The sequence below is a fragment of the Manis pentadactyla genome, chromosome 7 (assembly GCF_030020395.1).
Source record: "Manis pentadactyla isolate mManPen7 chromosome 7, mManPen7.hap1, whole genome shotgun sequence".
Lineage (NCBI taxonomy): Eukaryota > Metazoa > Chordata > Mammalia > Pholidota > Manidae > Manis > Manis pentadactyla.
Genome location: NC_080025.1, coordinates 127,993,763 through 128,282,120, shown reverse-complemented (window position 1 = coordinate 128,282,120; position 288,358 = coordinate 127,993,763). Strand labels below are relative to the sequence as shown.

Here is a 288,358-nt window from a genome sequence, read left to right as displayed (position 1 = left end):
ATTTTTTATGCATGTGATTATCAATTGTCCCAACATCATTTTCTGAAGAGATTATTATGCCCCATTGAGTGTTCTTGGCTCCCTTGTCAAATATGTGGAGGCTTATTTCTGAGCTCTCTACTGTGTTGCATTTGTCTATGTGTATTTTTAGGTCAGTACTATACTGTTTTAATTACTATAGCTTTATGGTATAGTTTGAAATCAGGAGATGTGATGTGTTTGGTTTTGTTCTTCTTTCTCCCAATTGCTTTGGCCATATTGGGTCTTTTGTGGTTCTCTACAAATTTTGGAATTGTTTTTTCTATTTCTGTGGAAAAATGCCTTTGGAATTTTGATAGGAATTGCATTGAATCTATAGATTGCTTTGGTTAGTATGGACATTTTAATGATACTGTTTTCCACAAACATGAGATATTTTCCTATTGGTGTCTTCAGTTTCTTTCATCAAGGTCTGGTCATTTTCCTTGTACAGATTTTTTATTTCCTTGGTTAAATATATGCCTAAGTATTGTCATTTGATGCTATTGTGAATGGGGTAGTTTTTTCTTTTTCAGATGTTTCATTGTTAATGTATGGAAGCACAACTGACTTATGTATGTTAATTTTATATCCTGCAACTATACTGAATCACTGATTTGCTCCAACAGCATTTTGGTTAAGTCTTTAGGACATTCTATATATAAGATCATATCATCTGCAAATGAGAGACTTTCTAATTTGGATGACTTATTTCTTCTTGCCTAATTGTTCTAGCTAGGATTTCTAGTACCATATTGAATAAGAGTGGTGAGAGTGAGCACCTTGTCTTGTTCCTAATCTTAGAGAAAAAGCTTTCAGCTTTTCATGTTGAGTATAATTCTAGCTGTGGGTTTCATATATGACCTTTATTATGTTGAGGTATGTTCTTCCTATACCCAATTTGTTGAGAATTTTAATCACGAAGGACAGTATATTTTAACAAATGCTTTTTTCTGCATCTATTGTGATTATCATGTAATTTTTATCTTTCATTCTATTAATATGGTACATTATATTTGTGTATTTTGAACCATTCTTGCAACCCAGGGATAAATCCCACTTGATCCTCTTAATGTATTGTTGAATTCAGGTTGCTAATATTTTGTTGAGAATTTTTACATCTATACCCATCAGGCATGCTGGCCTATAGTTTTCTTGTGAGTCCTTATCTGGCTTTGGTGTCAGAGTAATGCTGGCCTCATTGAAGTGAGTTTGGAAGTGTTCACTCCTCTTCAGTTTTTTGAAGAGTATGAGAAGGATTGGCATTAATTCTTTGAATGTTTGGTAGAATTCACTAGTAAGCTGTCTGATTCTGAAATTCTCTCTGTTGGGAAGGTTTTTTAAAATCTCCTTTCTTGTTACTAGTCTTTTCAGATTTTCTATTTCTTTCTGATTCATTCTTGGTAGGTTGTATGTTTCTAGGAATTTGTTCATTTCTTCTAGGTTATCCAGTTTGTTGGTATATAACTCCTCATAGTAGTCTTTTATGATCCTATGTATTTCTCAAGTATCACTCATAATGTCTCTTTCATTTCTGACTTCGTTATTTGAGTCTTTTTTTCTTAATGTCTAGCTAAGATTGTCAACTTCATCGATCTTTTTGAAAAAACAGCTCTTAGTTTTGTTGATTTTTTTCTCTTTTGTTTTTCTGGTCTCTATTTCATTTATTTCCACTCTGATTTTTGTTATTTCCCCCCTTCTGCTAACTTTAGACTGTTCACCTCTTTCTGGTTCCTTGAGGTGTAAAGTTAGGTTGGTTTTTGTTTTTTGTTTTTTTAGATTTTTCTATTTCCTTAATATATGCATTTAGTGCTATAAATATTCCTCTCAAGCCTGCTTTTGCAGCATCCCATAGGTTTTAGTATGTTGTGTTTCCATTTTCATTTATTTCAAGGTATTTTTTTATTTCACTTTTGATTTCTTCTTTGACCCACTGGTTGTTCAGTCATGTTTAATTTCCACATATATATAGATTTTCCTTCTTATTCTTGTGATTTCTACTTTCATGCCATTGTGACATCATTTCAATCTTCTTAAACTTCCTTATATTTGTTTTCTGTCTACATATGATATGTACTGGAGAATGCTCCATGTGCACTTGAGAAGAATGTGTATTTTGCTTCTGTTTAATTGAATGTACTATAAAAGTCTGTTAGGTTCATTGGTATAATATATTGTTCAAGTCTGTCATTTCCTTTTTCATTTTTTTTCTGGATGATCTATCCATTGCTGAAAATAGGGTATTGAAGTCCCATACTATTATTGTGTTGTTGTCTATTTCTCCCTTCTATTTGTTTAATATATTTAGGTGTTCCAATATTGGGTGTGTGTTTATATTTATGATTGTTATATTTTCTTGATGAATTGAACTCTTGTTATATAATGACCTTCTTTGTCTCTTGTTACTGTTTTGGCTAAAAGTCTATTCATCTGATTTAAATATAGCTACCTCTGCTTTCTTTTGTTTTCCACGTGCATAAAATATGTTTTTCCATCCCTTCCCTGCGATCCTATGTCTTCCAAGTTGAAGTGAGTCTCCTGTAGGCAGCATATAGTTGGACTTGTTTTTTCATCCATCCAGCCACTTTGTGCCTTTTGATGGGTGATTTCAATCCATTTATATTTAGAAGTATTACTAATATGTGAGTACTCACTAAAAAATGCCATCTTGTTTATTGTTTTCTCCCTTATTTCTGCCTACCTTTGCAAATTGTTGATTTTTCTATGGTGGTATGCTCTCTTTCCCCTGTCTTATCTTCAGTGCTTCTGCTCTAGGTTTTTGTTTTGTGGTTACCATGAGATGTGTATAAGACATCTTGTAGATAAAGCAGTCCATTTTAAGCTGATAACAACTTAACTTCAATCGTCTACAAAAACTGCACTCTTTTTACTCCCCTTTTTATATTACTACTTTTCATATTGTATATTTGTTCACACATTATAATAGCTATAATTATTTTCAGTGCTCTTTTCCTTTGACCTTTATGCTATAGTAAGTGGCTAGCATTGCATCCAATTATAGATTTAGAGTTTTATAAGTCTGATTGTATATTTACCTTTACCAGTGTGTTGTACACTTTTATATGTTTTCATGTCACTGATTAGCTTCTTTTCAATTCAATTTGAAGAACTGCTTCCAGCATTTCTTGAAAGGCAGGTCTAATGATAATAAACTCTCTCAGCTGTTGTTTGTCTGGGAAAGTCTTTATTTTGCCTTCATATCTGATGAGTAACTTTGCCAGATAGACTACCCTTGGATGGCAATTTTTTTCTTTTAACACTGTAACTATGTCATTCCACTCTTTTCTGGCCTGTAGATGTTCTCCTGAGAAATCTGCTGATAGCCTAATGACGATTCTTTTCTAGGTTACAATTTTCCCCCAATCTGCTTTTAGAACTCTCTTTATCCTTGATTTTTGCCAGTTTCATTATAATGCCTCTTGGAATCCTTTTTACACCAAGATAATAGGGCAGTCTACTGGCTTCATGCTTTTCGATGTCCAAATGTCCAGGTTTAGGAAGTTCTCAGCTATTATTTCTTCAAATAAATTTTCCGCTCCCTTCTTCCTCTTTACTCCTTCCAGAATCCTGATTATTCTAATATTTGGCCTTTTGCTAGAATCTAATAGGTCACATAGGCTTTCTTTGCTCCTTTTCATTTTTTCTTTGTTTGCTTCTAACTGGGTCATTTCAAATTCTTACTGTCTGACTCCCTCTGTCATATGCTCTGCTCTACTGCAAATTCTCTCTGTTGCATTTTTCATTCCATTCACAGAGTTCAACTCCAGAATCTCTGCTTTTTATTAATGACTTCTATCTCTTTGAAAAAAATTTTAATCTTTTTTTTTTGAGATTTCATTGACTTGTCTTTCTGAGTTTTCTTATAACTTGTTGAGTTTCTTCAAAACAGGTATTTGAATTCTTCATCAGCTAGATCACCAAATCCCATGCCTTTGAACTCAGTTGTTGGAGAATTATTATTTTCCTTTTTGAGATGGCATGTTTCTTTGATTCTTTGTGTTCCTTACAGTTTTGCTTTGCTGTTTTCACATTTGAAGTAGCAGACACCTCCTTAAATCTTTGCTAGTTGCTTTCAGGTGGGGTATTCAATTTAATGATGCTGTTATTATCTGGGGTTTTATCTATTTTTGTATTGGTGCATCTGCTCCACTCTTCTTGCTTTCTCATGTGGCAGGATTCTTATCCTTTTACATCTTTGCTGGTTCAAGTCATCAAGGTGGCTACTGGAAATCTCTCTTTTGTTTTCCAGAGGTGGCACTATGGCTCAAGTTTGTGGTTTCTCCCTTGCCCACCCATGGTGGCCTGTTTTCTGAGCATGGTCCCTGTCTATGTGAACTTGCTCTGGCAGCCATACTCAGGAGCCCACACAAGGGGCCTCCACAGAGTGAGGGGAGGTGTGGGTTTAGCATTTGAGGCATTGGAGGTGTCTAAGGATCCAGTACTTCCAGGGGCTCATGGGTGGACTTACTGCTGAGTGTGATCACCAGGAAAGTTGTCCTCCGTTCATCTCTTTCTTGATTTCCTCCCTACCCCTAGCTACGGAGGTCCTGTCACAGTACTCTGGGTGCTGTTGGACAGAAATGGGTTTCTTTAGCTGTGGCCTGTAGAAATGGGTTAGGCATGTAACTCACTCACTGCTTTCCTTTTCCCCCATGGGAGAGGTCACCACCCCCAGACCAATCGGCCCTATGCACTGTTCCCTTGGTGTGTGTAGAGGGGAAGGAGAAGGAGCTGGAGAACTTTATTTTACTGTCCCCTTTTCTACAGCCAAATTTGTTTGTGTTCCTAGAATGGCATGCTGAAATCTCCCCTCAGGAGGACTGGGCTTCAGCAAATTCTCTCCTATGCATGGCTATCTGACCAGGTAAGCACGCTCATTTTTTTCTAGCCACTGCAAGAGCCGTCTGGCTAGGTTCACTGGCTGCCCTGGTCCTATAGCCCATACCAAGGTCTTTCTGCTTATGTCTGGATGCACACATAGGTGTGACTCCTCCTGAATCCCTTCGTGTATGGTGCTAGATCCCAGAGCTCCCACAAAGGCATTTTTTTCTTGGGTGGATATCCATTTTGTTGTTTAAAAGTGGGATAAGAAGGAGAAATATCTTACATGCTGGTCATGATGTTGAAAACAGTTCCCCAATGTAGTGCTCATCCTTTGATATATCTCATAACTAGAAAAACATTGTGTAAACAGAATAATATGATAAGGAATGTGGTAGCTATTAGAGCTGCTCACTTTCCGGACTCAAGGTGGGAATGTTCAGCCGTTTGCTGAAATGGGAGCAAATGGCCTAATAGGTTTGAATGGAGATAGAGCTAATTTTTTCTGTATTAGCTTTAGATATCTATCAGACACCCATGTGTACACATTAAATGAACCAGTATAGACAACCCCATCTCTCAGTGGGAATATCCAGAGCTGAACATGTATATATATTGGGAGTCACTCACATATAAAAGACACATAAGTCAAAGGACTAGATTAGATCATCGAGAGAGAATATAGGTTTTAAAAAGATGTGAAGATAGGAGAAAAACCAGGCTTATATGTGGTCCTAGAGGCCAAAGAAGAAAGTGTAGTTTGAATACTGTTGAGAGACCAAGTGAGATACAGAAGTGATGATAGCATTTGACAAAAGGAGGCGATCGGCAGCTTTGACAAGGGAAGTTTCAGTGGAGTTCTGGGCAGGGGAGGCAGATTGAGAGGGTTGAGCAGAGAATGGAAGAAAATGAAAACACAATGAGTTTCACTCCTCCACTCTGGGGTGGAGGTTGAAAGAAATGTGGTACAGGCAGCTTTTGTTTTATTTAGGGTGGGAGACATTGGAGCGTGCTTGTTTGCCGATGGGGATCCAGTAACGAGGAAGAAACTAGTGGCACAGGAGGTTAAGAAGTTACTTCACCAGGGAAGAGAGGGGTCTGGCTCAGGGCACAATGGAGGGGTTATTCTTTCCCTAGAAGAGAGATCTTCCAGCCAAGGATGGCAAAGGCAGGTAGATGTTGTTTTAAATGATGCCACTATGGGGGAGTGCCCCTTGATTGTCTGTTTTCATTGACTCATGTACAAAGTTAACGAATAATAGTTGATGGAACAGAATAAAGACCTGAAACTGTGATGCAAAAAGCTTCTCATGAAACAATAAGTTAATGAAAAACTATCAACCCCTGTACATTTCTTGGTAAATATTAAGATTTAAGGGTAAAGAGTGAATCCTGTAAGTATGTAAGTGGAAAATAAAGTTTACAAACAAGGGGAAAAGGAAGGCTGTGCCTCTGTCCAGCCATGAGAGCTAATATCAGATGAATTCTCCTACTGAAAACAACTATAAATATACATTTCAAACCTGTTTAAAATATTTGGATAACATTTAACTCAGACAGGATTTGAGGGTTGGGGTATTTACTGTGGCTTTTCTCTTAAGGGTATTTACTATTTCTCTTAAGGGTATTTACTATTTCACAATAATAGAATAATAGGGAGATAGAGTCCTAGTAAAAAGCAGCAGATAGAATCTATACAATTTTCACATTCAAAAAGGATGCAATTATGTATGGAGAAAATTCAAAAGAATCAACAAACTGTTATTAATAAATGTCAGCAAGGGCATTGGACACAAGATCAATATTGAAAATTCAATTGTATTTTTATACACTAGCAACAAAATAATTAGACAATGGAGTTTTTAAAACCCAGGCTGGCTTCATATTCTGCCCCAATACATGATGTCAGAATAAAAGAGAATATTGTCTAACAAGTTTTGAGGAGAAATGTTTGTGATCTGCCAAAGTTTCTTCTTATTTGAAGCAACAGAAAGACATTCTTAGATATGTGAGGTTGTGAGAGTTTTAATGGTGAAACTATGAAGGGGTGCTCCTTGATTGTGCCTGTTTTCCACTAAAATTTTTTGATGTCATACTTAAATTACCTATAAGACCAATCAAGGTGAAGAATTCATTAATGATAAAGACATAGTTGAAAAGACTGGCAGTGACTATCCAATTATTTGAAAACCAATAACTATAAAATACCATTACATGTATTATCAAATATTCTTCTTAGGCATGTGCACAAAGTGTAATTTTTAGAGTAACAAATGGACAAAAATTGTAACAAGTGGAGTGTAGAAGATCGTTTTCTAAAGCGTAATACCATTTCATTCTTGACATTAGTCATTACAGAATTATAGACTTAAGGATGCTTTTAGCTTTTTCTTGAAGTATAATATGCATATATAAACATGTATCTACACATGTATATATATATAGCACACAGAATTTTCTTTAAGTGAACAACCCTGCAACCATCATCACACACATCAAGAAATAAAACATAGCACCCCAGGAAGTTGAACACATTTTAAAAATTTATAACTAACAGAACAAAGTTAAAAGATGCCAATCTACCCCAAAGTATAATTACTAAAGAAACCACAATTTTCTAAATCAACACAAGAGGGCACTCCTGAACTGCAAAATATAGTAAGCTGTCTAAAAATCCTTATCCTTGCCCACTGTTGCTAGTCCAAGAAAAAATGGGACATTTCCAAATGAATGGGAAATGGATGGCAGATAACTTCCAAACAAAGCCAGTCTATAAAAAGGACACAAATACAGATCAAAACATTTCAGCTGATAAAAATTCTTTCCCCAGAATGAAGCAGAAGGCAATGGATGCACAATAACCAATCTGAATTTTAAAATTTGTAAGCATTTGCAGATGTGAAAAACACCTAGAATCATAAATTCAAACTCAGAATAGGAGTAGGACCTCCCCCAAAACAAGACAAAATAGGATAACAGAAAATGAGAGTCTCGCCAGCTAAGAGGCCACCCTTTTATGCTGTGGGGCTCTCCAAAGACCTAGGGGCTGTGGCTCCAAGTATCTCAGTAAGAGGTGAAGGTGGGCCCAAAGCAGGAAAACCAGTTGAAAGTTAAGGGAGCAGTGCTCTCATGTCCCCTCCACTCCTCTGCACAGTTAATCAAGTCCCCTCTTCACCCCAGTGGAAGACTGAAGGCTCCATGTCTGGAGGAGGCAATACAGAGGCAAATGGGCTTTGGCATAGAGATCCCAGGCCCAGTTGAAGGAGAGGCTAAGGTACCGAGAGAAGGGGGCCTTAAATGATCAAGTACACACTGAATGCTAAGCCCCCAGCCTTCTTTTCCCACCCAGAAGCGAGCACTCTGGCAGCTAGGCCACCACCCTCCAGAATGAAGTTTGAAAGACTGTTCTCTATCGCCTCTGACCAGCCAAAGAAAAAAGTCCCAAAGAGGATGACCTCAGCAATTCCCTGAGAGCAGCCCACCCAGGGAAGCCCGGGGAGGAGCCCAGGGGGTAAGCCTCAGTCCTGCCCAAGAGCTGCCAACCAGGTTTCCAGCAACCTTCCCTTCAGTATGGACAACTGAGGATCACAAAACACTGGGCTCCGTCTTTCCTAGCACAAAAGGTGGGAGCCGAAACAATCAGAAAAAAGCAACTAGAAAAGAGCAAGAGGGGACAGACGCTGTGCACACAGCAGACTGTCCCCCTCAAGTAAGAAAAACAAACAAGATGGCAGCTAACATCCTCAGAGGGGTCCCAGAAACAAAAGCACATTTGTGAAACAAAACAAAACACTATAAAAGAGAACACTGAAAGTGCTCTTGGAAGTAAAAAATGACTGCAGAAAATGTTTAAAATCAAAAGAAACATTAACGATAAAGTTGGAGAACTCTCTCAGAAAGTAGAGAAAAAGACAAAAAGATGGAAGGCAGAGAGGATAGAAAACTCTACATTAATAATTGTTTATATTGATTACATGTTATATTGATTATATAGTTTGAAATATTATTGGGTTGAATATTAAAATTAATTTCACTTGTTTTTTTCCTTTATTAAATACCTTACTAGAAAAATGAAAAAAAATAAAATGAGAGTCTTGAATTAACGGTGGAAGAGCTGCTTTGGACCAGCTCTCCTGAAAATAACAACCATAAATTCCCATCAAAATATAAAAACAACCACTTGAAGGTGCTGGAGAGAAACCAAAAAGAAGCAGAAACCAAAGGACACTTGGAGAAGCACACTGCCGGCCAAGTTTCCCGTTTTGATGGCTTTTAGCCTGAGGGCAGGCTATAGTCCTAGGGGCAGCAACTATAAGTTGGATAGAGGCCCACCTTCTTATTAGCTTCAAGAATCAAAGGATAGAATGTGAGGCAACCACAGCAGATACATAAATGGGAGCTATGGGTTGAGTTTTCTCCCCAAAATGTGTATGCTGAAGTCCTAACCCCCAGGACCTCAAAATGTGACTTTATTTGGAAATAGGATCATTGCAGTGTCCCCACTCCAATATGACTGGCATCCTTATTAAAAAGGGAAAATTGGCAGACATGCACACAGGGAGAACAACACATAAATATTAGAAGGTAACTGCAAGAACAATTTTCAAAATTGTCTGAATATCAAAGAAAATTCTTAAAGCGAGAAGAAAACATACTACACAGAGAAAGGAATGTATAAATAAAACAAAGCACACAGTATGTATAATATTAAAATGGGTTGTAAACCAAACCTGTCACTAATTTCAATACAAGTAAATGGAAACTCACCTATTAAAAAAAAACATTTTCAGGCTGATTCACCAAGCAACACCTGACTCTATGCTGTGTTTAGGAGACACACCTAAATCAAAGTAAGGCCTTTGAGAGATGTATAAAGGTACAACAGGCAAATAGGATCATAAGAAAGCAGAGACTGTGGTCATGACCTCAGAAAACACTGAATTTGGACGAAAAGCATTAAAGGAGACAGCAGAAAGGGACAGAAAAATATGGCAGAGTAGGAAGGCAAGGCGGAAACCTCCTCCTACGAACACACCAAGGAAACAAATACAACTAAATCTGAAAATGACCTGAAGACTACAGAACAAACCACCTACCCCTGGGGAAGAAGAGAAGCCCACACAGGAAAGGGTAAAGTGGCAGAACTGTGACTGAGCAGGCCCCAAGCCCTTCCCCATCCCAGCCCACAGGCAGGAGGTAGAGGAACAGAGCAGGGTTGGACGGAGCTCTCTCTGTAAGAGAAAGGGCAGGTGGATGATACTTCCCCAGCCCTTCTTTGACCCAACAGATCGACCACTCTCAGGAACCCCAGACACCCTATTGCCCTCACTGGCAGCTCAGCCCCAAGGTGCCTCCCTGCGCACCCCTGGTACGCCAGCCCACTCAGCCCAGCAGCATCATACTTTGCTGTCTAGCAGGCAGAGAGCCTCTCCCAGCTTTTTTTGCCCTGTCTCAGCACAGCCTGGGAGATGGCTGCAGGAGCCAGCTCAGAGCTCCTCCCTCCCCATGGGCAGTCAGGTCTGGTGCTGTGTGCCTCACAGCAGCCAGCAGACACCTGCCCAACTTGCTGCCTCAACTGACTTGCTGAGCCCTGCCCTGCTCCAGAGCCCCACAACCACTCCACCCACCCTTATCCCATTAACCCTGCAGCCCCTCCACCACCACTGCAGGACAGAGGGCAGCTCTGCCCCCAATCCCAGCAAAAGTCACTGCTCTGATCACAAAGGGCCAGCTGAGGCAAACTGCCAGTTGCAAGAGAATGAGACCACTGTCAGCAGACAGAAAGGCGGCCCACACATTGCCCTCACAGCAACTGGGGCTCCACTGCAAAGAAGAACCAGGCACTGGAGACTGAAGTCTTGACCTTATAGCAGATCCATCTAATATAAAGGAAGAAGCACAGAAACCCTAACAGAATGAGGCGGCAGAGAAATATGTTCCAGACAAAGCTACAGACAAAACACCAGAAAGAGGACTAAATGAAACTGAGATCACCAATCTTCTTGATAAAGATTTCAAAGTGAAAGTCATAAATGTGCTCATTGATCTGCAGAAAACTATGGAAGATCTCCTGGAGGACTTCAACAAAGAGATACAAGAAGTGAAAAAGAGCCACTCAGAACTGAAGAACAAAGTAAATGAAATGGTATATACAATGGAGGGAATGAATAATAGATTGCTGCAAGTAGAGAAGACAATCAATGAGATGGAATTTAGAGAACAGGAATACACTGAAGCTGAGGAACAGAGACAAAAGAATTTCTAAGAATGAAAGAATAATAAGAGATCTGTGTGACCAATCCAAATGAAACAATATTTGCATAATAGGGGTACCAGAAGGAGAAGAGAAAGACAAAGGGATACAAAGTCTCTTTGAGGAAATAATTGTTGAAAACTTCCCCAATTTGGGAAAGGAAATAGACACTCAGGTGATGGAAGTACAGAGAGCACCTAACAAAAGGAACCCCAGGAAGACAACAGCAAGACATATAATAATTAAAATGAAAAATAATTAAAATGAAAAATTAAGGAGTATTGAAAGCAGCCAGAGAGAGAGAGAAAAAAAAGATTACTTATTAAGGAAACCCATCAGGCTATCAGCACACTTCTCAGCAGAAACTTTACAGGCCAGAAGGGAGAGGCATGAAATATTTAGCGTACTGAAACAGAAGGACCTTCAACCAAGAATCCTCTACCCAGCAAGATTATCATTCAAATTTGAAACAGAGATTGATTAAACAATTTCCAGATAAACAAAGGCTTGAGGAATTTATGACCACTAAACCAGAATTACAGGATAAGTTAAAGGGAACTGCTATAGAAGGAAATGTTCCTAAGGCTAAATAGTTTTCACCAGTGAAAATAAACCCACACTAAAGATAGCAGACCAATTAATTACCAAGCAAATACAAAATTAAGACAAAAGTAGTAAAAGCAACTATACACAAAATCAGTCAAGGGAACACAAAAAGTGCAGATTATGACATCTAATACATTAAGTGTAGAGGAGGAAGGAGAAAAAAGTGCTTTTAGATGGTGTTTGAAATGGAGCAATCATCAACTTAATATAGATGGTCATATAGTCAGGAATCTATTCTTGAACCTTATGGTAACCATAAACCTAATAAAGCCTATAATAGATACACACACAAAAAATAAAGAGTAATCCAATCACAGCACTAAAGAAAACCATGTAATAACAAGAATATAAAAGAGGAAGAAAGGAACAGAGAGGAGCTATCAAACAAACAAATAAATAAAATAGCAATAAGTACATACACATCAATAATTACTTTAAGTGTAAATGGACTGAATGTAGCAATCAAAGACAGAGTGGCAGAATGGATAAAGATGCAAAGTCCATCTATATGCTACCTACAAGAGACACACAGCTATTTCAGACCCAAAGACATACACAGACTAAAAGTGAGTAACAGGGAGAAAAAAGCAGGAGTAGCAGTACTTATGTCAGACAAAATAGGTTTCAGAACAAAGTAACAAAAGGCAAAAAAGGACATTACATAATGATAAAAGGGTCAGTCCAACAGGAGGATATAACCATTATAAATATCTATGCACCCAACAAAGGAGCACCTAAATATGTAAAACAGATACTAACAGAATTTAAGGGGGAAATAGATTGCAACACTTTCATTTTAGGAGACTTTAACACACCATTCACATTAACAGACAGATCACCAGACAGAAAATAAATAAGGAAACAGAGTCACTGAACAATACATTAGAATACATTAGATCAGATGGACTAACAGATATCTACAAAATACTCTACCCAAAAGCATTTTTCTCAAGTGTACATGGAATGTTCTCAGAATATATCACATACTAGGCCACAAAAAGAGCCTCAATAAATTTAAAAAGATTGAAATTGTATCAAGCACTTCTCAGACCACAGTGAGATGAAACTAGAAATAAATTAAAGAAAAAAAAGCCTACAAACACTTGGAGGCTAAACAACATGTTTCTAAATAATCAATGGATCAATGAGCAAATTAAAACAAAGCAATACATGGAGACAAATGAAAACAAAATTCAACAGTCCAAAATTTGTAGAACACTGCAAAAGTGGTTCTAAGAGATATATACATAGCAATACAGGCTCAAGAAACAAGAACAATCTCAAATAAACAGTCTAAACTCAAAATTAAAGAAACCAAAAAAAGAAGAACAAATGAAACCCAATGTTAGTAGAAGGAGGGACATAATAAAGATCAGAGCTGAAAAAAATAGGAATAAAAATAGAAAAATAAATTAAACCAAGAGCTTGTTCTCAAGAAAATAAAACATATAAATACCTAGCCAGACTTATTAAGAAAAAAAGAATACACAAGCAAAATCAGAAATGAAGAAGGAATAGTCACAATGGATACCACAGAAATACAAATAATTATTAGAGAATACTATGAAAATTATATGCCAAAAAATTGAACAACCTAGAAGAAATGGGCAAATTCCTAGAAGAATACAACCTTCCAAGAATGACCCAGGGAGAAACAAAAATCTGAAAGAACCAATGAAATTGAATTGGTAAACAAAAACTCCCAACAAACAAAATTCCAGAACAAGATGGCTTCACAGATGAATTCTACCAAAAATTTAAAGAAGAGCTAATACCCATCCTTCTTAAACTGTTCCAAAAAGTATAAGAGGAGGTAATTCTTGCAAACTCCTTCTTATGAGGCCAGCAGTACTCTAATACCAACTAGGAAAAGACACTCCCAAAAAAGAAAATTATAGATCAATATTCCTGATGAACATAGATGCAAAATTCTCAACTAAATATAAGCAAACCAAATTCAAAACTACATCAAAAGGATCATCTATTATGACCAAGTAGGATTTACTCCAGGGATGCAAGAATGGTATAATAATTTCAAATCAATCAATATCATATACCACATTAACAACAAAGAAAAGGATAAAACCGTGATTATCTCAATAGATGCTGAAAAAGCATTTGACAAAATTCAACATTCATTCATGGTAACTCTCAACAAAATGGGCATAGAGAGTATGTACCTCAACATAATAAAGGCCATATACAACAAACCCACAGCCAACATCATACTTAATGGTGAAAAGCTGAAAGCTTTTCCTCTATGATCAGGAACAAGACAAGGATGTCCACTCTCACCACTCTTATTCAACATGGTACTGGAAGTCCTAGCCATGACAATCAGACAAGACACTGAGATAAAAGGCATCCAAATTGGTAAGGAAGAAGTTAAACTATCACTCTTTGCAGATGACATAATATTATACATGGAAAACCTTAAAGAATCTACCAAAAAGCTATTAGAACTAATGACTCAGTGAAGTTGCAGGATACAGAATTAACACAGAAATCTGTTGTGTTCCTATGTACTATAATGAACCAGCAGAAAGAGAAATCAGGAAAACAATTTCATTTACAATTGCATCAAAAAGAATAAGATGTCTAGGAGGAAACCTAACCAAGGAGGTGAAAGACCTGTACTCTGAAAATTGTAAGACATTCATGAGAGAAATGGCAATAAGTGGAAATCTATTCTGTGCTCATGGGTAGAGAATTAATATTCTCAAAATGGCCAATTCTTCCCAAAACAATGTACAGATTCAATGCAATCCCTATCAAAATACCAACAGTATTTTTCAATGAACTAGAACAAATAGTTCTAAAATTCATATAGAACCACAAAAGACCCTGAATAGCCAAAGCAACCTGAGGAGGAAGAACAAAGCTGGGGGTATTATGCTCCCTGACTTCAACTTATACTACAAAGCTATAGTAATCAAAACAGTAAGGTACTGGCACAAGAACAGATCCACAGATCAGTAGAACAGAAGAGAGATCTGAGATATAAATCCATGCGTATATGGTTAATTAATATACAATAAAGAAGCCATGAATATACAATGGGGGAAAAATTTCTTCAACAGCTGGTGTTGGGAAAACTGGACAGCTACATGCAAGAGAATTAAACTGGATTACTATCTAACTCCATACACAAAAGCAAACTTGAAATGGATTAAAGACCTAAATGTAAGACATGAAACTATAAAACTCTTAGAAGAAAACATAGGCAAAAATCTCTGGAACCTAAGTATGAGTAAATTTTTCCTGAGCACATCTCCTCCGGCAAAGAAACAAAACAAACACAAACAAGTGGGACTACATCAACTAAAAAGCTTCTGTACAGCAAAGGACACCATCAACAGAAAAAGGCAATCTACAGTATGGGCAAATATATTTATAAACAATTTATCCAATAAGAGGTTAACATCCAAAATATATAAAGAACTCATATGACTCAACACCAAAAAAACAAATAACCCAGTTAAAAAATGGGCTGAGGAACTCATTAGACATTTCTCCAAAGAAAAAATATAGATGGCCAACAGGCACATAAAAAGATGCCCCATATCACTAATCAGCAGGGAAATGCAAATCAAAACCACAGATATCACCTCACATCAGTTAGATTGGCCACTATCCATAGGACAGAAATAACAAGTATTGATGAGGATGTGGAGAAATGGGAATCCTACACTGTTGGTGGGAATGTAAATTGGTACAGCCACTGTGGAAAGCAGTATGGTGGTTCTCCAAAAAACGAAAAATAGAAATACCATTTGACCCAGTAATTCTACTCTAGGAATTCACCTGAAGAAAACAAAATCCCTGATTTGAAAAGATGTATGTACCCTATGTTTATAGCAAAGATACGGAAGCAACTTAAGTGTGTATCAGTAGATGAATAGGTAAAGAGGTGGTGCATATACACAATGGAATACTATTCAGCCATAAAAAAGAAAGAAATACTGCCATTTGTAAAAACATGAATGGATCTAGAGGGTATCATGCCCAGTGAAATAAGCCAGGTGAGACAGACAAGTACCATATGATTTCACTTATTTGTGGAACATAAACACAAAGCAAAACAGTATGAGCAAAACAGCAGTAGACTCATAGACACCAAGAAGGGACTTGTGGTTACCATGCGGGAGGGGTTGGAATGGGTGGGTGGGGAGGGTGAGAGGGATAAAGGGGCACAAAAATTCTCAGTCATAATGTAAGTTGGTCATGGGGATAGTTCTACAGCATGGAGAATATAGTCATTGATCCAGTAACATTTCTATGTTTATAGTAACCGCACTAGAGGGGGTGAGGATTTAATAATACTGGTAACTGCTGAACTACTGTGTTGTATATTTGAAACCAATATAAGGTTGCATATCAATGATACTTCAAGCAAAACAAGTTAATGCATTAAAAAAAGGCAACAATAGAATACTTGATAATGCCAAGAGCCACAATTCACAATGATAATACATCAACTGTGAAAATATATATCACAAATAACACTGAAACTACCTTTATAAATTAGAAACTTAACATACACATATACAGATACATACGTTGTATGTATAAATAACAGAAAGCTACACTGAAACCAGGAGACATTATTTTTGGTCCAACACAGGACACAGATCAAATGGACAAAAAATAAGATTACAGAAGCTCTTACCAGCATATTCAATACATAAAATATGTATATTCATGTTAACAAAGTCTTGTCTCAAGGGTATACCAGGTGTTTCTGCTTTTCTGTCTCAGGGACTTCTGAAAGCCACCAAAGCCTGCTGATATGGACTGAATGCTTATGTCCCCCCCACACCCCAAAGTTCATAGGTTAAAGCCCTACCCCTCAGTGTGGTGGTATTTGGAGGTGGGGCTTTTGGAGGTAATTAGCTCTAGATGAGGTCATGAAGGTCCTAGAAGAGAAATCAGGGAACTTGCTCTCAGTCTCTCCACCATGTGGTGATGTTGGCCATCCACCAGCCAGAAAAAGTCCTCACTAAAACCAGCCCGTGCTGCCACTCTGTTCTTAGACTTCCAGCCTCTAAATGAAAATATACCACAGACAGGGAGAAAATGTTGTTTTATGTATATCTCAAAGGACTTATATCCAGAGTTTATAAAGAACTCCTACAACTCAATAACAAAAGACAATCCAAATAAAAATGGATAAATTGTTTGGAAGGATACTTCATAACAGAAGATGTAGGGATGATTAGTGAACACATGAAAAGATACTCAACACCATTACTAATTGGGGAAATGCAAATTAAAACCAGAAGACACCACTTGACACCAATTAGAATATGAAACAACTAGTACTCTCATCACTGATGGGAGAGTAAAATGGGACAAGCTCTTTGGAAAGAGTTTTGGCAGTTTCTTATAAAGTTTAATATCTGCCTACCAAGGGCCCTGCAATCCCATTCCTAAGTACGTTCCCAAGGGAAATGAAAATCTCTTCACAAAATGTCTGTACACAAATACTTACAACAGCTTTACTCATAATACCTAGAACCTAAAAATAACTCAGATGTTTAACAGAGGAATGGATAGATTGAGATACAGTTACACAATGGAAAACTACTCAACAAAAGGAAGAGGTTGCTGACATACATAATGGTGTGGGTGAATCTCAGAAATACATGCTGACACAAAGGAATGTGAACTTCACAATACCACTCACATGAAGTTCAAAAACAGACTCATCTCTGGATAAGAATCAGAATATCAATTGTCTCTGGTAGGGGTGGATTTACTGGAAAGTGGCAAAAGGAATTTTTAAGAATGATGAAAATGTTTTATATCTTCATTGGGGTTAGTTTCTTGGGTTAGAAAAATCTAACATGAGTTTGAAAAATCTATAGTCCTGCTGTGCAGGAAAGAACCCAGTTTTTCCCGCCTGAGTTTCTCCTAGTGTCTCCTTTACTCACACAACTACCACATTCACACAGAGCCCTTCACTTCTGGCCACCAAATGTATGGGCGGTTTTCCCACACCAATCCATTCTCAGTGACACCAGGTGGTGTCTTTACCATTTAAGCTCAATTCTGACACTATCTACCTGGAGAGAGCATCAGATCCCACAGGTTAATGGCTCACTCCCACGATATTGCTCCCATCCCACGTCAGATGCCAGCGGCAAGCGGTAGGTCCCCAGGTTACCTACAACTTCTGTTGGATGTGGCTACACACAGGAGGCTCCCAAGAACCCATCCTCAAGTTCCATTAATTTGCTAGAGGCGTTCATACAACTCAGGGAAACAAAGTTACCAGTTTATTAAAGAATATAACAAAGGACGCAGGCAAACAGCCAGAGGAAGAGAGACACAGGACAAGGTTTGGGAGGGCCCCCTGCACGGGAGCTTCTGTCCCCCAGAGCTGGGCTGCATCACCCTCCTGGCGTGGATGCGGTCCCCAGCCCGGAGGCTCTGCAAACGCCTTGCTATGGGTCTATTTTATGAAGGCTTGCTCACAAAGGCAGGGTCAATTACTAACTCCATTTCTAGTCCCTCTCCTCTCTCTGGAGGATGCGAGGTGGGGCTGAAAATTCCAAGCTTCTAATCATGGCTGGGTCTTGCCAGTGGCCAGTGCCGTCCGGAGCCCGCAGGAGCTGTCTCTTTAGGACAGATGGTCCTAGCGCTGTCATCACTCAGGAATTCGCAGGGCTTTCAGGAGCTCTGTGTCAGGAACCCGGGACAGAGACCAATATGTACTTTTCCTATTATACATACATCTGTCAAAGGTCATTGAAATGTATAGGTCTCTGCATATACCTGTACATAAACTATAACTCAATTAAACTGAGAAAAAGAAAATTCATAGAACTAATATTTAAATTCTTTAATTAGAGAAATAAAATCTCTAATAAATAAGCCAAAGTTAAAAAAAATTTTTTTTCTGCCATACTCCTGCTCTAGTTATCAGACCATCGCTAATTAGGGGCCTATCCAGGTCTTGTGGGGCCTGAACTGTATATAATTTTGGAAGTCTATTGTGAGCAAGAGAATACAAATTTATAAATACAAAATTAGGCAGAAATGAGAATATTTATTTAAAATGATAAAGTAGTTATAGCAAGTCAACAAATGATAAAAAGCTGACAAATACTGCAAACATCACAAATCCAGTATTTTCATTAACTTATTGCCTGGCAAACTCTATGATATTTTTCTGTACATGTACTGGGTGCATACTCTTTGATCACTGTTCATATGACTGATTTTATAATACCATTTTTGATAGAAGAAGAGAAAGACAGTCACTCTTCTAGCATGGTTTTATATATATATATTTTTATTATGTATAATTTGTTGATTCCTTGTAGGAATGCATCAAAGGTGTAGCTTCGTTCACAGAAGTTACTGGTTGTGGTTGTAGGTTCATGCTCTGGAAATATTCTTTCATGTGATTCCAATAAAAATGTCTGGTGTGTATATATACATATGCTGCATTATTGAATATATTCCTGATAAGAGTACTTCTATTTTGACTGCTCATCTGTGAGAACTAAATCCTGTGCTTGTAATTCTACATGTATAACAATCGCAAGAATTCCCTGTGGACTAGCTTCTGCTTCCGTACATTCCAAACCTTGTTCTTCCACCACAGCCGATGGAATTTTGCTGCTGGGCACACATCCTACTGGAGAAGGACCACTGGCCCACACCTTCATGTCAGGATGTGAGTGGACTGGCTCTGTGGGTGATAACAGTGTTCTTGGAAGTCATTCTGGCACTAGGATGCCTAGCAATCACTTACTTAACTCTACAGAAATGCCTGCAAATCACATAAACATACTCTATAACTACAAACTAAACATATCCCCAGCTCCACTTTGTCTTAGCCAGATCCAAGTCATCTTAAGGCTGCCCTGTAGACTGGATCTCAGGAGGCATGTGACCAAGGGAAAGTTGAAGAAGGAATTGCAACTGTAACTGACTGTGGTTAAAATAAATATTGCATTATGCAGATTGTATAGAAACATATGAGCATTTGCACCAGTGCTGGGCCTCTTCCTGGGACTTTGGGGAGCACTGTATGAGTGGGTGATCTTAAAGCTTAGTTTTCATCAACCTTGTTCATGTAAATCTGCTTTTGTCTCTGATTCTTTGTTAATGAGACTTCTTGAAGGTACCCTCTCCTCTTTCAAATTATGCAGAAACCTCAGTTGTTTCCTTTTCCTTCCGGAAAATCAGGATTTTGTGTTTGATGAGGGAGTTGTCCAGTTCCCACAAAAAGATGATCCTACATACACACTGCAGTTCATCCCTCAGAGGACAGTGAGGGGAGAAAGCCCCAGGGGGAACTCCACACCCGCACTACCTTGAACCACAGTGCCCCCTGTGGGAACTGGAAAGCTTTCTTGAATCAGGGTGTTGTATGAGGAAGCCATTTGGTGGAGCTGGGTTTCAAAGATTTTGTTCACCAGCTCCCACTAGAATGAGAGTTAGAAAGGAGAAATACAGAATGTAGAAAAATCAACTCAGATTTCTGTGAAAGACCTGCATGGAAAACGGGGGTCAGTTATTCTGGTTGGTCTCTGTGATCAGTGGAATATGGCAGAAGTATGTCACTTTTTATATTGAGATATAATTCATACCCATAAAATTTATCCTTTTACAGTGAATGATTTGGTGGTTTTTTGTATATTCACAAAGTTGTGAAACAATCACCACTCTCTAATTCCAGAAATCCCCAGAAGAAGCCCTGGACCTATTAACAGTCTCTTCCCATTTGCTGGTCTCCCAGTCACTGGCACCACTAATCTACTTTCTGTGAATTGGATGGATGTACCACGTTTGTTTATCCATCACCAATTGATAAATATATGGGTTATCTCAGCCTTTTGACTTTTGAAATAGTGCTGCCAAAAACTTAATCCATTTTTCTTCTTTGTTGTTCATCTATGTTAATATTTTTGATGGTGGATTTTCTAGATTTGATATTCATTTGTAGTGTTATTGTACTATGATTGGAAGCAGTGATGTTTTCTTTTTCGCTGGATTAATGTTTTCTTTTTGTCCTAACTCGATTTTGGAAAATTTTCAGGGGCACTTGACAAGATTATGCATTTACATATGCTTGAATTGTATACATTTCAATTAACTATACCTTATTAATCATCATCTTATCTTATTTATCTTAGCCATATTTGACTTAAAGTAACAGAAAACCCACCTCAGTTTGGCTTGAGCAATAATGAGATTCATTGGCTCATATGACCACAAGTTCAGAGGTAGAGTGAACCTTGTTTACTTATCCAGAGGCCCCAGCACTGGATAATTTCCCCATGACTCCCTTGGACAAAACTTTCTTGCTTGTCAGCATTAGCCCAGTGCTTTGCACTGCAGCTAATTCCCATTCCCAGGCAACAGCATTCTAAAGTCAGACGACCATGTCTCTTCCTTTTTAGAATGAAGAAACTTTGTCCAGAGGCCCCAGCAAACTTTCCAACTCTTTGGCCTAAATTGGGTTACTTGCCCATGTCCATTCCTAAGAAATCACAGGTAAGGGCCACGCTGTGCAGTGATTTCCCAGGTCTGCTTTGCTGAAACCATCACTGGCAGGCCTGACACGATGGTCCTACTCCCGAATTCCAGACGGATTCACTGTCTCCATCACACCACCCCCACTCCCACTGAACCCCAGGTCTCTCTCTACTCAATGAAAGAGGGGTGAAACAACTACTGGGGAGATGGCACAATACCCACCCATCTACTTCCGAAGTCTATTCCTCTATCATGTGTAGCAAAAAGATGAAGTAAGGCCTTTCATTACTATTCCTCTTTGTGGTTCCTCCAGATATTCTTTGTTTTTATGTTTTATTTGGTGTGAAATGGGCATGATAGTTAAGTCATGGATGTGGAATGCGTGTTTGTCTCTTTCAATGCTCTTTGTCTTTAATTTTCCATTGTCTGATATTAAAATCTCTGCTTTTTAAAGTTTAATTTGCCTTGTATAACTCTTCCTATCCTCTTATTTTTTAACTTTCAAATTTACTTTGTTTAAGTTGTGTCCTTTATAAATGGTTTTGCTCTGATCCAATGTAGTGTTTTCTCACAATACTTAATGCCACACATGGTGGATATTGATACAATGCACAAAATCTTCTTTGGCTTTACAATTAGATTTATATTGGATTCCCACTTTGAAAAATAAGGAAATAAGTATAATTCTGTTCTACATCTCACTGCACATCTTTCCCCTTCACTCCCAAGTTTGGCCACCTGGTATTACTGATAAACTTTTAAATAATATACTTATGTCTCTTATCTTCATCTATCGACTTTGAACAGTGTCTATTAACTCTTCATTATGGTACATGAACAAATTGGCATATTTACACTATCTCCCACCTTTACTCCTTTTCCATCTTCTGACTTCAGATGAATCATTTTTTTACCTTGAGAGTAAACAATTATCTGCAATTTTCTATTTCCTTAGTGGTTAAGCCTTACTTTTGTGTGCAATGGATTCAATGCCATCAGCTGTTTTTTCCATTCAGCATTTGATTCACAGAAGTTCAGCTTCTAATAATTTGTTCAAGAAGTGCACCAGGAAACTATATTTGAAAATATTTGCCTTCAAACTTGGATAAAAATTTGGTAAAAATATTCACCAATCTTCTCAACTGTCTTAGAGTACTGAATGTTGCCTGATGGAAATGTGACGCCAAACTGATTCTCCTTTAAAGGAGTCTTATCTTTTTTGCCTAATGCCCATCAGATTCATTCTTCATGTTTAACTTTATACAAAATATGTTAACCAGAATATGTCTCAGTGTGTATTAGTATATACAGTATTTTCTTAGGATATAATGTGTACTCTCAACCTATACGTTCAAGTTTATGCCATAACCTAGTCCTTGAACTTTAACTTTGAATGCTTTTTTTCTTGTTCTTATGTTTATTCTTTTTAGCATGGTCACTAATTTTGAGTATGTTAACTCTATCTTCCATACCTATGATTTTCTATCCAGTCCATTTGAAGCCTGTTCATTTCCACTTATTTTGTTTAATTTTCTTAAAACTTTAATCCCACGATCTCCAGTGTATATTCAATGGTATTTGTTCCCTCTTTGTTGCTTTAATGGGGTTTTCATTTTCATGATCATTTTTTTCTCCTTTGTTTTCCAGATCATCTTCATTTTCATGATCATTTTACTTTTCTCCTCTCTTTGTTTTCTAGATCTCTACTAACTAATTTTTATTTTCTTCTACCATCCCATAATTTCTTCCTTGAGCCTAGTTCTTATTTGAACTTTTTTTCATGGAGATCATTTCTCCAAGAAATTATTTCATTTCATAATGAATTCTTTGATTGCAATTTTTACCGGGTCATAAGGTGGATTTCCTAGTGTGTGCATTGTTTGCTTTTTATTTATCATGGCTTTCTTCTTTCTCCTGCATTTTTACACAGGTCCCATTGTTGGGCTTTTACTTTTTGTAGTTGTTACCCATCTTGAAGTGAGGGGAAGTTATTCCTGGCCCAGCTAGTGGAAGAAGGATAGTATAGAGGCAGATACAGGGGAAAGAACTGGAACACCCAATAGCGTGGGTGTTTGTTGTAAATATGCAATTCAATTATGTTTTAGTACATTTATTGACTTAACCAATATCACCCATCTAATTTTAGAAAATTTTCATCAGCCCAGAAAGTTTCTTCATGCCTATTTGTATAAATCCTCACTTGTACTGGTCTGCTTTCAGTCTCTACAGATTTGCCTTTTCTCAACATTTGATATGGGTGGAATCATAAATATGTGATATTTTATGTCTGTGTTTTTTCACTTAGCATAATATTTTTGAGGTTCTTGAGATTAGTCCATATTGTAGCACTTACCAATAGCTCATTCCCTTAATTGATGAGTAATGTATGACTATACTACGTTTTGTATATCTATTCACCAGTTGATTGGCATTTGGATTGTGTCAGTTTTTTTGTCTTTTGTGAATTATGCTCCTATGAACATTCACTTAAAAATCTTTGTGTGGACATATGTTTATATTTATCATGGATAGGTATCTAGGAGTAGAATTGCTCCATTGTAGGTAAGTTTACAAATAACTTTTTAAGAAAATGCCAAAATATTTTCAAAAGTGTTTTATATTTTATCCACATCCTCACCAACACTTGGTATATTGTTCTATTTTTAATGATAGCAGTAGTGTCTCATTGCAGTTTTAATCTGCATTTACCTAAGGTGTTGGGCATCTCTTCATGTGCTTATTAGCCATTCATATATCTTCTTTGGTAAAATGAGTATTCAGACCTATTGCCTATTATTTAATTGTATTGTTTGTCTTATTACTGAGTTATAGGGATTATTTACATATTCTGTATACAAGCTCTTTATCACATATGGGATTTGCAAATGTTTTTCCCAGTTTGTGGTATGACTTTTAATTATCTTAATCTTTTGAAGAGCAACAGTTTTAAATTTTGAAGAAGTCTATTTGATCAGTTTGTTCAGTTATGGATCATGGTTTGGGTATCGTATCTAAGAAATTCCTGCTTAATCCAAAGTCACAAAAATTTACTTTAATGTGTTCTTCTAGAAGTTTATAGTTTAAGATCTTATATTTAAGTCTATGATTTATTTTAAATTATTGTGTGCTGTGGGTTAAGGGTATTTTTTTTTCTTTTTTCCTTGGCACCATTTATTATTGAAAAGACTACTCTTTCCCCAGTTGAACTGCATGGGTAACTTGTGGAAAATGAATTGACTATAAATATAAGAATTTTTTTCTTAATTCTGACTCTCAATTCTGCTTCATTGATATCTATACATATGCTTACACTAAAACCACCCAAGGTGTACCTTTAGAGTAAAAAGACAATCAGATATACAAAATCCTATACTGTACTTACTTTTCAAAATTGCTTTGGCATTCTGTGAACATTTTGGAAATAACCTTGTCAATTTCTATCAGAATGCTAGCTGGGATTTAGGGGTTGCACTGAACCTATAGATCACCTGGGAATAATTGCCACCTTAATATTAATATTAAGTCTTCCAATCCATGAACATGGAATGTCTCCCCACTTATTTAGCATTTATCTTCTTTATCTTAGCAATGTTTTCTAATTTTCAGTGTGCCTTTATTTTACTAAATTTGTTACTAGGCATTTTATTCATTCTGATACCATTGTGAAAAGAATTATTTTCCTCATTTCATTTTTGGATTGTTTGATGCTGATATATAGAAATACATCTGGTTTTTATCTTTATCTTGTATCCTGCAAATATGCTAAACTCATTTATTCTAGGAAGTGTTTTGTTAACTCTTTAAGATTTTCTCCATTTAGGATTATGTCGTCTAGGAATAAAGACTAAGTTCTTCCTTTTAACCTGTTATGCCTTTATTTTCCTGGCCTTCTTGCATTTCCCCAGTACAGTGTTGAATGGAGCAGCAAAAGCAGGCGTTCTTGCCTTACTGTAGATGTCACAGGGAAAGCATGCAGCCTTTCATCATTAAGAATAATGTTAGCTGTAGCTTTTAATGTCTGTTTTATGAGATTGAGAGTTTTTATCATGAATGGTTTTTGACTGTTGTTAAATGCTTTTTCTGTTTCCATTATGAGGATTATGTGAATTTTGTCCTTTATTCTGTTAGCATAATATATTGCATAATATTATTTCTGAATGTTAAATCAACCTTGCGACCTGGGATAAATCATACGTGGTCATGGTGTATAATCCTTTTTGCATGTTGTTGGATTTGGTCTGTTAATATTTTGTTAAGGATTTTTGTATCTGTGTTAATTAGGGATATTGGTCAGCAGTTTATCATGTCTTTGTCTGGCTTTGTTACTAGGGTAATGCCATACTCATAGAAATCATGGCAGGTAAGTTCTTCCATCAGACAGAGCCCTGTAGACCATTTCAAAAGGTATCTCTTTATCTTGATGTTGCCAACTGAAATGTGTGGTGGAGAGAACTTCTCCTTGGCCACAGAACAGAAGAATTTTAGAAGAGTTGGCCTGGTACTGATTCTACCAGAAACCAGACTGCCCTCCGATTTACAGATATATTATTTAGAAATTACTTTAAAGAGATGCAGAATGCCTTCCTTCATGTGTAATCCTATTTTTTCTGAATATTGACATCAGCAATGCAATACGAGTGTACTTTTAGGGTCAAAACATTTCCAGGTACCAGAGCTAGGTGATAGAGATTTGACTTTTAGACGCTGGCAAAGTGACTGCATTCAGATCACGTCAATTAAAATTCACCCTTGAATCTGGCTCTGTGCATTTCATAAGCTTGCCTTGCCCACATATAAATAGAATGCCAGGCAGCAGTGAAATTTCCACATCATTTTACTCTCTTTGCTCCATTAACAGTGAGAAGCATTTTTTTTTGTCCCTGAAGGCACATATTTATAAGTGTTCTGCTCAGCAGGGGAAGCTCACTGTAACAGTGAGTTTATTTTAAACATGCAAGCAGATGCTTTTATATGCATAGAAAGGGAACTTGTTAGTAATCATATTGAGGAGGAGAATTCGGGTAGGTATGTCCAGACTGTGAGTGTAGTGACTGCACTGAAAGCATGAAGGCTCTTACTCACTAAGGAGAAAAATTTCATTAGCTCAAGTCAAGTTGTGGAGGAAGGGCTGGGTATTAGTTACCTGCCCTAGAAGCATCAAAGGTCCATAGGGCTGGGGTTGCTCCCGTACCTGTGCCACTATGTCCTTACAAGACGAGGCTTCAGCTTTAAACCTGCCTTTCTACCTGCCAGTGACCAGCATGAGCTGTTTAGGAGGGGGTGATAATTTTTAAAAGTAATAAAGCAGTATTTTAAAAGTAAGTAGAATAAGTCTAGCTCCAGGCAGTCTGATTGGAACACTACTAAGAAGCATGTCCTAATTCATGTGGGCTGGGCCACAGGCCCCAATGTAGCTGCTACTGAATCTGTTTTCCAAGATAGCAGTGATCTGAGTCAGGCTGAGGACCTGGGTACCTTCCTAGTCTCCTCAGGCTGGCTATAAACTGACTTCAAGTATGAAAACTATGGAAGGGTTCATAATTTAGTTAAGATTTGAGTTTTTTCTTTGCCTCAGTTTCCTTAAGTTTCCTAGTATCGTCAACAATAACTATAATGTGGGATTAAGACCAGATATATTAGAATGGTAGATCTTTTTCTCAGTAAAAAGAAGCCTCCAGATTTTTTGGTGTCTTGCTTTTACTTAAGTCCACCTAGTGTAACAGCATAGACACTTTTTTCTTTGAAATACCGTGTCTTTTCTTAGTTTTTCCTGCACTAAGAGGCTAAGGAAGTATGAAAGTAGTTAAACACCACAATTTACTTACTTATTTAATTTGTTGCCTGACTCATTCTGACAAGGGAAACAGACCACCTCCAATGAGGGATTAAATCATTTAAACATATCTTTGTAACTGCAAATGAATTCACTTTTTATGAGAATTTGCATCTATATGTCCATAAAATATATACAGTCACTACTTTGGGAAACTGAATCAACCCATTAGAAAGTTTAGCAAAGGACCCAAGACATTTCAACAATGGTCTTCCTGGGATTCTTTATGTTGTAAACACAAAATAAGGCAATTGGCATGAGAGAGAAGAGTCTTGAGAAAGCTGCTTAATATTTAGGGCAAACACAAAGATTTTTTTAGTTGATTTATAATCTCTCTTTTCTTACAAGCAGCAAAGAGTATCTATGCAAACTGTAAAATGGAGAATAATCTGAAGGGCTTCCAAACAGCCATCTGTTGTACGATCCACTTTATCTACTACAGTGGTTCTCAAGGTGTGTGCCTGGACCAGCTGTGGCCTCATCACCTGGGATCACACTAGAAATGCAAGTTCTCAGGCCCACCTCACACCTACTTCTAGTGTTTGTCCTAACACCACCAAATAATTCTCCAATTCTCAGTGGACACAGACTGTGTCTCCTAAAAATTTAGCTCAATTCTGACACCATCTGCCTACAGAGAGTGTCAGATTCTGCAGGCTAAGGGCTCAGTCCCACAAGGCTGCCCCCACTTCAGACACCAATCACAAGTCCAGGTTGTCAGACCCTCTTCTTGGTTTTGATAATTTGCTACAGTGGCTCACAATGATCAGGGAGACATTTACTTACATTTATCAGTTTAAAATAAAGTGTTGGGGGAGAGGCGTTGTGTATTTTCCTCTGTTCTTGTCCCCACTGCAACAAAGAATTAAAGGGCAGAGACACAGTAGTGAAGCAGAATAAAAGTTTTATTTCAAGTTACTTAGAAAGAAGTGCAGGTGACCTCAGAGAGAGAGGAGTGTCCTGACAGGTTGGAGAGAAAGAGTTTAAGATTAAAAGGTTACACACTTAGAAAGTGCAGACGACCTCAGAGACAGGAGCATTCTGAAAGGTTGGGGGTTCCCCCATGTAAGGATTGTTTCAGGAATGTAACAAAAGGGCTAGGGATGTGGACTTATTAAGTGGCCTCAAGTACCTTTGATGAGATGTTAAGTTTCTTATCAGTCCACTAGGTAATTCTGAAAAATTAGTTTATCAATCAAGACTGTCTGCCTTCCTCCAAGGTGGGCAGAGTTATTTGTGGTTTGCTAAAGAGTATGTTAAGAATGTTAAGAATATCTCTTCTTAAACTTCCTGGGTGTTTTTCAAAATGCAATTTTGGCTTTAAGGTGAGATCCCCCTGTCTTTATTATGCTTTATTAAAGACCTTATTTGCACTTAGCCTTTTAGCAGGCTAGAGTAAATCTTACAATGATCTAATTGACACAATGAGGACATGGGCTGTGCTCAGATACTTTTTTTTTCCATTGGTATCATTATTGCTTATCATACATAAGCAACATTATGGTTACTAGACTCCCCCCATTATCAAGTCCCCACCACATACCCCATTACAGTCACTGTCCATCAGCGTAGTAAGATGCTATAGAATCACTACTTGTCTTCTCTGTGTTGTATGACCTTCCCCATGCCCCCCACCCCCGCCACATTATGTGTGCAATTGTAATGCCCCCTTTTTCCCCTTATACTTCCCTTCCCACCTATCCTCCCCAGTCCATTTCCCTTTGGTAACCGTTACTCCATCTTGGGTTCTGTGATTCTGCTGCTGTTTTGTTTCTTCAGTTTTTTCTTTGTTCTTATACTCCACATGTGAGTGAAATCATTTGGTACTTGTCTTTCTCCACCTGGCTTATTTCACTGAGCATAATACCCTCTAGCTCCATCTTTTGGATGGTGGCCATCCTAACTGGTGTGAGGTGATACCTCATTGTGGTTTTAATTTGCATTTCTCTGATGATTAGCAAAGTGGAGCATCTTTTCACGTGCCTGTTGGTCATCTGAATTTCTTCCATGTTGTTGTAAATGGTAGGATTTGTTTTCTTCTTATGGCTGAATAATATTCCATTGTGTATATGTACCACATTTCTTTATCCATTCATCTACTGATGGACACTTAGGTTGCTTCCATTTCTTGGCTATTGTAAATAGTGCTGCGATAAACATAGGGGTGCATCTGTCTTTTTCAAACTGGGCTGCTGCATTCTTAGGGTAAATTCCTAGGAATGAAAATTCCTGGGTCAAATGGTATTTCTATTTTTAGTTTTCTGAGGAACCTCCATACTGCTTTCCACATTGGCTGACCTAATTTACATTCCCACCAGCAGTGTAGGAGGGTTCTCCTTTCTCCACATCCTCGCCAACATGTGTTGTTTATCTTTTGGATGGTGGCCATCCTAACTGGTGTGAGGTGATATCTCATTGTGGTTTTAATTTGCATTTCTCTGATAACTAGCGATGTGGAGCATCTTTTCATGTGCCTATTGGTCATCTGAATTTCTTCTTTGAAGAAGTGTCTGTTCAGATCCTCTGCCCGTTTTTTTTAATTGGATTATTTGATTTTTGTTTGTTGAGGTGTGTGAGCTCTTTATATATTTTGGATGTCAAGCCTTACTTGGATCTGTCATTTACGAATATATTCTCCCATACTGTAGGGTACCTTTTTGTTCTATTGATGGTGTCCTTTGCTGTACAGAAGCTTTTCAGCTTGATATAGTCCTACTTGTTCATTTTTGCTTTTGTTTCCCTTGCCTGGGGAGATATGTTCATGAAGTTGCTCATGTTTGTGTCCAAGAGATTTTTGCCTATATTTTTTTCTAAGAGTTTCATGGTTTCATGACTTACGTTCAGGTCTTTGATCCATTTCAAATTTACTTTTGTGTATGGGGTTAGACAATGATTCAGTTTCATTCTCCTACATGTAGCTGTCCAGTTTTGCCAGCACCATCTGTTGAAGAGGCTGTCATTTCCCCATTGTATATCCATGGCTCCTTTAATTGACCATATATGTTTGGGTTAATATCTGGAGTCTCTATTCTGTTCCACTGGTCTGTGGCTCTGTTCTTGTGCCAGTACCAAATTGTCTTGATTACTATGGCTTTATAGTAGAGCTTGAAGTTGGGAAGTGAGATCCTCCCTCCTTTATTCTTCGTTCTCAGGATTGCTTTGGCTATTTGGAGTCTTCTGTGGTTCCACATGAATTTTAGAACTATTTGTTCCAGTTTGTTGAAGAATGCTGTTGGTATTTTGATAGGGATTGCATTGAATCTGTAGATTGCTTTAGGCAGGATGGCCATTTTAATAATATTAATTCTTCCTAGCCAAGAGCATGGGATGAGTTTCCATTTGTTAGTGTTCTCTTTAATTTCTCTTAAGAGTGTCTTGTAGTTTTCAGGGTATAGGTCTCTCACTTCCTTGGTTAGGTTTATTCCTAGGTATTTTACTCTTTTTGATGTGATTGTGAATGGAATTGTTTTCCTGATTTCTCTTTCTGCTGGTTCATCGTTAGTGTATGGGAAAGCAAGAGATTTCTGTGTATTAATTTTGTATCCCACAACTTTGCTGAATTGAGATATTAGTTCTAGTAGTTTTGGAGTGGATTCTTTAGGGCTTTTTATGTACAATATCAAGTCATCTACAAACAGGGGCAGTTTGACTTCTTCTTTACCAATCTGGATGCCTTGTATTTCTTTGTTTTGTCTGATTGCCATGGCTAGGACCTCCAGTACTATGTTGAATAACAGTGGGGAGAGTGGGCATCCCTGTCTAGTTCCCGATCGCAGAGGAAATGCTTTCAGCTTCTCGCTGTTAAGTATGATGTTGGCTGTGGGTTTGTCATATATGGCCTTATTATGTTGAGGTACTTGCCCTCTATACCCATTTTGTTAAGAGTTTTTATCATGAATGGATGTTGAATTTTGTTGAATGCTTTTTCAGCATCATGGAGATGATCATATGGTTTTTGTTCTTCTTTTTGTTGATGTGTTGGATGATGTTGATGGATTTTCGAATGTTGTACCATCCTTGCATCCCTGAGATGAATCCCACTTGATCATGGTGTATGATCCTCTTGATGTATTTTTGAATTTGGTTTGATAATATTTTGTTGAGTATTTTTGTATCTATGTTCAACAGGGATATTGGTCTGTAATTTTCTTTTTTGTGGTGTCTTTGCCTGGTTTTGGTATTAGAGTGATGCTGGCTTCATTGAATGAGTTTGGTAGTATTCCCTCCTCTTCTATTTTTTAGAAAACTTTAAGGAGAATGGGTATTATGTCTTTTCTATATGTCTGATAAAATTAAGCGGTGAATCCATCTGGCCCTGGGTTTTTGTTCTTGGGTAGTTTTTTGATTACTGATTCAATTTTGTTGCTGATAATTGGTCTGTTTAGATTTTCTGTTTCTTCTTTGGTCAGGGTTGGAAGGTTGTATTTTTCTAGGAAGTTGTCCATTTCTTCTAGGATTTTCAGCTTGTTAGCATACAGATTTTCATAGTATCTCTAATAATTATTTGTATTTCTGTTGGGTCCATTGTGATTTTTCATTTCTCATTTCTGATTCTGTTTATGTGTATAGATTCTCTTCTCTTAATAAGTCTGGCTAGGGGTTTATTTATTTTGTTTATTTTCTCAGAGAACCAGCTCTTGGTTTCATTGATTTTTTTCTATTGTTTTATTCTTCTCAATTTTATTTATTTCTTCTCTGATCTTTAGTATGTCCCTCCTTCTGCTGACTTTGGCCTTATTTGCTCTTCTTTTCTAAGTTTAAATAATTGTGACTTTAGACTATTCATTTGGGATTGTTCTTTCTTCTTTAAATAGGCCTGGATTGCTATATACTTTCCTCTTAGAACTGCCTTCATTGCATCCCACAGAACTTGGGGCTTTGTGCTGTTGTTGTCATCTGTCTCCATATATTGCTTAATCACTGTTTTAATTTGGTCATTGATCCATTGATTATTTAGGAGCATGTTGTTAAGCCTCCATGTGTTTGTGAGCCTTTTTGCTTTCTTTGTACAATTTATTTCTAGTTTTATACCTTTGTGATCTGAGAAGTTTGTTGGTAGAATTTCAATCTTTTTGAATTTACTGAGGCTCTTTTTGTGGCCTAGTATGTGGTCTATTCTGGAAAATGTTCTATGTGCACCTGAGAAGAATGTGTATCCTGCTGCTTTTGGGTGTAGAGTTCTGTAGATGTCTATTAGGTCCATCTGTTCTAGTGTGTTGTTCAGAGCCTCTGTGTCCTTACTTATTTTCTGTCTGGTTGATCTGTCCTTTGGAGTGAGTGGTGTGTTAAAGTCTCCCAAAAATGAATGCATTGCATTCTATTTCCTTCTTTAATTGTTAGTATTTGTTTCACATATGTTGGTGCTCCTGTGTTGGGTACACAGATATTTATAATGGTTATATCGTCTTGTTGGACCAACCCCTTTATCATTATGTAATGTCCTTCTTTATCTCTTGTTACTTTCTTTGTTTTGAAGTCTATTTTGTCTGATACAAGTACTGCAGCACCTGGCTTTTTTCTCCCTCTTATTTGCATGAAATATATTTTTCCATCCCTTCACTTTTAGTCTGTGCATGTCTTTGGGTTTGAGGTGAGTCTGTTGTAAGCAGCATATAGATGGGTCTTGCTTTTTTATCCACTCCATTACTCTGTGTCTTTTGATTGGTGCATTCACTCCATTTACGTTTAGGGTGATTATTAATAGATATGTACTTATTGCCATTGCAGCCTTTGGATTTGTGGTTACCAAAGGTTCAAGGGTAGCTTCTTTAGTATCTATCCATCTAACTTAAACTCACTTATTATGCTATTATAAACACAGTCTGATAATTCTTTATTTCTCTCCCTTCTTATTCTTCCTCCTCCACTCTTTATATGTTAGGTCTTTTACTCTGTACTCTTCTGTTTCCCTTGACTGCTTTTGTGGATAGCTGATTTTATTTTTTGCCTTTAGTTAGTATTTGGTTGGTCTGCTTTCTTTGCTGTGATTTTATTTTCTATGGTGACATCTATTTACCTTAGGAGTACTTCCATCTAGAGCAGTCCCTTTAAAATGCAATGTAGGGGAGGGGAGTTTAGGGAGGTAAATTCCCTCAACTTTTGCTTATCTGGGAATTATTTCATCCTTCCTTCAAATTTAAATGACAATCTTGCTGGATACAATATTCTTGGTCAAGGCCCGTCTGTTTCATTACATTAAATATATCATGCCATTCTCTTCTGGCCTGTAAGGTTTCTGTTGAGAAGTCTGATTGTAGCCTGATTGGTTTTCCTTTGTAGATGATCTTTTTCCTCTCTCTGGCTGCCATTAATACCCTGTCCTTGTCTTTGATCTTTGCCATTTTAATTATTATTATTGTTGTTTTTTTTGTGAGGACATCTCTCATATTTATTGATCAAATGGTTGTTAACAACAATAAAATTCTGTATAGGGGAGTCAATGCTCAATGCACAATCATTAATCCACCCCAAGCCCAATTATCATCAGTCTCCAATCTTCTGAAGCATAACGAACAAGTTCTTACATGGAGAACAAATTCTTACATAGTGAATAAGTTACATGGTGAACATTACAAGGGCAGTCATCACAGAAGCTTTCAGTTTTGCTCATGCATTATGAACTATAAACAGTTCAAATATGAATATTCATTTGATTTTTATACTTGATTTATATGTGGATACCACATTTCTTTCTTTATCATTATTATTTTTAATAAAATGCTGAAGTGGTAGGTAGATACAAGATAAAGGTAGAATACATAGTTTAGTGTTGTAAGAGAGCAGATGTAGATGATCAGGCGTGTGCCTGTAGACTATGTGTTAATCCAAGCTAGACAAGGGCAATAAAACATCCACGTATGCAGAAGATTTCTCTCAGAACAGGGGGGGTGAGGTTCTAAGTCTCACCTCTGTTGATCCCCAATTTCTCACCTGATGGCCCCCCTGCGACTGTGCCTGTCTTAGGTTGTTCCTCCCTTGAGGAATCTTACCCGTCTCTGGCTAACCAGTCATCTTCCAGGGCCATACAGGGAAATGTGAAGTTGGTAAGTGAGAGGGAAGCCTTATTGTTTGAAAAGGTTAGCTTTTTACTTCTTTGCATATTTATGCCCTGTGGCTTCTATGCCCAGCATTTGTCTTGAGGTGTCTTTACCACTTGGAAGAATTATGATACTCAGTAAATTCGATATGTGGCACGAATTCTATTTAAGGGTTGTAATTAGGAAGGAAGAAGAAAAGCTATAGAAGTAGCAGGCGGAAGAAAACATGGGAAGATTGATTATTTCTTTGACATATCTTCTTGTAGAGTGACTTCAGCATGTATAGGTTTTAAACTACTAATTAAATTGTGCACACACATTAACATAATAGGAGTATAGTTACATAACCAAAGCATACCTGTAATAACCAGCCATCTCCAGTGAAACCAAGAAAACCAGTTAGGCACCTTAGGCATTTGTGAAAACTTATCTATGATATGGTGGATATTGTCCAACTGAACTTGAACAGTCTGAGAGAATTCAGATAAATTAAAACAACCCATTCCTGGGGACTGTTCACATTCCATATGTTCTTTTAACAGTAAATAGTCTGTAGTTGTAAGATTTTGGAGCGCTACAATTTTCACTTCTCCTAATTCTTGGTTGAGTTCCAACAGTATAGATCCAGTCAAATTTGTTGTTTTACTGTATGCACAGGCCAGCTTAGATATCTCCTTCTTCATTCCCATGGCAAGTCCAGGAATTGGTGGGATCAGTGCATCTACACCTGTAGCAGTGCGTGGATCTTTGTTGGGGTTTTTTTGATGATCATCTTCTGGCATGAGTCTTCCGAGAGTGCTGATGTTGGAAGTTCTTTTTCATATCGTATCTTAGTTCATTTTCGGAGTAGCCATATTAGGCTTTGATCCTCTGTATAAACACAAACAGACCCTTTGCCTACACTTTTATATGCCCTTTATATCATTGTGTGGAACTCATTGGAGGTCACCACACAGGAACTGCTTTTTTTTAAAATCATTAATCTACACTTACATGACGAATACTTTGTTTACTAGGCTCACCCCTACACCAGGTCCCCCCTATATACCCCTTTACAGTCACTGTCCATCAGCATAGCAAAATGTTGTAGAATCACTACTTGCCTTCTCTGTGTTGTACAGCCCTCCCTTTTCTCCTACCCCCCCCATGTATGTTAATCTTAATACCCCCCTACTTCTCCCCCCCTTATCCCTCCCTACCCACCCATCCTCCCCAGTCCCTTTCCCTTTGGTACCTGTTAGTCCATTCTTGAGTTCTGTGATTCTGCTGCTGTTTTGTTCCTTCAGTTTTTCCTTTGTTCTTATATTCCACAGATAAGTGAAATCATTTGGTATTTCTCTTTCTCCGCTTGGCTTGTTTCACTGAGCATAATACCCTCCAGCTCCATCCATGTTGCTGCAAATGATTGGATTTGCCCTTTTCTTATGGCTGAGTAGTATTCCATTGTGTATATGTACCACATCTTCTTTATCCATTCATCTATTGATGGACATTTAGGTTGCTTCCAATTCTTGGCTATTGTAAATAGTGCTGCAATAAACATAGGGGTGCATCTGTCTTTCTCAAACTTGATTGCTGCGTTCTTAGGGTAAATTCCTAGGAGTGCAATTCCTGGGTCAAATGGTAAGTCTGTTTTGAGCATTTTGATGTACCTCCATACTGCTTTCCACAATGGTTGAACTAACTTACATTCCCACCAGCAGTGTAGGAGGGTTCCCCTTTCTCCACAGCCTCGCCAACATTTGTTGTTGTTTGTCTTTTGGATGGCAGCCATCCTTACTGGTGTGAGGTGATACCTCATTGTAGTTTTAATTTGCATTTCTCTGATAATTAGCGATGTGGAGCATCTTTTCATGTGTCTGTTGGCCATCTGTATTTCTTTTTTGGAGAACTGTCTGTTCAGTTCCTCTGCCCATTTTTTAATTGGGTTATTTGTTTTTTGCTTGTTGAGGCGTATGAGCTCCTTATATATTCTGGACGTCAAGCCTTTATCGGATGTATCATTTTCAAATATATTCTCCCATACTCTAGGGATCCTTCTTGTTCTATTGATGGTGTCTTTTGCTGTACAGAAGCTTTTCAGCTTAATATAGTCCCACTTACTCATTTTTGCTGTTGTTTTCCTTGCCCGGGGAGATATGTTCAAGAAGAGGTCACTCATGTTTATGTCTAAGAGGTTTTCGCCTATGTTTTCTTCCAAGAGTTTAATGGTTTCATGGCTTACATTCAGGTCTTTGATCCATTTTGAGTTTACTTTTGTATATGGGGTTAGACAATGGTCCAGTTTCATTCTCCTACATGTAGCTGTCCAGTTTTGCCAGCACCACCTGTTGAAGAGACTGTCATTTCGCCATTGTATGTCCATGGCTCCTTTATCAAATATTAATTGACCATATATGTCTGGGTTAATGTCTGGATTCTCTAGTCTGTTCCATTGGTCTGTGGCTCTGTTCTTGTGCCAGTACCAAATTGTCTTGATTACTATGGCTTTATAATAGAGCTTGAAGTTTGGGAGTGAGATTCCCCCTACTTTATTCTTCTTTCTCAGGATTGCTTTGGCTATTCGGGGTCTTTGGTGGTTCCATATGAATTTTTGAATTATTTGTTCCAGTTCATTGAAGAATGTTGCTGGTAGTTTCATAGGGATTGCATCAAATCTGTATATTGCTTTGGGCAGGATGGCCATTTTGACGATATTAATTCTTCCTAGCCACGAGCATGGGATGCGTTTCCATCTGTTAGTGTCCCCTTTAATTTCTCTTAAGAGTGACTTGTAGTTTTCAGAGTATAAGTCTTTCACTTCTTTGGTTAGGTTTATTCCTAGGTATTTTATTTTTTTGGATGCAATTGTGAATGGAGTTGTTTTCCTGATTTCTCTTTCTGTTGGTTCATTGTTAGTGTATAGGAAAGCCACAGACTTCTGTGTGTTGATTTTGTATCCTGCAACTTTGCTGTATTCCGATATCAGTTCTAGTAGTTTTGGGGTGGAGTCTTTAGGGTTTTTTATGTACAGTATCATGTCATCTGCAAATAGTGACAGTTTAACTTCTTCTTTACCAATCTGGATTCCTTGTATTTTTTTGTTTTGTCTGATTGCCATGGCTAGGACCTCCAGTACTATGTTAAATAACAGTGGAGAGAGTGGGCATCCCTGTCTAGTTCCCGATCTCAGAGGAAATGCTTTCAGCTTCTCGCTGTTCAATATAATGTTGGCTGTGGGTTTATCATAGATGGCCTTTATTATGTTGAGGTACTTGCCCTCTATTCCCATTTTGCTGAGAGTTTTTATCATGAATGGATGTTGAACTTTGTCAAATGCTTTTTCAGCATCTATGGAGATGATCATGTGGTTTTTGTCTTTCTTTCTGTTGATGTGGTGGATGATGTTGATGGACTTTCGAATGTTGTACCATCCTTGCATCCCTGGGATGAATCCCACTTGGTCATGGTGTACGATCCTTTTGATGTATTTTTGAATTCGGTTTGCTAAAATTTTGTTGAGTATTTTTGCGTCTACGTTCATCAGGGATATTGGTCTGTAGTTTTCTTTCTTGGTGGGGTCTTTGCCTGGTTTTGGTATTAGGGTGATGTTAGCTTCATAGAATGAGTTTGGGAGTATCCCCTCCTCTTCTATTTTTTGGAAAACTTTAAGGAGAATGGGTATTATGTCTTCCCTGTATGTCTGATAAAATTCCGAGGTAAATCCATCTGGCCCGGGGGTTTTGTTCTTTGGTAGTTTTTTGATTACTGCTTCAATTTCGTTGCTGGTAATTGGTCTGTTTAGATTTTCTGTTTCTTTCTGGGTCAGTCTTGGAAGGCTGTATTTTTCTAGGAAGTTGTCCATTTCTCCTAGGTTTCCCAGCTTGTTAGCATATAGGTTTTCATAGTATTCTCTAATAATTCTTTGTATTTCTGTGGGGTCCGTCGTGATTTTTCCTTTCTCATTTCTGATACTGTTGATTTTTGTTGACTCTCTTTTCCTCTAAATAAGTCTGGCTAGAGGCTTATCTATTTTGTTTATTGTCTCGAAGAACCAGCTCTTGGTTTCATTGATTTTTGCTATTGTTTTATTCTTCTCAATTTTATTTATTTCTTCTCTGATCTTTATTATGTCCCTCCTTCTGTTGACCTTAGGCCTCATTTGTTCTTCTTTTTCCAATTTCGATAATTGTGACATTAGACCATTCATTTGGGCTTGTTCTTCCTTTTTTAAATATGCTTGGATTGCTATATACTTTCCTCTTAAGACTGCTTTTGCTGTGTCCCACAGAAGTTGGGGCTTAGTGTTGTTGTTGTCGTTTGTTTCCATATATTGCTGGATCTCCATTTTGATTTGGTCATTGATCCATTGATTATTTAGGAGCATGTTGTTTAGCCTCCATGTGTTTGTGAGCCTTTTTGCTTTCTTTGTACAGTTTATTTCTAGTTTTATGCCTTTGTGGTCTGAAAAGTTGGTTGGTAGGATTTCAATCTTTTGGAATTTTCTGAGGCTCTTTTTGTGGCCTAGTATGTGGTCTATTCTGGAGAATGTTCCATGTGCACTTGAGAAGAGTGTGTATCCTGTTGCTTTCGGATGTAGAGTTCTGCAGATGTCTATTAGGTCCATCTGTTCTAGTGTTGTTCAGTGCCTCTGTGTCCTTACTTATTTTCTGTCTGGTGGATCTGTCCTTTGGAGTGAGTGGTATGTTGAAGTCTCCTAGAATGAATGCATTGCATTCTATTTCCTCCTTTAGTTCTGTTAATATTTGTTTCAGGTATGTTGGTGCTCGTGTATTGGGTGCATATATATTTATAATGGTTATTTCCTCTTGATGGACTGAGCCCTTTATCATTATGTAATGTCCTTCTTTGTCTTTTGTTACTTTCTTTATTTTGAAGTCTGTTTTGTCTGATACCAGAATTGCAACACCTGCTTTCTTCTGTCTGTTGTTTGCATGAAATATCTTTTTCCATCCCTTGACTTTAAGTCTGTGCATGTCTTTGGGTTTGAGGTGAGTCTCTTGTAAGCAGCATATGGATGGATCTTGCTTTTTTATCCATTCTATTACTCTGTGTCTTTTGATTAGTGCATTCAGTCCATTTACATTTAGGGTGATTATTGAAAGGTATGAATTTATTGCCATTGCAGGCTTTTAGTTTGTGGTTACCAAAGGTTCAGGGTTAGCTCCTTTACTATCTTACTGTCTAATTTAACTCGCTTGTTGAGCTGTTATAAATGCGGTCTGATGATTCTTTACTTCTCTCCCTTCTTATTCCTCCTCCTCCCTTCTTCATATGTTGGGTGTTTTGTTCTGTGCTCTTTTTAGGAGTGCTCCCATCTAGAGCAGTCCCTGTAGGATGCCCTGAAGAGGTGGTTTGTGGGAGGCAAATTCCCTCAACTTTTGCTTGTCTGGGAATTGTTTAATCCCTCCTTCATATTTAAATGATAATCGTGCTGGGTACAGTAATCTTGGTTCGAGGCCCTTCTGTTTCATTGCATTAAGTATATCATACCATTCTCTTCTGGCCTGTAGGGTTTCTGTTGAGAAGTCTGATGATAGCCTGATGGGTTTTCCTTTGTAGGTAACCTTTTTTTTCTCTCTGGCTGCCTTTAATACTTTGTCCTTGTCTTTGATCTTTGCCATTTTAATTATTATATGTCTTGGTGTTGTCCTCCTTAGGTCCCTTGTGTTGGGAGATCTGTGTGCTTTCATGGTCTGAAAGATATTTCCTCCTGCAGTTTGGGGACGTTTTCAGCAATTATTTCTTCAAAGACACTTTCTATCCCTTTTTCTCTCTTCTTCTTCTTCTGGTACTCCTATAATGTGAATATTGTTCTGTTTGGATTGGTCACACAGTTCTCTTAATATTCTTTCCTTCCTAGAGATCCTTTTGTCTCTCTCTGCGTCAGCTTCTCTGTATTCCTGTTTTTTGATTTCTATTCCATTAACAGTCTCTTGCACCTTATCCAGTCTGCTCTTAAATCCTTCCATTATTTGTTTCATTTCTGTTATCTCCCTCCAGACTTCATCCCTTAGCTCTTTCATATTTCTCTGCAGCTCCGTAAGCATGGGCATGACTTTTATTTTGAATTCTTTTTCAGGAAGATTGGTTATATCCATCTCACCAGTCCGTCTCTCTGGCATTTGAGTGATTTTGGACCCGACCAGGTTCTTCTGCCTTTTCACGGTGATAGAAGTGATCGCCGGTGAGTGGTGTGTGTGTCAGCGGAAAGAACAAAGTCCCTTCCTGCTTGCTGGTCACTTTGCCCTTCTCCACTGCCTGTGCTGGTTAACCACACACAGGGAGCAGTTTCTGGGTTAATCCCCTGAGCTGCTGTGTTCAGGGTGGCCCTTGGGATAGCCTAGGGCAATGCCGGGGGTCACACATGCACGGCGTGTGTTCTCCTGTGAGAACGGTGCCCCTTCGTGCCTTCCCGACTTTGTGTCAATTTCCTCTGCCTGTGCTGGGCAGCTACATGCAGGGGGCAGCCTCTGGGTCAGGCCCAATTAGCTGCATGCTGGGAGAAGACTCTGTGTGGTTGCTGTGTGCAGGGCTGCTCCCCAGCTGGTCAGCAGCAATGGCAGGTCATCTGGTTTGCTTGCAGTGCCAGCAGGGGGAAATGAATGGCAGGCTGCTTATTACTATGAGGGGCTTTGGAATTGCCACCCCGGGGGTTTGGGTGCCTGAAGTTCCTTAAAATTCTCTGCCTGCTGGGTTGAATGTGCCAGGACAATTTTGTCCACCTGTTAAACCCTTGTCCCTTTAAGACTTTTAAAGTGCCCACTTTTCTTTTGTCCCAGGGCAGCCGGCTGTGGGGACCTGTTTATAGTCTCAGTCTCAGATTTTACTTTTCCATTTCTCTAACATCCAATACATCATGCAATGAGTGTCTGTGCTCCCAGTGCAGATGACTAAGGCTGGTTAATTAACAGTCCTGTGCTTCTACTCCCTCCCCACTCTGATTCTTTTCCTCTCACCAGTGAGCTGGGGCAGGGGTAGTGCTCGGGTCCTGCTAGGTCACAGATTCGTATCTTACCCTTTTTGTGAGATGCTGAGTTCTTGCAGATGTAGATGTAGCCTGGCTGTTGTACTATATCTTCTGGTCTCTCTTTTAGGAATAGTTGTATTTACTGTATTTTCAAAAATATATATGGGAGGAGATTTCTGCCCCTCTACTCACGCCGCCATCTTCATCTGCTCCTGTTCTTAGATACTTTTTTTTATCTGGGGAATATTCAAACCTTCAAGGCCAAGTTGCTCTTGACCTTTTGGGCTTTAACTGATTAACTCATTAACTCTGAGTCTTTTCTGGATTTCTAGTTTTAACTGGTTAACTGAGTCCTTTCTAGGGGGCTTTACTGACCTTGTTCTCTTTCCATCCTGCTCATATCTGTTTTCCTGCCTAACAAAAGGATATTATAAAGGATACAGATGGACAGTCAGATGAAGAGGTACATAGGGTGAGATCTGGGAGGGTCTCGAGCACAGAGTTTCTGTCCCCACGGAGATGGGCTGTGCTACATTCCCACATGTGGATAAGTTCACCAATTTGGAAGTTCATCTAATCTTGTCATGCAAGAGTTCTTACAGAACTTAATCTCCAGCTGCTCCCACTTCCCAGAGGTTGGTGGGTGGTGTTGAAAGTTCAAACCTTCTATAATAGACCCCTTTATCCATGGTTTGATTTCCATTGTTTCAGTTACCTGAGGTCAACAACAGTCTGGAAGTAGATGATCCTCCTCCTGACAAATGGTCAGAAGGTCAGTAGTAGCGTCACACTGTCATTAACCTCACTTTATCTCATGTAGGTATCTTATCATTTCACATCATCACAAGAAGGGTGAAAGGTATTTTGAGAGAGAGGTAAACCACATTCACGTAAGTTTCATTACCATAAATCATTGTAAGTGTTCTATTTTTTTATTGTAATCTCTTACTGTGCCTTATAAATTAAACTTTATCAGAGGTACATATGTATAGGAAAAAACATAATATATACAGGGGTTGGTACTATCCCTGGTTTCTGGCATCGACTTGGGATTTTGGAAAGGGGGCCTACTGTAACTGCTTGGTCTTTCTGGTGGCCAGCCCTTTCCTGAGGCCAGGTAGAAGCCCACCCTGTCACCTCATTAGCATAAACTCTGGTGTGCTCTAAAGGGGCTCCTTGGGAATAACAAAATATACTTCTATCACTTGGAATATTAGGAGCTCTGTGCCAGGAGCCAGGGACAAAGACCAAATACATTACTTATTATACCACTGAATCAGAAACTCTGGTGATGCGGCCTCGCAGTCGCTGACCTAACAAGTTTTGTAGATGATCCCAGTGCACACTAAAGTTACTTCATTCTGATTTGGGGGCCTGATTTTGTAAATTTGCAGTGGCAAGAGACCAGTAGAAAAGTCAGTTTCAATAAGACCATTTCAAATAGAGGAAATAACAGTATGAAGAATTTAAGGCCATTGCCTTGGCCGCAGAATCAGCTAATGCATTTTATTTTTAGATCTCATCAATTATTTTTTCTTCCCTTTCAGTCCAAGTATCTTGGAATTAGGTTTCATTGCACCAAAAAGGGCTAATATGCACCAAGAATACATTAGAACAACACTCACGTGAGCATCTGGTTTGTGGGGTAAAATTGTAATTTTCAGAATCTCTCCCCTGCCCTTAGTCTATTTACATATCAATTTCCTGACAAGGGGTGGAGAAAAGCTGTTCTCTCCTCCCTCTGTTGCATAATTGGTCTGGTGCCTGTCAGTCACTGGGGATCTGTCCCCAGAGTTTCTCCTAGAAGGGGCAGGTGGAGAAGTGAGTGGGGGCCAGGATGGGAGAGATGGTGGAGCGAGAGTATCTGCCAGAGTTGAAGAACGGCATTGTGAGCAATAAATGGGTTTCTTCCAATCTAGTTTTTCATTAGACTGATTTCAGTCACACTGGTTTATTTGTCCTTAGTGGAGAACATACTTCCTCCAAAGGTAGTCTGACTGGCCGGTGCCAGTGTCATACAAGGCTTTAAATCTCCCTAAAGGGGCATGGTAGAGAATACAAACACACAGAGTAACTGCTCTTAGCATTTCATTCACAATTAATAGAAAATACCAAATGAAAGATGTAATATGAATGTATCAGGGCAGTATCCCAGCAGAAAGAAGAATTCACTGTAGGTGGTTCAAATGAAGAGACTTGGGAAGATTTTAGAGGTGTGGGCAGAGTTAAGGGAGCAAATGAAGCAAGGCCAGAGACCCAGAAACTAGTGTCAGCCTTAAAAATAAGTTATTTTACTAGCAAAATAGATTCATTTAGGAATAACAGAGTGTTCAAACTCCAGGGAGAAAATATTTTCTCAGCTGGGGGCAAATTACCTTTGAAACCGAAATTTGTTGAAGGGAGAAACAAAGTGGGAGAAACCGTTTATTGCTTACAAGCAGTCATCCACTTTTGCTTGCCCATGTGTTTTGCAATCTGGCTGCAAAAAGGGACCCTACCCAAACTTTCTGGACTAGCTATGCCCTCGCTCCCCCATGTAATTACCTATTGATATGGAGATGCACTCAGGCCAGGCAAGAGACTCTGGAAATGTTGCAATTTTACCCACAGCCCACACCTCCAGAAATCTTGCCTTACAATCTACTTGCTATCTATTCTCCACAAAGGCCCCTGTGCAAGAAAACTGGAGTGCTGTAACCAGACTAATAACATACAATAACAACAGCAATAAAATTATGATAATCCTCAAGCTAGGTTCAAAGTCCTACACAGGTTAAGTTTATAGCTCGCCCATTTTACAGGTGGTCAGTAGCTGAACAGGCAGGGAGTTCAGATCAGTTATCGTGCAGCAGCTGCAGCCAGGGGGTGAGTCCAGGCCACAGGGACTGGAGAAGGAAATAACCTTAAGGGTGATAAGATACATGTTTTAAAGACAGTAGCACAGGCAAATCTTATCCATTAGTTAGGATGTATGTGAGAGAGAGGTCCCGTGATAGGACAGTGGCAGGAAGGGGATCTCGTCCTGGTCTAGTATCCCAGACTTCCACCCCACTCCCTGTGGGAGTTACAGATGGGTCAATATATAGGGCTATGGGAGCTACACGCACTGGCCATAAAGATAAAACTTGCAACATCCCAGCCATTTTGGGTTACTACTGTGATTTTGGGGGGCCATTTTGCTGTTTTTCTAGGGACATACAGGAGGTCAGCTTCTAAGCCTTTTCCTCAGGGTGCCAGAAGGGCCAGCCATTGCCGGTCCCTGTGCTGAAATGTCCAGGGCCTCATTCACTCAATAGAGTCCCCAGGGGTTAATGCAGTCGGGGCCGGCAGCAGGGTGTTGCTCTGCTGGCCATATCCTGGCTTCAGTAACTCTTCTTCGGTTTGTACATGCAGTTGTACAGGAGAGGCAGCAAGGTGTGTGAGCATGTCCACAGGGCTCAAGGCTCCTTTTCAGGGCTTCTCATTCAAAAGCTGTAACACTGTCCATGAGTAAACTGCCAGCCCTATAGACTAGTGGTGTTTGACTTCAGGCCAGATTTTAACAAACCATTGTACTTCTTTATTATGTGTTCCCCAGTAGGTTTATATGGTACATGAAATTTTTACTTCATTCCTAATTGCTGCATCTATTTTTGTAATGTATATTTAGTAAAGTGGGTGCCTTGATTGCTCTTAATCACCTGCAGCCAGCTGTAGACTGTAAAGAGACACTTTAGGCCCTTTTTGGTTGGTTGTTGATCTGCATGATGTGCAGGAAAAGCAGCCAGTGGTCCAGTAGCTGTGTCCACACAAGTCATGGCATACCGATACCCTTCTGATACGGGCAGAAGTCCAATATAGTCTATCTGCCACCTGACAAGGGTTATTGGCCTCTTTACTATTGTCCCATGTTGCTGTAGGACTTAGTGTAAGTCCCTCTTAGAGCACACAAGGAACTCCGTTTGGGCTCTGCTGACTTTTGTAAAGGTCAACAGCAAGCCCCACCGATGGGCTGCAACCGACATTGTCTTTTGCCCTGTGAGCAGTGAATGCTGATGTAACTATTGGGCCACATCAGAGGCAGGCTTTCCTTCTAGCCAGCGCACCTGGGCCAATGTGTCTGCTTCCTCATTCCCTGGGGATGCCAAAGGCAAATGGCCAGTCACAGGATATACGGTAACAGTCTAAGTCTGACCAGAGGCCCAGAGGTCTTGCTACCACTCTTGCCCCCAAGGGGGTGGGTGACCAACCAACCAGCTGGCATGGTACCATGTCTGTAGCCACAGGGTCAAGCACCATAGACGGCCCAGCTCTCAGTGCAGACAACTAGAGGGGAGGGCTCTTGAGTGATCATGAATAATATTGCCCACAACTCAGCCCATTGGCTGCTCTTCCCCTCTCCATTCTCCATCCATATTGTCTTAGGCTTAGGATGGAAAGCCACAGCCCTACACTTCAGGGGCTGCCAACAACTGGAGCCATCTGTATACCAAGCATCTTCAGATATAGGGGCTTTTCCCTCCTGATAAGGACTCTTGGCTACCAATGGCTCAAAAGCAAGTTCTTCTTGCTTTCCACTGGTAATGTCACTGGCCCCAATAAGCATTGGAGTTCTCCTCTTAAGAGGCTACTGGAGAGGGCACCGCACTGCTGTAAATATGTGCCCATTTGGCCAGTGTAGGCATCTGTGACATGCCACTCTGTGGCCTCTGGGTCCAGTCTCGCACCCACCCTGCGATGAGATAGGTGATTATTACTTGATTGGAGCTGTTCCACTGATGCGCTCCATAGCCAGCAAGGGTTGTACCCAGCAGCCAGTTGCTTCTTTAGTAAGGTGTACCGGACCTCTGCTTCCTTCCATAGTTGTGACTAGAGTCCAATAGGTTGGCGTGTTCATTTAAGCCACTGCCAGAGGCCTCATCCATAACCACTTTTGGTTACACAAACATCTAGCTCACAGGGTCTTGATGAGTCCATTACACTCAAGGACTGTACAGTCTTGACTGCTTGCTTAGCAGCAGTACATGTTTCATCCCAGTCCCACCTGATGCCCTTTTGTATCAACCAGTATAAGGGCTTCAGCATTTGTGCCAAGTGCAGGATAAACATTCTACAGTAGCCCAAAATAACCCAAAACTCTTGTAATACTGCCATATTGGTAGGGGTAGTGAAAGCCTGGACCTTGTCTCTGCTTCAGGAATAACTTTAGTTTTACCCAACCAGACAACCCCCAAGAACTTTACAGACAAACCAGGTCCTTGAACCTTGGTGCTGTTCACAGCCCATCCTTTCTCCTGTAGATGATGCAGCAGTCTAGGAACTGCCCTTCTAAATCTGCGAGAGAATCAGACATGAGCATAGTATTATTAATGTAGTTATACAGCTGCACCGTTTGTGGTTTCTTCCATGTGGCCGAGTCCTGGGCTACAAGTCCGTGACACATGGTGGGACTGTGGAGGGATCCCTGTGGAAGGACAGTGAATGTCCACTGCTGGCCTTTCCATGTGAAGGCAAACTGTTCCTGACTTTCCTGTGCTATGTCAATTGAGAAGAAAGCATTAGCAAGGTCCACAACATAATGATGCATGATTTCTGTTTTATAACATGTAACTTCAACATTGAACTCCAATTTTTTAAAGTCTTTAAATAAATACTTTCGCAATGTTGTATTAACTCTAAAGATATCAGCAACAATCCCAGAATTATCAGGGGTTTTTAGAATTTTTGATCCAGAAATGTCATTGGAACAATTTATATAGGTAAATAGCTTTAATTAAACATTGTTTATAATCCACAAGAACAGCTCAAAAGATGCTAGAGTATTTTAACTAACACGTATCGGTAGTAAAATAATATTTAAATTACATTTTATTATCCTCCTAATAGCTTTACAAGTAATTTTCAGGTACATTCGAAACCCTGTCCAGAGGGTTTTATTTAATATAAAACAACCAAATAATTTAGGAACATTTATAGAAAGTTTCGTGTAAACATACAAATTTCTAAAGCACATCAAAGATCCAGTTTGGGATTCCATGGTGAATGCAAAATCCATGGAGGAGGAGGACGCCAAGTCACCTCATTCTAGTTGTCTCTGCTTTATGCATAAGATTCCTAAGTGTGGGGCCGACCCAGTGGCACACTGCTGCTGGTTTATACTGGCCCAAAAGCCAATTCTGTGTGTTTTTTCCCAACTCCGTATGCAGTGACTTCACATTGATAGTTTGAAATCTACCATCATGGGAATGTTTATACCATAGAAATAGACAGAAGGTACAAATAAGGGCTTCCTTCCTCTCTCTTTCCTTCTTTCTCAATTTATTTATTTGGGAAAACACAGAGGCCCACCAGGCATTCAGCTTCCGGCTTGAACCTGGTTGAGGCCTATCATTTGTTTTTGGCTGTCTGAGATTTGCTGGGGATGGGCTTTGCCTGTATGATTCCAGGTTTTAACTATTTCAAAGTAACTCTTTGTTTGGGGATGGTAATGCTGGACGTTTTCATCTTGTCTCTCCAGTTGGTACTTGCATTGTGGGGGAAACACCTCCCTCTGGGACCGTCAGTGTCACTCTACTCCAGGCCTGTAAACTATCTCAGGAGAGGAGGCCTCTCTCCAAGGACACCTGACCCAGGACCTGAGCAACTTTTCCCCTGCACCAGCATCCTTCTCCTCCACTCTCAGGCACCGCTTCTATTTCACCAAACTTCTCATACTTCTCACTGTCTGTACCTGTCCGTTGCCACTTGCCTTAGGGCCCCACCCCCGTCCCCACCTCCCCATGGTCTAGATGCCCAAGGTCCTGATTTTGACTCAGTTCAATAACATGTACTTTTTCTTTGATAGCATTCTTTCACCTTCTCCTTACACACTCCTTTTACTAAAGGAAGGAAGTGGAGCAAAATCCAGCTCACCCCTCCCCAACTTTCTCAGTTCAGAAGCTACGTAAACCATGGCAACTAGCCAAGTTCCCAAATTAACGTAAACTATAATTTTTCTCTGAATACTTGGAACCTTGGAAAGTTCTGGGCATAACGCCAGATGCTTTCTATCCCAGGCTATGAAGGCCATCATTAACTAAATGAAAACTGTGCCTGAAACAGAAAAGTCAGCTCTTTAATTCTTCAGTGACATTTCCTTTATGCCAGTATAATTTACTATCCTTCCCTGATAATGATGAACTTTCTAGTCAACACTTTTTTACATTTAACTCAAATATCAGACAGTCTTACCAGACTCAGATTACAGGCAAATAGAAGTTTAAAGAATAAATTACTTTCCAAACACTTGACCAATAGCAAGTCTGTGTCTGTGTAAATATGAGCAACCACCCATCTTCTCTGCAGGTTAGTTCCCTATTTGCACAAAGGTAATCACAATGGAACCCACCTGGCTAGGCTCAGATAAGACCCAAAATAAAACTTACTCAGAGTAAGCATGCAGACATATTAATCACCCTCTTCATTATGACTCTTAGTGTGGAATCCTTTCATCTAAATTTTAACTTACTTTGAGTCACAGGATCTTTCTAGATTCAAAAATAATACTGGATTATTAATCAGTTTTAAAATCTTTCTACCTAAAATAGTTTGTGGTTTTTGTTGTTTGTTTCATTTTTACAAAGATAGGTACTATAAAGGGACAGCACAATCTATTCAAATGAATTCTCTTTTATTACTGTTTGGTGAAGGGCTAGCATGAGTAAAAGTTGTTTTGAGACACTATACATTCTGCTTCTCTAGGTAGGGTTCCAAACATACTGAAGCAACTGCCCTCTGAGAGACATGGAGTCAAGTCGTGAGCTTAAGGTGGGACAGAGAAACAGCTCTGAAAAGGATTTTATAATGAGACAACAGTGTATCACTCTGGCTCTGGTGTTGCCCTCCCTCGGTGGAATTCTCTCCTGCTCTTAGAGCAAAATAACGTAAAGGCTTTGGAGGAGTCAAAGCTTTCAAAGCACAATCAGAGACTGCGGGATGTTTCGCTGAGGAATGTAATTTATTAGGAGTACTTTATCTAATATCCATTTTATTATCCTGCAGAATCTAGTGTATTATGTTGTCAACATTTAAAATTCCTCCATTTATTCACTCAACAATAAAAAGCAAATGAATATAAAAACAAGAGTTCCCCAGACATTTAAATGTTGATTTTGACTTAAGTTTCTCACATCTAATATATCAGATTCTTGTAAATGCTTTCAGAAAGCCCCTTAAAAATAGGTATAGAACAACACAATAATTACAAAACACATGCATACATATGCACTATCATCGGTTATAAAAGTGTTAATACTATGATTTAGAATTTTCCTTATCCTTTTACTCCAACAGGGAGACTTGTAAGAGCCTGGAGTGTTTCTTATTTAAACCCTTATCTTCTCAGATCTAAAACCTTGGCATTCATCCAATTTTGCCTGCCAGATTAGAATTCTTCATCATTTTAGACTTTTTCTGTTTTACAGCTGAAATGAGGATTACTAGTTCATCTATATTTTTATTGTAAGTAATGCTTTCAGTTACAGAGTAATTGAAGGTTTGTGCTTCCTAAGCCTTTCAGTTATAAGCAGATTTGCCTGAATCTAATAATCCAGGTGAGGGGAATTATAATTTAGAATTATCATGGGTAAAGAAATACCAATTAGCCAAGTGTAAATTGCTGGTATGATTGCCCTGGTGTCTATACTTAGGACTGTTACCCACTCCCCTTCTTTCTCAATCTTTCTTCTCCCCAAATCAAACGTACTAAGAATGTAATTCCTGACATCAAGTGAGATTATAACATAAAGGTGTAGGGTGTGCTATGGTGCAATTTCCTCATGTCTTCCTAAAGACAGGACTGCAGCCTCACCAGTTACAATTCTTGTTCTCCGGAAGGGCTCTGCTACTCTGGAGCTTTGGACTTACACATACCTATGTTCAGTCTATAAAGATCATCTAACCAGACTCCCAGTGATTGGCTATTTGAAGCACAGGGAACTATTTTCCAGGATGCAAATGAACCAACTGTGCTTTTCAGTAATTACTAGAACAATCAGAAACTGACAATGACTGGGATCATGGCATCTGGATTGCGGCTGGTGCAGGGCAACTTCCCCAGCAGATGGGCCCTGAACAGAACTTTAAACTGCTATTAAGAGTGTGTGAAGAACCACACCTCACCCCCACTGCAGAATCCAGACTGCACATGGACGTGCAGATGTTTGCAAGAGCTAAAGAAGTCCTTTTGGTAAGAGGATTCTACAGTTAAATACATCACCATCGGTACATAGAACAGTGTCCATAAAGGGTGGAAAACACATACAAACATTTTTGATGATCGATGCAGATGTTAAGAGTTTTTACTTTTAGATAGAGTCTACTGGCACGGAAATTATTTTGGGTAAAATGCAAAGCTAGGTAAGGATTACCAGCTTTGAGGAAAACACACAACATGGAAGCGAAATATCAGAATTAGGTGGGAAAAAAATCCCAAGAGGAAACAAATGACACAGTGAACAGCCTAGAACAGGAAAGGACATTTTGCATTTTCAGGAAGATTTAGGATATATTTAATCCACTAAACACAAAGGCAAAAAAGGGACATCAGAGAACAAAGAACATTCAGTAAGTAAAAATATGATTGTCAAAATAGAAAAACAAAATCAATATAAAAATCTGGAAAATGCAGTTAAGAAATTCTAAACAAAAGTTAAGCAAAGAAGTCAGTGTGGGACATGTTAGAGGAAAACCAGTAAAAGCCATCTAAATGGGTTAGGTCCAAAATTTGACAAAAAAGAAAAGAAAAAAATGTATATATATATATATATTTTACAAAAGATGTCTATGTATATATCCTAAGGAGAGACAGCTGAGAATATGGAAGGAAGGAAGTCCTTAAAAAACACCAAGCATATAAAGCAGGAAACAATTTTCCAGAATGGAAGGATATCTGGCTTCACACTGAAAGGGCGCTCAACTGCCTATATGCTTAAACAAAAAGGACGCAGGCTAAAACTGGTCTTGCGTCATTATCCAACATGGCATCCCCTCCTATGCCCTCCCTCCCCAGGCTCCAAGGCCTCCCTGGGTTAATAAAACAGTAACCCACCCCACACAGAAAATCTGGCAATCAGAAAATATTGTAAAACACTACTAAAACTCCAGTGCTGCCCAATTGAAGGCTGCCTTTGAGAGAGAAAGAGAGACGCGCAGAGGACCACGGGAGGGCAGGTGCGGCTGAAATTCACATACATCTTTCCTGAATTAGCCATGAAATGGGAAGCACCCTGGAAATCCAGTAATTACCAGTACATCAACTATTGGAACAGAGGCCCAAGAACTGGAAATCTCTGAAATAGAGCCTGTGGCTACTTTAAAAAACTTGTATATCAGAAAGCATGCTCCTAGGAGCTCCAAGATGGTCTCATCAGTCGCTTCAACACTCACACCTGTGTAACGCCGCAGAGCAGTTCTCACTCTCCGACACGCCCTTGCTCACAGCTTACTCCTCGTGCCTCTCGGGCTGCACAACAGCTCTGCGCGCCTCGTCCAACCCCACCGCATCGCCTCAAGCTGTGCGTGGCCCCAGGGAGCGCCCTGCCGATGCTGCAGGGATGGATGCCCAAGGACGGAGGGAAGCCAGCCGCGGCGCCCACGCACTCTTCAGTCCGGGCTGGGCAGCTGGGGGCGGTTTCCAGCTCCTGGGTGGCGTGGACCTACACCCGGGTTCTGGGACTTGTGAAGAGAACTGCTTTCAAAAGATGTCGCCCCTGCTGCTTGCTGTCAACCCTGATCATCTAGGTGTAAAAAGTGAACGTGGGCAAAGACAGTGTTTGCTGCGACAAAACATAAAATGTCCGCCAGTGGAGAATGGGAAAACACTGGGCTTTGAGGAGGGCAGCAAACGATGGTGCTCCCTTTCCTTCTTGAGATGGGATTTTTTTCCTTTCTTTTTTCTTTAAGTAAAAGTCATAATTCATAATGAGTTTCCTGGAGACTGTGACTATAAGATAAATTTTAGCCAAAATAAGCAGGCGATGAGAGGCAACAAAGGGCCAGGCAGTTTATCTGAGCGCAATTCCCGGGCAAGGTTCCCGGGTCTGGCTATCACAGGCCGGGCAAGTCGCGCCCAGGAAGGGAGGTGGGGAGTTTTTAAGAGAACAGGGAAGGGAGGGGGAAGTGGGCTGGGCTAGGGATAGGTGGGGAATTTTTATTGGCTCAGGGTTGGGTGATGGGCAGCCAGAGGTCTCCTCCTTCCAGATGGAGGGAGCCTGCATCCGGGGTTTGTCGGCACGGAAGAGCTGTTCATTTCTTTCCCATACGGTACAGAGCTACTTGGTCTCTGTTCCGCCTGCATTGTCCTCGCCCTTCTCCCTCCAGTGCCTCCAGCCTTACAGTGACTAAAACGTGAGGCCCCGGGTGGGCTTTCTATCTCTTCTCTCCCCTCTACAGCAGTGGCCCACCTAGGACGTCGGGCTCTGCCTACAGGAGCAGAGGCCTGCAGAGGGTCTATGGCGGAGGCCAGCTGTGTACCAGTGCGCATGCCCGGGCACCGCCCTGACCAAGGTGCAGAAAGGGTGCGGCCATGCATGCCCGCTTTCTATTCCCGGACTTACCTGGCAGATAAAGTGCTCCTACCGAGGGGATGGAATCATTCCTGCTATTACACCCTGAGAGTGGAAATTCCCTTAGGAAACAGGATCTTCCTACCAGATAAATCAACTGCGGAACACCTTGCGTTATAGTATGCATCCATTTATAAGAACAAAGTAAGATCTACATATACCAACACAAGAATTGCTCCAAAGTATATTAAAAGTGGAGGAATATTACAGTGCTGTATATGACCTTATTTTTGTAAAAAAAAACAAAAAAAAAACGAGTAGTTCTACTACATGTTAGCACATGAGGAAAAAAGGGACTATGCATCAAACTTAGTGATGGTTATCTTTGGGGATATTGTAGGGGATGTTCATTACTATAGTTGTGATGATATCTGAGCTTTGTATAATGGAAAGGTTATTTCTTCTATAATCAGAAAAATAATGAGTAGAAAAGAAGGGGATTAGATTAGAAAGTAGATTATCCTTTTGTTCTCCCTAAAATTGCCTTAGAGAGAACAAGGGACAAACCACATGGGTTTCTTTATTCTCTAGAATGGTCGGCTGTGCAGATGCCTTGCCCATGGTTGCCGGCGCACACGGTGAGAGTGGAGGTCCCAGCCACCCTGTGTCCTTAGGGCATCTCGGTGCTGCTCGCTGGTGGGCCTCCTGCTGCCCAGCCCCACCCCCTCCTGCTACACTGGGACAGGAACCTGCAGTCTGGGGGCCTGGATGGTTTCACCTCTGAAGGCACTGAGGAATGAGCATGGGCTCCAGCAGGAAACGGGCCAAGACCCAGATCTAGTGCCGCCACATCCTCAGTGTTTGAATTTGGGTAAATTGCTTAACCACTGAGCTTGGTCAAAACTCACCACATTGCACAGTTAAAATGGGTGCCTTTTATGATATGTGAGTTCTGTCTCAATAAAGTTGAAGAGTAAATAAAAAGGAAGTCAAATCACACTACTCTTCTGCTCAAAACCTTGCCATGGTCTCCCTTTACTCAGAATAAAAGCCCAACTCTGGCCTCCGAGGCCTTCACAATCCACAGCTTCTCCTGGGGCTGTCCGCTTGCATGGCCAACCAGTCCTCACCACTCACTTCCTCCCCCGTGTGCCCCAAACAAGCCAGCACACTCCCGCTGCCAGCCCAGAGCGTTTGCACAGGCTGTTCCTTCGGCCTGGAATGCTCCCGCAAGAAAGCCATGTATACCTTCTCCTTAGATCTCTACTCAAAGTCCATCTTCCCAGTAAGATCCACTGGCCAATCCTATTTAAAATTGCACCATTTCTCCATTCTAGACATCTTTTATTCATTCTTATCAATGTGCTGATCCTTCCCTTACTGCTGGTGGGATTGTAAACTGGCATAGCTGTTTGCAGGGACAGCTTGGCACTGAAAATTGAAATATAAGAAGGGTGTGTCCTACAACTCGGTGATTAAGCTCCTCTGTTTCCTCCTAGAGACACACCTGTACATGTGCATGAGGAGGCATGGATTAGGATGTTCACTGCAGTGGAAGCTAAAATAGTGAAAAATTGAAACAAAGTCCATCAGAAGGGGAACGAACAGTTAGCTATATTAAGGTAGATTTATACCGTGGCATGCTTTTCAGCATTTTTAAATGGAATGAAGTATGTGTATCAGCAGGGGTGGAACTCTAAGACATACTGTTGAATGGAAGAAATTAAAATTTTTATCAAAAGATCAAAGAAGAATGGGTGTGACTATAAAGAGTAGCACCAGGGACCTTTGTGGTGATGGAAGAGTGCTGTATCTTGACTGTGGTGGTGATTAGAAAATCCACACAGTGGTACAATTACACAGAACTATACATACACAACTGAGTGCTTGTAAAACTGGTGAAATCTGAATGAATTCTATGGATTGTACCAGTGCCAGTGTCCTCGTTTTGGTAAGATACTGTAGTTACATAAGATGCTACCATCACGGGAGATTGGGTGAAAGGTCTACAGGGTCTCTTCTATATTTGTTGTAGGATGCTATATAATTACTGAGTTGTAGGACACACCCTTTTTATATTTCAATTTTCAGTGCCAAACCGTCCCTGCAAACGGCTATGCCAATTTACAATCCTGCTTCCTGTGAATCTGTAATTATTTCACAGTAAAAAGTTAAGTATGAAGACATAAAAAGTAAATGTTGATGTATTGGAAGACTTAGATTGATTATATCAGTTCTCCCTAGAGATTGGCTAGAGTCGATGTAATCTCAAAACTTTTTTAAGTAACTTGACAAACTGGTTCCAAATTTTTTATGGAAATGCAAAAAACCAAGAATCACAAAAGCATTCTTGAAGAAGGAAGAAAACTTGTTCTACCAGATATAAATATTTATTATAAAATAAGTAATTAGTAATATGTATGGTATTGCCACAAGAATAAACAAATTGATCAATGGAATACAACAGAGCATCCAGGGGTAGGGGTGAGAACCATGAACATAAGAACACTTGATTAATGACTAAGCTGGCACTAAAAATAGAGGGAAAGGATGTAAGGTTCAAAAAAGGTACTGGGAAATCTATTTGTATATAAAGAATAAAATTAGACCACTATCTCTCACCTAACACAAAAATCAACTGAGCTATCCAGTGAAATAAGCCAGGCAGAGAAAGACAAATACCATATGATTTCACTTATTTGTGGAGCATAAAAATAAAGCAAAACAGAAGGAACAAAACAACAGTAGACTCATAGGCACTAGTGATTACCAAAGGGGAGGGGTTGGGGCGGATGTGGCAGGAGGGTGAAGGGGATAAAGGGGCCCAGTAATTTGCAATCACAGTGTAAATTGGTCAAGGGGACAGTAATACAGTGTGGAGAGTATAGTCAATGATTCTGTAACATCTTATTGCATTGATTGATAGATAATAACCGTACTAGAGGAGGTGAGGATTTTATAATATAGGTAACTGTTGAACCACTGTGTTGTATATTTGAAACCAACATAACATTGTATATCAATGATACTTTAATAAAAAAATCAAGTGAGCTATCATGAAACTGCTTCAATGAGCAATTATGAACTCAAAGCAAATGAAAAAGATTCAGAAAAAAGTACATAAAGAATTAAGTGGCAATTTCATGACAGAAAAATATAACCTACATTTAAAAAACTCAATGGATGGGCTTAATAGCAGAATGGAGAGGCCAGAGGAAACAGTCAGCGAACTTGAAACCAAATTCTACCAAATGTTTAAAGAAGAATTAACTCTAATTCTACACAATCTCTTCCAGAAAATAGAAGAAATACTTTTTTAACTCAAATTATGAGACCAGTATTACCCTGGTATCAAAACTTGACAAAGTCAGTATGCGCAAAAAAGAAAAGAAAACTACAAACTAATATTCCTCATGAATATAAATAAAATAATAGTAAATAGAATTTCAGTAATATATAAAAGGAATTATACATCATGACCAAGTGGGGTTTATTCCAAGGATGCAAGGTTAGTTCAATCATTGAAAATAAATCGATGTAATCTACCATATTAACAGACTGGAGAAGAAAATTCACATAATCATATCAGTTGATGCAGACAAAACATTTGATGAAATTCAATACCCACTCATCATAAAAACTATTAGAAAGCTTGAACTGGAAACTTCTTTGATTTGACAATGGTCATATACAAAAAAACCCTATAGATAACATCATACTTAATAATGGAAGACTGAATACTTTCCCACTAAGGTCAGGAACAAGACAAGCCCACTCTCACTACTAACACTCTACATAATACTGGAGGTCCTAGCCAGACAAGAAAATATAATGGATATGCATTGGAAAGGAAGAAATAAAATGGTCCTATTTGCAGATGACATAATGATTTACATAGAAAATTCCAAGGAATCTTAAAAAATAAAACCTTAGAGCTAGTGAGTTCAGCAAAGTTGCAGGATACAAAATCAACATACAAAAATCAATTGTATTTCTGCATTCTAGCAAGAATCACACAGAAACCAAGATTTAAAATACAACACCATTTGTAGTCCCTCAAAGACAGATACACATGTAAATATAACATTTTTGTATAATGCAATATTAACTTGCATGCTGAAAGCTACATAACACTAGTGAAAGAAATCAAAGTAGATCTAATAATGGAAAGACACCATGTTCATGGATTGAAAAATTTAACAATTAATATGTCAATTCTCCTCAAATCGGTATTCAGTTCTAATGCAATTCCTATTAAAAACCCCAGTAATATTTTTGGTAAGATGGACAAATTTTGTTCTAAAACTTACATGGACAAAGGAACCAGAATGGTAAAATGATTTTGAAAATCAAGAACAAAGTGAGAGGGATTCATCTCCATTTAAAAATTTGTTATGAAAGGCAGTCTTGTGCATGCTGTCTTTGGCTCCATTTAGCCTCATAAGAATGGGCCATGGGCTTGAACACTCAATTTCAAAGAGAGTGAGTCCACACAGCCCGTGCCAGGTTTATCATCTTGTATGGGAATATATTTCCCTGTTTGAGGATCAATGAATGCTTTTATCTGCTTGAAGCGTGTGCATTGTATGACACCTAGCTCCACTACAGTATCTGTCCTCCATGAGGAGGAGACAGGGCCCTTCCACTGTGGCACAAGACAGGTGCACATAGGCAAATTGCCTTGCATCAACCTACTGGCCACAGGGCACCAATGCCCACTACTGAAGCTATTCTTGCTTTGTCTCTTCTTTATGGAAGGGAAGTGTTATTCTGTTCAGTGCTTGACAGTGTTATGTCCTTCTTGGTGACTCTGATACCCAGATGCTATGGGCAGAAGGTTTGGACTTCCCTTCCTAGTGGCTGGCAATGTGATAATCTTTTGTATCCTCCGGGTATCACCATAAACCCATAAACTTCCTCTAGAATTGGTAACTAGTTCATGGTAATCTGCTGGACACCTATTATATAGCTGTAGTAATCCAGACTCTGTTACTGGGAGAGAAATAGAGGTAGATGAATGGAACAGAATAAAGAACCATAGAAGTACAGACAACAGATTTTTGACAAAAGGTGCAAAAGCGATTCAACAGAAGGATAGTCTTTTCAACAAATAATGCAAGAGCAACAGAACATCCATGGGCAAAATTTAAAAAAAGGAAACCTGACCTACATCTCACAACTTACACAAAATGGACTCAAAAGGTTCACAGATTTAGCTATAAAATGTAAAACTATGAACCTTTTTTGAAAAAAGGGAAGTAACAAAAGAAAAACAGACAAATTGGATTTCGTGAAAATTTAAAAAGTTTGTTTATCAAAACACTATCAATAGAGTAAAAATGCAACCCATAGAATGGGAGAAAATATTTGTAAACCAGGTATCTGATAAGGGGTTAATGTCTAGAATATATAGAGAATTTCTAAAACTCAACAGAAAAAACAACCCAATTCAAAAATGGGCAAAGGACATGAATAGACATTTCTCCAAAGATGGTATACAAATGGCCAATAAGCATATGAAAAAATGTTCAACATCACGAATCATTAGGGAAATGCAAATTGAAACTACAATGAAATACCACCTCATGCCCATTAGGATGGCTACTCTCAGAAAAACCCAGAGAACAGTAAGTATTGGTGAGGATGTGGAGAAATTGTAATTCTTCTACACTGTAGATGAGAAGGTAAAATGGTACAGTTGTGGAAAACAGTATGGTGGTTTCTGAAAAAATTTAAATTAGAATTGCCATATGATCCAGCAATTCCACTTCTGGCTGAATACCTAGAACTGAAGAATACCCAAAGAATTGAAAATGGTCTTGAAGAGATATTTGTTCATAGCACCATTACACACCATAGTCAAAATGTGAAAGCAACCTAGGTGTCTACTGACCAATGAATGGACAGACAAAATGCAGTATACACGTGTGATGGAATATTGTTCAGCCTTAAGAAGTACGGAAATTCTGCAATATTCTGCAACATGGATGAACACAGAAGACTTTATGCCAAATGAAATTAGTCACAAAAAGACAATACTGAATACTTTTTTAATTTTGATATTATTAATGTACAATTACTTGAACAACATTATGGTTACTAGACTTCCCCTATTATTCAGTCCCCGCCACATACCCCATTACAGTCACTGCCCATCAGCGTAGTAAGATGCTATAGAATCATTACTTGTCTTCTCTGTATATACTGCCTTTCCCGTGTCCTCCCCCCACCACTACATTATGTGTGCTAATCCTAATGCCCCTTTTTACTCCTTATCCCTCCCTTCCCACCCATCCTCCCCAGTCCCTTTCCCTTTGTTAACTGTTGGTCCATTCTTGGGTTCTGTGAGTCTGCTGCTGTTTTGTTCCTTCAGTTTTTGCTTTGTTCTTATACTCCACAGATGAGTGAAATTATCTGATACTTGTCTTTCTCTGCCTGGCTTTTTTCACTGAGCATAATAGCCTCTAGCTCCATCCATGTTGTTGCAAACAGTAGGATTTGTTTTTTTCTTATGGCTGAATAATATCCCATTGTGTATATGTACCACATCTTCTTTATCCATTCATCTCCTGATGGACACTTAGGTTGCTTCCATTTCTTGGCTATTGTAAATAGTGCTGCAATAAACATAGGGGTGCATATGTCTTTTTGAATGTGAGAGGTTGTTTTCCTTGGGTAGATTCCTAGGAGTGGAATTCCTGGGTCAAATGGTATTTCTATTTTGAGTTTTTTGAGGAACCTCTATAATGCTTTTCACAATGGTTGAACTAATTTACATTCCCATCCGCAGTGTACGAGGGTTCCCCTTTCTCCACATCCTCGCCAACATTTGTTGTTGTTTGTCTTTTGGATGTTGGTCATCCTTACTGGTGTGAGGTGATATCTCATTGTGGTTTTAATTTGCATTTCTCTGATGATTAGGGATGTGGAGCATCTTTTCATGTGCCTGTTGGCCATCTGAATTTCTTCTTTGAAGAAGTGTCTGTTTAGCCTCTCTGCCCATTTTTAATTGGCTTATTTGCTTTTTGTTTGTTGAGGTGTGTGAGCTCTTTATATAATTTGGATGTCAACCCCTTATCAGATATGTCATTTATGAATATATTCTTCCATACTGTAGAATGTCTTTTTGTTCTACTGATGGTGTCCTTTACAGAAACTTTTTAGTTTGATGTAGTCCCACTTGTTCATTTTTGCTTTTGTTTCCCGTGCCTGGGGAGATATGTTTATGAACAAGTTGCTCATGTTTATATCCAAGAGATTTTTGCCTATATTTTTTTCTAAGACTTTTATGGTTTCATGACTTACATTCAGGTCTTTGATCCATTGTGAGTTTACTCTTGTGTATGGGGTTACACAGTGATCCAGTTTCATTCTCTTACATGTAGCTGTCCAGTTTTGCCAACACCAGCTGTTGAAGAGGCTGTCATTTCCCCACTGTATATTCATGGCTCCTTTATCGTATATTAATTGACCATATATGTTTGGGTTTATATCTGGGATCTCTGTTCTCTTCCATTGGTCTATGGGTCTGTTCTTGTGCCAGTACCAAATTATCTTGATTACTATGGCTTTGTAGTACTGCTTGAAGTCAGGGAGCGTAATTCCCCCGGATTTATTCTTCCTTCTCAGGGTTGCTTTGGCTATTCAGGGTCTTCTGTCATTCCACATGAATTTTAGAACTCTTTGCTCTAGTTCATTGAAGAATGCTGTTGGTATTTTGATAGGGATTGCATCGAATCCGTATATTGCTTTGGGCAGGATGGCCATTTTGATGATATTAATTCTTCCTAGCCAGGAGCATGGGATGAGTTTCCATTTGTTAGTGTCCTCTTTAATTTCTCTTAAGAGTGTCTTGTAGTTTTCAGGGTATAAATCTTTCAATTCCTTGGTTAGGTTTATTCTTAGGTATTTTATTCTTATTGATGCAATTGTGAATGGAATTGTTTTCCTGAGTTCTCTTTCTGATGGTTCATCGTTACTGTATAGGAAAGCAAGAGATTTGTGTGTATTAATTTTGTATCCTGCAACTTTGCCACATTCAGATATTAGACCTAGTAGTTTTGGAGTGGATTCTTTAGGGTTTTTATGTACAATATCATGTCTTCTGCAAACAGGGACAGTTGACTTCTTCCTTGGCAATCTGGATGACTTTTATTTCTTTGTGTTGTCTGATTGCCGTGGCTAGGACCTCCAGAACTATGTTGAAAAAAAGTGGGGAGAGTGGGCATCCTTGTCTTGTTCCTGATCTTAAAGGAAAAGCTTTCAGCTTCTCACTGTTAAGTATGATGTTGGCTGTGGGTTTGTCATATATGGCCTTATTATGTTGAGGTACTTGCCCTCTATACCCATTCTGTTGAGAGTTTTTATCATGAATGGATGCTGAATTTTGTCAAATGCTTTTTCAACATCTATGGATATGATCATGTGGTTTTTGTCCTTTTTGTTTATGTGGTGGATGATGTTGATGGATTTTCGAATGTTGTACCATCCTTGCATCTCTGGGATGAATCCCACTTGGGCGTGGTGTATGATCCTTTTGATATATTTTTGAATTCAGTTTGCTAATATATTCTTGAGAATTTTTGCATCTACATTCATCAGGGATATTGGTCTATAATTTTCTTTTTTGGTGGGGTCTTTGCCTGGTTTTGGTATTAGGGTGATGTTGGCTTCATAGAATGAGTTTGGGAGTATTCCCTCCTGTTCTATTTTTTGGAAAACTTTAAGGAGAATGGGTAATATGTCTTCTCTATATGTCTGATAAAATTCCGAGGTAAATCCATCTGGCTTGGGGGTTTTGTTCTTGAGTAATTTTCTTATTACCACTTCAATTTCTTTGCTTGTAATTGGTTTATTTAAATTTTGTGTTTCTTCCTTGGTCAGTCTTGGAAGGTTGTATTTTTATAGGAAGTTTTCCATTTCTTCTAGGTTTTCCAGCTTGTTAGCATATAGGTTTTCATAGTATTCTCTAATAATTCTTTGTATTTCTGTGGGGTCTGTCATGATTTTTCCTTTCTCGTTTCTGATTCTGTTGATGTGTGTTGATTCTCTTTTTCTCTTAATAAGTTTGGCTAGAGGCTTATCTATTTTGTTTATTTTCTCAAAGAACCAGCTCTTGGTTACATCGATTTTTTCTATTGTTTTATTTTTCTCAATTGTATTTATTTCTTCTGTGATCTTTATTATGTTCCTCCTTCTGCTGACTTTAAGCCTCATTTGTTCTTCTTTTTCCAATTTCAATAATTGTGACATTAGACTATTCATTTGGGATTGTTCTTCTTTAAGTATGCCTGGATCACTATATACTTTCCTCTTAAGTCTGCTTTTGCTGCGTCCCACAGAAGTTGGGGCTTTGTGTTGTTGTCATTTGTTTCCATCTCTATTTTAATTTGTTCGTTGATCCATTGATTATTTAGGAGCATGTTGTTAAGCCTCCATGTGTTTGTGAGCCTTTTTGTTTTCTTTGTACAATTTATTTCTAGTTTTATACCTTTGTGGTCTGAGAAGTTGGTTGGTAGAATTTCAATCTTTTTGAATTTACTGAGGCTTTTTTTGTGGCCTAGTATGTGGTCTATTCTGGAGAATGTTCCATGTGCACTTGAGAAGAGTGTGTATCCTGTTGCTTTTGGATGTAGAGTTCTGTAGATGTCTATTAGGTCCATCTATTCTAGTGTGTTGTTCAGTGCCTCTGTGTCCTTACTTATTTTCTGTCTGGTGGATCTGTCCTTTGGAGTGAGTGGTGTGTTGAAGTCTCCTAGATTGAATGCATTGCATTCTATTTCCTCCTTTAGTTCTGTTAATATTTGTTTCAGGTATGTTGGTGCTCCTGTATTGGGTGCATATATATTTATAATGGTTATATACTCTTGTTGGACTGAGCCCTTTATCATTATGTAATGTCCTTCTTTATCTCTTGTTACTTTCTCTGTTTTGAAGTCTATTTTGTCTGATAGTAGTACTGCAACCCCTGCTTTTTTCTCCCTGTTGTTTGCATGAAATAAGCTTTTTCCATCCCTTGACTTTTAATCTGTGCATGTCTTTGGGTTTGAGGTGAGTCTCTTGTAAGCAGCATATAGATGGGTCTTGCTTTTGTATCCATTCTATTACTCTGTGTCTTTTGATTGGTGCATTCAGTCCATTTACATTTAGGGTGATTATTGAAAGATATGTACTTATTGCCATTGCAGGCTTTAGATTCGTGGTTACCAAAGGTTCAAGGTTAGCTTCTTTAGTATCTTACTGTCTAACTTAACTCACTTTTTGAGCTATTATAAACACTGTCTGGTGATTCTTTATTTCTTCCCTTATTATTCCTCCTCCTCCATTCTTTATATGTTGGTTGTTTTATTCTGTGCTCTTTTGTGTTTCCTTTAACTGCTTTTGTGGGTAGTTGATTTTATTTTTTGCCTTTAGTTAGTATTTGGTTGGTCTGCTTTCTTTGGTGTGATTTTGTTTTCTCTGGTGACATCTATTTAGTCTTAGGAGTGCTCCCATCTAGAGCAGTCCCTCTAAAATACCCTGTAAAGGTGGTTTGTGGGAGGCAAATTCCCTCAACTTTTGCTTGTCTGGGAATTGTTTAATCCCTCCTTCATATTTAAATGATAATCGTGCTGGGTACAGTAATCTTGGTTCAAGGCCCTTCTGTTTCATTGCATTAAATATATCATGCCATTCTCTTCTGGCCTGTAAGGTTTCTGTTGAGAAGTCTGATGATAGCCTGTTGGGTTTTCCTTTGTAGGTGACCTTTTTCTCTCTAGTTGCCTTTAAAACTCTGTCTTTGTCCTTGATCTTTGCCATTTTAATTATTATGTGTCTTGGTGTTGTCCTCCTTGGGTCCCTTCTGTTGGGAGTTCTGTATACTTTCGTGGTCTGATCGATTATTTCCTCTTAAGTTTTCAGCAATTATTTCTTCAAATACATTTTCTATCCCTTTTGCTCTCTTCTTCTTCTTGTTTTACCCCTATAATGTGGATATTGTTCCTTTTGGATTGGTCACACAGTTCTCTTAATATTCTTTCATTCCTGGAGATCCTTTTCTCTCTCTCTGCATCAGCTTCTATGCGTTCCTGTTCTCTGGTTTCTATTCCATCAATGGCCTCTTGCATCCTATCCATTCTGCTTATAAATCCTTCCAGAGTTTGTTTCATTTCTGTAATTTCCTTCCGTATGTCATCCCTTAGCTCTTGTGTATTTCTTTGCAGCTCCATCAGCATGGGTATGACCTTTATTTTGAATTCTTTTTCAGGGAGATTGGTTAGGTCTATCTCCCCAGATTCCCTCTCAGGGGAGGATGTCTGGGTTAGTCTGGTCTGGATCAAATTCTTCAGCCTTTTCATGGCGATAGAGGTAGTTGTGGGAAGCTGGCGCGTGTGTTTGCTGGGAGAACGTCCCTTCTTGCTGGTTTGTGGCCCTCCTCTCCTGGGAGAACAGTGACCCCTAGTGGCTTGTGCTGGGCAGCTGCCCTCAGACGGGGTTTCTGTGGAGTTAAGCCCCGTGGTTGCTGTGGGTGTGGCCTGCCTCAGGCTGCTGCTCCACTATGGCAGAGCCGCATCGGAGGGGAAACGGGCAAGAGGCTGTTTATTGCCGTGAGGGGCCTCGGAGCTGTGCTACCACCCAGGGGGTTAGGGCGCCCGGAGTTCCCTGGGATTCCAGCTGTTGGGCTAAGTGTCCCTGGAAACTTCCGTCCAGCTGTGGGGTCCCTGTCCCTTTAAGACTTTCAAAAAGCACTCGGTTTTCTTTGTCCTGTGGGCACCAGCTGTGGGGACCCACTCACAGGTCTTGCTGCCCTGTTTCCCTAGTATCCAGGGCCCCGCGCATGCACTGTGTCTGCGCTCTGGTCCTGGTGGCTGGGGCTGGGTGTTCAGCAGTCCTGGGCTCCCTCTCCCTCCCCGCTGATTCCTCTCCTCCCACTGGGAGGTGCGGTGAGGGGTGCTTGGGTCCCACTGGCTGCAGCTTGTCTCTTACCCCCTTTGCAAGGTGCTGGATTCTCGCAGGTGTAGATGTAGTCTGGCTGTTGTTCTGTGTCTTCTGGTCTCTCTTTTAGGGATAGTTGTATTTGTTGTATTTTCAAAAATATATATGGTTTTGGGAGGAGATTTCCACTGCTCTACTCATGCCGCCATCTTGGCTCTGCCTCTCTATGTCTTTTGATTGGTGCATTCAGACCATTTACATTTAGGGTGATTATCAATAGGTATGTACTTATTGCCATTGCAGGCTTTAGATTCACAGTTACCAAAGGTTCAAGATTAATTCCTTATAATCTAACAGTCTAATTTAACTCACTTCATGCGCTATTACAAACACAACCTAAAGATTCTCTTTTTTCCTCCTCCATTCTTTGTATGTTATGAATCATATTCTGTACTCTTTGTCTATCCCTTGGGTGACATCTCTTTAGCCTTAGGAACACTTCCATCTATAGCAGTCCCTCCAAAATGCACTGTAGAGGTGGTTTGTGGGAGGTAAATTCAACTTTTTCTTATCTGAAAATTGTTTAATCCCTCCTTCAAAGTTAAATGATAACCTTGCCGGGTATAGTATTCTTGGTTCGAGGCCCTTCTGCTTCATTGCATTAAACATATCATGCCACTCCCTCTGGCCTGTAAGGTTTCTGTTGAGAAGTCTGATAGCCTGATGGGTTTTCCTTTGTATGTGATCCTTTTTCTCTCTATAGCTGCTTTTAAAAGTCTGTCTTTATCCTTGATCTTTGCCATTTAAATTATTATATGTCTTGATGTTGTCTTCCTTGGGTCCCTTGTGTTGGGAGATCTGTGCACCTCCATGGCTTGAGAGACTATCTCCTTCCCCAGATTGGGGAAGTTTTCAGCAATTACCTCCTCAAAGACACTTTCTATCCCTTTTTCTCCCTCTTCTTCTGGTACCCCTATAATGCGAATATTGTTCCATTTGAATTGGTCACACAGTTCTTTCAATATTCTTTCATTCTTAGAGATTCTTTTTTCTCTCTGAGCCTCAGCTTCTTTGTATTCCTCTTCTCTAATTTCAATTCCATTTACTGCCTCTTCTACTACATCTAATCTGCTTTTAAATCCTTCCATTGTATGTTTCATTTCATATATGGAATTTCTTAATGATTGAATCTCTGACTTAAATTTGTTCCTGAGTTCTTGAATATTTTTCTGTACCTCCATAAGCCTGGTTTTGATTTTTATTTTGAACTCTCTTTCCAGCAGATTGGTGAGTTCAGTTTCATTTGGCCTTTTTTCTGGGGTTTGTGAGATTTTGGTCTACCATGTTCTTTTGATGTTTCATATTTCTGTGTGGTGCCCACTAGTGCCCAGAAGCTCCAGTGTCTGGAGCTCCTCAGGCCCTAGTGTGAGGTTAGGGGTCGTAGGGGAGTGGAGCTGGTGCCTGGGGGGAGGAAAGATCTGTTTCCTGATTCCTGTCTGCGCCGCCTGTCTCCAGTGTCAGAGCCAGTGGGCCAGGCACACGGGTGTAAGCCTCTGTGCTTTGTGTCTCTAGCTGTTGTAGGCGGGGCCTCCCTCTGGCTGGCCTGACACCAGCACAGTGAGTGCAGGTTTGCGAACCAGTGCCGGCCAGCTAGGAGGAAGGCACAGCAGGCTGCGAGTCACAGTGGGGGGCCTCAGAGCTGAGTAGGCAGACATGGGGATGGGGCACCTGAAGCTCCTCAAAGTTCTCAACCAGCTGGGCCGAGTGCACCCAGACAACCTTGTCCAGCTCTTCCCTCCCCCCGCGCAGCAAGCTCCGTGCAAACCCCGCTCCTTCAGCAGCCCTCTCACTGCTAGGAAGCCTCTCAGACTGCCTGCCTTTTCCTTGTCCCAGAGCAGCCAGGTGTGGATCCCCGTCCTCCACAAACAGCCAGGTCTCAGACTCTCAAGCACTCCGCCTGTCTGAGCCCCCCAACATCCACAGCACCACACAGAAAGCAGACCTCCAGGGCTGGGTGTTCAGCAGTCCCAGGCTTCTACCCCCTCCCCGCTGTTTCTCTTCCTCCTGCCAGTGAGCTGGGGTGGGGGAAGGGCTCGGGTCCCACCAGATTAAGGCTTTCGTACGTTACCCTGTTTAGTGACGTCCGCTCTGTTCCTGAGGTCCGTATGCAGTCTGGTTCAGCCTTCTTTCTTGTTGCTGTTTCAGGGTTAGTTGTATCAATTAACTACATTTTCATACTATCTGTGGTTTTTGGAGGAGTTCTCCGTCTCACCTCTCATGTCGCCATCTTGAATCTACATGTCAGTACTGAATACTTTTTGTCTTAGGGCAGTCATAATAATAGAGACAGAAAATAGAATTGTGGTTTCCAGAGGCTGAAAAAAGGCAGGAATGGGCAATTATTGTTTAATGGGTACAGAGTTCAGTTTTACAAGATGAGCAAAGAGTTATGGACATGAATGGTAGTGATGGTCACACAACATTATGAATGTGTTTAATACCACTGAGCTGCACACTTAAAATGGTTAAGATGGTAAGTTTTATATTCATTTTACCACAAAAAAAATTGAAAAAAACAACAACAATGAAACAGAAAACCAAATCATTCAATTAACAAAATGCTCCCAAGTTAGAGTGGTCTAGCCAAAGTGTTTCCAAGAAAGAAAGTGCACCATCAGATATTTTGAAAACAAAACAAAAAAATCAGACAATGCTACGCTTAAGGGTGAAACAAGAATAAAAGAAAAACATGAGAACATGACATGTTGTATTACTGAATATAGTTATGAATATTCCTTCCAATGCAGTAAGAAAAACAAAAGAGGTTAAGTTATTGGGAAGGTGGTGATAAAACGGTCATAAATGTAAATGTTGTAATTGTCCATATGGAAACCCAAAGGAATCAACTAAAAAAGATTAAAATTCAAACATCAGTAGGGTTGCAAAATATTTAAAATCAGTTGCATTCCTATGCTTACATCCATAATAATTAATTAGAAGAATGAGTTGAGAAAGATCCATTTGCCAATGTGGTAAAAATATAAAATACCTAGAAATAATCCTTTAAAGTGCTGGGCCCTAATGAAAACTGTAACATTTGAGAGAATATAAAAGAAGACACAAACAAATGGAATGACCTACAATAGTTCTAGATGGAAAGACTAAATTTTATATTATAAACTCCCCTCAAATCTCCATATTTCCCACAATCTAAATACCAACGGGATTTTAAAAACTGAACAAAGTTATTCTAAAGTTCATTTGAAAAAAATGAAGTAGGAAAATAGCCAACTGTATTTTGAAAAGAGTAGTAAGCTTGCACTGATATATTTAGTAAAAATATTTCAAAGTATATTAAGAGATTGCAAAGAGCAATTACATTTGCAAATGGCAGATTACAAATATAATCTCTGTTAAAAATTACACATAAAAGGACTTGAAGTAGACATAGCAAAATATTGTAAATCATTGTCTCTGGATGATGGAAAATGGGTAATTCCTTTTTCATCTGTATTTCCTAAATTTTCTACAATAAGCAAATATTGATATTGTGAGGAAAAAAGGTAATGTTTATAAAAATTCAGATTACATCTTGACTTTTTCAGGAAGTCTTTACCTTTACTTAACACCATCCCTCTTGACCTGGGGTAGAAAGCTACATTTTGTTACTTTTGTTATTGCAGAAATGGTATATCATAATTCCATTCCATCATATGGTTTTCTCTCTTCTAGATTTGTGAGATTTTTATAAATGAAACTGTGCCTTTTATCTCTAAAAAGAGCCTAATATATAACAGGTCCTCAATAAGTCTTTTTTTTCTTTTATTGAAGTATCATTGATATACAATCTTATGTTGGTTTCAAATGTACAACACAGTGGTTCAACAGTTACCCATATTATTAAATCCTCCTCTAGTGTGGTTACCATTTATCAAGGTAGAAAGATGTTACAATATCATTGACTATTTTCTTCATGCTATACTACCGTCCCTGTGACCAACATATATTGTGATTGAGAATTTCAATGACTCCTTATTGACTGAATGGAGTAAATGAGAAAAAATATATGTATATACAAATAAAATTCTTGCAACTCCTTCTATCACCACTAGAGGGAACCGCATCCCCACCAAGATAATTTTTGGTGGTGGTCACGGATTTCATTTTTTTAAGTAAGTCTCTTCAAATCTGAGAAACCTTCCAGAAGGCATTATCGAGCCCACCTGAGGGAATTAAATTTAAACCACTCCTAACAGTGTGATGTCTATTCTACAATTAGATGGTCCCAAGATATCCCACATTATCCAAACTCATTATATTTAATATCTGCTCCATTCAGTCTGGCACTGATCAAAACCTGTTTTATTGATTATCAGATTGTGTCCTATGTCTTGCCTCCAAAACCAGAGAATAAGCTCATGCTTATACTTCTTTCTCTCTCATTAGCTAGCTCAATTCTAATTATAATGTAAAAGTATACAAAAACATTTACTTGAATTAAAAGGTTAACATTCTCCCTTGAATCATGCGCCACTCTAAGAACATCTACTATGCAAAATTCCAGATGTACAAAACACAACAATTACGTGATTATAAGAACATTCTCAGATTTGTAGAACCTTTCAACATAAAGTTACAATAGAACTCATCTAATACACTGATACACTTAAAACATGATCCTGTGTTTTAGAATTAAAGGAGCAGACACATTTACAAGGGACAGTTATGATTTAAACGGTGACAGGCTGCTGCTGCTGAGACCTGAAGGGCAGACAAGTCCATTCAAGGTGGGCAGAGGTGCCTCCAGAGGAAGGCATGACTGGAATGTGTTTGATGTTTTTTTTAAAAGGTGGGGAATCAACTTAATTGCAGAGCTGCTGTGTTCTAAGGGCTGTGATACATGCAGAGTAGAAAGGAGAGCAGGAGTGGGCAGTTGCTTCTCTGTCAGTCTCCAGCATTGTCCATGAGAGGCATGGCAGTGGCTAGAGCTCAAATCTCAGCTCCGCCACTTGCTAATTTGTGTGACTTAGATTAAGTTATTCAACCTCTCAATACCTCTGTTGCTCCATGTGCAAAGTGGGGGTGATAATTAGAATCTACTGCACAGGATTCTGATGAAAATTAAATGAGACAATATATGACAGGTGCTTGGACTAGTACTTGGTACATAGTAAATGCACAAAATATGCACTATTACTCATAAGTTCATTCAACAAATTACACAGAAAAATTTCAACAAATTGTGCCGGGCACAGAGTAGGTACTGCATAAGTATAGGCTTGAAGCCTATGAGAGAAGGGTTCTGGGCACTCCATTAAGTTTTCCAAGCTCCATGGAAGGTGTGTTCCCGTCACGTGTGTGGCCATGAGACTAACCTATAACTTGAGAATACCAGCTATGAGGATTATGCTGGGCCCTCTCTTCTGATCCATCTCAATAAATAACCTTCTGATAGTAAGTTACTTTCTACGTAAACATTTTGCTAAGGAGAAAATGTACTAGCAAGCTGGTACTACTATGACAAATACACCACACTTTACTACTTTAGGATACAAAAAAAGGTCACATTTCCTTTACTGTTCAATTTGGAATGATTTTAAGCCCTTTCCTGATCAAATTAACAGGATTTAAGGCTCTCCAGGTGTCTCACCCATAATAAGGACACATGGTTCACTCAATTCAATTAAGTAGCAACTATGTGTCAGGCACTATTGAAGACACTGTAGCTAAAGCAGGGACCAAAACAGGCCCCCTACACGCCAGATTCCTGCTTTCACAGGGGCTGCATTCTGGTGGAGGAGACAAAGGATAAGAAGTGAGTTAAGTAAATCATAGCTCCACAGTGATAGGGGCTAAGGATAAAAATAAAGCAAGTGAGAGGGATCTATGGAGAGGCAGGGGTGGTGGGGATGTAGTTTTTGAGAGAGAACCGAGGGAAGTCAGGACCTGAAGCAGGTGAGGGTGGCATCCATTGGTCTAACAGCCTGTTAACCCAGTGACTGGTCCACTGGGACTCTTAGGAAAGCAGGGATTCAACTGTTCCCCAGTCCACAGCTGCTCACCTCAGGCCGTCTCTCCTGCTGTACTCACAGCCATCAGATACCAACCGCTGCCAGGACCTCTCACCTGTGCAAGTGTATTCCCTGGAAGCCCCAAAGCCCCTGCTATTGTTGCCTCTGAGGACACAACAGAGGTCCATCTTCCATGGAGGGAGCCGCTAGTCCCCACCCTACACTTCTCTGGCCTCCGCACACTTTGAAGGTGGGCCCAGAACACAGAACACAGACAACAGACCCCTTTTGTTTACAGTCACAGAATTAGCCACCTCCTAACATGACAGGCAGAAAGGTCTTCCTGTCCCAAACAGACAATCTCCAAATAAGATTGTCCAATGCTGACATAATTCCTAAGGTCTGGAGTACTCCATTTCAGCCACAAGCACCTTTTTACAAGAGGATTCTAATCTGGAAGTCAGCCAATTTTTTCTATAAAGGGCGAGGTAGTAAATATTTTAAGTTTGTGAGACACGTAAGTTTCTGCTACATATTCTTTTTGTTTTGCAACCCCTTAAAAATCTTTTTTTTAAGTTCCTTGCTTGTAGCTGTATAAAAATAAGCCACAGGTCACAGTTTGGCAATCCCCATTCCAATCCACTTGTCGGTTACCTACGTTAAAATGAATTGTTCTCATGGTTTATGAATAAGCCTTTTGTTGAGTTATGTTTGTTGGTTCACTTTGATTTAACAGGATACAGTTATCTGCTGCATCAGATAATGTATCATTTGTAAGATCTGATACACAGTAGGCATTCCCTTTGCTGCAAGGTGAAAAATAAAATGTATTATTTGAACAGCAGTCATGTCTTCGGGAGGGAATTGTCTTCTCCGAGAAGACCTTGAGAGATCACCTTGGATGCGGATGGTGACCGCCCACTGGCATAGCTGGGCGGGAGACGGTGCTGCGGAGAGGGAGTGACCCTACTCTGCAGGAGACATGAATGAGCAAATGAACTTGGTGAAAGGGTAGATGGGAGGAAGGGATGGTGGGAAAACGGAGATGGACAACACATGAGGTGACTGGGGCCCACAAGGAAATGTGGACAGAGCCACAGTCCTGTGGCAGAGTGGCCAAGAGACTATTTTTAATCGACAAGGCTGGCTAATACTCCATTTTAAGTTATTTGTGCTGCTGTGATGTAAACCCCTTTATAGATCCCAGGCCTCCTGTTTTTAGCTTTTCCTTTTTCTTCACTAGCAATTTCAAAACACTGGATTTATTAGAAGATCTGAAGCACATCAGAGAATTCAGGAAAATGTTGTAGACCCAGGCTGGAAAACAGCGCTGGCGATCTAGCGAGGCTGCCACTCTCAAGGCGCATTCCAGATTCACAGCCCAGGAAGCCAACTTCTGCTTGGCCTGGCTTGCTAGGCACCTGCACAGCCCCACTGCATCCACTTGTAGTAACTCCCCAAAGCAGACTGCAGTACCTGGACCAGGAAAAGCGGGCTGCGGGGCAGGCAAGGCAGCAGATGCCGCTACATCGGCAGGACCACCAGCACCTGGTGTTTGGGGATGCGGAGGGAGCCAGAGCCCCATATCCTGGGCCTGTGTGTGAGGAGAAAGAACAGCCACACAAAGTGAGAACCCAGTGGAGGCAGGAGTTCAGAACCAGAGACTACCCAGAGAAATGAGCCCCTGAAACTCACAAGAATCCCTGGGAGGTCATTGGATTCCCCCAGGATGTTGCCAGGGACTTGAGCCAATTTTATGAAAAATCCAGACCGTATAGTATTTCCCTCAAGCCCTTCCCTTCATCTGTGACTCTGCTGAGTCTGTGAGATTGAGAATCAGCCCTGATCTCCGTGACAGGGACAGCACCTCCCAGGTCAATGCCAGAGCAGCCAGCCAGCTTCTGCCGTTTAAATATCAAAACGGGTCCATTATCTAACAGTCCTTGCAAAGGATAGTCCTTCAATACAGGGATCCTAGAAGTTTGGAATTAAGAAAGGGCCTTTTAGATCCTCCATTCAGCCTCTTCATTTGCCTACCCAGTGGGGTTCTAAACTAGAGGTTCTGCGGTGTGGCCCCCACATGGCAGACATCAACATCAATCTGGGAACTTGTTAAAAATACTAATTCTAAGGCCCCACCCCCGACCTGCTGAGTCAGAAATTCAGAGGGCATGGGGTTGGGGGGCAATGGGAAGCAATCAGCATTTTAACAAGCCCTCCAAGTGCCCCTGGTGCAGGCTCTACTTAGAGAACCACCGACGGTGGGATTTGCCCGCAGAATGCCAAGATGGCTGGTGGGAGAGCGTTTCCAGCCCATGCATCTCCTCCGTCTCATTCAAATCTCTACTGAAATGTGGCCATTTCCTTCCTTCACACACTAAGTAGTGGTGCTGCATGCCCATTAACCCTGTGTCTATGCCCCAGGTAGCAGATTCCTATACTCAGCCCCTAGGATTATGTCACTGCTGCAAAGATTTGTTTTTCCTCATTTCCACAGTCAACCCTGACTGTGGTCTTGGCACTCATCTGCCCCCATTTATTTCCTCTGAGGTTATGAGGGGGGTGTCAGCCAATCAGTGTCCCATTTCTTCTTCAGCCACCCTTGCCAGTAACTTCAATTCCCCTGTCCCTGCTGGTGCCAGTTCTAGGACATCTCTCAAATTCCTATGCATCAAGGTCATTCAGAGAAGGACCCAGGTACATTTTCGGGCCTCATGATGCTGCCCAGCATCACGGGAGCAGCATTGTGTCGCCTCAGACTAAGTCCAAAGGGGCACCCGCATTGACCGTGGCCACCTAGACGCCGTCCGGTCAGCCCAGGCCCTCCTGACACCGAGGCTCCCACCATGGGGTCGCCCAGAACATCACTAATGGAGCCAAATACCCCCGAATCATATGGACCACAGGGGTGAGGGATGGCTCACCATGGTAAACACCGGTCAGGAGAAGTGATTACAAGTTACCACCAGGCAGCCCCACTAAGGGAATCAGGAAATCCAGGCCATCGTCAGGCTGAGAAACGTAAGGGAGAGAAATACCAGCCCAAACTGGTTAAAAGGTAGCGCTAGCTCAAGCCCCGCCCCCCGCCGGCTGAACACCCGGTGCTGTGTCCTTCCCTGCCTGCAGCTGGGGGTCTGTTTTAAGCCTCGGGCTGCCTCCCCTCCACACGCGCCGGGGCGGCCCTGCGCCGGTGATCCTTCTAGTCCTGTTCCTCTTCCTTCATAAAATTTTAAAACAAAATTGACGTTATACAGGATTTACAATATGTATGTTTTTTCCTTCCTAATTTATAACATAGTTTCATGTCGTTGCATATTTTTCTACATTAGCAGCTTATTGGTCATGTAGTTATATTGTAAATAAATAGGTAGCATGATATGACCAACCAGTTTCTTATTTGGAGGCATTTATGTTCTTGACTGTTTTGCCTTCACAGTGCAGTCTATCATTTTATCAATATAAAAATAATTATATTTGTTCCATTTAATATTCTGGTCCTGAAGTCCATTCTGTATGATTTTAATATTAGCACATACAGACGAATTCCCTTTGCATTTGTCTCGGATAGTTTTGTGTCGGATACTTTTCAACCTTCTTGGTCATATATATACATATATATACCCAGAATGAAATAAATATATAAACTACATAAATAAATAATATGTAAATTACATACATGTATATTCATTTTTAAACAGCTTATGGCTAATTATCTTTTTGTTTCACTTAATCTGAAAGTTATTTTGTCTTTTGATAGACATTTTAGAGCCATTCATCTCCACCATGACAGAAGTCGCACCTAGTACTTGTCAGTGTATTTTATGGTTTCTATTTTTAATACTTCCTGGTTCTTCCTTTCCCCCCCCCCCCCATTCATGATTTCCCATACATACATTTGTATTTTCTACTTGGGCTTACTTAATTTAAAATGTACAGATATATTTGAATTATATATCTTCATTTCATTAATTTAAAAAAGACTATACAAGTAAAAGATAAATACATTTGCATCTTAGAAGTTCAAATAAGACCAAAGTGTTTAAAGTGAAAAAAGTGAGTTTCCTCAGTTGCATTGCCTTCCCCGCGGGGACCCACTGCCCTAAATTTGATGTGTATTTATCCAGACCTTTTCCAATCTGTATGTGTGTGTATGTGTAGTTTTTAAAAAAATACAAATAGGATCAATATACATCTATTACTACTTGCTTTTTCATTTAATAATGTGTTTCTTTGTAAATAAATAGGTACAGTATTATATCAATACCTACCCGTGTGTCATTCATCTTAGCAGTCCATAAAGTGGATTTACCTAAGTTATTTAGCCACTCCTCTGCTCATAGATGTTTATATTGGTTCCTATTTTTCACTACTGCAAACAATGCTTTAATGAAAACATTTTATATACATCTTTGTGCACCTAGTCAAGTATTGCTATAGTAGCAATACCCCAAAGTGAAATTACTGAGTCAAAAATATGCACATTTAAGTTTTTGATAGCTTCGACCAAATTATCTTTCAAAATGTTGTATCCTCATGCTCTCAAAAACTTGAAGGGAGTACCTGTAGCCTCACATCCATACTAGTGGTGGGTTTTAACAATCTTTAAATTTTTTGCCTATCTGGCAGCATAACATTTTAGTGCTGCTTTAATTCATAGCCCACTGAGTGATAGGCTGGGAATCTTCTGCTTACTGACTATTTGGTTCTCTATGTGAACTCCTGTACTTCATGTACTTTGCCCATTTGTTGTATTAATCTTTTTTCATCTTAATTTATAGGCACACTTGGTATTACAGGTCTTAATCCTCAGTCAGTTATATATGCTGAATATTCACTGGCTCTGTGGCCCGATTTTTAAATTTTCTGACGGTGACAGTTGTCCTACAAAAGTTTATTATTTTGTGGTAATCATATCTGTGAGTCTTTTCCTGCAAAGCTTCTGAGTTTCATGTCTTCGTTCCCTACTGCACATTTTTTCAGTTATTTTTAATTCATATTTTTTAATTGGTGTAGAGTAAAATTCTATTTGTAGTGTACCATTCTATGACTTTAAGCAAATTCATACAACCAGGTAACCACCACCATGAACAAGATACGGAACAGCTCTATAAATGCCCAAATTCATTCATGCCCGTCTTTCTACAAGCAATTGGCAACCACTGGTCTGTTTCCAAGGATTTCTCATAGAAATGGAATCATGAAGTATATAGTCTTTTATCTGACCTCTTTCACTTAGCATACTGTATGTGGGCTTTCACCCATGTTGTACATATTAGCAGTTTGTTCTTTTTTATTGCTGAACAGTATTCCATGGTATGGAAGTGCCACAGTATGTTGATCCACTCACCAGCCAAAGGGCTTTAGGGTTGTTTCTAGTTTTAGTTTATTGTGAGTAAAACCATTATGAACATTCACATAAAGGTTTTGGGATGAATTAAGTTTTCATCTCAGCTAAATACCTAGGAGAGGGATTACTTCATCAATAGTAAGAGTATGCTTAACTTTGTAAGTTATCAAACTGTCTTCCAAAGTGATTGTTCTATTTTGCTCTCCTATCTGCAGTGTATGGGAATTCCAGATGCTCTGTACTTAGTACTGTCAGGTTTAAAAAAAAAACATTTTAAGAAGTATATAGTGGTACCTTACCTGTAGTTTAATTTGCATTCCCTAACAACTAATGATGTTGAACATCTTTTTAGTGTACTTATTTGCCATCCATATGTCTTCTGTGGTGAAGTATGTTCACATCTTTTATCTATTTTTAAAACTGAGTTATTTATTTATTTAGTATTGAATTTTAAAAGCTCTTTGTATTTTTTTCAATACAAGTTCTTTGTCAGATGTATAATATGCAAATATTTCATCCAGGCTGTGGCTTGTTTTCCCATTCTTTTAACAGTGTCTTTTGCAGAGAAGTGTTTAATTTTGATGAAGTCCAATTTACAGTTGTTTTTCTCTGTTATGGATCATTGCTTTTGTTACTGTATCTAATAAATTTTTGCCTAACCCAAGTTCACCGATTTTTATTTTATTGTTTTTCTTTCTTTCTTTCTAGTTTTGGATTTTACATTTAGGTCTATGACCCATTTTCAGTTACTTTTGTAGGTGAAAAGTCTGAACTGAGGGTCAGTTTTTGCATATGGACATCCAATTGTTTGAGTGCCAACAGTTGAAAATACTATCATTTCTCCATTGAATTGTGTTTGCACCTTTGTCAAAAATCAGTTAGCCAATTCGATCTATTTCTGGAATCTCTCCTCTATTCCATTAATCCCATATCTATCTTTTCACCAGTACCACATGGTACTAACCACTATAGATTTATAATAACTCTTGAAATCAGATATTATGAGTTCTCCAACTTTGTTCTTCTTTTCTAAAATTGTTGGAGTTATTTTAGGTCCTTTGTTTTTCCGTATCAGGTTTAGAGATGCTGTCTAATAAAAACAACAATCCTACTGGAACTTTGACTAGGGTTGCATTGAATCTATACATCAGTTGTGGGAGAACTGACATCTTTATGATACTGAGTCTTCCAATCAAGAGACACAGTATCTCTCTATTTCTTTAGGTATTTGCTATTTTTCATCAGTGTTTTACAGTTTAAGTATACAGAAAATGCACATTGTTAAGTATATACTAAACATTTCCACTTTTAAGGGTATTAAAGTGGTACTATTTTTAGAGGCAAATAGTACTATCTTTTTTTTAATTTTGTTCATTGTTAGTATATAGAAATACTATTGCCATTTGCATGTTGACCTTGTATCCTGCAACCTAATAACTAAAATTACTCATTACTTCTAGTAACTTTTTGGCAGATTCCTTGGGATTTTTCTATATATTACCTAATACCTAAGTGGTACCTAAATAGAAAATGTCTGAATGTAGTTCTGTTCCTTCCTTTCTAAGCTGTATGGCTTTTCTGCCTTGTCTCCCTAGCTGAAACCTACAGCATCACGCTGAGTAGAAGGGGGAGAGGGAGCATCTTGGCTTGTTTACAATCTCAGGAAAATCATTTAGTCTTTCATCATTTAAGTATAATGTAGGGTTTTTGGTAGATGTCTATTATGAAATTAAGGACATCTATTCCTAGTTTTCTAAGAGTTTTTAATCATGAATGGATTTTGAGTTTTCTCAAATACTTATTCTGCATCTATTGAGATTATTATCCCAGTACTCTTAATTTTATTTTTATGCTTAGATCTCATTACCAATGAAATAGGTAAATTCTTAATTTATGCTTAAATCCCCACCTGGGATTTATTTTTTATACTATATATAGAAGCGACTGAGCTTTATTTTTCTCCAAATGATTAACTAATTATGGAAACCCTTCAATAAATTGACTATCATTTCTCCACTCATTTTAGAGATCACTTTTATTATACAATGAACTCTCATAAATAAGAGGTTCTGTTTCTGGACCATCTCTTTTATTTTATCAATTTATTACCAGTCTATGCTGAATCAGTTACTAAACCTTGATATATTTTAATACTTGCTAAAAAAATGTTATTCCTGCCATTTTTTCTTTTCTGGATGAATTTGAATTATCTTGCCAAATTGTATCATAAACTTGTTGATATACTGTTCATGGTAGCATTAAATATGTAAATTTGAGGGGGTAATTATTATAGCACTGAGCTTTTCTGTTAAGAAACAGTATTTTTCCAATTGGTAAGGCCTTTATGTGTAAACTTCAATTCTGTTTTATACTTTCCTTCGTGAGGATTTTTACATCTTCATGATCTTTATATCTTTATACCTTACCAATATCTTACTAGTTCTAAAGTTTCTCACTTTTCTTAAATTTCTCCAGTTAGATGGAAATATCATCTGTCAAAGTGACAGTTCTATATTTTTCTTCCCAATAGTTACATATCTTATTTATTGCCTTTTCTTCATTATTGTATTGACTGGGACATTCGATGCTAAATGGTAGTGGTACGGACTAAACCCGTATTGTTCCTCATTTTAATGGGAATGTTTTAGGTATTTCATGATTAAGCACTGTTTGTTGAAGATTTCGGTACAGCACCTTTCCAAATGTAGGACTCTTTCTTCTATGACCTATTTATTAAAATGATTTCCATTTTAAACTAGGAATGTGTGTTGCATTTTATCAACTACTTTTCTTGGGTATCGAGACAATCGTCTTTTTTCTCTTCAGAGAATACTATGAATTTTATTAATGTATTATTTTCCAATTGTTCTTTCTCTGCTGGGATAAGCTCAACTTGGGTATGATGCAGTATTCTTTTAATATTCTGCTAGACTGATATGCTTCAAGTTATTTAGAAATTTTGAATTCATGTTCATAAGTGAGATTTACTTTTTAAAAAAATGTTCATCTGATTTCACAACTAGGATTATATCTACCTCTTAGATACACTGGAACGCTTCCTATCTATTTTAATGGGTTAGAACCATTTCTGCAACATAGGAAATACCTAGTCCTTCATTTTGGTAGCTCCAGATTGCAAAACTACTTGAGTCTGGTGCTTTTTTCTTTCTTAAAGTAGATTTAAATTATTTTTCCATTTATTTTTAGGTGATGGCCCATAAGTTTTCTCCCTCTTACTGAACCAACTTTAGTGATTTGCACTTTTATGGGTCAAACATTTCTCCTTAATTTTTAATGGCATTTATTGAAAATTATACATAACAATCATTCAGCTTTACCCACATTTCTTGTTCCTTACAGTATTTGTATCTTCTCCTTTTTTCTTAATCTGATTCACCAAGACTTTACCTATTTCATTGGTCTTGACAAAGAAACAGTAATCAGTTTTTGTAATGAAGCCTAATTTTAAAAATGTCATTCATGTCTACGTTTATTCTTATTCTCTTTCATTTCTTTGGATTTACTTCCCCTGTTCTTTTTCTAGCTTTTAAGCCAAATGCTTAGCTTATTTATTTTCACAATTTCTGTTTTCTCCAAGCACTTAAAGCTGTAAGTCTTCCCATTTGTACCACTGTGGCAGCACTCGCAGATCTTGAAATGTAGTGTGCTCATTTGTTCAGTTCTAAGTAGTTTGTAATTTCAATTTTAATTCCTCTTTAATCCAAGTTAATTAGAAGTGTGCCTCCTCATTTTCAAGAGGATAGAGGTTTTTTTCGGTTTGTCATTTTTACTATTTTTGTTGTTGGTACATGATAATTGTGCATGTGGTCAGTGAATGTAGGTTGTATAATTTCTACTTTATAGAATCTATTGAAATTTTCTTTGTAAATAGTCATTTAGATTTAAATATATATATACCCATTGTTTGAGTATAAAGCTTCTTAACAATGTTAATCAAACTTCCTTATATTTTTCCTACTTGAAATGTTAATTTGGTTTATTGCATCTGTTTCTATCATTTAATTTTAAATCCCTGGGTTATTTTGTTTCAGATGTTTGGGGTAAACAGCACATAGCTCTTTAGGGCTCAGGGACCTTCTTTTCCAGTCTGAGGGGCTCCATCTTGTCACAGGGTTAGGAAATCCATTCACATTGTGATTACTGACACTCAGACTAATGCCTGCACTTTATTTTGTGTATTATGCTTTGTTACTACTTTGTGACAGTTTCTCCTTTACTCGCCCGCCTCCCCTCCCCTGTTAAATTGATGGCACTTTCTTGTGTTTTTCTTTTATGGTTAGGAAGTTATATATCCTATTCAATTTTTCCAGCGGCTACTCTAATTCTTCAGCACATACTTAAATTTGTTTTATAAAACCAGCACCTTCTATTAGTGAATATAACTCGCTTCTCTCCAAACAAGTGCAGAGGCTTCTCATGCATTTACTTTTCTTCTCTCCCCGGACCGCCTCCCAAGTAGGGATCATTAGGATTTTAATTTCAGATTCTGTTCTCTCTCTCTCTTTCTCTCTCTCCACTCTCGTCAGTCAACAGTGGTTTTAAATGTCACCACAAGTTTTGCTGTGTGTTCTAACCAGATTTCGTGTCCCTCATGCCTTCCTCTTTGATTCATTTTTCATTTTCCTGAAATACATTGTTCAGTTATTTTTCCAGAGAGGGTGTTTGAGTGGTATATTTTCTGAATGCTTACATTTCTGAAAGTGTTTTTATTTTGCTCACACTTGAATGGTAAGTTCACCTGGGTATAGAATTCTAAGTTCAAAATAATTTTCCCTCAGAGCCGTGAAAGCCTTGCTCCATTGTCTCCCTGAATCCATGGTTGCTGAAGAGCAGCTCTCCGTCCTAATGGCCGCATACGCACTGCTCTCCTCGGGGACTAGACAGCAGAATAAAAGAGAAGTCGAACTGAGTGTTCCTAGGGCTGCTTCACCCCACAACCCCGCCAATGTCACTTTTTAATCATTCATTCATTTAGGAAATATTTCTTTGTGCATGCAAGGTTCCAGGCTCTGTACTGGGATTTTTTTTAATAAAATATTTCATACACACAGAAAAGTGTAGAGAATAATACAGTAAACAGGAGTGTATCCACCACCCATATTGACAAATCTTATCATATTTTATTTGCTTCAGGTTTTCAAAAAATAAATAAAACATGAAAGAATACGTTGAAATCCCATTCCCTTTCCTCCAACACCAGAGATAACTACTGCCTCAAATTTGTTTTTTATCACATCCATTGATGAATTATACTTTTACTATATGGATATATTATGGACATACAGGGATGGTAATACACAAACAGTATGTAATAACTAATATAGTGCTTGCTATAGATAATCTAATCACATTACCTATGTTAAGTAATTAAGTTCCTACTACAACTAAATGAACTAGGTACTGTTATTAACTCTTTTTTATAAATGAGGAGAAATAACTTAATCAAGGTCACATAGCTGGTACCAGCTAAATAATGGCACCACAACCTGGCAGTCTGGCTGCAGAGCATGTGCTTTTAACAACTAACATGCTAATTTAGTAATAATCCCCAAGTACTTAACCTTTGGGTAAATGCTATTATATTAGACACAGAGTTCTAAAATCTTGGGGTTTTTTTCTGCCCTGTTTACTGAACAGAAAACATCCAATACCTAGTTAGTTTCAGTTCATTTGTTTTTAGTACTGTATGATATTGCCTTGCATTTTTATGAATATTTAGATTGCTTCAAATATTTGCAGCAAATGTTTTATTGAATATATCTGTAGCTGTGTCATAGGGCAAAAGACAAGAGGTCCTCTAAGGTATATATCCAGACATGAAATTTCTAAGGGTCTGCACACTGTCAGCTCTACCAGTTATTGTCAGATTGCTGCTCCAACTTATAGTCCTCCATGGGAAAGGACAGGGTCCTGGTTCTTGTGCTGGGATTTGAATCTGACTTGTTAGGCTCCACACATATTGCTGAACTATTGGGCCATCATACTGTAGAACCTTCTGTCACCCACTTTTTTCTGTTCTAATATGGACACCTCAGTTGGGTTTTTGCTCTCAGTCTGACTACACAGAAATTTTTACTGATTATTTACTATGAGCTATGTCTTCCTGTCAAAGGTTATTTTTTAAAGCCCACAACACTACAGGCACCAAAAAGTATTTGAAATTAGTCGAACAAACGTTCACCCCTTTTTCAAAAGGTCATGTGTACTTAACTTACACTTGTAAATTACCAGGGGCCTGAGTGTAATATGAAAGAAATTCAGCTGGATCTAAAAGAAGTCTGGCAGCTAAGAACATAGGGCTTTTACCAAGAATTGAAATTGAATCCAAAACAATAGGTCTAAATTACTAAATTATGTAAAATAGAAAATGTTCAATTGTTAGAGATAATACTAAACTATTACTTTAAAAAATAATATCTTATTATTCTACTAAAAAAGTATTATACAAATAATTATATGTGGCATTTTGAGAAACTCTACCAAGAGTTAGAATTCCTGTCCTCCAGGAATATACATACGAAAGTATGTAGCTTTAAAAAAAGAATCCTTTTATCCTGTTGCTCAGCCAGGGATGCAAGCCAAACTGCAAACTGCAAAAGCTTCAGACTTAGAGATCCAACTGCCTACTCAGCATCTCCACTGCAATGCCTAAAGGGACCTCAGAGTCTCCAAAACCCACCTCCCACTTCCCAGCTGCTATATCCTGCTCCTTCTAAAGTCCCCTCATCCCCGAAAAAGTACATTCTTTCAGTTGCTGGGCTGAAATTCTTAGAGTCATTTGTGAGTCTTCACCTTCTCTCCTACCCTATGTCCAACCCTCTGCAAGCAGCTGTCCCTCACTTTGCCTGCAAGAGACATCTGGACACTGACCATATCTCCCAGCCTTCACTGGTCCCACACTGGTCTAAAGCACCATCACCTTTTGCTTGGATTTCTGCAATGGCTGACCAACTAGTCTCCTGCTTCCACTGTTGCTCATGCCCTCCTTTATTCACTAAGCAGCAACCAGTGTGATCCTCTACAAAGTAATTCAGATCATGTCACTGCTCAAAGTTCTCCCTCAGACTCTCAGACTTCCCGCCTCACTCTTTACGTGGGTTTCCAAGGCCCTACATGACTCGCTTCCCACCTGCCCAGGTCCCTGAGCTCATTCATCTCTTACCATGCTCCTATTATCTTTCCTTTCACTTACTCTGTGTCACCCTTGTAGAATAATGGCTCCCCAAGATGTCCACAGCCTAATACCCAGAGCCTAAGAAGATGTTACAGTATTACCATAGTTTGACCAAAAGATGGTGGTGATGTGGATTAGGGTGTTGGCAGGGAAAATGAAAAAAGTGAATAGTCAAAATGTATTTTGAAGGTAGAATGAACCAATTGTGAAGATGAATTAAATGTGGGGGGCTGATGGAAAGGGAGGGGTCAAGAATGACACCCAATTTCCTAGCTTGAGGAACAGGATGGATGAAAGTGCAATTTACTGAGCAGGGAAGAATGCAGGAAGAGTAGGTATGAGGGCAGCAACCGAGAATTCGTCTCTTGAATATATTAAGCCTGAAATATCTATGAGGGGTGGGGAGCAATCAAATAGCCAGAGGGATATAAGACTGCCTGACATCCCTGGAAAATGGATCTGGTGTAAAGATGATAATTTCATAAGCTGTTGGCATGCAGATGTACCTAAGTCATGAGAAGTGTTAAAAATTACCTACAGAGACTGGGTAGGATTGAGAAAAGAGGGCATTGTATAGATTTCTGTAGAACTTAATTGTAAAGGGTAAGTAAAGGAGAAGAAATGAGCCATTAAGATAGAGAAGGAATATTTACAAAGAAGAAAGCCCCAAAAGCCACAAGAATGTAGTACAGAAACTAAAAGAGAGAGAGAAAGAGAATGTTTCATGGATTACTAGAGTGCTCTAAGAGTTTTAGTAATTTGAGGATTGGATTTAGCAATTTGGAGGTGAATGCTGATATTTTTTCTTTTTGAAAACAAAGATTTTTTGTGGTAAAATATATATAACAAAATTTACCATTCTAACCATTTTTAGGTGTACACCTCAATAACATTAAGTATTCTCACATTTTTGTGCATTTTATATGTATATACCTGTGCAAGAAAAATTGCTGTAGCAAAATGAGGTCTAAATATTGGGGCAGTTTTAATAATACTCTGTGCATGGGAATAAGAAAGTAGTGACAGAAAATACAGAATATATTCAGCTCTCGAAAAATTTGGCTTTGAAGGGGAATATGGCAGTGTGGCCATAGTGAGAGGACAATAGAGAGTCAAGAAAGAAAGACAGAGGTATTTTTTTAATTGGAGATATTAATCCATTATTGAATGTTGATTCAAATTATTAAGTGGAGGAGAGACAGAAGATGCTGGAAACAGAGGATATATTATGGACCCTGAAAGAGTAAGAAGTCATGGGGCTGTAATTCAGGGGAATGGACTGGCTTTTGCCAAAAGGTAGGAAGGAGAATGGCACAGAGGCAAACAAGTTAGCAATATTTCTGGGAATGTTGAATGTCTACTTGCAATTAGTAATCATGAATGAATCATGGTACTAATTTGTCAATTTATAGATTCCTATTCATTTATTCTATATACATTTACAGAATGCCTTCTATGCACCTCCTTTGAGTCACTTGTGACCAAAGGGATGGACAGGTCAGCCTCTCAAAGCCTAGAGGAGCATTTTTTGATGTTGTTCCTGGAAGCTTTAGAATGGGCTTGGGAGAGATATTATGTCTGTAACATGTACGTCAAGGCTATGGTAGACACTATGCTGAGAAATTACCATTATTCTACTTTCCATTTCAAATAATCCCCCTCTATATTCCAAAGCCAGTTCCTAAGAGGTTACACACGTGCCCTGGTTACAGAATAGCTCGTGATGGAGCAAGCTGTAGGGACCCTGAACCCTTCTCAACTTGAACAACTAATGCCCTGCCCTTTATCCAGTGAATCCCCTGATCCCAAGAAGCAACAATAAACAACATGAAAACTCCCCTCCCTTTCCAGCGAAACTCACTATATACAAGGCATCTCTTTTCTGCAATCCCCTCCAATCCTGCTGCTTCTCAGCCACAGACCTCCTCTCAGGGGGTCCTGCTCAGCAATCAGACTGGGTATCTGCCACTGCACCTAGAGGAGCCACTTCAGCATCCTTCCAGCCAGTATTAGTGTTCAAACCCAAATCTCTCATTTGCATGGTTTTTCCAAAATTCAGGAGGATCTTCCAGATAATTTGCAATATCAGCACCACATCCACAAATTAAGAAAAATATAAGCAAGAAAAAAATAAGCAAGTTTTTACTTATTTATTTTTGTTCACTATTGTAACTCCTGGTGCCTAGAAGAAAGCTTGGCATACAAAAAGCCATCAGTGTGAATGAGATGAATGGATGAATATCTAGAATCATACGTCAACCCAACAGCCGAACCCTCACTGGTGAAACATTTCCAGATCCTCACAACACTGCTTAAAAACTGCTTGTTTTCTGGTACCACTTACCTTAAACACAGAGGCACGTCCTTTCTTTTAGAAAGAGTTTCCCTTTGGTGATCACCTGCACAAAAGGAAATATTATCTTTTTGGCATTGTTGGTAGGAAAGATCCTGTTATCCACGGAAAGCACCCCTTCTGAACTAGTGTATAAGAAATCACAGTGGAATTATGAAGTATTTAGAGCTGAATAACCACAAAAGCACTATTTGGAAACCTTGTGGGACACAGATAAGCAAGGGAAATTTCTCTTCAAGAGGAATTTATAGCCCTAAATTATATTTTAGAAAACAATAAAGACTGGAAATTCATGTGGTATTTAATTTGAAAAGCTTTTTCTAAAAAAAAAAAATAACACAAACCCAACAAAAGTGTGAGAGAATAAAAATAAGTGCAGAAATTAAACAAATATATATTTAAGAGGAAACAGATGTGTCAACAAAATCCAGCTATTTAGAAAGACAAAAAAGAAAAAACAGAAAATTCACAAATATATAATATCAGGAATAGAAAGTAGGATATAACTATAGATGCTATAGATAATTTTTAAATAGTAAGGAAATGCTGTGACAAATATACCAAAACTTGGAAGGCTTAAATGTAATATCTGATTTTTAAAGAAAAACGTTAATTACCCAAATTGGCTCAAGAAGAAATGGAAAACCCAAATAAACTAACAACTGTTAGAGCAGTTGAATTGGATTTCAAAATATGATGCTTTCACAGATGATATTTACCAAACATTCAAGGAACAAATACTACCTATCTCATACAAACTGTTACAGAAAATAGAAAAAGAGAAATTTCCAAATGCATTTTATGAGCATAGTATAATGCTGATACCAAACATGAACAAAGGCACTGCAAGAAACTTATAAACCAATATCACTTATGGCATAGATGCTATAATAAAGCATTTGCAAATTGTATGAAGCAGTGTATTAAAGAATAATAGTACATTATGGCAAAACAAGGTGGACCTCAAAGAATGGAAGGACAGGTCCACATAAGAAAAATCTGCAAAGTGACCCATTACATTAGCATGTCAAAGACAAAATCTAATCACCTCAATAGTTTTAGAAAAGGCATTTAATACAATTCAATATTCACTTCGTAGGAATTTTAGAAAATATTCCTACTTTCAACTCAACTGGAATAGAAGGAACTACTTAACCTGATAAAGGGTTTCTACCAAAACTTTACAACAAATATAAATAATGATGACACATTAGAAACATGCTCAATGAGACAGAAATAGGAAAATAATGCTTGCTTCTCACCTTTATTATTTGATGTGATACTGGAGGTCCCAACCTAACCAATGAGATATAAAAGAGGAAAAGTATTAAGAGTGTTATGTATAGATAACATGATTATCAACATGAAGATACCAAAGAACATGCAAATAAGCTATTTAATAAGAAAGTTCAGCATGTTTGCTAAAACAAGATAATATTTCCAAACAGCAACAAATAACCAATTAAAACATTTAAAAAGAATCCCACTTAGAACACTAACAAAAACTGTAAGGTACCTAGGAATAAATCTAACAAGGAGTACAAGAGTTGTATATACAAATTATAAAATGTTATTGAAGGATATGAAGAAATCAGAATAATACTAATGTATTGGATGGCTCAATTTTATAAAGATGTCCAATCTCTCCAAGCTTAATCTATAAATTTAACCCAGCAAAATACCAAGGGTTCCCCAGTGGAAGTTGAAAAACAGATGCTAAAGTTAGTATGGAAGAGTAGAAGTCCAAAAATAGCCAGTACAATTTTTTTAAATGAACAAAAAGAGGAAATGCCCTTCCAGACATGAAGACTTATTATAAAGCCATAATAATTAAAACAGTATGGTATTGGGTCAGAATTGGTTTGATCAGTGGAAAAAGACAAAGAAGGAGCATATTGATGACTATGTGGAAATTTAATTTACATCATGGTGGCAAAACACATTATGAGGGAAATGAAAGACTATCTAGTAAATCAGGTAAGGACAACAGGTTTCCATACGGGGGAGAGAAGGAATAAAATTAAATTCATGCTTGCCACCATTCAGAAAGTCCCAGGTGGATAAATTTTACAAGTGTGGAAAACAAAACTTTAAAACATTAAGGAAAAAAATTATAAAAGGCTATTTCATGGCATCAGGCATGGAGGGATTTCTTTAATATGACACAAACGACACAGATGATAAAGATGTATTATCGTTTATGATATGAATATGACTACATATTACAAAGACACGAAAAGCAGTTAAAAGAGGATCCACAGAATGAGAAAATATAATTTTTATACACATGAACTCTTACAAATAAAAAGAAAGGTGAAAATATACACAGCCCACTGGGAAAATGAATGAGGTTTGTGAAAAAACAAATCACAGAATTAGGACCTTAACAGACAATCAATATATGAAGAAATGCTCAACCTCACTACCAGTGAGGGAAATTCAAACAAAACAACAAGATACTGCATTTAACAAAAATCAGATTGTCAGAAATAAGAAAAGTCTGAATCCAGAAAGTGTTGAAGGTCATGTGAGGGAAACAAGAACTCTCATAACTGCTCGTGGGTGTGTAAATTCAAGAACCATTTGGCAGTCCCTAATAAAGCCAAAAATGTATGTGTAGCCTAGCAATTCTCCATCTAAGTAGATACACAGATAAATTCTCACATATGTGCAAGAGACACATGGACACGTATACTCAAATTAGCACTGCCTGTAATACCATAATATTGGCAGCAGCTTAAATATTCATCAATAGGGGAATGTATCAACACAGCACATTCATATGCATGGATCCACAATATAGCAATTAAAATGAATGAACTGGATTTATATTTAACATGGAGAGAAAGAATAAAAACATACTATGAAGGAAAAAAATAAGTCACAGAATATTTACAGCCTAACACCACACATGTACATTAAAAAAACAAAGCAATATTCTGTATTTTTATAGATTCATATGCAGTAAAAGTATAAAATCTACATTAGAAAATTACATGCCAACTTCACAATAGTGTGTGCCTTTGGGGAAAAGGATGGAGGACTACAAAGGGGCTTCAAATCTATCAGAAATGTTGAATAGTTCCATTTTAAAAAAAAACAGATATGGCAAAACGTTGACATTTATCAGTTATACTGGATAGGTACCTGGGTGCTTGTAATAATCTCTCTGTAATTTAAATACCTTACATTTTCTCCAAATAGTAAAATTAAAAGAAAAACAGCTAGTAAAGAATTCTACCTCTGATAAACTTTTAAGATGTGTAGATTGGGAGTTAATTGTCATCTTGAGGCAAGGAACTTTGTAATCATTACCTGTTTTAGTACAGATAGTTAGATTAATAGAATAGAATCTCCACAAAAATAATAAAGCTGACAATATTATACAACTACTGAGAAGAATAAAGTAGTTTCTTTAATATAGGAAACATGGATAGTTCTCAAAACCATACAGAGGGGAAAAAAGTTGCAAAATGATATGACACTACTGTATTTGTAAATAAATTTCAAATGCATAAGCATGGTATAATATTTACATATAAACATACAGGTAATTAGGTAAACAAGGCATAATAACAAACGCTGGAAGAATACACACTTTGTAATACTGATTATCTAGGGTAGAGGAGGGAGAAGTTGAGTCCGACTTGGGAGAGAAAGTGACATTCAACTCTATCTGTAATCTTTAAATAAAAAACCTGAAGCAAATATGACACATATTTCACATTTGATTATTCTAAGAAGTAAACACATGACTGTATGTTATTCTTGATGTATATATATTCTTAATTTTCAACAGAAAAAGTACTGAATTACAAATAAAATGAGCATAATTCTCCAATATATAAGTAAAGCCTACGTACATCAAAACCCAAGCTCTGACCATTTTTAGATATTATCCTGCCTGCTTCTCTGTGTTTTTAATTTTTTAAAAATCAAAGGAAGCAGAAAATGAAAGCAATGAAGAAATGTTTGAAAAATTTTACATATATGATTATAATGAAAGAAAAACCTCCAGTCACAAAACACCATATGAGCAATTCTATACCATTTGCTATGTTTTCTTACTTTTAATTTTTGTCAAAAGAAAAATAAAAGACGCCACCTAATTGGAAACGTGACTTTCTATTATTAAAATTGTGGGAGTCCATTTTAAAGTGTTTATCTCGCTGCTAGTCTATAATTTATATTTCAGCGTGGAAATTTGTTTGGATGCCTGTGACAGGTTAATGCAGTTTAAACATGCATTTTTCTTTCGTTGGCTGAATAGTTAAATCGTTACTCAAAGGATTTTAAGTTTCAATTTCAATCATGAGAGGATTCTTTGCTTTTTTAAGGTTAAAAATATTTCTGGGGCAAATGCTTTTAATTAATGGGTACGTAGTGGATCTATTTAGGGAATTGGTACCGACGCTGGCTTAACAGTGGAACGGTTAAATGAGAAAACTTCTTTGGTGCGGACTTGGGGGTTATTTTAAATTTGGTCTGAGAGCGGAGGACAGAAGTGAAAAGCAATTCCAGCCCTCCTAACTAACGATCGTAATTATGAATCGCAAGACATGTCAGGTATTAGCAATTTTTTTCCCCTTAAAAAAAAAGTTTCTCCGACTCCGCCGGACACCCAGCTGGCGGAGGACCAGCGGGCGAAGGGGGGACGAAGCCGGCAGGCTGCCCAGAAGTTACGATCGGGGAGTTTTCTCTTTATTAAAATTACCTGGCTCACCAGCAGAGGCAAGAATGCGAAGACAAGATAATTTCCCGGGCAGTTAAAAATGACTTAGCCCGGTGGGCCGCGCGTTCCGAGGGGGTGTCCTGCGGGCCGGGGCGGGTCCGCCGCCCCCGCGGCTCCGGTGCGTCAGGGGCGCGTCAGGCGGGGCGGGCTCCGCGCGGGCGGCGGCGGCGGCGGCGGCGGCGGCGGGCGGCGCGCGCCGGGCCTCCTGCTTCTCGCTCCGAGGCTGCGGGACGGACCCTCCCGAGAAGTCTCTCGCCCGCGGCCGGCCGCGCTCGGACGGCGCCCGCCGGCGGCCGGGCGGTGCCAGCATGTCGGCGGCCGTGGCGTGCCTGGACTACTTCGCCGCCGAGTGCTTGGTGTCCATGTCCGCGGGCGCTGTGCTTCACCGCCGCCCGCTGGACCCCGAGGGCGCGGGCGGAGCCGCTGGCTCGGAGGTGGGTGCGGCGCCGCCGGAGTCCGCTCTGCCGGGTCCAGGGCCCCCGGGGCCCGCGTCCGTCCCCCGGCTCCCCCAGGTCCCCGCCCCCAGCCCCGGCGCGGGCGGCGCCGCGCCCCACCTGCTGGCTGCAAGCGTCTTGGCTGACTTGCGCGGCGACTGCGGGGAGGGCTTCGGGGAGGACTCGGGGGAAGCTCCGCGCGCCTCGTCCGGCTTCTCCGACCCGACGCGGGGCTTCGGCTCGACCCTGTGCTCAGAGCCGGCCCTGGCCTCTGGCGCGGTGGAAGTCTCCTGGTCCACGCACTCCTCCGACGCCCTTCGGGTGCCAGGCGCGCCTGCTATCCCGGGAGTGCCTGCGGCCCCCGGCGGGGTCTCTGGCGTGGCCCCTGGTGTGGGTCCCGCCCCCGCCACAGGTACTGTCGCCCGTCGGAGGCCAGTTACACCTGCAGCCAAGCGCCATCGCTGCCCCTTCCCGGGCTGCAACAAAGCCTATTACAAGTCGTCGCATCTCAAGTCCCACCAGCGCACCCACACGGGTGAGCGCCCTTTCTCCTGCGACTGGCTCGACTGCGACAAGAAGTTCACGCGCTCCGACGAGCTGGCCCGTCACTACAGGACGCACACGGGCGAGAAGCGCTTCTCCTGCCCCCTCTGCCCCAAGCAGTTCTCCCGGAGCGACCACCTGACCAAGCATGCTCGTCGCCACCCAGCCTATCATCCCGACATGATCGAATACCGGGGGCGCCGTCGCACTCCCCGCGTCCAGTCGCAACCCACCTGTCTAGTGGACAGCTCCAACTCCGTCACTGGCCAGACGCCCGGCCTCACCACCTGCCTGTCTGACAGTCCGTGCTGTTAGTCGTCCCTTCAAGGACGCTCCCCAGGCTGTTGTCCCTGCCTTCTCTTTGCCCAGCCCTCTTTCCCAGAATCATTAGGCCAAGGCACAGACTGGTTCCTTTGCTCTAAGGGTGGATCCAGGCAGTCACGTTGGACTCTGGGGAGGGATTGGGGACCCGTAAATAGCAGGAATTCTTACAACACGCATATCATCCTAAAAGGGGGAGGGGGGAGGTTGCCTCAAACATCCCCCAGGAATTGGTGAGAAGGGATGAACCCCGGTACTCTCCAGAGTCCTGAAGACTCTCCCTTCCCTGGAACCAGAGATGTGAAACTGGAATTCTCAGGTGCCCGAGGAGCTCGCAGTCTCAGAGGACTCTGGTGTCTTACCCACCCACCAGGGCGGACCTTGGAGACAGTGACAGGGGTGGCAGTCTTGGAAATATCCAGGTCTGGGATGGTGAGAGGCCTTTGGAAACAGAAATGATTTCTATTTCTGTGAACAGCAATGTTTACTAATTTATTTTTAGTATCTTTTAAACAGGGATCCCAGGTTGATGGGAGGTTGATGTCCTCTATTCCCCAATTGCCCCAGCTACCTCTGCTAGGAGAGGTCATGTAAGAGTCCATGTAGACTGGGAGATGCTTCTTGGTGTCAGGGGAGTGGTGCAAGGCTGTTTGCAGGTCCTGCTGCATTGTTTGGAACCCTACACTTGCGTCGTTGCCTTCCTTCCTATTTGGATTCCTATTTGGAGAGGGTAACTTCCTGGCTCACTCTGACAGTGAGATTGGTTTAAAAATTTGGAAACAGCCATAAAAGCATAAGGAATAAAAGGGTGGTCCAAGCTAGATACCCCTTCACCCAGAGGGCAAACCCAAGTGACTTTGGGTGAGATAAGTCCAAAACAAAACCTTTCAGAACTATTATTAATATTCAGGGAAATAAGGACATGAGGTCCCAGCTGCCCACTCTAAATAATCTCAGGTGTGGTAGATTCTGTTCATTTCTTAGTGGCTAGCTAGGGGTTTATTTCCCTCCGGGTCTGTGCATTTTTGTTTGCAACAGGTGAGTTGGTGGTTTGGGGAGGAGAAGGTGAGAGTGGCTTCTTCTAAAGAGCTGGTTGCCCTGGATTTCGGGAAGGAACAGGGAAGTGGAAGTTGTTATCAGATAGGAGGACCCTTCTCTCCTAACCTTGGAGTCCCTCCAGGTAACACCCTCAGGACCCCTCTCCCCCAGTGCAGAAATTATCAACAGTATTTATTTATTTTCTATATGTATCTCTGCTGCTATGGATGAAATCGTCGGCGACTCTGCTTATGTATGTGTGAATTTGTGTATGTGTGACCCTTTCATTAGAGATGGGGCTGACAGGCATTTCATGCTCTGGTAAGGTTCCCTCCTGAATATCTTGTAATAGTACATCAATCACACTTGTGAAGGGTGCCATAATCTCAGAGGACCATAACAGGTATCTAGTTAAATAAACTGCTTTCTTCCATTTTACAAATGAGGATGCTGAAGCCTAGATAAGCTCAAAATCACATGCTGAGTTGCTGGCAAAAGCCATGACTAGGACTGGAAGCCATTATGTAGCCTTCTAAGTGATCCTTTCCCTCACACTGGTTATTCCACCTCCTCTCTCTTTGGGCGCTTAGTCAAAGGACACCACTCTCTCTGCCACCAGGATTCCTTCTCTCCCTGTCCTATCACTTCTATGTTTCTTCAAGTGTCCAGTTCCCACTAAACCCTTTGCCTATTGTGTTTAGCCCCAAAGCAGGTTGAGTCCATTCCTCCTTCCACACCATGTAGACTTAGAGTGGGAATGACTCTTTGGCATCCTGGGAAAGGTTTTGTATTTTGACCTGATCAGATGAATTTTCAATGCCAATTTTTTGTTGTTGTTTGTTTGCTTCCTGGTCCTGTGCCTTCCAGCATCCTCAAGAGAGTGAGTGATACAAACTTGCATTGGGTCTCTGCTAAGTGCTCCTACACCAAGTGAGGGGAGGGTCCTTAGGAAGGGCCCAAAGGATATGGCTTGTGAACCTAAAGAGCTTCGGTGTTTCCTGATGTGGACTAACCAGGGAAAGTGGAGCTCTCCTTGAGTAGCATATTGGAGTCAGAGGCCCCCAGTTGTGGAGGTGGGTTTTAGTGTTGGGAAGACTCCTCCCTTTGGTCCATTTGTCTCATCAGCTGGGACTGGATAGGAAGAACACTCTGGGTCCCCTTGAGAAATATGATTTCACCTTTGTCCTCTTCAGTAGATCTATTGGGGAGGTGGACCCATGAAGCTCACCATTCTGGAATTAAGCTCAAAAAAGCTTGGCTTTTTCAACCACCATTTGATAAATATCTTTTGATCCTCTATCTCCCAAGTATTGTCCTTATTTGGGTTCTTCTACCTTGGAGTCTTTCATCTGCAGATGGCCTCTGACAGTCTTCATGTGGCATGTCTTTCAATAACTCCTCCTCGGACTTGGGGTGGTGGGGAGGGAGACATCCAGACACTACAATAGCCAGATAATGGAAGCAAGATTTGTCTGTCTTAGTCTTGGTACTGTTACCCTCTTCATTCCAGCGGCCAGACAGTTCTTGAGGAGCACCTAGTGAAGTGCCTTGGAAGGGGATTCCTAGTTTTATTGGTGTTTCTTTTGCTTCTTTTTGTTAAACAGATGGAACTCAGCTAGTAAACGTCTGGGTATTGGTTGGGATCTGCCTGAACGTCTGGGCTCTTGTTCCATCTCTCCCATCCTGTGTTCTGATGTAGGAATGACCTAGTAACAGAATCTATTAATAGAAGTCTTCCTGAAATCTGGGTTGGAAGCTGGAGATGAATTCCAGATCAGACCTTGGGTGTGAGGGAATTGGGTTCCCTACCCATGCTGGTAGTGGTGAAGAGCACAGGCCTTGTCCCTACCAGTGGGGACAAGAATCTGTCTTTGTCCCAATTTCCCTGTTCTTCTCCAAGTAGGAAACCATATTGGAATATCACTCTTGGTCCCTTTCTCTATGTTTTACTCACATTTCCCCAAAGGAAGATTATGTTCTCTGATAGAGACATAGGGAGGAGGTTCATTTTATACACACACACAGCTCTCTTCTCTCTTTTACACCTCTTTGCCTGCAATGTGTATGCACTCCACTCAAAACTTTCTTTCATATGGTAAGCACACCTGCTGAGGCCCAGGCCTGCCTTCCAGAGGCAGTCTGAAGAGCACCTCTATCTCCACTTTTGGGGCAACAGTGTTTGTTGAAACATTCCAGGTAAGTGTTTCCTTTGAATATTCTCCTTTGGGTATGTAATCCCAATGCTAGGAATTGGGAGAAGTAGAAGAGCCAGTGGAGGGATGGTATTAGAAAACCTGGATTTGTCCATAGGTACAGCTTCATCAACAAAATACTAATATTTTGATCCTCATTAGTCTGTTTCCTGTATCTATTACTCAGTTGAGAACTTAGAGGAGAAAGGGATATGATTAATTTTCCCCCTTAAGTTGCAGTACATGTGAATATGCATTAACTGTTACATCTTGCAAAATAGGCACTCTGACTAGATTAGGGTACCAAATAAGATGTGCGGAGGTAGGACATCTGGTGTACCAGGGCATTAGTGCTGTACTGATCTTGGGCCTTTCAGTTTTTTGGCCTTTTCGTGTCCTAGCAGCTTATGGTAGCTAGTGTCCATAGGCAAGCTACAATTTTTTTTAGAGGTACCAGACATAGGGCTTTAAAAAAGTAGGCTGAACAGACCACTGTCGCTGACCTTGATTCATACAGACACAGTTGAGGCAGGCTTGCTGCAGAAGTGAAATGCACTATTGAATGGAATAATTTGTGCTTCCTTTATTCTCAGCCAGAATCACAGATGAAAACTTTAAGGTACAATGATGTAAGTTCCATGTGTACTTCGGAACAAAAGTTTAGGGATTCTAGCCCTAAATTGTGCTGAGGATTAGCAGGTAGTGTAGGATCAGTTTCACCCAATTTGGTTCCCTCTTCTCTTGATGTGAATTACAACCTTCTGTGGAACCAGAGAGAGACCTATGTGTGGGGCCAAGTTCTTTAATTCACATGCGATATTCAGAGTCACCTTCTATTTGTGTCCCAAGTTGGTGACAGGTGTGTTGACTATATAGCCCTGATGGTGGAATTTCAGGGATTCAAGCTGTGCTTTCAATCACAGAGGAATTGTGTATTTTAATGATAAATATAAAAAGAAGAATGCAAATGTTTGCTATATAGGGGTTTGAGGTAGAGAAAAGAGATGCCATTATAATCCCAAAAGCTAGGAAGAGTATTTTAAAAATCCAGGTGTGCCTGGATTCTTCTCTTCCGGGGAACCAGGTGTATTCAGGGAATCAAGTCGGAACCATATTTGTTTTAAATACATGTATTAGATCTTGAAGTTGAAACAGAAGCAGTGGGAGGATAAAAACTGAGTAAAGGAAGATAGGTTGATTGAGCTGGAAGAAGAGAAGGATTTCTTTAGAAGAAAGAATGTGTTCTTAGAGGATAGAATTAACAATACAAATGGGAAAGACCAGGACCCAAGCAATCTTAAAGATGGGATTCTAAAAAAGGGTGGTGGTTTAGTCGTTATTAGGTGAGAGGAGGTAATTGGAACCCGAAGGATAATGCAAGCAAGCTCTCAGAAAAAGTAGAAATGCCTACCGCCACCAGGGATCTCTGATGAAGGGAATATCAAGAGGTACTTACCTGAATAGAAAATTATTCCTTCACCACTAATGTAAGTATACTAGATGGTTACAGAAAGTAAAGACATTATTTGTAACATTTTTAGCTTAGTCTCAGTGATACTACCATTGTAAATGGAATAGGATCACATTTATGGCTTGGAGAATGTATAGAGTCAGGTCCAAGGAAAAGCATAAGATAGATGAAACAAAAGAAATATTATCAAAGTAATTAAATTAATAGAATTCAAGAAGATGAAAGCATGATAATCTCAATTGGCTCCAAAGTAACTATTTGTTAAAACCAAACCCAACTTGTGATTTAATTTTAAAAGACCTTAACACACTATTAACAAAAAACAAATTCTTAAATTACTGAAAGGTATCCTCCAAAAGCCTACAGTAAACATCCAAGTGAATGTTGAAAGATTGCAGGTATTCTTGTTGGCCATTTGTAAGATAGAAGTCTCAACAAACTCCAGACAGGTAATCACATAAAAATGCAACAAAAATATAACCAAAAAACCCATGCATTGGGAAATGTAAAAGCAAACCTCTATATAACTCAGATAAAAGGGCGGTCACAAAGTTTAGAACTGAATGAAAACCAAAAGCATTACCTAGCAAAACTTCTGTGATGCAAGAAAGGGAAAGAAGTGTAGCACTGGGGCAGACCCTGGGGAAAGAAGTGTGGTCTAAAGCTTCAAATTTTTTAATAAAAAAAACATTTTAAGTGAATAAACTAAGCTTTCAATTTCACGAGAAAAGGGAAACAAATTCAAAGAAAGTAGAAAAAGACATTACCACAGACAGTGCATTCTCAATAGGGAAGATACTGCCCCCAAGGGAGCAAAAACTGGTTCTTGAGGGGTGAAAAACATGTTACATATCACAATGGTTGTGGCCCTCCAAAAGGCCATACTTCATAAATAGATATACACTATATGGCTTAGGATTTGGAGTGGGAGTGATTAGGGAAAAAGAAATGTCTTAAAATTCTCCTAGAAGGGTGATAATAAGAAAAAGTTGAAAAACACTGCCATCGATAAAAGCAGAAGTTAGTCAAACAGAAAAAAGTGAGTAGAGTTGAGCAAAACTCTTTTTAAAAGCCTAATAAAAATAGATTTCTTTCTTTGGCAAATATGATTAAGAAAAAAGAAGGAACAAGAAAAGTTATCAGGAATAAAACAGGAGATAATATAATAACACATGAGCAGATTTTTTTTATTATAAGAAAATAACTATATCAATAGAGCTGAAAAAATATGAATAACTTTATAGGAAAATATACAATTTTTAAGTAGTCTACAAAGATGTAGAAAATCTGAAAATGAAATGGTAAAGTTCTATCCCCAAAAAAGGTACTAAGTCTAGGTGGTTGTACAGTCAAGTTCTCTAAACCTTTAATAAACAGGTAACTTCCATCTGTTGTAAATTGGTCCAAATCATAGAAAAGCACAGAAAATTATCCAACTTATATTGTTAAGGTAACTTTAGGACAAGAAAAAAAAAACACTTTTATCTATAAAGATGGGTGTAAAAATCCTAAGTAAAATACTAGAAATTCTAATTCAGCAGTGAATGAAAAAATAATGCATTATGATCATGTGAGGTTTATCTCAGGAATGCAAGAGTAATTCAAAAGTAGAGACTTATTAATATTCACATTAATTGAAGAAAGGAGAACATCAATGGCATTTTTATAAGCTAGCAAATATTTCTCAGAAAATATGATAGCTTAATGATTCCATACACAGTAACAATTAATAGCATAAAGAACATTTATAGACAAGGCTATAAAACTTTTACTGAATGGCATAAAAGAAAATATGAGTAAGTGGAGTTAATTAAAGTGTAGATGGTAAAAGTACTATAAAGATGTCAGTCCAAGTCTCAAATTTACATATGTACTGCAATTCTAATCGAAACCCCAAAAAGATTTTTCATGAAACTTTTTCAAGGAACTGTTACAGAAGATCGTAGGGGGCGGGTAGAGGAAAAATAGCTATATCAGATACCAAATATTACAAAGCTATGGTCATTACAAGAGTGTAGTATGGTGCAGAAACACACAAATATGAAAGTGGAATTGAATTAAAAAACTCAAAAGTAGACTTGTGAATATAGAGAAATCTGGCATATTAAAGAGAAGGCACTTCATGTCTGTGGAGAAAAGACAGACTAATCAATAAATGCTGAAGAGATAATTGGCTCTTCCAAAGACAATGAAACCACGAAAGAAAGCACAACATTACTATCTCAAACCTTTCAGAGAAATAAATTTCAGATGATAAAGACATAAACATTTTTAAGCTATAAAAAGTATTATTCAGAAAACCTTAAAAATACCATCTTTGGATAAGGAAGACCTCATCTAGGACACAAAAAATTTTTAATAAAAATTAAATGGAAACAACAGATTTGACTGCATCAAAATTCTGAAATGTTTTACATCTGAAATACTAACAAAGTAAATATCAAGCTACACTTGAAAAAAAAGTATGAAATAGGCACAGAGTTAATATCCAGAATATATAAAAACCCAAAAATCTAAGAGATAAGTGGTCGAAGAATAGTAACAGGCAATTTAAAGAAAGAACCAGGATTGAGAGACAGTCAATGAATCTTTAGCCTTATGTATAGAATGCTGTTGCTCTTTTAAAGGGAGAATATTTTCATGTATTGCTTGCATAAGTTTAAAATTTTTTTTAATATATTTTAAAGGCAGGGGAAAATAGTATTGGTTAAAAAGCAAAGCAGATGATAGGGTAGGAAATGATATACCAGGCAAATGTTAATAAAGCAAGTAAGTGTGACAAGATTAATATCAGAGTTAATATAAAATTCAAAATACAAAACATTAGTGAGGCAAAGATAGATTATTTTATATGGAGAAAAAGTATAGTACACTAAGGCTCTAAAGCAATGAAGAACCTCTTTGCCCATATATTAGGGATGTCACTCAGGAACACCAGTGGCCTCTTCCAGGACCTGGACAGGGGTATCTCTGCCTTCTCTCACTAGGAGTTCAGAGTCTCGTTCCTATTTTTTCCCATTTTCTAAACTCATTGCAGGGGCGGGGCCAGGGAGGTGCCAACAAAGGTTAGATCCCACAGGGGTGAGCCCAATCCAGATGACCTCAGGAAAATCTTCTTTCCCCCACTGAAGCACTTCCTTCCTTTTTCTTCCTCCAGAATACTCACTCTGTCCCTCTCATTTTTCCACAACAGCTCTTGATGATCAGGTATACCCTAATATATGGGCAAAGAGGTTCTTAATTGCTTTAAAATCTTTGTGGTGTACTAGTTCCCTTTTCATAACATTCTAGTTTAGTAAAGGGGAAGAAAAGAAAAAACAGCCAAAAACATACAAACATTTACAGGGTGGTACCATCCTTTATTATCTTTAGCTGATTTCACTTTATTAGCAAGCTCCTCCTCCTGTTAATCACAGAGACAAAATTCTAATTCATCAATCCCTTCCTCTGGGCTTCCTCCTTCCCAGGGTCTCCCTGCTCCTTCCCACCACGGTTTCTGAGTGCTGGGAGCGCGGGTGTCCTCGTGATGGCAGGGAGGGAAGTCGTTTCAGGGCTGTGTGCTGCACTGTTCTTCAGGCCCTCACTCATTTGCCCTGCTGTGTGGCTGTCCTGGGGATCTCTGTGTACATGCCCTGGGGGGCATGTACTACTTGTGTCCAATTAGTTGCAACAGGTCCCACTGTCCCCTTTCTTATACTCATTACTGTAACCTATGGTCCTGCTAGCCTCTCATTGTGAGGTCTCTGCTTAAGGCAACTTTCTCATCCCAAATGCAGCCATTTTCTGGACCTTAGGTTCTCTGAGCATTTTTGTACCCTTTTACCAGGGTATGAAAAATATTCTGGTTCTCCTCCATAACACATCAAGACCGTAGGGACATAGGGTGTAGAAACAGGCCCATCTGCCTAGACATGTCTGAGCCATTTCAGAATTACTTCTTTAATGGCACCATGCTGCCCCTGCACTATGCTGAACATGGGGTGGAAATGAAGGATCATCCCAGAATTCCAGATTCTACCTCAACTTATCTGGGGTGTCCATCTTCCCCATTCTGAGCCAAGGCCCAAAGAATGGTGTGGGGAGCTGAAACATCCCTTTTCAGGGATGTGAGCACCACGGAAGTCTAGTCTCTACCCCTCTAACCTTCCCCCCACCCTTGGCTCTTCCAACTGGAATAACACTTCACTGCCTCAGTAGGTGGCAACTTCCTACCATCGAACTACAGTTTACTCTGCTGCTTAATAATGCTAAAGCTTTTTGTCCAGCTACATACTTCGCTCTTAATATTTAAGAGTGTTTGGAATTTGGAGCTTCCTTTACTTTCCAAAAAAAGCTTTCAAGACTATTCAGTTACAGGCTTCTAAGTAGAGTCATTATTTACCTTTTCATTCTTGCTATAGCAATCATGATATTCTCTAAGGCAAATGGATGCGTCTGGTTAAAAAGAGAATGGTCACATGGAAGAAAATAAGGAAAGATACTACATTAATATTTTTCAAAACATATCTCCCTCACACCAATTTTTAGTCTGGTTAAAAATTAAGTTTTTAGTTCTGAAGGTGGAACTAAGAACAGGTTTTTTTCCCCTCTGATTGGGTCCTTATAAGAGAGTATACTTAACAAATAAAAATAAAAGTTTTAGTCTTTCTTCTGCAAACCTAGAATTAAGGAAAGACCAAGGGAAAGGAAGGATCGTAGTTACTACTGCTCTAAGCAGGGCATGTAGGGCACAGGCAGATGGCAGAGAGGGTTTCAGCAGCATCCTTCACCCTGCTTGTTCCCAAGGAGCTCTAGGCCCACTCTTCCACTCAAGGGAGGGACAGCAACTTGGTCAGTGGGTTCCAGCAGGGGTCAGCAATGGATTGGACTGGAGTGCACCTAGCAGCCCCGGAGGCGGTGCTAGAGGCTTTCCTTCTGGGGCTGAGTGTAAGCATGGCTTTTACCTAAAAGAACCAGGCTTTCATGGGCCAGGACATAACATTTCAACAAATATTTATTGAGCATTTACAACATGTCAGGCACTGTTACAGGCACTTGGGATACATAAGTGAATAAAACAAAGATCCCTACCCTTAAAATTTCATATTCTAGCCAATGAGATAGAGAAAATAAGCAGTAAGTAAATTATATAGTATCTTAGGTAATAAAAGATTTGGGATTTTTAAAAAGTAGAACAGGTTAAGTGGGATCAGGAGTGCTGCATGGGAATAGGGACTGGATTAAGGCCATAAGAAAGGGTGATCTGGGTAGGCTTCATTGTGTCAATAAGATAGGAACAAAGACTTGAAGGAGGTGAGGAAGTTAACCAGGAGACACAGGGGAGTTGGGGAGGGTGTATCCAGGCCGAGGGAACAGCTAAAGAAACAACCCTAGGGTATGAGATCAAGAAACAGAAAGGAGATCAGCATGGCTGGAGCAGAATTATGATCAGAAGGAATTTATAGGGTATTATAATGGCTTTGGTTTTTCCCCTGGGTAAAATGGGCAGTTCAACATAAGAAATGAGGTTGCTGAGGAGAAGCAAGCAAAGGAGAATGAGAAGGTGCGACCAGTGAGGTGGAAAGAAAGCCTAGAGTGTGATGTCCTAGGAAGTATCCAAAAAGGGAGTGGTCGGCTTTGTCGGGGGCTCATGCTGAGTCAAGTAGGATGAAGGCGGGGAAACTGGCTGTGGGCTCTAGCCATTCAGTGGTCTTTGGTGACTTTGGTAAGAGCAGTTGTGGTGCAGTGGTAGGAGTAAATGCCAGATTGCAATGAATTTAAGAAAGAACTGTAGAGAAGCTGGAGACCATGTGTATAGAGCTCTATTTTTATGCATTTTTATGCAAATGGGAGCAAAGGAATGGATTGGAAATTGGTATGAAAAAATGGGGTTGAGAAGAGATTGCTTTTTTTATTTTAATGGAGAAATGAAATCCCAGCCTATCTATTATGCTAATGAAAGCGGTCAGAGAGGGGGTAGAAAGTCACTAATTCAAGACAAAGATGGGAGAGAATTGAAGGAGCGATATCCTTGAGGAGGTAAGGACGGTGGGACCTAGTGCACAAGTGGGGGGATTGATTTTAGCTAGGAACATGGATACTTCATCTGTGAAGCGGTTGGAGATTCAGATCTTTTCCTCCTTAAGGCCTGCACACATTATAGTGGCCCTTAGTTATTCAATTACTAGTACAAAATCTGTGATGGACGATTGCTTCCCTGATGAATTTCCAGGTTAGACAGTAAAAGGAAAACATCCATCAAGAGTTTTGAGGTGTGAAATTCTGAGTTTCAGATCACATATCTTTTTCCTTAGATTGCCTATATTTCATAATTTCTATTCCCAGCACCATTTTTTAAGGCTAAGTGGGACATTTTTAACTCTTATAAAGGGATGACAAAGACAGATGGGGTCTTCTTGTCCATTTTGGTGACATGTTGACCATCAGCTACAGTAATGTCCTTGTAACAAGCAATCTTGACATGTTGCCCATGAAGCCGTGAACATGTGGTCAATACCAGTCAGAAGGCCACTGTGATTATGTTCAAAGTCTGGCTCATCCTGATGTAGTTCCTGTGGTATAGAGGCAGTTTTTGTTCTGGAGTCCTAGAAAATAGACCTACCTTTCCAACTTTCCCATTATTTGTATAGCTAATGCAAAACACTTCTCAGATAACCATCAGCTTAAGGGGTTTTGGGTCATAGACAATGTCACATAGACCAATATTCCCCCAGGATATTTATGACATTCCTTCTTAGCCTCTCACTGTGGGTGTTTTAGATCTAGGATTAAAGGGTCTCAGCATCCATTCTTTATACTTTGGTGGAGACATAAGAGACTTTATTAACTAGAGAGTGGTAAATCCACCTTTCTGATATTGCCTAGAATACCAAATTCAGTTCAAAGGAGCTGAAAGTTGCTTTTCTCCAGGGCTGTAATTAGGAGCTAATGGAGGCAATATGCACATCTGCAGGTTCACAGACCACATTTTTTTTAAAGACTTCACATTCTGCCAGAGCTTTAGGAGGCACATTATCTGACTAGAAGACCCGGAGAGACAGAGGCCAGTCAGAGCAATGGAGACCTTATGGCCAGAATGATGGCCCTCTCCTGTATCCTGACTTGCGTCCTTCCTATTTGTTGGGTTCCCACTCCAGGGAGTCCCAAAGTAGAAGACCGATGGGTGACTAAGTAGATAAACTGGAATAAGATGCTGGTAACTAGACAAGTCGACAAGGCACCAAGTCTCCTTGTTGGAAAAAGCACCTTCAGGGTAAAATCCATGTGGCAACAGACTTTTAATGCTCAGAAGTCAGAAAAGGCTCTGAGACTCTAGCTGGGACATATGCAGATACCTCTGGATGGGCTGTAGGACAGACATCATTAATACAACCGTATAGGAAAATTCTGAGGGATAAGGAAACACCAAGCAAAAGCTCTTGCCTCACTGCAAAGTGGCACACGTCAGGAGAATTGAAGCAGCCATAGTTAATTATGTATGCTGAGTGTGCCTCTGAGCATCACAAGTGAGGGAGACACTGCTGGGGTGGAAGGAGGCCTAAAGGAAAGCACTGGCCATTAACAGTGGCAGCAAATAATGGTGGCAGATATTATAACCGATCCAGGTTAAATAGCCACACAAAAATACCCACGAGTCACCTGTGGCCAATGTTTAAAAGGTCATATGAGAGAATGATAGAGACAGATGGTAGGAAACTAACCTCCTGAAGACTATCAGGCATGGCTGATGAATTTTCCTTTAAAACCACAGAGTACCAGACATTGCCATGCCATTTAGGGTACCAGCAAAAGAAACTTATGGGCACACTCAAACTGGGTCAGTAGAGGAGAGTTTAAGAAATAAACTTAAGAAATAAAATTTAATAAAGAGCTTAATATCTTCAAAGGTGTGAGTAGAGATTAAGCAGGGGAGAGTAGTTCAGTACCCTGCAGTTATAACTTGGGGTGCCATTCACATTCCTAGACTTGAAGGAGCAAGGAGAGGGCTTTAGCAACAGGTTAGCAGAACGTGAAGAGAGAGAGCTGTGTGGAGGGGCCACCTAACAGCTGCAGTGTTCTTCAGTTAAGGGGTGAAGCCAGCTTGAAGCAAGCCTGCCTGGAGGGAACCAAGAAAAAATTACCCAGATCTCACTCTCCTCCCTCCCACAGACCTTTTCTTACTTGCTCCCCATTGGCCAAATCCAACTGAGAACAAGAGTATTTTGACTGGGTCAGACTTCTGAGAATGAAGAAGAGCAGAGAAAGGTAAAGAGTGGATATGGAGGGATATCACAAGGTATCCAGTAGAATGTCAGTAATTTTGGAGGCTTCAAAGAATGCCAGTGGTCCTTTAAAAAAAAAAGAAAGAAGAAAAAACTTGGTCAGATAACAAAACAAAACATTATCTATTCACTCAAAATAGAAGATCTACACCACACATTATGGAACTCTATGTCTAGGTTACATTGCCCAGGAAGAGCAATAGCCAGCATGCAGTTAGCATGGCCAGAAAGACCAACTTTGAAAAATGTTACCTTTTACCAACTTACTTTAATGCTTTTTTATCTTTATAAAAGCAAGAGCAAAAATAAATAAACAAAAGCAAGAGCAATACATTTCCACTGAAGAGCATTTAGAAACACAGATAAACCAAAAGAGTAATCCCACATTCTAGTGATAATCACTGCTAATATTATGGGGTGTATTTTTAAGTTTCTTCATTGGACCTTATAATATGTATTTGTATATTTTTAAACTTTTAAAATATAATTTTAGAGAAGTTATAAGAACAGTACACAAGATTGCCTGCCCTATAGCCCTCACAATGACCACCCAAATGTTAACCTTTCACTACGTTTGTTTTATTCATATTTCATATGTACACAATATAATTAATACACATACATACTTTTTTTCCTGAATCATGTGACAGTAGTCAACTTTACAATTTTAACTGAGGAAAAAGTTATGCCAATAACCTCCAAACCATCAACATCCCCAAGTGTAGTGGAAATGCTCAAATTAAGAATAAGACAATAAAAATAACAGAAGGAATTTCCATCAGGTCAGAATAGACTTATCTAGCAATTGAACTTTGTCACTCAGACCTCTGTCAATTCTCTGGGGTCTTACTGCAGTCCTGAGTTGGTTCATGAAGGGTCCTGGGGGACAGCTGCTCAGCCATGCTCCTTTTTTGGGGGATGAAGCTCTTTAAACTAGGCTAGGCTGAGGCATATCCCGTGCCCATTAGCTTGGAGAGGAACCTCATAAACTCACCTGTAAGGGCCCACCTGGAGACACTAAGTCAGATCATGGGAAGCCAGGCAAGTGATTATCCATTCCAAAGATACTGTTGCTTGGCACCCTGTGTCATTTAGAGTGTAGTGTATCCTTGTGGAGAAGTCCATTCCAGGTGTCCAAGATTAAATTCTTGGTATAGATGATATAAAAATTAGTCATTCCTGCCAAGATGTAAACAATCTCCCTCACGGTGGAATCACTAGGGAAAGAAGAAAAATTAAGGCCTTCTGCTACCTGTCAGGTGCTGATTTAAACAGAATAATGTGTTGGGACTGGGTTAAATTTTTCTCTCTGGCATAGCTCATCACCTTGAGAATTGGCATAAAATAGAGCCAGATGCTAAAATGCCTTCCTGGATTGTTTTCCAGTTTGGGGTCTGTTCCCATGAGGTGTACCAGTGAGGACATCAGATTGTCCATGATTCTAAAAGCCAAATGGCAGGAGGCTGAGCAACAGGGTTGGAGCACTGCAGAACAGCAATGGGTTGATGTCAGTAGACAGGACAAGAGTGTCCAACTCAGGCTTATCAAGGAGTAGCACATGCCTATCTGATCCCAGACTTGGCCCTATTTTAAAAGAGAAATTGCACTGTTTTCCTTTTAAATGGACACTCAGAGGTTTCAATTAATTTAGGGGACTGTCTCTTGACCAAAAACACATTCCTCAGAGTGATTTTCCTGAGGATACCTACCAATGTCCTGTAAGGGAAGCAGACCACTGGTACTACAGGTGAATGTTTTCTAAGCCAAAGGACCACCAAGAGACCTGCCCTATGCTTAGAGATGAGGAGGAAAAAATGGAGGAGAGATGGTGTGGGAGGGCTAACAAGGAAGAGAGGAAGCCATGACTACTTGCTCACCCAAGTTCCCAGTTCCGAGAAGGAACTGCATGCAAACCTTCCAAATGCCTGGGCGCCCAAGAGTTAGAAGTTGAGGGTGGATGAGATTGGGAACTACAGTCTTGCTGGGACTGCTCAGAATAACAAGATGCACACACATAAGAATAATGTGATGTGAGGACCCCAGGTGAAAGGTAGCCAGGGGGAGAGCTTGAGAATGAGTCTGCGCTTAGCGGAGCCTGTCAGAACTACTACCTTGTCCACACTGAGCCCGTAGACAATAAGCTAGAGAGAGAAATAGACAATCTATTTATGGGCAACCCAAAAGAAGGTTTCTACCTTTGTTCTCCTTCCTTCCTTCTCCATCATCAGAGGGGTATGTGCTAGGGACAGACTGAGAGCCGGACTGCCTCCCTTCACTCTAAGTCACTACACACTGGGGTGAATATAGAGACCTTGAAATCACATATAAGATTCAGGTTGTGAAATGAACACCAGGGAGTCATAAGAACTGAAAATGACTCTTCTAATAGAGGAATCACTAGGAACTGATAGGAAAAGAAGCTTCAAAAGAGGAAAAATAGCAGTCGCTAGAGAAAAATTTTCATTTATACCCAATAGTTGAAATTCTTCACTAAGAGAGTTATATTAGACATACAGACATTTGTATGCTCCTCAAGACCCCTAGATTCTATCCACACTCCTCTTTCCATTTTTGGCCTCTTAGTACAGCAGCAACCTTACTAAGAATCAAATTCACACCAACATCATAACCTCCTTTTTAATTTATTTACCCAATGGCACAAGAAGCCCCAAATGGTCATGAGGTAGGTAGTCTCAGCTTCTAATTCAGTGGGTCCCTTGTGGGTCTCTTGGTGGAAGCATTTGTTCCTTTGGAAAAGGGAAAAGGAACTTCAGGTATTAGAAGGCTTAAACAAGCCAAACCCCAGGCAGTGGAGAAGGGAAATAAAAACGTTGAAGTGCCCATGCTCTTGGCTAGGAAGAATTAATATTGTCAAAATGGCCATCCTACCTAAGGCAATCTACAGATTCATTGCAATCTCTATCAAAATACCAACAGCATTCTTCAACAAACTGGAACAAATAGTTCTAAAATTCATATGGAACCACAGAAGACCCCGAAGATCCAAAGCAATTCTGAGAAGGAAGAATAAAGCAGGGGGCATCTTGCTTCCCAACTTCAAGCTTTACTACAAAGCCATAGTAATCAAGAAAATTTGGTACTGGCACAAGAATAGACCCACAGACCAGTGGAACAGAATAGAGAGTCCAGGTATTAACCCAAACATATATGGTCAATTAATATATGATAAAGGAGCCATGGACATACAATGGGGAAAAGACAGTCTTTTCAACAGTTGGTGTTGGCAAAATTGGACAGCTACATGTAAGAGAATGAAACTGGATCATTGTCTAACCCCATACACAAAAGTAAATTTGAAATGGATCAAAGACGTGAATGTAAGTCAGGAAACCATAAAACTCTTAGAAAAAAACATAGGCAAAAATCACTTGGACATAAACATGAGCAACTTCTTCATGAACATATCTCCCCGGGCAAGGGAAACAAAAGCAAAAATGAACAAGTGGGACTACATCAAGCTGAAAAACTTCTGTACAGCAAAGAACACCATCAATAGAACAAAAAGGCATCCTACAGTATGGGAGAATATATTCATAAATGACAGATCTCATAAAGGGTTGACATCCAAAATACATAAAGAGCTCATGCATCTCAACAAACAAAAAGCAAATAAGCCAATTAAAAATGGGCATAGGATCTGAACAGACAGTTCTCCAAAGAAGAAATTCAGATGGCCAATAGGTACATGAAAAGATGCTCCACATCACTAATCATCAGAGAAATGCAAATTAAAACCACAATGAGATATCACCTCACACCAGTAAGGATCGCCACCATTCAAAAGACAAACAACAACAAATGTTGGCAAGGTTGTGGAGAAAGGGGAACCCTCCTACACAGCTGGTGGGAATGTAAATTAGTTCAGCCATTGTGGAAAGCAATATGGAGGTTCCTCAAAAAACTAAAAATGGAAATACCATTTTACCCAGGAATTCCACTCCTAGGAATTTACCCTAAGAATGCAGGATCACAGTTTGAAAAAGACATATGCACCCCTATGTTTATCACAGCACTATTTACAATAGCCAAGAAATGAAAGCAACCTAAGTGTCCATAAGTAGATGAATGGATAAAGAAGATGTGGTACATATACACAATGGCATATTATTCAGCCATAAGAAGAAAACAAATCCTACCATTTGCAACAACATTAATGGAGCTAGAGGGTATTATGCTCAGTGAAATAAGCCAGGCAGAGAAAGACAAGTATCAAATGATTTCACTCATCTGTGGAGTATAAGAACAAAGCAAAAACTGAAGGAACAAAACAGCAGCAGACTCACAGAACCCAAGAATGGACTAACAGTTACCAAAGGGAAAGGGAGAGTGGGTGGGAAGGGAGGGAGAAAGGGAATAAGGGGCATTACGGTTAGCAGACATAATGTAGGGGGGAGAGCACGGGAAGGCAGTATAGCACAGAGAAGACAAGTAGTGACTCTATAGCATCTTACTATGCTGATGGACAGTGACTATAATGGGGTATGTGTGGGGGACTTGGTGATGGGGGGAGTCTAGCAAACATAATGCTCCTCATGTAATTGTAGATTAATGATACAAAAAAAAATGTTGAAGTGATACAAGAATCCTACTCCAACATTTACCCTGACCTATTCTGGCTTTGGGAGAAACAGCCACACAGGCGGTCCTTGTTCAGAACACATTCCGTCAAGCATCTTGCAATTGTTGTCTCCTAGCTAACATGAAAACAGAATCTTCAAAAGCCTTTCTACCTAGTGATTCTGGCTGCTCCAGTGGATCCCACAGGCATAATCAAGCTTTTGCTCTACTTCCTTTATGAAAAGTAAGTTTCTTGGCCCAAAACAGTTATATAAAATATTGTATTAGTGAATCAATACTAAGTCCCAAAATGATGTTAATGGGAGAGGAAAGGCAGGCAAGGGAAACAAATTCATATCCAAAATAAGTGACCGTTTCAGTGTGGGGAAAAAGCAGTGCTATCCGTGATTGCAGGGGTTCGGTGTAACTCATCCACCACCACCATTCACCTGACTATGAAGGCTCAGGGATTGTGGCTGCTCACAGGTTGATAAGCTGAGAAGGAAAAAAAAATCCATGTTATTGAACCTATGTATAAACTCCAAATCTTCCACTATTTCACTTTGTTCATGAGCCCATGAAAAAACATTACTGGGAAAGAGACTGATTGTCATCTACAGGACAGGTCATTTTATCTACCCAATACTTCAACCTGCTCTGCAGTAGGAGCCTTTTGGTGAGCAGCCACAAGGGTCACAGATATTCTAACACTCTGTGTTCATTCTGAGCATTTCATTCATTCATTCTCCATCACTGCCTAGACCCAAAAGCCAGAGGGAAAAAAGACCTAGGATAAAGCCATGTAAAGGGGGCCACCTAGAGGAAAGCCGTGACATTCATCTGCAATAATGTCACAGGGAGAGGGTCAGGGGAGTATATAATTTGACTTCAGTCTCCTTCCCTCTCATCTCCTGATCCAAATCCAACCACAAGCTGAATGATGGAAGATGCAGACCAAACTGTTCACCCTTCCTGGGCAAAGAGCAGGAAATGGCAAAGCGGTGGAAATGAGTAAAGAGTAAATCTAGAGAGGCACACAGGAAATATTCAACACGTAATCTTTCAAAAATTATTTATCAAGTTGTACCTACTATGTACCAAACACTACTCCAGATATTGAGGACAGAGCAGTCTAAAACCAGACAAAGATTTTTCTGGAGCTAATAGAATAAAGTACATACATAAAATATATAGTACTACATTAGATATTCACAGCAATAATGAGAAAATAAAGCAGAGAAGGGACATAGAAAAGACTGGCTGAGAAAGACTGTCACAATCTTAAACAAGATTATAGAGAGGGGCTACAGGGAAAACCTACAGGAGGTCAGGAGTGAGCCTATAGATATCTGGGAAAGGTAAACCACACGGAGGGAATAGCAAGTGGGAAGGCTCTGAGATGTGAGTACACCTGGCATATCTGAGGAACAGAGACGTGGCTGGTGGGTGAGGTGGGTTGAGCAAGAGGGACAGTATTGAAAGAGAGTATCAAAGAGGTGAAGGAGTTGGGGAGGCAGGGTAGGGGCCATACCATGTAAGGCTTACCTGACAGAAATTTGGCTTTTACTTTGAGATGGAAAACCATTGAAGGGTTTTGAACAGAGGAGCAGCGTGATCTGACATGTGTTCATATCATCGCTCTGCCTGGTGTGTTGAGATGGACAGATGTGGAGAGGAGTATCAGGGTGGAGAGAAAGGGGACAAGTTAGGAGGACATTGCAATAATCCAGTCAAGGGACAATGATAGCTTAGACCATGATGGTAGCAGCAATGGAGGGGGTGGGGAAAGGTGACAGGGTTTACTGAAGTATTGGATGTAGATGTGAAAGTAAGGGAGAAGGTTGACTCCAACGTTTTCTGATGCTGTAAAAAAAAAGAATTGCTATTTAAGATATAAGATGGAGGGGCAGAAGATGGTGGCGTGAGTAGAGCAGCGGAAATCTCCTCCCAAAACAACATATATCTATGAAAATATAACAAAGACAACCCTTCCTAGAATAAAGACCAGAGGACACAGGACAATATCCAGACCACATCCGCACCTGAGAGAACCCAGCGCCTCGCGAAGGGGGTAAGATACAAGCCCCGGCCCCGCGGGAGCCGAGCGCCCCTCCCCCCAGCTCCCGGCGGGAGAAGAGCAGGCAGAGCGGGAGGGAGACGGAGCCCAGGACTGCCGAACACCCAGCCCCAGCCATCCGGGACAGAGTGCAGGGCCCGCGATACTGGGAAAACAGGGCAGTAAGAACAGTGAGCGGGCACTGGAGGCTGGGCGACAGAGGGCATAAGAAAAGCGCGCGACCATTTTTTTCTTGCTTTTTTGCTCTTTTGTTTTGGCGAGCGCTTTTTGGAAGTCTTAAAGGGATAGGGACCCCAATACTAGGGAAACAGGGCAGAAAGACCGGTGAGCAGAGGCCTGAGGCTGGCACTGCAGAATAAAGAAAAACGAACGACCACCTTTTTTTTTTTTTCAATTAAAAACTTTTTTTTTTTAATTAAAAAAATTTTTTTTTTCTTTTTTTTTTGGTGGGCGTTGTTTTATTTTGGCGGGTGCTTTTTGGAAGTCTTAAAGGGGCAGGGCGGGTCACTTAATCCAGAGGTAGGGAATCCGGGATCTCTGGGCACTCTAACCCCTGGGCTGCAGGGAGCAGGGAGGCCCCTTACGGAGATAAATAGCCTCCCAGCCGCTCCTGCTCCAACGCGACTCCACCATTTTGGAGTAGCTGCCCGAGCCAGGCCACGCCCACAGCAACAGCGGAGATTAACTCCATAGCAGCCGGGCAGGAAGCAGAAATCCTGTCTGCGCACAGCTGCCCAGCACAAGCCACTAGAGGCCGCTGTTCTCCCAGGAGAGGAGGGCCACAAACCAACAAGAAAGGAAGTCCTTCCAGCTGTCACTCGTCCCAGTCCTGCAGACTATTCCTATCACCATGAAAAGGCAAAGCTACAGGCAGACAAAGATCACAGAGACAACACCAGAGAAGGAGACAGACCTAACCAGTCTCCCTGAAAAAGAATTCAAAATAAGAATCATAAACATGCTGACAGAGATGCAGAGAAATACGCAAGAGAAATGGGATGAAGTCCGGAAGGAGATCACAGATGCCAGAAAGGAGATCGCAGAAATGAAACAAACTCTGGAAGGGTTTATAAGCAGAATGGATAGAATGCAAGAGGCCATTGATGGAATTGAAATCAGAGAACAGGAACGCATAGAAGCTGACATAGAGATAGACAAAAGGATCTCCAGGAATGAAACAATATTAAGAGAACTGTGTGACCAATCCAAAAGGAACAATATCCGTATTATAGGGGTCCCAGAAGAAGAAGAGAGAGGAAAAGAGATGGAAAGTATCTTAGAAGAAATAATTGCTGAAAACTTCCCCACACTGGGGGAGGAAGTAATCGAACAGACCACGGAAATACACAGAAACCCCAACAGAAAGGATCCAAGAAGGGCAACACCAAGACACATAATAATTAAAATGGCAAAGATCAAGGACAAGGAAAGAGTGTTAAAGGCAGCTAGAGAGAAAAAGGTCACCTATAAAGGGAAACCCATCAGGCTAACGTCAGATTTCTCAACAGAAACCATACAGGCCAGAAGAGAATGGCATGATATATTTAATGCAATGAAACAGAAGGGCCTTGAACCAAGGATACTGTATCCAGCACGACTATCATTCAAATATGATGGTGGGATTAAACAATTCCCAGACAAACAAAAGCTGAGGGAATTTGCTTCCCACAAACCACCTCTACAGAACATCTTACAGGGACTGCTGTAGATGGGAGCACTCCTAGAAAGAGCACAGCACAAAACACCCAACATATGAAGAATCGAGGAGGAGGAACAAGAAGGGAGAGAAGAAAAGAATCTCCAGACAGTGTATATAACAGCTCAATAAGCGAGCTAAGTTAGGCAGTAAGATACTAAAGAGGCTAACCTTGAACCTTTGGTAACCACGAATTTAAAGCCTGCAATGGCAATAAGTACATATCTTTCAATAGTCACCCTAAATGTTAATGGGTTGAATGCACCAATCAAAAGACACAGAGTAACAGAATGGATAAAAAAGCAAGACCCATCTATATGCTGCTTACAAGAAACTCACCTCAAACCCAAAGACATGTACAGACTAAAAGTCAAGGGATGGAAAAACATATTTCAAGCAAACAACAGTGAGAAGAAAGCAGGGGTTGCAGTACTAATATCAGACAAAATAGACTTCAAAACAAAGAAAGTAACAAGAGATAAAGAAGGACACTACATAATGATAAAGGGCTCAGTCAAACAAGAGGATATAACCATTCTAAATATATATGCACCCAACACAGGAGCACCAGCATATGTGAAACAAATACTAACAGAACTAAAGGGGGATATAGACTGGAATGCATTCATTCTAGGAGACTTCAACACACCACTCACCCCAAAGGATAGATCCACTGGGCAGAAAATAAGTAAGGACACGGCAGCACTGAACAACACAGTAGAGCAGATGGACCTAATAGACATCTATAGAACTCTACATCCAAAAGCAGCGGGATATACATTCTTCTCAAGTGCACATGGAACATTCTCCAGAATAGACCACATACTAGGCCACAAAAAGAGCCTCAGAAAATTGCAAAAGATTGAAATCCTACCAACCAACTTTTCAGACCACAAAGGCATAAAACTAGAAATAAACTGTACAAAGAAAGCAAAGAGGCTCACAAACACATGGAGGCTTAACAACACGCTCCTAAATAATCAATGGATCAATGACCAAATCAAAATGGAGATCCAGCAATATATGGAAACAAATGACAACAACAACACTAAGCCCCAACTTCTGTGGGACACAGCAAAAGCAGTCTTAAGAGGAAAGTATATAGCAATCCAGGCATATTTAAAAAAGGAAGAGCAATCCCAAATGAATGGTCTAATGTCACAATTATCGAAAATGGAAAAAGAAGAACAGATGAGGTCTAAGGTCAGCAGAAGGAGGGACATAATAAAGATCAGAGAAGAAATAAATAAAATTGAGAAGAATAAAACAATAGCAAAAATCAATGAAACCAAGAGCTGGTTCTTCGAGAAAATAAACAAAATAGATAAGCCTCTAGCCAGACTTATTAAGAAGAAAAGAGAGTCAACACAAATCAACAGTATCAGAAACGAGAAAGGAAAAATCACGACGGACCCCACGGAAATGCAAAGAATTATTGGAGAATACTATGAAAACCTATATGCTAACAAGCTGGGAAACCTAGGAGAAATGGACAACTTCCTAAAAAAATATAACCTTCCAAGATTGACCCAGGAAGAAACAGAAAATCTAAACAGACCAATTACCAGCAACGAAATTGAAGCGGTAATCAAAAAACTACCAAAGAACAAAACCCCCGGGCCAGATGGATTTACCTCGGAATTTTATCAGACATACAGGGAAGACATAATACCCATTCTCCTTAAAGTTTTCCAAAAAATAGAGGAGGAGGGGATACTCCCAAACTCATTCTATGAAGCTAACATCACCCTAATACCAAAACCAGGCAAAGACCCCACCAAAAAAGAAAACTACAGACCAATATCCCTGATGAACGTAGATGCAAAAATACTCAACAAAATATTAGCAAACCGAATTCAAAAATACATCAAAAGGATCGTACACCATGACCAAGTGGGATTCATCCCAGGGATGCAAGGATGGCACAACATTCGAAAGTCCATCAACATCATCCACCACATCAACAAAAAGAAAGACAAAAACCACATGATCATCTCCATAGATGCTGAAAAAGCATTTGACAAAGTTCAACATCCATTCATGTTAAAAACTCTCAGCAAAATGGGAATAGAGGGCAAGTACCTCAACATAATAAAGGCCATCTATGATAAACCCACAGCCAACATTATATTGAACAGCGAGAAGCTGAAAGCATTTCCGCTGAGATCGGGAACTAGACAGGGATGCCCACTCTCCCCACTGTTATTTAACATTGTACTAGAGGTCCTAGCCACGGCAATCAGACAAAACAAAGAAATACAAGGAATCCAGATTGGTAAAGAAGAAGTTAAACTGTCACTATTTGCAGATGACATGATACTGTACATAAAAAACCCTAAAGACTCCACCCCAAAACTACTAGAACTGATATCGGAATACAGCAAAGTTGCAGGATACAAAATCAACACACAGAAATCTGTGGCTTTCCTATATACTAACAATGGACCAACAGAGAGAGAAATCAGGAAAACAACTCCATTCACAATTGCATCAAAAAAAATAAAATACCTAGGAATAAACCTAACCAAAGAAGTGAAAGACTTATACTCTGAAAACTACAAGTCACTCTTAAGAGAAATTAAAGGGGACACTAACAGATGGAAACTCATCCCATGCTCGTGGCTAGGAAGAATTAATATCGTTAAAATGGCCATCCTGCCCAAAGCAATATACAGATTTGATGCAATCCCTATGAAACTACCAGCAACATTCTTCAATGAACTGGAACAAATAATTCAAAAATTCATATGGAAACACCAAAGACCCCGAATAGCCAAAGCAATCCTGAGAAAGAAGAATAAAGTAGGGGGGATCTCACTCCCCAACTTCAAGCTCTACTATAAAGCCATAGTAATCAAGACAATTTGGTACTGGCACAAGAGCAGAGCCACAGACCAATGGAACAGACTAGAGAATCCAGACATTAACCCAGACATATATGGTCAATTAATATTTGATAAAGGAGCCATGGACATACAATGGCGAAATGACAGTCTCTTCAACAGGTGGTGCTGGCAAAACTGGACAGCTACATGTAGGAGAATGAAACTGGACCATTGTCTAACCCCATATACAAAAGTAAACTCAAAATGGATCAAAGACCTGAATGTAAGCCATGAAACCATTAAACTCTTGGAAGAAAACATAGGCGAAAACCTCTTAGACATAAACATGAGTGACCTCTTCTTGAACATATCTCCCCGGGCAAGGAAAACAACAGCAAAGATGAACAAGTGGGACTATATTAAGCTGAAAAGCTTCTGTACAGCAAAAGACACCATCAATAGAACAAGAAGGATCCCTACAGTATGGGAGAATATATTTGAAAATGACACATCCGATAAAGGCTTGACGTCCAGAATATATAAGGAGCTCACACGCCTCAACAAACAAAAAACAAATAACCCAATTAAAAAATGGGCAGAGGAACTGAACAGACAGTTCTCCAAAAAAGAAATACAGATGGCCAACAGACACATGAAAAGATGCTCCACATCGCTAATTATCAGAGAAATGCAAATTAAAACTACAATGAGGTATCACCTCACACCAGTAAGGATGGCTGCCATCCAAAAGACAAACAACAACAAATGTTGGCGAGGCTGTGGAGAAAGGGGAACCCTCCTACACTGCTGGTGGGAATGTAAGTTAGTTCAACCATTGTGGAAAGCAGTATGGACGTACATCAAAATGCTCAAAACAGACTTACCATTTGACCCAGGAATTGCACTCCTAGGAATTTACCCTTAGAATGCAGCAATCAAGTATGAGAAAGACCAATGTACCCCTATGTTTATCGCAGCACTATTTACAATAGCCAAGAATTGGAAGCAACCCTAATGTCCATCGATAGATGAATGGATAAAGAAGATGTGGTACATATACACAATGGAACACTACTCAGCCATAAGAAAAGGGCAAATCCAGCCATTTGCAGCAACATGGATGGAGCTAGAGGGTATTATGCTCAGTGAAACAAACCAAGCAGAGAAAGAGAAATACCAAATGATTTCACTCATCTGTGGAATATAAGAACAAAGGAAAAACTGAAGGAACAAAACAGCAGCAGAATCACAGAACTCAAGAATGGACTAACAGGTACCAAAGGGAAAGGGACTGGGGAGGATGGGTGGGTAGGGAGGGATAAGTGGGGGAGAAGTAGGGGGGTATTAAGATTAACATACATGGGGGGGTAGGAGAAAAGGGAGGGCTGTACAACACAGAGAAGGCAAGTAGTGATTCTACAACATTTTGCTATGCTGATGGACAGTGACTGTAAAGGGGTTTATAGGGGAGACCTGGTATAGGGGAGAGCCTAGTAAACATAATATTCGTCATGTAAGTGTAGATTAGTGATACCAAAAACAAAGCAAAAAAAAAAAAAAAGGGCAGTTCCTGTGTGGTAACCTCCAACGAGTTCTACACAAGGGTATAAAGGGCATATAAAAGTGTAGGCAAAGGGTCTGTTTGTGTTTATACAGAGGATTAAAGCCTAATTGGGCTACCCCGAAAATGAAATAAGATACGATATTAAAAAGAACTTCCAACATCTGCACTCTCTGGAAGACTCATGCCAGAAGATGATCATCAAAAAACCCCAACAAAGATCCACGCACTGCTACAGCTGTAGATGCACTCATCCCACCAGTTCCTGGACTTGCCATGGGAATGAGGAAGGAGATATCTAAGCTGGCCTGTGCGTACAGTAAAACAACAAATTTGACTGGATCTATACTGTTGGAACTCAACCAAGAATTTGGAGAAGTGCAAATTGTAGTGCTCCAAAGTCTTACAACTACAGACTATTTACTGTTAAAAGAACATATGGCATGTGAACAGTCCCCAGGAATGGGTTGTTTTAATGTGTCTGATTTCTCTCAGACTGTTCAAGTTCAGTTGGACAATATCCACCATATCATAGATAAGTTTTCACAAATGCCTAAGGTGCCTTAATGGTTTTCTTGGTTTCACTGGAGATGGCTGGTAATTACAGATATGCTTTGGTTATGTAACTATACTCCTATTATGTTAATGTGTGTGTGCAATTTAAGTAGTAGCTTAAAACCTATACATGCTGAAGTTACTCTACAAGAAGATATGTCAAAGAAATAATCAATCTTCCCATGTTTTCTTCCGTCTGCTACTTCTATAGCTTTTCTTCTTCCTTCCTAATTACAACCCTTAAATAGAATTCGTGCCTCATATCAAATTTACCGAGTATCATAACTCCTCCAAGGGGTAAAGATACCTCAAGACAAATGCTGGGCATAGAAGCCACAGGGCATAAATATGCAAAGAAGTAAAAAGCTAACCTTTTCAAACAATAAGGCTTCCCTCTCACTTACCAACTTCACATTTCCCTGTATGGCCCCGGAAGATGACTGGTTAGCCAGAGACGGGTAAGATTCCTCAAGGGAGGAACAACCTAAGACAGGCACAGTCGCAGGGGGGCCATCAGGTGAGAAATTAGGGATCAACAGAGGTGAGGCTTAGAACCTCACCCCCCTGTTCTGAGAGAAATCTTCTGCATACGTGGATGTTTTGTTGCCCTGGTCTGGCTTGGATTAACACATAGTCTACAGGCACACACCTGATCATCTACATTTGCTCTCTTACAACACTAAACTATGTTTTCTACCTTTATCTTGTATCTGCCTACCACTTCAGCATTTTATTAAAAATAATATTAATAAAGAGAGAAATGTGGTATCCACATATAAATCAAGTATAAAAACCAAATGAGTATTCATATTTGAACTGACTGTTTAGAGTTCATAATGCATGAGCAAAACCGAAAGTTTCTGTGATGACTGCCCTTGTACTGTTCACTATGAAACTTATTCATTATGTAAGAATTTGTTCTACATGTAAGAACTTGTTTGTTATGCTTCAGAAGATTGGAGACTGACGAAAATTGGGCTTGGGGTGGATTAATGATTGTGCATTGAGCATTGACTCCCCTATACAGAATTTTGTTGTCGTTAGCAACCATTTGATCAATAAATATGAGAGATGCCCTCACAAAAAAAAAAAAAAAAAAAAAGGACAGACTTCCAATGGTAAAATAAATAAGTAACCGGGATGTAATGTATAGCATAAGGAATATAGTCAAGATATTGTAACAGCTTGGTAGGGTGATAGCTGGAACCTCGAATTATGTATATAAATGTTCTACCACTGTGTTGTACACTTGAAACTAATGTAATGTAATACTGTGCGTCAACTACCCTTCAATAAAAAATAATTATTAAAAAAAAAAAAAAAAAAGAGATAAGATGGGTTGCAAGAAGTCTGAATTTAGTGTATATTGTGTTGGGTGCATATTAGGACCTGTTTTTGGACATGTTGTTTAACATCTGGGTGGAGATGTGAAAGTGACAGGTGGGTAAATGAGTCTGGATTTTAGGAAAGAGGGGGAGATTAAAATATGCACTTGACAGTGTGGCGCCCTGGAACCAAAGAGGCGTGATCAACCATGACAAGGGCTGCTGATAGTTTTAATAAGATTTGACCAACATTACCATATGAAGAAGCCATGCAGGTGACATTTGTAAGAGCAATTTTACTGAAGTTTTGGGATGTAAGGCAGTTTGAAGTGGGATCAAGAAAAATGGGAGGAGAAATACTAGAGATGGTGTATATAGAAAAACCCTTCAAGGAATTTTGCATTAAAGGTAAGGAGAGGGAAGTGGGGTCAAGATAAGGTTTTTAAAAACAGAAGAAATAAAAATTTTTTTCCAAATCTCATTATGACCAGTCCTCCGATCTCAATCAGTTAAAATTTATCTCAGAAATTTGAGCTATGAATCTACATAAGTAAATCTCTACAAAATTCACAACTTCAATAGACTAATGGAGAAAATGCAGAAAAAATCCTTGCACTACCAGGCAGCAAAAACATTTGAGTTTTGATAAGCACCCATCTATGATGGAAAGAAAACGAATACAAGAAATAGAAGGAAATTCATCCCGATAAAGTTCATATGTCAAAACCAACAGCAAACATAATTAGTGGGGAAACTTTCAATGAGGAGCAAGATTAGCACACTCCCATCTCTGCTGTTGTTTTTACTCAAGGTCTTAGCCAACTTTATAAGGAAAGTAAAAGATGTAAGTGACTGAAAGGATTGGAAGGAAAGAGATAAAACTACCATTATCTGCAGATGATCTGATCATTCATTGGGGGAAAAAACAACAGACTCAGCAAACCATTAGAGTTAATTTCTTTAAACTAATAAGAGCCAACTAGAAAATGCAATAAAAAAAACCACTATTCACAGTAGCAAAAAAACTGTGAAGTAACTAGGATTAAATTTAATCCAATATACATAAGACTTCTATGAAGTAAACTTTAAAACTCTAACAAAAGATATAAAGAAAATGTCCATCAACAGAAGACTGAATAAACAATGGAATACTATTCAGCCATAAAAAAGTATGAACTACTAATACATACTGTAAACATGAATGATCTTCCAAAACATTAAGCTAAGTAAAAGAAGCCAGACACAAGAGGTAACATATTGCATGATTCTGTTTATGTGAAATATCCAGAATAGAAAAATCTGTAGAGGTAGAACAGATGGGTGGTTGCCAGAGGTTGAGTGGGTGCATGGGTGCAGAGTGGGGAGGATGGGGGAGAAATTGCTTATGCATAAAGGGTTTTATTTTGGAGTGATGGAAATGTTTTAGATCTAGATAGAAGTGGTGGTTGTACAACACTGTGAATGAACTACACATCACTGAATTGTTCATTTTAAAATGTTTAATAAAAAGTCTTGGTGGAGGTACTAAAAGAACCTTTCCTATCTAGGGGAAAAAATTAATAGATAACAGAATCAAAGAAGTTCACTTGTATTCTTTAAAACTGACAATGGATTGCTATCTGGAATATTTTTTTTTAATATTGCAAATTTACAAGAAAAAGACAGCAACCCCAAGAAACCCAAAGCTGATCAAGATAGGAAGAAATGCTTACACTTATTAATAATCAGAGATGTGCATATTAAAGCAACAGCAAGATATTAATTTACATCTATTAGATAGGAAAAAATTAGAAAGTTAAGTGATACTAAGTGTAGATGGGGGATGTGTCCGAGTTCATGTTCCCCAGAAGCAGACCCTGAGATGGAGATTCATTTGTAAGTGATTTATTAAGGAAGTCATCCCAGAATAAACTGGTAAGGGAGTCGGGGATGCAGGACAGAAAAATTGAAGAAACTAAACAAGGATGTATAGATCTTACTTGACTTATGTTGGGGTTGCATTCTCGATGAACTCATTGTAAATTGAAAATATCACAAATCAAAAATGCTTTTAATATGCCTATCCTGAGCATCACAACTTAGCCTAGCCTACCTCAAAGTGCTCAGAACACTTAACCTACAGTTGGCCAAAATCATCTAACACAAAGCCTATTTTATGATAAGGTGTTGAATATGTCATGTAATCTACTGAACACTGTACTGAAAGTGAAAAACAGAATGGCCATCAGTGTATGGGTCGTTTACTCTCGTGACTGTATGGCTGACTGGGACTTGCGGCTCACTGCCCTGCCCAGCATCACCAGAGAGGATTGTACTGCATTTTGCTAGCCTGGGGAAAAAAATCAAAATAAAAAATTCCAAGTACAGTTTCTATTGAATTCATATTGTTTTTGCGCCATTGCAAAGTAGAAAAATCCCTTGAACCATAGTAAATTGGGAACTGTCTGCATTTCAGACAGAGGCCTGGCCTCAGCCTGATCTTGTTAGGGAGTTCTCAGAAAGGGAATCACACATCAGCCTGAACCTTTTAAGGCAAAAAAGCTGGGCTTTGATATTTAAGACTTCAGTCACCCATCACCTGCAGGATGCCCTGGAGGAACCAAAATCCCCAGGCTTAAGTGGCTCCAACAACCCAAGGACAATCCTCTAAGATTTTAGGACTGACCAGAAGCAAATCTCAAAGAAACTGGGAGATGAACCCACAGAGACAGAAAAAGGGATCTCTGAGTTTCTGGGCATAGCAAGAATAGCACTGGCAATGAGATGTGAGAAAACAGGGAACTCCAGAACTACCGGTCAGAAAACAGACTGAGAAGCCAGTGTGGAGAGCGAGCTAGTATTTCTTAGACAAATTATATTAGACATATGCAAATCATATGATCCAGCATTTTTATTTTTGGATATATATCCCAAAGAAATTATAACATAGGCTCATAGGAATAGTTAGTGGGACATGTCCACAAGTACATGGCTTTTTTCCCAAAACCTTGGGAGTCACTAATGTGATCCTATTACCAAGGCTTCACACAGGCTCCTTTCATCATCCTGACCTTTTAGCATCATTGGATCGACTGAATCATAACAGCCAGTGACAGAACTGCATGTTTGCAGCCTGAACCAGCTGAAGAAACTTTTCTTGCTTTGGACTCCATTCAAATTTGGCAGTTTTTCAAGAGTCACCTGTTGAATTTGTCAGGGCAATACACCCAATGTGTCATTTGTAACCTTCAAGTATTGTGCTTTTTACTTAGTGTAAGACAGGTCAGACCTTTACTTGTGAGGAGATATTCTCATATATATCCCCAAAACTGGACCCTTTACAAGATACTTTCATGTAAAGGCCCTTATGTTCCCATTTCCTGGAATATATGTGTTTTGCCAAGGCTTTTAGATAATTCCTGGACAAGATAATTTTCTTTGGGATTGTGAAAAGATCAAGGTCCTTGTATCAGTCAGAGTCCAGTTAGAAAAGTGGAAACCATGCTCAATATTTCAAATTAAGAATATTTAATAAAGGCAGTTGGTTACACAGTTGTTGAAAAATTGAACAAGCCAAAAAGAGAGGTTGCGGTAACTCAAGAGATTCATATCTTTAGGAAGAAGCTACCATTGCTAGAGCTGGAGCAACAAAATGGAAGACATGATGTTACCAGAACTTAGAGAAGGGGACATTTCACTGCTAGTGAATACACTGATGAGGAAGCATAGCCTAGAACGCTTAAGGGCATAGGGCCAAATAGATAAAAGAATTTGGTGGGCCTGACTGCTATTCACATCTTAATGGGGCATGATGAGGTTATGCTGGGAATTATTGAAGATGGAGGGTATGCAGATGCAAACTGAAAACTTGAAGAAACTCCTTTCTTGCCTCATCCACTTTCCAATTCCCGAAAGTGTCCCGAGTTGATAGAACCAGCATCTAGCTAGCCAGGGCATCTAGAAAATGAGGTTTGTTGAATCCATTCCCAGCATCATAGGTAAACATCCGACACACTTGCAACAAGATGGTAAAGGTGTATTGCTGGCTCTGCCAAATGAAGCAAACACTAGCTAGTATTTTTTTCCTACCAAGATAACCCAATACTTGCCTAGATTCACCTGGGTATCCATAAACTGCTGTTATTGGCTCTGTTTCACAGGGGAGACTCTTGGACATCACCTATAACATAGAGATACCAGGGTATGGGAGGGGAAGTAAATTGAGGTGGAGGAGATTTAAAAAGAGAAAAAGACTATGAGCAGAACACTGTCTCCAGGCACTATATTCCTTTGTTTTTTTCAGCTATTCTGTGTTACAGTATTTTAGATGTGTCCAGGTAAACTGTACATAGCTGGATTTTTAAAAATCCAATCCATGAATATCTATCTCATAGGTAAGCTTAATCTATTTATGTTCATTTGGACTTATTTCTACCTTATTTCAGTTTTCAGTTTAATATGTTTTTGCCTTTGTTTTTTTTTTCCTTTCTTGATTTATATTGCATCAATTTTAGTTTATTCCTTCTATTTACTTGAAAATTGTAAACTTATTTTCAGACATCTCCCACTTAAGTCAATAATCCTTTCCTGAAAACTAGATGTTCTGTGTAAAAATGCTAAACAGGAGGTTCTGTACAGCAAAGGACACAATCAATAGAACAAAAAGTCATCCTACAGTATGGGAGAATATATTTGTAAATGACATATACGACAAGGGGTTAAAATCCAAAATATATAAAGAACTCACACGCCTCAACACCCAAAAAGCAAATGACCCTATTAAAAAATGGGTGGAGGATCTGAACAGACACTTCTCCAAAGAAGAAATTCAGATGGCCAACAGGCACATGAAAAGATGCTCCACATCACTAATCATCAGGGAAATGCAAATTAAAACCACAATGAGATATCACCTCACACCAGTTAGGATGGCCAGCATCGAAAAGACAAAGAACAAATATTGGCGAGGATGTGGAGAAAGGGGAACCCTCCTACATTGCTGGTGGGAATGTAAACTAGTTCAACCATGTGGAAAGCAATATGGAGGTTCCTCAAAAAACTAAAAATAGAAGTACCATTTGACCCAGGAACTCCATTCCTAGGAATTTACCCAAAGAAAACAACCTCTCAGATTCAAATAGACATATGCACCCCTATGTTTATTGCAGCACTATTTACAATAGCCAAGATATGGAAGCAACCTAAGTGTCCATCAGTAGATGAATGGATAAAGAAGAGGTGGTACATATACACAGTGGAATACTGTTCAACCATAAGAGAGAAACAAATCCTACCATTTGCAACAACATGGATGGAACTAGAGGGTATTATGCTTAGTGAAATAAGTCAGGCAGGAAAAGACAAATACCAAATGATTTCCCTCATTTGTGGAGTATAACAATGAAGCAAAACTGAAGGAACAAAATAGCAGCAGACTCACAGACTCCAAGAAGGGACTAGTGGACCAGAGGGGAGAATGGGTCGGGAGAGAGGGAGAAGGGGATTGTGGGGTATCATGATTGGTGCACATGGTGTGTGTGGGGTCACAGGGAAGACAGTGCAGCTCAGAGAAGACAAATAGGGATGCTGTGGCATCTTACTACACTGATGGACAGTGACTGCAATGGGGTATGGGGGGGTGCTCAATAATAAGGGTGAATGTAATAATCACATTGTTTTTCTTGTGAAACCTTCATAAGAGTGTACATCAATGATACCTTAAAAAAATGCTAAGCAGGAGTATGTATCCTATAAATTTAAATGGAAATATAACAATCAGTTATATGTCAACAAACATCTCCCAATCAAGTCCTTAAAACATAATTTAAAACACCTATCTCTAATTAATAAATCATGTTAGGAAGAAAAATGCTTTAAAATTGCTTTCTGATCAGAAGCAATTAATGTAATTGTTAAACAGTTGATTTGATGCAATAATTTGGTCGTTCAGCACCAACAAGATGTGAAATGAATATTTGTCAATACTTAATGCTTTATAAAATAATTCCATGTGATTTTTAACATTCTGCTGATTGTATTTGGAATGTAAGTCAATTCCTACATGCACATCTTAAAAATACATTTTTAAAGCTGTACTGAGTTTTATTGACATGAATATAAATTTTTCTTAGACATATTATGAATGAAAAATATTTGTTAAGTGATTTACGTCTACAAAATTGATATTTAAAAAAAGGAAACATTTGCAATATTAATAAGCAAGATATATTATGGGACATATCTGTATATTCTTTTAATAATTACCCTGTAAATTTCAGCATGCAATTTTTACAAACTTAAGAAATCTATCATCCTCCTGAACATCTAGATGGAGTTAGAAAGGGAAACAGCTTACCTCTGGACTCTCATTGTCTTCCCTACTATTGACCAGTATTTTGGTTCCATCTTGTTTTCTTCATTTTGATAACATTTAAAACTTGGAGAAAAGTGCAAGAATAATATCTACCCTTAACCCAGACTAAACAATAGTGTACATTTAGCCCCATTTGCTTTATCATTGTTTTTCGGAAATTTGAGCACAATATGCCTCAGTGCTATTCCCTTTTTGTTTATCTTGCTTTACATTTGTCAAGCTTCTTGAATCTGTTGACTGATATTTTTCTTCAAATTTGGAAAGTTTTTGGCCATTATTTCTTCAAATACCCTTCCCCACCTTACTAGGGTTTCCAGTTACACATAGGTTAGAACATTTGATATTGTCTTACAGTCACTGAGGCTTTATTCATTTTTCTCAGTCATTTTTCTCTATATGTTTCAGTTTGGATAGTTTCTTTTATTATGCTATCAGATTTACTGATATTTTCTTCCTGAATGTCAAATCTGTTATTAAGCCCTTCAGGGAAATTAGATATTCTTTTTTTATAAGAAAAGAAACAGTTTAATGACATTATTTCCAAATCCACACTCACATAATATATGCTAATACTCTAAACACACAATACTCTAGCACATAATACTCTAACACCCATAAAGCGTTAGAGTAATGCTAATGGACTTAAAGTCCATATAATGTGAAATTAGATTTTCTATTTCTTTTCTATAGAACACATTAGACTCACTAAATTAGTTCACCAGAAGGCATACAAGGGTTTCCAAATATTTAAAAAGTTATGTCATTGCATGTTTTAACTATATGAATTGAAGTATCTGACCAGTATTTTTTTAGATGTATTTTGCTTCCAGGTGTGGATATTTCCTCTATAGTAATGGAGGCTTTGATTAGGTTAAGGTTTTAATTTGGTAGCGTGCATATCTACAATTTTCTTCTTTTTATAAGTTGAGTTAAATGAAACTCCCCAGGGAGAATTTCCAAAAGTGTTCATGGACCAATATAAGATCTCCTAGATCTCCTGAAGGGTATCTGTGGTCAGCTCTAGCAACTTGTCAGATGGACCTCTTCTCAGAGGACAAAGTCTCAGGTGAAGGCTAAAGTTTGTATACATGTCGAGGAGCTGCCAAAGGCTATGCAGTAAAAAGAAGGAGGGCTGCTCTCTACCCCCAGCTCAGGCATTCCTGGTTATAGGAGTCAAGTGGACAGCCTCTGGGGAAATACATTGGACTACTTGCAGATCCAATTATATAACCCTTAAACATTGTTTTAGTTATTATTTAGGGCTATCTTTCATGCCCCAAATTAATAATTTGAACACCCAAAATGCATGTAATAACATAATGACTATTATTTATTTATCAGTTTTCCAGTGCTTATTTAGCTAATACTGGTTCCTTCAAATCCAAATCAATATCTCTTTCTCTCGGCTCATATTTAAACTGCCCTAAAACTCACAATCCTCTGTATCTGTCTATGGATTCTTGAACTATCCTTTCCCAAAGCTATTTTTCCCAGGGATCACCAAAGTCCTCCAATTGTTCTTATTAATGACTTTCTACCTGTTACCATCAGAGGGCGACTTTCAATAATTTCCTGGACGTAGGCTCCTTCTTGGGGTGTAAATTCCAGACTGCTCCCTAATCTCATTCCTTTGCTATTCCATTAAATCTCTCTGGAACCCTGTCATTTTCCTAGACCTACTATCATCAAAAACATCTCCCCAAATCTTTCCTAGCTTAGTGCTCAAATATGGAAGTAATTAGGTTCAGATATAAAATCAGAGAAACATCCTTTTTTTCTTTTGTACAAGACTAATTTTGATATCTCATGTTTTCCCCTGAGTGTAAGTCTCTTTATTCAACCACTGATATGTCTTTAGTTTGCCTTTTGTCATTTCTAAAGCTAATATTCTCAAGTCATAGGTCTCTTTTTATTGGAAATTCCCAGTAGTTCGGCCCTCCATGCTGATCAGGTTTCTTGCACTAATGCTGGGCCAGCCTGACTCCGTAAGTGAAGAGAGGCTCCCTGTAATGAATTTTCAGCCTCTGAGATGGTAATGTTTCATTCTTTTTGTAAGCAAAGGTCCCTTAGTCTTCACATAATCATTCTTGTACTGCTATGGTATTCACAAATGTGATTGGGTTACAACTAATGGACTTATCAGGGCCAAATTGAGAGCACAGAGCAGGGGGTGAGTAGGTAAGGAAATGCCTCATAGAGGCTGTGGATAAGCCACATAAATCCCTTGACTGAGTCTCCACCCTCATTTGTCCTTACACCAGTATTTCTCCTTTAAGATAAATAGAGATATCTTTATAGGATGACTATCTAGTACCACTCACTAGCAATGCCTATAAATCAAACCCCCAAATCTCATATGGTCTACATGGAACTCTTCAGCTGAGTTGTCAGTAACTCATTCAATTAACAAGTATTTGCTGAGTGCCTACTGTGTACCAGGTAGTGCTCTTCTAGGCACTGGGGCTATAGCAGCAAACCAAGCATACGAAATCACTGCCACATTGGAGCACACATTCTTGTAACAGGGATGAGTAATAAATGAACAAATTTATAAATACAGGTAAACCTAAGGGCTCTGAAGAAAAATAAAGGATAATAAAGAAATAGAATGTGACTGGGAAAGCATACCTATTTGAAGTGACTAAGGAAGTCCTCATTTATAAGATGACACTTGCCCAGAAAAGTGAACAGTGTTTAAGGTGACTAAGGAAGTTCTTGGTGAAGAGTGTTCCAAAGAATAGAATCAACAGAAGCCCTAAAAGGGAATGACCTTAACATGCTCAAGGAATACCAAGGAATCCAAGATGACAGGAGTCACTGACATGATGGATTAACCAGCAGGAGATGAAGTTAGGGAGCAGGCAAAGTTTTGTATAATATGGTAAGGAGTTTGGGTTTCATTCTAAATGTGATAAGAAGTTATTGACAACTTTTGGGCAAGGAATTCTGTGATCTTTTTTTTTATATCCACAGAAATTCATGCTTTTCTTTCTTTTCCCTTTTCCTTTTTCACTGTCTCTGGGCTTAATTAGGTGTTCATGAGAACATAAGTGAAGCAGGCCTAGCTTGTAAAGTCAGGGATATGACTTTCTTAGGCCATAGCTCATAGACTGTTCCTACGGGCCTGAGAAAGGTCATTTAGAATTCTTTCTAATGTCTGTGATTTCTTAGGAGGAGAGCTCCTAAGAATGCCAGTGTGCAGTCTGATCTCTGATGTGTTGTTCACTCCCCAACATTTTCCCTTTCCCCACCCCCTCCCACAAAGGAGATTCATCTCAAAAAAAGCTTTGATTGTGTTTAGGCAGCCCTAAGTGAAAGGAAACTTTGGTTTGGACCAGGGTGGTTGAAAAGCAGTCAGATTTGGAATATGTTTGGGAGATGGAATCAAATAGGTTTTGACGATTGATAGACGGGCTACGCAGTGGATGGAATGAAAGGAATCAAGGATAACTCCAAATTATTTGCCTAAATAACAGAATGAATGGCAATGCCACTTACTGAGAAGGGAAAGACTGAGGTAGGAGTGGGTTTGAAGGGGAGAGAGAATCGAGAATGATTACCAAGTCTGAGATTCCCGTCAGACATCCAAGAGCAGATCTAAACCACAACTGCATATAGCTCCCAGCCAGAATGTAAGCTCCGAGAGGATGGAGAATTGCTTCTGTTTTGTTTACTACTGTACCCTCAGAATCTAGAAGAGGCCTCAGCACATGGCAGGAACTCAATAAATATTTGCTGAATGAACAAATAAGTGAATAAATGTGAGTCTGAGGTTTTTACTGTTTGAAGTCCAGACCTACAGCCCTTGTTGAGCAGAAACAAAATGTGGCAAGATACCAAATAAATAACTATTTTATTAATACATAAAATACTGAGAGAAACGTTTTGAGGGGCCTCCTCCCTCTCTCAGAACTCAAACCCAAATATGGAGATTGGCCTGCCACATGGAGGCAAGAACAAACAGAATAGAGAGCCAGAACTGAGGAGAGGAGTGAGCCAAAACCATTTATGTGATCTTTTTGTGTACAGGATCCCCCCAAAGAACAAAGAGAGTCCAAATAGTAACATGAATTTCCTTCCTGAGGGAAAGCCAAGTGTGAAAGTGTGAAAGTGAGAAAGAAGAGGCTTCCTTAAGAGCTCCCTTGGTTTGATATGAAAATGTATCCTGTAAGATATTTATAGTTTGTACTATGATGTGTTATCCCACATCGCCGTGGCTGGTTATCACACCATGCAAAGTCTGGTGTTACTTAGAACTGAAAAGTAAGAGGGTAAGAGAGAGTATCTGGCTGTCAGCCTCACCGAGTTGCCAGTAAGTTAGGACTAGTTGCCTAGAGTCTACCTTTTGTGGGCAGACTCAATATGACACTCAATTGTGCCTCAATTGTGACCCTGTGTCTCCTATAACAGGGTAGAATCTGGTAACTAACAAATATTATTCTTTCTTGGAGAAAGGCACCCAAACTGATCACATCTAATTCCAAAGTCATTCTTACAATTGGGTCTTTCATGCTTGGCCTTAAAAGCCAAGAATCTGTGTCTTTGTTCTCTGGTTCCATCAAGCTAGATCAGGAGAAAGACTCTTATGAGATAAGAGAATAAAACATGTCAGTGAAAAATGGGGAGGTGCTATGCATAGGAAAGTACATCCTCTTCTCGTTCATCCTCATTCCATCATACTTGAAACATTCAGAAATTTGCCACGGTGGGTATCTCCAGTTCTGTTTTTTTCCTGAGACAGCCCTCTATCCCTTATTGTCCATCTTATATATTTTAAAACCTCATTTTTTTTCTCTCTGTTTCTTCTTTGACTCCCATATCTGACACTCCGGTGCTAATCGAATGGAGTTCTGCATACAGACACAGCTTCCGCTCTCTCTTGTGAGTAGATATCCCCATATTTTTAATCATAGGGATTATGTGATTTTAATCACAACTTTTAATGTAGACAGATCTACAGACAAATTTCCTGGCCTTAAAATTCTCCAATTCCCAATCTCCTGCTCTATGTCTGGCACTCTTTCTTAGCTCCCTATTTATGCCAGGGTGGTTATGACTGCTGCTACATTCTCCCTCTCATAAAATTCATTAGCTCTGAAAATCACTTTCCATTCATTCATCTCTGAATAATGCCAGTTCTGTTCAGATTGAAGGTTGGTCAACAGATGAGATGAATGAATTTATAAACCCTATGTCCACTTTGCCCACAGATGGGAGGCAGGTTGCTAGGCAAAACTCCCTGCCTGGTCTCCAGCTTCTAGCAGGTTTTCATTTTTCTTTTGCTGAGGGGATAACTCTGAAGCCCCCATTTCCTGGTTCTCTGGTATCTGCACCATTATAGGACATTAAATCTATAGCTATAGCATTCACTGCAGTCAGGATGTTGAAGTATTTGAGGTACAAAACTTATCTCCTCCCCCTACAGGTTCTGAAGCAATTAATGAAAGCATGCAAGAATCAGATAAGTTTAAAATATCAGTGGTTTTTATTGTTTGTTTGTTTTTTGCTAGAAGCCAGTTTGGAAACTGTGACTGTATCTGAATATATATATTTGGCTTCCTAGCACATCCCTCTGAACTGGAAAGATGTGCCTAGTCTCTGATAAAAGATAGGCCTTTTCCTGACAAACAAAGAGCCTCCCCGGACAATTTACCACTTGAGGCTGGCAGGCTGTTTAAGAAAGCAAAAGCCAAAAATGAGACAAGCTACCCTCACTCAGCACTCTATGCCACTAGTTTTTCATTGCAGAAGGAAAGAAGGGTGGATGCTACCATACCAATACTTTGCAAAGGGTGCAAATTTCTATTTTAAAAGCAGGTAGAAGTAGGAGAGGAAGAAAACGGTGCCGTAAAGAGTTCTTCTTGCCTGTGCCCTCACTTAAATGCTCTTGCTCCTAAGGTCATGCCTCCCAGGATGCACAGCACCTCCCTTAGCACCCAACCTTCCTCCCTGCTGTTCCCTGGATTGCGAGGTCTCCATCTGGGCATGAAAAGTTTGGATGTGAAGGGTTGAACAGACCTTCTTCTTACGTCCTTTCATAGATCAACACCCAAGGGCTCATAGGATGATCAGCCTGAGTTTTGGTTGATGTAGCCCCTATGTCTGAAAAAGAAGGCAATCCGTGCAGATGTGTGACTGGTCCACATTATCTTCTCTCATATCATCTCTGTTCAAGGAAATCCTGGCTCTGCCATGAACTCAAGCCTAGTAGGTTTTTTTCAGTCTGGATTTATCTGCCTTATAATTGGTAGCACAGTACTGTTTATAAGCTTTGGTCGTTTTTATGAGTTTTCTTTATCTTTGTCTACATTTTTTAAATTAAGGTATTATGGATATACACTCTTATGAAGGTCTCACATGAAAAACACTGTGGTTACTACATTCACCCACACTATCAAGTCACCGACCCCACCCCACTGTAGTCACTGCCCATCAGTGTAGTTAAGATGCCACAGAGTCATTACTTGTCTTCTCTGTGATACACTGTCTTCCCCATAATACCCCACACCATGTGTGCAGATCATAACACCCCTCAATCCGCTTCTTCCTCCCTTCCGCCCACCCTCTCCCACCGCTCCCCTTTGGTAACCGCTAGTCCCTTCTTGGATTCTGTGAGTCTGCTGCTGTTTTGTTCCTTCAGTTTTGCTTCGTTCTTATACTCCACAAAGAGTGAAATCATTTGGTACTTGTCTTCCTCTGCCTGGCTTATTTCACTGAGCATAATACCCTCTAGCTCCAACTATATTGTTGCAAATGGTAGGATTTGTTTTCTTCTTATGGCTGAATAATATTCCATTGTGTATATGTACCACTTCTTTATCCATTCATCTACTTATGGACACTTAGGTTGCTTCCATATCTTGTCTACTGTAAATAGTGCTGCAATAAAATAGGGGTGCATATGTCTTTTTGAATCTCAGATCTTGTTTTCTTTGAGTAAATTCCTAGAAGTGGAGTTCCCGGGTCAAATAGTATTTCTATTTTTAGTTTTTTCAGGAACCTCCATATTCCTTTCCACAATGGTTGAACTAATTTACATTCCCACCAGCAGTATGGGAGGGTTCCGCTTTCTCCACATCCTTGCCAGCATTTTTTGTTCCTTGTCTTTTGGACGTTGGCCATCCTAACTGGTGTGAGGTGATATCTCATTGTGGTTTTAATTTGCATTTCCCTAATAATTAGCAATGTGGAGCATCTTTTCATGTGCCTGTTGGCCATCTGAATTTCTTCTTTGGAGAAGTGTCTGTTCAGATCCTCCACCCATTTTTTAATCGGGTTATTTGCTTTTTGGTTGTTGAAGCGTGTGAGCTCTTTATATATTTTGGATGTTAACCCTTTGTCGGATATGTCATTTACAAATATACGCTCCCATACTGTAGGATGCCTTTTTGTTCTGCTGATGGTGTCCTTTGCTGTACAGAAACTTTTTAGCATGATGTATTTCCATTTGTCCATTTTTGCTTTTGTTTCCCTTGCCTGAGGTGATATGTTCAAGAAAAAGTTGCTCATTTTTATATTCAGGAGATTTTTGCCTACGTTTCTTCTAAGAGTTTTAGGGTTTCATGAATTACATTCAGGTCTTTGATCCATTTTGAGTTTACTTTTGTGTATAGAGTTAGACAATAATCCAGTTTCATTCTCTTACATGTAGCTGTCCAGTTTTGCAGACACCAGTTGATAAAGAGGCTGTCATTTCCCCATTGTATATCCATAGCTCCTTTATCATATAATAATTGACCATATATGCTTAGGTTTATATCTGAGCTCTCTATTCTGTTCTAGTGATCTATGGATCTGTTCTTGTGCCAGTACCAAATTGTCTTGATTACTGTGGCTTTGTAGTAGAGCTTGAAGTTGGGGAGCATAATTCCACCCCCACCCCCACTTTATTCTTCTTTCTCAGGATTGTTTTGGCCATTCAGGGTCTTTTGTGGTTCCATATGAATTTTAGAAGTATTTATTCTAGTTCATTGAAGAATTAGTCTTTTGATAGGGATTGTATTGAATCTGTAGATTGCTTTAGGCAGCATGGCCATTTGACAGTATTAATTCTTCCTATCCATGAGCATGGGATTTATTTCCATTTACTGGTGTCTTCTTTAATTTCTCTCATGAGTGTTTTGTACTTTTTGGACTATAGGTCTTTCACCTCCTTAGTTAGGTTTACTCCTAGGTATTTTATTCTTCTTGATGCAATTGTGAATGGGTTTGTCATATATGGCCTTTATTATGTTGAGGTACTTGCCCTCTACACCCATTTTGTTGAGAGTTTGTATCATGAATGATGTTGAATTTTGATGAATGCTTTTGCAACATCTATGGAGATAATCATGTGATTTTTGTCCTTTATGTTGATGTGGTGGATGATGTTGATAGATTTTCAAAAGTTGTTCCATCCTTGCATCCCTGGAATAAGTCCTACTAGATCATGATGGATGATTTTTTTAATGTATTTTTTAATTTGGTTTGCTAAAATTTTGTTGAGCATTTTTGCATCTATGTTCATCAGGGATATTGGTCTGTAATTTTCTTTTTTTGTGGTGTCTTTGCCTGGTTTTAGTATTAGAGTGATGCTGGCCTCATGGAATGACTTTCAAAGTATTCCCTCCTCTTCTACCTTTTGAAAAACTTTAAGGAGGATGGGTAGTAGGTCTTCACTAAATGTTTGGTAAAATTCAGTGGTAAAGCCATCTGGTACAGAAGTTTTGTTCTTAGGTAGGTTTGATTACCAATTCAATTTCATTGCTGGTAATTGGTCTGTTTAGATTTTCTGTTTCTTCCCAGGTCAGCCTTGGAAGGTTATATTTTTCAGGAAAGTTGTCCATGTCTTCTAGGTTATCCAATTTGTTAGCATATAATTTTTCATAGTATTCTCTTAAGAATTCTTTGTATTTCTGTGGTGTCTGTAGTGATTTTTTCTTTCTCGTTTTTGATTCTGTTTATGTGTGTAGACTCTCTTTTTTCTTGTTAAGTCTGGCTAGTGGTTTATCTATTTTGTTAATTTTCTTGAAGAACCAGCTCCTGCTTTCATTGATTCTTTCTATTGTTTTATTCTTCTTGATTTTATTTATTTATGCTCTGATGATTATTATATCCCTCTTCCTACTGACTTTGGGCCTCGTTTGTTCTTCCTTTTCCAGTTTCATTAATTGTGACTTTAGACTGTTCATATAGGATTGTTCTTCTTTCCTGAGGTTAGCCTGTATTGCAATATACTTCCCTCTTTACTATGTTCCAAAGATTTTGCAGTGTTATTGTTTTCATTTGTCTCCATATATTGCTTGATCTCTGTTTTTATTTGGTCATTGATCCATTGATTATTTAAGAGCATGTTGTTAAGCCTCCATGTGTTTGTGGGGGTTTTTTTCTTTGCATAATTTATTTCTAGTTTCAGAACTTTTTGGTCCAAGAAGCTAGTTGGTATAATTTCAATCCTGAACTTACTGAGGCTCTTTTTGTGGCCTAGTATATGATCTAGTCTTGAAAATGTTCCATGTACACTTCAGAAGAATGTCTATTCTGCTGCTTTTGAATGGAGTGTTCTGTAGATGTCTGTTAGATCCATCTGTTCTAATGTGTTGTTCAGTGCCTCTGTCTCCTTACTTATTTTCTGTCTGGTTGATCTGACCTTTGGAGTGAGTGGTGTGTTGATGTTTCCTAAAATGAATGCATTACATTCTATTTCCCCCTTCAATTCTGTTAGTATTTGTTTCACATATGTAAGTGCTCCTGTGTTGGGTGCATAGATATTTATAAATGGTTATATCCTCTTGTTGGACTGACCCCTTTGTCATTGTGGAATGTCCTTCTTTATCTCTTGTTACTTTGTTTTGAAGTCTACTTTGTCTGATACAAGTACTGCAACTACTGTTTTCTCCCTGTTGTTTTCATGAAATATTTTTTTCCATCCCTTCACTTTTAGTTTGTGTATGTCATTGGGATTGACAGCATATAGATGGGTCTTGTTTTTTTATCCATTCAGTAACTCTATGTCTTTCGATTGGTGCATTCAGACCATTTACATTTAGGGTGATTATCAATAGATATGTACTTAGTGCCACTGCAGGCTCTAGATTTGTGGTTACTAAAGGTTCAAGGGTAGCTTCTTTACTATCTAACAGTCTAACTTAACTCAACTTAGTATGCTATTTCAAACACAATCTAAAGGTTCTTTTTTTTTCCTCCCTTCCTTTTCTTCCTCCTCCATTCTTAATATATTAGGTATCATATTCTGTACTCTGTGTATCCCTTGATTGACTTAGGGGGTAGTTGATTTAATTTTGCATTTGCTTAGTAATTAATTGGTCTACTTCCTTTACTGTGGCTTTATTTTCTCTGGTAACAGCTATTTAGCCTTAGGAACACCTCCATCTATAGCAATCCCTCCAAAGTACACTGTAGAGATGTTTTGTGGGAGTAAATTCTCCCAACTTTTGCTTTTGCCTCAACTTCTTTGTATTCCTGTTCTCTAATTTCTATTTCATTTACCGTTTCCTCTCCTTCATCTAATTCTTTAATCCCTGCTTCAAATTTAAATTATAATCTTGTTGCGTAGAGTTTTTTTCATTCAAGGCCCTTCTGTTTCATTGCATTAAATCTATCATGCCACTCCCTTCTGGCTTGTAAGGCTTCTGTTGAGAAGTCTGATGATAACCTGATGGGTTTTCCTTTGTATGTGATCTTTTTTGATCTCTCTGGCTGTTTTTAATAGTCTGTCCTTATCCTTGATCTTTGCCATTTTAATTACTACATGTCTTGGTATTGTCTTCCTTGGGTCCCTTGTGTTGGGAGATTTGTGGATCTCCATGGCCTGAGAGACTATCTCCTTCCCCAGACTGGGGAAGTTTTCAGCAATTACCTCCTCAAAGACACTTTCTGTCCCTTTTTCTCTCTCTTCTTCTGGTATCCCTATAATGTGAATATTGTTCCATTTGGATTGGTCACACAGTTCTCTCAATATTCTTTCATTCTTAGAGATCCTTTTTTCTCTCTCTGTGCCTCAGCTTCTTTGTATTCCTCTTCTCTAGTTTCTATTTCATTTATCATCTTCTCCATTGTATCTAATATGCTTTTAAAACCTCTGGTGTTAGCATGCCTGGGGCTCTGCCTTCATCTCTTCAGCCTGTTATTGCTTCTGCTTGACCTCATCTACTGCAGTGGCTTCAACTAGCATATCTACTGGAGGCTGACTCCTAAGTGTGTAATGCTATCCCCAAACCTCTCTTTTGAGCTGTAGAGCCATATTTTAAACGATTTACTAAACAATGTCCCACCTGTACCTCATACTCAACTGACCAAACCCAAAATTTCATTATTTATCCCCCAAAGCGAACCCTTCCCGTTATTGTCTAATTACATAAATTGCATCTCCTTTCACTCACGTGAACAAGTAAAACGTGACTATATCTATTAGCCCATGGATCCCATTGGTTACCAAGTCCTATTCTACCTCCCTAACATCTTTTAGATACCCTTCTTTCATCCATCTGCACTGCCACTACCTTGCTTTAGAGGCTATATCAGTTTAGGTGGGTTTTTCCTGGTTGCTAGTAACAGGAATGAGCTCTAATTTAAGTTAAAAAAAAAGAGGGGGAAGGGGAGGGAAGAGAGGGATTTACTTGAAGAGATCTTGGGAAAGCTCACAGAATTAAAGGGATAGTTGAATAATCAGTCTTCAATAGTCCTTCAATAATCAGAGGACTAGGTCTGGGGCAGCCCTGGGGACCTTAGCAGCTGTCACTCAGTCTGGGACACTGCATGAGATAATAGCTCCAATCATCTTTCATTTCTCCATGTCTTTATCATATATACCCATTCCTAATAGAGAGAATCCGGTTGGTCATCTTTGAATAAGTCATCCAGGGCTAGGAGACAGAGGTGGTGAGTGGCACAAACTGGCGGCCACTATAGACCCTTATAATTTCTCAATTCTTCCTCAGCACTGCCATGGCCTTCTCAAAGGCTTCTTCATCTTTCCAATCTATAGTTCACTGCCATCATTTTCATATTTCTAAGATACATATTATTCAATATATCCTTCTACTGAAAATCTCTCAATAGCTCTTCATTACTCATAGAATAAGGAGCTTCTATCAGGGATTTCACTCCAGGATTTGGACCCTGGCTTCCTCTCTAGCTTCATCTCTTGCTACCTTTCTGTTAAGTCTTATGTTCCAGGCATAAGTTATTTCCAATTCCCCAAAACAAGCCATGCTTTGTTCAATTCTTATGGTTTTGCTTGTGTTGCTCCCTCTTTCTCAGATGCCCATTTTCTCTTTTTCTCACCTGGTTAATTCACACTGTCTTTCCAGGCTCAGTTTAGGTGTCAGTTCTAATCTCTCCTTATCTCCTCTCAGCTGGGTTAAGTGCTCTTCCTCTTTGCTCAACAGCATCCTGGACTTATCCATAATATAGGCATTGTAATCTGTAGCATTCAAGTCTTTCATTATCTCTCTTGCTGGCTAAACTGTGAGCTCCTTTAGGTGGAGAACTACAGCTGATTTATGTTTGGTTCCCATTTCCTAGGACAGTTGTTAACCCATATAAATGTTCAGTAGACATGTTGAGATAAACAAATATTTATTTTGAATGCCTAATATACAAGGCACTGTGGGTAAACAAATATAAATAAAATTCACACTTCACTTTTAAGGCGCTTACTGCCTAGGAGGCAAAAAACACCTGCACATAAGAGAGATACTGGTAGAACTACAAGATATTTTCTAATTTCATGCACACAAAATAATGATGTAGGGTAGAGTTTGGGATTGGATTGATTTGGAAAGTCTTTTCTAAAGAGGAAAGACCTGAGTAATATGAAGAAAGAAGATTCAAATGGTTTGAAGAGGCTTGAGAGAGTGTCTTAAGTATGGGGAGTAAGAGAGAAATGTTCACTGTGTTTGAGGAGTAAGGTGAAAACACTGGCTAAGGAAGAGGTTGATTAAGATATGATGGCAAGGTCAGTGTGTGTGTAGAGAAGTCATAGGTTACAAAACAAATTGGAGCAGATTTTGTTTAGATGTGTCTTTGTGCCTTTCATTCTCTGACTCTAACATAGAACACCTCGCATTCTAGATTGCCTGTTCATCACAAATTCCTTGTGTCTCCTCAAGAATCAACAAGGGAGTGATTAACATATTTTCAAAATGGGAAGTTTCCATGCCAAAGGATTTCCCCTTCCTCCCTGAACTAAGACTTTCTGATGTCTGGCAAGGTATTGTACACTAGATCTTTCCATTCTTATTTTGGATGTAATTTTTGTGTTCGTGTGATTGTTTTTCCACTCTGGGTTTCATACAAGCTGCACAACACTTATATCTCCCAATCTGATGGCACCTATTTATTTTAGTTTTAATATACACATGAACAGAACTCACAACTTCAGAAAAGCTGAAGGTGAAAAAGCGTGAAAAGCTCATTAGTCTATTTCCCTCATAGGGAAATTTCAGAGTTTACTTCAGTCTAGTCACAAACTCCAGACAGTCATCCTTAGGGTTTTTATCTAGACAATCAAACTAGACATAAACCCTAAACAATTGCCTTTTAACATTGTCCACACTAACACAGAGCTTTCCACCAAACCTATGGGCTTTATACGAGCTTAAGCTGATAGGTTTATTAAAGTTAAACGTAACTATTGAGGCCCCACAAGTTGATCCCATCTTAAATGTGCACTTTTATGTCTTACTACTTAAAGCAACAAGCAACAAATAACTTTCCAGCTAAGCTACTTCACACACCATCCCAGCTCAAGCTCCACATCCTCAAGGAAATGTCCCTGCAAAGGCTCGCTGACCTCTCTGCTCTAAATGGTGGGCTCTACATCATCCATCAACTTGTATCTCCCATTTTAAATTGTCCGTTTCAAAAAGTATAGCAACAACTTGTCTCCCCTTGCCCCACACTGATGTATATACACACACTTCCCAAATTCTCAGGCCTAATCTATGGACAAGACTGGTTGTATTGAGAGGGGAGGTAAATTAAGGGATAGCTCTTCCTCCAACTTTTTCCCACTTCCATCACGTGAATTAATTTTATTTCAGATGTTTACATTGGTGAATATCACCACTATCATGGAACTAGACTATCACCTTTAAATCATTTAGTTAACTCCATTTTTAAAGATAAGAAAATTGAGGCTCCAAGAGATTGAATGATTTACCTAATATCATGGGTTTGTCATTAATGTTTTACATTTAACAATCACCTCCTTTTCCCTCCCCCCAATTTACCAACTAAACTTTGTTCCTGAAGGTAAAGATCATCACATCTCGCACATTTTCTACATCCACAACAGTGCCTCTCAATCGTCTCTTGTTTCCCATGCAGGATCAACACCAGGGCTGGGCACACAGTGTGTGCTAAAGAATGTTTGCATTGAACTGAACCCCTGCAGACCGCTGACTATTTAGAGGCATTGAGTTTGGCCTCTGGGTGAATACTTGCCTGGAGCTGGCCCACGCAGCAGTGAAGAGCAATGGGCCAAAGGAGATTTTCCAAGTGTGTATGTAGTCTTGTTTGCCAACTAAGTTATAAATGCCACCTTATACAAACTTATTTTCTAGTACTAGTCACAGAGCAAACCCTCGTGAGAAAATGTTTTAATTGACTTACTGTCCTTAGAGCAAAAACCAAATGTTGGACTGTGCTTCATGCAGCAACAAGAGTAGTTTTGCCAAAAGGAAAGCACCAGGCTGTCTGAGAAGGACACTCTGGGCTGAAGGAGCATTTTTCATGCAGCTCTGTGGTTTAAATTGGCCTTGACCAAGAGTATCTGGGATCCTTTTAGATGCCAAGAAATCATTTTGAAAAGTGCTACAATAAAGATTATACTATTAGTTGTTAGACAACTTAAGGTAATAGGACATAGCAAAAGGGTAGCCACTTTCAGATGTTTGGGGATGAATTTACTCTGGTCTATCCACAATGTGTCACTTGCTCTTCTTGGGACGATTTTTAAGACCTCTGGCCTAAGTTAATGATGCAGTTGGTGGTCAACAACAGATGGAAGTGAGGCATCCTTGGATGGGATTTGGTCCTGGATTTGGAATTATTTGTACCATAGTATAGCCAGTTGTCCTACCAAGCACATAGCTTGGCTATTTCTATTTTTCTTATTTTGGTCCTTAGTCTGCCATCCTAATTTTTAAAGGAGAGGTCTAATTGAGGCAGTTCCAGGAAACTACTTAGGTTAAGTTAACCCCCAAAATGGAACTATCTCCAAGGAAGAAGCGAGGTATTTATTTTAATCATTAACCCAATCTTGCTGATGAGCATCTTTCACTATGTTCAGGCAGTAAAGGGACCTAATAAGAATTAGTCAAGGACTCCAAAATACCTTATTACTAAATATTGCAACTTCTGACCCTCTTTTTTTCCCCAAGGAGGACTGGTATCTGGGTGGGGGATGGGAAAGAACAGAACGAAAGAAGAGTATGAGAATATTTGCCATTGATTATTTGTACTGCTTTAGTTCCAGGTGGAGAACCTTATATGTGGTTAGGTACGTGAGGGAGCCAGTAATCCCCGCATAGTCATTAACAATTGGAAATTGAGTTGTTAAGTTCCACTAATTATATTCTTTCTCACGAAGTCATTGGTTAATCATTGACAAAGGCAGAGCCATTTCCATGTTTAGAAGAGTAGGCAAGTATGCCTTCAAGACAGTAGGTGGTCTTTAAGTGTATTATGAGGGTCTAGTTGCCTAAAAGAATTTCCTGGAAATCCTTGAAGTGTACTAGAACACTTCCTGAGTGGTCTAAAACCCCTAAATCAACTTATTAGATGTCATAATGTCTCTAAGAGGTACCACTAGTCGAACTCTTCATGCTGAGGTTTCATTTTCCCCTAGCATGCAGGCTGGATGATGAATCTATTCTTTACTCCCATTCTCAGTCAATGAGTGATCCCCCAAGTTAGGCATTTCTAAGTCAGGCTCCCAAACTTTGTTGAGGAAGATTGAAAACATTCAGAAGACCAGGTGTCTGAGTAAGAATACATAATTGGATATTCTGTCTCTTTTTCAGGCTCCAAAATGGCAAGCCAAAGACTTCAGGAACTAGCTCAGTTAAATTTGATAGTGATGAGGTAAGAAAGAGCATTAGCAAATGTACCTTTGTGAACTTCCTTTGAAGCTGCTAAGAGTACTTTATAAATTGGATTGCAGAACCTTCCTGCTGGAAAGCAAAAAGGGGTCAAGACTTACATAGAGAGCAAGGTTAATTTCTCTAATTTCATGAAAGGCAAACAGTCACAGAACAGAGAATAGGCAGGGACATATCAGCAACAAGTCAGGGCTCAAAACCCAGCATCCAGAAACCTCTCCTAGGTGTGAGTAAGTGTAAACCTGACTTTCCTAGGCTTTGTGGCCACCTCTTGAAGTCTAGTGGACTTTAAAACTCTACTGAATAACTTGGATGCTTCCCTAGGTTTATTATATTCCAGTGAATGTTCCAGGTCAACTTGTATCTTATCAGCCAGAGATAGTGCAGTTCAACATAAAACTAAAAGCCTATTCCAGTCTGAACACTTCTGTGGGTTTAGTCAACTACTGGAGACAAATGTGGACCCAAGATGCAATACCTCAGAAAAATTCAGGAGTGAAAATATTTGCCCCAGAGACTTTTCCCCCTAAAATTAAACAAAACAAAACAAACTAAACAAGTAAAAATTCCACATCGTTACCCCAAATAAAGTTTTCTGAGACTTCTATGATTCTAAACAAAATATGTCATTTCTGTGAAACAGGTTTTTCATAATACATTTTTGTATTATTTGAACAAAAGGACTTCAACTTTCCAAAAGATAATAAAAATTCAATCACTGAATCCTTGGATTCATCCCCTATTGTATCCCACTGTTCCTAAAGGAATATATGACGTGGCTCTGCTGGTCCTTCTCCTGGTCCTCCCTCCATCTCCAGGAATTGCCAAGTCCTGGCATTTTCCTCCTGGAATCTAATAACTCCCTTTATGGCACAGTTCTGTCCCATTTTTACATCCCTCCTCTCCACTTGCCTTTCTGGTTTACTGACACTTTCTGTGCCAGTTCCCTTTCCTCTGCATCCCACCCTATCTTACCATCTCACCCCTTGGGGGCATGGCAAGCTTTAGGAATGCTGATCCAAATACAGGACTGTGCCCCCTCCTCTTTTTCTGATTTCAGATTATGCCAGGCCCAGAGGAGGTAACTTGTAGCTTTTATCTCCTTGTGTTTCCATCCCTTTGATTGATCCTTAGAAAACCTGGGGCTAAGCGAGAGGCTAGGTAACATCCTGGGTCAGCAGGAGATGGAGGCCTGGCAATGGTACCACCAGACACGACCCTCTAACCATCTGCCATCACCAGCAGTACCACCAGCAGGAAAATGCAAAGTGGTAGACAGAAGTGTTACCAAAATTCAATTACATTTTGCAGCGTTTCTGGAAGAATCATATACAGCAGAAATGTTCAAAACTGCAAAAGGCACCATGGTTTCTCCTCTCCTCTGTGAGTGTGTCTACTCCCAGCTCAGCAAGCAGTTGTCCCTAGGGCTCCCCTCCACCCACAACCCTTAGGACACTGCCTTTTTGTAACTTACTTTTTTTCCTTAAAGGTTGCCCTCCATGTTGTTTTTCATTTAAGATTTCATTCCTACAGAAATGGAAAAGGCAGAAAAAAAGAGGAGGGATTCCTTGGAGTGACTTGTCCCCATCTGAACACTGATGCTATCCTTGCCTACATTACCTTCTAACAGTTTTACCTGAATTTTCCTATGGCTGGTCCACATGAAAGCTTCCCTTTCAGCATATCCCAGAACCTAGGCCTCTTTGCTGTGGCCCACATTCCAAAACCCAGGGTACAAAACACAAGCACAGTGTTCTCCTCACGTAATCTAAATTGGAGACCAGTTTTAGCAGTTAGGCCAGGTAAGGAATGGAACACTGCTTAGGACAGGTACAACTTGAAACCACTCATTTTGACTATTGCCTCTAGATTTTTGATGCAGTCGGGCAATCACAATTTGTTCTAGAGAAGCTTCAGGATTACACAGTCCATCCAAACTTGGTAAGTGGAAAAAGCATTCCCTGTGATCTCTAAGAGCAAGTTTCAGCAGTGGTGCTACCCAGCCCCATCATGGAGCATCCCAAATGCTTCTGAGTGCCACCAGCTTCTGTGACTGGGTGTGCTCCTAGGACATCACAGAGGCAGTGCTGGGAATGGGGGTGGGGAGGACAGAGGGAGACACTGGGAAGAGGGTAGTCCTTGCAAGCTGTTGTTGTTTTTTTTCAATTGAGAAAACACTTATAATCAGGAGGTATTTCATTCTCTTCCTTCTCCAACCCTCTACCTTCCTCCTATTGACAGAAAAACAAATTTAAAGGGGCTGCCCCATCCCCCATCACATCTTAAGTGACAGGCTGTCTTTTGTGAAGGTTTTTCCTTTTTAACGTTGTGCTTATTATGCATGTTAACATGGTTGTACCTGCAGAGAAACGTTGGTGGGTCACAAGATGTAGATAAGGGCTGTGTGGCCCCCTCAGAACTCCCTGACCAAGGAGATAGGGGCCCTGCCAGTTTCTCCCTTCTGCTTCATAGAGTTGTAGAGAAGGCCATTCAGGTTTAACATAGAAACTTCTGTTTACCCCATTGTGTTAGGCATGATGTTATACTTTTTCAGAAGTAAGTCATTTTGCTCCTTTTATTGTGGAAATCTTTCCATTTCCCCACCCCTCTTCATCTATGTTCTGAGAGAAGAAAGAGACAGAGAGCTTCAGTTATTTTCAGTTAAACAAATTTCAGAGTGGATTTGTCCAGCCCCGTGCAGCCTCTATCCGTACCTCACAGAGGACAAAGATTAGCCAACTGATCTGTTAATCTTCTCTTGATCTAACCCTTCTCTTTGGAAACCTTTCTGTCTGCCCAGGCCCAGTCCTATGAGCCTGTGAAGCCCACCGCACTGCAGAAATTCCTGGCTCGAAACCGGAAAATCAAAAGCTTCATGTTAAAAGTAGCAGAGTATGATCAGGATAAGGCTTTACTGATTTTGACAAACAACCCACTTCCTTGCCCAATCGACCATCAAGGAAAGGACATCACACCCACATACTTTCCCAACGAGTTACTGTTGAAGGTAATAGCACTGGGGGGAGTGTCCTGGCACCCAGAGTAAGGACCCTGAAGTTTTAGGAGTTAGCTTGAAGGAGGGAGCTACCTTAACATGGACAATGGTATTCAGGATCCAAACTTCCTTCTTATTCTTTGCTATATGCTTCACCAAACCATCTGGAGATCCTAGGAAATAGCATCAGAGTTGTATAAGCTTGGGTCATAAAACTTCATTGCACAGAGAAAAAGTGTCTTAATTAGAAATTGTTCCTCCTGGACCAAAGTTTGTAATTAATGTAAACTAGCCACTGCCTTTCTGGTTGAGTATAAAGTAGCAAAGGACAAATCAGGAAAGGAGGAATAAGAAACAGGTAAGAATATCTAAATGGGAAGGGAGTAAAGGGTTATGCTTTACACCCACTGCTTTTGGGTGTCAGAAGGGAAGAGGAACAAAGCAGGGAATTTACCATCATACCTGACAGATACTTGGGACTCTGTTACACATGAAAGAGGTTCAGATTCAATCTGGTAAACGATTGCTGAACATACAGTAAGCTAGGAACTAAAATAAAAAGTGTTTACAGGACAGTTTCTATCTTGAAGGACCTTGGAGTCTAATAGAGAGAGATCAATACATAAGATATATTAAAGTAACTATAATATACCAGGATATATGAATAAGGAAAGAATACGCAAAATACAGAACTAATATAGACTAGAGATTCATACCTCTGTTGTGGGAAAGGGGATGACCAGCAAGGTTTTAGAGAGTGGGTGACACCTGACAAAAAAATATGAGAATATTCCAGTCAGAAAGGGGGGCGGGGGCAAAAGCAAGAGACACGATGAGGTAAGGTGCATTTAGGGAGATGTGAGAGAGTAAATGGAGTAAATGGTAGGAGACAAAAGGTATAATCAAGTTTGCATTTTGGAAAGATCTTTCTTGGAGGTTGGGAGGAAAAATGCATTCATTGTGGAAGAGAAAAAAATCAGAAAGATTAGTTATGATGTTACTACAATAGTCAAGGTGAGAGATGCTGAAGAATGAACTAAACCAACATCAGAGGAAGTGAAGAAAATCAATTTAAGAGATGTTTAGGAGTCAGGATCTTACAAAGATCTTGACAGTCTTGAGAGCAGGCCTAATGTAACAGGAAGAGATTAAATGTGCAAAGTGAAAGGGCAAACAAAAGGATCTAATTGTAACAGAAATTTGATCTTGGGATTGGAAGTACCCACACAGACCCTTACAATAAAATGTGGTAGATTCGGAATTCATATTTCCTTAGTTGCTAGATGGATGACAGTGAATGGTTCCTCTCCAAAAGGAGGATAAAATACTAATATCCAATGGTATATGTTGACAAATAAGGACAAAGGAGTCAATGAACTACTTCACTGTCTATGGTCTGTTCGGTCTCAGAATATGTGCTGTTTAAACATAAGCTCAGTGGTTGTTTCTCATGGTGATGGGTAATATACACTGAGAAAGAGACATATGCCAGGCCAGAATTGCCCTGTCCAAGGTAAAGAAGGAAATATAGGACTATCATGTAACCCTGGTACAAGAAGAGTTTTCTTCCAACAGCTGGCACTTTGTGAAACTTCCAGATCACATGCAGGACCTGATCATGTTCATGAGCAAATTGTTGCACCAACCAAACTATATTAATAGACAGAGTTAAAGCTCTGATTATCAAAGACTGGCACCATGGTAATTTAGTGGGGCAATCTGGAACAAGTCCAAGAAGATGGAAATGCCCCATATCTAAAATTCTCTTTAATATTCATGCTGCATCCCTTCCTCTTGCTAGACAAATGCAACAATCTTTTGTGAGCCTAAGATCATATGCAAAAGAAGCATTCTTTTGCTATACTCAGGCATGTGTATAAGAGTGTGGGTTCCAGCAGGCAAGTTAAAGAATGCACCAGACATTTCTATCATGGATAATGTAGTGTGATTAAGTGCCACAGCAAAGCAGGATAAGGGAATAGAGTATGATAGGTGTGAGTAGCAATTTTAGATACTGTAGTTAAGGAAGGCTCTCAGAAAAGACCATGACATTTGAACAGAGACTTTAACAGTGTGATGGGATGTATCCTTAAATTGCTACACCTACCATACTCTTTTCATTTCAGATTGCCACACATTAGGAAGATGTATATTGTAACTTTCTCAAATGAGTTACAATGAGATAAATCAGGAGAATAGGAGACACAAAACCATACCATATGAAGAAAAGTTGAAAACATTGGCAATGTTGAGCCTAGAAGAAAGAGTGAGCTTAGGAGGAATGTGATATTTCTTCAAATTCTTTAAGGACCCTGTGGAAGAGCCACTAGATTTATTTTGTTTGGACTATAAGATAGAAGTTACACAGGGATAACTGTCAGCTGATATAAGATGAAAGGCTTTTAGGAAGATGGACAACCTAATGCTAATACCATAGAGGGGATATGAGTGTCAGATGAATTGTTAGACTGGATGACCTTTAGACTTTCTGAAAGTCTTTGATTCTATGACCTTTAGTAATGATGAAGTTAGTAGTTCACAAAACAACCAATCTATGGCCTTTTCACTGCAGACAGGGAATGGAATGTGAAAGAGGTAGAATCCTATGGATCTGTTTTCCAGTTTATTGCCAAATGTTTGATTCTAAGCAATTCACCAATTGAATCCTTCTAAAAACTGGCTAACTTCCTCTGCCATTCACTTCAAAGGCCCCACTGGGCAACTCCAATCAGTTACTTAGGGCACTGACCAAGTCATCTGGCAGTGAAACAAATAGGTACAATAGTCCCCCCTTATCTGTAGTTCTGCTTTCCGTGGTTTCAGTAACCTGAGGTCAACTGCAGTCCGGAAGCTGGTGATCCTCCTTCTGATGTATTGTCAGAAGGTCAGTAGTAGCCTAGTACTACGTCATTCACCTCACTTCATCTCGTCACATGGGCATTACCTCATCTCCCATCATCACAAGAAGAAAATGGGTGAGTATGGTACAACACTGTACTTTGAGATAGAGACCACATTCACATAACTTTTATTACAGTATATTGTTATAATTGTTCTGTTTTATTACCTTACTGTGCCTAATTTATAAGTCAAACTTTATCATAGGTATGTGTGTATAGGAAAACACGTAGTATATATAGGGCCGAGTTTCAGGTATCCACTGGGGGTCTTGGAGTGTATCCCCCTTGAATAAGGGGGGACTGCTGTCCATTCAGGAAACTGCTTCCTCTTTTGGTTTCTGAGTCCCCACTTCCCTCTCTGACAGGTTTTGTTACCTCATTTTAGGGGAATTGGAACTCAGTCCAGGACCTTAGTTCAGCCTTTAAGTCCCAAGGGACTCAGCTAACTCCCTTACTCTTCTTCCCTCTGCTACAGGAAAGTTATCACCACCCCAAACCCACTGAGAACTTCCACCTACCCCTGATGTCTCACAGAAAAAAGTTAAGATCGGAGCTGAAGCCAATCTTCCCTGTGACACTGTTGGAAGAGAATCCTACATCCAAGCGAGAACAATGGTTTAGGTGAAGTTCTGACTCTTCTTGTAGTCATTTCCCCCTATCTTTTCCTTATTTGTGTTACAATCTCTTTTGAATAGGACTTATCACACACTTTTGTTTGTAGGGAATATGTACAACCATATAATAATAAGACAGCTTCTCTACATGACCCCCAAGCTCATTTATAGCCCAACAAAAGAGAAACAGTAATGTAAAACTAAGGTTTTTACTGAGAATGATTTTCAAGAGTTAAGAGAATATTCAAAGGTCTGTGCTTTTAAGCAACAACAAAAAAGCTTTCCTGAGCGTATGTTAAGAGCTATAGCAGAGGAACAGCATGCTAGGGTATTTTATTTGAAACTAGTTATAGGAACAGCATGTATCTTGTTTGGAGAAGAGAGGAGAGGAGAGATTCTGGAGTCCCTTCTTAGTTTTACAATGCCAGGTTCCAGAAGCATCCCTTTCACTGAATGACACTTCACCCTGTACTGTGAAAAACCTCTAGACATTGTCGTTTCTTCTCCCCCAGGATCTGAGAATGCAGTGACTGGTTCCCTAAACTCCCTGCTCTAGATCTACTAAATGAGCTTTCTTTCTTAAGGTTTTCCACAGACAATGATTTCAAGAGTGAAGGGAAGTATTCAAAGGCCTATGCTTTGAAGAAACAGGAGAAAATGTACCCTCAGCTCAACTTTGCTCCAGTTTATAAAAGAGGTATGAGGAAGGGTGATAAACACCTCTCTCTCAAATCAATGGCTTATGGGACTGAGGTGAGGAGGGACAGTCTATGAGGATGAGAGATAAGGGCTAATCAACAACTCTGGAGACTATTTTCCCTTGTAGCATAGAAGCTAAGGACTGATAAAGGCCCAAGTAGTGCTAGGCTTTGGATCCTGTGTAAATCCTCAGATTTCGAGAAAGCTCTAACATAGTGTTTCCCAAACTACATCACCTACCACCTTAATGGTTTTGGCCATTTAGATGTGTTATTTGCCTTTTTGTTTACTTAACATTTTTCTTGAAAAGGATTGTTTTCTTCTTGTCTTAATAGTGCATCATTGACATCACGGGTTTGAGACACTAATTACATGTTTTTTTCTAACATACATTTAATCAAATTCATAATAATTAAAAATTTAAATGTTTTCACAAAACACTACCCAGTGATATGCATATCACGCTTGGAGGAAAACTGTTTTAGAAGGGCCAAGGTATAAGTCTGTCAGTCTCACAGGTCTACAAGTCTCTCTAGGGTTGATGCAGGACACGGGGTGGAAGGGATTTGGGGTAAGGTTATACGGAAGAGGGTGCAGTGAAAATGCTCCTCACAAATTACCATTTGTGTAACAACATGTATGGGGTACCTATTAAATGATGGGCACTTATCAGGCACCAATAATGGCATTTTCAACATGTGACATAGATAGTTGGACCAGATCATGAAGGGCCTTGTAATACATTGTATCAAAAAGGGCTTGAGTTCTAGCCAGTAGGCAGTTAGGACCCTACTGATTTCAGAACACTGAATATACATTTGTGTATTAAAAGTATAATTGGTGGGTCCCTAGATTTCACCAGCTATGACTTTAAGATAAGGCTCATTTTTCCTACCAGGTTTCTCTCATGCAATTTCCAAAACTCCCTAAGGTACCTTACCTGTTCTACAAGGCCATTCTGGTGGTTGCTTAACATCTTTGGCAGCCATCCTCATTCCAAACAGTCACAGTTCCAGAGGTGTGAGGTCATGTCGTACCATCACTTAACTGGCTTCTTCAGGCTTCTTTGCTCCTCCTGTACCTATTTGCCACCCCACCCCCATGCTCACTTACTGCCTTTCTTAACTCCCCATATACAGCTAAAATTAAGCTGTGATATTAATCAACACTTCATAGATGTGGAGAAAAGTTAAAGAACAGAGAGTCATTTGTCTTGCTTTAAAAGCTGCTACTCTTAGGCTCAGCCTCAAACCTGACTGGGTTCCTACTAAGTGTTGGGCACTTATCAGGCACCAATAATACTTTCAGTATATGAGATAGATAGTTGGACCACCACAGTACCCATTCTTGGGAATCTCCTGGCTTATCTACACTGTCTCTGCCTAGTCTCCCAATAACCTTGGCTTAAGGAAAGAGAAGAGGGTCCTTCCTTCTCCAAAGTCTGTTTCTTTTCATCCCCAGCGTAAGTAAGTAGGAGCATCTATTTCCTTCAAAAGCAATGCCATCTGGAAAGCAAGGTTTTAGCTTTATAAGCCAGATAAGGCAAGCACAATAATTAATGGTTTATTTACACTTAGTAAAGTTGGAGTTAAATCTTAAATGAGACTGTTTGTAGGTTATAAGCAATTCAGTTTAAATCCATCTTGGGAGAATTTCTTTAGAATCTAGAGTCTAATCCACATTAGAATTCCTGTTTTTCAAGGGCATGATCCTGTTAAGGATATACCTACCCAATTTATATTTTTAAACCCAACTCGTAATGTCTCAGTTGGTAGCATTTATTAGATTTATGGTGACTTTATAGTTTCCCTCAAGAAAAGTAAGCAGATACTTTATTTATGTATCAGAAGGTCCCATTGTGGTGCTTTTCCTAAACAAAGACAATCTATATTGTGAAGTTGAAACGTCTCCACTTCAAGCAAAAGAGACTGTTAGCAAGGCTCCTTAGGCCAATAACGTTGGATGTTTACCCGGCGTCCAAATAAAGAAAGCTTACATGGAGAACGGTTTGGATGGGAGCCAGGAAGGCTAGTCAGGAGGCTGCCGGAAAGAAATATAGGACCTGATTTAAGGTAATAGCAGGAGGAAGGAAACAGGTTTAAGGGATGCTTACAAGGCATAATGCATTAAAAAAGTGGGGAGGGATGGGAAGAAGGCCCACATGGAAGCTTCCAAGAACAGGCAGAGGTTGAAATACAATGTAGATAAAGTAATGACACTGAAGCCAAAGGCAGAAACGCTTAGTTACAGCATCACACAGGAGAAGTGAAAGCCACATACATTTTAGGAAACGGTTGTGAGGCATATGAATACACAAGTGAATGCACCTTAATTTCATGAGAGTTATACAAGTGTCAGTCAATATAATTGCAGATGGAATCATTTGAAAGGGGTGGGATTAAACAGGGAAGCCTCTAAACTGGCAGTATTTTAAAATGAGTTGTGAAGGGAAGGGGATCCAGAATTACAAGGAAGACGGGGAATGGTAGTCCGTGGTCCAAAATTTACCCTCTTGCTAGGAGTAAAGACCAGCTTTCTGGTTCCTCCAGGTGGATCTTTCATGCCTCATATTAAGTGTCCTAGACCCTCTAGGAATCCACATTCACCAAGGTGCCCTGTGCTTTGCTGCAGTCTCCAGGAAGCCACAGAGTGAAGTGCCGACTTCCAAGGTGATCTGGGAACCACTCACCCTTTCATCGCTCCTGGAAGAGAAACCCACCAGAACCGCGCCAGGGGAGAGCTCCTTCGGCAATGGAAGGGCCCAAAGTGGATTATAAAAAATTCCACTCCCGTTAAGTGAAAACAAACCCTTGGGGCCCCTCGCCTCGGCCTCCAGAGACTGAGGGGCTTGAGAAGTCGCTATCCACGGAGTGCCAACCAATTAAAATTGCATTCTGTCCCCATCGGGCGTGGGCTGCCGGGTCACTGGCGGGTGGGCCGGGGATCAATGGCGGGTGGGCCGGGAATCGATCCCCGCTTCTAGGTGTGGCCCCAGGGGCCGGGACCCGGTCCCCGGGACCCAGCGCCCGGCCCCGCCCACGCCCGGCAAGCGGAGTTGGAGGGTGTGGCCGCGGCCCAGGGGACGAGAGCCTCCGCGACAGCCGGGGAGGGCGGGCCTTCTCCCCGAGTGACGGGACGGCGACCCAACCGGTGCCAGAACACGGGGCCGGCCTTCCTGCAGCTTCTTCCGCTCGCCGGCTGCGGCGCCTGGGACGGTTGCGGTGGGTCTGGGCGCTGGGAAGTCGTCCAAGATGATTAAAAAATTCGACAAGAAGGACGAAGAGTCTGGTACGCGCTGGGCTTCTGACGCCCACCCTGAGCCGCTGGGGCCCCTTGCCCCGTGCCGCCACCTGCTCTCGGGCTGCCGGCCTGGGGGCGTGGGTGCCGGAGCGCCGGGGGCCGGAGTTGGAGCCCGGCCCCTCCTCCGCCCCGCTCCTCCAGCCGGGGGCCTGCCCCTAGCCCCTCCCCCGGCGCCGGAGCCACCCCTCGGGTCGCGCGCGCTCGCGCCGCGCGTCGCCTCGGGCTGCTCGGCCCCGTTCCCGCCCCCTCCCCCGGGCGCGGGCCCTCGGAGCCGTCTCCGCCGCTCTCGCGGAGGTGGGCTGCACGCAGAGGAGGCGGGCCCGCGGCGGGTGGCGGAGGGAGTGAGTGCGCGCGCGCGCGCGGGTGAGCTGGGGGGTGCCGGTCGTGTCAGGCCCAGCGTAGGTCTGCGATCGACGGACAGCGTGCGCGTTTATGAACTTTGAGGTGCCTTGCACCTTACAGTCTTCTGAGGACCTGAACTCGGTCCGTTTCGCAGGGGGCAAGACTGTCCCGTGGTGCATAGATCATTTAATGCTCAGGCATCCAAAAGAGAGTTGCGTCTTGACACCTGTCTTTGGCCCATGTCAAATGGGGAAAATGCCAAACCAACAACAACAAAAAAAACTCCAAGAAAACCCCCAAACAAAAAAAAACTCAGTTTGGTGCTGTTCGTACATGGTGTCGGTAGAGGTTTGGCTTAGTAAATCTCCATGGCCCTTTCCAGCTATATTTATATGACTGATAAACTCTTTTCTGCCTCGCAGTAAATGTTAGAAACATATAAAATAGTGCTAGCCTTTAGGAAAACCCAAAGGGCCCTACCACAATCTAATTAACTTCCGTTATATGGATGTGACACATACTGGTGACATGCACTGTAAAAAGAGCAGGGAAAGAGATGCTCGTTTCGGGCAGGGTTCCTGCAAAGAGAAGTACAGGTGAGCAATGACAGCTAGTACCAGAATCTAAATGATTTTATTCAATTTATATGCATATTAGTAATGATTATCACCGATATCCAGTGGTCACCTCACTTAGGTGAGATATGCCACACATTCAGTACCCTTCTGTAGAAAATAAGCTTGTGCATTTTTTGTTTATAATATAGGTAGTGGATCCAATCCTTTTCGGCATCTGGAGAAGAGTGCTGTCTTACAGGAGGTATGATTGGAAGTATATTGTATTCTTTCTTTTCTATTCCATTTTGGAATGATGGACAGAGAACTCCTGCAATGCTGTGACCCAAAATAAGGAATGTAACTGAGTTCAGAGAATATAGACTTGAGGGAAAAAGAAGCAGGGTACTTGTCATAGTAGAGATTGGAGCTTTCAGAAAAGGAAAAATATGTGGACTCTGCCACATGTTGAGAATTTTAAGTAAAATGCCAGAAGATGTGTTTAGTCCAAGGTTATTAAAGGAAGTTAGAGATATTAAGCTCATTGTATTTAGATGATATGGATAAACATTATGATTCTTAACAGATAAAGCCCATGAAGTTGAAGTAGTAGGCCTAAGGGTTAGAGTAATGGAAAATCAAGGCCACATCTAATAATATATTAAATGTCATTATATATTGAAAACTGTTCACAATTAACAATTATTTGGATATTGTGGTCAAAATATATAATTGTCTTTATTAAAGTTGATTTTTTGTGATGTGTGATAGAAAAGATAGAAAATGTACTATGGTAACAATGTTTTTGTGACATAGGCTCGTATATTCAATGAAACACCTATCAATCCAAGAAGATGTTTGCATATTCTTACAAAGATTCTGTATTTACTGAACCAGGTAAACTATTTTGTGTTTCCTCAGATTTGTGTCCTGGAATAGAAATATATAACATGCAGTGAAGTACTTTCTGGAAAACATAATTATTTTTTTTTTTTAATTCATTTAATTAAAAAACCCACAGTGGTTGATGAAGGTATTATGTAAAACTCATTGAGGACAAGGATAATGACTTCAACCTCTTTTTTATTCATGAGGTATTAAACCAGCCGAGCATATAGTAGATCCTCAACATTGATTTGAATTTAATAAGTATTAATGTTAAAACATTTTGTTTACATTTGTTCAAAGTATTTTTTCCCCTCTAAAAATACAGTATAAAATCGTAGACAAATTCCAAATTCTACCCTTTTTAGTTGGGGAGGCTGTAATAGTGATGTTTTAAAGCTTTGATTTTAATATTTAGATTTTATATTTATTATTTTTACTTCATCATTATAACCAATGTCATTCTGGGTTTAACTATTTTGTTACCTAAATTCCTTTCCTGTAAATGGGGGTTATGATAGTACTGTTTTATAAAGATATAATGATTAAACAGGATAATAAACGTAAAGCATTGAGAATAGACACATAGTAAGCATTCAGAAAAAGTTTTCATTCCATCATTCAGTAGATATTTATTACACACTTGCTGTGTCCTGTGCACTGTTTTAGGCACTGGGGATATAGCAGACAAAACCAACAAAACTATTTGCCCTAATGAAACATAGATTCTGTTATTGTAATTCATTTAATTTTTTTCTTGTGTGTGTATATTTTTGTTGTTGCTGTTGTTTTGCTTTTGTTTTTGCTTCAGACTAAAAAATCTCATGAAATGTCTATGGCTTTAGAAAATGTAATTTTTTCTCTTTAGATACAAACACACACATATAGTTCAGATGCTTTACATATGGTGCTAAGAGACTGTGGTTTCCAATTTGAATTTCATGTGAATATTTCATCTTTACTGTCTCATGACTGAAGACATTATCCAGAGACATAGTAAAGTTTTGTGGTTTGCAAATGGAGACTGAACAACAAGTACATACTTCTAAATAAAATATGTCTATTCATAAACATCACATCCCTCTGTGGTAACATTAGAAACATTTAAGGCAAAGTCAGTTTGATTTAAATTTTTCATAGCACACATTGTGTCCAAGTTGGCTATATCCATTACATAATAAGCAGAATTTTGAGTAGTTGATATTGGTTGAGAGTAGCATATACTTTCATATTGGCCAATACCTCTTTGACAGACAATTCATGTTGAAACATTTAATTATCTTGATAAGGAAATTACCAACACTGGCTGATAAATAAACAGTCAACTACATAAACAGTTTGGAAGCCTTAGTTTTATCTTTTGTCTAGTTTTTGGCAGTACTTTATGGAAAAATACTTTTAAATTTCTGCCGGAGTTGACATTTCCATATATTTTCCAAGTTTATAGTAAAAAAAGTAGGGACTAAGGTTTTATTAATATAACTGAAAAGTAAATGGACTTCTATATATTCACTAAATATTTATGAAAGAAAGAGGGAATGCTCTTGCTTATGAACAAGTTGCATACTCTGACTTAAGTAATTATAAACTCTTACTATTTGTCTTTCATCCTAAATTTTGCAAGTTTTCCATTAGAATTTGTCTATTCTTAAACCCATGACAAGTAGATTGAAGGCTAGTGATAATCTGTCTAGAATCTGAAGCCTGAAAAAGGATTGAACTAACTATATGTTTCATTAAAATCAATCCTATATGGATTGATTTTAATGAAATGAAATATTGAAATGGTAATGTTTTAGGTGGCCTATGATCTGTAATGTTTTGACTAATTGTAAATTAGGTTATCTTAATCTTGCTACTCAAAAAAATGTGGTTCCCAGATTAGCAGCATTCCCATCACTGGGAGCTAGTTAGAGATGCAAAATTTCAGGCTTCAGCCCAGGGCCACTAAATCAGATTCTGCATTTCAGCGAGATCCTCAGATGATTAACAAAGCATGTTAAAGTTATGATCCAAAGCATGTTTTTAGGGGCTTGAGCCAGGATCTTGAGCTCTGTTAACAGCTCCTTAACCATTACTTTTATATAATTCAAGTGGTTGCTGCCCTTTTGGTTGGTCCCTTTTTGCCATGGCTTCTGAGAGTCCTAATAGTTCTTTACAGTTTCATATTTATTATGTTCTTAGGATATGTCAGGCTTTGTGCTGGGCATTGGATTATAGAGATGTATAGGTTTGATCTCTGCTCATGGACAGTGTAACAATAATACCGTGTTTTGATTGGAGCTCAACTTGCCATCATTTTCTACCTCCTTGTAAATCACAGTTCTTTAGGAAAATTAAAATAGTTACTGCTAAAAGGTTAGCAACCACTATTCCAAAATTTTTATAGCATGGTGTATAATATTGAATTATTTGAAATAAGGAGTGGACAAATGAGCATACATGTTTATAAATTGAAAGCCAGAATGTTTACAAAGAGATTTTTTTTTTCTGAGTTCTAAAAGGTTTTTGCAGAAATAAAGAGAAAATCCTTAATATTTTTTATAAGTTTAAGAAATTGTTCTAAATTTTCCTTAGGGTGAACACTTGGGAACTATGGAAGCCACAGAAGCCTTCTTTGCAATGACTCGATTGTTTCAGTCTAATGATGTAAGTCTTTTTCTTTATTCTTTTAGGCTGAAACAGCTCCTTTTATTTTTTCCTTGGGGATCTTAGTGTTCCAAATGAGGGAAGGTTGCTTGAAATGTTTAAAATGCCCTAAAAGTTGTTTACCTTCATAAAACTGACAAATATTCATTACAGAACATATGAAATGAAAGAGTAAAAGTATGTACTGTAAAGCTGCTCACCCACAGATGTACCATGCCATCTACAAAACTGTTCAGGATTCTGACATGATACTGCAAAAAAGACCCAGTTTTCAGGGTCCCACTCTTTCCCAATCAAGGTCCTAACTTTCAACATGAGATGCCCCACAGAGTGTGTATTAAATTTGTTTTGGGATTAAACCATGTGCAGGATATGCTTTTCAGAAATCTCAGCCCTGTGCCCACATGACATCAGGGTTTCTATTAAGGCATTTTGAAAGATTTCTAATCCTTTACCTAGACCTAGGACTGTGAATTTGAAACTCTGAGTTCGTCATTTTCTTTTACCAAGTTCTGCAGTGTACTTAGAAGCAACTAATCCTTCTACAACTGATTTTTAAAGAAATGTTCTATGGCAGCAACTATTGGGTTGCCCCAAACCTTGTCTTCTGTAAGTCCTTAATTATACTTGTTTGCAGGTAATGATTAAGTATTTGCCACTGCATGCCATGGACTACTAGTATCCCCTTTACCACTGGAAACAGGGTCATTAAATACCTTTTATCAAATCAGAGCAGCAATTTCAAATTCCTGTCTTTAAGGTCCTATTTCTGTTTAATCACTCCCTGTACCAAAAATTCAGGATTCAAAATCAGGGAAACAGAACGACTATGACTGATATGGAATTATTTATTGGAGGAATTAGACTAGAAAGTTAGACATTTCAAGCTGCTGGGGTGGGGCTATGGAAAGTGACTATTCTAAAGGTTTGGGGAGGCTGTTGGCTCTTTTTGGCTCTGTGAATTCGTAGCCCATGTATCTGGTCATGGGCCCAACGCTGCTGTTGCTCAGATGGCACGTAGTTGGGAAAAAGAGCTGGACATGGAGCAGGGAATAGGATGTAGAGCAGGGAAGAAGCAGTGAGGACAAACTCAAAGCCTCTAACACAGATGTTGTGTTAAGAAAAGAAGGCATGAAGTAGTTTCTAGGAAATTGGAAAAATAGGATTGTTGGACGGGATGAATGGCCCCTTGAAATTAGTGGTCATGAATTTAAAGTATTACCAGCTAGCACAATGAATGTTTTTCTCCAGCTGGAGACTCCAGGTTAAGGCATGGGACATTTATTGAGCAGATTGAATCAGGGTTGGGGTTTTGCCAGATAGTAAGCACGGGGAGGAGCAAGGAAGTTGAGAGATTGAAATGACGACTGTGGAATCTGTGTTTGGTTAGGAGGCAAGTAAGAACAGCAGCTGGATGGGGGAGTAAAAAGCTGATAAGATCAATGGATTTTAGGTCATGATGAAGTAAAAGAATTGGAGTCAGGAGTTGGAGGCTGGAGAGTGAAACGCTTGGCAATGTAATTATGAAAGGATATTGTTGCTGATCTTGGGGATGACCATTGAAGTGGGTGGTTGCAATAAGAACGAGGACAGGATTATTGGAAAAGAAGAGGTAAAGTCCACAGAGTGGTCAGAGTTTTAGAAATATTGTCTGTATGGATATTAAAGTCACCAGTTATTATTACGGGGATAATATTGAAGACAGTGAGGAAGGTACTGTTTTTTTTTTAAATGAGGGAAGTAACCTGGGGTCTGTATACGCAGGTGATGCAGGCTAATGGCATAAACTAAAGCCAGTGATTTTAGGGAAGAAGGAGGTACAGTAAAAGGAGGCATCATAGTTTTGAAAAGGTGTGAGGATCAGTTAGAACGCTGCAGGGCACCCCTGAGGGGAGAGCCAGGTTTCAGTTAGAGAGGACAGGAACCTTCAAAAAGTTGAGGATAAAAGGGATTTTACTAATAAAGTGCCAGAGGACACGATGGAAGGGTTGGGATTTGTGGAAGGATGGACGAAAGAGACAGATTAGTCAGATTAGACACCCCAGATGCATGGTGATAAGTAATGACCAGGATATTCTAGATTTTTGTTGTAACTGAGGTCAAGTAACCATGTGCAGCATGATGTGATTCATTTTGATGGTCCCTTAGGCAGAATACAGAATTGAAAGATTTTTGGGAGGAAGGAGAAGTGAGGGTTTTGTCAGCAGCCTGTGGAGCTCCTTCCTTTCCCAGAGGGTAATTACTCTTCAGATTGGCATCTTCCTATCTGCGTTTATATACATACATGTATTACATATGTTTATATCCATAACCTATACTTTGTTTTTTTGTGTGTTTTAAAATACAATGTAAATGTTATCATCTTCATATTGTTTTGCAATTTTAAAAACAGATGTGTTTTTGAGATGCACCACTTGCCACATGTACTTCTACCTTACTCATTTTCACTGCTGTATGGAATCCCAGGGTGTGAATATACGGCATTCCTACTTATTTATCCATTCTCCCCCGATAGATTTATGAATTGCTGCCACTGTTTGCTATTACAGATGATATTACATGTAATGTTTATTATACATGTCTTCTTATGCACATGGAGAGGATTTTTCTAGGGAAGATAGCTGCAAGTGGAATTTCTAGGTAATGCCAGTTTATTCAGTCTTGTCAAATTGCTCTTTAAAGGATTGTACTAATTTACACAGATATTGTTCCAAAGCCTCACCTCCTCTTGACAATAATTTCTTATCATCAGACCTAAATAATTGCCAAAGAATGTGAAATGGCATCTCTTTGTGGTTTTAATTTGTATTTTCATGATCACTGCTGATATTGAGCTATTCATACATTTAGTGGCCATTTTATTTTCCTCCTCTGAATTGTCTGTTCTTTTCTTTTCTTATTTATATTCTTTGCTTATTTATATTCCTCCTTCTGATTTATAGATTAAAAATTTTTTTATTTTAGTCTTTTGAAAAAATATCATCTTTATTGAAGATAATATAAACAATAAAAATCACCAGTTTTAAGAGTGCAATTCAGTGAGTTTGACCAATGTATAGATTCATGGAACCATTGGTATAGTCACGACAGAGACAGTTTTCATCACCCCAGAATGTGCTCCCATATCCCTTAGTTGTCTGTTTCTTTCCTCAACCCTTAGCTCCTAGCAATCACTGATCTGTTTTCTGACAACATAGTTTAACAGTTTAATTATATAGAATATACTTTTTATGACTTTTAGGTTTTGTTTCTTTCATTTAGCTTATGGCTTTTGACATTCATCTAAGCTTTTATGTGAATTGGTAGTTTTCATTTTTTATTGCTGAGTAGTATTCTATTGTGTGGAGGTAGTCTAACTTATTTATTTGTCCAAGTTAATAGATATTTGGGTGGTTTATATAAAGTTTATGGATATTGTGAACAAAGCTGCTAAAAGTATTCAAGGACAAGTCTTTGTGTGGGCCTATGTTTTTACTTTCTTTGTTTGATATCTAGATGGGTTTGCATTTCCTTTATGATGAATGTATTAGGCATATAGTAAGTGAATATATGCTTATTTGCCATCTGTATATCTTTTTCGGTGAAGTGTCTGTTCAAATCTGTTACTTACTTTTTTTAACTGGATGTTGTCTTCTTGAGTTGTAAGTGTTCTTAAGTTTTCTGGATACAAGACCTTTATCAGATTGGTATTTTGTAAGTATTTCCTCCCCTCTGTGGCTTGCCTTTTTGTTCACTTCTTGTTATTTTCCCCATTTTTAAAAAAGTATAATTCACATACAGTAAAATTCACCCTTTTTAAGGTATAGTTTTATGAGTTTTCACAAATGCGTGTAGTAATAGTATCATCAAGGCAATAAAGACTTAGAACATTTCCATCAGTCCAAAAAAGTTCCCTCATGCCTCTTTCTACGACCCTTTCCTCCCATCTTGAGCTCCCTGCAATGGCCAGTCTCTTTTCTTTCCTTATAGTTTGGCCTTTTAAGGAAGTCACAAGAATGATATCATACTGCATGAAGCCTTTTGAGTCTTCTTTTTAGTCACTGAGCGTAATACATTTGAGGTTTGTCCATGTTATTGTTTTTATCTGTAGTTTACTCCTTTTTGTTTTGTTGTAGTTTTTACTTGTATGGATGTTCCTCAGCTTATCTTTTCACCATTTGAAGAATATCTGATGGTTATGAATAAAGTTGCTATAAACATTCATGTACAAGTGTTTGAACAAGTTTTTACTTCTCTTCGGTAAATCCTAGAAATGAGATTGCTGGGTTATATGATAAGTGTATGTATATTTAACTTTGTAAGAGACTGCCAACCTTTTACCAAAGTGACTGTACCATTTCCACTGTATCTAAAAGTTCTAGTTAGCACTTGGTATTGTCTTTATTTTTTTAAAGCCATTCTAATGTTGTAGTATTTTTTTTGCATTTTTTTGCATAGTGTTTGTAGTATTAATTTGCATTTTCCTAATGACTAATGATTTCAAACATCTTTTCATAAGCTTTTTTTTTGCCTTCCATATATCTTCCATGGTGAAAGATCATTTCATATCTTTTGCCCATTTAAAATAATTTGGTTGTTTATTTTCTTAATATTTTGAGAGGTCTTTATGTATTCTGGGTACAAATCTTTTATCAGATATGTTTCCCAAATCTGTGGCTTGATTTTTCATTTTCTTAGTTTTTCAAAGATCAGAAGTTTTAATTTTGATGAAGTCTAGTTTATCAATTTTTTTCTGCTATGGGATTGTGCTTTTGATTAATATTGTAGAAATTGTTGCCTAACCCAAGGTCACAAAAGATTTTCTCTTATGCATTTTTTCTAGGCATTTTGATCCATTTGAATTAATTTTTGTATATGATACAAAGTAAGGGTTAGATTTATTTTCATCTCCTTTTTGTCTTCCTCTCTCCATCACCACCTCCTTTTCCTTCCACTTTCTTTTCTCAACAGATGGTACTGGAATAATTGCATATCAATTTGAAAGAGGAGGAGGAGGAAGAAATGATGATGATTGAATTACACTGGCACATTGGAACACTTTGTTTTGTTTCATTGATCTATATGTCTATTCTTATTCCAGTGCCACACCATCTTCATTATTGTAGCTTTATAGTAAGTTTTAAGTCAGGTAGTGCACATTTTCCTATTTTATTATTATTTTTCAAAATTGTTTGACTCTTTTAGGTTGTTAGCATTTTCATGTGGATTTTAGAATCAGTTTCTCCATTTCTATAAAATGAAAAAAGCCCTGCTGGAACTTTGATGGGATTGCATTGAATTTAAAGATCAGTTTAGAGGAGAACTGACATTGTAACATTATTGAGTTTTCTGCTCCATGAACATGGTGTATATCTCCCTTTATTCAGGTCTCTTTAATTTCTGTCAGCAGTATTGTAGTCATACATATTTTGTGAAATAAATCCCTAAAATAATTAGTATTTTTTATACTATTGTATTTGATTTGTTTGTAGAGAATCTATAGAAATTAAATAGATTTTTGTTTAGTAATCTGTTCCTGTGATCTTGTTAAATTCATATGTTAGCTCTAGGAGTATTTTGGGAGATTCCTTAGGATTTGGTGTTGTCCGGTGTCCTGAATTTTGGCTAGTCTAATAGTGTAGTAATATCTTGTTTTAATTTGCCTTTCTCTGATGACATGTGAGGTGGTGCATCTTTTCACATACTTATTTGCTTCTACTTATGAGACGTCTCTTACAGTCCTTAGCCCATTTTTTAAAAATCAGGCTTTTTCCTATTTTTGACTTTTTCTTTTTTTTTAACTTTTAAGATTTTTTTTTCTTATTTTGGATGACAGTCCTTAGATTTGTGTTCTGTAAATATTTTCTCCCAGTTTGTGGCTTGTCTTCTCATCCTCCTGACAATGTCTTCTGTAGAGCGGAAGTTTCTAATTTTCATAAAGGCCAGCTTATCTATTATTTCCTTCATGGTCATGCCTTTGGTGTTTTATCTAAAAAGTTATTGCCTTACCTGAGGTCATCTAGATTTTCTATCTTTTCTTTTATGAGTTTTACAGTATACATTTTACATTTAGGTCTGTGATCCATTTTGAATTAATGTTTGTGAAGGATGTAAAGTCTGTGTTTAGATTCATTTTTTGGCATGTGGATTCCACTTGCTCCAGAACTGTTTGTTGAGGAGACTGTCTTTGCTCCTTTGTCAAAGACCAGTTGGCTGTACTGATGGGGGTATATTTCTGGGTTGTCTGTTCTGTTCCATTGATCTATCTGTCTGTTCTTTCACCAATACTACACTTTCTTGTTACTGTTTACCATTTTTATTTTAACTCTTCATTTCTTGCTTTATTTCTGAGTTACTATCTAGAATAATTTTCCCTGTGCCTGAATATACCTTATAGAACCCCATCCTTTCTAGATTTTATTCCAGTAAGACCCTGGGCTTGTACTTTTGTGGCTATGAGTTGTTTGTTTTTCCACTTTGGCACCTATAAATTTCCTTCATTTTGCCCTTGGCTACATATTTAAATTTTGTTTGTATCTAATCAGCATTTCTGTGTGTTTGTTCAGACAGTATGTTTTAGTGGTTATGAGCATATCTTTGCCAACATTTTATATTGTTACTCTTTTTAATTTTAGCCACTTTGGTGTGTGTGAGGTAGTATTTGAAATGTGGTTTTCCCCAGCGACTAACAATGTTGTGCCCCTATTTTTGTGCTTTTCTCCACTTTCTCCAGTTTTATTCCACTTCATGGTAGATTTTTATTTGGGGGGGCACAAACTTTGTTCAGCTCTGAAGCTTTGAGTCTTATTTTCTTCTCAAAGTAGCTTCATATGGGTGTCATCTGTCCTATACTGGCTTTCTCTTTCTGGGGGTAATTTTTTTCTGTGTCTAACCACCAAAGAGTCTTCATTCCCTTCTTCCCTTTCCTTAATGGGCTCAATAGTCTGCACCAGATTCTTTCTACAGCTTGGAGTCTGGAGCAGGGTCTGCTGTATTTGAGTTTCACTGTTGATAAGAAATTTGAAGTTAGTTGGTAGGGACTGAGGCTAGATAGGTTAGGGAACCAATGCCCATCATGTGTGAATAAATCAGAGATCCAAGTGAGCAGGAAGGGTACATAAAACTTTATTATTGTTTCCTTGGCACTTATTTTGGATCCAGGTCTCAATCTAGAAATCTTGATAATCAAAAATGGAAGTTAGTTTACAACCACAAATATTTAAGGAAAAATATCTGTATATGGTGAAGTGAGGAAAATTCAGTCTGCACATCTCTCCATACATTTTTTTTTTTTTTTACTTTTTACTTCTTTAAAAATAATTTTACAAGTACACTTTCCAGGACAAGCCTTTAACACTTTGAAAAACTATGTCATTGGACTCATACTGTGAAAGTTTGGATCTCTATATATATATTTTTTGAGTTTTCATCTAGATGTTTTCTAATCTGTCAGTGCCTCAATTACTTGGGTGTAAGAAATAGTAGTCTGGATATTTTCTCATCCAGGTATTTTTAAAAGGATTTTTTTGGTAGATGAGAATTTTTTTAAGAATAACTTGTAAATGTATCTACTTGGGGTCCTCACTTCAGTTTTAAAAACCATTTCCTACTAATAACCTATTGCCTTTTATAAATAATTTTTCAGCAAACATTGAGAAGAATGTGCTACCTTACTATCAAAGAAATGGCCACCATCTCTGAGGATGTGATAATTGTCACAAGCAGGTATGTTAATGGTCAAAACTTAGGATTTGCACTTATATATTTAATGGAATATTTGTTTTCTTTCTATTAATTTTACTTTTTTGACTGTAAGAAAGCCAATAGGAATTTAAAAGGATATAATATCTTAAAGTATTCATTTCTAAAATGTGGTTGTTATCATGTGAAAACCATCCTTACCTGATAAAAGAAAGTCACAAAAAATAAAGCTAAGAGATCTGATTACATTTTAAGTGGTCATAAAAATATATAAATAAAACTAAAAAGTAAATGATATATACATTGAAATAAAATATTTACAAGTGCATCAAAAGGTCTCTTATATTTAAAAAAAAATCCCAAGGGATAATTCATAAAATAATCAATATAAAGAATCTAAACATATTTAAATAGCCATTCTTACTAGTAACAAAAAAAATAAATAAAATTCAAGAATGAGTTCCAATATTTTTACCCATCAAATTGGCAAAAAGAAGGCAGTCAGTACTAGTAAGAGAGAGTGATGTTCTTATATATAGGAAGTAGAAAAATTAATTGATTCCATTTTTCTAGAAAGCAGTTTGGCAGCATTGTTGAATATCTGAAAGGGTTTACCCCTTTCACCTAGTAATACTACATATATGGACTATGCTCAGAAAATAGAGATAGCACAGAAAGATTTATATACAGCAGTGTTTGTTGCAGCACTATACTAGCAAAAAAGATAACTTAAATAACTGCCATTGTTAAAAATATTTAGTTAACCATGTTATCAGATTATGAGATATTTAAATTTTTTGAAAATATTTTTGAAACATTTTTAATAATATGTAAAAATCCTCACTAAAGTGATGAGTAACAGTTGGATTCAAATCTTTGTATTCCATATAGTCTCACTTTTTGACATATATTAAGTATGTATATAAAAATATATGTATGGAAATACACTGATATATTACTAGTAGGTTTTCTCTGGGTGTTTAGGATTGTGGCTGTTTATTTTCTTTAAACTTCTGATAATTTCCAAATGTCTTAGAATGAGTTGTTTGGAGTTCTAAAATATTAAACAAATGTTATTTAAAAAATAGTTGCCTGCTTAATTATTAATTATAACTCATTTAAACGAATCTGGTTTTTGTACAACAAAATAAATTTTGGAGGAGGGTATTTGTGTTTAACCAGCACTGTGTTGAATGTAGTTTCAATTAGTAAAACTTTCAGCTGAAAATAACAGAAAGCCAGGTGAAATAGTCACTGAAACAGAATAGGCATAGGGTAGCTGTGTTGGTTCAGCAGTTCAACAGTGTCAGGATTGGTGTCCCTCGAATTCTTCTGGACATCCTCACATCATTGCAAAATAGATGCCTGTATTATTGGCAATGCACCATTCAAGGTGGGAGGGGTACTGGGAAGGGGGCCAGGGAGGGGCCAGCACCATCTGCCTCTTTTTATCAGGTATGCAATAGCTTTTCCCAAGGCAATTTTTAGATTTCATTTGGCACAGCTGTGTTCCATGACTATCCTTAGGAGATAGGAAAGTGAATATTTAGCTTTTATAACCCGAGTATTAGGGGCAGATGAGAGAGAAAAGATTGAAAATTGGTATTGCATTATCAAACAGCATCTGCCACAAGTAATGAATAGAAGATCTTCACTTAGTTTGCTAGATTCACTAAATACTAGAAAAATTAAAAATAAGTCAGTTAGCTATTGATTGAGGGGCTTTTGTTTGTTTAGCTTTTAATACTTCCGTCTGAGTCCTCTACTAGGCCACCTTGAGTTATGGCTTCTAGCTCATTTTAAGTGATGAGTAGATGTAGTAGGCAGAATAATGCCCCCGCCCCCCAAATATATCTCTGTAGTAATTCCCAGGAATTGTGAATATGCTACATTACGTGGCCTTAAGGTTGCTAAATAGTCAAAAGGGAGGGTATCCTGGATTATCCAGGTGAACCCAATATAAAAGTGGAAGAGGGAGGCAGTAAAGAGGTGTGATGATGGAGCAGGTTTGGAGAGGTACAGTATTGCTGGATTTGGAGATGGAGGAAGTGGGTCATGAGCCAAGAAATATGTGTAACCTCTAGAAGCTAGAAAAGGTAAGGAGATGGTGTCTTGCTAATGGGTTTCAGCCCCAGGCAAATTCGCTATGGATTCAATGTGACCAAAGAAATTGACAGCAAAGCGTTCTTTGGGGTGAAAGGGTTTGTTACCCGGGTTGTTACCCTGGTGGTAGGTCGAGCACTAGTTACTGTCTCTGCCTCTGCGCAGAGCACTGGGCCGAGCTCTCTATATAGCGCAATAATAGCTTATTGCCTATGGGTGTGGAAGCGGTAGCCTAGCAACAGGCCAGTTACATCATCAGGTGGTTTAAGTTCAGTGAGGATCCTGGCCATAGGAACCCCAACTTCCCCACAGATGGATTAACTCATTCAGCTTCCAGAAGGGAATTCAACCCTGCTGACACCTTGATTTTAGTCCAGTGAGATCTGTGTTAGACTTCTGACTTAACTGTAGCATAAAGAAATCAATGTCCTAAGTCAGTTTGTGGTAATTTGTTACAGCAGCAATAGAAAACTAATAGATTTGCAATATGTAAGTGTATCAAATCAACACATTGTGTACCTTAAACTTATACAGTCGTATATGTCAAGTATATCTCACAGTGTATGTGGGGGGAGAAAACTAAAAGAGATTTTGTTAGCTGGCAAAGGGTGCTGCTCTAACAAATACCTAAAAACGTGGAAGTAGCTTTGGAAATTGGGCGATGAGCAGATGCTGGTAGAATTTTGAAAAGCAGGATAGAAAAAGCCTACCTTTCATTGAGCAGGCTTAGAAATAGGGATGTTAAAACTGCCGGACTCGGAAAGAAGAGGAGCAGGGGAGAGAAAACATACCACCTTAGAGAATATTCCAATTGTAATGAACAGGCTGGTGGTAGGAATGTGGACGTTCCGTTATGGCGACAGAAAGTTTAGTGGAACTGTGTCCTGCAGTTATGTGGAAAGCAGGACTGGTAAACAGTGAATTTGGATATTTAACTGAGATTTCCAAGCAGAGAGTTGAGGTACAGCTGGGTTTCTTTTTGCCATTCACAGTAAAATTTGTGAGTAGAGAAATAAATTGAGGAGAGACCTGTTAAACAAGAATCAGGGGTTCTTTATAAATATTGAATCAGTATGTTGTACAGCTGAAACTAATAAATTATGTAAATTATATCTTAAAAAAGAGCCAGGAGTTCTTGATTTTGGAAATTCTCAGCCTACCAAAATGGCAGAGGATGCTAAAATCAAGAGACACAGTAGGAAAGCTTGCTCTAGAGGAAAAAGTCAAAGGAGTTACTCTACTACCTTTCACCAAAACCTCAGAAAGATGAAAAGGTCAGAGTACTCACACAGAACACTCTGAGGAGATCAAGGGTGTGACTCATAGATTCCCTCAGAATCTAAGCAGAAGCCAAAAATAGAGATGGGATTATCTAGGCAGGATCTGTGGAAGAGCCTCTTGTCTAGTGGAGTGAGTCTCTGAACATATATGGTAGCTCCACAAGGCTTTTAAGAATCTAAAACCAGCAGCAACACCGCCAGCTTGAACTGAAAGGAACAGAGGACAAATTGAGAGCTGTCAGAGCCCCAAATTCTACAGACAGGAAACAAGCTGATTAGACCAGTCAGCCCTGAATACATGCTGCCCTTTATAAAAAGGAAGGGTGCCTCTGAGGGCAGCATGCAGGCCCATAGGGCAGAGCTGAGCGGTAGAGAATTCTGCCCCAGACTTGAAACCTTTTCCAGGTTGTCTGGCTGCATTTCAGAATTGCTTGGGACAAGTGACTGTTTTTCCTTCCATTTTCTCTCTTTGAACAGGGATGTCTGTCACTATTATCCAGTGGCAGTCCCATCTTGTCCTTTGGGAGCAGAGAACTTGTTGTCTAATATTCACAGGTGGAGAGGAATTTTGCCTCAGGATAGAGTATCTCCAGAGTCTCACCTGTGCCTAATTTGGATGGTTTTGATAGGATTGGGATTTTTGAGGCTTGAGATTTAGATGACATTTTAGACTTTGAATCGATGCTATAACATGTTCAGGTTTTGGGGGATAATAGGATGGAATGAATTACTTTGCCTATGAGGCCTGCTGCCACAATGGTTTTAGCTCAGTGACACCTTTGTTGGATTTCTAACCCAAATAATTGTGAGATAATACATTTCTGTTGTTGTAAGCCACTAACTGTGGTCATTTGTTACAGCAGAAATAGGAAATTAATATAGTGAATGACAATTCTATATATGTAGATATTTGTGTTAGCTTGGTAAGAAACTATGGAGATTAAGAAAACCTGAAGGCAGATACTTCACAAAAAAATATATGAATGGCCAAAAAGTACATGGTAGAAATGTTCTCAGTACTATTAGTCATCAGGGAAATGCAGAATAAAACCTGAATGAGATATCATTCCATACCTACTAGAATTGTTAAGATAGCAAAGCCTGACAAAGCAAATTCAAAAAGCCTGCTCCAATACTAAGTACATGGAGCAGTTGAAAGTCTCATACATTGCAGGTAGGAATGTAGAATGGTACAACCACCCTAGAAAAAAGTTGGCAGTTTCTTATAAAGTTAAACATATACCTGCCTTGTGACCAGTAATTCCACTGCTAGATATTTACTCAATAAAAAAAGCATGGTCACAAAAAAAGACTGTATAAGAATTTCATAGCAGCTTTATTTGTGATAGCCCCAAACTGGAAACAACCCAGATGTTCATCAAAAGGAGAATGGATAAACATTTTGTGGTATATTCATACAATGCACTACCAATCAGCAATGAAAAGGAACAAATTGCTGATTCAAGCAACAACATGGATAAATTTCTAAAACATCACATTGGAACGAAAGAAAAGACATAAAAGAATATATACATTCTAAGACCACCAAAACTCATCTGTGATGATAGAAACCAGAAACCTGGTGGGTTGGAGGAGATGGTCTGGAAGTGGGCACGAGGGAACTTTCCAAAGCAATGGAAATGTTCAAAATTTTATTTTGGGTGGAGGTTACGTGGACACCACAATTGCCAAAACTCATCTAACTGAACACTTAAGCTGTGTGTTTCTATTATGTATAAATTACAATTCAGTTAAAATAAACAAAAACATGAAGAGATTGAGTTAGTAGCATAAGGATGGTCAAGTGTATTGACAATCTTGTTATGCTATTCTACCTGTCTGAGACTCACCCAGTGAAAGTCTGCATCTGAAGATTGGTAAGAAACCTGGAATTGAGTCCTAAAGAATGATCCATCATTCATTCACATTAGGGAGTACCACTGCAGGTGGGGGGAGGTCAGTATGTGAAAAATTACATCCCTAGTCTTAAAACTCAGATGAACAGTTCATAGGCTGTGATTTGGGAAGAAATAAATGGGTTGTAGAAACTGTTATCTGGCAGACACTTTTGAAATCAATTGCGGGAATAATTTGAGGACAGTACTTTGAGGTTCCTGAGGGAACTAAGAAGCTAAGACCATCCATTTACTTGGTAAGAAATACTCAAGTTTGAAACAGGTTTTCTACTTGAATGGCACTGCTGTTCCTGAATATTACGTTTGAGGGGTTATTACCAGAAAGGAAATGAGTTGTTATAATCTGATTATGCCACCACTGTAGTGAAGTATCTCTTCTCAGTGATCTCTAGTAACCTTTTAATTGCAAAATCCCAAAGCCAATTATTCAGTCCGTATTTTACTTTATCCACCTCTGGTTTAAAATAGTTAAACATTTCCTAAAGCTTTACCATCTTTGATTCTCAGAACCATAGTCTGAATTTCCTCCCATCTCTGATTACTCCATTTTATTCTCCCACAGAAATGGCTGTTTTTCTTCTTCCTGTCACCTAAATATTGGCATGCTCTGGGTTTCATTTCAATGCTTTTGCCATTTCCCAAACTTATCACGCTACTTGATGCCATGTATCTTTGTATATGTTACCCCCTGTGCCTGTAGTTACCCTACTTTCTTTCCCACATAGCTCAAACATCATTATACATGTTGATTTCCCTATTTTTGACAGGTTAGTCAGTGTCTCCTCTGTTGTTCCTTTAACACTTTATTTTTACTTCTATTCTTGTACTGTAATTATTATTTTTTTATTGAGGTATTGTTGATATACAATCTTATATTGGTTTCAAATATACAACACAGTGGTTCAACAGTTACCCATATTATTAAATCCTTGCCCTCTCTAGTGTGGTCACTATCTAGTGACCATAGTGTGGTCACTATGGAGAAAAGATGTTACAGAATCATTGGCTATCCTCTCCATGCTGTATTACTGTCCCTGTGACCAACCTATTTTGTGATTGAGAATTTTTGTGCCCCTTTATCCCCCTCACCCTCCTCTCCCACTTACCTTAACCCCTCCCCCATGGTAACCACTAGTCACTTCTCAGTGTCTGTGAGTCTGCTGCTGTTTTGTTCCTTCTGTTTTGCTTTGTTTTTATATTTTACAAATAAGTGAAATCATATGGTATTTGTCCTTCTCCGCCTGGCTTATTTCACTGAGCATAATGCCCTCTAGGTCCATCCATGTTGTTGCAAATGGCAGGATTTATTTTCTTTTTATGGCCGAATAATATTTCATTGTATATATATATATATATATATATATGCTCTATTTTCTTTATTCATCTATTGATAGATTGTTTCCATATGTTGGCTATTGGAAATAGTGCATCAGTAAACATAGGGATGCATATATCTTTTCAAATCAGGGATTTTGTTTTCTTTGGGTAAATTCCTAGGAGTGGTATGACTGGGTCAAATGGTATTTCTATTTTTAGTTTTTTGAGGAACCTCCATACTGCTTTCCACAGTAGTTGCACCAATTTACATTCCCACCAGCAGGGTAGGATTCCTATTTCTCCGCATCCTTGCCAGCATTTGTAATTTCTTGTCTTTTGGATAGTGGCCATCCTAACTGGTGTGAGGTGATACCTTACTGTGATTTTAATTTACATTTCCCTGATGATTAGCTATGTGGAACATCTTTTCATATGCTCATTGGCCATTTGTATTTCTTCTTTGGAAAACTGTTTAGGTCCTCCAACCATTTTTTAATAGGGTTATTTGTGTTTTGGGTATTGAGACATATGAGTTCCTTTATATGTTTTGGATGTTAACTCCTTATCAGATGAGTAGTTTACGAATATATTCTCCCACACTGTGGGATGCCTTTTTGTTCTGCTGATGGTGTCCTTTGCTGTAAAGAAGATTTTTGGTTTAATGTAGTCCCACTTGTTCATTTTTTAATTTTTTTCCCTTGCCTGAGGAAATACTTCCAGGAAAAAACTGCTCATGATTATATTCAAGAGATTTTTGCCTATGTTTTCTTCTAAGAGTTTTATGGTTTCATGACTTGCATCAGGTCTTTGATCCATTTTGAGTTTACTTTTGTGTATGGAGTTAGACAGTAATCCAATTTCATTCTCTTGCATGTAGCTGTCCAGTTTTCCCAGCACCAGTTGTTGAAGAGGCTGTCTTTTCTCCATTGTATATTCATGCCTCCTTTATTGTATATTAATTGACCATGTATGTGTGGGTTTATATCTGGGTTCTCTATTCTGTTCCATTGATCTATGGGTCTGTTCTTGTGCCACTACATTGTACTGTAATTATTTGTTGACATGTTTTTCTATCTACTGTTCAATCCTGGAGAGCAAGAACTATATCTCATATAACTTTGTATTGATTCCTGGAAAAGTACCTTGTGTGTATTAGACATGCATTAAAAGTTTTGCATGAATTAAGCAAAAGATCATCCATATTCTCTCTTCAGTCAAGGGGCTAGAATCATAAGGATGATTTATCTTTTTTCCTGTCTCATCACTAATAGGATAGTTGGCTCACACAATTATGGAGGCTGTTTCACTATCTGTCTGCAAGCTAGAGGTCCAGGAAAGCCAGTGGCATAGTTCAAGTCTAAATCTGAAGGCCTGAGAATCTGGAGCACTGATGTCTGAGGGCAGGGAAAGATGGATATCCCAGCTCAAGCAGAGAGCAAATTCTCCCTTCTTTTGCCTTTTTTATCTAATCAGGCTTTCAGTGGATTGGGTGATACCCATCCCCATTGGTGATGGTGATTTCTTTACTCAATCTGCCAATTCAAATACTAATCTATTCTGGAAACATTCTCATGGAAACATCCAGAAATAATGTTTTACCAGCTATCTGGGCAACCATTAGCCCAGTAAACTTGACATATAAAATTAACCCAGTGGGTTTAATAAATGTTAAGAAACCTATCTGTATCCTGCTTCCCATCCCTTTCTCCTGCCCAACTAACAAGTAGACTGCCCGGATTTATTCAAATTAATACTTACTCTCTTTTAAAATGAAGTTGTTAAAAACTTTGGAGAAAAGATTTTTAAAATGATGCCAAGTTCTAAAACTTCCCTTTCCAAAGTCTAATGAAATGAACAACAATGAATAAAAGGGAAAGCCAGGGGACTTCTAATCCTGATGAGATGGAGTAAGGCCACCACAGCCCATCTCTCTGAATATGTTCAAAATCGTCTCGACCAAAGTACAAAAGCAACTAGCTAGGGCCTCTATAAAGTGAATGACAACAGGTGAATTTGGGGAGAGAAAACAATAATTAATGAATAAATAATATGGTAATGATGAGTTTCATGGTTGTTTCTCCTCTGTATACTCTGGGTTTAACCCAAGGGCAGGCTGACTCAGGAAACTGTGAAGTAAGTGGGGTCAGCAGACTCAGAAGCCCATCCTCTGGTTCGATCACAGGTGGAACAACTTTACTATGTGTGACTGCAGTGTTGAAGACAACTAAAACCCTGAGATAAAACTTGTCCCTGAGAAAAGGACTTCTGTTTCATGAAGAGTGGGGGGAAATCCGTATTATTTTCCGCCTCTCTTCTATTACCCCTTTGTCTTGAGGGCCCACTTCTACAGATTTGTGAATTAGCACAAGGAGCTAAAAATCTAAGAGAATCCCCTATTACTGGCTAGAAGAACTGGAAAAAGGAGTCTTTGGGAGCAGAGAGAGTAGGAGAAATGACATGTACAGAAGGCTGGCCAGAACTTGTGATCTAAAGCTAACTGGATTTATTGTTTGCTAAAACAAAAAAAAAGCCAACATTCCTGAAAGGCTCTTCATAGAACCCAGAGTCACACGACATAATAATCAAAATGTCCAAGATATAAACCAAAATTAGTCAGGAAAGCCTGACTAGTTCTCAAAGGAAAAGATAATCAATAGATGCCAACCCCCAAATTACCTAGATGTTGGGATTAAAGAGTTTAAAGCAGCTAATGCAACCATGCTCCATGGAGGTGAACACTCTCAAAATGAATAGAAAAATAGAAATTCTCAGCAGATTACTATTCATAAAAAAAGAAGCAATAAGAATTAAAAAAATGATCAAGTACAATATGCAAAATAAAAAATTCCTTGGCTAGCCTCAATAGCAGAATGGAGATGTCAGAAGAAAAGGGTCAGTGAGTTTGTAGACAATTTAACAGAAATAATCCCAACTGAGAACAAAGAGAAAAAAGATTGAAAACAAAAATAAACAGACCCACTGACCTGTGGGATTATATCATAGGGTCTAACATTCGGGGGAAAAAAAAAGTTGAAGAAATGATGTCTTAGTGCTTCCAAATGTGGCTTCCCAATTGGGGAAAGACCTAACTTCACAGATTCAAGAAGCTCAGTGAAAGGTATACAAGATAAATTCAAGGGAATCCACACCCAAATATATAATGAAACTACTAACAAGCAAAGATAAAGGAAAACTGTTGAAAGCAGAGAAAAATGATGCACTGCATATAGGGGAACTTCAATTTAAAATATTGTGGATTTCTTATCAGAAAACACAGACATCAGAAGACAGAGGAATACCATCTTTAAAATGCTGAATACTGCCTATATAGTGATATGAAACCAAACTGAAAGTCCTTTTATATTCATCTAACATCAGTAAATATTATGGAAATTTGTCACTAATTATCCATTAATAGTATAATGTCACACTGTAAATTTTTTATTTTTGAAGTTTTGATACAATTTTTGAAGGTTGTACTTCACAAATCCTTAATATTAAATATTAACATTAATATTAAATAATATTATGATTTATTATTGAGAATAATCATTAAAACCATCACCTTGATTTACCCACCTTGGTTTAGAGGGTTGGTTCTTATTGATGAAGTATCATCATTCATTTAGATCTTGCTTTATGGTTTGCAGGACATGATATCTACTGTCTCAGTTGTCTTTTAGAAGGTAATTTGGGTAATTCCATACTGGAGTTATTACTTAAAAATATATATTATTATTTACCTTTGCTATCTTTCTTATCAGTCATAAAGTAAACTGAAAGTTGTACATTTACAAAAAAAAGTAAAGTGCTGAAACAAAAGGACCTGACAATCCAGAATTCTACATCCACTAAAAATATCTGCCAGGAGTGAAGTTAAATACTTAGATGTAAACTAAGAATATTTGTCACCAGCAGACCTATTATAAAGGAAATGTTAAATGAAGTGTTTCAGCCTGAAGAGAAATGATATAGAATGATTACTATGGAGTAATCACTATAACAGCATCTCTATGGTACTGAAGAAGACAAACACAACTGTTAACCCAGAATTCTATTCCCAGAGAAACCTTTCAAAAACAGGTGTGATAAAGGCATTTTCAGATGCACAAAAGCTGAAATAATTAATCTCTAGCAGATTGAGATGTAAATGCACAAGGAAGTTTTTTAAGCAGAAGACAAATGATACTGGAGGAAAATATGGATCTGTACAATGGAGTGAAGAGTACTGGAAATGTTAACATGGGTAGATGTAAGTTATTTTTCTTATTTAATAAACTCTTTAAAACATAATGGACTGTTTAAACACCAATCATAATCTAGTGTGGAACTTATATCATATGTTAAAGCAAAGTTATAACAACAGTAGCACAAAGGCCAGGCGAAATGGAATTTCACTATATAAAGTTCCTATTCTGTATGTCAAGTGTTATAATATCACTTGAATAAAGTCTGTGGTAAGTTAAAGCAACCACTAAAATAACACAGAGTTATAGCTAATAAGCAAACAAAGGAAATAAACAGAACCATAAAAAATGTTCCAAAAGAAAGAAAAAAACTATTGAAAATGGAGTGAAAAACAGATGAGACCATAGAAAAAAAGTAGCAAGATGAAAAACTCAAATCTAACGGTAGTCACATTGAGAGTAAATATTTTAAACACTCCAATTTTAAAAGGTAAAGGCTGCCAGGATGGATTTTTTTAAAAGCCAGATAAAACTATAAGCTGCCTTCAAGAATGTAAAGACACAAATAGTTTAAAAGTAAAGGATGAAAAAAAGATATACCATGCTAACTTTAATTGAAAGGAAGCTGTATTCTTGGTTTCATATGAGAGATTTCAGGTTAAATATTACTAGAAATAAAGGGGTTACCCATTAAGAAAACATACAATCCTAATTGTTTATTCACCTAAAAACAGAATTATACAATACTTGAAGCAAAAACTGGTAGAATTAGCAAGGAGAAATGGACAATTCCACAATTATAATTGGAGATTTCAATACCCCACTCTCAAAAGATAGAGCAAGTACACAGAAAAATTACTAAAGATTTGAACAACTTGGACAACAAAAGTTAGACTTTTTTTGTTGTAGAGAACCTGTGGAATCCAACACAAACTACTAGAACTAAGTGAGTTTAGCAAACTTGTAGAATACAAAGTCAATATGCAAAAATCAATTAGGTTTTAATATACTAGCAAAGAACATTCACAAATTTCAGTTAAATAAATACTATTTACAGAAGCATCAAAATATGAAATACTTTGGGGTAAATCTGGTGAAAGGTGTATAAGACTAGTACACTGAAAGACAGGTACCCAAAAAAGACAGGTACACAAAACATTGCTGATAGAAGTTAAGTAAGACCCCAAAGCCCCTGAATAGCCAAAGCAATCCTGAGAAGGAAGTATAAAGCTGGGGTGATTATGCTCCCTGACTTAAGCTCTACTACAAAGCCACAGTAATCAAGACAATTTGGTACTGGCACAAGAATAGAGCCACAGACCAATGGAACAGAAAAGAGACTCCAAACATTAACCCAAACATATATGGTCAACTAATATTCGATAAAGGAGCCATGGACATACAATAGGGAAATGACAGTCTCTTCAACAGATGGTGCTGGCAAAACTGGACAGCTACATGTAGGGGAATGAAACTGGATCACTGTCTAACCCCATACTCAAAAGTAAATTCGAAATGGATCAAAGACTTGAATGTAAGTCATGAAACCATAAAACTCTTAGAAAAAAACATAGGCAAAAATCTCTTAGACATAAACCTGAGTGACCTCTTCTTGAACATATCTCCCCGGGCAAGGGAAACAAAAGAAAAAATGAACAAGTGGGACTATATCAAGCTGAAAACCTTCTGTACAGCAAAGGACACCATGAATAGAACAAAAAGGTATCCTACAGTATGGGAGAATATTTCATAAATGACAGATCCAATAAAGGGTTGACATCCAAAATATATAAAGAGCTCACGCACCTCAACAAACAAAAAGCAAATAATCCAATTAAAAAATGGGCAGAGGAGCTGAATAGACAGTTCTCTAAAGAAGAAATTCAGAGGGCCAACAGACACATGAAAAGATGCTCCACATCGCTTGTCATCAGAGAAATGCAAATTAAAACCACAATGAGATATCACCTCACACCAGTAAGGATTGCCACCATCCAAAAGACAAACAACAACAAATGTTGGCGAGGTTGTGGAGAAAGGGGAACCCTCGTACACTGCTGGTGGGAATGTCAATTAGTTCAACCATTGTGGAAAGCAGTATGGAGGTTCCTCAAAATGGTCAAAATAGACTTACCGTTTGACCCAGGAATTCCACTTTTAGGAATTTACCCTAAGAATGCAGCACTCCAGGTTGAAAAAGACAGATGCACCCCTATGTTTATTGCTGCACTATTTACAGTAGCCAAGATATGGAAGCAACCTAAGTGTCCATCAGTAGATGAATGGATAAAGAAGATGTGGTACATATACACAATGGAATATTACTCAGCTACAAGAAAAAAACAGATCCTACCATTTGCAACAACATGGATGGAGCTAGAGGGTATTATGCTCAGTGAAATAAGCCAGGTGGAGAAAGACAAGTACCAAATGATTTCACTCATTTGTGGAGCATAAGAACAAAGAAAAAAACTGAAGGAACAAAACAGCAGCAGACTCACAGAACCCAAGAATGGACTAACAGTTACCAAAAGGAAAGGGAGTGGGGGAAGGGGGTGTGGGAAGGGAGGGAGAAGGGGAATAAGGGGCATTACACTTAGCACACATAATGTGGTGGTGGGCATGGGGAAGGCAGTATAGCACAGAGAAGGCAAGTAGTGACTCTATAGCATCTTACTATGCTGATGGACAGTGACTGTAATGGCGTATGTGGTGGGGACTTGATAATGGGGGGAATCTAGTAACCACAGTGTTGCTCATGTAATTGTATATTAATGATACCAAAAAAAAAGTTAAGTAAGACCTATATAAATGGGGTGGTACTCTTTGTTTATGGGTTAAAATACCCAATATTGTTCAGATGCCTATTTTCTCCAAATTGATCTTTAGAGTTAATATAAGCCCAATCAAAATCTCAGCAGCCTTTTTTGTAGAAATTGAAATTCTGATTTTAAAATTAATGTGGAAATGCAAAAGACCTAGGGTAATCAAAGCAGCTTTGTAAGAGCAAGTTTGAGGACTAGTAATACCAAATTTCAAAATTTAATGAAATTACAATAATTTAGACAGTGTTCTATTGGCAGAATGGTAAATAAATCCATCAATTGAACAGAATACAGTCTAAAAATAGACATATATATGGACAACTTATTTTCAGTCATGATGCAAAAGGCAATTTAGTGAAGATAGAATAGAGTGACAGATGTTACTGGGACAATCAAATATCCACATGGTTAAAAAAACAAAAACCTTCAATTTATACCTCACTTCACACCATATACAAAAATTAAAATAAAATTGACTATACATCTATAGACCTAAATATAAAATCTAAAACTATAAAACTCCTAAAAACATGGAAAAAATTTTGTGACCTTGGATTAGGAAGATTTTTTAGATATAACACCAAAAGCATGGTCCAGAACACATAAAAAGAAAACCACAGACTGTAAGAAAATGTAAATTGTATGTGACAAAGGACTTGTATCTAAGACATAAAAGAACTTTCAGATTCAATAAGTAAACAATGCAATATAAACATATAAAATATGTGAAGACACATCACTAAAGGTATATACATGGAAAATAATGCACATAAAAAGATGCTCAATGTTACTAGTCATTAGAGAAATTCAGTTTAAAGCCATAGTGAGGTACTGCTACATATCTATTGAATCAACTAAAAATTAAATAGACTGACTACCAAATATTGACAAGGGTGTAGAAGAACTGGATCTTTTATACACTTCTGATGAGCATAATATGGTGAAACCATATTGGAGAACAAGATCCACTTATAACACTCCTAGATACTTACCTAAGTGAAATGAAGCAGAAATTAAATGGAGGCTTCCAGTTTCTGCTCTGGGATATAGGAAGTTGGAAAGAACATTGCTTCCAAAGTTTCAGTGCAAAAGGAGCTGAATAACTGCAGATTCACCAGTTTGTCTAAAACCTTCAGAGTGCTGACGTTTCAGAGTAAGCAACTGGCTCAAAACTTGCAGGGATAGAGATGAGATGTGAGCATGGGCTTACTGAGCAAGATCATCCATTTCAGTAGGAAGGGTTCAGTGAAGACTGGGTATACAATGTAAGAGAGGAGGAAGCTCCTGGGTGCCACAAATAAAGGTGAGTCTGAACCTCTGTAGGCTTGTTGTTTTTCTCCATAGGCCCCACTCTGTGCTTATAGAATATTTGGGAGAGTCCTGAGGATGTCTCCTTGGGGTTCAAACCTGGGAGCAGGAACCAGCAGCTAACCTGGCAGGGGTATTGAACTCCCCTTGGATCCTTTTCCTGTTTCCCCTCTGGAAGAAAAGCCTTATCTATAGGAAGAATGGCAATAAACACTTATCCTTAGATACTGGTGACAAATCAAAATCTCTAGAGGCCAGGAGATCTCTGAAATAAAAGGGTTTATTGAGCCTTAATAGATGCTAGCCAGAAAAGGACTGAGTCCTGGGACAGGAAGCTTCTTTTCAACAGCACCAAGGCCAGTTAACAAATAACTTGTCCACTAGACAAAAGAAGCAGCACATTTATGAAGGGTCTCATGGTAAGAAAGTTCTTTAAATTCACACTGGCTATAGATAAGGAAGGTGGGCTAATGTTACCAGCTGAGAACGGTGCTGTTTTTCCCAGGATTGTGTCTCAGAAGCATCGAAGAATGAAGCCAGCAGACAAGAGTTTGGAGCAACCAGCAAAGCTCTTTTAATGAGTGAAAAGAGAAAGCTCCTGACAATCAGGAGGGGCTCCAAGAGAGGATGCCAGTGTCTGTCTGGGGTTTATATTGCCTCCGGAGAGGAGGGAGTCCCACCCTCCCTAGACCAAGTAGAGAACTGAACTGATGACATCACAACCCACTTTTAATTGGCTGAAAGTACAGTGCTTCATTTGCACAGGGCATAACCAGTAGAACTGAGGTTTATCTAAGTGTAGTTTTTGAGTGGCTGAGTTTGTTTGGAGCTTTTTGAAACTTAGAAGGGTCTTGAAACTTACAGGGGCCTTGAACTCTATCTGCCTGCATAGCTTTTCTACATGCCTCAAGAACAAGCTGGGACGTCCTGGGATAGGTGATTAACCCATAGAGAAGGCTTATGTGTTGGTGGGTGATGATGGTAAACAAAACTATGCACTGTGATCATAACAAGATTTCTGGATGGGGCTGAGGTACTGAGACGGCCATAGCCCTAAGATCTAGGAGCATGGTGCCTGCTTAAGACAAGTTTAATTAAAGTAGAACAACAAAGAACACCCTCTCAAATCCACCCTCCACTGCACTGAGTAACAAGTAACTTGCAAGAGACTAACTCTCTGAGAGGCTGGGTGAAGAAAAGACTGAGGGTGGACATTGAAAAAGAAAATCCTCTGGCATACCAGCTTTCAATCTAAACATAAGGTCTCAAAGAAGAATTTGAAGTCCAGCCTGTGAAGCACTGACAGTTACCATAGCAACGAGAAACCAAACTCAGTTCACCTCCCAATGCGATTAACTCAAAACCCTGAGCTAAAGGCTTAACAGAAGGAAACATGCCCCATTTCAAGGTATGAAAGCAATTTATTTCAATTTCTGCTGTCCTACATAAGATGTTTGGGTTTCAACAAAAAATTAGGAAGCATAAGAAAAAAAGAAGAATGCTCTCAAGAGACAAAGCAGTTACCAGAACCAGTCACTACTATTCATCATTTTTCTAGAATATTAATGCAAGTAGACAAGAAAAACCAATTTGACACATAACAATGAATTAATAAGGAACTAAACTATCCCTGGTTCTAGATGATGTGACAGAATACCTGGAAACTCTAGATAATCGGTGATACAATGAACTCAATAGAAAAGAATTCAGTGGTGTAGCAGGATCTAAAATTAGCATGTAAAAAGCAATAGCTTTCATATAAACAACATGCAGAGAACCCCATTACAACAGCAAATAAGATTAAATACTTAGGAATAATTTTGACAACAAATGCAGAAAATTTATAGGAGAAAAAATATTTTAAAGCCCTTAAAGATTGGAAGTATAATTGAACAAATTTAAGGTATCCTGATTTTTGAATAGGTCAACTCAACATTATACAAATTTCAGTCCTCCCTAAATTTATTTATAAATTCAGTGCAATTCCAGTAAAAAAAAAAAGAATCAACAGGCTATATTATGGAGTTAGAAAGTTGATGGTGAAGTTCATGTGGAAAAACAAACAAGAATAGCCAGGAAATAACTATAAAAAGAGAACCATGAAGGAAAACTAGCTAGCTCTACCAGTGAGTAAACTGTTAAGGCCTGTAGAGTTAAAACAGTGTGGTACTAACACATGAATAGATAAATAGACCAATGGCATAAAGTCATGAGTAGATAAACAGACCAATGGCATAAAGTCATGTGATAACTTTGTTATGTGTCACCTTCGCCATGCTGATCTACATTTTTCAGAATTTCCTGATGCAAATGGAAAGTACAGAATTAGATCCACATAGACATTGAAGTTTAATATATGATGAAGGTGTCATCTCCAATCACTGGGGTAAGCATTCACTTTTTAATACATGATGCTGGGACAACTGAGTAGCCACATGGAAAAAGATCCATATTTCACATCATACACATGAGGAAACTAAATAAATAAGGAATGTAAATTTCAAAAATGAAATCATACAAGTACTGGAAGAAAACATGAGTATATTGCTCTTTAACTTTGCAGTAGGGAAAAGCTTTGTTAATTATGACTAAAATTCCAGAGACAATGAAATAAAAGATAAATTTTACTACATAGTGTTTTTTATTACATGGCAAAAACACCATAAGATGTAAGATAAACCAGGAGTTTGCAGTAGGTCCAAGTTGTGGTACAAGCCGTTATTCTTATTGTCACGGTATCCTCTACAACATCGCCACTCATTTTATGGCAAAAGCAGTGTTACAGTGGGCTCATGACTAGGAGATCAGTAGTTTTAACCATATTCATCACCTAGTGCTGGGATGCCCTGTTGAATCCTCAGCTGAGGTAGTAGGTTGGAGGCAGGACCTTGTGAGGTAGGGGGTTCTCCATGTTGCAGTATATGCATTGAATTGATGGTCAGTGAATAGTACTGTTGCCAATAAATAGAATATGTGGGTCCAGGAATCAATAGGTAGAAGTAGGACTGGCTGCTCTCACCCTCATTCCCACTGACCCACTAGTAGAACTTTTGCTTCCCAGCCCCACCCTGAAATGTTGATTAGAGTTCCTGGTACCCAGAAGACAGTGTTTTCCTACTTGTCTGAGTGACAAGTTGGCAACCACGGGCATCCCACACTCCAGTGTCAAGAAGTCCTGGGGCAGGAAGTGAGCCAGTTTGCACATCTGAAATGAGATGACTGTTGGGTTACTTTGGATTCTTCATGCTAGTGGGCTGGCAGGTAAAGAAAGGAGCTACTCCTTATGGAGGTAATTGACCTCGATCCCTGTCAGGAGATAGGGTTGTGTCTATATAAGGTGGCAGAGAGGAGTGTATCTAGAATTCAGAGTATTCACTTAAGTGTATTTTGATTCATTTGTGCCTGAGACAATGATGGACAGGGCATAGGGAGAAAGCAATGGCCCTAAACAGGGTAAATCCAACAAAGGGCTCAGATACGTTGGGATAAAGGTTTGAGTCACCTACCAGACCCATAACTAAGATGAACTAAAGTGCGGGCTGAGAGTAAGGGAACTAGGGAATGGGTGGCCATAGGATGGAAATGATGAATATCAGTTACGGCTTCGGAATGAGTTGTAGTAGCAAGGATTGTACCATGTTCTGCTCATCTTCCTGTCTCTTGTAGAAATAGTGGATGGCTGCCATCTTAAAAGTGGTAGACTAGATTTAATGGGGGATGTATAATTTGAGGAGTACACAGGATGGACTGTGTTGGATACCACTTTTGAGCCTCTTCACATTTTTTCAGGCCTTATCTTTGATTCCCACTGAGACTGTGATCTGTAGCTCTGTGCAGGGTCCAGCTTATTTGCATCGATAATGCATTAGTTCAAGTGCACACCATGTGTTTCACTTCCTGTCCTGCATTTCCTCTGGTACTCCAGTTTGGGCACTTAACTTGGAACTCGCATGTGTGAGTTAACATGTGAATGTTAACAAAACGGCTGAACTAACACTCTAGTGTTAACCGTCAGGAGGGGCTAAGAGCTAGTGTATAAATTCTTTCTTTCCTTTCATTCCTTAGATATATGGTTCTGAGATGCATTTCATAAGGCTCCTCAGAAGAGTACTCATTCACCCACTAGAGAAAACTTTATATTGATTTCCCCTCTTTCTTTGTTCACTTCTCTGTACTTTACTTCTCCCTCAGAACACATTCCCAGATGAACTACCTGTATGTAAGCCTTCGCTGTCAGAGCAAACTAAGAAGTATGGAGCAGGGGTTGGCAATGATGGCCCACGGCCAAAACTGCGGCCTCATTTTGTAAACAAAGTTTTATTGGAAAACAGCCACACCTCTGTGTACACATTGTGTGCATGACTGCTTCCATGCCATCTACAAGACAAGGAGAGACCTTACAGAGGAAGCCAAACCTGTCAAGCCTCGGCTTTTTATCTAATTAGAAATATGCAAATATTTGCGAAAAAGACTGGTTGATAAATTATTTATATCTAACCAGTATAAATCTGTGCTACCATTAAAATAATATTTTAGACATATTTGGATATTTTAAAATACATAGATATCTAAAAAAATTTTTTTAAATCTGCCAATATAGAAAGATTCTCAAGTTATTAAGTAAAAAAGGAAGGTGCCAGAAGAGTAGAGATCCATTTGCATGCATTTTAATAAGTGTCTCTATGGTTGTATATATTTTTTATAACTTCCGTTAGAAAACATAAGCAGTATTCACAGTGCTCATCTCTACTTGAATGGCAATACAGTCTAAGGTAGGTGAGGAGAGACTTAGACTACATTTTATACCTTTTTAAAAATTTTGAAAGTGTATTGTTATATGAATGGAATACTTTTATAATTAAGAAACAAAAACATTGAAGGACTATCAGTTATTCACAACTTTCCCCTCTTGGTGGCTAGTGGAGTAAGTTGGCATTGTTAGCTGGTTTGCATGATGTGAGGGGAGTTGAGTGAGGGAGGGGAGCGTAGCCAGTTTGGAAGTAGTGTAAATACATGGAGGACAGGGAAGGGAGGATAAAAGGGTGGTATAATACAAAGGCTAACAACCACCTTAAAGTACGGTTGTGGAATTTAGGAGCTCAGTCTGCATCTCTCTGCCTGTGTTTGAAACTCAGCAGAAAGGTCTGCAGCCATTGACCATTGTCATTTTATAAAGCCCTGCCTGAGAGAGAGACACAGACAGACAGACAGACAGACAGACACCTCTGCTCTGAGTTATCATTTTAGTCAGTTTCTTTTCAGGAGTTATATCTAGTCTGATGTGTTTTTAGGATTTTCAGGGATTTCAGACTGGGGTTCTCTATACCATTGTCTTTATTTTTTATGCCAGTTATCAGTATCTAAAATAATGTATATATTTTGTTGATGTGATACTTATTTCTCTCTTCCCACTAAAAGTTAAAGTCCATGAAGGCAAAGACTTCATTTTGCTCACTGCTGTATTCTTAAGATTTAGAGCATGTTTACCCAGAGATACTCAGTACATATTTGTTGAATCAATAGTTGCGTTAAGATAACTATGGGGACAATTGGAATTAGCTAGGGGTGGACTTCACAGGAGAAAACCTTCACTCTTAATTGATCTCATGGAAACCAATATGATTTTTTTTAGTCTGACTAAGGACATGACTGGAAAGGAAGATGTGTACCGAGGCCCAGCCATCAGGGCTCTCTGCAGAATCACTGATGTAAGTTCTTTACTTTACTGAGGCATCAGAAGGGACACTGTGTTCATCTGCAGGTGGCCGTGTAAATTCAGTAGGATTCCCTAGCGTGACTTTGTGAATCTTCAGTGTAAGAGAAACATGACCACCAACCAGAAGGGCTTTTGTGGCTTTTTTTCTTTCAGATTGTTTTGTTTTCTCCTTTTTTTTTGGATTAGTCTATTTTTTTATTTGTCCTCATAGACTTTTGCTGTAGTCAGGGTACAGTGCTTGCAGGAAATAAAAATCTTTTAAAATTTAGCTTAAAAAAAATCTATACAAAATACAGATCTCTCAGAATTTGAGGTAAAACTTATAACCAGATACCAGAACAAGAAATAGGGCAGCTCTAAGGACCTCAGCACCAAGATTTCTCAGACACTTACTGTTATGACCCATCATTTACCAGGCTCAAGCCTCCTCATTCAAATATTTGAGAGAACCTGGCTAGCCATTAGCCAGCTAGTGGCTTGTATTCATCTGGGTCTGAGTTAGGTATTTAAACTTGACTCAGTCTATTAAATCTGAGGGATGAGATTATATATGTTAGGTTGTCCCTTTCTAGGAACTCTGAGTAGGAAAGGTTAAAATGAAGGACAGGCTGGGCATTGCCAAGCAAATTGAATAATATTTCAGATGTATTCATGCTTGGGTATATTTTATCTGTATGTTTGCAGTCTTTTCAAGTTTTAAAGGTTGATCAGGATCAAATGGTAAGTCTGGATCCTATAAGGAATAATAGATAGGGTTTAACATTTTTTTGCAGCTCAGCTGTTTCATTGTAGTTGCTTTTGTTTTTAGCATTAAATTTGTAGCATAAGACTTGATGCCCATGCTAGCAATGAGACTCTCTTTTTCTGAATATCAATCTCAGTCTTTTGACACATCTTTATCTGACACATCTTCCCAGTGCTAAGCTTTCTTCCAGTTAAATTAAAAAACTTAACTTCTAGAGGATTTCACATTGAGGGCTCACTATAGTAGTATATTAAACATGTAATTTCTTACATATCTAAAATAATCACAGATTACAGTTTATTTTTAGGGCTCTCTGGGACTCATAAAATATAGCCCCTTCACATAATGGCATCGTCAGGGCTTCAAGAGCAGCTTCCATCCCTATCTAGGAATTTCTTTTGTAATATCCCTGATAGGCTGAGCCTCGACTTACATGTTTCCTCAAACTGGGATTCCCCCCTTTGAGGCAGTTTATTTCCTTGTTGAAAACATTATTTTTCCTTACCTGTACTCTTTCTTTCTATCCTTTTTATAATGTACTTTTTGAATTGACATACTGTTGTGTTGATATACAATATTATGTTGGTTTCAGGTGTACAGCATAGTGATTTGACAGTTATGTTATGAAATGCTCACCAGATGAAGTATAGTTACCTTGTTAACATCCGAAGATATTACAGTATCATCGACTATATTCCCCATCCTTCCATATAGGCTCAAGTGTTCCAGCTTGAAGCTCCACTTGGTTGTCTGATTACTCTGTTATATGATCATCCTTTTAATGCATTCTAAATATTTGCACAGAAACAAATATATGACTGATTTTTGTAAATTACTTTAAGTGGTAATTTTACATGAAAATGTTCTGCTTCAACAGCTTTTTGTTTATGAATGTTGTTAGGGAACAATGTTGCAGGCCATTGAGCGGTACATGAAACAGGCCATTGTGGATAAAGTCTCCAGTGTATCCAGTTCAGCCCTGGTGTCTTCCTTAGTAAGTGAACAAGTAGCTGCCTGGTTCTTATGCGTGGTACAGTTTCTAGTTGTAAATACAAAGTAGCATTATGATTCCTCACAAAAAATATGTATATCTCTATTACTTTATGTGAGAGTGTTTTATCTGCCAGAAGAGCACTGAGCCATAAAAATGGGCAGTTCAACATATGAAATTATCATGTTTGAGAGGTTTTGGTAATCAGAAAGCTATGTTGTACACATAATAAAGATAGGGGGTATGGGCGAGGTGAGGGACAGGGAAGAAACTGAGGGTCAATCTGTTTGTGAAATCTTCCTTTATGGCCTGCGCTTGAACCTCTTTGTCCACTGCCTTCTTTGGTGCCCTGTGTCTACAGGACCTTCAGTCCAGAGCCTCCTGTCCTAAATTTCCTCCCAGGAAGTGGCCTTTGTTTTAGTAATACCTTTTCTTCCTCCTTTTTATCAAAACAAAATTTATTAATTATAACGTATCACATTGCATTTGATTAAATTTAGTTTCCAATATGTGATAGAATTGATCACCTGAATCCCAAGAGTTTCTGGTTCTGGAATAGAATAGGCCAAGTTTTATATCAGGGGATATATCAGTACTCTGTTTTGTTCTTCCAGGTGAGTTTCCTGGAAGTAAAACTTACAATGTTAACATTATTTAAGTACTGTTCTATTAACTAGCCATTCCCTTCCTGTCCTTTTCTCTTGCTACCTCCCTTTACACACCCCTTCCAACTCGCAGACATACTGAACCTTTGCAGAGGGTCTTGGAGAAAGTGTTCCTGGTTTATTAGTTGCTAGAGGAGTAGAGACTTGAAATAGACTTACGAAGCTACAAAGTTGTTTCTTTCTTCTGGAAATGTCTGTTAGTGACTTTCCAAGAGAACTAATTTATGTCTGTGAACTTCTAGTGACCATGCATTATCTATTCTCTCTCTTTTTCTCTGTATTTAGCACTTGATGAAAATAAGCTATGATGTGGTTAAGCGCTGGGTCAATGAAGCCCAAGAAGCTGCTTCAAGTGATAATATTATGGTCCAGGTACTGTCAACGAATCACATTAGCTACATTTATGTCTCGAGATCAGCTTTCTTTGAATCTACATTTAGGGGCAATTTATTGATTACCCAGTTGAATATTAGCTAAAGGCTAATATTAAGCAACTTAATATTAAGCAGTCTGTTAGTGTATATTCTCAAGTGAGGATCCCTCTAATAATGATTTCTGCCATTGGCCTTGCTAATGTTTAGTAGTAGAATGTTCAAGAAAGATTCTTATATTCAGTGGTTGTTTGAGATGCTCATTATGAAGGTCCTTCATGATGCATTTCAGTCCTTTATTTGAAAAATAATTTATGAAGGATGTTCAATTCCAGGCTTTTCAGGCCTTGATAAGAGTAGACATTAATAAAAACACCAAAGAGTAATTTTTACTTCATGAAACTTTAAAACCATTTTGTTGGAATGAGCTCCTTTTGATATTCATCAGGCTATTCCTAATTAAAAGGAACAAGATTAAATTATTAATTAGCAATTTTATGTAAAGTAATCCATTTGTATGTGACAGGGCACTTATCAATCCCCTTTCAGCGTTTACAACTTCTCATGTTAGCATATTCAGTTATGAGGAAATAGAGTAGTAATTTTTCCCTTGGGACACATTCTCACTCTCCTAACTCTGATCATTGTGTTTTTATACAATGTACCATGATAATTATACTCCTTAAGCCTACTGTAGGAGATTAATGCTTCAACTCCTAACATGGCCACAGATAATTTAAAGCCACTAAAGGAGACCTGTAACACTGGTAAAGCCTTGGACCTGGCGGCCTTTGTGCTAAGATGTATGAGGTAATGCTGAGCCTGCTACAGCCATCTTCAGATTGTATGTCACCTCCTTGATACTTGTCCAATCTGATTGTATAGCTTCTGGGAGTACATTAGAAAACTCTTGTCCTTTCACTCTTGCCTATGTTTGATTCAGTATGAAAAACTACTCTATTTGTATGCATTTGACTTGGGTATCATTTTATTAAAAATCTGATTCTATATGATTCTGTTTTCATGTTAAGTTTTGTCTTCCTCATTTTCAGCATTCTGTATGTAGCATTCTTTCTTCTTCCCTTAGTATCATGCATTGGGAGTCCTGTATCACCTTAAAAAGAATGATCGCCTTGCTGTTTCTAAGATGTTGAATAAGTTTACTAAATCTGGTCTCAAATCCCAGTTTGCTTACTGCATGCTGATCCGAATTGCCAGTCGCTTACTAAAAGAAAATGATGAGGGGTAAGTGTCTTCACCTAAACCTAAGTAATTTTCTGTTTGCTGGTTAATATAACTCGAAGTTTACTTTCTTTATGAATACTTTTTGGGCACTGCTAGCTTTACAGCTGGATTTGACGTTTTCCAAATTTAAAAAGAAAGTATTCCCAATAACACAACTTTTTTTTTTAACCTTAAGGTATGATCTGGTATATGTATTTAATAGATTATACTTGGTAGTAATACAGTAACAAACTGATACTTAACAAAAAATACAGATCGTAGGGTATATAATAATTGTGAAAGCTGGAAGTGACATTAAGAATCATCTTGTTTATCCCTTTTACTTGAATAAAAGAGAATGTTGAAGTAGTACTGCATCTAGTGATTATTTAAGTGATTCATTATTTAAAGGGCATCAGGGAGAAAAATAGAATTACATATTTGTAAGGTTTTTATATTCATGAAATAGTGTTATATTTGATGATACTGTGATAATGTAAGGATGAATACTGTAATCTCTTGAGTAACTACTGGAAAACCCTAGGAGGTACAATGTAAATGTCAACAGAGAAGATAAAATGAAATATTAAAAAGCATTCAGTTGAGTTTTCCTGCTTCCAGTAATGGTAGAGTAGCTTGGTCATATTAGCCCTCCTGCAAACAATGATTATATCATTAGTAGAAAATTGTAACTTCTCCAAACAAGAAAACTCTCAAGTATTTGAAAGTAAAGGTGAGTGGTGAAAAGCACGCAAAACTGGAGGGAAGTTGATGCCTGAAAAGTGAAGCTATACTCGGTGAGAGCTGTGTATTTCTGGCTAGTCTCCTGAGGGCACTCCATAATTCCTGTGTGTGAGGTCCCAAAAGCCATAGTATTTTCTGACCCTAACAGTCAGAACACAGTTTGAGATTGGAAGAGTAATGAAAACTTAGGGTGGAAATCCTGGAAAGAAGGGAGCCGCAAATGGAGTGAGCCTCAAAGTCAATTTTAAACTCTGCAAAAATCCTTGGCTGACCACTGAACTCTGCATGTACAGGGAAGGACTAGGAAACTGGAGAAAAAGTTATGGCTATAAGCTGGAAGACCTGAATGGAGAATTCAGTTGCAACTCACCATGGAGGAGATAAAGTTTGGAATTTGATTCCAGCCAGGTTAACTGCCTGCTAGAGAAACATCATAAACTCTAGAGTTTTTATGTCATATCATTCACAATGTCTATATACAGTAAAAGTGTAAAGAATCTGGAAAATGTGACCAGTAATAGAAAAAGCAATCAATAGAAACTGACCCTGATACAGCCCAGACATTGGAATTAACACACAAAAACATTAAAGCATCTTTTATAAATTTGTTAAAGACTTTAATGGGAAATAATTGTAATGAATGAACAGGGGAAATGAAAACTACAAAAAAGAGCTAAGAAGAATTTCTAGAGCTTAAAATTCTTCTATCAGTCAGAATTCAACCAGAGAAGCAGAACCAACTCTTGGTTTTGTTGTGTTTTTTTTTGTACTGTTTTCTTACCCTCTATTTCATTTATTCCACTCTGATCTTTATTATGTTCCTCCTCCTACTAACTTTGGGCTTTGTTCTTCTGTTTCTAGTTTCTTTGTTTATAAGGCTAGGCTGTTTATTTCTTGAGGTCGGCTTATATTGCTATAAACGTCCTGTTTTTGCTGCACCCACATATTTTGAACCATTGCATTTCTATTTTCATTTGTCTCAACATATTTGATTTCCTTCTTGATCTGTTCCTTGATCCATTGATTGTTTTGAAGCATGTTGTTTAGCTTCCATGTTAGTGTTTTTTCCAGTTTTTTTCTTGTAACTGATTTTAGTTTTATACCATTGTATCAGAGAAGATGCTTGATACAATTTCAGTCTTATATTTGTTGAGACTTGTTTTTTGTCCTAACACGATATTTATTTTGGAGAATATTCCATGTATACTTGAGAAAAATGTGCATTCTGATGCTTTTGGGTAAAATTTTTTGTACGTATCTGTTAAGGATTTTCTGTATATATCTGTTAAGTGATGTCATTCATCACTTTTAGTTTCTTATTTATTTTCTGTCTGGATGATCTACCCATTGATGTAAGTGAAGTGTTAAAGTCCCCTAACCTTATTGTGTTGCTGTCAATTTCTCCTCTTAGGTCTGTTAGTATTTGGTTTGTATATTTAGGTGCTCCTATGTTGGGTGCATAGATGTTTACAATTGTTATAGTCTCTTGTTGGACTGATACCTTTAGCATTGTGCAGTGTCCTCCTTTGTCTCTTGTTACTTTCTTTGTTTTAAAGTCTGTTTTGTCTGATACAAGTATCACAACTCCAGCTTTTTTTCGGTTCCTATTGCATGGTATATCTTTTCCATCCCTTCAGTTTAAGTCTGTGTCTTTAGATCTGAAATGAGTCTCTTGCAAGCAACAAATAGATGGGTCTTCTTTTTTTTTATCCATTTACTTACCCTATGTCTCTTGATTTGAACATTTAATCAATTTACATTTAAAGTAATTATCACTATATGTACTTACTGCGATTTTGTTAAATTTTCCCAGTTGGGTTTTTTGTTGTTCTTCTCTGATCTTTTCTTCCTCTCTTGTGCTCTTCTCTTGTGTTTTAAGACTTTCTTTAGTTTAATGGTTGGTTTCCCTTACCTTTGTTTTTTGTTTATCTATTGTAAGCTTTTGGTTTGTGGTTACCATGGGGTTCTTATACTCATATTCATATATTCTTATATTCATATATTCTTATGTTCATAAATATAACAATCTGTATTAAGCTGATAGTCACTTAAGTTCAAATGCATTCTAACATTTATTCTTCCCCCTACTCCACATTTTATTATATAATATCTTCATTTATACCTTTTTATTTAGTGAGTCCCTTAACTAATTTTTAGATGCAATTGCTTTTGCTACTTTTGTCTTTCTGACCTTCACACTAGCTTTCAAGTAATTGGTCTACTACTTCTGCTATATGTTTGCTTTACCAGTGGAAATTTTTCCCTTTCTTAAATTTCTTACTTCTGTTTAGGGTTATCTTTTCCTCTTAAATAAGTCCCTGTAACATTTCTTGTAAGGCTGGTTTAGTGGTGGTGATGTCTTTTAACTTAGGTTTTTCTGTGAAGCTCTTTATCTCTCCTTCAGTTCTGAATGGTAACTTTGTTAGGTAAAGTATTCTTGGTTGGAAGACTTTTTGCTCAGCACTTTGAATATATCATGCCATTCCCTTCTGGCCTGTAGAGTTTCTGCTGAAAAATCAGTTAATAACCTTAAGGGGTTTTCTTTATATGAAATTTGTTGCTTTTGTCTTGCTGGTTTTAATATTTATTCTTTGTCTTTGGTCTTGGACATTTTAGTTATGATGTGTCTTGGTATAGACCTCCTTCAGTTCATCTTGTTTGGAGCTCTCTGTGATTCCTGGACTTGGTAGACTGTTTCCTTCCCCGGTTAGGGAAGTTTTCAGATATCATTTCTTCAAATAATTTTTCTATTCCTTTCTCTGTCTCCTTCTTCTGGGACTCCTATAATGTGGATGTTAGGATGTTTGATGTAGTCTGGAGCTCTCATATCCTATCCTTGTTTCTTTTAATTCTTTCTCTTTATGCTGTTCAGCTTGAGTGCTTTCCATTACTCTTCCAAGTCACTGATCTGTTCTTCTGCATCCTCTAGTCTGCTGTTCATTTCTTCCAGTGTACTTTTTATTTCAGCTATTGAATTCTTCATCTCTGATTGATTCTTTTTTAGATTTTCTCTTTGTTGAAGTCTACCTTGAGTTCCACTATTTTCTAAAGTCTAGTGACCATCTTTATAACCATTGCTTTAAACTCTTTATCAGGTAGATTGGTTAATTCTGTTTCATTTAGTATTTTAACTGTTTTTTTTCTTGTTCTATCATTTGGAGCATATTTCTCTATCTCCTTTTATATATGACTTTTTGCTTGATTCTATGTGTTAGTTTAAAGGGCTTGCTCTCCCAATCTTGAAGGATTGGCCTTGAGTAGGAGGATGCCCTGTGTAGACTGTGCACCTTGTAGTTTTGGCAAACTGGAGGCCAAGTGAGTGTGAGATGGGCTTTTCCTGGTACTGGGGCTCCCAGGGCGTTGTCCTAATGGTGGCATAGTGTTGGGGGCTCATTGGAGGGGAGTGTGGTGGGCCAGCAGCAGGTTGGGAGTGCACTCCAGGCAACTCCCGGGTTGGTGGCAGCTGAGTCCCTTGTGCCTCCTCACCTGTAGGCCCATGTGTGCTCTGCGCCACTCCAGAGAATTTCTGTGTCAGGTGCCCACTGGGTCCTGCTGTTGGCATGGAGTCAGGCTCCATTCTTGTTTCCCTGAAGCCCCTCTGTGCTGCTCCAGGGAATTCCCATGTCAGTGCCCACCAGATCCCACTGGCACCCAGTGTCAGGTCCTGCATGTGTGTTCCCCAGCAGTGGATACATGCTGTGGGCTGCTCTGAGGAGTTACCTTGGAACCACAGGCCCACAGATTTGTGCACCCTCCCTGTGGGCCAGGGAACTTTCCAGTCCCACTGAAAAGTGGGGTGCTGGGTTGGTGGATGACAGTGGGCAGCAAGGCAGGACTGCTGGATCTCCTGCAGGGTACCTGGGTATGGTGGGGGGAGGGGGTGTCAGGGAACTGCTTAGACCAAGCCTGAGATTGCTGTGTGTGCCCAGATCCTGCTCTTGGCTACACTAACTTGTGCAGAAGGAAAGCAAATAATGGTGCTCTCTGGCTCCTCTGATCCCACATTGCCTCCAGTGGTCTCCTTGCCAAGGGACAGATGTTTCATTCTGAAACTTGGGTTCTCTCATTTACAGTTTAGTTGCACTTTAAAGTGCAAGGCTTTTCCAGTACTCAGGATAGGGAGTCTGTGTTGCTCTCTCAGGGATATCCGTCCCCCTCTCCTCTGCCATTCTCTGTGACTGGGGGTGGGGGTCCCATAGTTACCATGTCTCTCTTTCTCCTGCCATTTTTTAAGTGTGATCTTTCTTTCCCTCATTGTACAGAAGATGTTCTCTGTGTAGGTGTAGATTCAGTGTATAGGTGGGAGAAGGTGGATTCAGTGTCTCTCTACTCTGCCATCTTCCCAGAATCCCCCACAATTTAATTTCTTTTAATTTCTATATGTATACACAGTAGTAGTCCTAGCACCATTGAAATACCTGTCTATACCCACTGCTGCAGAGTGTCAGCTTTGTCTTAAATCAGGTGTCCTTACATGCACTGGTCTACTTCTGGGCTCCTATTCTCCACTGCTGTATGTTTCTGTCCCTGGATCAGCAACACCTTAGTTTATTGTCATAACTTCATAGTAGTGTTGATAAATGGTAAAACAAATTCTCCTCCCTTACTCTTCTGTAAGACTGTTTCCCAGCTTTTGTTTTGCTTCCTGATCTGTGTGTGTCTATGTATTTTATTAAGGATTGTTCAGTTAAGTTTGCCTCTTCCTGGGACACACCCACCAAGGCCATTAATAACAACCAAGTTCTCTCTGGGCACCCATATCCCTAACATTTTTCATTCATTGGGACTTCAGGCTATTTCCCACAGGCAGTTAGTGAGACCAGCCACCCCAGTGACTGGCCATATTGTCAAAATGCCAGAATGAGTCTTTGACCTATGACCATTCAGTTCACTTACAGAAAGCCACAGTAGAAACCTGACTTGATACCCTCCTTGATGTAATAATTTTTATGCAAATAAGTACAAATGTCCAAGCAAAACTCACACATAGCCTACTGGAGTAACGTTTATTGGGGGAAGCTCATAGTCTGGGACAGTATCAGATGCATTGAGTCCCCTGTTGCCCATTGGTGTGATGTCAGTGATCAGAGGTCTGTCAGGGCAGTCTTCAAACACTGAAAGAGGGATTATGACCTGTGTGCTTTGAGGCTTTTAAACTGCATTAAGTACAGAAGTACTAACCACTTATTGTTGTGAGCAGGCATGGGAAGCAGAAGTAATATGTGGCAGACATTACATCCAATACCACAGAAATAAAAAAGATCATAAGAGACTACTATGAACAATTATATGCCAACCAACTGTATAACCTAAAACCTATGTTGACAGCTTAGCACAAATTTTGGGAGGAAGCAGCCCTTCCCTAGCATAATCAAAAATTGGGATCCAAAGCTTGCAGTTACATGATACGGCATAGTAGTAGGAATCTCCATGTAAGCCTTCAAGGCTGGGGAAGTCCCAGACCCTCCTTTGGCACTGTGAGAAGGAACTCGAGTTCAAGCTTTGTGGTTGACCAGGATTACTGTACACATTTGGCTGAGTCCAGTTGTTATGAAGGTTCATAGAAATCCAGCTTCTTTTTTGAGTGCCCAGCAGATCAGTTTTGGACAAAATGACCCTTACCCCTAACTTGTTAAACTCACTTATTTTCAGAATTTCTCTGGCAATTCTATTTTATTTTATATGTGTATTATCTTAGATGGTATTTCAAAAAATTACAGTTTTTCAGTATAAAATTCCCTCTTAGCATAGCTTTTACTACATTCCACATGTTTTGGTATGTTGTGGATTTGTTTGTCTCAAGATACGTTCTAATTTCTCTTTGATTTCTTTTTTGACTAATTGGTTGTTCAAGAGCGTGTCATTTAATTTCCACGTCTTTGTGAATTTTCTAGTTTCCTTCTGTTTTTGATTTCTAGTTTCATTCCATTGTGGCTTAAAAAGATACTCAGTATGATTTTAATCTTTTTAAATTTGTTAAGACTTGTTTTGTGACCTAACATGTAGTCTATCCTGAGAGTATTCTTTGTGCATTTAAGAAAAATGTGTATTCTGTTGGGTGGAATGTTTTGTATATGTCTGGGTGGTCTATTTAGTTTATAATGTTGTGTTCCCATCCACTGTTTACTTGCTAATTTTCTATCTGGATGTTCTATCCATTATTAAAAATGGGGTATTGAAGTCTCCTATTAATGTCTGGCTGTCTATTTTCCCCTTCAGATCTGTTGATGTTTGCTCTATATATGTAAGTATTTGAAAATTGTTTTGACTAAGCTAAGTCCTTTGCATTTCAATATAAATTTTAGAATTAGCTTTGAATTTCTAGAACAAAAAGCCTGATGGCATTTTGATAGGGACTGAATTGAATAAAACAGTAGATCCACTTTGACTAAATCAGTTGTTGAAAATTGCCATCTTGAGAATATGGATTCTTCCAGTCCATGAACAGAGGCTGTTTCTCCATTTATATTCCTCAGCAGGGTTTTGTAGTTTTCAGTGTAAGAATATTACATTTCTTTTATTAAATTTATTTCTAAATATTTTATTCTTTCTGATCCTAGTATAAATAGAATTGTTTTATTATTTCATTTTGGGTTAATTGTTGGCAATTGCAACATCTCTGACTCCAAATGCTATTGTGTATTTCTTCCCAACATGTATGTATAAACAGTAACAATATTTATACACAGTAGTAATAGTAGTGTAACTTCATTTGGGTACCCAGACTGATTCCAATGTGTGTAAATATGTGGGAGGGAATCTTCCCACACATCCTACAAGACTGCCCTCCACCCACCACTCCAGATGCTTGTTGTAAGCCCTAGGCAGTTACCCATGCCTTTGACCTACCAGCTACAATTGGAGGTTCCCACGACCTCCCCCTTAGGTTTGATCAATTTGCTAGAGTGGCTCACAGAACTCAGGAAAACACTTAACTTACGTTTACCAGCTAATAAAGGATACAAGGTAACATCCAGATGAACAGAGACATAGGACAAGGTCCCACATAAAGGAGCTTCTTTTCTCGTGGAGCTTGGGGCCTGGCTCGGTGGCACACAGAGGCATCTCTGGTTCCCCAAGCGTAGAAGCTCTCCCTGACCGAGAAGCAGGATCCAACCAAGCAGAGCAGGCAAAGCAGAGAGCAGAGAGAGCAGACAGCTCTTCTCAGAGGTTTTTGTGAGGCTTCATTGCATAGTCACGATTGACTGAACTGTTCGCCATTGGTTGATCCAGCCTCCAGCCCCTGCCCTTGGGTGGGGGTCCAAAAGTCTCTCATTAATATGACAAAATACCCATTTCACCTTTAAGATTCTGTAGAGTTTTCAGGAACTATGGATGAAGACCAAAAATACCTGGGAAGTACATACTATATCACACAAATATATATTAATACTATTGTTTTTTTATGTTGATCTTGTATCCTGTAACCTTGCTATAGTCATTTCTTAGTTCTCCAGGTGTCTGTTGCTTGGGATTGTCTATGCATAGGGTCATGTCATGTGTGAACAAAGATAGTTTTACTTCTTCCTGAAGTGGATGTCTTTAATTTCTTTTTTTTGCCTAATTGTATTGTCTTGAACCATCAGTATCATTTTGAGTAGAAGAGGTAAAAGCAGTCATCCGTGCCTTGTCCCTGATTATAAGGGGAAAGCATTAAGCATGATACCAACTGTGGATTTTCTGAAGATGCCCTTTATCACATTGAGAACCTTCCCTTCAACCTCTAGTTTTTTGAGAGTATTTATTATGAATGGGTGTTAAGGTTTCTAAGTTGCTTTTTCTGCATCTATTAAGATGCTTTCTGTACTTTATTATTAATTTGGCATACAGCATAAATTGATTTTCTGATGTTAAACCAATTTTGCATTCCTGTGATGAATGCTATTTATTTATGGTGTATAATTCTTTTATGTATTGTGGATTCAGTTTATTGATATTTTGTTAAGGAGTTTTGTGTCTATGTGAGGAGAAATACTGATGTGTAGCTTTCTTGTGAAAACTATCAGGTTTTGTTATCTGGGAAATACTGGTATCACATAATTATTTGGAAGGTAGTATACTCTGTTCATTTTATGGAAGAGTTTATGAAGGATTGGTGTTATTTTTTTAAATATTTGATAGAATTAACCAATGGGTTAATTGGGAAGCCACTGGGACCTGTGCTTTTCTTGATGGAAGATTTTTAAAAACTAATTTACAGGTCTATTTAGATTCTATATTTCTTTGTGAGTCAGTTTTGGTGGTTATTTCTAAGGATTTGTTCATTTGATCTAAGGTATCTAATCTGTTGGCATGCAGTTCACAATATTGCCTTATAATCATTTTAATTTATTTAGGGTCAGTAGTGTTGTCTATTTCCAAATACATTCCTGATTTTTGTAATTTGTGTTTTTTCTCTATTTTTTGGGGTTGTTCTAGCTGAAGATTTGTCAATTTTGTTGATCTTTTCAAAGAACTAACTTTGGGTTTCATTGATTTTTTTTGAAAATTATTTTCTGCATTCTAGCCCATTGACCTCAGCTCTGATTTCCTTCCTTCTGCTTGTATGGGTCTGGTTCACTCTTTTTTTTCTAATTTCTTAATTGTGGAAACTTAGGCTATTGATTTGAAACTTAGGTTATTCTTTTCTGATATAGGTAGCTAAAACTATATATTTCCTCCAAGCATTGCTTTAGCTATATTTCATAAATTTTGATTTGTTCTGTTTTGGTTTTCATTTAATTTCAAGTATTTTCTCATTTTTCTTCTGATTTATTCTTGATCCATGTATTACTTAGAAATATGTTCAATTTCCAAAATATTTGGGGATTTCCCTGATTTTTTTCTTTTTTTTTCCTTATTTATTTATTTATTTATTTTGGTATCATTAGTCTACAATTACATGAGGAGCATTATGTTTACTAGACTCCCCCCATCACCAAGTCCCCCCCACATACCCCATTACAGTCACTGTCCGTCAGCGTAGTAAGATGCTGTAGAATCACTACTTGTCTTCTCTGTGTTGTACAGTCTTCCCCGTGCCCCACCAACACATTATACATGCTAATCATTTTGCCCCCTTTCTTCCGTCCCCCACCCCGTTATCCCTCCCTTCCCACCCATCCTCCCCAGTCCCTGTCCCTTTGGTAACTGTTAATCCATTCTTGGGTTCTGTAAGTCTGCTGCTATTTTGCTCCTTCAGTTTTTTTCTTTGTTCTTATACTCCACAGATGAGTGAAATCATGTGGTACTTGTCTTTCTCTGCCTGGCTTATTTCACTGAGCATAATACCCTCTAGCTCCATCCATGTTGTTGCAAATGATAGGATTTGTTTTCTTCTTATGGTTGAATAATATTCCATTGTGTATATGTACCACATCTTCTTTATCCATTCATCTACTGATGGACATATAGGTTGCTTCCATTTCTTGGCTATTTTAAATAGTGCTGCAATAAACATAGGGGTGCATATGTCTTTTTCAAACTTGGCTGCTGCATTCTTTTTTCTATTTATTTTTATTTTATTATCATTAATCTACAATTACATGAGGAACATTATGTTTACTAGACTCCCCCCATTATCCAGTCCCCCCTACAAACCCGATTACAGTCACTGAACATCAGCGTAGTAAGATGCTGTAAAATCACTACTTGTTTTCTCTGTGTTGTACAGCCCTCCCCTTGCCTCCCCCACAGTATATGTGTTAATCGTAATGCCCCCTTTCTTTTTCCTCCTCCTTTTCCCTCCCTTCCCACCCATCCTCCCCAGTCCCTTTCCCCTTGGTAACTGTTAGTCCATTCTTGGGTTCTGTGATTCTGCTGCTGTTTTGTTCCTTAAGTTTTTCTTTGTTCTTATACTCCACATATGAGTGAAATCATTTGGTATTTGTCTTTCTCCGCTTGGCTTATTTCACTGAGTATAATACCCTCTAGCTCCATTAATGTTGTTGCAAATGGTAGGATTTGTTTTCTTCTTATGGCTGAATAATATTCCATTGTGTATATGTACCACATCTTCTTTATGCATTCATCTACTGATGGACACTTAGGTTGCTTCCATTTCTTGGCTATTGTAAATAGTACTGCGATAAACATAGGGGTGCATATCTCTTTTTGAATGTGAGAGGTTGTTTTCTTAGGGTAAATTCCTAGGAGTGGAATTCCTGGGTCAAATGGTAGTTCTGTTTTGAGTTTTTTGAGGAATCTCCATACTGCTTTCCACAATGGTTGAACTAATTTACATTCCCACCAGCAGTGTACGAGGGTTCCCCTTTCTCCACATCCTCGCCAACATTTGTTGTTGTTTGTCTTTTGGATGGTGGCAATCCTTACTGGTGTGAAGTGATATCTCATTGTGGTTTTAATTTGCATTTCTCTGATGACTAGTGATGTGGAGCATCTTTTCATGTGTCTGTTGGCCATCTGAATTTGTTCTTTGGAGAACTGTCTATTCAGTTCCTCTGACCATTTTTTGATTGGATTATTTGCTTTTTGTTTGTTGAGATACATGAGCTCTTTATATATTTTGAATGTCAACCCTTTATCGGATCTGTCATTTACGAATATATTCTCCCATACTGTAGGGTACCTTTTTGTTCTATTGATGGTGTCCTTTGCTGTACAGAAGCTTTTCAGCTTGATATAGTCGCACTTGTTCATTTTTGCGTTTGTTTCCCTTGCCTGGGGAGATATGTTCAAGAAGAGGTCACTCATGTTTATGTCTAAGAGATTTTTGCCTATGTTTTTTTCTAAGAGTTTTATGGTTTCATGACTTACATTCAAGTCTTTGATCCATTTCGAGTTTACTTTTGTGTATGGGGTTAGACAATGATCCAGTTTCATTCTCTTACATGTAGCTGTCCAGTTTTACCAACACCAGCTGTTGAAGAGGCTGTTATTTCCCCGTTGTATGTCCTTGGCTCCTTTATCATATATTTATTGACCTTATATTTTTGGGTTAATATCTGGACTCTCTATTCTGTTCCACTGGTCTGTGGGTCTGTTCTTGTGCCAGTACCAAAGTATCTTGATTACTATGGCTTTATAGTAGAGCTTGAAGTTGGGAAGCGAGTTCCCCACTGCTTTATTCTTCGTTCTCAGGATTGCTTTGGCTATTCAGGGTCTTTTGTGGTTCCATATGAATTTTAGAACTATTTGTTCCAGTTCATTGAAGAATACTGTTGGTATTTTGATAGGGATTGCATTGAATCTGTAGATTGCCTTAGGCAGGACGTCCATTTTGACAATATTAATTCTTCCTAGCCAATAGCATGGGATGAGTTTCCATTTGTTAGTGTTCTCTTTAATTTCTCTTAAGAGTGTCTTGTAGTTTTCAGGGTATAGGTCTTTCACTTCCTTGGTTAGGTTTATTCCTTGGTATTTTACCCTGATTTATTTTCTGCTGTTGATTTATAACTTAATTCACTTGTGGTTGGGGACATGCTTTGATGATTTCCATCCTTTTAAAGGTGAGGCTTGTTTTATGACTGGCATTTAATATATCCTTGGGAACTTCCCAGTGTGCTTGAATGTATACTTTATAGTCATTGGTTTGATTGTTCTAGATTGAGTTGGATGATTATGTTGTTCAAATCTTCTATATCCTTGATGATTTTCTGTCTAGTTCTATCAATTATTGGGTAGGTATAGACATATATACCTGTATCTATAGGTATGCCTATCTACAGATATTATTGTTAAATGATCTATTTCTTCTTTCACCTTGTTGAGTTTTTGTTTCATGTATTTTGTGGCTCTGTTAAGTATGTATATGTTTATCATTCTTATATCATCCTGTTGTACTGACCTCTTCCTCATTTTGAGATGTCTCTTGTAATATTTTTGTCTTAAATTCTGTTGTGTCTGATATTAATATAGCCACTTCTTATGTCTTATGGTTACTGTTTGCATGGCATATCTTTTCCAATTTTTTTACTTTCATTCTGTTTCTATCTTTAAATCCCATGTCTGTCTCTTGTAGGTAGCATGTAGTTAGATATTTTATCTTGCCTGGCAATCTTTATCTTTTAGTTGCAGTGTTTAGGCCAGTCTCATTTATTATAATTATTGATATGGTTGGATTTACCTTTGCCATTTTGCTATTCTATTTAAGTCTCCTGTCTTTTTTGTTCCTCTCTTCCCCTTTGACTGCTTTCTTTTGTGTTAAATAAATATTTTCAGTGTGTCATGTTAATTTCCCTATCAATATTTTTACATTTTTTTGTTTTTTTCTTAGTTGTTACTCTGGGAATTAAAATACACATTTTAATTTGCCACAGTCTACTTCAGATTAATACTGATTTAATTGTAGTAAAATACAGAATCCTTGCTCCAAAATCATTTCATTCTTTCCCTGTTCTCCTAGAATGAATGCATTGCATTCTATTTCCTCCTTTAATTCTGTTAGTATTTCTTTCACATATGTTGGTGTTCCCGTATTGGGTGCATATATATTTATAATGGTTATATGCTCTTGTTGGACCAAGCCCTTTATCATTATGTAATGTCCTTCTTTATCTCTTGTTAATTTCTTTGTTTTGAAGTCTATTTTGTCTGATATAAGTACTGCAACACCTGCTTTTTTCTCCCTATTGTTTGCATGAAATATCTTCTTCCATCCCTTGACTTTTAGTCTGTGTATGTCTTTGGGTTTGAGGTGAGTCCCTTGTAAGCAGCATATAGATGAGTCTTGCTTTTTTATCCACTTTATTACTCTGTGTCTTTTGATTGGTGCATTCAGTCCATTCACATTTAGGGTGATGATTGAAAGATATGTACTTATTGCCATTGCAGCCTTTAGATTTGTGGTTACCAAAGGTTCAAGGGTAGTTTCTTTACTATCTAACCATCTAACTTAACTCACTTATTAAGCTATTATAAACACAGTCTGATGATTCTTTATTTTTCTCCCTTCTTAATCCTCCTCCTCCATTCTTTATATGTTAGGTGTTTTACTCTGTACTCTTTTGTGTTTCCTTTGACTGCTTTTGTGAATAGTTGATTTTATTTTTTTGCCTTTAGTTAGTATTTGGTTGGTCTGCTTTCTTTGGTGTGATTTTATTTTCTCAGGTGACATCTATTTAGCCTTAGGATTGGTTTTCCATCTAGAGCAGTCCCTTTAAAATATCCTGTAGAGGTGATTTGTGGGAGGCAAATTCCCTCAACTTTTGCATGTCTGGGAATTGTTTAATCCCTCCTTCATATTTAAATGATAATCGTGCTGGATACAGTATTCTTGGTTCAAGCCCCTTCTGTTTCATTGCATTAAATATATCATGCCATTCTCTTCTGGCCTGTAAGGTTTCCTGTTGAGAAGTCTGATGATAGCCTGATGGGTTTTCCTTTGTAGGTGATCTATTTTCTCTCTCTGGCTGCCTTTAATACTCTGTCCTTGTCTTTGATCTTTGCCATTTTAATTATTGTATGTCTTGGTGTTGTCCTCTTTAGGACCCTTGTGTTGAGAGATCTGTGGGCTTCCATGGTCTGAAAGACTATTTCTTCCCACTGTTTGGGGAAGTTTTCAGCAGTTATTTCTTCAAAGACACTTTGTATCCCTTTTTCTTTCTCTTCTTCTTCTGGTACCCCTATAAGGCGAATATTGTTCCCTTTGTATTGGTCACACAGTTCTCTTAATATTCTTTCATTCCTGGAGATCCTTTTACCTCTCTCTGCCTCAGCTTCTCTGTATTCCTATTCTCTGATTTCTTTTCCATTAATGGTCTCTTGCACCTCATCCAGTCTGCTCCTAAGTCCTTCCACAGATTGTTTTATTTCTGTATTCTCCCTCCCAACTTGATCCTTTAGCTCTTGCATATTTCTCTGCAGGTCCATCAGCATGGTTATGACCTTTATTTTGAATTCTTTTTCAGGAAGATTGGTTATGTCTGTCTCCCAGGCCCTCCTCTCTCAGGGGTTGTCTGGGTGATTCTGGACTGGACCAAATTCTTTTGCCTTTTCATGGTGATAGAGGTAGTTGTAGGCAGGTGGCGCGTGTGTCAGCTGGGAGAACAAAGTCCCTTCTTGCTGGTGGCCCTGCCCATTTCCGCTGCCTATGTCGGTTCCCCTCACACTGGGAACAGCCCTCTGGGCAACCCAGAGCCCTGTGGGGAGAGGCAGGTGCACCAGTTGTGCTCTCCTGCGAGAACAGCACCCTGCTCTCAGACTACTCGGCCGCTGTGGCGGGGCCGCACAGGAGGGAGAATGAACGGCAGGCTGTTTATCGCCATGAGGGGCTTCAGAGCCGCACTGTTGTCCAGGGGGTTAGGGCACCCAGAGTTCCCTGGGATTCCCAGCTGCTGGGCCGAGTGTGCTGGTACATTTCTGTCCAGCTGTGAGGCCCCTGTCCCTTCAAGACTTTCAAATAGCACTCACTTTTCTTTTGTCCCAGAGGAGCTGGCTGTGGGGACCCACTTGCAGATTTTACTGTTCCATTTCCCTAATATCCAGCACACCATGCAATGTGTGTCTACACTCCCGGTGTGGATTACTAGGGCTCATTATTTAGCAGTCCTGGGCTCCCTCTCCCACCCCGCTCTGACTCCTCTCCTCCCGCCGGGGAGCTGGGGTCGGGGGAGTGCTTGGGTCCCGCCGGCCATGGCTTGTATCTTACCCTGTTCATGAGGTGCTGAGTTCTTGCAGATGTAGATGTAGCCTGGCTGTTGTACTGTATCCTCTGGTCTCTCTTTTAGGAATAGTTGTATCTGTTGTATTTTCAAAAATATATATGGTTTTGGGAGGAGATTTCCACTGCCCTACTCATGCCGCTATCTTGGCTTCTCCCAGAGCTTGGTCTTGTTGCTGTTGTTTGTTTAGTGACTTCCTTGGACTAATTCTATAGTCTTTATTCTTTGTCACGTGTCGCCACTAAAGTCTCTACTTGGTTAGCTGAGTTGTCAGATAATGATTTGACAGTTTCTTAAATGCTTTAAACCAACATGTTTCTTACCCTTTTTCCAATGGGCACTTTGTGTTGGGCCATGCCTTTCACTCTCTGCCAGCTTGCAACTCTTCCTTTCCCTTCATTTCCTACTTGTGCAGAGCCTCAAAGCCAAGCGTGAGAGATTAGGGCTCTCAGGTCTTCCTGGGTATGTGCTTGGCCTTCTGGATCCCCAGGAATATGTCAGAAATTTTCAAAGCCCCCTATGGACATCTCATTCCTCAGATTTTCCTTTGAAGTGTTTTGCCCAGCCTTTTGTTTGCCCCAACTGGAATCACTGCCTCTGGAAATTGCAGTGTTAAACAACTGCCACTGATTTTTGGGACAAACTCCCTGGTGAGAGCACTTTCCTTACTGAAAGAGCTCCAAGACAGATGAAATAAAGATTAGCTCTATGAATGGGACTTTTCCAGAGAGCACCAGTCAGTCCAATAGTGACACTTCTCTGAGGACAAGGCTTTTGAGGGGCCTCCAAACTTATCTGCCTGTGCCAATGGCTGCTAGGCTGTTGGCTTTCATAGCTACTGAAGTTCTGAGGCTGCTCATTTCCAAGGCTACCATGAAACTGAGAAGAGGGTATGGAAATAGAACCAAACACCAGAAAGCTTACTGTTCTTACAAAGGTTCACCTACTTTTCTGAACCAAATATCCCTAAGATTGTTGCAAACCTTTGGCTAATTTCTAGAGTGCTAGAAATGTTGATCTTGAACATTTATGCCACTGTTCTCATTGCTTTTATGGGAGAGTTTATTTTCAAAGATCCTTCATCCCTAATTCCAAAAGTGCTTCTCAATCGGTCTGTTTTTAATTACTATGTGTATTGCCTCTGTTCTTTCTGATATCTAATGATGGCCTTTGTATATTTATTATCAGCCATGAAAGTCCACTCTTTGATTTCATTGAGAGCTGCTTGCGAAATAAACATGAAATGGTTATTTATGAAGCTGCTTCAGCTATCATCCATCTTCCTAACTGTACTGCAAGGGAGTTGGCACCTGCAGTCTCAGGTTAGTTGTATATTTGAAAGCTGGCTTTTGTTTGTATTCTTATGTTTTTGTGTTTTATGTCCCATAGGTCTTCAGGGTAAGTATTAAGAATGATTTGAACCTTAGTTCTGTATATATAGCCTTTGCAGTCTACTATGTAGATGATTTAGTTGCTTTTTACTTTTTTTTCTGCAATTATTATTTCCCCATATAAAATACTTAACACATTTTTTTACTTAGAAGACAAATAACTTTAATGCCTTCAGTTATTTTTAATGTTTAAAAAACCCTTTTGTTCTTATAACTATAAATATTCCTACTATTTAAATTCATATATTAATGGGTATATTAATTCTTTTAGAATTGTTTCCTATGTTTAAAATTTTGTAGCTCAACAAAAAGTGCTTTTTCTATTTTTGATACATTTTCATATGAATTTTTGATGCTGTGATCTAACTTCCTTATGCATACTTTGAATATGATTCTTCATGTATTATATTTTCAGATAAATGCAGTATAATGAAATGAGCTGTATTCACAGTGATATTTTTCTTTTCTAGTTCTTCAACTTTTCTGTAGCTCTCCTAAGCCAGCTTTGAGATACGCGGCTGTGAGGACCCTGAACAAGGTAGATTTCCTTTCCTAACTCTTGACTTATATCAGTGTTTGACTGGGAAAACTTTAAATGTGAAGTATTTGGCTTTCTTTCCAAAGTTAGTGGATATGACGTGGGCATCACTTCTATAGCATCTCACTGTGTTTGTGGTATGGTTGCTTTCACTATTATTCAACTAAAGATTAGAATTCATTGCTGACTTCTAAGCACTTTATAGTCAAGAGCCACACTGTGCAACATTAGCCACAAGTGGTTGTGTTTCCATTTAAATTAATTAAATAAAATTTAAAATTCAGTTCCTTAGTCACTCTAATCATACTTCATGTGATCAATAGTCACATGTGGTTAGTGACTATCATATTGGATACTGCAAAGAACATTTCCTTCACTGCAAAAGTTCTCTTTGGACAGAGCTGGTCTACAGCAGCACTGTCCAGGAGAAACACACAGTGGGTCACATACATAATTTAAAAATGTATAGTAACCACATTAAATTTTTTAAAATATGAGATTAATTTTAATATATTTTATTTACCCTAATATATATGAAATTTATCAACATGTACTAATTAGTATTTAAAATTATTAAAGGCATAGTTTGCTTTCTATTTTTTCATACCAAGTCTTTGATATTCATTGTTTATTTTACATTTATGGCATATTTCAATTTGGACTACCCACATTCAGATGCTTAGTAGTCACATGTGGCTATTGGCTACCATATTGGACAGCACAGGATACAATACGGAAATATAGAATAAAATAAACATACAAATTTTAAATAAAAGTTTAATGTACTAGGAGACTTGTAAGGCGTACTTGTTTTATAAATTAATTGTATGAACAATTGGAGAAAGAGAAGTTTAGAGCAGCCATGGAAGAAGCCTTTATAGAACAATAACTTGAATGATATTTTAAAGAGTTGATATACGTCCATATTCCTTCATCTGTAATCTTGTGGGCCAGATGTGTCTTAGAATTAAGCATTTTGTGACTTTTATAAAGATGATATGGTGCTGACCCTTATCTACTAACCCCATTGGGCCTGGAGCACCCCACCATTAGCACACTGATACTATGCATTGCATGTGTGACTCTCCTTGCTAAGTGGAATGAATTAAGACTTAATTAGTTTTATATTAGTTTGGGTCATGTTTTGCTGGTAAATGAATTTTGATGCTAGTACTTTGCTAAGTTTTCACATTTTTAGAATTGGGGGTAAAGGATTCTATACCAATACTGAGAGAGGCAGAGAGGTGAACAATATTGACAAACATAGAAACAGGAGAATGAGATACATGTTTTAGTGACTATGAGCAACATAGGTTGGCTGGAATTTCCTTGTTTAAATACAACATGTTTTCTAAGTGATAAGATATTAATAGTCTTTGAGCTGTGTTTACCATGCTGGGTCCTGTTCTCAGAGATCCTGATATCCATGTACTAACATGTACTCTAAGGAAACACAGGCTAACTGTAATTAAAAGACAGAGTGTGATATTGTTAAAAAGGTTATAGAAACTCAGGAAGAGAAAGTACTATGCTAACTATGACTCTGGCCATTAATCATTTATCAAAAGATATATAATACCTTATTAATTGGAAACATTCTTCTTGAAACAGTTATTTTAACTTATTTTGTTCTATTTAGATTTTTAAAAGTCTTAATTAAAATTCCCATTTTCCTCTGCCTTTGTTTTTTTAAATGTTTAAGGGTTTATAGCAATAGCAATTTACTTAAGTTTTTTTCTTGCCCTTCCACAAGGTGGCGATGAAGCATCCCTCTGCTGTTACTGCCTGCAATCTGGACTTAGAAAACTTAATCACAGACTCAAACAGAAGCATTGCTACCCTGGCCATTACTACCCTCCTCAAAACAGGAAGTGAGAGCAGTGTGGACAGGCTCATGAAGCAGATCTCCTCTTTTGTGTCTGAAATCTCAGATGAGTTCAAGGCAAGAGTTTCAATGATTATTTTCTCTCTGTTTCTTTTATTACAGTCTTCTGATAAGCAGTTTTAAATTTTTATGAAGTCTAATTTATGAATTTTTTCTTTCACAGTTACTGCTTTCTGTATTCTAAGAAACCTTTGTCTACTTCAAGCCCTAAAGATGGTTTTAGGTTTTACATTTGGATCTGTGATCTCACTTCAATTAATATTGGTATATTGTGTGTGATCAGGTTAGCCTTTTCCATACTGATATCCAGTCATTCTGGCATATTGTGTTGAAAATACTTTTCTTTCCCTACTATAGTGCTTTCACGTCTTTGTCTGAGAAGCATATAGGTGTATAATTGTAGGTATATCTCTGGGCTCTTTATCATATTCCATTGATGTATTTGTCAATCCTATGCCATTACCACACTGTATTGATTAATACAGTTTTATGGTACCTCTTAAATGTCAAGTAGGGTGGTCTTCTAACTCTTTGTCCTTTTTTAATATTCCTGTTTCTTCATACTTCCATATAAAATCTAGAACCTCTTATATTCTCTATAAAACAAAGCCTGCTGGGATTATGATGAGAGTTGTGTGAATCTGTAAATCAATTTAAGGACAATTGACATCTTAACACTATTCTTCGAGTTCATGAATATGGTATATCTCCCCCTTTATTTAGGTCTTCTTTAATTTTTCTGAGCAATGTTTTGTACCATTTACTCTAGAGGGCTTGCACATCTTTTGTTAAATTTATATAAAAATATTTTTTATGCATTTTGATTTTATTAAAATTTCTATTTCATTTTTTGCTGTAGTATATTAAAAATATATTGTTATATTTATTTACTTTTACTTTCCCATAACTTAGTATCCTTGCTGAGTACCCTTATTGGTTCGAGTAGTTGTTACATATATATATATGTATGTATCCCTTAGGATTGCCTATAAAAATAATGTTACTGTGAATAGAGACTATTTTACTTCATTTCCAATCCAAATACCTGCCCTTTCTTTTTCTTGCCTTATTAAAATGGGCTAGGATTTCCAGTACAGTGTTGAATAGAACTGGTGAGAATAATCAAAAGAACAATAAATTTCAGTTAGAAGAATTAAAGTAGAAAGATTTTATTTATTTTCATTTTTTTCAGTGAAGAAGTATAACTGACCCTGTTTATTCTCTTCTAGTATATATCTAGACTTTAAAAAACAAACCTAGCCTGTGTATTCAGGTGGACAAATCATTGGGAGACCATGGGAAATTATAAAGGTCATTTTGTAGTGTAGCTTATTGAATGAATCTCCTATGCTCAGACATTGAGATAGTTTGCAATATTTTGCGATTACAAATAATGCTGCAGTGGATAACCTTGTGCATATGTTTTCTTGAAATGTTAGAGGAATATCCTCAGGGTAAAATTCCTAGAAGTCCATATACTAGGTTGAAAGGTAAATAAACATGTAGTTTTGTAGAGAGTGCTAAAATCTACCAGCAATGTGTAAGAGTGCTAGTTTCCTCTGTGTTGTAGGCCCCAATAGAATATATTGTATTTTGAAGTTTTGTCAACCTGATGGGTAAGAAAAGGTATCTTAATGTAGTTTTAATTTGAATTTCTCTTACTGTGAGTGAAACTACACATCTTATATAAAATATAATATTTAATATTTATTTTTAAATATTGCCTGCTCAATGTCTTTTCTCCATTTTCTATAGGAATTTTGGTCTCTAGTTTCTCAAAGTTTTTTTTTTGTATTTTAGGGATATTAATTATCTGAAATGTATTTTCTCTCAGTTTCATTTGACTCATGATGTTTTTTGTCATGAAAGTTTTTCATTTTGATCTAATCAAATTTGTCAGTCTTTTATGGAATCTGACTTTTGAGTAATGGTTAGAAGGCTTTTCTCTTCAAAGTACAGAATCTGAGTGGGTGAATAAAAATGCATACGTGTTTTCTTCTATTACATGTATAGTTTCATGGTTTACATTTAGGTATCTCATCTATTGGATTTTATTATGTTTGGTGTGAGAAACAGATCCAGTATTATCCTCTTCCAATGATTAATCAGTTGCCCCCCAAAAATTTATTTAAAAGACTGTCTTTGTCCCAGTAATTTGAGATATCACCTTTATTATATGTTAAGGTTCCATATGTACTTGGGTCTACTCTAGGGCTTTCTGTTCTATGCCATTGCTCTCTTTATCCATACATCAGTACCACACACCAGTTTAAACATAGAAACTTTGTAGGATGTACTAATATCAATTAGTCCCCTCTCATAGCTCTTTATTTTCATTGTTTTCCTAGCTATTCTTACATGATTACTTTTCTTTATGAACTTCAGAATTGACTTGTCCATCCTCATTTCATTGCCATTTTTGCTGGGATCACATTGAATTTATAAGTTAACATAGGCGAGAACAGATACCTTGATGATGTTGAGACATCCTAATCAAGAACAAGGGATATCTTTTAATTTGTCAAGTCTACTTTTGTGCCTTTTAAGAATATTTTATAGTCTTTTTGTATTAGTTTTAAAAAATACTTGAAAAATGCTTTTCCCAAGTATTTCTTTTTTGTTATTGCTATTATAAGTTTTTGTATCCATTACATCTTCTCAGTAGTTATTATTCATGTATATGAATAGTATTCTTTTTGCATATTAATTTTATATCCTGCTACCATGCTGAATTATTTTACTGAGTGGGTTTTATCATTGATTCTCTAAGGTTTCCAGGTATATAGTATCATGTCATCTGTAAATAAAGTTAGTTTTGTCTTTTATTTTCCAATTCTTATTACTCTAATAGTGTACTCCTGTATAATTGCATTGGGTAATATCTCCAGAATAATGTTAAACAATAGTTAAGATAATGAGATCCTTATATTGTTTTTGATGTTAATGTAAATGACTCTTGGGATTCTCTATTAAGTAATATGCTGACATTAGGATTGTGGCATGTATATGTGTACAGAAAATGGTAATATCTATCCACTCCTGTTTTACTCTTTCAAGAATTATTACGAGGAATGGATGTTGGATTTTTTTCAAATGCTTTTCAGCATCTATGGATATCATCATATGGCTTTTCCACATAGACTCATTATTATGATGAATTATATATTAGCCAGTTTTCTAATGTTGAACCATTCTTGCGTTCTTGGTATAAATCCTATTTCGTCATGATATATTATTTTCTCACTGTAGTGTTGGAGTCTGTTAGCTTAGATATCACTTAAAATTTTTATATAATTATTCATAAATGATTTTCATCTGGAATTTTTCTTTTTGCTGTATACCATCTTCATTTGGTTTAGCTATCATTGCTTCATAAAAAGACCATGGATGTTTTCCTTCATTCTCTGAGCTCTGAAATGACGTATATAGATTTGGGACTATCTAGTTGTTGGGAGACAATTCTCAATTCCCTGTGAGTTTTTTGCATTTCTGCATTCTCTTGCAAGTTAGATACTAACTGCCCTTTGTTTCCTACTATCCCAGCTTTGTTCCCTTTGTGTGGTGCAAGCCTTCCAAGATCTAGTGTCTCCTGAAAGTAAAGCGCAGATTTCCATATAACCTAGAAGATACAGCTAGTGCTCCCTCTAGAGCAAAAAGCAAACATGCTCACTAGTCTAGTGTAATAAAGATAATGTTTCCCTTCAGAACAAACGACCAGCATGCTCACTGCCCACTGTGAATTATTCAAATTCCCTACCTCAGGATTCTTCTCCTGTAATGCAACCTACTGCAGATCCAAGTATTATCTGGTCCTCTTTGCATTGCTCTGTGGGAATTGGGGCCCAGGAAACTGGCCCCCAAAGGCTGATACTCTATCTGTTGCTGTTGCTGTTCCTGTTGCTGTGAGTAATTAACTGTCTTTCATCTCTGATCCAGGAGTCTTCTGTTTTCTACTAGCATCCACAAAATTGTGGCAGGCTAATTTGTTAGCTTGTAAGTAGGGTAAAATCTCGTCCCCATCTCACTTCTTGGCACTGATCTTTAAAGTTATGATAATATTCTCCTAGAAAGCATTTTGTGAAGAAATGAAAAAGAAAAGTGAAGTGGTTCCTTGCCAACTTTTATGTCTTCTATGGAAATCAGTCTGTTTAAGCTTTTTATCTTTATTGTTCACCTTAACAACTTTCTGTGTTTATTGTTTGGAGCAAAGGGATGAGGTCTCTTGAAAGAACATCATTTTTTACATTGCTTTTTAGTTTTCTTTGAGGTCTCCTTGCTTATTGTTCATGAAGAAACATTGTCATTTTAGGTAATAACAGCACTTCCTTAGCTTATGGTTAACAAGAGAGAAAGTATGCTTAGTAGCTGAAGTTATAAAGATGAATTTCTATGTTTGTTTTTCTGTAAGTGGTAGTTGTACAGTCATAAAGATGAATGTCTTTTTGTTTTTTTCTACAGGTGGTGGTTGTACAGGCAATTAGTGCTCTCTGTCAGAAATACCCTCGAAAGCACACTGTTATGATGACTTTCCTCTCCAACATGCTCCGAGATGATGTAAGTGGATTGCTTCTTAATTATAGGAAGTTGCTGTCTTAAATTCTTATGATTCCCATTCAAAACCATGGTATTTGAAGTAGCTTTCTTTATCTCAGCATACCTCTCAAATAGTACGCTTAATTCTGGTTGCTTTCTTAGCGTTACTAAACATGCTGTGGCTTTGGCCTTCCCACTTGTAGCAAAAAAAACTTTTGTTTCTGTCATAAGGGAAGGGAAATGAAATTTGAATATTATAAGCATGAGCCTTGGAGTATAGGCGTTTTTCTAAAAAGCATCCTCAGAATGAATGGCAGTTTTCTCTTTTGCCAGGGAGGCTTTGAATATAAGCGGGCCATTGTGGACTGCATAATCAGCATTGTGGAAGAGAACCCTGAGAGTAAAGAAGCAGGCCTAGCTCACCTTTGTGAATTCATTGAGGACTGTGAACACACTGTTCTGGCTACTAAGATTCTACACTTGTTGGGCAAAGAGGGCCCTAGAACGCCTGTCCCGTCCAAGTATATCCGCTTTATTTTTAATAGGGTCGTCCTGGAGAATGAGGCTGTCAGAGCTGGTGAGTCACTGGAACACTGATAATGATGTAACTGCTGATGTTTTGAAATGCTTAACTAAAGGGGGTGGTGGTGGTAATGAAATTGGAAAATGAAGTCTGTTTTTGGTGAAAAATTACATGGTCTTTGATGATGGGATCTTGGAGCATACTTTAGGCCCAGGTATATAGCTGTTTCTCTGTACTCCAGTTTCCATCCTGATTTCTGCCATAGGTTAGAGATAAAGAGACAAATAACCCTAGGCTTTCAGTGTGATAGGAATACTATGATGGCATCATCAGTTTTTTTCAGTTATAGCTATAAGTATGAATGTCTGTGAAATGTGTGTGTGTTTATATTTTTTAAGCAACTTTTTATTCAGGTCTTAGGCATTTTTTTACTCCCTCCTCTCTAACCATTGCTCCCACTGGCATATGAACAAATCTCTCCTGTTAAAAATGTAAACCCTCCTGTGACCCATTGTCTCTTACTAGCCAGTTAATATACTTCTCGTGTCAGATAGACTTTAAATAGCCATTACTAGCGGCTGCCATGAACATATTTTATATTTTCTCTTCAGCTCACTATAATCTAGGTCCCTCCCTTAAAAATTCTCTGAAGCTGTCTTTTTAAGTGACTTATAAGCTAGTTGGAAAATGAAGGTGGACACTTTAATGTTCATGTCTTTGTTCACCCACCTCAGTTTGCTGTACTATTGACTAACCACTTCACGAAACTTTCCCTTCCCGTTTCCACAATAGCCTACATCTTTCTGTCACTCCTCAGTCATATTTATAGAACTTCTCTTCCACTCCTTAAGGGGTTTGCCTTTCCAACACATACATTCTTCCTGGTGATCATTTTCAGAGCTCTGCTGGTGTTCTGGGACATTGTATCATATCTCCAGCCTCACCTTGTATGTCCAACTGTCTAAGTACTTTAAATTCAGTTGGAAAATCAAATTAGCCCAAATTGAAATTCTCACCTTTATCATCCACTCAGTTGCCAACTCAGATGCTTAGTCCAGTCTTACCACCCCCATCTGTTCTTTGGCAAAGTTCTGTCAATTCTGTCTCCTCAATATTTCTTCATTCTTTTTTATGAGCAGTCTCATGAGTGCTGCTTTAGGCTGCCACCCATTTCAGATGCCCAACAAGTCTCCAGCCTTTGCCCTCTGCTACAAAAATGGCCTTTGCAACAGACCCATAGACCAATGGAACAGACTAGAGAGCCCACATATAAACCCAAGCATATACAGTCAATTAATATATGATAAAGGAGCCATGAATATACAGTGGGGAAATGACAGCCTCTTCAACAACTGGTGTTGGCAAAACTGGACAGCTACATGTAAGAGAATGAAACTGGATTATTATCTAACCCCATACACAAAAGTAAACTCAAAATGGATCAAAGACCTGAATGTAAGTCATGAAACCATAAAACTCTTAGAAGAAAACATAGGCAAAAATCTCTTGAATATAAACATGAGCAACTTTTTCCTGAATGCATCTCCTCAGGCAACAGAAACAAAATTAAAAATGAACAAATGGGACTACATCATGCAAAAAAGCTTCTGTACAGCAAAGGACACCATCAGCAGAACAAAAAGGCATTCTACCGTATGGGAGAATATATTTGTAAATGACATATGTGACAAGGAGTTAACATCCAAAATATATAAAGAACTCACACACCTCAACACCCAAAAAGCAAATAATCCTATTAAAAAAATGGGTGGAGGATATGAACAGACACTTCTCCAAAGAAGAAATTCAGATGGCCAATAGGCACATGAAAAGATGCTCCACATCACTAATTATCAGGGAAATATAAATTAAAACCACAATGAGATATCACCTCACACCAGTTAGGATGGCCAACATAGAAAAGACTAGGAACAATAAATGTTGGCAAGAATGTGGAGAAAAGGGAACCCTCCTACACTGCTGGTGGGAATGTAAACTAGTTCAACCATTGTGGAAAGCAATATGGAGGTTCCTCAAAAAACTAAAAATAGAAGTACCATTTGACCCAGGAATTCCACTCCTAGGAATTTACCCAAAGAAAACAACCTCTCAGATTCAAATAGACATATGCACCCCTATGTTTATTGCAGCACTATTTACAATAGCCAAGAAATGGAAGTAACCTCAGTGTCCATCAGTAGATGAATGGATAAAGAAGATGTGGTACATAATATACACAATGGAATATTATTCAGCCATAAGAAGAAAACAAATCCTACCATTTACAACAACATGGATGGAGCTAGAGGGTATTGTGCTCAGTGAAATAAGCCAGGTGGAGAAAGACAAGTACCAAATGATTTCACTCATCTGTGGAGCATAAGAACAAAGCAAAAACTGAAGGAAAAAAACAGCAGAAGACTCACAGAACCCAAGAATGCACTAACAGTTGCCAAAGGGAAAGGGACTGGGGACGGTAGGTGGGAAGGGAGGGAGAAGGGGAATAAGGGGCATTACGCTTAGCACACATAATGTGGGGAGGGTGGCACAGAGAAGGCAGTATAGCACATAGAAGACAAGTAGTGATACTATAGCATTGTACTACGCTTATAAGATGTGACTGTAATGGCATATGTGATGGGGACTTGATTAATAGGGGGAATCTAGTAACCACAGTGTTGCTCATATGATTGTATTTTAATGATAGCAAAATAAAAAAAAAATTTTAAAGGAAAAAAAAAAGAAAGAAACAAATCCTACCATTTGCAACAACATGGATGGAGCTAGAGGGTATTATGCTCAGTGAAATAAGTCAGGCAGAGAAAGACAAATACCAAATGATTTCCCTCATTTGTGGAGTATAACTAAGAAGCAAAACTGAAGGAACAAAATAGCAGCAGACTCACTGACTCCAAGAAGGAACTAGTGGTTACTAAAGGGGAGGGATGGGCTAGGGCAGGTGGGGAAGGAGGGAGAAGGGGTTTGTGGGGTATCATCATTGGTGCACATGGTGTGTGTGGGGTCACAGGGAAGACAGTGTAGCTCAGAGAAGACAAATAGGGACTCTGTGGCATCTTACTACACTGATGGACAGTGACTGCAATGGGGTATGGGGAGGGACTCGATAATGGGTGAATGTAGTGGCCACATTGTTTTTCTTATGAAACCTTCATTAAAGTGTATATCAATGATACCTTAATAAAAAAAAGAAAGGCCTTTGCATACCAAATCTGCTTACAGACTTGTAGCCCAACCTGCTGCAAATATACAAACTTATCCTTTATTTAACATCCATCAATAATAACTTTGAGGTTACACCACACCTATTTTAGTTTCGTCTCCAGCCTCTCACTTTTCCCCTCCTGCTCTCCCACACAGGTCCTGTGCTTCAGCCTTGCTCAACTGTGTCTAGTCCCGTATCAGGCCATACTTACTTCTCTTTGTACTTGTTATTCTGTCTGTCTCTAATGCTCTTTTCCTGCCTTTTCCCTCTGGCAACTCTGCTTGTTCTTCAGATTTTAGCCCAAGTTTTAAGTGTCCACTCCTTGCCTCTTTTCTCCTCCACCAATTCTGGTAGGGTCCTTTGTACTCACATAGCATCCTGGGTGTCGTCCTATCATGGACTTACTTTGCTTTGTTGTAATTATCTCTTTACTTTTATCTATCTTTTCCACATAAGTACAACTCTTTGAGGTCAGAAACTATGTCTTTTATCTTTCTACCCCCAGCACCTCACATAATTACTGACAAAAGTTAGATGAGCAATAAATCTTTGTTGGATGAAGTGAATTTTAATAGTAGAATTTCTTTATATGCTTGGGCATGGTTATTTGAGATTACAGCTTAATTATATCAATGTGGTATATGAAGACTTGTTGAAATGGAAGATAGCTCATATAGGAAACATATATGATTCTTTTTCCTTAATGCATAAAGGATGTTCCTATGCAGAGCTCCCTTGGGCCTACAGATTTATCTTTATGCTTAAATGGATCAAAGAAATAAGATTGAGAAACACATAATACAATAAGAGAGTTTATTCCCATTGAACATGGGGAAGCTTCTTTAATTTTTTTTGAAATGATTACTACTTAACTGAGAAACCAATATTTATGTTGTCCCATTTTATGCTCCATTATAGCTGCTGTGAGTGCTTTGGCTAAATTTGGAGCTCAGAATGAGAATCTTCTCCCAAGCATCCTTGTACTCTTACAAAGGTAAGTAAAAAGAATGTCTTTTTAAAAAAAAAAAAAAAAAAGGAACGCCATGTGGTTGAATAGAGAACTCCTCACTGTGCCATATCAGATGCATTGCAGGGCTTCAGAGTAGAGCTGGTGGAGTAAGTCAGGGGCAAATGAGATTTCTGTTATCTTTCTAGTAATTCTGTATGTGCTAAGTACATGTAAAATTTGACTTTGAATTTCTCTTGTACAGTTTTGAGAAAGTGACTTAAGTACATGTGCCTCAACTTGTATAACAGGGCCAAGTTCAGAGTGATTCACTATGCAGAATTGAAAATACCAGCTTTTCATGGTCTCCATGACTCCCTATTTGATGAGGAAGAAAAGACTTGCTTGAGCAAACATTCTGTGATTTCATCTTGTGATTGAACAGAAAAATTGCAAGTGTAAGGCTGGCTGGTTTAAATAAAACAAATTGCCATTTGAGCAGTAACAATGCCAAGGTTCTGAATACTTTTCGGTATCCTTGGAAAGTATAATATTCCCATTTCTTAATTATGAAGAAGCTTAAGTATTTACTAGGGTCATATGGTTGCAAATCCAAGAACAGATTCTAGTCTGCTATCTCATGTTATTGTGATCTTCCTAATTATTTTGATGCCCACTTACATAGTGATTCTGATTTATAACAACACTGTTTCTTTACCAATTCACAACACTATCCTAGATTTGTGGAGATTTTAGGATCCACTGTTGGCTGCTATTTAGGTATAAAGGTAGCATCAGATGGCCTGAATGGTATCCTTTGGGTGTAATGGTAAAGCTATTAGAAATCCTTAGGGGGCTGTGACATTGCCTATTCTGTATCTCCTGGGCAGGTGTATGATGGATACTGATGATGAAGTACGGGACAGAGCTACCTTCTATCTGAATGTGCTGCAGCAGAGGCAGATGGCACTGAATGCTACATATATCTTTAATGGTCAGTGAGAGCCAAGAATGGAGACAAATTTGCTTTTGTTCCCCAAGCGGTGTTTTGGAAGCATACCTCATGATGACTTGCATATGAGCCAACTTCACTAGGCAAACTGCTTGGTTTTTATCTTTGAGCGCACTTGCATTTCTAGGGAAACCTGAAGTATATAAGGACCCAAAGAATACTGCTTGTTCCTAGTTCTCCTTGAGCTCCCTCTTGGATGGGTTTACCTTTTTTCTCTTTTCTTATGCTAACATTGTTAACACCTGGCTAAAGTACTTTCTCCTCTAGGAGGTACTTAAATTGTTGAAAATCTTTGTTTTGCTGCTGTGCTTCCTTGGATGAAATTATAAGGCAGTTTTATATATTAGCCTTTATTTTTAATTATTCAGCTTATAAAGTGTGTAGTTATTATTCTTCTCTTTCTTCAGAGAGCTTAGATAAATATTACAAATCTGGGCCTATCTGGATTCTAGGATTGGCAAGAAATTGTAAAGCTGAGGTTTTTTTTGTTTCATAGGCCTAACAGTCTCCGTACCAGGGATGGAAAAAGCCTTGCGCCAGTACACGCTGGAGCCTTCAGAAAGGCCCTTTGACATGAAATCTATTCCTCTTGCTATGGCTCCTGTTTTTGAACAGAAAGCAGGTAATAACTCTGTTAAGGTTTTCTATGTAGCATATTTTCTCTAATGCTGTATTTGTCACTTCTTACTTGTAAATTTGACAGAACTAAGGTGGATGATATTTTTTAAGTTAGGGTTTTTAAAACATTTCCTGGTTTTCACAGAAAAGGAAGAATATGAAATGTGACCGAGACTGAGTTTTAAAAAATTTTGATGCTAAGTGTTATGGCATTTGAAGTTAGTTGTCATCCTGTCTCAGAGAAGTAATTATGCTATTACCTCCTATTTCTATTTTCTGAGGTTGGTGATTTCTTAATTTTGCCATTGTAGGTTTGTCTTGGAAGAATGTATGGGGCAAGATCATAATAAGTATTCCCAAAGAATGTCTAACTTTGAAGTTCAAAAACATAAAAAAAAGAAAGGAACAAAGTGTTAGTGGTTAGAACTGAGAATGAAAGATCTTACGTTTAACTTTCAAAATTTTCAGTTTTTCTGTTACTGTTATACACTATGTAAGTAGTTTTCCCTATTTGAATCATGAAATTTGCTTTATTAATTGTTCCTCCTAAGTTTTAAGCGTAATTTTTTTGGTACATCCTGGTACCAAAATTTTGGTACATCAATCTAAAGCAAATTCTGTATTTTTAAAGCTAACTTTATTTCACAAATACATTCACTAAATATATTGAGTGTCCCTCCAAAAAAGGGGACAGAGAACCTACTGGTATGATTTAGCAGTAGCTTCTTATATATCTGCTAGGAGTTTCTGCCCTCATCTCTTCGTCTGCATTTGTAGCTTGAGAGTGGGAGGGAAGCTCACTTGATTGCTCTATCTGTCTTTGTAGAAATCACACTTGTGGCTACTAAGCCAGAGAAGTTGGCCCCATCCAGGCAAGACATTTTCCAAGGTATGATGATTTGATGTGTAGAAGTAATAGTCTTACACCCTAAGCACCAAAAATGTAATGAGGTCCACTACTTTTATTCAATTTGATTAATTTTCACTACAGGAAATCTTTGTTTGGCTGAATATTTATTGTCATAGGTTACAGTTGCTGGGGCGACTGGGAGTCCATGGAACTTTTCCATTTCCAGTTGCTAACTTATAACTGGGAATGTTGTTCTTACACTGTATCTTGGTTAACAATGAACTCAAATTCTACAGAATTTGGAATTTTAGTAATTCAGTATATAAACACTTACTTGAAAGATTATTTCACTAAAGCTTGGGGACATATTATGTTGGTTTTCAACTATTAGTAAGACTATGGAAACTTAAAACATTGTAGGCATCCAGAATAATGCCTTCTCCTGTCATCTTATCTTACTTTTTTCCTTCTTTCCTCTTCCCTTGGTAGAACAACTGGCTGCCATTCCTGAGTTTATGAATCTAGGACCCTTGTTTAAGTCTTCTGAGCCTGTTCAACTCACAGAAGCAGAGACAGAATATTTCGTTCGTTGTGTCAAGCACATGTTTACCAATCACATTGTGTTCCAGGTAAGATAACTGGTTCTGTAGGGGCTTCGTATGCTTGGAGATGAGTATTAATTCCCCGTTAATTTATGAATCTAGAGAGGTAACTTGGCAGCATTTGGTTTTTTTCCCTAACCCCATAGCTATAGAGATATCTTCATTATGATGGGTAGTTTTGATGGTTAAAATTTAAAAGGACATAAACCCAAAATGTCTGAAGAAGTTGAACAATAAACTAACCTATTAAAAACTAATTATCGCTTAACATTAGGATATATTGAATGGGTTGTTCCAAGAACTTGGATTTCAATTTGATTCTCAGACAGCGTCAGACTTCTACCATCTTGTTTAGTAGAACTCAGTCTCAGGAAAAATAAGGAAATGATGAATAATATAAACAAAAAGACCTCAAAAATAAGGCTATCCCTGTTGCCTAAAGAAAAATCTTAGGAGGAGACCTGCAGTGCTGTTTAGAGAAGGAAGGTACAGTGGGTCCCAGAAAGGAGTCGTGGATGGGAAGAACAACTGAACAACTTGCTTGAAAACAGTTTTCACCCTTCATAACTCTTCTATTTGCTGATTTTTCAGTTTGACTGTACCAATACTCTTAATGACCAGCTACTGGAGAAAGTGACAGTGCAGGTGGAACCATCCGATCCCTATGAAGTCCTGTGTTGCATCCCAGTCCCCAGCCTTGCTTATAATCAACCAGGAATATGTTACACTCTTGTCCGCTTACCTGATGATGACTCTACAGCAGGTACTAGCCCACAGAAGGGAAGAGATGCTTATAGATTCAAAATGCATTACCACTTGAGCTCTAAAATGTCAGGACAGATGTTTGGGATTCAAGAATATGGTTCTTTTCCAGAATTAAATGATGATGGTGTATTTACATTTATAAAATTAGTAGCTGCTACAAAAATATCAACTTTATAAGTAAGTCCCTGAGTAAATTAGATGGACATTTAATCTTCAGAGAGAAACTGAATGCATACAGTGGTAGCCCAAAAAGGAACGCAGACTTTCTGTTGGAACGACATAACCATTAGTAAGGGTTATATACCTGATGTCTCCTGGGAAGGTCATGGCCTACTGCTCTCTGGTGTTTCTTTCCAGGGCGTTCTAAGGGCTTTTTATTTGGTTAGATATATGGCATTTTGAAATATATCCCTAAGGGTCCATATAATGCAAGGCTGGTGTCTGAGAATATGTGTCAGCCTTATGAGTGGCTTGGCCAACATCTGTGTATCCACATTTGAGAAAGGTTTTGTAATCTCTACTTGACCCTATGTAGTCCTGGGGGCAGAGGGGAAGTCTGCGAAGTAGAGCCAGTTGCTAGTGTCAACCTTGGGGATTTAGGGTTTTATGCTGACCTATCTCTTGTGAATGTTAAGTATTGTACTTGAAGTCTTTTCCCCACTTTCCCACCTGAGTTCTCTGCCCATATTCACCACAGAGCTTCACAACCATTATTCAGTTTTCACAGAAATAAGCACACATCATGTTTATGTTTTGAACATTATTTATTACTAATACAAGAAAAAACAATTTTTACTACCAGTATAGGAAAAGCAACTCTTACTACCAGTATAGGAGAAACAATTTTTACTACTAGTACAGGAGAAACAATTTTTACTACTAGTACAGGAAAAAAATGATAGAAGTTAAAAATATTAACAAATGTGGGGGAAGTTAGATTTACAAGAAATTGTAAAAGTACTAGTAAATAGTTATCCCTGGTCATCATTCAGTTGCACTTGGGACTTAACCTGCCTTCTCTTAGCCCCTCTCCCAACTCCCTTTTTAGATGTTGGTCTGGAGCCCCTGCCTAATCTTACCTGTGTTGGATGATAGACCAGGCTACTCACTCGAGCACGAGGTAGATTCAAGTTGGCACCATTGCTGGGTCTGAATCCCAGGCTGTTCCCTCTGGCCCTTGTTGGACCTGCACTTCTGTTCTACAGCTACCCTGGATCCATAGTCCCCTGGGTAGGAAGGCACTTTCCTATCTGGCCTCCAGTATTTCTCCTTCAGCATTAGACCATCTGACTTCATTACCTCCCTTATCCCTTTATGAGGTTTCTCTAATTCCATTTCCTTTCTCTCCTGGTCTGTTTCCCTTTGGTTATATTTGTCTAAAGTATGTCCACCAGCCAGTAATTAAGCTGGCTGTACTCTTGAGTAAAGCTAGTTTTATTTACTCTTATTCCAAACCAGTATCTGGGCCTGGTCTTAATGTAGCCCTGTGGCGTCTGCCATCATCATGGAGTAGTCTGCACTTCATCTTTTTTTTCCCAGGAGCCACCTCTCCTTGTTTAAATATTCTTCCCTCATTTTACTTCTCACTGAGTTTCTGTTTTTTAAGGGATGCCATTACTTCACTGCTCAATTTTAGAGGGAAGCAAAATGCTGAACCCATTGAAGAATCAAGCTCTTCCTAACTGAGAATACTAGTTCCTCCCATTTCCCCAGGTTCACTTGGATAACTGATAACTCAGGTGCCTCACACCCCAGGGAGTGGTCTTAACAGAATACAGTAAATACAGTTTTACAATATCAAAATACATCATAAAGCAACAATATTGCAATTACAGAAATTACATATTGTACAGGAAAAAACAACAACAGAAAACATTTCTACAAAGAGAGGAAGTATAGGGAAGGTTTTCTCACCTTTGTTGACTAAGGAATTACTTTCTTTTCAAGACACAGATCCTTACAAATTAGCCTAGAGGTTTCAACCTTTGGTCTGCTGGCTATGGACTCTTTTGCTTGATGATTTATTAGTATTTTGCTTATAAGAATTTGGCATCTGGAGAATTTTCTTTCTTTTCTGTTAAATTCAAAGGGTTTCTGATTGGTGTTAAAAGTTAGTTATAAACTCTTTTCATGGCATCTTGAGAAAAGAGAATTTTTTAAACTTCTGTTAGTAGATGATTTATATTTGACCCATCATATACCTGCTTGCAAACAAACTCCTTTCTATTTCTTTAGTCTTTGTCAGAAATTCTAAAAATTTTAATCCATGGCCAATCTAAAGTCTTTGCTGTGCAATGAATAGAAGCAAAATACCAGGGCATAGATGGTAATAAAAGAGTCTTTTATCCATTCCTTCTTTTTTGCATTTTCTCATTGCAAACCTTCAGGTGATTGGTAAAATTCAGAGTATCTACACATCACCTCTACTGGTCTCATCTCAGAAATACATATTCTATACAATCACACACACACACACACACACACACACACAGAAATTTATATAGATTATGATTTCCTTTAACTTGAAAACTGTACAGAATAGAAAGGAATATAGGTTGTAGAGATAGACAAATTGGGATTTGAATTCTGCTACATATTGACTGGGTAATCTTAGACAAATTATTTGACATCTGTAAACTTTTTAGGATTAAATAAGTAAGGTGATTTACATGGTACCACACATATAGTAAATAATAAAGAGAAGCTAGTATTGCTTCACTTTTGAAACTATCTACTTTATCCCTTTATCTTCTTTAAAATAAAGTTTTCCACACAGTTCAAAAGACACACACACCTTCCAATCTCCTCCAGAAAGTTGTTCAATCAATTATTCTTGTCTTTGCTATACCTTTAAACTTTCTCACTCCCCCTTTATCACTGTACAAAAAATCTGCACCATCTTAAATCATTTACTTTAACCTAATGTTATCACCATAACTCCTGCCCTCAATTCATGGACTATTTGTAGAAAGAGTAATCAATCAACATCATGTTTCAATTCAGTTAAGTCCTACTAAATATCTTCTGTCTTCCAACAAGTAATTTCTTCTTTACTCAAAAACTTTTAGAAAAGCCTCCAAGGAGGCATTCTTTATAGCATCCTTTCTCTTTCAGCAACTTTCTTTCCTCTAAACATTATTTACCAGTAACAATACACGATATATTCAACATTTTACAAATTTGACCCCACTGTGGACCTCCAATGTCCCTACCTATTTAAATTTTTGTTCCATTACCTACTCAGAACCCTTACTGTAATCCCTATGTTGCTTCTGTTATTGGACTATTAGGCCTTACTGCATCATACTTCTCATCTCAGCTTTAACTCATTTAAAGAGTCTTCAATAGAAAATATCCCTACTTGGATCGAGTTGAACAGTACGTGCCTATGCAATTCTTTCTGCTTGTCATCAGGGATGCAGCCTCCCAATAATGATTCAAAATGTTCAGGTACTTCAGTCCTCAGTGTACACCTGCACTTCCTTAGCCTCCATCTCATCTTTCAGCTATTACAGTATTCTGATGGGCTCTGAGCTCTTTGAGTCTGTAGTCTCCATTCCATTATTTGTTGCTCAGTACCAACCATATTAACTCCTGACATTCTGTATTAAATGCACAACTTTAAAATTTATCTGAGTTTTTCACTTTAACTCACCTCCAACCATTCACTGGGATCCATATTAAGGACCCTTGATGAATCTGCCTAGCACATAATCTGAATCTTCACTCAAATAATAAAAAAACAGCATAGATATAACATTATTCTTCAATCATCATTTCCCCTGCCTTTATTGCTAGAATTTGTATTGGTGTAGCTTCAAATCAGTATTCTTCCAATTTGACCCAGTATGAGATTGGTCGAGATTCCCAGTTGGAGATCCCCATATCCACCTGTTCATCTTGTAACCATTCTGCCTTCCTCAAACATTCTGAAATTTCTGACATTCCCTCTGCATGTAATTCCAACCTGTCTTCTGTCCTAGTTCATGTTCACTCCTCACACCATCAGCAACAGCATCTCTAATCTTGGTTGCTGCCTTTCTTAAATGATTATCTCTCTCCAGAATGCAGCAGAAACATGGCACATCTACTCATTTCCTCTTTCCCCTCCTTTGGCCATAAAAGACACCTCTTGTTTGTACTGTTCAGCCTTGATTCACAGTCTGCCTGGATTCAGTATGTGAACATGGGTGAACTTCTTCTTTGTCCTACTCTAATTACTCAAGACAATCCCATCCTATCCCACACTACTTCATCCTGGAATATCAGAAGTGCCCCTGTTAGGAGGATGGCTGCTGACGTTCTCCCTTCAGATTTCACTTCATGAATTTATCTCTGTATGACTATTTAGTCCTGAATCTACCTACTTTGAAATGATACCCGATGTTACAAGAAGCAACAGATTTCCCTACAATTAATTTTTATATATTTCTCCCATTTTCCTTTTTGCCATTAATTATCATCAAGTTTAACAGGCAGTGCTGTGCATTGTAACCATAATAACATTCCTCAATTCTGCAAATGATCCTTTATATACACTGTTGACTTAATTCCAATTACTTTTTAACCACTTCTTTGCATTTTTCCTTATTTGCATTGGAAAAACATTGAACATCTCAATACCATGTCGCTGTCTAGAGGATTCATATTTTACCAATGCTAAGTACAATTCTTATAAAACCCAATGACGGCACTATACCACCTTTGCTTTATAGTTGCTATCCTGTAATCTTTTCATCTATAAATATTTGATATGCCTGTCTGCCCGTGACACAGTGCTGGCCCACAGATATAGCCCACACACCTACACTTTCTTAATTTCACTAGGAGGCTCCTATCATCTGGCCTTTATACCACACAGACCGTTCCTCCAGCTCCCTGAGATCTGCCGATGGTCCCACTTGAGAGCACCATACTGCCTTCCCGTCCCTGACCATACCCTTTTTACTGACCCTGAGCCCCTCTCCTGGTTATAGCTTCTCTACTCTCCTCCATGCCACCTGTCCCCTTCTTGTCCCACTGGCTCCTCTGACACACTCACATCCTATCCATTACCTTCTCATGGATGCCCGACTTCCACTGTTTCTCTCTTTGCACAATGGGTGTGGAATGACCTTTCTCAGCCCACCCTCTGCCTGTTCTCTAATTCTTTTTTTTGGAGTCCCTCTGCTCCATCTGCAATAGCCCGCACATACATGCCAGTCACGTGGCAGATTCACTGATCTTTTCCTTAGTATCTGATACCCTCTTGACCAGCCCTCATACTCCCCTCTTACCAACCATCCCCTGCCAGCTTTATCATCCCCAGTGTGCTGCACTGAATCCATCTGCTGTCCCGATTCAACCTTAAGCACCATACATTTTCAGGTCAGCCACTGGAGAAGGTCTTGCTTCTCTCGGACCTATTATCATCTCACAACAATTCGGATTGTCTCCGTTTTAAACAGGTCACTACCTCTGTACCTCATCCTCTGACCTCCAATTTCCCGAGATCCTTGCTTGCCCTACAAGCACGGTGCTCTCTCTCCTGCATGGGCCTCCTCACACCTTTCTCCCACTAGGGGCACATTTCCTGGGTTCTCCATGTCCACTCCCTCCTCCTGGCTCCTTGCCACCCATCTTCATGCAGCGTGTCCCCTGATCCTCTCCACAGGCACCTCTTGCCCTAGCTATGAGGTGCCATCGCCTGCCCTTCCTCACTCTTCTTGCCCCTGGACCACGTCGCCTCTGCCATAGTCTCCTGCCTCTTCCAGACTACCCACCTGCTCCTTCCTCCCGGGCCCGGCTTCTCTCCACACACACAGCAAACGAACTGTCCTGAGCCGTGGCACATTCTCCCAGCATCGCCTGTGAATCGCCTGGCTGGATTCAGTGGTCTCTGCTGTGTGCTCCCTTCCTGATCCCCCCACTCTGCTCAGCCCAGGTCAGTCATCTCTACTTCACACACACTGTACTGAATCCACACCCCCCACCCACCAACCCACGCTCACCTCCCTGTGCACCCAGGCTGTGCTTTCCCCCTGCCCAGCCTGCCTCCCACCAAACATCCTCCCGTGACCCCTCCCGTTCCCATCCAGACCCCTTTCGTGGTACACTCTTCTGACATGGTCTCAGGGTCTCGGGGAGCCTCTTCCTCTGAGTCTACCCTATTCCTCTCACCACAGCACCTCTGCGTGCTGCCCTCCGTGCTGCCCCCGTGCCCACCAGCCCCTTGCCCGACAGCACCACCCTCGTCCCCACCCGCACAGAGCCCTGGGTACCCCATCCACGCCTCCTCCTCGCCTCCTCCTTCCTTCCCAGCTGGCTTCTCTCCAGATGCTCTCCTTCACGTGTCTCCCGTCCCGTCGGCCCCTTCCTCTGTGAGGACATCCGTCCAGTGCCCTCTGCTCACATCTGCACAAACCCACCTCCTTCAGTCACACCCCCATCTCTCGGCCTTACTCCTCAAGCTTCCTCTGCCCCGGGGCCACCACGCTGGCGCTGCCCTCCCTACCCCCGAAGTGAACCCCCCTGCCCCTGTCACCCCAGCTGCCCTGTGGGCCAGATCCACGTGCTCGCTGTCTGCCTGCCCCTGGGTCCTTCTCCCCACGTCTGACAGTCCTGACTCTGATGCCTCCACCTGCCCTGACTCAGCTGCCCGGCTCTCCTCTCTGCCCCGTCCACCCGGTGATTCTCACCCGAGGATGCATGACCCCCGAGGCAGCCTACACCTCATCTGTCAGGCATGTTTTTGTGTTTGCTTTTTGTGGATTTTTTAAATTTTGTTTTGCTGTAAGCAGAGCACTGCTCCCCCCCTCAGATGGTCTGATAGGCCTGCCTTGGGGTCCATGCCCACAGCCTACCCTCGGGTGGAAACCACCCCCACCCCGGGGAAGAGTCACTGTGTGAAAGCCAGCCTGCCTGCCTGGGCTGCACCCTCCCCGCGCGCCTCTAGGCTCCAGCTGTTGCCATTGACTCTGCACTCTCTCACTCTCTCACTGGCCCAGCACCTGCCCCGTGGAACCCCCGTGCTCCCTTCCCTCTGTACTCCTGCGCACCACCATGCCCCACACCCAGTCTGAATTACTGCACTCTTCACTCCCCGTTCTACTTTGATACTCACCTTTATGACACACAGGCATAGTGACAGAAATCTTTGGTCCAAGTCTTATCCCTCCTGGTGCTGTCACTGTCCCTTTCCCTCCATTACCCTCATTTCATATCCATGACACCGCCTCCTGCAGAGCCTGCCCCTGTGGTCCTCATGTCCCAGTGTCACCTGCAAACCAGACCTTTCCCTTCTACCTTTTCTGTAGCTACTCTCTCTGTCCTTGCTGCATGCATCCACTGGCCTTCCCCACCCTCTCATCAACCTGTCATCACCTCCATGCTGCACTTGTAGTCAGTCCGCAAGCCCAGTTAAAGAAGATGGTTTTCTCATTGCCCAGAACACAGCTCATGTTCCCCCACCCCCAAACCTATTGATCCCAACCCTGCCCTCCCAGCCAAGCCCATCAATCCCAACCCAAACTTTTTCCCCTACCCCACCCCCCACCCTGTACCACCTCCTCTGTAGACCCTGACTCCTACCCCATCCCCACCGGATCCGTACTAAAGAGCCTGGCCAAAAAGTTCCACACTTCACACAACATCCAGGGCCAAAGGAGCTGCCCCTGCTCCCCAACAGCAAGCCACCCCTTTGCCATTCCTCCCCCATGACTTTGCTTAGTCTAGCTGGCCCTGGTGCTCTGAACTGCCTTCTGAAAGGCACCTCTGAGATCTGCCAGGATACCTACTCTGCTGTCTCCCTCTCCTTGCTCACCCTGTGGGTTTCCAGCCTGTCTCCCTTACCACCTCGCTCCACTGTCCATCCTCCCTGGGTGCCTCCCTTCACCTGGTCTGTCTCTGGGAGGTGACACTCATGGGATGCGAAGCTTCCCTTTGCCCTTAACCCAGGGAAAGCACCCTGCCTCTTCTCTAGGACCCCTGCATCTCACCTCCAACTCTCCTGATGCTACTCATTTAATTGCACCAGGTCATCCCTTTTACATAGGGATGTGCTCCCTCCTACGACCTGCTCTTCCAGCTTGCGCTTCCTGTCCCTCCACAGGCCACTTTCTCTCCTGGACCATCTGCTATCACTTGTCTGGTCCTGCTGCCTCTAACTACTGCCTTCCCTTTAAGGCCTCCTTTTCCCTAACTTTGTCCCATCTCACCTTCCTTCCTTTTCCCTCTTCCCTTTCAGCCAAATCCTTGTCCACAGGACTTTACAGCCAGTCCTGCCATTTCCTCCTGATCTCCCCTCACCTCGACTGCTTCCATTTCTTCTCTCTTGGGCTCCAAGATGCACCTCTACCCATCACTCTTGCCCTCCCAACCCCAATGACACCATCCAGTTCCCCTCTTTGCCCTCTTTCCCTCTTAGCCATGCTCTTCGCACAACACCCATATGCAGATTTTTAGACTATCATCTTGCTCTCCATCCCAGTAAACCTTACCTCTTCTGTGGTCCACCAAATCAGGCCTCCAAAGTAGGAGTCTCCAAACTCCCACAGTCCCAGCCCTTGTCTCTCTCTCTGTGTCCCTTTGCTGCCCACATTATCTTCCTGGACTAGACCTATGACACCTCACTGGCTGTTTCCCCTCCTATCCTACTTCCCTACTTCCCTGCCGCATGCTAGACCTTCCCACTTTCCACCCCCCTGCGAGAGCGGAAGCACAGATTCAGTGATCAGTGTGGAATGTCACCTCTGCCTTGGTTTCTGCCTGCTCCTCCACCATCTCTAAGCATATCTGCTACCCACTAACTGGGCTCCATCCACAAGTCTGTTCTGAAGTCCCTGAGGTTACCTGCCAGTGGTTCTGTGCAGGCTCATCTTAATGTGCAATGCTGCCCTGTTTCCAGGTCCCACCCCAGTCACTGCATCCCCTTTCCCCACATGTCAAGGCCCCGCATCTTCATATGCCCGCCTATGGTGTCTAGGCTGTGCTCTGCTCTGCTCCTACCATTTGGCCGCAATACCATACATGCTGCTTCTCTTGCCCTGAGATCTGCCAGTGCCAACCAGGTTGAGAGCTCTTGGTGCTGCCTCCCTTTTTCCACTGCACCCGCCTCACCATCCCAGAGCCCTTCACTTACTCATTGCCCCTCTTCCCTGCCATCTGTCCGTCTCCCTCCCCACAGACCGCCCTGACACACCTGCGTTCTTCCTCCTGCCACCTCATGGATGCAGTCCACTCCACTGTCTCTACATCCTGGGTGCTGCCTGAACTCTTCGTGGCCCATCCTCTGCCTTTTCACCATTTTTCTTGGCAAGACTCTATACTTAATCTTGAACTTCTATCCTAATTCCCATAACCACCTGCCAGTAATGCCATGGGTTCAGTAGCCTTTTCCTTGACATCTCCCTTCCTGAGCCGCCTTCATACTCCTCTGTTGCCAGCTTCACAGTCCCCACCTGCTCTCCACCTTTTCTTATCTGCCATTTTGGAGAAGGTTTGGGTCCTGGGCTTCCCTTGAGCTCTCATCATGCCACCAGGCTGTCCCATGACATGGCTGTCTCCAGGGTTGTCAGTGGGCCACTGCCTCCACCCTGTCATCATCCTCCGGCCTCCTCCAACCTCCACTGAGTGCCCTCATGTGTCTTGCCTATACTGTGCTCTTCCCCGGCATGCTTCCTCATGCCCTTGACACACTTTGGAGAGCAAAGGTCTTGGATTCTCTCGCTACATCCACTCCTCCTTTTGGGCTCTGTCACTCCTCTATCTGTGCAGTGTACTCCCATATTGTTTCCACAGACCCCTCCGGCCCTAGCTGTAAGGTGCCATCGCCTGCCCTTCCTCACTCTTCTTGCCCCTGGACCACGTCGCCTCTGCCATAGTCTCCTGCCTCTTCCAGACTGCCCACCTGCTCCTTCCTCCCGGGCCCGGCTTCTCTCCACACACACAGCAAACGAACTGTCCTGAGCCGTGGCACATTCTCCCAGCATCGCCTGTGAATCGCCTGGCTGGATTCAGTGGTCTCTGCTGTGTGCTCCCTTCCTGATCCCCCCACTCTGCTCAGCCCAGGTCAGTCATCTCTACTTCACACACACTGTACTGAATCCACACCCCCCACCCACCAACCCACGCTCACCTCCCTGTGCACCCAGGCTGTGCTTTCCCCCTGCCCAGCCTGCCTCCCACCAAACATCCTCCCGTGACCCCTCCCGTTCCCATCCAGACCCCTTTCGTGATACACTCTTCTGACATGGTCTCAGGGTCTCAGGGAGCCTCTTCCTCTGAGTCTACCCTATTCCTCTCACCACAGCACCTCTGCGTGCTGCCCTCCGTGCTGCCCCCGTGCCCACCAGCCCCTTGCCCGACAGCACCACCCTCGTCCCCACCTGCACAGAGCCCTGGGTACCCCATCCACGCCTCCTCCTCGCCTCCTCCTTCCTTCCCAGCTGGCTTCTCTCTCCAGATGCTCTCCTTCACGTGTCTCCCGTCCCGTCGGCCCCTTCCTCTGTGAGGACATCCGTCCAGTGCCCTCTGCTCACATCTGCACAAACCCACCTCCTTCAGTCACACCCCCATCTCTCGGCCTTACTCCTCAAGCTTCCTCTGCCCCGGGGCCACCACGCTGGCGCTGCCCTCCCTACCCCCGAAGTGAACCCCCCTGCCCCTGTCACCCCAGCTGCCCTGTGGGCCAGATCCACGTGCTCGCTGTCTGCCTGCCCCTGGGTCCTTCTCCCCACGTCTGACAGTCCTGACTCTGATGCCTCCACCTACCCTGACTCAGCTGCCCGGCTCTCCTCTCTGCCCCGTCCACCCGGTGATTCTCACCCGGGGATGCATGACCCCCGAGGCAGCCTACACCTCATCTTTCAGGCATGTTTTTGTGTTTGCTTTTTGTGGATTTTTTAAATTTTGTTTTGCTGTAAGCAGAGCACTGCTCCCCCCTAAGATGGACTGATAGGCCTGCCTTGGGGTCCATGCCCACAGCCTACCCTCGGGTGGAACTACCCCCCACCCCGGGGAAGAGTCACTGTGTGAAAGCCAGCCTGCCTGCCTGCCTGGGCTGCACCCTCCCCGCGCGCCTCTAGGCTCCAGCTGTTGCCACTGACCCTTCACCCCCCAGTTCCCAGCACTGCCCCACTCTCTCACTGGCCCAGTACTATCTTCTTGGAACCCGTGCGTTCTCTTCCGTATTTACTCAATGACATCCAACTTGCCCACGCTCAGTCTGAATTACAGCATCGTTTCAGCCCTCTGCCCGCTAGCCTGGACTCTTGTCTAGTACTCATCCTTGAGACACGCAGGCATTGTGACATTATCTATTCTCGTGTCTGTTCTGGCCCAACACGTGCCACTGTCCCTTTCCCTAGGTCACCACTCCTCGTTTCAGAGCTGTGACACCTCCCCTGCAGAGCCTTTCCCCTGGCCCTCTTGTGTTCCCTGCCAACCTCATGCCCCTCTCTGTGTCCTGCCACTAGACCTGTCCCTCCCACCTTTCCTACAGCTATTCTTTTTGTCCTTGCTGGGTGGATCCCCTGGTCTTTCCCACCCTCCCATCAACCTATTGTCATCACCTGTAACCCTGGATGTACAGTCAGCTCACAGGCTCGGGTAAAGATGGTTTTCTCAATACCTGGAGCTTGACACATTCCTCCACGCCCCCTGATCCCAACCGTGCCCTCCCATCCAATCCCATCCTGACCCAAATCCATCCCAACCTGACCCTGCTTCCTGTCTCACCCCCTCTGGATCCGTGGTGGGGAGCCTGGCCAAAAGTTCTACTCTTGCCATGTCACTTACGACCATGGGAGCAGCTCCTAGCGCCCTTTCCCTCTTTGCTCGTGCTGCTGCTCATGTTCCCACTGGCCAGCCCAACACTCTGAGCTTTCCCCAGACTGGCAGCTGGGTGATCTGCCTGGATTCCTACCTGCCACCTCCCTCCTCCCCTTGCCTCCCCTGTTTTCGTCCAGTGTGCCTCTCTTCCACCATGCTCCACTCTCTCCCTCCCTGAGTGCCTCCCTTCATCACCTGTCTGTCTCTGGGGCAGACATTCTTCTCATCGTGCTGTTTCAAGGCCCCTTTCGACATTTCTTCTTCTTACCTTTCCTCATGTGACAAATTTCTTCCCTTTGCCCTCCTTGGGCCAGGGAAAGGGAAAGCGCCCATGCCTGCCATCCCAAAGCTCCCTGACGCCTGTTGCATGGGGTCAGCCCATCTCCGCAGGGGTGTGTTCTCCCAGGGCCTGCTCACACTGTTCACACTCACTCAGTCCTCTTGCCCACCACCTTCTTTCCGAAACCATCTGCTGCCTCTCATCAGGTCCACACAGTGACTCTGACCACCGCCTTCCCTCTGAACTCCCTTTTTGTTCCTCCTCCTCCTTCCATTTTATTACTTGAGCCATTGCCCATTGGTCTTTACACCAGGCCTGCACTTCCTCCCCTTCTTACTTCCATCGACTCCAGTGCTTTTCCTCCTCCGGATGCACCCCTGCATATCACCCTTGACCTCCCACTCCCCACTGACATGGTCCAGATGCTCCATTCGCCCTCTTGGCCACACTCCTCTCACAACACCACCTATAAACACTGAGACCCTCCTCTCACTTTCCACCCCACCCTGCCTTGTGCTCTGTTGTGAATCAAGGCTCCATCCTTGCCCACTCCTCCTCTGCCACTTTGCAACCCACATCGTCATCTTGGACAAGACCTGTGACACCCACTGGTGTTGAAGGTCCTGCATCTTCCCTACTTCCCTGTGCAATCTCAGTGCCCCATGCTAGATGTGTTCCCCTTAGCCCATGGAGTAGAAGCAGCTTGAATTTGGTGATGGTTGCACAATATCACCTCAGCCTTATTTCCCAAGTTCCCCTGCAACTTCTAAGTATATTTGCTACCCACAAATCCTGCATACCTGAGGTTACTGCTGCGGTTTTGGTGCAGGGTCACCCTGATCTGCATCACTGCCCCGCCTCCCCCTTCACCACAGACACCTTGGCTTCTTTACCCACCTGTTCCCAAGCGCTGCAGGTCTTCCAGCACCCAGGTTATGGTGGCTCAGCTCTGCTTGGCTCTGCTCCTGCCATACGGCCTCCATACCACATAAACCGCTCCCTTTGCCACCTAAGATCTGCTATGTCCCCAGTTTAGGAGCTCTTCTAGCTGACTTCTCTTTTTCCACAGTGCTCCTTCACAGACCCTGAGTCCCTCATACATTCATGAGATTTTCTCCCTGCTTCCACACCACCTATCCCTTTCTTTTCCCATCAAGTCTCCTGACTCAACTTGCATCCCAAGGACTGCCTTCCATGCCTGTCCAAGACTCCTCTCTCTCTCTGTTTCCAAGCTGGTTGTAGTTTGCCTGGCTCAACCTATCCTCTTTCTTCATCTTCAACATCCTGTCCTACTTACCCTACTACCTACCCGTCATGTAACAGATTCCGTAGTCTGACATCTGCTCTTTTTTAGTCCTGCCCCCTTTCCCAACTGTTGTCAGCTTCTTTGTCCCTGAAGTGCTGTACCAAACCCATCTGCTGTCCCAATTCACCCTAAGCACACTACCTTTTCAGATGTATCATTTTGGAGATGGTAGTTGCTTCCCTAAGCTTCTGTCTGAACTTGCGTTTTCTCACCATGACCTGAACTGACCAGGTTGTCTCCAACATTTTAAATGGACCACTACCTCTATATCTTATCCTCCTATAGCTCTCTTGATTTCCTCACTCACCTTACTGGCACTGTGCTCCTACTCCTGCTTCCTCAGGCCCTTTTCCCACTTTTGGGGCAAAGTTCCTGGTGTCTCCACAGCCATTCCCTCCTTCAGGCTCTTTGCCATCGCCTCGTAGCTCACTGCATTCGCCAGTGCTCTCAACAAGCCTCTACTGCCGTAGCTGCACCAGCACCTACAACTGGTCACTCTTCTGGCCGCCTCTCCTCTACCAAACTCTCCAGGTTGTTTGAATTACTCATCTGATTTCCCACTGCCCAGGCCAGGTTTCAAGGCCTCTCCTGCATACACCGCAAAGAACTGTTCTGCTCGAACCATGCTACGTTCTTGCAGCTACCGCCAGTGAATCGTCCTGCCGGATTCAGTAGTCTGCTCTGTTGTGTGCTCCCTTCTCGATCCCCCACCTTCTGCTCAACCCAATTCAGTCCTCTCTGTTTCAGACATACTGTACTGTCTGAATCCACACCCTCCATCCTCCAACCACCAACCCATGCTCACGTCACAGTGTTTCCTCAGAGCTCACCCTAACGTCCCTCCCTGTAAACCTTCATGTCCCATCTGGACCCCTTCCGAGCCTCAGCAAGGTTCCTATGCGGAGTTCCCTTTCTCCTGACACCACAGCACTTCTGCACTCTGCCCTCCATGCTGTCCTCAGGCCAGTCCACCCCAAGCCTGACAAAACACACCCTCAGGCTCCACATGCACAAAACCTCGGGTCCTACCACCCACCCCTCCTTCTCACCTTCTACACCCTCCTTAGCTGGCTTCTCTGTCCAGATGCTCGCCTTCAAGAATCTCCCATCCCATCGGCCCCTTCCTCTGTGAGGACCGTCAGTCCAGTGCCCTCTGCTCACATCTGCACAAACCCACTTCTTTCCTTCAGTCACACCCCCATCTCTCAGCCTTACTCCTCAAGCATCCTCTGCCCCGGGGCCACCACGCTGGCGCTGCCCTCCCTACCCCCGATGAGAATGCCCCCCAACCCCCATCACCTGAGCTGCCCTGTGGGCTACATCCACGTGCTCGCTGTCTGCCTGCCCCTGGGTCCTTCTGCCCCCCGTCTGACAGTCCTGACTCTGATGCCTCCACCTACCCCGACTCAGCCACCCGGCTCTCCTCTCTGCCCCATCCACCCGGTGATTCTCACCCGAGGATGCATGACCCCCGAGGCAGCTTATACCTCATCCTTTGGGCTCGTGTTTGTGTTTGCTTTTTGTAGGGTTTTTTTTGGTTTTGTTTTTGCTGTGAGTAGGGCACTTGCTCCCCCTCAGATGGTCTGATAGGCCTGCCTTGGGGTCCATGCCCGCAGCCCGCCCTCAGGTGGAAACCACCCCCCACCCCTGGGAAGAATGACTGTGTGGAAGCCAGCCTGCCTCCCTGGGCTGCGCCCTCCCTGCGCGCCTCTAGGCTCCAGCTGTGGCCACTGACCCTTCACCCGCCAGTTCCCAGCACTGCCCCCACTCTGATACTGGCCTGGCCCTGTCCTCTTGGGACCCCTGCATTCCCTTCGGTCATCACTCCTTGATAGCCGCCATGCCCCACACCCGGTCTGCACCGCAGCATTGTTCTTCTCATGCCCCTTCTCCCAGTTCTCCTTCCCCATTCCTTAGGGATGCTCAGGCATTGTTATGGTATCTTTGGTCCTAATCTAGTTCCTCTCACCTGTCCTTTTTTCTACATTACCCGTCCCCATCAGGTCCATGACACGGTCCCACTGCCCAGCTGTGCTCTAAGGACCCGATGTCCCTCTGTGTTACCTGCTAACCAGATCTTTCCCTCCCACCTTTCCTTCAGCTACTCTGTCTTCTCTAGGTAGATCCACTGCTCTTTCCCATCCTCTCCTCAACCTATAGTCTTCACCCCCAACTCAGGAGATGTCATTCTCTCTACAAGCCCAGGTAAAGAAGGTTTTCTCACTGCCTGAGCTTTGCTCGTGTCCTCCCCACCCTCACAGATCCCAGCACTGCCGTCTTGTCCAGCCTAGTGAAACCCAGTTCAAACTCCCTCCCCACCTCCAGTATCGTTCAGTAGGACCTGTAGTAAAGAGCCTGTCCAAGAAGTTCTACCCTTGCCATAACATTCAAGGCCACAGAGGCAGCCAGTGTTCCCTGCCCATCGCTAGCTACCCCTTTTCCTCTCCTCCCTCCCTTCCTCTGTTTCCCTGGCTGGTCCCAGGCTCTGGACTGCCTTCCGGTTGGCACCCCTGAGATCTGCCTGGATTCCTACCTGCTTCCTCCCTTTCTCTTTCCTCCCCAGTTGGTGTGCAACCTGTCTCCCACCCACCGTGCTCTACTCTTTGTCCTCTTCTGTGACCCTCCCATCATGCTACCTCAAGGTTCCTTTTGACATTCTCCTGACCTTTCCTCATGGCACCCATTCTGCCCATTCCTGCCTGCCTCTTCTCTAAGACCCATGCATCTCATCTCAGAGCCCTCTAGTGCCCATCCCATGGGGGCATCTCTTCTCTGCTGGGGAGTGCTCCTCCCCGTGACCCGCTGTCAACTGCACTCTTCCATCCGCCCGCCGTGCCACATTGACTCCTGGCCCATCTGCCGCCCGCGTCTGGTCCTCATACTGTCTCTGACCTCTGCCCTCTCTCTAGGCTCCCTTTCCCTTAGCCTTGCCCTACCTCACTTCTTTCCCTCTTCTTTCTTCTAATCAAGCTGTTGTCCATACGACGGTACTCCAGGCCCTCATTTCCTCCTCTTGGTTCCCTTGCCTCCACTGCCTCCATTTCTTCTGCATCAGCCCCCTGATGCACCCTGCCCATCACCCTTCACCTCCGAGTCTCCTTGACATGGTCTGGATCCCCCGTTTCCCCTCCTGGCCACGCTCCCCTCATCACATCCATGTGCAGACCCACCTCACACGTCCCGTCCCTTTCTCCCTGCCCCGCCTGTTGTCCATCGGATCATACCTCCCAAACAAGACCCCCCTGCCCAAGCCCACCTCTTGCTCTCTGCCTCTGTGCCCTTGTTATCCAAGTCATCATGCTGGACTAGACCTGTGATACCCCATGGTTTTGAGAGTCCCCTCTCCTCCCCTACTTCCCTGCATGGATTCCCTGCCTCGTGCTAGACTTCCACCTTCCCAACCTCCTGGAGTGGCACAGCACGGATTCGGAGATCTCCCAAAATGTCACCTCTGCCTTGGTTCCCACCCACTCCCCCAGCTATTCTAAGCATATTTGCGACTCACAAAGGGCTCATCCACATGAGTCCATTATGAAGTCCCTGAGGATAACGTAGCCTTGTTTCTGTGCAGAGTCTTATCCTGTGTGTCACTGCCGTGTTTCCTGTTTAACCCTCGGCCAACATGGCCCTCTTCCTGCTTTGGCTGAGGTCTCCAGGCCTTCAAACACTGAGGCTCGGTGTCTCGGCCCTGCTCCACTCCTGCTGTCTGGCCCCAGTACTACATAAGCCCCTCCTCTTGACCCTGAGATCTGCTGATGTCCCCAGCTTAGGAGCTCTCCAGGCCGACTTACCCATGTTCATAGTGCCATTGATAGACCCGAGTCCCTCCTACTTTCCTGAGGTTCTCTCACCTCCTTTGTCCCTTTCTTTTCCCATCAGCTCCCCTCATCCAAGTAGCATCCTAAGGAACACCTTCTAATGACGGCCCGAGACTCCACTTTGTTTCTATCTATGCCGAGCATGTATCAATCCTTGCTTGCTCCACTCTCTGCCTCTTTCTCACGGTTGGAGACACACTCTGCATCATACTCAACATCCTGTCCTACTTCCCTACCACCTGCCAGCCATACAAAGGATTCACTGGTTTTTTCTTTGATATCTGCTCCTTTGACCTGCCTCCTACTCCCATTGCCTGCTTTTTTTCACCCAACATGCTGTACTGAATCCATCTGCTATCTGAATTAAATGTTTTGCAGTCAACTTTTTTAGAGTTGCCATTTTGAAGTCAGTGGTTCCTTAATGGGCCTTCTCTTTGACCTTGCATCGCCTCACCATGCCTTTCACTCACTTGGCCATATTCAGCGTTTCCACTGGGCCACATCGTCCACCCCTCCCTCCTACTCTGGTGTACGCACCCCTCTGCTGAGTTCTCCCTGGCCCTGCACTGTGCGCGTTCTGCAACACAGGCCTCCTCACATCCGTCATGGACGAATAAGGGCCAAGTTCCTAGATTCTCCACGTCCACTTCCTCCTTCGAGCTCTTTGCCATGCCTCTCTTGGCCCTGAGAGAGGCCCAACAGCCCTCCGGCCCTAGCTGTGAGGTGCCATCGCCTGCCCTTCCTCACTCTTCTTGCCCCTGGACCACGTCGCCTCTGCCATAGTCTCCTGCCTCTTCCAGACTGCCCACCTGCTCCTTCCTCCTGGGCCTGGCTTCTCTCCACACACACAGCAAAGGAAATGTCCTGAGCCGTGGCACATTCTCCCAGCATCGCCTGTGAATCGCCTGGCTGGATTCAGTGGTCTCTGCTGTGTGCTCCCTTCCTGATCCCCCCACTCTGCTCAGCCCAGGTCAGTCATCTCTACTTCACACACACTGTACTGAATCCACACCCCCCACCCACCAACCCACGCTCACCTCCCTGTGCACCCAGGCTGTGCTTTCCCCCTGCCCAGCCTGCCTCCCACCAAACATCCTCCCGTGACCCCTCCCGTTCCCATCCAGACCCCTTTCGTGGTACACTCTTCTGACATGGTCTCAGGGTCTCGGGGAGCCTCTTCCTCTGAGTCTACCCTATTCCTTTCACCACAGCACCTCTGCGTGCTGCCCTCCGTGCTGCCCCCGTGCCCACCAGCCCCTTGCCCGACAGCGCCACCCTCGTCCCCACCTGCACAGAGCCCTGGGTACCCCATCCACGCCTCCTCCTCGCCTCCTCCTTCCTTCCCAGCTGGCTTCTCTCTCCAGATGCTCTCCTTCACGTGTCTCCCGTCCCGTCGGCCCCTTCCTCTGTGAGGACATCCGTCCAGTGCCCTCTGCTCACATCTGCACAAACCCACCTCCTTCAGTCACACCCCCATCTCTCGGCCTTACTCCTCAAGCTTCCTCTGCCCCGGGGCCACCACGCTGGCGCTGCCCTCCCTACCCCCGAAGTGAACCCCCCTGCCCCTGTCACCCCAGCTGCCCTGTGGGCCAGATCCACGTGCTCGCTGTCTGCCTGCCCCTGGGTCCTTCTGCCCACGTCTGACAGTCCTGACTCTGATGCCTCCACCTACCCTGACTCAGCTGCCCGGCTCTCCTCTCTGCCCCGTCCACCCGGTGATTCTCACCCGGGGATGCATGACCCCCGAGGCAGCCTACACCTCATCTTTTGGTCATGTTTTTGTGTTTGCTTTTTGTGGATTTTTGTTTTGTTTTGTTTTTGCTGTGAGCAGGGCACTGCTCCCCCTCAGATGGTCTGATAGGCCTGCCTTGGGGTCCATGCCTGCAGCCCACCCTCGGGTGGAACTACCCCCCAACCCCGGGAAGAATCACTGTTGTGGAAGCCAGCCTGCCTACCTGGGCTACACCCTCCCTGTGCGCCTCTAGGCTCCAGCTGTTGCCACTGACCCTCCACCTCCCGGTTCCCAGCACTGCCCCCAGTCTCTCACTGGCCCGGCCCTCTCCTCTTGGAACCCCCACATACCCTTCCCTCTGTACTCCTGTGCACCGCCATGCCCACACCCAGTCTGAATTACAGCACTCTTCTTTCCACACCATGCCCTCCACACAGGCCTTCTCCAAACCCTGAGGACTCTCAGGTAGTTTGAAACTCCCTCTGTCAGGGTGGTCTTTCTTGGCACTCACTCTTGTCCCTTTCTCTGCAACCCCCTCCTTATTTCAAGATGGATACAGGGTTTCATCCCCTGCAGAGCCTTGCCCCCATGGTCCTAATGTGCCCTGTTACCTGCTAACCAGACCTTCCCACCTCTCCTCAGCTCCTCTCTGTCTTCTCATATGAATTCAGTGGTCCTTACCAAGTCTTCTCAACTACAGTGATCACCCCCAACACCAGACAGATAATCATTCCAGAAGCTCTGTTATCAGTGGTTTTCTCAGTGCCTGCAGCTTGGCTCATACCAGCTCCAACCCCATGCCCACTGTCCAACCCCCCCTCCTGTCCAGCACACTGAAATCTGACCCACACCCCAGCCCGAACTCTGTCCCCACTGTCTACCCTGTCCCTGCCAAATCCATACTGAAAAGCCTGGCTGAAAAGTTCTACCTTGTCAGGACAGAAGCAAAACCCCTAGTTTCTACTACTTCCTCACACCTCTGCTTACTTGTCTGGCCTCAAAAGCTCTGAATTGCCTTCAAGTTTGAGGTTGGCCCCTGAGATCAGCCAGGTTGCCTTGTTCACCATGTTGGTGTCCAAGCTGTCTCCTTTCCACTGCACTCACTCACCATCCTCCCTGGGTGGGCACCTCCCTTCATCATGACTGACTCTTGGAGGCAACCTTCCAATCATGCTGCATCAAGCCAGCATTTTCATATTCTTGTCTGTGACCTTTTCTTTCCTGACCATTTCTTCCCCTTCCCGCCTTAGCCAAGAGAAAACACCATGCCTCTTCTCCAGGGCCCCCACATCTCCAAGCTTCCCAGTGCCCTCGCTGCACTGCATTAGGGTATGCTCCTCCTTCCTGGGACCTGCTCTCCTGCTCACACCTTTCCATCCCCTTGCAATGCCACATTCTCTCCTGAGCCATCTGCTGTCACACATGTGGTCCTCACACCGGCTCCAGTCACTGCCTTCCCTTGAGGCTGTGTTTGCAGAGCCTTGCCTTGTCTCACCACCTTCCTCTTCTCCCTTCCCTTTGTGTCAAGCCTTTGGCCACAGCCAGTCCTGTCACTTCCTTCTCTTCTTGCTTCCCTGGCTCCCCTGCTCCCAAGTGCCCTCCATCAGGCCCTGCCCATCATCTGCTCTCCCACTCCTCGCTAAAAGGTCCAGACCTCCCTGTGTCCTCTTTATTCCATGGCCATGTTCCCCCTTACACAACCCCCGCTCAGGACTTAAGGTCCACTTTTGCTCTCCATCCCATTCTTCTTGCTTCCTCTGTTGTCAAACAGATCAAACATCTTGTTCAAGCCCATGCTTGCTACCCATTTCTGTGGCCCACTGTCACCCATATTATCTTCTCAGACTAGACCTATGATACCCCACTGGTTGAAGATCCTCCTTCCTTCTCTCTGCAGAATCTCTCCATGTATGTTAAATATCCACTCTTTCTAAAATAGCAGAAACACACATTCAGTGATCATTGTGAACTCTCCCCTTTACCTTGGTTCCCACTCACTCCTTGATCATTTCTAATCATTACCTGCTCCTCACTAACTGCACTCCATCGACATAAGTCCATCCTGAAGTCCCTGAAGTTACCTGTAAGTGGTTCTATGCAGGGTCACCTTAATGTGCAGTGCTGCCCCATTCCCCTGGTTCACCTCATCGTCCTCGTCGTTGCATCCCCTTCCCCACCTGCTCCTGATCGTCCAGGTCTTCAAACCCCTGGGCTGTGGTGCCCTGGTTCTGCTCTGTTCAGCTCCTGCCATCAGGGCTCTGTCACACGTGCCACTCCTCTCGCCCTGTGAGATCTGCTCACGTCCCCAGATTCAGAGCTCTTCAGGCCACCTTCCCCTTTACCAAGTTGCCCCCTTTACCAATCCTGAGACCCTCACAAGTTTGAGGTTCTCTCCCTTCTTCCATGCCCCCTGCCCCTTCCTCTTCCCCGCTACTCTCTTGTTCTTGAGGTTCGCCTTCTCAAGACTTCTCTCTCTCCCTTTCCATGCTGGGCATGAAATGAAACTTGTTCAGTCCATCCTTGGCCTCACCTCCCGCTTCTGTCTTTGAGAGAACCTCCGCGTCAGCTTCACCTCCCTATCATACTGCCTCTGCCGCCTGCCACCCTGGAATGGATTCAGTGGTCTTTTCCTTAAAACCTGCTGCCTTTCGATCTGCCCTTTGTTTGCCCCACAACCAGCTTATTCAACCCCAACATGCTACACTGAATCCATCTGCTGTTCCAGTTCTCTTCTAAGCACACTCCCTTGTCAGGTGCACCATTTGGAGAAGGTCCTTGCTTCTCTGACATTCATGTCTCACCATGCCCTGTACTGACACAGTTGTCTTCAACATTTAAAGTGGCCACTACCTCTGTCCTCCTCTGGTCTCCTCCCACTCCTCGCATTTTACTTGCTGGCCTTACTTGCACTATGCCTTCGCCTACATGGGTTCCCACACCCTTGGTCCACTCAGGAGGGCAGAGTTCCTGCATTCTCTGTAACCACTCCCTCCTTTGGCTTCTTTACCATCCTGCTCTTTGCACAGTGAATTCCCACATCCTCTCAACAGGCCTCTTATGCCCTACTACAAGGCACCTGCCCTTGCTCACTCTTCTTGCCAGCTGGACCACTTCCCTTCTGCCACAGTCTCCTGCCTCGTAGAGACTGCTTACCTAACCTCAAGCTCCTGGCTTTAGATTGACAGTCTCCCTGCTTACCTTCTCTCCTGCATACACAGCAAAGGAACTGTCCTACCTGAACCGTGCAACATTCTCTCAGCTACCGCCTGTGACTCGTCCGGCTGGATTCAGTAGTCTTCCCTTCTGTGTGCTCCCTTCTTGACCCCCCACCCTCTGCCGAACCCAGTTCATTGTCGTTATCTCTGACATACTGTACTGAATCCACCCCCTCCACCCACCGACCCATGCTCACCTACCTCTGCACCCAAGCAATTCTCTCTCCGTGGATCCCCACAAACATCTCTGTAAGCTTTCATGTTTCCATCCAGACCCCTTTTTTGCACACTTGCCTGACAGTCTCCAAAAGCCTCTTCCTGACTCCTTACCCCTTTCACCACAGCATTTCCGCTTTGTGTCCTCCCAGCCGGGTGCCTACCATCCCCACACACTTGACCACCGTCATGTACAGTTTTGACCTGCATACTGCTGTCTGCCTCTTTTCTCCTTCTCCACCCAACTTAAGAAACCACCTCCCCCACCAGATGCTCTCAGTGTCATCTCCTGTTCCATCCACCTTTTCCTTCTACATGGACATCCCATCTGGTACTCTCTGTCCACATCAAACAAACCATCTTCCTTTCGGTCAACCACCCCCATCTCTCGGCCTTACTCCTCAAGCTTCCTCTGCCCGGGGCCACCACGCTGGCGCTGCCCTCCCTACCCCCGAAGTGAACCCCCCTGCCCCCGCCACCCGAGCTGCCCTGTGGGCTACATCCACGTGCTCGCTGTCTGCCTGCCCCTGGGTCCTTCTGCCCCACGTCTGACAGTCCTGACTCTGATGCCTCCACCTACCCCGACTCAGCCACCCGGCTCTCCTCTCTGCCCCGTCCACCCGGTGATTCTCACCCGGGGATGCATGACCCCCGAGGCAGCCTACACCTCATCTTTTGGTCATGTTTTTGTGTTTGCTTTTTGTGGATTTTTGTTTTATTTTGTTTTTGCTGTGAGTAGGGTACTTGCTCCCCCTCAGATGGTCTGATAGGCCTGCCTTGGGGTCCATGCCCACAGCCCGCCCTCAGGTGGGACTATCCCCACCCCCAGGAAGAATGACTGTGTGGAAGCCAGCCTGCCTCCCTGGGCTGCGCCCTCCCTGCGCGCCTCTAGGCTCCAGCTGTGGCCACTGACCCTCCACCCCCCCAGTTCCCAGCACTGCCCCCACTCTCTCACCAGCCCAACCCTCTCCTCTTGGAACCACCACATGTCCTTCCCTATTTACTCTTTGATAGCCGACATGTTCCAAGTCTCTCTCTTCATTACAGCATTGTTCTTTTCATACCTCTGACCCCCAACTCTGTCTTGCCCCCACCATTTGTGGCTGTCACACATTGTGACAGTATCTTTGGTGGAAAACTGGTCCTTCTCAATGATTGCTGTTGACGCTTTCCCTGTTTACCCTCCTCACTTCAGAGCTGTGACACTGTCCCCCTGCAGAGCCTTGCCCCAGTGGTCCTTCCAGCTCTGTGTGTGTTCCGCTAAGCAGACTTTTCCCTTCTGCCTTTCCCGCAGCTACTCTTTCTCCTCACTGGGTGCATTCACTGCTCTTCCCTGCCCTCTCCTCAACCTGCTGTCATTACCCCAGCTTTGGAGTGGACATCTGTCCACAAGCACAGCTAAAGGTGGTTTTCTCAGTGCCTAGAACACAGCTCGTGTCCCCCCCTGCCCCCTCCCCCACACCCACTGATCCCAACCCTGCCCTCCCAACCAACCCCATCAAACCCCTCCCCAAGTCCCACCCCCACCCTCCATCCCCATCCCCACCCCTCCCCCACCCCCCACCCATCCCATCTCCCTCCCCATCCCCACCGGATCCGTAGTAAAGAGCCTGGCCAAAATGTTCTCCCTTTGCCACAACATTCAAGGCTGTAGGAGTAGCCACTGAACACCACCTACAGTGAGCCACCCTCTGCCATTTTGCCTTCTCTACGAGGTTGCTTAGGTTAGCTGGCCCTGGTACACTGAACTTCGTTCTGCTTGGCACCTCTGAGGTCTGCCGGGATACCTGCTGCCTCCCCCTTCCTGCTCACCCTGTGGGCGTCCAGCCTCCCCCCTCCCCCATCCCATCCCAGCCTCCCTCAGTGGCTCCCTGGATCTCCCTTCACCTGGTCTGTCTCTGGGAGGTGGCCCCCCTGTCTGGCTTCATCAAGTTCCCATTTTAACATTTCTTCCCATGACCTTTGCTGATGCAACCCATTTCCTCTTTTCTTTCCTTGGCCTGGAGAAAGTGCTCTGCCTCTTCTCCAGGGCCCATGAATCTCAAAGCTCCATAATGCACATCATTGAGTTGCATTGGGTCATCCCTTCACTTCGTGAGACCTGCTCTCCCACCTCACACTCTTGCCATCTCCTCGCCATGCCATGTTCTTTCTGGAACCGTGTGCTATCACTTGTGTGGTCTTTACACTGACTCCAGCCACTCCTTCCCTTCAGGCTCTTTCCATAGCCTCGCCCTGTCTCACCTGCCTTCCTCTTCTCTCTTCCCTTTCAACCAATTCTTGCCCATAGGACTTTACAACCACTCCTGCCACTTCTTCCTTTCCATGCTCTGAAGCTTCCATTCCTTCTCCACTGGGCTCCAAGATGCGACCCCAGCCATTGCCCCTGCACTTCATCTCCCCACTGAGACCATCAGGATCTTTCTTTTGCCCTCTTTATCTCAGCCATGTTCCCCTCACAACCCCAACAGACAGATTTCAACACCCTCCTCGTGTTCTCCATCCCATTATGCCTTGTCTTCTCAGTTGCCCATCAGCTCATGCCTCATGATCAAGAGCCCCTCAGTCCCCAGTCTCAGCTGTCCCACCCTTTGCCCTCTCTTCATGCCCCCTGTTGCCCACGTAATCTCCTAAGACTAGACCTATGCATCCCACAGGTTTTGAATGTCCCCCTTACCACCCAGCTTCCCTGTGTGGAGAGTCCTGCCGCGTATTAGACCTCTATCCTTTATAGACCTCAGGAATAGCGCAGCATGGATTCAGTTGAAAAGTGTCACTTCCTTTCTCAGCTCATCATAGGCTTTTTTTCTCACTCTTGTCAAGACACCCCATGGTTCATCTCCAACATCACAGCCTACTTTTCCTACCACCCGCCTGTCTCTGAAAAGGATTCAGTAGTCTTTTCCCCCACATCTGTTTCCCACTTCTTATTCCCTCTGTTGCCATCCTCCTCTTCCCAGGGTGTTGTACTGAATTCATATGCTGTCTGAATTCACCCCAAAACCCCCTGCCCCTTCAGGTCAGCTACTATGGAGAAGGCTGTTGCTCCTCTGGGATTCTGTGTCACTGCTCATCACCTCATCGTGCCCTGCCCTGACAGAGCTGTCCAGTGGCTCTACGGGGAACATCATTTACCACCTCAAACTCATCTCGCGCTTTCCTTGCTGACCTTACCAACACTGGGACCCTCTGCATGGGCTTCATCATACCCTTCTCCCACTTTGACAAGCAAAAACCTTGGGTTCTCCATGTCCACTCCCTCCTTCTGGCTTCTTGCCACCCATCTTCATGCAGCGTGTCCCCTGATCCTCTCCACAGGCACCTCTTGCCCTAGCTATGAGGTGCCATCGCCTGCCCTTCCTCACTCTTCTTGCCCCTGGACCACGTCTCCTCTGCCATAGTCTCCTGCCTCTTCCAGACTGCCCACCTGCTCCTTCCTCCCGGGCCTGGCTTCTCTCCACACACACAGCAAAGGAAATGTCCTGAGCCGTGGCACATTCTCCCAGCATCGCCTGTGAATCGCCTGGCTGGATTCAGTGGTCTCTGCTGTGTGCTCCCTTCCTGATCCCCCCACTCTGCTCAGCCCAGGTCAGTCATCTCTACTTCACACACACTGTACTGAATCCACACCCCCACCCACCAACCCATGCTCACCTCCCTTTGCACCCAGGCTGTGCTTTCCCCCTGCCCAGCCTGCCTCCCACCAAACATCCTCCCGTGACCCCTCCCGTTCCCATCCAGACCCCTTTCGTGGTACACTCTTCTGACATGGTCTCAGGGTCTCGGGGAGCCTCTTCCTCTGAGTCTACCCTATTCCTCTCACCACAGCACCTCTGCGTGCTGCCCTCCGTGCTGCCCCCGTGCCCACCAGCCCCTTGCCCGACAGCACCACCCTCGTCCCCACCCGCACAGAGCCCTGGGTACCCCATCCACGCCTCCTCCTCGCCTCCTCCTTCCTTCCCAGCTGGCTTCTCTCCAGATGCTCTCCTTCACGTGTCTCCCGTCCCGTCGGCCCCTTCCTCTGTGAGGACATCCGTCCAGTGCCCTCTGCTCACATCTGCACAAACCCACCTCCTTCAGTCACACCCCCATCTCTCGGCCTTACTCCTCAAGCTTCCTCTGCCCCGGGGCCACCACGCTGGCGCTGCCCTCCCTACCCCCGAAGTGAACCCCCCTGCCCCTGTCACCCCAGCTGCCCTGTGGGCCAGATCCACGTGCTCGCTGTCTGCCTGCCCCTGGGTCCTTCTCCCCACGTCTGACAGTCCTGACTCTGATGCCTCCACCTGCCCTGACTCAGCTGCCCGGCTCTCCTCTCTGCCCCGTCCACCCGGTGATTCTCACCCGGGGATGCATGACCCCCGAGGCAGCCTACACCTCATCTGTCAGGCATGTTTTTGTGTTTGCTTTTTGTGGATTTTTGTTTTGTTTTGTTTTTGCTGTGAGCAGGGCACTGCTCCCCCTCAGATGGTCTGATAGGCCTGCCTTGGGGTCCATGCCCACAGCGCGCCCTCGGGTGGGACTACCCCCAACCCCAGGGAAGAATCACTGTGTGGAAGCCAGCCTGCCTGCCTCCCTGGGCTGCACCCTCCCTGTGCGCCTCTAGGCTCCTGCTGTTGCCACTGACCCTTCATCCCCCGGTTCCCAGCACTAACCCTACTCTCTCACTGGCCCAGTACTGTCTTCTTGGAATCCCCACATACCTTTCCCTAGTCCATGACACCCGGCATGCCCCCAAACCCCAGCCTTCCACACAGTAATACTTTTCATTTCCTTAGGTCCGTCCTCCCTCTTCATCAAAAATCATTATTGTTGAGTGTGATGTTTCTTTTTACTGAACTTCATTTTCTATGCCTCATTCATTCCAATGTTTAATTTTACTTATTTTCAAAGTACTTAGTGTTTAATTCGTTCTGATAGAAGTTTGGAAAACTACTCACTGGAGCACTACTCCTCCTCTTTAATATTTTGCAGTACATGCTCTAACCCTCTTCTTCCATCCCTTGTTCTTCTATTCTACTCTCAATGCCAGAGTCTTTTAACTTCTTTTTCTTATACATCTTGAAAATCTGAACCTTCCTTGAACTCAGCTATAAAAATGTACATACCACTCTTATCTTCCTCCTTCTTAGCCTGATTTCCTTCTCATTCCCATTCCGGACAGTTTCTTCTTTCATTAATTCTTCGTTTCTTTTAAGTTTACGTGCTCTGACAGGCTTGTCAAGATTCGCTGTCCAACTACCATAATTTCCCTACTCTTTGCTGTTTCCTTATCATTCTTTGCTTTCACACTTCTCTGACGTTTTCAGTGTCTCTGTACAAAGTGTAATCCATACAATTTCCTCTGTTCCTCTTTTATATCCATTATTATTGAGGATATTTTTGCTCTTGTTTTTTCTCTGCGACTCCTTTTGTCCCAAGTATACTTCTAATTTCTCACATCTATTCTGTACCTGTCCATCTGCCATATTTTAACCCTCTGCTTCATCCCACTCCCGTTCCCTAACTTGTCCAGTGCCATCTTTCTAAGGAAGTTACAAGTCCTATCTAGACATGGGTGTGCACTTTTCAGTTCCATTCCATGACGCCTTTTCACCCATGTCAACTGAATTCCTCTTTATCCATTTCTTCACTTCTTTTCCCCCTCCTTAGTTTGGAAGTAGATTAAACATACACCTCAGTATCTTCCCATCTTGCCTTTTTTTAGTACTTCACTGTAATGCACACGGGTGCCTTCTGACTTGCTTCCATCCTGCCTTCACTTTTTTCAGTGTGTTTGGCTGTCTTTAATCACATAGCCATTTCCTGGATTTATGGAGTCCTTCTCCAGCGATCATGTTTCTGGGTTTCCTTATTGTGAAGCTGTTTTACCCTATACTTACTCTAGTCACCCATAAATGTTGTTTAATCCATATGGTGCTCTTCTTACTTAGTTCAATCATCTATACTCTTCCTTGTTCCATTAGATACAAGTATGGCGCCAAGCCTTGCTTTTCAGTATGTCATTCCTCACATGACCTTTCCCATCTAAAGGTAAGGTCCACTTACTTTGTTGTATTTTTTTCCTCTGTTACCTTTTATTAATTGTCCATATCAGGGTTTATTATTTTCATACACTCACTAATACCTTTCTCTTTGCTTCCTCATTTTATTCTACATTCATTGCCCAATCCATTTCCATATTCCTTCTTTCCTGCATATTTTTCTAAATGGTTTTGGTGTTCTGTTTATTCCTTGTCAGGATTCCTGCAACCTGCCTTGTTTTAGGTCCACCTGACTAAACCTTCCTGTAACCTCTCTCTCTACTGACCACACTATTTTATGCAAACATACTTTCCTGGACACTGTCCTCCCAAGTCTCATTTTTATTTATCACCTTAGCTCCTCCCTCTAGTCCTTTTAAGAACTGCCTCACCACATGCTGCTCTTCCTGACTCAACTGCTTTACAAGTACCAGCACTTTTCATTATCCTTTGTTTAAAATATGCCAAATAAAAAATTTTGTTAATAAGCGCTCATATTGCAATTATCTTAAATTTGCAAAAGTCCTTAACCATCTCCCTTTTAAAAAAAACCAACGTATTTCTCAACCATTACAAAAATACTATTACAAAGACTTTTAAGCATTTCTTAAAATATAAACCATTTTAAAGAACACCTACACAATTACTTAACATATAATTCATCCACCAGTGTACACGTTTACATGGAGTACAAAATGATGCCCTATTACCACATAAGAATGTGACTCCAGTCTCCTTTTACACCACAAGGACTGTTGAAGGGTTTTCAAGATAAACAAATGCATATGTGTTTTTTAACTGAAATACATAAATAAGAAACATTGTGGAAACATTTACTTACCAACTGGTGAACTGCTTCAGTTGCTGCACACATATTATAGGGAAGATGATAGCAATAATGCACATTTAAAAATCTTGAGCACAGGAAGTCGGCCTATCGGTAGGAGAACTGTGACTGCAACAAGCATACACCATCCCCACAGGCCTGAGTGCAAGCTAACAGGACTCTTCAGCTACTCTGCAACTTTAACATCGTACTTACAAGGCAGCTCCTGCCTAACTCTTGAATATTTGCCCTACCCAATATTAAACATCCTACATATCGTTCACCCACTGACTCTATAATATAGCAGTGAAGGCAGGATTATTCTCTTGGGGTTTACATCATCATGACCCCAACCACTCGTTAACCAATAGCATTCCTTTGTTCTGTGGAAAAAATACCCAATCAACACCTTATAAAAGGTCAGTGGTGATGTTTCTAAGGTTTTCACCAATGGATTCTTATCAGGGTTTACCTTATGCCTGAAGTTAGGAGATGGATTAAGTTTCCCACTAAGGCTGCAAAGCCAGCATACACAACAGGCCCCAGTCCCCTCTTATTCTTCATGCAGCTCTGAAATCTGACAACTCATTTCCTTCATGCACACCTGATCTGTCTTGCTGCTATTCCAGCTACTCAGAACTGCTAATTCATACAGTGCCTCTTTACATACCTGCCACCCTGTTTTTTTATTCTGTCATGACCTTTGCCTTAGTATGAAGCAGTAGCCATTTCTTCCCTCACTGTGACTATTCAAATGTCTTTCCATCCACAAGCAACCTGAACACTGTGCTTCTCTTTCTTTTCTTCTTTTTCCCTTTCTCGTTTTGTGGCAAACTCCCTAAATTTCCTCCAGCATTCCTTCTTTCAGCGATATCATCCAGTGCATGTATTCACCTATTCTAGATCTGTACACTTCTGATACTCAGCATTCATGGTACAACCTTCTTGCAGCTTCCCTACTTGCCCACTCTGTACTGAATCTGCTTCTACCCTCCATTTACTCTGGACTTTACCTAGGATTCAGGCTCGGCCCATTTTAAGTCCCTCACATTTAATCTCTCTAACCTCTCATTCTGTTGACTATACCAATTGCTTAAATCTTTTTCCAACAAACCTTTCTGGGCAGCAACATACCATATTCCAGTTCTTATTTAGCCATAGTCTCACCTCTTTCCTCAGCTGGTTAGGATCTGGCCTACCATACAGCTCTTCCCTGAGCTTCCAATTCTGGAATCTCTTAATGTTCCTCTAACTAACCCTCTTTAATGTCTTCCTTGTTTAACTTTTTGCAAAACTGCATACTCTGCAGTGCAGCCTAGACCCTACACTCCCTCTCCTTACTAAGATTTCAGGCCAAATTTCTATCTTTTTCCTTCCCTCTGTTTTTGAGTACACATCTCAGTAGGTTCTCACTTACAGCCAGTTCTAACATAGTACTTTAATTTCTGAGCAAAGTTTAACATCATCTTTCAACAAGTTCTTCCTGATTTCTTTTATTTCCTGTTATGTATATTAACATCTGTAATATTTTCAGCTTCCATCTCTAATCATAGTAAGGTATGCATTGTTTTTTCCTAGAGGTATACACTCGAGATTTATTCCTTTAATGATTCCTACCTACTTCTTACCAAATATAGATCATCCTCTCACAGGATAACCTCCCACCTGCACTCTCTAGTTGGTCAAATCAGTCTTTCAGGTTGCTATCAGGGGCTTTTCGTCAAGATTCATTCCAGTCTTCCCCCTCTAACTTGTTCTGATCAACCAAGCCCTTTAGTAAAATTTTCATACAAATTCATAAACCTGCTACCCCACTTCTTTATCATAACTCTCTGCTGTATTTAAGGTTTTTTTAAGAAATAAAATACTGCACATATAACTGAGACTTCCTCTGTACCACTTCAGAATCATTTACCTCTCTCCTAAGAGAAAATACTGTATGATTTCCTACTTATCCTCATACATATTTTTATGATTTTAATATTTTATACCCATAAATAATACGCAATGCTGCCTTTGAGAATTTTAAATACATACAAATCCTTTTTTAAAAAAAGTTTTCCATCAAGAGCTAGTTTAGTTTGACTCCTTTTCGTATGCAGGCCTTTACTTTTCTCTCACGTGCACCAAGCATTGCAATTTCTAACACCAAGAACTTTAACTAGTTAGACCCCTTCTGAGATCTGACAATTTCTTCATTCCTGGCCCCTTTACTCCAAATGCTGTGGATCTTACTTACTTTTTTCCCATTCTGACTACTGGGAACTCCACCCTAATTCAGACAATGCTCCCATTACTTACATTAAAGCCCCTCCTTCCTCTCTTATTCTATTATGCTTTACCATATCTTAACTCTCAATTTCAGCTGTCACTATATTATTGCATTGGATATGTATTGTTATTTTTCTCCTGAGGTTTACTTCCCTCATTATTCCAAACCACTCCTAAAGGAATACAGATAATTTTCTCTGTAGACAAACCATTCACCATGCTTCCTGATTGTACAATCTTGATGTATATTTTAAGGTTGCTAGCAATGTCTTTTTATGAGAATTCATCTTTATAAAACTCCCTTAACTTCCCTGTTAACCAAATTTTTAATGAAAAATCTTTACCCACAGCACTAAGAGCTAGTCTACTCTCTAATTCCCATTCCCACCCAGGTCCTTAAAACTCTGTTGGGCATGTTACTCATTACCATTGGGCCATCCCCTCCAATTTGACCAATTAGACACATTTTTAAGATCTCCATTCTGGATGTCTATTATACCTGATCTGCACTGGGGCCACTCTATTACTCTCAACTCTTCTCTAATTCAGTGTCCATTACTCAGCTGGCAAACTCTCCTTACCTGATTATAACCTTGGTCTAGGTACAGTGCCGTACCCCACCAGTCAGTATCTGCCATTCTACAGACCATCCCTTCCCATCTGCACAAATCTTCACTTTGCACTCCCCTTCCTTTCCTCCTGGTTCCTTATTCTGACCTAGAGAAACATGCTTCCTTTTTTGTGTTCTTTCAGCTGCCACCCAGGTACATACCATTCTTACCAATTTCAGGTATTGGTATTTTTCTGGACAGATATTCCTCTTCGGTTGGGCACTCACTGCTCAACCCACTGCCACCTCCCCTTATGTCCTTCATGCTTTCCTGCATTCATTTGTCCTCACAGTTCAGCATAAATATCCACATGATTCCTGCCACTGGCCTACCTTTTACATCCATCCCTCAGCCTCTTTCTGACCTTTCACTGTATTGACCACACCCGTCACTTCCAGTATTTTTCCAACAAAACATCCTGAACAACAGAGCCTCCTCCTCCCAATCTTACAGTTACATTTCGGTTTTAACTTCACTTTTTCCTTGCTCATGTACAACTCTGACAAATCTCCAACTCCCATTTCCTAATGTCCCCATTCAGCCCTCCCTCTTTAATGCCCTTCCCTATTTTTCTACACTGCCTGTTCTGCCCCAGACTAGTTTGTACATTCCCTCTCCTTATTTAGCTTCCAACCTCCATATTTTGCTCTTTATTAGCTATTTCTTCATATGTCTCCTCAGTAGCGCCTCTCACTCTGCATATCCTAGTGTTCCCTTACTTTCTGAGTATATCTGTTGTATCCCTCTGATAGAACGTTCATTCCTCCCAATTTCCCCCATATATCTTAGCCTTTCACAGTGATGAATGCCTAATCTTTCTGAGGTTTCCTCCCCTCCTGATCCCCACTCTTTCCCTTACTCAAAACCAATTTTCTATTTAGACAAGCTTTTCCCTTCTCACCTGTCTTCTTCCTTTCCATCGTGACCTTTGGCCCGTGCCATACACCTCCAGTTAGTGTCACTGACAATCTCTGTGTCAATATTAAGTGATATCTTCTCACCTGGCAGAAATTTTAACTTTGCTGTGTCACTTCTGTTTCTTTATTTTGCCTTATAAAAACTCTACCTTATATTCAGCACCCTCCTTCATTCACAGACTATATAAATACACACCATTTCCACAGACTCAGTAGTCTCTTCTGGATAAACAAACACCTCATATTTAGCGCTCACTGTTGAGACAATGTGGGCCGGATTACAGGTCCCTCCCACATCCACCCAGCTTCCTGAATAGCTCCCCCTCTAACCTCAATTCTTATTTAGCCATAGTCCCTTTCTTTCTGTGGTGACCTGGATTAACATAAAATCAGTCTACCAGAGTGCCTGCTCTCCCACATCCTGGCATACCTCATTCCCACACTCTTTAATGCCTTTACCCACCGGCCATGTTGCTCTCCTGCAAGTTACCTTTGCCTAATTCATACCGCCCCTTTCCTTTGTTTTAGTCTCCCATCTCTTCTTATTTACTATCTTTTTTTTTTTACAAGTTTCCTCAGTTCCTTCTCTAAATTTTCTGCTAATCCTAATATAACAGGTTGCAAGCAGACTTTTATTAGAATTACTCTTGATTTGCCCTTTCTGAAGTAGTGGTTCTCAAACAGCAGCTTGTTAAAAATACAGAGTGCTTGGGGCCCTACCCTGAGTTTCTAAATCATTGGGTCTGGTGGGGCTGACGGATTTACATTTCTAACAAATGCCTACGTGATGCTGATAGAACACATTTTAAAAAGCACTGCTCTGAACTTTCCTCTCCATCAAGCCCATTAATTAAAAATTTCCCACCAATGCAGCAAAAGTGAATCGACTTCTGACTCTCACTCCTTTTCAGGCCTTCATTTGTCTCCCATTACATATACTAGTCACGGCAGTCTGGCCTTCTAGCCAACATATTTGGCCTATCAGGGCTATTCTCCTGTCTGACAGGATTCCCCATTCTGGGCATCTTTACGGTGCATGTGGTTTCCCTTATTACCAGGCCACCTACTCAGAACTGTGCTCCTCTTCTTGCATGTCTTTAGCCCAACTGTGGGGCCTTCTCCCTCAGGCAATACCTGCCATTCTTCAAATGACCATTTAATCTGGGGAAGCTGTAATGCTGCTCTCGCATTCATTCTTTTTCTCCTCCTTACTTATCTTGCTCTAAGGAAATACGATACCTTATCTGCAGCCTCCCTTCTTTTAGCTACCATGTATGTTTCTTCCCAGTGGACTGAGTGTCCTCCTGAACACCACTCCCAAGCCTGGTTCTCTCCCCAGTAGCTGTCTCTCACTTTCGGAAAATCTTCCCATGACAGTAAATTTGAAGAGTAACTTTAATGTGGCATTTACATAATACTCACTCGTATGTCCCTTTGATGGTTTGCCTTTCCACATCATTAATTACATGTATTTGCACCTACCATCTGTACACGGAAATAACAAATGAAGCTTCTCTCTTGAATTAGGTTTCCAACATCATCTCTAGCCACTCCTCTCCTAACATCAGTCATCCATGCGACAAACTACTCAGAGATTAGGCTGGTGTTCTTAAGGTTGCTGCCCCAGTTTTATATCAGGGTTCATCTTTGATCCATCTCCTGCTAATCCTCCTAATTAAAACTTCCCCCCAAAACTTCCCATTACTTTTTGATACTCACTACCATTTTATATACTCCTTTCAAAAGTCTGGCATTAACGCCTAACATTTGACCAAATAGACCCACTGTAAGATCTTAGAGTGTCTTTCCCTATTCTGGCAAACTCTACTCCTCATCTTACCTGCCCATGCCCATCTTATCACCACCTACTCTCAACTACTCTTCATGTGGTACTCTCTTTACATGGTTTCCAAGTTCTCTAAATCTTTCCCATTTAATTGTGATCTTTGATGCAAATATGGCACCATATCCTTCCTGTCAATCATCAAATGACCCCATCTCTTCTGCAGGCTCTTCTATTCTTTTCCTTGATTGATCCTAGAGAAGACCTGTTACCTTCACAGTCGCTTGTTTTTTCAGCTACCATCTTTAGGTAATTTCTGACAGATTCAGTAGTCTTTTCTTTCGTCTTCCTTGCTTCCTCCACACTGTTTTAACTACATTTGCCCTCCCAGGTCAATAGACCTTCACAGGACTCCTATGACTGGCCATGGCTGAGACCCACCCCACTTAGACTCTGTAGCTCTTCATTCTGTTGGTGACACTTGTTGCTTCAGATAAGATTCCCCAAGGGCACACGCCCTCATAGCACCAATTCTTATTTAGCTACGTCCTCCCCACATTCTCTCTCCTTTGGCTGTAATCTAGCTTAGCTCACCTCTCTCTACTTACTATGCAACTCTGCCATTTTCCAGTGTTCCTCATATGGCCCTCTTTAATGCCCTCCCCTACTCACACCTTACATTACGCACCCCACCTTAAATCTTCCATCCTTTCTCTGTTTTTAGCTTCTAGCCTCCATCTTCTCCTCCTCTGTGATACTTCCATATATGTCCCCTAGGAAATGCCTGTCACTGTTAGCCAGTCCTCACGTGGCAGAGGAACTTCTAAGAGAAACCAACTTTAATGGCACACTATGCAGTCAACTACGATATCCTAACTATCCATCATCCTTCCCATTCACCATCTCTCCACAGAAGGAATGGATGTAGAATCCTTATCTTCAGGTATCTTCCCTCCTAATGTTCATCCTTTCCCCATCTAATAATACAACAATCGATTCTCTGGACAACCTATCTATTCACACCCCCTCACAAGTCAAACCTAGTATCTCATGTTGCCAAAAACAGCTTTTTATCAGCATTCATCTTAATCAGCTTCCTTGTAAACTTTCCTATAACGTAAGTCCTTTAACAATTTCCATCTCAACTGGTGCTTCAAGAGCTAGTCTACTACTGCCTCCTACCCAAGTCCTTGCTCGTCACACTTTGCAATATGGTCTTTACACCCGAAATGTGACCCATGACCTGTTGTGAGTTCTGATAGGATTCCCCATTCTAGTTCTTTATTCCACACTTGCTCTGCCTTATAGGCCCTCCACTATACAGTATTTCCTCTTCTTTGCCTCTAGCCTCTTTTCTTTCTTACTGCATCATGACTTGTGGCCCAAGAATGCTATCCTATCTTCCAGTTGATGTCTGTCATTCCTTACTAGCTACTTTTCATGTGAGAGCAACTTTAACATTGCCTTTCTGTGTTTTTCCTCCTTTTCCCCTGTATTTTTCCTGGAGAAAACCTTTTCTTCAGCATCCCTCCTGCTGTGTGTGTAGCATTCCCATGGACTCAACACTCTTTCCTGGTAGGTATACACCCCTCATTTTTGCACTCATGGCTCCACTCATTGTCATCTTCCTTGATTTCCTGCACACTATACTGCACCCATTCCTTCTGAGTCCTGTCCAGACCTGCGTGAATTGCTGCATTTAGTCTTATTTCAGATCCATTCTTTCTACCCTAATTTCTGCCCCATTGACCACATCCTTTTATTATTAACAGCAAAGTGTTCTGGACTCTCTTCATAACCCCACCTCTTATTTATAACCCCATAGTCTCCTCACCAGTGGTTGAGACCTGGCAATTCTGCCATTTGCCAGGCCTTATGTTCTGCCCCCAGCCATTCACATGTCTCTATCCTTACTTAGCTTCCAGCATCAACCTCTTCTCTAATTCTGTGTTCTTTTCATGCAAGTCTCCTCAGTAAGCATCTCTCACTATTAGTCAGTGCTCTTAGGACAAGTTCTCATTCTGAGAACAATTTTAATGTAGATCTTCAGGGCATTCTTCCCTTACTCCCTTTGGTGACCTGCCTGGATTTGTTCATGAAGCTGTTATGTTATGGCCATGGATTCAGTGCTGTTCTCTTGCCACAGAAAGGCCCCTCTCGCCCCCTCTCCTCATCACCCAATGTTTGTCAACTGTTCTAGCAACACTGACAGAATGCTACCAATCACTTTTATTAAAGTCCACCTTAGATTCCCTGTAACCTCTCATTGTTATCAACCAAACCAGTAAATTTAAATTTGCCACAAAAGTTTCAGGAACATTCTCTCTCTAATACCATTCCTATTGGCTTCCCTAATCCATTCCTCACACTTACTTATGCGTGTCTTCCAGCTTTACTCATACATAAAATTCAACCGGTTTGCCCCAGGCTGTGATCTCCCAGTGTTCCTGAGTGTTTTTCCTTATTCCTCTTCCCCACTTGCTTGTACCCTCCCTGCTTAATCAGAACCAGACTGGGGTTCATATAATCTTGTATTACTTTTTGTCTATTCTGCCTCTCCATTCTTACTTGATCATGACCTTTGTCCCATCTCTCTCTCTTTTTCAAATACCTCAGCTGACCCATTCTGGGTCTGTGTTAACTTACACTCCTTTATTCCTTCTTCTTCCTCCTGTAGAAAACCCTACCTTAACTTAACCGTGATCATTCTTTCATTAACCTGCTATTGCATTGAAATAGATTCTGTGGTCTCTATAGGTACACTCTTTCCTATATGGGTCAACCCACTACCATCATCTTTGTTCATCATACTCTTAAATTCATTTTTTCTCTGAATTCAGACCTATTCTTCATAGAATTCCCACCAGTGGCTTTAATTATCTCTTAACATTTCACTCTTTTGACTGCCTCAGCTCACCAAATCCTGTTGGAAAATATGTCGTCTATCAATATTTGATATATCCAAGTATTTCAAATGTGTTCCCAATCAAGTTCTTTCCTCAGCACCTGTGCATTAGCATATCTCTCTTTCCAACGACCCTGTGGCCTTTCTGGCCTGTTTGCTCGTGTACTTTACTCTGTTTGCCAAATCTTTTTCCCATCCTTTAAGAGCCAATTGAATTGTTATATCCTTTCAGATTTTTCATGATTTTCCCAGGCTGTTAATCCTGCACTTCCACACAGCTATTAAAACTTCTACTAAAGAATTTATGGCATTGAGTTGTAATGTCATAGGTATATAGGTAGATCTCTCAAACACTCATAGTCTTACTTATTAACTCCTAGACAGTCATCCTCCTGGAGAAAGGTCATGTCTCAGTCATCTTTTTGTCTAAGGGTCTAGCACATTAGTTTACACCTGTACACAGAATGTCAACATTACATTACAAAATGTATTGACATTTACTACATGTTTGGATGGAGGGAGGCAGTTTAAAATTAAGACTGAGCAGGTGAAAGTCTCACTACCCAGCCTGTCATATATGGCCATTATATCTGAGTCATTTATTTCCTGTCCTTGCCTATCCCCCAAGTAACTTTCTAACTCCCCAATTTCTAATGTTTTTTGTACCTATAAGCCTTTTCCAGACCACTTCATTTGCTCAAATTTGGATTCGATCTTAAATGTCTTTTCCTCATACTTATAAATCCCCCCCCTTCTGACAGTTCAGAAATACTATCTTTTTCATGAAGACTTCACTTTCCAAAAATGTGCCCCTACCTCCATTTCTTATTATTTCCACCAGTCATCTCAAAACGTATCACCCATTTGCTTTTCCATTTTAAGACATTGACTTTATCAACACTAGGACCTCATTCCTGACCTACTCACTAAAGCAAGTTTGTCCTTGTGATCTATGGACCCACTGCTGGTCCAATCTAAAGATAGTATCAATGCTGAGATTCTGCTGTATTTAATCAGTGTTAATTGAATGATCTGTGTGCTTTTTTACCACTGACATTTTTTGTTTTGTCAACTCCTGAACTACTGGTTCTTACATTTAAAACAGTAAACAACTGTAAACATTTAAAACAGTAAACAACTTCTGAACTACTGGTTCTTACATTTAAAACTGCCAATTTTGACAGTCTTGGCAAAAAGCCCTGAAAAGTACCGCCCCTGCTTCTTTCTTTATACAAATATGAAAACAGTTTTGCCTATAATATCTTTTTCTGTACTATTGTAACCCCCACTGGGGAATAGATTTTAAAATCTTATTTGTGAGACTGCCTTTCTGACCAACCTACATGCTGCTTTTGAGTACTACCTAGAAAATAGAGCCTGTGTACATCCCACTCAATACAGAACACAACGCTGAGTTTCTGATAGAAACTTTGTGCTTGCACTGCCCACTAACAGAGACTTGCCTGCTCTTTCCCTTCCAGTTGCTGGCACCTTTAGCTGCACCATGAAGTTTACTGTCCGGGACTGCGATCCTGACACTGGGGTTCCAGCTGAGGAGCAGTATGACGACGAGTATGTGGTGAGTACGCCTGCGCGGAGACTGACTTTGACTCCTTTGCATCACTGAGTGACTTCTGCCCAAAGAGGACATTTTTTCTAAGACCTGAATTTAATGGGTCTTTATTCTCAGAGACTACAACTGAGGGGGACCTGGATTAATCCTCCTCTGTAATGGGAGTGTGTCATGCCAAAGAGAACTGAGATTCACCACTTCATGATGGGTTAAGACAAAACTCATACTTTTTTATGTCTTTATAATAGGGATGAAAATAGTTACATGATTTTCATTGAGATCAATGAATTTTAAAGCATTGGGGGTGTTTTGCTTTTTTTTCTCTATTGTTCAGCAGCTTTTAGTTTGCTTATAATATAGCCACATCACAGACTGAAAAGCCTTCAAAGAATACAGGAAAAAAGTTTAAAAAGCATCAGCCTGTTATGAATGTCAAGTTCATAAGGCCCTATGGGGCCTGAACTTGATAGCTGGTTGGTTGTGGCAATGTGACTTTGTACCCCAGGGTTATAGATGTTCATCAGAATATGGCTCTTGCCAGATGTCCTATTTTTGCACCTTTGCTAAGGGCTACATCGTTAGGTTTATCCAGACTAGAGAACTTAGTTTTTCCCAGGCTCCTGCCAAGGATATAGCACAGGATGATAAAACCGTATTAATTATTCTGTCCCATCTTTGTTCTGCACTATAAGGACTTTCATTTACTGACCCCTGCTTATTACCCACTAGCTAGAAGACCTTGAAGTGACTGTATCTGACCACATTCAGAAGGTCCTAAAGCCTAACTTTGCTGCTGCCTGGGAAGAGGTGGGAGACACCTTTGAGAAAGAGGAGACGTTTGCCCTCAGTTCTACTAAAACTCTTGAAGGTGAGAACAATGTTGCTATTGCGGTACTGCATAGTAGCAGTATAAACAAACCTAGCAGGCACATTTATTATTCCAGAACTCTAAATTCTTCAACGAATTCCTTAAAAAGTCAGGATCCTACCTTTCTCATCTAATTGAGTCAGCCGGTTTCTAGCCCAGCAGCCTCCCTCCTTGCCAACCACCCTGTCACCCCAGCTCCCAGTATGTAAGGTGCAGCGGCAGATTCCTGTGCTGGCCTTTTCTCACACTGTTGTACCCATCTTCTCAACACAGAAGCTGTCAGCAACATCATTGCATTTCTGGGCATGCAGCCATGTGAGAGGTCAGACAAAGTACCTGAGAACAAGAATTCCCATTCCCTCTATCTGGCAGGTAAGAGACTTCCACCCTATTCCCCCTTTATTTTATTGCAAAACTAATAGGAAGGGATGTGCTCGGTTATTTCATGCCCTGCTACTATCTCATTGTGCCATTATACAAGTTACAGTTTGAAGCCACGTCAAAATAAATCATTTGTTTTAGCTTCTTAATTTGCATGCTCTCCATAGGTTGATCTCTTTATATATTTGGCCTAAAACACAAAATATCTCCCACAGATACCAATGCCACCAACTCTCCAGCCTTTTGGTACTCCAAGTCAGTATTACTCAATACCGTCTATGCACCTGGTATCATGGGAATGTAAGAGATTATTTAGAATTTGTATGCAGGATTCAATTCCCACCACAAATACAAACTCTAGAAAAGCTAAACTAAAATAATAGAAAGGAAGTGCAGGCAGAGCATGATGAAATTCATTATTCACAGCTTATTTTGAGCTCTTAATATGGTTTTCCTCACTTGTTTCTCTCAGGTGTATACAGAGGTGGCTATGATTTACTGGTGAGGTCCAGGCTGGCCTTAGCAGATGGAGTGACCATGCAGGTGACTGTCAGAAGCAGAGAGGGAACACCTGTAGATGTTATCTTGGCCTCTGTTGGATAAGTTTGTACTGGGCAAGATGAAGTTGATGTACACTTCACCATCAGTGGGCTTTTAGCTAGTGGCGTGAATATTAAAGATTATGACTTTGGAAAAGCAAATTAAATGTTTGGCCCTGAGCCAGCAGATCAAGCAAATCTGTCCTTGTGCATGTCTTATCTTTATTATACTTGGTCGACTTTGGTATGATAGTACAGCTTTGGGTGATCTTGAAAATCACATACTACCTTATACCCCAGCTGCTTAACTTCACATTCTTTAATTTAATGTGTGTCTGAAAGCTCCTGGCAATGTTGGAAAGCTTTTATCCCAATGGGGTGGGGGGGTGGGGGGGGCAGCCAGAGTCCACTTTTGTCAAAATTTTTTATTAATAGAAAATAAACACTTATTCCAGTTTGTTGTTATACTTGAAAAGATGCTAATAAAAAAAATGAATTTAAAATAATCACTTAATCCCGTTTTGACTAAAAGTATTCAGCACCATTTGCTCATAGGCCTTTCAGAATTTGTTCTTAAGGTTTCTGGAACTTTCCTGTCTGAAAATAACAGGAATGGCTGAGCTACATGAATGAGGAAGACTCTCTGAGACAACCAATGAGAAGTTAAGCAGTCATCATAAAAGGAATCAATGTACACGCGGCCTGGTAACTTACACTACACAATGATCCCCTCCCCTCCACGTTAGCTCAGGAGGGACATGCTTCTGAACTTGAGGTACGAAGAAGCAGACTGTTAGCTGCTGTTGGAATTGGTCTTTTCAGCCAGTAACAGTACATCTCTGGCACAGATGCTATTGGTCCTTAATGTCCTGTGATTTTAGGAAATTTGGATTTAGTTTAATTTATTCAGAAATTCAACATGTTGATTCAAGAGTCTGCCAGAGTGTCTGCTGGTTTAGTATCCTTATAAGATACACATAATATGTATAGATAAATCATAAAGCATACTTAAAGCACTACATTTTTTTAACCAAAACCTATTTTAACAATGTCTATAATTAGAGGCAGCTGATGAAACAACTAAATCCAAAGTCTGACAAGGGAAACTCACTCTCACTTGAAGCTGTGCTGCTCAGGGAACTTAAAAAAGCATGTGCCCTTGAAGCCATTCAAGGAGAGGTAAGGAGGCACTCACTCCCCATTCTTTGCTATGTAATTCCAATCGGGGTGAGGCCAGAAATTGGCTTTTCTAAATATTTCAGAAAAGTCCACAGAAATGTTAAAAAGACTTTTATGCAAAAGAATGTCTTTCTGCATCAGTTGAGTTGTAATGCTCACCAGAATTTCCTAATAACACAAAGGCAAGTCCATACACTTGATCAGTTTTCAAGGAATAGAAGGTGAACTATTAGGTCACCTTTAGTTGGAGCTTCTGCTGGCTTTTTACTATACACTGTTCACCAATGTGAGTCAGAGAACTTCTGCGAAAGAATAGTGTTTGGTGGCCAGGAGCTCTTTTGGGCATTTCTTCCTAAGTGGCATAACACAACGGATAAGGGAGTAGGGGAGGTAATACAGGGAAGCTACTCTCCAGCTCAGAACGAGTTGATGAAGCCCATATATGCATTCAAGAAGCCCATGGGATCCTCTAGCTGTGGATAGTGGCTAATGTGGTCATCCAGAATCGACACTGTGGACCGCGGCAGCGTTTTCCTAGTGGAAGAGAACAGCATGTAGGTGAACTTGAGGCTGGATGGAAGGGGAGGGATGTAAGCCAGTGGGCAGCCCTGGTAAACTCTCCTGTGGACATACCACACTGGAGGGAACCTACACAGAGCTTATTCACCTTCTACCCTGGAATTGTAGCTTAGGCAGATATACTTGCCAATTCTATTTATGACGTATACAGACTAGTTTTTACATGTTCATAATCCAACAGACAACAACTTGAAAACAACACTTTTGCTGCAAATGTCAAAACAGGATGACTTCCAGCTCCTTAGAGAAGCCTGAAGTATCAGACAAGTGGGCCACTCAGCAACTCACTGTCCAAGTAAAGACAACAAAGACCTCCCTTAACCCTGGAAAGAGATGAGAGGGTTTAATATCAAATGCAAGCTATTTACTACTGGGTTGTTTCTGCTAGGCCATGTGAAGGTATGGAAAATTCTTATATGACAAAGGCAGTCGAGATTTCGCAGTCCAACACCTTCTAACTAAGTACCAATGAGAAGGCACTTTTCTCAATCTCTCCTTGCAATCTGATCAGCTAAGGTCGATGAGTTGGCATTACGATCAATAAAAAGGAAACATTTCTTAAGATAGATCTACTTCCATTCCCTGGCTCACATGACAGCTTTTTCTTACCTGTATACATCAGAATATGTAGAAGCCATGACAGTGAAAATAGGCAGTATAAATCAAAAGACTGTATAACGGAACTTCTTGATCTTTACACATTTGTGTGAGAATAAAATTCCCAACTCATCCTTCCTAGATGAACAACCAGTGAGGTCAGATAGTGACCAGAGCAAAAGCTCTCAACAGGAAATCCTACTCACCAAAGACCCCTGAGGGAGACTCACCTGTACAGCTCCAAAAACTCTGGATAGGGGTTCACAGGATCCAGTGGCCCATAGATGAAATGAACTGTGAAAGAGAAGAGGGAGTTACTAATAGATCTCACAGCTATTCCCCATTCCCCGCCCTAATTTTTTTCCATTTTGAGACATGGAAAATTCTTTGTGAAAAGAATTTATTTATCATTGTGAAAAGTATACAACATGATGGTTTGGTTTACATTTACTGTGATATCGCTACCACAATAGTTCTGCTAATATCCATCTTCTTTATATTTATTGTAGATACTAAAAAAAGGAAAAAATTTTTCTCCCTGTGATGGGAATTTATATAAGAGGTACTCTTAACTTTGCTGTATCTCATACAGCAGTGTTAACTATAGTCCTCATGGTGAACATTCCATCCCTAGTACTTACGGCTCCAAGTTTGTACCTTTGACCACCTTCCTCCAAATTTTCCCTCTCCTACCCTCCACTTTCTGGTAACCACCAGTCTAATCTCTTTCCTGAGTTTTTTTTCTAGGTTCTATGTATTAGTGAAATCATACTTGTCTTTACTTGTGTGACCTATTTCATTTAGCCTAATGCCTTCAAGGTCCATCCATGTTGTTGTTGCAAATGGTAAGATTGCCTCATTTTTTATGGTTGAATAATATACCATTTTATTTACATACCACAACTTCTTTATCCATTCACCTGGTGGTAGACACTTAGGTTATTTCCATGACGTGGCTACTGTAAATAATGCTATGAATGTGGGGGTACTCTGTATCTTTTAAAGTTAGTGTTTCATTTCCTCTGGATAATAAGGTGTATTTTTAATTTTCTGAGGAACCTCCATACTGTTTGTCATAGTGGCTGATCCAATTTACAATCCCACCAACAGTGTGTAAGGATCCCCTTTTCTCTACATCCACGCCACCATTTGTTAATCTCTTGTCTTTCAGATAATGGCCATTCTAACAGGCATGAGATGATAGCTCACTGTGGTTTTAATCTGCATTTCCCCAATGACTAGTGATGTTGAGTATCTTTTCAGGTACCAGTTGGCCTTTCATATATTTTCTTTTGAACAGTGTCTACTCAGGTCCTTTGCCTATTTTAAATTTGTTGGGGTTTTTTTTGCTATTGAGCTGTATGAGTTTGTTATATTTTATATATCAACCCCTTATCAGATACATGGTTTGCAGACATTTTTCCCCCATTCTATAGGTTTACCTTTTCACTTTGTTAATGGTTTTTGCTGTGCAGAAGCTTCTTAGTTTGATGTAGTCTGACTTTTAAGTAAAAAAATTTAATGATAGAAAGCCTAACTTCTTTCAATAAGTAGGTTATAAAGAACTTCTGAGAGTAAGTCTAAAACCTAGCCAATTCGTGACATTTCTTCCTATATTCAACCATTCAGTCTCTCCTCCGCAGTTCATCTGTGCCTGGACCAAAGGGAGTAAGCCCCAATTCTTTTAACGTTCTCGTTCTATAAATCCATGATACTATCATTCTTTAAAATTAGTCTATTCAGTTATAATTGACCCCTGGTATTTTAAATTGGCCAATAATTTCTTGAGCACCAACTACTATGTGTGAGATACTGCACGGATTTTTTTCTTTTTAAATCCATAAGAATGAAGAGACAAGTGAGCAGAAACCACCTTAGATTGCTCAGTAATCTAAACAGCCTTCTGTCCCAGCAGTTTCAGTATGTGGCAGCCACTGAAAATGCACAGCCAACAGTGACACAGTGACCTTTGCAATCGTCTCTCAGTGTGTTACACACTTCCCCTCTCCAACACATGTAACTGGTGTTTCAGATATTGGGAGTAGGGTTGCCAGATTAAATAACTGAAATTCAAATTTAACTAGGCATCCTCTAAATGTTTTTTTTTTAATGTAAGTATGTCCAAATATTGCACAGCACATACTTATCCTAAAAAAACAGCTGGATGTCTTGTATTTTTATTTGCTAAATCATGCAGTTACTTTAACTACATAGTCCCTAAGTTTTCCTATCAAGATGTGGTATAGAAATACTCACTGGGTATAGTTACAGAGGCAAGAGCTCCTACCCAGCGTCTTCGAAACTTCTTCCTCTGATTGATGTACTGTAAGAGACTACAGGACAGGTAAGTCAGCAGGGGTAGAAGAAGCTTTTATTGTTGTAAGGATGTGAAGGTCTGACATGAGCCATAGGAACACAGTAAATGTTTTCTTAATCCAGAAGCAACTTGACTCTCCTGGGAATGGCTTACTTAATTTACCATTTCTGTTAACCTCTCGAGTTAACCGCCATGTAGCTGTAGCAGTGATCTTGCCTGCTATCATGTAAGAATTAATGATTACATGTGTTTATTCAGCAGGGAATGAGGTCTAGAAAGGCTGGAAGCTAGTTTGGATTATGTGACTGGAGTCCAGGTCCAAGGTTCTGACTTAGTGACTCTACCACTAAGTAGCTCTGTGACTCAAAGGTGTAACCTATGTCTTTCAACATCTGTTTCCTCAACTTTAAGAGTACTGAACTACCTGGTCTCTAAATTGACATCTTGTAGAAGTTCTTAAGCACAAAGCTTCATTCTCTGCATTCCATCTGACCACAGATAAATGGAGATTTCCTCTTCCTATAGAGTAAGATACCACAGCCACATTTTAGAATGCAAACTCATGTATTCTACTTGTCCTAGAGTTATGCAAGCAGAAGAGTTATTTTTGTGAACCTCAACACCTCTTAGAAATGGTATTTACTTTCTGGAAATGAAAGTGTAAGGGAATTTAAAAAGAGGGCTCTGTTTCTTTTTTTTATATTAAAATAACTTCAGCAATGTCATGGGGGTTGGGATGGGAGGGAGGAATGGCTCCTTCCACCTCACAGTTCCCAGTAGAGCCATGGGTTAAAACACCGTAGCTACACTGGCCCAGCTGGCACAAATACAGAGCCTTATCTTACGTGGTTACAGGCACCACCATCTTTAGGGCCCTCAGCGAAAGCCGCTATATTCTCATTTGAACCAAGGCATGGGAATTCTTCGTACAAGACAAATCTCCCTTCTCAGTTCCTGCTGCTAGAGAAAAGACAAGAAAAAGGCAAAGACTTGCATTTTGAGAGAGGCACTAGGCTCCTTTTACAACTACAATTAGACATTTTGAAGCATTTAGTATTAACAAAAAGCCCAAAGAGGACTGGCCAAAATCAATTGGCCAGTTACAAACTGAATTAACGTTAGAGTTTGCAGCTGTTTATCCAAACTTTTTGTGCCACATGGCTTAGGCTCAGGGCTCACTCTATTCTTGATTTCTTTCTTCTTAGAAAAGTACAGAGCAGACTTTTTAGTTTTCCCTCATAGGTCCTAACAACTTTCGTATGAGTGGGAACAAGCCAGCAAGCAATAGAACAAGCGATGGCTCACTCTTGCCCCACTTTCCAAAAAAAAGCTTCTCCAGAAAGCAAAGCCAAGTGTTATTTCTTACCTGTCAATAACTAAGTTCCCATCATTGTTGCGAATCCCTGCCCACATGTCCCACAGCTCACTCTCAGAGGGTCGGGTATGCGGCCCAAAGGCCGGGGCAAGACTGAAAGAGCCCAAAGAGACAAGAAAGTCAAGTGTGAGAGTTCAGAATGTCAAATGTGCCTGGAACCTCAGAAGTCATGCCATCTGACCCTTAACTGATTCATCAATTCCTTTTGCTGCTTCCCTGGTGAGTGGCCAATACTGTCGCTTTAAAATATCAAGCCAAGGATTTGGCCCAGAGTTTTAATGGCAACCCCTTGTCACTGCATTGTTCCCAGGCTATAGTGGATCAATCTTTGGCAGCCACTTACCCTCGAGAGAACACAAAGAAGTTCATCAGTCGTGTGAGGATGGGTGACAGCAAGCCTCCATCTTTGAGAAGCTGTAGGTAAATAAGCAAAAGCAAAAATCAAGAATCCAAAGAGAGAAAACAACCAGGAACAAAGGTCTTAGATTAGGGACTGAAAAAGGACTTTTAGCGAAATCTTCTACCAAAAGGTTTGCTCATTAGCTTTTAGTTTTTGTTTTGCTTCCCCACATTCTTTTCACGTGGAAGACAAACCTATTTCTAATTCCCTTTAAGATTACATGTCTACAGGGGTAGAACAAGTCCCTAAATCCCTAAAACTTGTAACTGATGTATTCAACTTGAGACTGGGATCCTGATTTGTTCAAACATCACGCTGATGTCACAGGTGTTTTGCTAGCTAAATTTATCCACATATTTGTTGATCTCTTAGTCTCAGAAATAAGGCTTTACCTAAGGGCCACTTCCACTGCTTTATTTGCATAAGGAAAACACTAACTTCATTAATGTAAATTCATGAGAAGGATTTTAACTGTAGCCCATTACACCAGGAATAACTCTTATAAAGGTCTCAAAATTATTTTTATGCCTGTATAAATCTCAAAAACTAAAGATCTAATCAGTGAAGTAGCCAACCTTTTGGAGAAGGAGAGGACGGTGAGTCTCAGGAAATATACCTGAAGGAGAACAGAGTTATGTTAGTCATCTACCAACAACTTTAGGCCACACATAGGCCCATTATCAGAAACCATCCTCCCTATTCACTGTCACCTTTGGGGTCTTCACTGCTAAAAACAATTACAAAGGAAGATTTAGTACTGTCATCTAATTACTTCTCCAGGGAATTCTGCATCTAACAGGTCAAATTCTTTCCCACTTGGATTATTTTCCCCATTGTAAAGGTAAAAGAAATGGGAAAAATAATGTACATGGTCATCTGTAATGCTGATGCTTAAGTTCTGACTCCCGTTGGCATTTCCTCCCATTCTTCAGAACACGTTGTATTGTTACTATTTGGGGCTGCAAAAGAAACCAGAGATTTTTCAGGAAGTATAGGTCCCTAGAAAAATCCTACAGTTCTTTCTTTTTTCTCCAGTCAGTGAGAGAAAGCATTAACATTGCTGATTAGGGAACAGACTCTTCTCCTGATCTATTCTTAAGGAATTCAGGAGATAACTAGGATTTCACAGATTTACAAGACAGGCTCACTGGCTGAGAGAAAAAGTGAACCCTTGATTAGACCTTTTGGAGATGTTTCTAATTTCTAACTGAAACTTGGCACTGCTATTAATGCGGAGTTTAGGAAACAAAACACAGTAAGTAGTACTAGACACACCTGTGGCTTCATTGCAGCTATCCATGTAACCCGATGCAGCTGGCTGGAGATATTTACGTGCTAGCATCTGCACTCCTCACTACCTTCTAACCAGAGTTGTTGCTAGATCCACCACTAGATCTTGCTATGCAGTGCATTTCAAAAGCACATATTACTCTACTGCTGTTTATTAACAATATGCCAATATAATCAGCTTCCTTTGTAATCCTATTCATTTTATTTTCTATATTTAAAAACATTACTCTGAGAAAAGGTAAATAAATCTCATCAGACCACAAAAGTGATTCATAGCACAAAAAAGGTAAAGATCCTCTAGTTTAACTGGGTCTGCTTGTAATATTATCAGATTACCGTTTAGATGTCACCATGACGTCTAAACGTGGCCCTTCTTAGGCTACCCCTCACTTCCCACCCACCGCCAAGGCAATTACCTCCATTTGACAAACAGAGACTCTTTATGGTAAGCCGACCAGATCGATTCTGCTTGAACCTAGAAAACAGGTGTGGGGAACACACAGCTGAGTGGACGTACACCAGTGCAGTGGCTAAAGACAAACTCCCAAGAAGGAAAAGCGGTAGAAAGAACCCAGGAATAATTTACTTTCCCCAGCATCTTAAATGAGTGAAACCTATGAGACAGCAGAAGTAAAGATTTTACTGACCTATAGAGCAGCTCCTGAGCAACGATATCACCATAATCGTGAGACAAAACGTTGATCCTGCGGTTCTGGAGCCCCAGATGCCTCAGAAGTGCCTCCACAATGCTGGCCTGCTCAAATATGGAATAGTGATGTGGTCTCTAAGGAAAAGAAAGCCCAGATATACAGGATGAAGTCACAAGTGCAGATGTGTCTGCCAGCTTGACCCCTCTGCCCTCATGCACCGCCCCCCCATACTCAACACTAGTCCCCCGTCTAGATGCGGCTTACCGGTTTGTCACTGAAGCCAAAGCCCAAGAAGTCAAGGGCAATCACTCGATGAAACCTCAGGGTCAGACCTTCCCAAATCTACAAGAAAAAAAGGATGATTTGGACTTCTGATCCTGTCCCTCCTCTCCTCTGACCTATAGCAGTAGAGGAGTTTCACCCCTCTCTCAGCCTAACAGACATCAATAAAGAGAAAAATCTCATGAAACCACCACAGGCCCACAGATGATCCTCTTGAAAAGTGCTTTATGCCTAATAATTAATCTCTACTGAGGGAAGAACTCCAGCATTTTTAACTTGGCAATGCTCCTTCCCAGACTGTCAAATAATTTTTTACAATAAATGAGAAACAGTTCTACATTTAATCCTATTTTATTAAGCAATTCAAATATGCAAGAGCCTTCCAGTGCTGACAACAAAATCCTTGATTTTTGATTTTTAAAGATATAGTAGGACCTAGAAGTCCGATTTCATTACCTTGTACCAATCATAGCTGGATGTTGGAAAGCCATGTAAAAGCACAACTATCTCTGGACTTCCAACCACTCCCATGGAGTCTGGGAAGAAGAAAAGAAATCAGGCTGACTCCCTCTAAAATAACCTTGATGATAGTAAAATCTATAAAGGACAAGAAGTGCCACCAAATTAATGCAATTAAAATACAGAATTTCTTTTTAAAATGCAAGCTTACTGCTTTAGGTAAAAACAGGCATTTGACTATTTTCCTTTAATTTGTATGTAAAGAACTACAAACACCACACTTTATATGAAAATACTTGCAAGGCAGTCTGCCTAATTTCACCTAGAATTTTTTTTTAAGTATTTCTCCCTTTATTCTGTATTATTATTAATTAGCAATTTTTTTCACAGTGAGAAGTAAACTTTCGCAGTTAAATGTATACAGTCACAACATATGAACTATAAATTATACTGTATCTTTCTTTAATGGCCTCGCAAAAATTCTCTAAAAAAATGGCAACTATTTCTCAACCTGGTGAGCACCTTGGCTTCTGCTATTTTTCCAGTAATTCTACAGGAGACCCAATCCAGTATCAAAAGCAGAATGCTGAATATTTCAGAATTCTAACAGCTGTCAAAAAGGGTTAATCAACAGAGACATGAACATTTTTTAATGCACAAACATCTTTTAAATTAGCCAAACATTTAAACATGAAATGCTTTGCTAACATTAGATTAAAATATACATTCATATACTATCAGTAGCATGAGAATGATAAGAAAGTTTGCAAAATAATTTAGTTAGAAGCAGTTAAAAAGTTTATATACTTCAGCCTAAGAGTCTTATTCTTCAAAATCCATGCAAAGAAAAATCATTCCATTTACAAACAGCATAGTTTGAAAACACAGATGACTCTTGAGCAGCATGAGGGGTTAGGGTCACCAACCACCCTGCAGTCAAAAATCCATGTAACTTTTGACTCCCCAAAAACATTAATAACTACCAGTAGTCTACTGTCAGCCAGAAGCCTTACCAGTAACATAAACAGATGATTAACATGTATTTTCTATGTTATATGCTGTACTCTTATGCTAGAGAAATTTTTTTCAAATTGTTAGATATCTCCAAAACCTTTTTTCAGTATATTTACTGAAAGAAAATATCTGCATGTAAGTGGACCTGCGCAGTTCAAGCCCATATTGTTCAAAGGTCAGCTATGTAAGGGGAAAAAAATGAAGATTTCAATATTAACTACTTAATATTGTTAATAACCATCAATATTAACTATTTAAAACACTGAAAAACCACAACCTAAATGACCAACATATATAAAATTACGTACCTGCTTAATTGAATATAGCAAATGAGAGGAGGTCAGGAGCAATAATGAAAAACGGTTTATGACAAACATTTTTCGTTATTGCTCTTGACCCCCGCCCAAAAGAAATCTTTTCCAAACTCGTTTCTCAGTTTCTTTACCTATAAAAATGAGGTTATTAGCACCTACCTCCAAGTTCTGTTGCAAAAAATGAGGTGAAACAATGAAGTTTGAAAATAGAATTCAACACCTAGCATATGGTAATTACTTAATAAGTAACAGTCATAACAATTATCGTTAGCAAATTAAAAATTTTGCTATCGTTAGCAAAAATCGTTAGCAAATTAGACTAAAATCACATTTAGTTATGCAAATAACAGATTTTACAGAAAACAGTAAAACGAGATCAGGTTGAGGAGGAACAGAACCAATGGCAGCTATACCTATGAATATTGTTTATATTACCTGACATGGGGGCGCTCAGAAGAGAAAATATCAATATAAATCAGGCTACAATGAAAAATCATACTGAAAAGTCAGTTCTACAGAGTTTGGAATATCAATTCCCACCCCCCTCCGCACCCCAGCAGTTTTCTCTGAGTTTCCCTGCTATCAAATTAACAAAGAGAATTAATCTGTTCCTTCAGGCACACTACACAGAAAAAGGGGTTTCTCCCCTCTATCACTTAGGGGCAACAAAGACCAATGGGCGCAAAGTAAGTACTTCAGTGGGACCTGTGGACCTATGGGACCTCCACACGCCAGCTGTCCCGGGCGTCCTTTCTTACCTTGGTAGAAGATGCGCAGTCCCTTGTAGGTGAAAAACTTGCCAGAAGACTTCCATGAGTGAAGAGCAGGGGAAAGCTGGGGGGGCGGGATATGCAGATAGGCTGCAAGCAAGGGCACCGCCAGCAGCCCCACTTGGACCCACCACTCCCTCATCCTGTAAGAAAATCGGGGGAGGGTGGGCAAGCAGTCAGGTGATGGCGTACATGCTTCTATAAGCCCCAAATTGGTAAGATAGGGGTGGGGGGAGATTTCTGTACCATATAGTGACTACCTTGCCCTCCTATGAAACGTGGCAGAAAGTTTACCCAAAAAAAGTGTAAACACATCTCTGCCTGCTGTGGCAATCACCCTATTTGCTCAACATTCTAATTTTAAGGAAAAGATAAATTATTTTAATTATGTAATCTTCTGCCCACTTTAATCCCTCAGTCCCTCCCCTTGTCCTTTTCCCAAGACTGGCTGAAGAGGTTATTATGTAAAGTAAAATTACTTAAGTATTGTACATCTTTTCATTGGTTTTTAACAAAAGCTTCCAGGAAAAAAATTATTTTCTTAATATTTACTCTAAAAGCTCTACCACCTACCCACCAGCATCTACCAGTAGAATCTGTGTGTGTGTGTGTGTGTGTGTGTGTGTATATGTATTTTTTTTAACTGATGCATAAAAAATATATACCTTACGTGTGGTAATATCACCTGTCCTTAAACAGAAAGCTGCTCTTGTTTCTTGAATATTTATCAACCCTCTGACCCCAGTGAATCCCTGTTTGGCACTACTACCTGGATTTGTGCTGAGAAATTGCTCAGGATAATAAGTCTGTGAAAGCAATAAGATAGAGGCACTGTAAATTCCAACGTAAGCAGCTTTGTCATGACCCTGAATATCTAATCTCTTGAGAGGTCAGGGCAGCAGATTATATTTCTGCTTTCCTTAGCAGACTCTTGAGGAAGCTCCCATTTACTTAATTTCTGAGGAATGCCCCCCTCACCCCCACCAAAGGAAAAAAAGGCAGAGCTCATACCCAACATCTGGGAATTGAAATTGATTCTATCTTGGAAAGAGACCACTGGTTTGCATGCCCAACTTTCCATACCCAGGACTTCAAAGGTCCAAGTCAGTTTATCCACAATGACAATGATAAACAGGTGCTAAACAGGAATTTGAAATAGTTCCCTCTTTTTCTAGCTTACCCCCTTTTGATGGTCATTAGCAAAAGAATTGTCAATAGAATGGAAGTTCTCTCAAAATAGCCAGAATGGAAATACCTTCTAAAATGAAGAGTTGTCAAGAAAACAGCTATAAATAAGGGAAATTAATTGTCAAAACCCTGGTGGAACTGGCTTTGTGTCTGTAACACACAACTTTCCACCACATTACCTGTAATGTGGCCACAAGTCCAATTCATCACAAACTCACAAAATACTCTTTTTTAAAACTCTAAAATAAATAAATAATCCTGTGATTCCACAGCCATAAAATAACCCCAGCCCTTAAAGAATCTCAGCTCCTTTACCTATTTTTTAGGCATTACTAGCTAGAATAGTCTTTTTTTTTCTTTTCTACAAAGGTACATGTCCGTAAGACAGACCCAATGATTTGGTTCTACCTTTCAAGGTAGTATTAGAAATGAACCTTAAAAGTACCAAGAACATTGTCATTACATCACAGTTTTCACCCCACAACAGTGCAGGCTAAATCCCACCATCTCCTTGAAAAATGAGATTACAGAAAGCATTAGGTTTGGATTGTCATTTTCCCAGAGCTATCTGTCCTATATAACTTAGACATTCTTATGTTCACATTTCATCACCAAGCCTTATCCCTGTGATTCTCATCTCTTTCATTCATGGGTTCCAGCAGCGCAATATCTGCAATGACTCAGCAGCACACCAGGGAGGGGCTACTAGAGGAGCCGGTGAAGGGGGCTACCCCACCCTGGGGAAGGGGGGCGCCAAGGGAACGATGCGCTTACTCAGCTCCTGGACACCCCACCCTCCACACCTTTCTTCTCTTTTACTCAAGCAAGCCAAGAGGCAACCCCTCAGGAAGCTATTTTCAGCTTTAATTAGCTCAGTAAAAATGACCTTAATGACATTTTAGATTTTAGTAGGGAAGCAATCTAGCAGGTCAGTAGACAAAATGTGTTAAACATCTTTTTAACCAAAATCTCCATTATTTGTTGAGCCATTAGTCAAGAGTATAAATTCAACAAACCCCAGGAATAAACCTGGAAATTAACCTTTCTGAGCCTTGATTTCTTCATCTTGTATATAAGAAAATACACTTGCTATCACCAAACCTTACCGCATCGTCGTGAGACCATGAATTACTTTGTAAATCAATGCAAACAATTCATGCGTAACATTATGACTATTTTGTCACATCACCATTCTCACTTGGCTTGTTACTGATATTTCAAAAATACTTACGCCTCCGTGATAAGGAACTGCAAGGTCTAGTCACACCTATGCAGTAACCCGCGCCACAGTGATACCCGGGTCCTCAAATCCTAAATCACACTACAGCAGTAGAGGAGTCTAGAAATCCTAAAATGCGCCACAGCAACAGCAGGATCTTGAAATCCTAAATTACGACACCGCAATACCACAGTCTCGAAATTCTAAATTGCGCCAAGGCTCCACAGAGGTCTAGAAATCCTAAATCGAGCCAGGGTCGTGCTCAGATGTTAAAATCCTTAATTGCACCAAGGTGAAACGGGGGTCTAGAAATCCTAAATTGAGCTAGGGCGATACTGGGGTCTAAAAAATCCTAAATCGGACAAAGGTCTAAAAATCCTAAATTTCATCCGAGCGATACCAGAGTCTAAAAATCCTAAATCGCGCCAAGGCAAAATGGGGTCTAGAAATTCTAAATCGTACCAGGACAACGCCGAAGTCTAAAAATCCTAAATTGAGCCAGGGCAATGCCGGGGTCTAAAAAATCCCAAATCGCACTGCAGCGATATCAGGGTCTAGAAATCCTAAAAATCAAGGAGATCCCAAGTTCTGAACATTCTAGTGCATACAGAAGCTACATCCCCTCCCAAGTAGGCAGAGCGGGGTCAAAGGACCGGCAAGTGTCCAACCCACGTTGGGGTTTTTCCTCCACTGCGGGTGTCGCAGTCCAGCCGCCCCAGCTCAGACACGGTGAGTCCCCACCCGCTAGCCCGCTCCCAGGTCCGGGACAGCGGCTTTGAAGCAGCCACACCCCCAACGGAAGCCGCACACCCACCTGCGGAGGCGATCTCGGCGCACCATGACAGCGTCTTATCCCATGCCGCGCGGCACACGGGTCCAGAGCACGGTGGCTCTGCGGCCCTCGCAGCCGCGCTGGCCGCCCGGCACCCGGGCGCAGCCCACAGCACACGAGAGCGAAGGCGAGGGCGGCGCTGGCCGCGACAAGCAGCCAGCGGCCGCCCGGGTGGGCGCTGCGGCACTGAGCGAGGTGCGGCTGCCGCAGAGGAGGTGCCGCGACGTGCTGGTTGCCTCGGCAGCGCTGAGCTAGTGGGCACCGACTTTTAGAGCCCACCCGCGCCCCGCCCCTGGCCCGCCCACCATGCCGCAGCACCCCTCCCGCGCAGCCGCCGCCCCTCCCCACAACCCCCTCTCCACCGCTGCCCAGCTGCTGCTGCAGGGATGGGGCGCCCCTCATACTCCTCTAGGGGGCACCTTCAGCGGCGTTGAGCCCCGCCAACAGCTCGCTGGTCCCTCATAGGCCCCCAACACCGAGCGCCAGGTACTGCAGCAGAAATCCTTCCCTAGAGAGTTAATGCCACAGACCCCTGAACCCTAACACCCCCACCCCCCATCCCCGGCCCTGAGGTGGCCGCTCAGCCTTAGGTGCAGCGGGGCTCAGGGCTGCCAGCAGTGGTGCCCGCCCACGACCTGCGCCATGTCCAAGGCTTGGGTTCTGATCTTCATGGGTGTCCGACACTTACTAGGTCCCTCACACTGGGTAACCACCAAAGGCACAACCAAGTGATTAGGAAACAGCAAGCTCTGAGGGACCTACCACCGAGTTAATTGGCTGATTGATGGGGCTGCCAGGAAGTGAAAGGGCAAAACTTGCAGAAAGTCTGAGTTCTCTCATTCGGCCCTAACCACCACCGCAGCGCCAGGCACATTTCCTCTGCAGTAGCGCTACGTGGTCCGCATGCCAGAGCCCCGCCGCATCCCTCCCGCAACACCCACTCCCAGCAAAGGGCCCGGCCCGCGCTGGAAATAATGATCATCACAGCTACAAGAGACTAAAGCTCCTTTTATGTTCGACTGAATCACAATGTAAGGGCCCCAGTGGTTCAGGAAAGAGGGAATTTCCCGAATTTTTTTTCTTCATCCATATTCCTTTAAAACGCATCTATTAAGCTTTTGAAAAGAAAAGTGTAGAGAATCAGATTTCTGTGCTCATTTTCTGGCTGTAAATTTAAATTCTGACGAACGCACTCCGGCTGCAAGCAAGGCCAGCAGCCCACGCGGTGCAGGCTCCCTCCAGAAGGGGCGCTGCAGGCCTCTCTTCCACTTGGGCCCATCGGGCTACCCTGCAACCCTGCCACCCTGCCACCCCGCAGCCCAGAGCTCAGACAAGATGGAATCGCAAAAGGCGGGTCCGGCCGAGCCCACCGGCACCTAACTACTCAGGGCGCTAAGGCAGCCAAGCAGACATAAGAGATATCACCAGCTAGGAGCATGTCATCAAAACATTGCACAATCCAGGGTACATGTCTTCTAGTGTCCAATTAAGAGGGTCAGGAAACGAAGGCTTATTTGGCACCTACAGTGCGCTAAGAGCCGGGGATAAAAGAGGAATAAGAAATGGCCCCAGACCCTGCCCTGGCGCAAAATGCTGACCATCCGGTGGGGAAGACGCACAAAAAGGGAGGCTGCTTGAATTTTTCCTTTAATTTCCTGGCAACATCTTGTGACAGGTTGGCCCCCCTCCCCCAACACGTAAGGACCTCAAAGGCAGAACCCAAGTATTCACCTTTTGTATCCCCAGAGCCCGCCAGAGTGCCGGCCACAAAGCAGGCCCCTAATAAACTGCATGAATAAGTACAAGAATTTGAGGGCGCACAGGGGAGGAAGTAATTAAGGGGAGGGGGAGAGGGTTGCCTTGGATGATGAATAGACATTTACCAGACAGACAAAGAGCATTCCACCCAGCGGGGACGGCATTCGCAAAGCACTGGAGGCACAGGACTGCACAACCTCTGGGGAAAACTTGAAGTCCTTTGGGCTGGGGTGCCAACAGGCAAAAAATTAAACTGGAAGGAGTAATTCATCCTAAGGAGTTCCGTTCTGAATAAAATGCGAAGCCACAGATGGATTTAAACCCTTTATGGCCTTAATTGGTTACTTAACAAAATTTAAATGACTCCCTTTACAAATGGAGGATTATCTATTTTAACTAACCATCACCCTTTAGTACTGAATTAATTATTTAGCAAAATTGAAATCGGTCTGTTCAACAGAGTAAAGGCTTTCCTTTGTGTTATGTAATTTTTTTTCATATATTTATTGTCAACCGAACCTCTCAGTCCTACAGACAATTCCACACTTTCACTCCCACCACACCAGGAGCGCCAGCATCCGAGATGACAGCAATTTGGTATTTAATGGACTGACTGCTCACAAATGATCTTATTCTGAAAGCCATGGAAAAAGTAGGCAGACAAGAGGAGAGACCGTCAGCGGCAAGGGTCAAGAGAGGGGACCAAAGGAAGTGCTTGAAGACAACAGGAATTCTAAGACTGCTCAAGACAAACCCTCCTGCATAGACTCGCTGGGAAAACTTCCTTGGAGAAGAAGGGATTTAGGTTGAGAAAGACTTAAAACTGTAACTTGTTTAGGCAAAGAAAGTGTTCTTTCCATAAGAACCTCCAGCGTGGAGACACGGAGCCCAAAAAACGCAGAGGAGAGTATGAGAGATTAGCTTGGTTAAAACCAGGAATTTGTTTTCAAAAATTGAGGGAGAAAATACTGACAATAATACAAGAGCCAAAGAGTTAATGAATTTTCTAAATGTGCCTGACTTACTTCCAGAGAGAAGCTTCCTCCACTGGGGAGAATCTGGCCCAAGGTATAAAACAGTTGGAGTGCCCAAGAAAACATGTAACCATACATAAATCCAAAGCCTGCCTCCGGCTTGCTCTGAGTGCACCCTTTCAGTTCTCGGATACAGACACTACACTTGACCAACATCATATACTGCAGTATACCCTCAAACAATAGCTTATCATGCATTTACTGTCATATTCTAAGATAGTCCCACATAATAAGACCTCTAATATGTGCAAAAATTTGTGTAGGAATCTCAGCATTTATTAGCTTGCTGATACACGGAAGTGGTATGAGTTAGCAGGACTGGTACCATGGATTCAATAATCATGTTCTTAGAATCCCTGTTCGAGACCCATGATATGACAAACACAAGGATATGTGTTTATAGAGCCTCTCTGAAGAACCATAATTATCGATTCAGACAAACTAAAAAAGTTCAAGATGGATGAAACTTAGTTGAACAGCAGCATATGTTCAAGAGACTTAGGGTTTCCGTTGACAGTGAGTCATTGCGATATGGCTCCAAAAATGCCATTGTAGATTGTAGACTGTAATTAGAGAAGTGCCAGAATATGCCCACCCTATTCTCTTCTGCCAGTCAGACCTCACATAAATTATTTTATTCTGTTCTATTAGACCAGGTATTAAGAGACACATAAACAGGAATTTTTAAAGAGATCAACTAAAATGCATTGCAAATTATGTCACCAAAAGAGCATAACATTTTTAGCATGGGTCTCACCCAATTCATCCCTAATTGTCACAGTAACTCAGCTAGATGACTATTTCATCCACCTTTGTTTTTTCCTCAGGGAAAGAAAGATACAGCAGCTCAGAGCACTAAGTTTTAGTATATGAAGAGACTGGGAACTGAACACGGATGTGTCTGGCTCCAAAATCAGTGTTCTTTCCACTACCCCACACTGTCTCCCTGTTTAAAATAACTGGCATGTCTAGTTGGAAGAGAAGCAGCCTTGTGGAGTGGAAGAAGGAAATGTTAGCAGTCCTCAAATATTTGTGGAAGCAGTATTAGACATTTTATTCTGTATGGCTCCAAGGGGTGCAAATTGTAGAGAAACAGATGTTGATTCAACATAAAGAATTTTCCAACAGTCAGGGCTGTCTAGAGAGACTGAGTGGCTCAGCCATTTTGGGACGTGACAAGTTCCCTGTCACTAGGGGCCGGGCAGCCCTGAGGCAGGCACGCGAGCTCTGGGTGATGCAGGGATGACCGTTAATGTCGTCTCCCATCAGACAGAAACTAAGGCTCAGAGAGGTATCGGAACTTGGCCAGGGTGACCCCTCTACTGAAGAGTCAGTTCCACAACTAGGTCCTCTCTGGCTGCCCCTCTGCTTAGAGCTCTTTGTACAACATGCTGTTTCATGTGAGGGCAAGACAAATTGAAGAAAATGATCAATGCAGTCCCATCAACCTCTCAACCAAATTTAACCAATATATCCCCAAAGTGACTGGTTTCTTCATTCCTCCTCAGGCTCACTTTTGGGTAAAAGTCTTTGGCTGCAAAAGTTCAAAGGATGAGTGGTAGAGAAGCAACAGAACTGAATAATCGGCGAACCAGATAAAATGAACCTAAGTAACAGACAGCCATGTCTGTACATTACAGAATGCTGGGTACCCCTAAAGTCTCTTTACACACCTTCCGCATTACAGGGCATACCTCATAATCCCACACCTGGTACTATTCCACTCTTTCACATCTAGAGTACACCTTATATACCCACACAGATAAGGATTCAAAATAAAATAGTCTCTTACATTTTTATAAAACCTTACCCTTTCGCATATATTATCTCATCTGATCTCACCTCAGTCCTGAAAGGAAGGCAGCTACTTTCTTTTAGACAGACAAAGCAATTTCCCAGCTGCCTGGGGAAGAAAGGGCTACAGCACACAGCTCTTTTTTTTTCTAAACTATTTTCCACCTTATATTATTCCTCCAGCCTGCACGAATCAACCGAGAAGCAAGTGTTTCGCTTTCCCTCGACTGCTGCCATCACCTCGCACCTTCTTCATTGGTCTTCCCTCACTTTGCCCTCCAGGGCCCCCAACCCCACTACTACTGCGGCGCTTTCCGCGAATCCGGTTACTACTTCACTCGCTCGGCACCGCCGCGCACTCATTGCTGCCGCTCCGGGTAAAAACGCACCCGTGCACGCTCTACGTGCACACCCGCCTCGCCCCCTACACTCTAGCAGGCCCGTGTAGCTGCGACCTTCCTGACCACCACCGCGGCTCTCCCTAAATGGGAGGCTGCGCCTCCCAGGAATCGGATCCCCGATTCCCCTGAAGGGGTGGTCAAGCCGACGAACGGGACTAAACGTCAGAAGGGGAGGCAAGGCTCCGGCGAGGGTTATGGGAATTTTGTGTTCTCATCCGACCCCGAGGTTCTGGGACCTGACGACCGAGGACCTCACCCACGTGGTCCCCGTGCAGCCACCCACGAACCCTAGAGTGGTCCTGCACGCCCCAGCATGTCCTCACGTCCTCCTGGGCCACTGTCATTCAAAGCTTGGTCCCCAGGATTGGTGTGGTCTACGCACACTACCCACATTCCCACAGTGTGGCCGTACCCACTCTTCGGGTGGGCTGGGAGGCTTAGGGTGGAGGGTCACTTCATCCCCGCCCGTCTCCTACCTGTTTCAGGTAAGACCTAGGTTACAAGACTCCATGTTTGGGGGACCCGGTTGCGCATGCGCTTCCGGCGGCCCCAGGCTCTTGGCCTTAGCTGGGTCCCCGGGGAAGACCCGGCCAAGCCACCGAATTCTCGGCCGTGGGCTAGAGCGTCGCCACCTCCGCGCACCGGCCTACCGGCCTTGGAGTCAACCTGTACTGCTGCCTTCTCCCTGCTGGGCATCAGCGCCTCCTATTGCAAAGGATATGAAATGGCAGGCTGTGCCTTTGAAAAGAATCTAAGAGATTGGCCAAACCAGAATCAAATTCTGTGCGGCCTCATCTCAATACTTTGAGGTAATAAAACTGAAGGCCAAAGAAGTATTTTGATGGTTATGTAGACATCTTTGGTGAGCTTTCCATATATCAGCTATTGCCCCAACTTCATAAAGACTCCCAAATCTACATCTCCAGTCCTAACCTTTATCCCAAACTCTACTCCATATATTTATCTGATTTCGGTTCATCTTCACATGAATGGCCCATACATCTCATACTCAACAAGGGCAAAGTTAAATTCACTGCACTTTCTCTGTCTCCTCCTTCCCATACTACAAACTGAGCCCCCTTCCCCAGAACCTGTGCTTCCTTCTATATTCTCTGATTAATGGCATTGCCATCCACTCCAGTCTCCCACACACAACCACCAATACCTGTGGCATAATGAGATGATGGTAAAGAGCCAGGCAGCCTTGGGTACAGATCCCCAAAAGTTCCCTCCTTCCGTCTCTTTTTCATCCTACCTCCCTCATCGTCTCTTGAATTCGTCTTGCTTCCTTCTATTCCCACTACCATTTGCCCTTACTTCAGGCCCCGTTATCTCTCACCTGTACTACTGCCTCCTAATTGGTTTCAAGTTCTTCACCATTACACCCTCCTAATCCATCATTCACACACCTGCTAAAGTGATTTTTCTTAAAACTCGTTACTGACTCCCTCTTGCCAATCCTAAATGCAAGCTTTTTAGCTTGGCAAGCAAAACATCTCAAAATCTGGTCCTTGCCTTCCTCTAGAATCTTCTCTTTTACCACCCTCACTTTTCCCATCCCCCCCCCAAACTTCATAATCTGACCAAACATTACAAATTGTAGTCCCTCTGAAAACACCATGCATGGAAAACATTTACAAGGACAGCAATCTAGTCCAGGTGGCTCCCTTCTGCTTCTCGGCAAAAACAACAGAACCCTCCCTTAATTCCCGCTCTGCCAGGCACTCACCACCCAAGCTCACTCCCCCTTGCTTGCTTGCTATCACATAGAAACGTTACAGATAAGGAAGCAGAAAGATATATACTGCTCTTTCGTTCAGGACTCAGACCTTGGGAGATTACGCCTCTGAGCCCGCTGGTGTAAAATTAAAACCTCAACACTCCAAGACCTCTGAGTGCCGCTTGATTCTTCTGTCCATCAGCGATCCAGTCCAGGTTTTTCAGGTTTTTCTGTATCACTCTAAGCCTTTACATGTGTTCTTTCCCTCTGCCAAAGATATTCTTTCCCACTTTGGCTACCTAAAAAATACATTCCTCAGAACTCAACTTAGTTGTCACATCCTCTTGCAAGCCTTCCCTGAAACCTTCCTACAGATATACTCACTCCCTCCTCTGTGACATCTCTGTCCCTTGTACACTCTTCAACAGTTGCACTTACACTATATTGTAATAACATTTGCATATCTGTCTTGTCTATCCTACCACATTGCTAAGCTCCTCAAGGACAGGATCTTACTCATTTCTGAATCCCTTGTGCCAAGCCAGCATCTTATAATAATGATGATATGGATGAATAAACACACACTATGTGCCAGACTCTGCTATACTCTTTATGTACATTACATTATTTAATTCTGGTGATAATTCTATAAAAGAAGACCCGTTATTATCCTAAGTGGAAGAACTGAGACTTTGAGAGATGAAGGAGTTTGTCCAAGATTGCAGAGCTGGTTAGTTAGGGAGCCAAGATTTGAACACAGGTATGTTGGCTAGTGTTTATTTTATCCACAAATAAGGTTTATAGAATTAAAATGATACTTTAAAAAATCAGATAATTTTTTTTAAAGTATGAATGCTTACAGAGTTAATTTATTTTTCAAAGGGAAAACACAGCTAGCCTACTCTAGTGGATGGAAATCGAGTGTTAGTTTAAACTAATGGTATAGAAGGCCAAATAAATACCCTTGATGTTAGGCTAAATAAGAAAACAATCCTGCTGTTATTGTGTATAATCTGTTCTTATATGGATGTTATGAATATTTTTGCTAAGGAACTGATGAATTGTAAACCAATGATAGGTAGGTTTTTTTCAAAACCCCTTCTGGATAAGTGGGAGAAAAGACACCAAAATTGAAAGAGTCTCCATAGAAATTGTCAAGAAGTTGCCAGAGATGGGGATACCACCACATTAGGAGGGAGGAGTGAATATATGTAAAGCACTAAGACTGCCTGGCACATAAGAAGCACCATGTTATTGTGATAGTTATCACTGTTGTTGTCCTGAGAACTTTGGCAGCTCCCAGTCCTGTGGTAGAGATAAACACGTGAGCTGAAAGCAAGCAATGTGATGAATGAATAATACGGCTATCAACAGAAGTCTGCGGGAGTTCCCAGAGCAGGAGGGTGCAAGTATCTGCCAGGGAATAGAGAGAGGGAACAAGATGGCACCCAGAGGGGACATGACTGGGGAAGCAGCCAGTTGCCAGAACCAGAGCAACACAGCCTAACTTCTGCAGAAACATTTGGCAGCGAATATTATACTACTGAAGGCTCCATTTCTTGGAGCCTCTAATGTTTAGAATTTCCTCACTGTTCCAAGCATTGTTTTCACCATCAGTGCAGCAATGGGACCTGAGCCACGGGGCAGAAGAAGAAGCCTTTTGCCAAGATGGTATGAGAGAATGGAGCGGGGAGGAAGAGTAGACCAACGCTTATGCTGCCATGGCCCTGGGCTCAAAGGAAATGCCAGCCCCACTCAGAAGTGCAACTGGGATAATCAAGACTCTGGGAGGAGAAAGCACATTCCTATGCTCCAGGCTCCAGGCCCTCCCTAGCAGAGGAGAAACAGCTGGGCACAGACGTAGTGATGTGCACACTGAGCAAGAGGGAAGGGCTAGGCAATGGACGCTGCCATCCAGCTTGGCGGGCACTGCCCAAGAAGGCCCACCTTTTCCCTCCAAACCCATGCCAGGTGTCTTGCACACTAACCCAGTGTTTCCCAAGCCAAACAGCATGGAGCTTTTAAGCAGCTGCTTAAAAGTCTACATTCTTTACCACAGGCCATTAACTTTATATGTAGGCAAAACATTTATGCTCCTCCCGTTCTTCAATAAACAGAGTAAAAAAAAATTTTCTGTGGGTAGTTCACTCTGGACCAGTGAAATGAGGGCAGCTATTCGGATGGGAATGACTAATGAGACACGTACAGAAGAAAAAGCTAAACATTAAACAGAGGAACACTGTTGGGAGAATTAAATAGATACAACGTTTTTGGAGGGCATTTTGGCAAGAGCTGCCAAAATTCATCCAATTCCACTTTGCCCAATTTATCCTATGTGTACCCTCCCTGACACATGTCCAAGGATGAATAATGCTGCGTTATTTGGAAAAACAATTTTTAACTGGAAACAAGCTATATGTCCATCTATAAAGTGCTAGTTATAAGGCTAACATGTAAAGCTTCTCAATGTACATGGAAAAGCAATGTTCAAAACACTATATTATAATCCTACTTGTGTAAAAACACATATATACCATATATTGAGAGATATATATTTATGCTTACAATATTTATATATTTATATATGATGAGAAATGCATGGAAAAATCCTGATGTGGCAAACTGGTAACCCAGGGACAAATTTGGATGCCGAGATTCATTTTCTGGTTTTTTGTTTGTTCATTTCAAATTTAAATTTGAATGCCTTTAGGAAGGGCTTCCGTACAATCCTCTTTACTTTCTATTATCTTACACCCTTCAGTTTCCTCTGTGGTTACCTTGCCTAGCCCCTAAATGCCAGGGAGGAGAGAAATGGGCACATGTGGGGTCAGCTGGCAGGACGCTTTTAAGTTTCCACTTTCCACTTCCATACTCTAAGCAAACATGCTTTTATGACTTAAGGGAGGGTAGAGTAGGCTCTGACGTCTTTCTGTGTCAGAGAGAGAAAGGACTGGAGGAAAATCAGAATCCTGGAAGAAGAGGCACAGATTTGGAAGCCAACGCTGTAGTCCAGATAAGGAGCAAGAAGAGCCTGAACTAACCAGTAACTGCAAAGATGAATTGTGAAACCCAGAGCTGAAATTTCTTTTTAAATCCCTTATCAGAAGAATGCTCAGGCTCTTCTTCCTTCTTTCCCATCATGAAAGATTGCAGTCTATGGCTTATCGCATGGGCCACTGGGCAGGGCTCTGTGGGGCTCCGTGGGAATCCAGCTTGGCTCTTAGCCCTCCTGGAGAGTCTCAGTTTCCCATGCCTGCGAGTTAATTTCTTTCTCTTCACTGTGTTGGCACCGGCTGTATAGAAAGCAGGAGTCTTCAGTACCAAAGGCACAACAGAAATCAAACTCAGGTGTCCCTGGGAAGAGTGTACTAGACAGTACTACCCTGCCCCTGGTTATCTGCCTTGTGGGATCGGTGGTTTCCACAGCTAACTTTGAGATAATATTAGAAACCTTACTGTCTGCAAATAAGAGTAAAGCTTTACCTTAAAATAAGAACAAGGAAAATTTCCAAATGAAACATTCCCCTGTTTTGGGCAGCAACTAAAAGGCAGCCTGTGTGAGTGTCCTGGATGCCGTGGCATGTTCTTTCATCGGCTGGAAATCCTTCAGTTCAGTTAAATTATTTATTCAAAAAGCTTTCACTGAATATAGGCTGGTATTTCAGAGACTTTCTCTTCTGTGGCCTGAGCAGTGGGGAATGCAGTATGGTACTAAATTGGGAAATTGGTCCATGAATAAAGTCAGATTCATGATTTACTCATCTCTTTGGCTGATTGATTCCTCAAAAAAAAAAGGAGAAAAACCCCAGAGATTTTACAATTCTCTCTCCCACAACATTACGCCTATCAGAGATGTTCAAGATTTTCATTGCAAATCCACTGAGTTCACACAAGTAACCCAAAGTCCACCAACTGATGGGTCAATAAATAAAATGAGATATATATCCACAGTGGAATATTATTTGGCAATAAAAAAGAACTGAAATATCAATACATGGCATGACATGGATGAACCTTGAAAACATTATGCTAAGTGAAAGAAGCCAGACACAAAAGATCATGTATTATAATTATCCAATTTCTAAAAAATGTCCAGAAGCAGCAAATCTACAGAGATCACTGGTTGCCTCAGACTGGAGAAGGGGTAAAGGGAAAAGAAGTAATTGCTAATGGGTACAGGGTTTTTTGGGGTGGTGTTGAATATATTCTAAAATTAAAGAGTGGGGATGGTTACACAACTCTGTGAATAAACAAAACTATTGAATTGTATATTTTAAATAGACAAATTATATGGCATGTAAATTATATCTCAATAAAAAATAAAAGGAAGAAAAGATGGATACCAAAGAAATGTTAATTTAAGAAGCTCAATGGCTTATATATTTTCAAAAGATTTTGGAACAAGGACTATTACCATAGGTAAAGAAGGGCTTCAAATGAAAAAAAGGACCAATTCATTTAAAAAATCCTAAATATGTATGCATTTGAGAATATACAGCTCCAAAATAACTGAAGCAAAGGCTGATGAGATGTATGGGACAAATAAACAAAACCACAATTATAACTGGGAATATTCATACTCCTCTCTTGATAATTTATAGAGGAAACAAACAGAAAATGAGAATATGGAACACTTGAACAACACTATCCATCAACTTGAATTAATTGCCATTTAAAGAAAATTCCACACAACAAAAGTAGAACAATCCTTTCAACAAAACATGGGATATTCACTAAGATAGATCATACTCTGGGCCATGAGACAGGTCTCAATAAATAAAAGGATTGGATTCATGTAACATATGTTCTCTAGCCATAATAGAATGAAATAATAAATCGATAAAAGAAAAATATTTGGAAATCCACAGATATTTGGAAATTAATCAATAGACTGCTAAAAAATCCATTGGTAAAATAATAAAGCACCAGATAAATTGTTAAATATTTGAACTGAATGGAAATAAAAACAAAACATATCAAAATTTGTGGGATATACTAAAGCTGTGCTAAGAAGGAAATTTATATCAATGAAGGATTATATTCAACAATAAGAAATGTCTCAAATGAAAAATCTAAGCTTTCACCTTATGAAACTATAAAAAGCAAGGCAAAGTCAATACACGTAAGTAGGAGAAAGGAAATAATAAAAAGCAGAGTAATAG

The 288,358-nt window shown here is 40.4% G+C and overlaps 4 protein-coding genes and 1 long non-coding RNA gene across 8 annotated transcripts; 3 read left to right on the top strand and 2 right to left on the bottom strand.

Annotated features, from left to right (window-relative positions):
• Positions 1 to 85,382: 85,382 nt before the first annotated feature.
• On the bottom strand, positions 85,383 to 90,202 carry LOC118924330 (uncharacterized). Its single transcript, XR_005029559.2, has 3 exons — positions 90,107 to 90,202; positions 86,655 to 86,688; positions 85,383 to 85,438 (listed from the first exon to the last, which is right to left on the bottom strand). It is a non-coding gene; the product is annotated as an uncharacterized LOC118924330 (long non-coding RNA).
• A 98-nt stretch (positions 90,203 to 90,300) lies between these two features.
• Positions 90,301 to 93,717, top strand: KLF14 (KLF transcription factor 14). Its single transcript, XM_036909005.2, has one exon. It carries the CDS (start codon positions 90,433 to 90,435, stop codon positions 91,414 to 91,416), a length of 984 nt encoding a protein of 327 aa, XP_036764900.2. The 5' UTR covers positions 90,301 to 90,432; the 3' UTR covers positions 91,417 to 93,717.
• A 48,805-nt stretch (positions 93,718 to 142,522) lies between these two features.
• Positions 142,523 to 151,601, top strand: TSGA13 (testis specific 13). Its single transcript, XM_057504978.1, is given in 7 exon segments — positions 142,523 to 142,540; positions 143,329 to 143,400; positions 144,260 to 144,466; positions 147,830 to 147,975; positions 148,553 to 148,665; positions 151,299 to 151,430; positions 151,433 to 151,601. Coding segments are annotated over 7 exon segments (723 nt in total). The 3' UTR covers positions 151,468 to 151,601.
• Positions 151,602 to 151,811: 210 nt separating this feature from the next.
• On the top strand, positions 151,812 to 263,371 carry COPG2 (COPI coat complex subunit gamma 2). The gene is made up of 24 exons (XM_036909016.2): positions 151,812 to 151,955; positions 153,076 to 153,128; positions 153,680 to 153,760; positions 156,326 to 156,397; positions 164,022 to 164,101; positions 184,646 to 184,721; positions 186,376 to 186,468; positions 187,416 to 187,502; positions 188,589 to 188,746; positions 205,258 to 205,391; positions 205,931 to 205,998; positions 207,752 to 207,940; positions 212,342 to 212,437; positions 212,750 to 212,993; positions 217,081 to 217,156; positions 217,999 to 218,102; positions 218,617 to 218,742; positions 219,565 to 219,627; positions 220,078 to 220,217; positions 220,782 to 220,953; positions 260,145 to 260,242; positions 260,966 to 261,104; positions 261,378 to 261,476; positions 261,958 to 263,371. The coding sequence occupies exons 1-24, from the start codon at positions 151,919 to 151,921 to the stop codon at positions 262,086 to 262,088; spliced, it is 2,616 nt and encodes an 871-aa protein (XP_036764911.1). The 5' UTR covers positions 151,812 to 151,918; the 3' UTR covers positions 262,089 to 263,371.
• A 149-nt stretch (positions 263,372 to 263,520) lies between these two features.
• Positions 263,521 to 282,135, bottom strand: MEST (mesoderm specific transcript). Of its 4 annotated transcripts, XM_057504767.1 has the most exons (13): positions 276,472 to 276,730; positions 274,020 to 274,056; positions 273,239 to 273,393; positions 271,150 to 271,229; positions 270,676 to 270,753; positions 270,409 to 270,545; positions 270,178 to 270,236; positions 269,047 to 269,087; positions 268,415 to 268,485; positions 268,063 to 268,164; positions 266,636 to 266,712; positions 264,610 to 264,673; positions 263,521 to 263,737 (listed from the first exon to the last, which is right to left on the bottom strand). In XM_057504767.1, the coding sequence occupies exons 3-13, from the start codon at positions 273,390 to 273,392 to the stop codon at positions 263,620 to 263,622; spliced, it is 981 nt and encodes a 326-aa protein (XP_057360750.1). In that variant the 5' UTR covers position 273,393; positions 274,020 to 274,056; positions 276,472 to 276,730; the 3' UTR covers positions 263,521 to 263,619. The 4 variants fall into 4 exon arrangements, with proteins under 4 accessions (XP_057360750.1, XP_057360751.1, XP_036764912.2 ...); XM_057504768.1 differs by lacking the exons at positions 274,020 to 274,056; positions 276,472 to 276,730 and adding an exon at positions 281,953 to 282,135; XM_036909017.2 differs by lacking the exon at positions 274,020 to 274,056.
• Positions 282,136 to 288,358: the final 6,223 nt, after the last annotated feature.

Excerpts from the sequence above, each read along its gene's own strand:
- KLF14 (XM_036909005.2), top strand. The coding sequence starts at position 90,433 with ATGTCGGCGGCCGTGGCGTGCCTGGACTACTTCGCCGCCGAGTGCTTG.
- COPG2 (XM_036909016.2), top strand. The coding sequence starts at position 151,919 with ATGATTAAAAAATTCGACAAGAAGGACGAAGAGTCTG. Across the intron at positions 153,761-156,325 it reads TTCTGTATTTACTGAACCAG|GGTGAACACTTGGGAACTAT; the intron begins GTAAACTATTTT and ends AATTTTCCTTAG. Across the intron at positions 205,999-207,751 it reads CTGTGAGGACCCTGAACAAG|GTGGCGATGAAGCATCCCTC; the intron begins GTAGATTTCCTT and ends CCCTTCCACAAG.
- MEST (XM_036909017.2), bottom strand. The coding sequence starts at position 276,497 with ATGGTGCGCCGAGATCGCCTCCGCAG. Across the intron at positions 273,394-276,471 it reads CGCCGAGATCGCCTCCGCAG|GATGAGGGAGTGGTGGGTCC; the intron begins GTGGGTGTGCGG and ends ATTTTCTTACAG. Across the intron at positions 266,713-268,062 it reads GGGAACTTAGTTATTGACAG|TCTCTTACAGTACATCAATC; the intron begins GTAAGAAATAAC and ends CCTGTCCTGTAG.